Here is a 288,358-nt window from a genome sequence, read left to right as displayed (position 1 = left end):
GTGAATAGCTTCTGGGTCAGAAGCTTTTGAGTTCAGAAGCTATGTCCTCTGCAGCCTCCATCATGAGGCACTTATCTGACCAGACCACTGTCTTCCTGGGTCACCCAAAGGCTGGGTTCAGAAGCTCTGTCCTCTGCAGCCTCCATCACGGCAGCTCCTCCTCTTTTACAGTCTCTTAACTTCCAGTGGTAGCAAATCTCAAAAAGTCTGTGAGATGTGTGAAAAGTCAAACCTCCTCTTAGAAAGACACCTGTAAAAAACAATCCACCCTATAACATCAGGATGCCCCTGATGTCTCTGGGCAATGCTGGTCCAGGTTTAGGGCGTTCCTTTGACAAGATTCTCTACCCATGAAGCTTTCCAACTAATGACACTCTGGGTTAGGGTCAGCTAGGGGACCATCATGCGGAGAAGGCAATGGCACCCCACTCCAGTACTCTTGCCTGGAAAATCCCATGGATGGAGGAGCCTGGTGGGCTGCAGTCCATGGGGTTGCACAGAGTCGGACACAACTGAGCGACTTCACTTTCCCTTTTCACTCTCATGCATGGGAGAAGGAAATGGCAACCCACTCCAGTGTTCTTGCCTGGAGAATCCCAGGGACGGGGGAGCCTGGTGGGCTGCCGTCTATGGGGTCGCAGAGAGTCGGACACGACTGAAGCGACTTATCAGCAGCAGGGGACCATCGTGAGCAGATGTGGCCTTTGGGTCCACGAGCTGGGGTCAGTTATGGGACCACCCCAAGGAAGATATGGCCACTGGGTCTACACGGGTGTGTCACCATCAGCTGTGGGACCACCCCAAGGAGATGCGTCCATTGGGTCTATGTGGTTTCAGTCAAATGTGGGACTACCTGGAGGAGATATATCCATCGGGCCCGTGTAGTTCTGACCAGCTAGGAGACCAGCCCTAGAGAATGTTCCCCTTGGGACCACGTGGTTGCGGTCAAATGCGGGACTACCTTGAGATGTATCCACTGGGCCCACGTGGTTGGGGTCAACTAGGGGACCGTCCTGTGAGGCTTGTCTTACCTGTCCTCCTGACCAGGCTCAATTCTGGAGTCACCCTTGTCCGTTGCGTGCCCCCTCTCTCCACTCGGTGAGCTAGAATATGATAGAGTTGTCTGCATGGCCTGTGCATTGGACTTTCTCAGTGTAGATGAATTCACACCGACTTCAGGAGTGTTTCAGTCCAGGGCTATTTTTGAAACCAAGGTACAAGGACTGACCATCACCTGCAGATTGACTTTTGTCCTTCACCGAGGTCTGCTCGTTTCCTCCCAGCTCCAGCCTCCTGGCTGCATCACCACCGTCAGTCCTGACTCTCCATGGCCAGGCAACAAGGCAGTCAGAGATGGGAGGGAGGCGGCCACAAGCCCAGGGGCATACGTGGAGCCCCCAGAAGCTGGAAGGGGTGGGAAGGACCCTCCCCTGGAGCCTCTGGAGGGAGCCCAGCCTTGCCAATTTGATTTCCAAATTCTCATCTCCAGAAACGGCAAAAAACATATTTTTGTTTTCCTGAGATCTCCTGGCCATCCACCCCACCTGATGAATAACCAACACAACAGTCTTAGGACGTTGATACGACATGGGCTTCCCTGGTGGCTCAGATGATAAGAGAATCCGCCTACAACGCAGGAGATCTGGGTTTGATCCCTGGGTTGGGAAGATCCCCTGGAGGAGGGCATCGCAACCCACTCCAGTACTCTTGCCCGGAGAATCCCATGGACAGAGGAGCCTGGTAGGCTACAGTCCGTGGGGTCGCAAAGAGTCAGACACGACTGAGTGACTTACCACAACACACAGCATGCATAACGGAAGAACTCTTTCATCTCCAGTTGTCCAGAAAAGCAGGTTCAGAGATTTTAAAAAATGACCTTGAATTTTATTTTTACTATATTTTGGGGTTAAGCTCTCATCACACCCAGTGGTATAAGGGGCATTTTGTCAAATGTCATTTCAAAGACGCCTTCAGTCACATAGCTGTTGTACACTTCAAATGGCTTTTGATGACATTTTGATTTCTGGATAAAGAAAGTAGAAAGTATTCATGGCTCAGTCATGTCTGACTCTTTGCGACCCTCTGGACTGTAGTGCCCCAGGAGCCTCTGTCCATGGGATTCTCCAGGCAAGAACGCTGGAGTGGGTTGCCATGCCCTCCTCCAGGGAAACTTCTTGATCAAGGGATAGAACCCATGTCCCCCACATTGTAGGCAGATTCTTTACCATCTGAGCCACCAGAGAAGCCCCCATTTCTGGATGATCTTCCCCAAATCCACTCTTGGTGCTGCTGTTTCACGACACCCTCTGAATTGCTTTAAACAGTGAATTAAAAGCAAATTTGGGACTTCCCTGGTGGTCCAGAGGTTAACACTTCACCTTCCAATGCAAGGAATGTGGGTTCAATCCCTAGTCAGGGAGCTAAGATTCCCACATGCCTTGTGGCCAAAAAAATCAAAACATAAAACAGAAATAATACTGTAATAAATTCAAGAAAGGCTTTTAAAACAGTCCACATTAAAAAAAAAACACTTAAAAAAAAGCAAATCAGTATTTGTGAGCATTCAGGGTTTAATGCGAGACCCTACCTTTCAATCCCACACCGACAACTTCAGTCTGCAGGGAGTCTGGTTGCATGTCCGCCAACCTTCACTCCAGCGCAGATAAGTCCATTTAAATATCCCCTCAACTTCCAAAGACCCCCGCTCTCATCACCTTAACCATCTCACAGCAGGGACTGTCCTCTTCTTGGGCTCCCGGAGTTGCTTCCTGAGAAACCTGTATGCAGGACAAGTAGCAACAGTTAGAAGTGGACCCGGAACAACAGACTGGTTCAAAATCGGGAAAGGAGTACATCAGGGCTGTATACTGTCACCCAGCTTACTTAACTTCTATGCAGAGTACATACATCATGAGAAATGCCACGCTGGATGAAGCACAAGCTGGAATCAAGATTGCTGGGAGAAATACCAGTAACCTCAGATATGCAGATGACACCACCCTTATGGCAGAAAGTGAAGAGGAACTAAAGAGCCTCTTGATGAAGGTGAAAGAGGAGAGTGAAAAAGTTGGCTTAAAACCCAACATTCAGAAAACGAAGATCATGACATCTGGTCCCATCACTTCATGGCAAATAGATGGGGAAACAGTGGCTGACTTTATTTTTTAGGCTCCAAAATCACTGCAGGTGGTGACTGCAGCCATGAAATTAAAAGACGCTTGCTCCTTGGAAGAAAAGTTATGACCAACCTAGACAGCATATTAAAAAGCAGAGACATTACTTTGCTGGCAAAAGTCCATCTAGTCAAGGCCATGGTTTTTCCTGTGGTCATGTGTGGATGTGAGAGTTGGACCACAAAGAAAGATGAGCACCGAAGAATTGTTGCTTTTGAACTGTGGTTCTGGAGGACTCTTGAGAGTCCCTTGGCCTGCAAGGAGATCCAAGCAGTCCATCGTAAAGGAAATCAGTCCTGAATGTTCATTGCAGGGACTGATGTTGAAGCTGAAGCTCCAATACTTTGACCACCTGAAACGAAGAGCCAACTCATTTGAAAAGTCCCTGATGCTGGGAGGGATTGGCGGTAGGAGAAGAAGGGGATGACAGAGGATGAGGTGGCTGGAAGGCATCACCGACTCGATGGACATGAGTTTGAGCAAGCTCCGGGAGTTGGTGATGGACAGGGAGGCCTGGCGTGCTGCGGTCCACGGGGTCGCAAAGAGTCGGACACGACTGAGCAGCGGAACAACCACACAGTTGCTTTCCAGTTCCAGATAGATTGCACAGTCCGCTGACGGATCCTGCGAATTCGGCGCCTCACCCTCGAAAATCATCAGGAGGCGGCCCTGACTTGCAGGTTCGAGGGCGCACGCTGGAGCCTGGAGGTAACAGGTGGACACGTCGCCCAGCGACTCTAGCGTTTGAATCCCAGTCGTTGACCGACGCTTCCTAGAACAACAGTGCGTTTCGGGGAAGGAACCTCATTTTCTTCTCTGGTTGATGAGCTGGTGGTGGTGGTGGGTGGAGGGGGGGCAGTCTATTTGTTATTGCAGGGTTTTATACTTCATTCCCTCTCTCTCCCCCACTCCACCTGCCCCCCCGCCCCGTCTGTCTCCATGTTCCTCTTTAATCGCCGTCTCTGCTTGTTGAGCTTCAAATTGAAATATCCTGAACAGATGTAAAAACACATGCAGGGCTGCACACGCAAGCTGTGGCTGCCTTTGTTTCATCTGCTGATGATCTGAGCCTAAAGGAGATGTTTTTAAAATTTCATCACTATTCAAAAGGATAATTAATACGTACCCCGAGGCTTTGATTATGCTGCGCTCGGGTAGCGATGCCGCTACACAGATAATGAGGGCTGCTCCGGCCCGGCTTCAATATGTGCGGAGCGCCGCTCCGATGCGCCGGGCAATTGTACATGCAGAGGAGGTACCGTGTAGGTGGCTTAATCTAATTTTAATTTGTAACACAAGACAATGGGTAAGATCATTTGTTTGTCAGCGGTGCAGACATTTTTGTTTACACGCAACCCCCCCGTCATCGGTCGGCAGATGGTCTTTTTTTTTTTTTGGAAAGGCTTAATTGAAGTTTTCTAATCTAACCTCGCCACGATGCTCTCTATTATGGACGAGAAAATAGCTCACGCGTACGCACACACACACACACACGCACACACGCAAACCTCTTTTCCTGGACTCCCAGAAGGGTCTCAACTCCCCACCGCCCCCCGGCCCCGGGGTGGAGGGGAGGTCTTTCTTTGTCAGGTACCCCTCCGAGCCCTCCTGGGGCAGGTCAACCTGTCAGAGTCCCCGGCGGCGGGGGGCGGCCTGCCCTGATACCCAGCAGGGCACCCTGGCAGGCTTCCAGCCGGAGCCGGAGATGACAGCCCTTCGGAAACGCAGAAACCCGGCCGCTCCTCCAGACTCAGGTGGGTTTCCCACTAAAGGAAATAGGAGATTTTCTGTTGTTGTTGCTGGTTTTTTTTTTCTAAACAGAGCCCGCAGGAAGCACATGGCACCTTCCAGGCCTGCATTCGGAGGCTGGCTGCCTCTTGCTTCCAGGCTTCTGCTTGAAAAAAGCAACCGCCTCGAAGGAGCATGGTGTCGTTGTCCACGGGGTGGTGTCCTTTGAGCCACCCTCCTGCTCCCTGGGTGGTTGTCATTCTTCAGTCACTTGCTTGTGTTCAACTCTGCGACCCCACGGACCGCAGCACGCCAGGCCTCCCTGTCCATCCCCAACTCCTGGAGCTTGCTCAAACTCATGTCCATTGAGCTGGTGATGCCATCCAACCATCTCATCCTCTGTCGTCCCCTTTTCCTCCCGCCTTCAATGTTTCCCAGCATCAGGGTCTTTTCCAATGAGTCAGTTTTTCGCATCTGGTGGCCAGAGGTTTGGAATGAAGACTCACTGGGCAGATAATGCTGGCCGGACGCTCGGCCCCGCCAGAAACACGGCTGGCACTCAGCCCATGGCCCCCGTACGACGAAGCTGCAGGTCACCGTTGAGAGGGTCTCTCTCGCCTTGAAACCAAGGAGGCGCTCATTCTCATCAGCTCACTCACCCCACTTCCCTCCGTCCCTTAATTCACACTGGGTCAGCCCGACTCCACATGAATCCGAGTGGCCCAACCTCCACTGTGACAGCGACTTTAAAAGCCAAAGCACAACCCCCAGACAGGAAGAGCACGCATGCAGATGATGAACCAGGAGACTAGCAGCATGTTTCCTATGTTTGGGGAATCGACGTGCTCTCTGAGTTCTAACTGCTGACAGGTGACGTCCTCAATGGGCTTCCCAGGTTGGCTCAGTGGTAAAGAACCGCCTGCCAATGTAGGCAATGCAGATTTTATCCCTGGGTGGGGAAGATCCCCTGGAGGAGGGCATGGCAACCCACTTCAGTGTTCTTGCCTAGAGAATCCTATGGACAGAGCACCCTGGTGGGCTACAGTCCACAGGGTTGCAAAGACCCAGACAAGACTGAGTTGTTAACATTTTTATTTTTCCCCGGTGGCTCAATGGTAAAGAACCCGCCTGCCAATACAGGAGACATAAGTTTCATCCCTGTGTTGGGAAGATCCCCTGGAAGAGGGCATGGCAACCCACTCCAATATTCTTGCCTGGGAAATCCCACGGACAGAGGAGCCTGGTGGGCTACAGTCCATGGACTCGCAAAAGAGTCAGACATAGCTTAGCGACTAAAAAACAACAAGATTGTCTTCAGTCCATGCGGTTGCTGAAGTCAGACAAGATTTTACTGGAGCCCCACTGTAACACACACCTAGGCAAAGACTGGGTCCCTCAGAAAGTCACGCCTTTGTGGGTTGCATAAAGATTAAAAGTGTTACTTGCTCAGTTGTGTCCGACTCTTTGTGACCCGTGGCTCCTCTGTCCATGGGATTCTCCAGGGGAGAGTACTGGAGGGGGTTGCCATGTCCTCCTCCAGAGGATCTGCCGGACCCAGGGATCGAACCCAGTCTCTTGCATCACAGGCGGATTCTTTTACCATCTGAGCCACTGGGGAAGCCCGTGGATTGAATACAACAGCATGCTTTCTGGAGCCTTCCTGGAGGAGGTGGGGGAAGCACAGTTTCCAAATAGCCAGGTGCTTGGTGCTGCTCGAGGATGTTCCTCCGCTGCAGTGTGCTCACACTCTGCGTTTTTCACAGCTTACCCACTTATGCAAATCGACACCAGCCTGGCGGCTTCCAACGTAGATGCTGATTCATTTATGCAACACCTTCAGCTCTGTTGATTCAACAAATCGGAGCAGCAGAAGTTACTGACGTGTTCGTTTCTGCTCTGGCTGCCGCCCCTGTGTTTATGGAACAGGCAGGAGGAGTGGGTTATTAATGCAGTCAAGTAAGGGGCGTGTCTGGGTGCTCAGTCGTGTCCGACCCTTTGCGACCCCATGGACTGCAGCCCGCCAGGCTCCTCTGTCCGTGGGATTCTCCAGGCAAAAACATTGCATTGGGTTGCTATGCCCTCCTCCAGGGGACCTTCCCAACTCAGGGATCAAACCCAGGTCTCCTGCATAGGCAGGTGGGTTCTTTACCTCTGAGCCACTGGGGCAGCCCTAGGCCAGCCAGCCGATTTCTCTAAAACTGATCCATCCACCTGACTCTCTGGGGTCAGATGGCCATGCCTCCCCAGGGTCCACACAAGTAGGTGCCCGTGGTGGTCTCAAGTCTCTTTTTCTACAAATATGAACAGAAGCAGCTTCTCCAAGGCCATTTCTCTGTGAACAGCCCTCTGTCTAGAGGCATCAGAGTTTTGCAGGAGAGTCTCGGGGAGTCTTACCATGGATGGGGTCCCAGGAGCCTCCTTCTTCAGTGGCCCCTTGATCTGGCAGGGAGTTCCTGGCTCCCCCACTTGAGACTGCCTGCTTCATTATTATTTTTCAGACTTTAAAATTTTTGTGTTGTATTGGGATACAGGTGATTAACAGCCTTCCCAGATGGCGCTGGTGGTAAAGAACCCGCCTGCCGATACAGGAGATACAAGAGACGTGGAAGCAACCTCTGGGTGGATAAGACCCCCCCCTCCGGAGGATGGAATGGCATCCCCCCATAGTATTCTTGCGTGGAGAATCCCCAAGGACAGAGGAGCCTGGTGGGGCTACAGCCCACGGGGTTGCAAGTGACTGAACACGCAGCACACACACGGCTTCAGTTTTATATCCATCTGTGAGTCTGTATCATATGTACATCTACATTTGTTCACCCGTGTATCGAAACCATTGGAGAAGGAAGTGGCAACCCACGGCAGTATTCTTGCCTGGAGAATCCCAGGGACAGAGGAGCCTGGTGGGCTGCCGTCTATCAGACACGACTGAAGCGACTTGGCAGCAGCAGCAGCGTGTCTATCCTGTCCATATATCTGTCACACCGAATCATCACATCTTTGTACCCTCTGTATGTCTGTTTATCACATCTATGTCATCATAGATCTGTACCATCCATTCACCTAGCATGTCTATGTCATCATATATCTGTACCATCTATAATCTATTTATCATGTCTACATCATCATATATCTATACCATCTATAATCTATTTATCATGTCTACATCATCATATATCTATACCATCTATAATCTATTTATCATGTCTACATCATCATATATCTGTACCATCTATAATCTATTTATCATGTCTACATCATCATATATCTGTACCATCTATAATCTATTTATCATGTCTACATCATCATATATCTATACCATCTATAATCTATTTATCATGTCTACATCATCATATATCTGTACCATCTATAATCTATTTATCATGTCTACATCATCATATATCTATACCATCTATATATGTATTTATCATGTCTATATCACCATATATCTATATCGTCTGTATATCTATATATCTATTTATCATATCTACATCTATATCATCCACATATATATACCATCTATACATCTATTTACCATGTCTACATCTATATTATCCACATACATATATATGTCATTTATATATCTATTTATCATGTCTATATACTTATATGCAGAGTACATCATGTGAAATGCTGGGCTGGATGAAGCACAAGCTGGAATCAAGACTGCCTTGAGAAATATCAGTAACCTCAGATATGCAGATGACACCACCCTTATGGCAGAAAGTGAAGAACTAAAGAGCCTCTTGATGAAAGTGAAAGAGGAGAGTGAAAAAGTTGGCTTAAAGCTCAACATTCAGAAAACTAAGATCATGGCATCTGGTCCCATCACTTCATGGCAAATAGATGGGGAAACAATGGAAGCAGTGAGAGATTTTATTTTCTTGGGCTCCAAAATTACTGCAGATGGTGACTGCAGCCATGAAATTAAAAGACACTTGCTCCTTGGAAGAAAAGCTATGACCGACTTAGATAACACATTAAAAAGCAGAGACATTAATTTGCCAACAAAGGTCCATCAACTCAAAGCTATGGTTTTTCCAGTAGTCATGTATGGATGTGAGAGTTGGACCATAAAGAAGGCTGAGAGCCGAAGAATTGATGCTTTTGAACTGTGGTGTTGGAGAAGACTCTTAAGAGTCCCTTGGACTGCAAGGAGATCCAACCAGTCCATCCTAGAGGAAATCAGTCCTGAATATTCACTGGAAGGACTGCTGCGGAAGCTCCAATGCTTTGGCCACCTGATGCGAAGAACTGACTCATTGGAAAAGACCCTGATGCTGGGAAAGATTGAAGGCGGGAGAAGGGGACATCAGAGGATGAGATGGTTGGACGGCATCAACGACTCGATGGACATGAGTTTGAACAAGCTCTGGAAGTTGGCGATGCACAGGGAGGCCTGGCGTGCTGCAGTCCACGGGGTTGCAAAGAGTTGGACACTAGTGAGCGACTGAACTGAACTGAACATCCATATGGTTCTTTTACCGCTGAGCCACCTATAAAGTGAAAGCGAAAGTGAAGTCGCGCAGTCGTGTCCAACTCTTTGCAACCCCATGGACTGTAGCCTATCAGGCTCCTCAGTTCATGGGATTTTCCAGGCAAGAGTACTGGAGTGGGTTGCCATTTCCTTCTCCAGGGCATCTTCCCGGCGCAGGGTTGAACCTGAGTCTCTTTCATCTCCTGCATTGCCAGGCGGGTTCTTCGCCACTGTGCCACCGTCTCTACCCATAACCCCTATATGTTATCTGAGAACCGCTGTGCTAACACCAACACCCGTATCAGCTATGTGCATCTGTATCTACATCTCATCCATCCATCCCTCTACACAGGGTGCCTTCCCCGCTGGCCTCGGTCACAGAGACAAAAACACGGACAGTCACCACCCCATCCTTCCGTCTTTCTGCCTAGCCAGCTTGTCCGCAGCAGGTGTGATGAACCTCCCACATGGAAGGTGGAAGTCAGTGAGAAACGCTGAGATACAATTACATCTTTGTAATTTAGGGAACACTGCTGATAATGAATACAATTCACTTAATTTTAACCCAGGCCTAACGCCTGGAGGGTTTTTTTGTTTTAAACCTCATTTCTAGGTCCTTCCAGTGTTTTTTAAAAGTAGGAAAAATATTAATCGGTATAATCCACGGATGTCGTTTGTGGGGAGAAACAAGCAATTTACTACTATAAGGCTAAGTGGGTGCTTGTTATTTTTTTATAACCAACTAATTTCGGCCCGTGCAATTAGCGGGTTAAAGCAGTTAATTGGAGGGGCAGGTTTAATTTTGTTTGGTTCTCATTTCTGATCTGAGGCTGTTTTCTGGAGCGTGCGTATGGAACGCTTCTCTGGGCTCCCTGTAAATGCTGTGTTCTCCTAGCGTGTGTCTCTGAGTCAGCAGTCAGGGTTGAACTGACCCGGCCCGGGCGCAGGTCACAGACCCTCCTGCAGTCACACCTGGCCCAGGTGGGCAGCATCAGTCACGAACATATAACCTTGGTCCAGACACTGCAGCTCCCTGTTGACTGAAAGAAGGTTAGTCACTCAGTCCTGTCTGACTCTTGGCAACCCATGGACTGTAGCCCACCAGGCCCTTCTGTCCATGCGATTTCCCAGGGAAGAATACTGGAGTGGGTTGTCATTTCCTTCTCCAAGGGATCTTCCCGACCCTGGGATCGAACCTGGGTCTCCCGCACTGCAGGCAGAGTCTTTACTGTCTGAGCCACCTGGGAAGCCCCCACAGTTGATGCTCTCAGGGTGAGAAAAAATGGTCTATCTTGCTTTCGCTGCCAACTGATTCTGGGGGACTTTGTCAGTACCAGGAATTTCTGTATTCAAGTCAGTTCCTAAGTCGTTGCATTACACCTGCGGTGCAAATGTGTAGTCAGCATACCTGGCAGTTGACAGCGAAAGGGTTAGTCGTTCAGTCGTGTGCGACTCTGTGCAACCCCATGGACTGCAGCACACCAGGCCTCCCTGTCCATCACCAACTCCTGGAGTTCACCCAGACTCACGTCCATTGAGTCAGTGATGCCATCCAGCCATCTCATCCTCTGTCGTCCCCTTCTCCTCCTGCCCCCAATCCCTCCCAGCATCAGAGTCTTTTCCAATGAGTCAACTCTTCGCATGAGGTGGCCAAAGTACTGGAGTTTCAGCTTTAGCATCATTCCTTCCAAAGAAATCCCAGGGCTGATCTCCTTCAGAATGGACTGGTTGGATCTCCTTGCAGTCCAGGGGACTCTCAAGAGTCTTGTCCAACACCACAGCTCAAAGCATCAATTCTTCAGTGCTCAGATTTCTTTATAGCCCAGTAAATTGGCACGGTCGCTGTGTTTTTGAGGCTTGGTGTTCCCACGTCAAACTTGTAATTTCTTTTTCTTTTTTTGATGTGGACCATTTTAAGTTTTTACTGAACTTGTTACAATATTGCTTCTGTTGTCTGTATTTTGGCCACGAGGAATGTGGTATCTTAGCTGCCTGACCAGGGATTGAACCCATATACCCGGCATTGAAAGTCTTATACATATAAATTTACATATACACATATATTATTCATATTATACAAGTGTGTGAATATTTATATCCTATATATAAATACACACAGAAAATACATAAATACACTTGTGAGTAATGTATATGTGTATATATATAATATATACTATTAGTTCAGTTTAGTTGCTCAGTCGTGTCCAACTCTTTGCGACCCCATGGAATATATACTATATATACATACAATTTGTGTAAATAAAACCACACAAATTATATATCTATACAGAAATTTCTTGTATGTATATACGTATGTTATATATACATATTAAACAATGTCCAACATCCATACATATGCATATATGTATGTTATGTATGTACATAAGAGAGGTTCTACGCGGATACGCATGTTCTGTATATGCATGTAAGACATACACACCATTGTCTGTGTACACACATAAACCCGTGTTATATATGAGTAATATAGACATACATCTGTGACATGTATGCATACATAACGTCCTCTACGTATACATATAACTCATGTATGCATATTCCCCTTTCTCTGTCTATAATGATGCACTTACAAATATGTATTCTATATGTGTCCATAGGGCTTCTCTGATGGTTCAGATGGTAAAGAGTCTGTCTGCAGTGCGGGAGACCCGGGTTCAATCCCTGGCTGGGAAGATCCCCCTGGAGGAGGGCATGGCAGCTCACTCCAGTATTCTGGCCTGCAGAATCCCACGGATGGAGAAGCTTGGGGGGCTACAGTCCGTGGGGTCACGAAGAATCTGACACGACTGAGCGACTAATACTCATGTGTCCACATGCACAGCATCGTCTACGGTGGTACCACTCCCACCCTGGATGTGCCCAATCTCATTCGATCTTGGAAGCTAAGCAGGGTCGGGCCTGGTTAGTACTTGGATGGGAGACCTCACATACCCAGCATAAAATCTACCATCCATACACACACACGCAAGTGCCAGTCTATATGCATAAAGTGTGTATATGTCTCAATCTCTCCCACTCCATACAGAAACATAGACCATATATGGTAAATATATGCTTATTAAAATGTATATATATATACATAATTGTGTTATATAGAGATACATAAAATTTATATATGAACATGTATATAATGGATATAAAACATTACATACATACATTATACTTTATATAATGTGTATAAAATATGTTATATAATGAACATAGATATATATACTGTATATATTATATACTAGTAGTAATTTACTCACTAAGTCATGCCCGACTCTTGCAACCCCATGGGCTGTAGCCCACCAGGCTCTCTGTCCGTGGGATTCTCCAGGCGAGAATACTTGAATGGGTTGCCATTCCTTTCTCCAGAGGATCTTCTCCAGTATATACTGTATATGTATTATATATAATTATATAGTATATATATTACATATATTGTGTACATATAATGCATATGTACATAAAAAGGAAACCAACCCTGAAGATTCATTGGAAGGACTGATGCTGAAACTGAAACTCCAATATTTGGGCCACCTATTTCAAGGACCCGATTCGTTGGAAAAGACCCTGATGCTGGGAAAGATCAAAGGCAGGAGGAGAAGGGGGTGATAGAGGAATGAGATGGTTGGATGGCATCACCGACCCAACGGACATGAGTTTGAGTGAACTCTGTGAGTTGGTAATGGACAGGGAGGCCTGGCGTGCTGCAGCCCATGGGGTCGCAGAGAGTCAGACACGACTGAGCGAATGAACGACAGCAACGTATAAAAAGACACAGATAATACAGACCTGTCCACCTCTCTCTGTGTGTCTCTGTCTCCTTCTTGGAGAGCAGACAGTTCAGAAGGCGTGACAGGCATCTAGTTCCATCGGAGCCAGTAAAACTGGCCGTGTGGTCCCTGCCCTGAGACGTAGAGTCTGCAGCTGTGGTACATCTCATCCACTTCTACAAACGGTGTCCCCTCCCCGTCCCCCACCTCCCGTTCGTCCTCATCATTGCTCCCCTTGCCCTCCAGTGCTTGTCACCTGAGTCCCCTGCATCCCTGGCACCCCTCCCTGCCCCTGTGTGCCCACCACAGCCATCGCATGTCTTCCTCCCAACCCTGCAAAGCTGAGCTGAGCTGCCCCTGCCTGGCTGACCTGGCCCTCAAGGGACGCCCATGATGCAGAGCACATCATGAGAAACGCTGGGCTGGATGCCCTGCCAGGTGGCGCCATTCCAACAGAACCCTACCAAGAGAATTCCATTCCAGCAGAATTCCACAGGCTCATCCCTCATGCAGAGGCCCCCAGATCCCCAGGAGTGGCCAGGCAAGCACTCCATCTCCTGCTCCTCACCCCACCGGTACCCAGCCCTCGGGTTCACTCGCCAAAGTGCCCCGAAGACGTACTTTTGAGTGATGCTGAAACTGAAACTCCAATGCTTTGGCCACCTGATGCGAAGGACTAACTCCTTGGAAAAGACAGTGATGCTGGGAAAGATCAAAGGCAGGAGAAGAAGGGGATGGCAGAAGATGAGATGATGGTTGGATGGCGTCACCGACTGGATGGACATGAGTTTGAGCAAGCTCTGGGAGTTGGTGATGGACAGGGAGGCCTGACATGCTGCGGTCCATGGGGTTGCCGAGAGTCGGACACGAGTGAGCGAGTTTCATTTTGTCAGTGTCTGGGAGGGACAGGAAACAGGGCAGAAAGAGGGGGTGAGGGCAAAGGGGGAAGGAGGAAAGACGGGGTGCGGGGCAGAAAGGACAGACGAGGGAGGGCTCGCGCCCCACCTCCACCGTCATCCTCGCCCCCACCCCCACCCCCATGCGTGTGCTTGCAAAGACCCACTTACACACACACAGGCACGCACACACACACCCACACACACCCTCGCACACACACCCCCACACCCACATCCACACACCCACCCACACACACACCCCCATACACCCCCACACCCCCCCCCAACTAACACACCCACGAACACACACAGAGGAAGCGCCTGTGTCAGGGCAGCCCGGAAACTGTTGGCGGCCAAAACCTTGCCTTTCTCTGCCCAACCAAGGCTGAATGACAAAATACGGAGAGAGTTTGGCGGAAATAGGAAGGTGGCTTTCATTCTCAGCTGGCAGACAGGGGAGCCCAGTAGGCTCCTGCCTCAAGGACAGTGTAACCCCCCTCCACGGGGAGTCTTGTTCAGTCGCTCAGTCGTGTCCGACTCTTTGCAACCCTGTGGCCTGCAGCACGCCAGGCCTCCCTGTCCATCACCGACTCTCAGAGCTCACTCAAACTCATGTCCATCGAGTCGGTGATGCCATCCAACCGTGTCATCCTCTGTTGTCCCCTTCTCCTGCCCTCAATCTTTCTCAGCATCAGGGTTTTTTGTAATGAGTTGACTCTTCGCATCATGGGGCCAAAGGATTGGAGATTCAGCTTCAGTCCTTCTGATGAATACTCAGGGTTGATTTCCTTTAGGACTGATGAGGAGTTTACGGGCTTATATAAAATGAGGGCTTGCAGTCAGGAGTGGCTGATGAGGGACTAAGGTGTCAGAATCTTGTCAATGGAACTCCTTGACTGGTGTCAGTAACCCAATAATTGAGTCTGGCGGTTTGGTGGCTCTGAAAAGGGGAAGAGTGTTGTAAGGGTTAACACCAGACAGGGGATGTATAGAATATATAATATAGGGTTTCCCTGGTGGCTTAGAATGTAAAGAATCTGCCTGCAATGCTGGAGATGCAGGTTCGATCCCTAGGTCAGGCAGATCCCCTGGAGGAGGGCATGGCAACCCACTCCACTATTCTTGCCTGGAGAATCCCATGGACAGACGAGCCTGGTGGACTATAGTCCATGGGGTCATAAAGAGTCGGACACGACTGAGTGACTGATACTTTCACTTTCAGGGGATGTATTTAGCATAGAGTCAAAGGAAAACAGGTGTGACTTGTAACTCCTGTAGAGAAGGCAATGGCACCCCACTCCAGTACTCTTGCCTGGAAAATCCCATGGATGGGGGAGCCTGGTGGGCTGCAGTCCATGGGGTCACTAAGGGTCGGACACGACTGAGTGACTTCCCTTTCACTTTTCATGCTTTGGGGAAGGAAATGGCAACCCACTCCAGTGTTCTTGCCTGGAGAATCCCAGGGACGGGGGAGCCTGGTGGGCTGCCGTCTATGGGGTTGCACAGAGTCGGACACGACTGAAGCGACTTAGCAGCAGCAGCAGAGTTAGGCGACAGGAAAGCAAACTTAGTTACAGACATACAGAGGCAGGAGTAGTTAAAGTGAAAAAAAAAACAAACTAGGAAGGTTGAGGCCTGCTCACTGTTCTCTTTACCTTGTTTATTCCCAGGAAACCGAAAGAAAAAACTCATTCCTCTTTTTTTCCTTTCCACCTCAATAGAAGCAAAGCTGATTGTCCCCCAGCAAACCCAGGAGGGCAGCATGGTGGAGGCGGCCTGCCATTCTGGGGACGTGTCTTCACAGAGCCCAAGGCACAGCCACCTTGCACAACAACCGTTCCATGACTTCTGGGCACCAAAGAGAGAGAGGCCCCTGAACACGTGCGACATCGATCATTGAATCGCCAAGCAAAGGGGACTTGATTACGCTCCATTCCCCGCTGTGTCTGAGCCGTTTTCTGCCTTCCTTGGCTGGACACCAGGCACGTACATGCACTGCCCTGCGTTTCTTTATGAGAAGGGTCTGTGCTCTCTTGATGGGGTGTAGATCTCACTTTCTGACAGTCACACGTGATTCCAGTTATCGCTTTGCCAGGCAGGCTGCAGACACAACTCCCCTTGTTCCACGCTTTGGACTCAGCTCTTAGGGGTTAAGCGGTCCCGTCCTGACTGAAGTCTTTTCCACTCTCTGTAATTCTCTCTCTCTTTGCTCCTGTCTCTCTCTCTGTACTTTTTCTCTCTTTGAATTTTGAGAGTAAGGTGTGGACTGACGGAACTGTGAGACAGAGAAGGACAGTCTGAGGAAAAGCCCAGCAAAGAAGTGGTGTCTGCAGGAATGCGTAGAGCAAGCTCCGGGAGTTGGTGATGGACAGGGAAGCCCGGCCTGCTGCCGTCCACGGGGTCGCAAAGTATAGGACACGACTGAGTGACAAGTGAGGGAAGATCTCAGAGCAAGCAGGAAGTCCTGAGGCAGTGAGGAAAAGATGGAGGTCCTGAGGAAGAAGTTACAGGAAAGCAGGAGGTTTCGAGGGAAAAAGTGAGTGGCTCGTGGTGTATATAATATTTAACTAGAGAGACACGTATATACTGGCGGACGTGGGCGTGAAACCTTCGTAGTTAAGGCCCAGTCAAGACAGCAAGACAGTCTTGTCTTGCATTTCGTTGTAGTCCTTGGACAGAACCCTTCCCGGGGCTGCTGTGTCGAGAAGCATGGAGCGGAAGTTTTCCTGTGTTACATCACGCTTACGTATTTCCATACGGAGTTTCCTCATCACAGGATGATGGCTGAATAAACAATCCACCCCATCTTATCTGACCTGGGGGCCTCTAGGGATCCTTGCAGAGAAGGCAATGGCACCCCACTCCAGTACTCTTGCCTGGAGAATCCCAGCGACTGGGGAGCCTGGTGGGCTGCCAGTCTATGGGGTCGCACAGAGTCGGACACGACTGAAGTGACTTAGTAGTAGCAGTAGCAGGAATCCTTGACTCAGTGGACCTGAGTTTGTGCAAACCCTGGGATATAGTGAAGGACAGGGGAGCCTGGCGTGCACAGTCCTTGGGCTTGCAAAGAGTCGGACACGGCTGAGCGACTGAGCCACAGCAGCGAGGAATAAATTTGGGATGGAATTCGAAGCAGCCAAGTGTCACCTGAAATCGGCACAAAGATCACTCACGGTGATCAAGCCGTTTGAGTTATCAAAATCTGCAGACTTTGCCCTGAGAGCCAGAGCTGACCTCCGTACTTGTTTTTGCTAATAAAGTTTTATTGAAACACCCGCGTGTTCACGTACTTGCTTTTGCTAATAAAGTTTTACTGAGACACCCGCGTGTTCACGTACTTGTTTTTGCTAATAAAGTTTTATTGAGACACCTGCGTGTTCACTCCTTTACCCATGGTAGGTGCTGGCTTTTGTGTGTTAGGATGTCAGAGTTTTGCAGCAGAGTTTAGAGTTTCTATCATATTTACTCTTTTGCAGAAATAATTTGTGTACCTCGTCACGAAATACTGAGTGCAAACGTTGAGCGTGTGCATTTTAAGGGGAATTTCCTTGAAGAACAAAGACAGTTATGACTGTGCTGTCAATATCCGTGTGCGGGTCCATAAAAATCATTTCTTTGAAGTCCTTATAAGCCCAAGAAGTAAAAGGAAAAAAAAAAGATCTCAAAAATACGATTTCAAAGGAAAGTGCAGCAATTCTAAGGAACCGAGGAAGTCAACAACTCTTGCACTAGGAAAAAAGTTGGATTAAAATCATACCCAAGCGTTGTGCTGTATTTCGCCTTTCTGCCTTTTTTTTTTTTTTTTTTTGCACAGATACGCGTTTAAACAGAAGCGGGCATGGCAACCCACTCCGGTATTCTTGCCTGGAGAATCCCCACGGACAGAGGAGCCTGGAAGACTACAGTTCACGGGGTCGCAAAGAGTCAGACAAGAGTGAGCGGCTAAGCACAGCACACAAGCTTTTAAAAGCTGTGACTGTCCGTGAGCCATCACCTCCAGAGTTTGGAAAGCTCATCTGAAAGTTTGGTCTAGTTATCTTTCAAAAAGGAAAAAAAAAAAGAAGTCTCCTGTCTAAATCTCTGAAACTCTGGGACCATCTGTGCTCTTACGATTTATATCATAACCGGCCGTGGACTTCACAGGCAGCCCACTCATGACATGCCGCCTTGGCAGGGAGTGACAAATAAAGCCAAGATGCCTGTCCAGGCCATTGAAGTATGTCCTGGACTCGATATTTGTGGGGCCTCGGGACCCGGGAGTCGGGGACGTCTGCCCTGATTAAGGGAGCTGGCGACAGCCTCCTTGCTTCTCTGCTGGAATAATGGGAGGCCATTAAAATGGAATAGAGGCGCTGGTAATATAAATGGAATTCCATGCTTATCTCACTCAGCAAAGAGGACATTTGTGATGCATATTTGTGTAGGCAAGACATTTCCCTGTGCTGACGGGCATTCGGGGAAAAGGCAGGTAGACCAAAAAAAAAAAAGAGAGAGAGACTTGGGGTGGTACAAAATCATTATTTCTAAATATTCCTGCGTTTGATGTGAACCGGCTTCTGTGTGGGAAGTATTTGCAGACTTTTCAGAATGCATCAGGGACTCACTTAAACAGACGCCTACACATACACACACACACACACACACACACACACACACACACACACACACGTTCCACTCCTCCCCGCGGTAATTACCACACAGTTAGTCAGCATGCGTCGTAACGCGCTGCTATGATGGCAAGCCCAAACGGTTCCGATGAACGGGGCATCCGTGTGCCTCATTTACGACTGTAATCCCTGTGACGGTTTACAGGACATAGATGGAACTCTATTAGGATGTAATGTAAAAAGCTGTGATTAGTTTGCTTTCGAGAGCTGCTGAGGGTTGGAGGAGGGTCAGAGCCGGGCTGCATAACGGCAGGACCCATTAAGCCAATTAAGACGGGCGAGGCGCAGAGAATACCCAGCCTTCCGGAACACACCCCTGGCTTTCTCCCGACCGTAACCCTACGCGTGATGACTCATCTGTCACATCCTTCGTTACTTTAATCAACACATCAAGGCCAGAGACGGGACGATTCGTTAATCATCGTAATTAACGCACGTGTTCAGCTTGGGGTTTTGGGGTTGGGGCGAAAGAGACGGGAGGGGGAAAAAACCACTGAGCCTGCCGAGTCATTATCATGCAAACGATAAAACCACAGCAGCCTGTCTTGCGGTGCCTGTGGAATTATGATGCATGGATGGCTGAGTGTGTGTCTGGACAGGGCACTGGGAGAAAGGGCACAGTGTGAATAAGAAACTACCCCCACCCCCGTGCTCCCTCAGTTATGCTCAGAAATGCAAAAAACAAAAAAACAAAAAACGAAACCCTTATCTGCTGCAATTTAAAAAAACGTATATTTAAACAAGGCGGTAACTGCAATCACATATTTACTGTCAAATTAATTCAGCGGCCCTGAAGATGCCATCTGTATCAGCCTGGTGAGAGTGTCAGCGGTACTCGGATCGGGCAAGCAGCAGTGAGCAGGGTGTGTTTGATGGCTCTGATAATGGAAACAAGAGGAGCAATTGCAACAGATATATCATAGATTTTCTCATAATTATCTGACCTGTTACACCGTGTCAGTCTGCCGCCAAACATGGTGTGTTTTTTTTTTTTTTATGTCAGTATCTGTATGGGCATTCTCTCCTTTGATCATTCTGCATTCTGCAGATGTCAGACTTACTGTATTTTAATTGACTCTGGGGTAGCATTCAAAAAAAAAAAAGTGCCTTCCTGACTCCTGGGTTGCTGGGCACCGGATGAGGCTGACAAGCTGGCATTTACTCACATTGGGTCTGCTTGCCAGCCACGTGCACCCCAAGCCTCCGAGGGACCAAGCGATGCCAGGAAACCTCTCCTGGCGGCTTTCCTCGCCTGCGCCCCCCACCCCCCCCCCCCGCCACCTCCCGCCATCAACACGACCCACCTTGCACATGAGCTATCTCCTCTGCCCGTCTGCCTGAGCATTTTGCAGGAAAGCGTGGGTTTCCCTGCTGGCTTGGACGGGAATGAATCTGCCTGCAACGTGGGAGACCTGGGTTTGGTCCCTGGGTTGAGAAGATCCTCTGGAGAAAGGAATGACTACCCAGTCTAGTATCCTGGAGAATCCCATGGACAGAGGAGCCTGGCGTCCGTGTTTACAATGGGGGTGGTTGCATCGGTCCCTACTGTGGATCCTTTTCCCCACACCCACCCCCAATAGAGACCCCTCGATCATCTGCACAGGGCGTGACAGCCACCTCGGTAATGAGGAGCCAGGTGCGTGGATTTCGATGGAAGCTCTTATCAGCCGTGGCCGGAGCATCTTGAGGGAAAAAAAAAAAACAAAACTTATCCTGGTTGGTTGAAAAATGCAGGGTGATCACCAACTGGAAACATTTCAACGCAGAGGTCAATTTATTTTGTCTTGACGTTTCACAGACAGGAAAATCTCCGGCCTTCCATCCGGGAGCATGCCGTTGTCACTCCACACTCTCAGCCTCGTTAACCCAGCCTGGCAGGGGAGAAGCTGTCTTCATCAAGCCCTTGACAGACACGGCAGCCCCCCCGAGGGCCCCCCCGCTCAACCAGCCGTCCACCTCCCCACCCCCACCCCTCCAGGGACGGCTCATCGCCTGCTGGTCTGTATAATTGCCACATTAAGTCCTCTACTTTAGCAGAAACACGAAGGAGGAGAGGGGACTCGGTGACCGGAAAAAGCGAGACATGCCACCCAAAGCACTCATCTGGAAGCTTTGAGACAGGGTGTTATTGCAGCAATTGGCCCGTGCTCGCCGGTGACAAAGTTTAATCGTCCTGATCAGGGCAAGACTGAAGTCAATGGGCTCGTCAGTGAACAGAAGGCTCTTGGGAAAAGCACGCTGTCCCGTGAACCACATGCTTCGCCTCTGTATTCCACAGTTTGAAGCGGCTCAGACGGTAAAGCCTGATGCCACAAGCCTACTGCTCGGAAAAGACCCTGATGCTGGGAAAGACTGAGGGCAGGAGGAGAAGGGGATGACAGAGGATGAGATGGTTGGATGGCATCACCGACTCGATGGTTATGAGTTTGAGCAAGCTCCGGGAGACGTTGAGGGACAGGGAAGCCTGGCGTGCCGCAGTTCATGGCGTCTCAAAGAGTCGGGCACGACTGAGCGACTGAACGACAGATGGTAGAGACTCTACCCTCAATGCGGGAGACCTAGGTTCGATCCCTGGGTCGGGAAGATCCCCTGGAGAAGGGAATGGCAGCCCATTCCAGTATTCTTGCCTGGAGAATCCCATGCACAGAGGAGCCTGCTGGGCTACAGTCTGTGGGGTTGCAGAGTCCGACACGACGGACTAACTTTTTCACTTTCACACTGTTGACCCCACCATATGGGTTGCGGCCCTAAGGATTCCAGCCCTATAGATCCCAGTCTTATGGATCTCAGCTTTATGAATCAAACTCTTTGCATCTCAACCCTATAGACCCCAATACAATAGCTAGCTCCACCTCTATGTGTCCCAAACCGATGGGCTCCGGCTCTTGTTGGATCCAAACCCTCTGGGACCCAGCACTGGGAAGTCCATTCCTGTGGATGCAAGCTTTCAGATTCCAGTCTTGTGAACGCTGGCTGTGTAGACCTCGCAGTCTATGGGTCCTGGCCGTATGGATCCTAAAACTACGGGTCATAACCTTATAGATTGCAGCTTACATTTCCCAGTCGTAGCTGCGCTTTTCTTGGTGTGCATGCATGCCCAGTGGCTCAGTCGTGTCCGATTCTTTGCGAGTCCCCTGGACTGTAGCCCACGAGGCTCCACTGCTCATGGGATTCTGCAGGCAAGAATACGGGAGTGGGTTGCCAATTCCTCTTCTAGGGTCCTCTGCTTGGGTTCATCCTAAAAGCCCTACTGCCTCCCTGGAGCAGAACACCGGTCCACCAACCCTCCTTTGGCTGAAAAGGAGCTTTTTAGGGGCTTTCCCCAGGGCACCAGGAAGCCCATCACCACCTCTGAGCTCCTCCGAGCTCCATGTTGTCTGGAAGGCTTGGTGACACGCTGCCCGCTTCCCTTCCCTGTGGTGCCCACGTGGCTGCCGTGATGCTCACACATCCCCGATGCCCTCGGCAGAACCTTGGGTCTCCCATGATGCCTTGAGGCAAAATTCAAATTAAACTGAAAAGAACCCTGAGTCGGAGAAGCACTTTTGAATATCAAGTAAGTTAACATTAAAAAAAAAATAGTCGAAGCCAAGGACGCGTCTCTGTAATGGAAAGACATCTCTGGGAGAGTTGTATAGGGGAAGGATGTGGGTCTCTCATAAAATCCCAGAGCCGCTCGTAAAAAAAAAAAAAAAAAATTGTGGGAGTCAAATGCCCAGCCGCTTTAGTGTACTACGGAAAAAGAACGCCCGAGACACAGCAGGGTCAAGTTTCCTACGGCGAGTCAAGCATGCCTTTCCAGACGACCCGAAAGGAAGAACTTGGAGGAAAAGGTGTGGGAAAGCGGACTGGCTGTGCGAAAGGAAGAACTTGGAGGAAAAGGTGTGGGAAAGCGGACTGGCTGTGGTGCAAGGCGATTTGGAGTGAGGCGGGCTGGTGCAAGCTGTGCACAAGCCTGGCCAGAGCTGACCATCTCCCAACACCTCTTTAACTTGCTTTTGACCTTTAAAAAAAACTCTGTGGCCAAAAAAAAAAATAATAAAAAACCTCATAAAATTTACCATCTTAACCATTTTTAAGCATGCAGCTCTGTGGAGTCAAACGCGTTCACAGCGTCATATAACCCTTGCCACCATCTACCTCCAGCACGCGTTCATGTCCGCAAACTGACACTCTGTCTCTGTGAGACACCGAGTTCCCATCCCATCTTTCCACTCTCTGGTCTCTGTGAACTAGACTCCCCTAGGGACCCCCTCCCCGCCATGAGTGGAATCACACAGCGTTTATCTTCGTGTGACTTTCTGATTTCACTCAGGGTCACGTCTTCAAGGTTTGCACGCATTTGTGTCTCCATTTACTTCGTTTTTCAAGGCCAAATAATATTCCACCCCGGGCTTCCCACGTGGTTAAGAATTCGCCTGCTGATGCAGGAGACTATAGAGATGTAGGCTCGATCCCTGGGTCGGGAAGATTCCCCTGGAGGAAGAAATGGCAACCCACTCCAATATTCTTGCCTGGAGAATCCCATGGGCAGAGGAGCCTGGCGGGCTAGACTCAATGGGGTTGCAGAGAACTGGACGTGACTGAAGCGACTTAACACAATATTCCATATTCCATTCCGTATCCATCACCGATTTGTGAACACTTGGGTTGCTTCAGCCCTTTCACTCTTCAGAATAATGCTGCCATGAACACAGATGCCCACATAGTCTTTTCAAGACCCTGCTTTTGATTCTTCTGGATCCATGCCCAGAACTGGCGTTCCTGGATCCTACACTAGATGGACTTGGAGTTTTTTTTGACGAACCTTCGTACTATTTCCCTCAATGGGCTTTGATATCCATCTTACCTTCACAGCAGCAGGACAGAAGGGTCCCAGTTTCTCCACACTCTCAGCAACACTTGTTATTTTCTGTTTGCTGGTGGTGGCCATTCTAATGCATTTAGCGTTCATCTGTGTGATAAATGAAGTCCCCTAGGACTTAACCTGAGAGCTTGAACTTTGAGGCTGCATGCGCGCTCAGTCATGTCCAACTCTTTGCAGCCCCGTGGACTGTCCATGGGGACTTCTGTCCATGGTGACTCTGCAGGCAAGAATAATCGGAGTGGGTTGCCATGCCCTCCTCCAGGAGATCTTCCCCAACCCAGGCATCGAACCCAGGTCTCCTGCGTTGGCAGGGGGTTTCTTCATCACCAGCACCACCTGGGAAGCCTGCTTGGATGATAGCGATTCACTGCCTCCTTCTGAGGCTGCCTTCTAACTGGAAAGCAGGTGCAAGAGCCCAGAACTCAGCACTCGTTGAAGAAGGCTCCCGGCCACCGACTCTGTAGCGTCGACCTGCCATGGTCCAAGATGAAAGCCTACTGCTTCCGCTGACTTGTCTGATCCTCCCGCCACCCACCCCTCCCCGTAACTTTTGTCCACACTCACCGCAGTGGAGCTCTCCTTTCAAAGGCGCCCCTCAGCTGTCATCCCAGGAAGGTGGGGGTTGACGCCTCTCATTTTTCCCTCGGACTCTCCATCCCCACAGCTGAGACCTTCACCACCTCCCCCACCCCCCACCCCCCCACCTGCATTTGATCTCTGCTCTCCAAAAAAAAAAAAGCCCCATCTGAGTTGACACCGGGCTTCCACGAAACCAACCGCCCAGGAAGTCTCATCAAAGCATGCCTGCAGTCCTCCTGCTCCTCGAAAAGCTCTCTTCTCTGACTCTTTGGGGAAAAAAAAAAATAAAACCCACCGGGAGAGCAAATGTTTTGAAGGCCTTCCTTTCATTCACACAAACACCTTGTCTGAAATGCCCCCTCCTCCCCCCAGCTAAGAGCTGGGAAGGAAGGAGCTTCCCGTTAGAAAACCTCCCCTTCCATCTAGATGCCCCGGGGGAAAGCCACAGCCTCTGTGCGACGGGCTCGCCCAGCCCGAGAGGCCAGCTGTGGGCTCTCCGGTCCCACGTGGCTTCGGTGACTTTCAGTCTGAACCCGACGCTTGGTATAAGATTCCCCTCAACGCACCCAAAAATGAAGAGGTGGCGGTGCGCAGTGACATGGATGCGGAAGGGCAGAGGGGTCTGGGTTCGAGGTATTTCATCAGAGCCAAGTTGCCTAGTGAAGACCAGCTGCTCCATCAACCTGCCCACCCAGGCTTTGCCTGGGAAGTAGCGATGGGAGGGACACCCCTGTTACAGGCAGAAAGGATGCTCGGCTTCACCAAGGGAGGAGAAAGAAAGAAAAAAGAGAGAGAGAGAGAGAAAGTTAGTCACTCAGTCGTGTCCGACTCTTTGCAACCCTGTGGACTATAACCTGCCAGGCTCCTCTGTCCATGGGGATTCTCCAGGCAAGAAGACTGGAGTGGGTTGCCATGCCCTCCTCCAGGGGTCTCTTCCCGACCCAGGGACTGAATATGGGTCTCCTCATTGCAGGCAGATTCTTTACCATCTGACCCACCAGGGAAGCCCTGCTGCTGCTGCTGCTGCTAAGTCGCTTCAGTCATGTCCGACTCTGTGCGACCCCATAGACGGCAGCACACCAGGCTCCGCCGTCCTTGGGATTCTCCAGGCAAGAACACTGGAGTGGGTTGCCATTTCCTTCTCTAATGGATGAAAGTGAAAAGTGAAAGTGAAGTCGCTCAGTCGTGTCCGACTCCTAGTGACCCCATGGACTGCAGCCCACCAGGCTGCTCTGTCCATGGGATTTTCCAGGCAAGAGTAAGGGAAGCCCTAGGAAGGGTTTAAGCTTTAGATTTCCTATATCCTGGTCTCTGTGTTCACACCGTTGCTTGCTATTTTTAATTTTTATTCCGGCAAAATTTCACACAGCACACAATTCGACCTTGTGGACGGCACCGTTCAGTGGAGACTTGGCACATTCATAATGTGGTGTAGCCACCACCCCTATCAAGCTCCAGAACTTCCTCATCCCCCAAAGGAGACGCCGTCCTCATGAGTTGCCCCCCCAACTAATCCACTTCCTGTCTCTGTGGATTTGCCTGTTCTCGACGTTTCCTACCAATGCAGTCACACACTGCACGTCCTTCTGTGTCTGCTTCTCTTACCGAGCAGCGTGTGTTCAGGGTTCATCCATGCTGTAGCCTGTGTCAGGGCTTCACTCCTTTTCACGGCCACGTAATATTCCACTGCATGGATGGATCACATGCTGCTTATCCATCATCCATCCATCCTTTGTCATCCGTCCATCTATGATCCATACATCCACCTACTCACATAACCATCCATCCATCCACCTTCCCACTTAACCATCCATCCATCCATCTATCCACATACCCAAGTATCCATCCATTCATTGACCTAACCATTTATCTATCCATCCATCCATCCATCCACATATCCACTTACCTGTCCATCCATCCATCCATCCATCCACATACTCACCGATTCATCCATCCTTCTATCCCTCCATCCATCCATCTACCTACTTATCCCTCCATCCATCCACCTACCCACTTACCCATCCCTTCATCTCTCCACATACCCATGTATCCATCCATTCATTGACCTATCCACTTACTCGTCCATCCATCCATCCATCCATCCATCCACATACTCACCGATTCATCCATCCATCTATCCCTCCATGCATCCATATACTTACTTATTCCTTCATCCACCCACCTACCCACTTACCCATCCCTCCATCTATCTACATATCCATCCATTCATCGACCTATCCATTTATCTATCCATCCATCCATCTATCCATCCACGTACTCACCGATTCATCCATCCATCCATCTATCCCTCCATGCATCCATCTACTTACTTATTCCTCCATCCATCCACCTACTCACTTACCCATCCATCCATCCATCTATCCACATACCCACATATCCATCCATTCATCAACCTATCCATTTATCTATCCATCCATCCATCCATCCACATACTCACCGATTCATCCATCCATCTATCCCTCCATCCATCCATCTACCTACTTATCCCTCCATCCATCCACCTATCCACTTACCCATCTATCCATCTATCCACATATCCACTTACCCATCCATCCATCTATCCACCTACACACTTACCCATCCTTCCATCTATCCACATATCCACTTACCCATCCATCCATCCATCCACCTACTCACTTACCCATCCATCCATCCATCTATCCACATACCCACGTATCCATCCATTCATCAACCTATCCATTTATCTATCCATCCATCCATCCATCCATCCACATACTCACCGATTCATCCATCAATCTATTCCCCCATCCATCCATCTACCTACTTATCCCTCCACCCATCCACCTACCCACTTACCCATCCATCCATCTATCCACCTACACACTTACCCATCCGTCCATCTATCCACATATCCACTTATCCCTCTCTCCATCCACCCACCCATTCCTCCACACCACCACTTATCCATGTACCCACGTATCCATTCATGGATACTTAATTGTTTCCACTTTTTGGCTGCCTTGAATGTGTTAGGGTTCTCCAGAGAAACAGAACCGATAGGCGATTTTATATATGTATGAGGAACACAATACAATCTAGCTTGGAACAAAACAGAGGTTAACCCACTCATATCTATGGGTGTCATATCCATAGGAGTCAGACCTCTGTCTCTGCATCTCAGAATTCAACCAGTCTCAGAATGCGTGGCCTGTAACATTTAGTCTTGAAAAATATTATGTATAAGTGGAGCCACACAGTGTCAGCTATATTGTTCTAAGCTCTAACCATAGAATAAGATACACATTAGGGAGTTATATAGAGGACAGTGTTATATATATTAATCTTACGTTATGAGACAGAACTGTGCAGCTCTTCATTATAAGACCTCCCACATATTTTTGTTTATTCTTTTTTTTTTGGTCATGTGTATGTAGGACCTTAGCACTCCCTGATCAAGGGTTGAACCCACATTCCCTGCAGCAGGAGTGTGGAGTCCTAACCACTGGACGACTGGGGAAGGCCTCCCTCATGTTTTAAAGCATTTCTATTGAATTGGCCAGAAAGGTGTGTGTGTGTCTCAGTTGCTCAGTCACCTCTGACTGTTTGTGACCCCATGGACTGTGCCCACCAGACTCCTCTGTGCATGGATTCTCCAGACAAGAATAATGGAGTGCGTTGCCATGCCCTCCTCCTTCAGGGGATCTTCCCAACCCAGGGATCAAACCCACACACACTCACATGTTTTAAAGCATTTCTCTTGTGTTGGCCAAACAGTTAGTTTGGGTTTTCTCTGCAAGACATCATGGAAACACCTGAAGGAATGTTTCAGCCAGCACAGAATTCTCAATTTGAAAATCTTTTACACTAAATAAAAAGCAGTTGGGAGGGGGAGTCCACTTTTCAAAACTGAAGCACAACCCACCTCCTATAAACACCCAGTTGCCTCACTCAAAGACCTTAGCACATGAAAGGGAGCAGGACAGCTCGCCTCTGATGACTCCATCCTGTGAACTCAGGGGGAAAGTAAGGAACGCAAGCCGGTCGCTCCTCAAATCGTCACCCTGCACACACATCAGCTTTGGTCCTTTAATATTCAACAGCGAGCCTGTCGGTCGCCTACAAATTTCTATTATAATGAAAAAGGAGATCTACGCGTCGGTAAATATAATAGGTGTCAGGGTAAATGTTTGTCAGGAAGAGCGTGCTCGCGACAGACCCGTATCTACATAGTAACGGGAGCCTCTCAGAAGGGTGCTCCCTCCCTCCTCACTTGGAGGACGACACGGATGCTCCGTCACTCGTTCAAACGTGCTTTATTTATTCAGCGCTTCGGCGGTCTAAAGTGGGGAGAGGAAAGCGCCCCTGGCAAGTCGGGTCTCTCAAACCCTGCGTGCATTTTAAAATGCCTGCATCCACTTAGCAAGCACGACGACTCCCGGAAGTATGATTTACTACAAATCGAGTTTCCATATCTGCGCCGCCGAGGAGCAACATTTTCATCACGGCCGAGGACAGGTACTTAGGGGAGGAGACTCTCGGTTGGATGAGATCCCATCGAGGGGAATAATTGTCCTGATGGATACGGTTACTGCCTGAGAAGAGGCATGGAGACCCGGCTAAGTTAATGCCGGGATGAGGAATCTCTCTGCAACCAAGGAGACTGAGGGAGAAGGCTTGGGGTTCTGCTGCTTGGAAATGAGCGAAATGAGAGGCACGTTGCACCCGTTGCTCCCCGGCATCTAAGGGCATGTAATAAATCGTGGGTGCTATTGATTACCTCCGTTCCTATCATGGGGATGGCGGCTGCACCTCTCAAAAGCTTACCCAGATCCCATCCACGAGTTCGAAGGCATTCACGATCTGGCTGAGTCATGTCTGACTCGGTGACCCCATGGACTCCAGTGTTCATGGTGTTCCCCCGGTGGTGCTAGTGGTAAAGAATCCACCTGCCAAGGCAGGATTCATAAGAGATATGGGTTTGATCCCTGACATTTAAATAGGGGCTTCCCTGGTGGCTCAGATGGTAAAGAATCTGCCTGTGATGCTGGAGACCTGGGTTCAATCCCTGGGGGAGGGGGGGAAGATCCCCTGGAGAAGGGAACAGCAGCTCACTCCAGTTTTCTTGCCTGGAGAATCCCACGGACAGAAGAGCCTGGCGGGCTATGGTGGTACATGAGGTCACGAAGAGTCAGACCCTACTGCAGTAACTCAGCACGCACACATACAAGATTCATAGCCGCACTATCTACAGTAGTCAAGACACAGAAGCAAGCTAAATGTCCACCAAAGAAAATTAACTGAAAACATTTTTCCTTAATTAAAAAAAAAGAATGAACAGAGAGGGTGTCTCACACACACACACACACACACACACACACACACACACACACACACACAGAGGAATATTACGCAGCCGTGAAAAAGGATGACATAATGCCATTTGTACCAACATGGATGGACCTAGAGATGATCATACTGAGTGAAGTATGTCAGACAGAGAAACATTCGTCTCTTTGGTTGACCATCCTCCTGGTACAGCAGGTGGGCGCTGACTACCAGGTTATGGGTGGGGCTCAAAGAGGCGGGTGTGAAGATTAAGCCCAGCAGGCAAAAGCAGACTGCAGGGCTGGAGGAATGGGTGAAGGGGCAGCTCGGGGCCGGGATGGATGGAGCACGTAGAGAAGCCAACATAGCAAGCTCTGGAGGGAGGCAGTGACCATAGGGCCGTGGGGCAAAAGGAAATGAGACGGCTGGAGGGAGCTGGCCAAGGGTCCCTGTGTTAGAGGGCCACGCATGGAACTTTACCACTGTATGCTGACTGCACCAGCTCTCACTGAACCAGCAGAGTCAGTTCTTGCAGAGCTGTTGTTGTCCATTGCTCAGTCGTGTCCAACTCTTTGCAACACCATGGACTACAGCACGCCAGGCTTCCCTGTCCATCACCATCGCCCGGAGCTTGCTTAAACTCACATCCATCGAGTCGCTGATGCCATCCAACCATCCCATCCTCTGTCATCTGCTTCTCCTCCCACCTTCAATCTTTCCCAGCATCAGGGCCTTTTCCAGTGAGTCAGCTCTTTGCATCAGGTGGCCAAAGCACTGGAGCTTCAGCTTCAGCATCAGTCCTTCCAGTGAGTATTCAGGACTGATCTCCTTTAGGATGGACTGGTTGGACCTCCTTGCAGTCCAAGGGACTCTCAAGAGTCTTATGCAACACCACAGTTCAAAAGCATCAATTCGTCAGCACTCAGCCTTGGTGACTGATTCTCACACTCGTACATGCAGAGCTGAGGGTATGCCAGGCACCTCCTGTGCGGCACATGCGTGTTTGATAAAACAGACAGAAGACGCTGTCCTGCAGATTCAGAGGGTGCATCACCCCTGGACTGAAGGCCTTCGTGCAAGCGTGGAAAGCAGCCAGCCTCTTGGACCCTGGGCACCAGCATCCTGTCCCAGGCTACCAATGCCCTCTTGGAGGATTCCAGAGGTCTGGGTGCCCCTGCCCACAGTGGAGGCTTGCTGGAAAATACGTCTTTTATTGTCGTTTTTCCCATCCAAGTCTCTGCTCCCTACAGCTGCCCAGGGTTTCCTGGAACCACTTCTCAGACTGATGGCACCGGGGAGCTCACATAGCAAAACAAAATGAAACCAGGAGTGGTGTGCTCGGAACCACAGCCCTGAGCTGTGGCTGTCTGTGAGCTCATCTGTGGCTCTGCCCGGGAGCGTGTGGCCAAGAGGTCACACAGCCAGGGCCTCAGACCCGTGGCCTGACCCTCCTCAGGGACTGGGGGCTCCACGCTCTACACGTCCCCCAAAAGCGCTCTCTCTGCTCGACCCGATTACTTGCAAAACCGTCCGACTCTAAATTCGCTGACGAGTCTTGCTTCTTCCCTCAGTCGCTCAGTCGTCTCCGACTCTTTGCAACCCCATGGACTGTAGCCCTCCAGGCTCCTCTGTCCATGGGATTCTCCAGGCAAGAATACTGGAGTGGGTTGCCATTTCCTCCTCCAGGGCATCTTCCCGACCCAGGGATCAAACCCACATCTCCTGCAGTGGCAGAACTAATCTTTACCACTGAGCCATCAGTAATGAGGCAACACCATTAAATGCCTTTAGGCAAAGTTGCCATCGACACAGTTTTGGGGGCAGTTGGCAAGGCGTGGAGGCGGCAAATCTCTCTTTGAGGGAAGTTTGCAGGGCTGGAATGAGTGAGCCGGGAAGAACCGCCCCATTGGAGACAAGTGGCCAGTGAAGGGGCAACACAATGGAATTTGGTTCTCAGAGGGTTGTGTTTTCTGATGGTTGCCGGTGGGAAGGATGCGAAAACCATGGATAATATGGATGGGATAACATGGAGAACCAGCAAGGACCTGCTGGACAGCACAGGGAACTCTGCTCAATCCTCTGTAATAACCTTATGGTCACCAGGGGGAAGGATGTGGGAATGGATAGTCAGGGAGTCTGGGATGGACATGGACACACTGCTGTATTTCACATGGAGAACCAGCAAGGACCTGCTGGACAGCACAGGGAACTCTGCTCCATGTCGTGTGGCAGCCTGGATGGGAGGGGAGTTTGGGGGAGCATGGATACATGTGTATGCATGGCTGAGTCCCTTTGCTGTCCACCTGAAGCTGTCACAACATTTCTAATCAGCTAGACTCCAATACGAAACAAAAAAAGTACCTTTTTTTTTTTAAACACTGTTCTTTCAGACACAGAACATACAGAAGCAAGAACCTTTAAAACCAGCGTACAGCTAGGTCGGAGTATCCGCATTTTGCTAGTGGGTAGCCATACATCCATGGCAGAGGATGACAATATATTTCATAGTGTCGGCTATGTTTATTTAGGTCTGCTCTTATTTTTCAAGGGGCTTCGCTGGTGGCTCAGACAGTCAAGAATCTGCCTGCAGTGTGGGAGACCTGTGTTGGATCCCCGGGTTGGGAAGATCCCCTGGAGGAGGGCGTGGCAGCCCACTCCAGTCTTCTTGCCTGGAGAATCCCACGGACAGAGGAGCCTGGCGGGCTACAGTCCACAGGGTCGCAAAGAGTCGGACACGACTGAGCGACTAACATTTCCATCTTCACTCACTTGGCTCTGTTTCAGTTCCCTGGGAGTCCCCACCTCCCAAGATAAACGTAATTACAGACTCGTCTCTACCTCTCGATCTGCTGGGACAAGAATACAGTCACAGCAGGCTCCATTTAGACGAGAACTTGGAGTCAGGGTCTCCCATCTCCTCTGCGAGGTCATCTGCAATTCAACTTCTGCGTTTCACTTGAACGTTAAAAAAAAAAGAAAAAGAAAAAAATATTACAGCCCCACTCTACCAGGCGTTTAATGAAAACAGAACCGCTCGCTCAGCTAGGCAGCCCGGTGAAGGCAAGTGCTAATAAGGAGCAGATGCCCGCCATGACCCAAACCCTCTTTTTTTTTTATTATTGAAAAAACGGGACCCACAAAGGCACTCTGTAAGTTGTTTCATAAGGACTTAATTTTGCTCGGCAATAACAGGGCCATTAAATCTGCTTAGAGTGGGGATTACAAGAAAACAGGAATCGCTTATTCCCCGTTCCCCCTTGCCTTGCTGGCAGCGCAAACTCCCACTGCCCTGCAAAGAGGGTGGGAGGCAGAGAAGGGCAGGGAACCAGTGCCCCCCACCACCACTACAGTCTTAACCGTCCCATTCCCGAGCGTGAGCCTGAAGTCAGGCTCGCTGCGGTCCTGTTCAGTCGCTCAGTCGTGTCCGACTCTTTGCGACCCCATGGACTGCAGCACGCCAGGCCTCCCTGTCCATCACCAACTCCCAGAGTTCACTCAGACTCACGTCTGTCGAGTCAGTGATACCATCCAACCATCTCATCCTCTGTCGTGCCCTTCTCCTCCTGACTTCAACCTTTCCCAGCATCAGGGTCTTCTCCTGTGAGTCAGCTCTGCAAATCAGGTGGCCAAAGTATTGGAGCTTCAGTATAGTTTAAGGACAACAAGATGGACCATAGAAAACAAACATAACAGGCCATTAAAAAAGGAAAAGTGGGTCATTGATTTGAAAATAAAATTTTCAAATTTTATATCCATCCAGGTATATATATACACCTGGAGAATTCTACTGAGGAACTGAACTCATGTAGGAAAAACATTTCCTAAGTTAAGCTGGACATGTGTTGCACCAGCTCTTGGTTCACAGTTAAATGGAAAGATGAGAAAAGTTTGTCCTAATACATAAAAGGGCTTCCCAGGTGACTCAGATGGTGAAGAACCGACCTGCCAAGGCAGGAGACTCTGCTTTGATCCCTGGGTCGGGAAGATCCCCTGGAGGAGAGCAGGGCAACCCACTCCAGTGTTCTTGCCTGCAGAATCCCGCAGACTGAGGAGCCTGGTGGGCTACAGAGCATGGGGTCAGAGACTCGGACACAACCGAGCGATGAACGACAGCAGCCGTGGAGGGACTTCGTAGTCAGCGTGCTCTCAGATAGACCCGTGCGTGCTGGGGCCTCCCACGCTGGTTTTCATTTCTCTTTTCCTGATGACTAACGATGCTGGCCGTCTTTGCTCCTACTCATTTGTCGTCCGTGTGTCTTCTTTGGCGAAGGATCTCCTCCCATCAACGGCCTTTTCTTCTTCTTTTTTTCAGAATTGAGTTATTCGCGCTAGGGTTGTTATCCAGGGTATGAAGCTGTCATCAGTCCGACCTGTTGCAAACGGCTTCAGACCGTGTCTTGCCTTTTTGTTGCCTTAACTGTGACTTCTAGAGGCCAAAAAAAAATTATATTCTTGATAATGTCACCTTTACACCTCTAAACAGAAATAGTGATTGCGTCTTCTGGAGTCTACGGAAGCAATCGCTGCTTAAACCAGGGTCAAGAGGGCGTGAGGAGCAGGGAGCCGACTGAGGATGGGATGGTGGGATGGCATCACTGACTCCATGGACATGAGTGTGCGCAAGCTCCGGGAGCTGGTGACGGACAGGGAGGCCTGGCGCGCTGCGGTTCATGGGGTCACAAAGAGTCGGACACGACTGAGCGACTGGACAACAACAGCAAACCAGGGTCACCAAGAGTTTTGCCTTTTCTTCTCAGTTCTTCGTGTGTTTCACTATTTTTTTTTAATATACAAATTAAAATTTTTCTCTCATCAAAGAGTCCTGTTTTTTTTTTTTTAGAGAATCAGATTTCTTTCATTTTGTGTTGGTGACACCCTTGAGGGCAGAGGTTCATCAGTGTGTGCTCTGTAGAATTCTGGAAGGTGCCGGTTTCCCTGGTGGCTCAGTGGTAAAAACACCAAACTTGCACATGCAGGGGACGTGGGTTCGATGCCTGGTCCGGGAACCAGTAAACAAATAAAGTTATTTGGGACGGTCCGTGGGGTCCCAGTGAGTTGGACACAACTAAAGAGGCAGCATACGCACAGACTCATGTGTTAACTAACCTTGCAGTGCTTATCACTGAGAATAGATACCTATGTCAAATCACCATGCGACCGATACAATATTATATGTCCGTGATATCATCAGAAAGCTAGAAAGAGAGAAGTCAGTAAGTTTAAAGAGCAAAGATGAGGTGCAGGGGGCTGCTGTTGGGTGCAGTATTATTCAGTGGGAGTTCTTTACAGACAACACTACATACCCCCTTCCCAGTTCACCAAGACTGGGTTGCTCAAGAAGAAAACTCCCTCTGGGAGCCCTCCTGCACTGTCGGGGGAGGTACCAACTGGCACAGCCACAGTGCAGAACAGTACGGAGTTTCCTTGAAAAACCAAAAGATGAAGCTGCCGTTAAGACCTAGCGATCCCACTCCTGGGCACACACCCGGGAGAAAAGCATAATTTGAAAAGATAGACGCACTCCGTGTTCATTTGCACCGTTGCCAAGAGCCAGGACTCAGAACCAAGCTCAGTGTCCATCAAGAGATGAATGGGTGAGGAAGACGAGGTGGTCCTTATATATACCGTGGAATATTACTCATCCATAAAAAAGCAGGGAATCATGCTACTGTCAGCAACATGAATGGACCTGGAGATGACCGCTCTAAGTGAGCTAAGCCAGGCAAAGACATATATCGTATGAAATCACAACGTGTGGGATATAAAGAAAAATGATACTGGGGAATTCTGGCTGTAGTCCAGTGGTTAAGACTCTGCTTCTGTAGCAGGGGATGCGGGCTTGATGGCTGGTTGGGGAACTAAGATCCTTCACGCTGTGAAGCACAGCCAAAATTAAAAAAAATAATAATAATAAAATGAAAAAATAAAATTAAAAAAATTTGAAATGGTACACATAAACTTATTTACAAAAAAACAGAAATAGATTCACAGGCATAGAAGACAAACCTAGGGTTATCGAAGCGGAGGGAGACGGGGGTTAGTGGATATAAAGCACTATAACGTAAACTAGATAAGCAACAAGGACCTTCTGTACAGCACAGGCAACCTATATTCAACGTGTCTTGTAATGACCTGTAACGGAAAAAAAAAATCTGTAAAAAAAAAAAATATATATATATATGTATGAAAAAGTGAAAAAAAAATATATGCATGAATAACCAAATTACTTCGCTGTACACCCGAAACTAACACGTTGTAAATCAGCTCCGATATAAAATAAAAATTAAAAATAAATACAGAAGAGAAAGACGTCCCTTTGGTAGGAAAGGGAGTCTCTGAACACTCAAGCTTTCTGCACATCAGACCAGCTGCTTCGTAAAACCGGACGCCCTGGTCTCCTGACCCCTCTGTGGTCCGCGGCTGGAGCGGATAAATCCTCCAGTGCGTCTTCGCTTCCCGCACCCTTCCAGGTCGTGAAACCTCTCCCGGCCCACGTTTATAGCGTCCTCCTGGTTTAGGGGCAATTACATAAAAACGTTTACAAGCCCTCCATAAAGAATTTAAAACTCTTGGAGAAAAGCCTGTGAATTAATCCGCGCTCCCCTTGGCGGGAAAGGCAGGGAGAGGAGGGGGTTGGGGGCAAACGACTTAACGCGGCCCCTGAAACCACCTAGTGAGCCGGGAACAGCCCCGCTCGGATCACCGACCGGGCAGGCACCTGGACCGCAGCGCGCAGCTCCCGGGGGGCGAAGCTGTTTCTTCCACCCCACCAGAGGAGATCCCATTGCTTTTCCAAGACGTGGGGGAGCCCGTTCATGCCACCTCCTCACTGAGCGCCAGAATTCTTTATTATTTTTTTTAAAAACGTTTGCCAAGCTCCTTCCTGTTTCAAAAAGGTTGTCTCGCTGAGGTCTTGACCTGCCCATCGGGAACTACATGTGGAAATATTTGTAGCAGCCCTGCCCTAAAATAGCAACGACTATGCAATTCAACCGCTTCTCTTCTGCGTATTTATCAGAAAAACAAAAACAAAAACACAGTAATTCCAAAAAGATACGTGTGCCCTGACGTTCACTGCAGCTTTATTTAAGCGTAGCCGAGGCGTGGTAGCATCTTAGGTGTGCGTGTGGGCTCAGTCGTGTCTGACTCTTTGCGACCCGTGGACTGTAGCCCCGGCAGGCCCCTCTGTCCATGGGGTCCTCCAGGCAAGAATACTGCAGTGGGTTGCCATGGGTTGTCATTTCCTGCTCCAGGGGATCTTCCCCACCCAGGGATCTAACCCACGTCTCCTGCAATGGCAGGCAGATTTTTTACCACCAAGCCACCATGGAAACCTGGAAGCTTCTCAAGTGCCCATAGCTAGAGAAGATATACAGGTAGATAGATAGATATAGATAATTACCAAAAATAGCTACTATATGTAATTACCTTATGTAGAAACAAATACATTAGATATAGTCAAGTATATATTAGATATTCCTTTATATATATCATGTAGAAAGAAATATGTTATATATAGTATACATAAAAGAATTATATCTATATACTGTAGTATGTATTTCCCCCTTCCATTCTACTAAATATACTATACTTCTAGAATAGTACAGTATATACAGTATGTAGTGTATGTGTATACATATATATATGAGAGACATTACTTTGTTAACAAAGGTCTGGATACTCAAAGCTATGGTTTTTACGGTGGTCATGTTTGGAATGTGAGAGCTGGGCCATAAAGCAAGCTGAGCACCGAAGAATTGATGCTATTGCACTATGGTGTTGGAGAAGACTCTTGAGAGTCCCTTAGACTGCAAGGAGATCCAACCAGTCCATCCTAAAGGAGATCAGTCGTGAGTATTCACTGGGAGGACTGAAGCTGAAGCTTCAATACTTTCGCCACTTGATGCAAAGAGCTGGCTCCTTGGAAAAGACCCTGATGCTGGGAAAGATTGAAGGCAGGAGGAGAAGGGGACGACAGAGGATGAGATGGTTGGATGGCATCACCGACTCAATGGACATGAGTTTGAGCAAGCTCTGGGAGTTGGTGATGGACAGGGAGGCCTGGCGTGCTGCAGTCCATGGGGTCACAAAGAGCTGAACATGACTTAGTGCCTGAACAACGAAAAAAGGTGTTCAAGAGGTATGGAAAAAATGGTGACTCTCAGACTGCTTTTATTCGTGGTGACAGGACTGGGGTGTGTGTGTGTGTGTGTGTGTGTGTAGACGCTCAGCTGTGTCCGACTCTTTGCAACCCTCTGGACTGCCTTACCATGGGCCCCTCTGTCCGTGGGATTCTCCAGGCAAGAATCCTGGAGTGGGTTGCCATGCCCTCCTCCAGGGGATCTTCCCGACCCAGAAATTGAACCCAGGTCTCCCTCTTTGCAGGCAGATTCTTTACCATCTGAGCCACCTGAGAAGCCCAAGAGTTGCTTAAATTTTACCCTTAACCCTTTGACCAAATCCTGGAAGAGATACCAAGATGCGTGAATACCTTCACCAAGAGCTCTGCAAGCACCCTGCTCATCCAGGAGAGACGAGGAGAGTCCAAAATGTTTGGGAACATTCCAGCAACCCCAGCCAAGCACGAAGGATGTCACTGACTTCCCACTGTCTCTCTTTCTCTCTTTTCCTTCACTAAATTGAGATTTCTGTTCGAGCCTTCCAGAAAGGAACATCAGGGCCCCTGAAACCGCACAGACTCTTAATTGGGCCAAAATAAAAATCCGCATTCCAGCCGGTGATTACAGCCCTGCAGTTCATTTCGTTTCGTTATTACCTCGTCAGTGCGTCCTTACAGGAAAGCGCACGCATAGGGACGTTTTCTTAAAGCCGGGCATAAATAAGACCTGTTTCAGGTTAGCGAGAATATTGAGTCAGCTTGAACCCACCCCGCACCTCTGGGAACCCTCGCTCAGAATTATAACAAAGCGGAGCAGAAAGAACTTGGAGGGCCGGCATTCTTTTTAAGAGTTTACTTCAGCAGCCACGTAAATCTTGCTGGGCACAAACGCAGGTAAGTAAAAATCAAAGTCCAAGTATGTGAAATCGGGCACGTTTTATACGAGGCAACTGCAGCCCGTGTTGGCTTCTAGTTCGAATTTCTTAAGGAAAAAAAAAAAAAAGCAAGAAGGATTGCGGGAGGTGGAAGGACATGTCACAGCTTCTTCTGACCTTTCCTGCTCTCTTTCTGCCGTTGTGCTGCGTGCTAAGTCACTTCAGTTGTGTCCGACTCTTGGGGACCCCATGGACTGTAGCCCGCCAGGCTCCTCTGTCCGTGGGATTCTCCAGGCAAGAATCCTGGAGTGGGTTGCCATGCCCTCCTCCAGGAGATCTCCCCAACCCAGGGATCGAAGCCAGGTCTCCCCCGTTGCAGGCAGATTCTTTACCATATTCGTTCCGTCCTTACCAGGACCGCTTGTTGTAAGGTAACACATGCGGATGATTATTATGGTGCCCGGCCAGAGTGGGTGGTTTCGGTGAGAGTGTTTCCCTAACTATCGGGCGTCTCTGGTGGCTCAGTGGTAAAGAAACCGACTGCCAGTGCAGGAGATGTGGGTTTGATCCCTGAGTGGGGAAGATCCCCTGGAGGAGGGCATGGCAGCCCTCCAGTATTCTCGCCTGGAGAATCCCATGGACAGAGGAGCCTGGCGGGCTGCAGTCCATGGGGTCACAGAGAGTTGCACACGACTGAGCAACTAACCCTCCTTCCCTCACTATTGGGTTTAGGGCCACCCTTACGCAGGAGGACCTCATCTCAGACCCTTCACTTTGTCACATCTTCAAAGACCCTGTTTCCTAGCAAGGTCCTGTTCCGAGGCCCCAGTTTTAGGCGACTCTCCTAACTCACGCCGCGGCATAACCCAGATCGTACGACATTGTTAAGGATCTTTCCACCCGTCTGCTGGCATCTTCCCAAACTAATAAGTCGGTGTCTCAGATACACCTGCTCCGTTTGCTTCCCCCATGGCATTTCTGCAATGATTTCTCCTCCTGTCTAACTGACAATAATCAGAGCCTCAAAATCTCCTCTTCCCTGGGAGAACTCTTTTTTGTTTTTTTGATAAACACAGTATGATTATTATTTTTTTTTCTCATAGGAAACCCCAAAGAGGATGTATGTGTGTGTATTTGCTCTTGTGTGTGTACTTTGGGTGCGGTTGGTAGGGTCTGGAGACTGTGATATAAAATGTGATTCACGACACTCATTTGACAGGTTATCCTAGGAGAACAGGGTCAACGCCAAACCGTGGAAAGCAGTGTAATCAAATCGAACCACTTTGAGATCAGCTGTTTGATTTGGTGCAGAGAAGAAACCCTGAGCAAACAGCGACACAGCCGTCTCAGGACCAATTAACCACCTACAATGATGCGGCAATTGATACTTGACTGTGATTGATCCCAAACTCATTGATTACAGATTCCTAAGGGTAGAGGGGGCTTCCCCCGTGGCTCAAGGGTAATGAACCCACCTGCCAATTCAGGAGACCCCTGTTCAATCCCCGGGTCAGGAAAATCCCTGGAGGAGGGCATGGCAACCCACTCCAGGATTCTTGCCTGGAGAATCCCATGGACAGAGGAGCCTGGCGGGCTACAGTCCACGGGGTCGCAGAGTTGGACATGACTGAAGTGACTTAGCACACATATGTGTTATTAAATGTCTCCTAGTTAAAAAAAAAGAGAGAGAGAGAAAACGTAATGGCAAAACTAAATCTTTGCACACTCTCCTTTCACTTTTTTCTTTTTTCATTCAGAAAGGAACCTTCATCTTTTATTATCTCTGACTTTTATACAATGGAATTCTTGCAAACAGGTTGCACTTCCAACATGCATGATGGAACAAAGGGCATCGTGTCCAAGGAAAGAAGAGGGGGGAAGGCAAAAAAAAAAAAAACACACAAAGATCATCACCCAGCCAAGCATTCTAGAGGGAAAAAAATGCAGTCACAGTTCCGGTGTAAACGACATCGGAGAACGCTGAGAACAGCGGCTCCAGCTTGGAGGAGCGGGCGGGCGGCTGGAACCCATCTTGAGTTTTCTGTGATTGTAAACACATGTCCTGGGAATAGGAGGAAGGGGCTGGAGGGGGTGGGCTGGGGGGCGCAGAACGTGGCAGGGATCGAACGCCCGGGCCAGCGGACGCCGCGCGCTCTTATCCACAGCTGCTCCGGGACTTGAAAGGATGTCTGAGGTGCTGCTTAAGTGGGTAGCTGACAGCTGAGTGATTGAAAAAGGACTCCGTGCCCCCAGAAAGTGGAGAGCAAGACAGGCACCGGGAACCAGGCACGTGTGGTTTCGGCATCGCGGCTGCCTAGGAAAAGGTAATTTATGGGCCCCTTAATAAAACCCAAGGACGGGGCGTCTCTTCTCTGGCGGAAGAGAAGTCACTGAGGATTCTCACAGCACCTCATTGGGCTTGGGCGGGGAGGAACAAATGCAGCGGGGGTGCTTTCTTTAGGAGACGCGTTTGGCGGTTTAAGTCTTGGAAAAGGCATCCCGTGAGGGCATGTATGATCTTCTGCCTGAATCACTCGAGATACACAAGTTGCCCTTCTGGCTAGAAATGCACGAAGCCAGGTGGGACGACTATGAGAAATGCCCGTGAACCAAGTCAGACCCCCCCGACCCCCTACCGTCCGCCACGTCTGCTGCCCTCTGACGAGGAAAGTGTCTCCACGGGGACGTGGATCCATGTCACAGCAGCAGCTCAAATGGCTGCAAAGAATCAGAGACACCCAAGCTGTGATTCTTCTGCCTGCTGTCAGAGCCCCACAAACCATCCATGGCAGTGATGCAGGCAGGGGATAGTCAAGTTATACACACACATAAAAAAAACCTGAAGAGTGAGCACAGGTAATGCTATCCAGAATGTTGGGGGCAGGGGGTGGGAAGAAAATGTCTAACCTCACTGCACAAAGTGGCTGCCAAAGCACCACACATCATGCCCTCAAGATACAATTCCAAACAAGAAGGATGGGCATGGCACCAAGGAGTTTTCTCCCTGTGCCTCTGTTGTTTGTGTTAGAGACTCTCCCAAGTCTCAGATTCACTTTGCTGTGCAGCACCTCCAGTATTCTTGCTGGGAGAAGCCCATGGACGGAGGAGCCTGGTGGGCTGTATAGGCCATGGGGTTGCAGTGTCAGACATGACTTAGTGACTAAGCACACATCCATGCATCGGTCATTATAGCATCATATGGAGTATGTTCTTTGTCCTAAAATCCTCTTTGCTCCGCTGGTTCATCCCTCCCTGTCCCCGCTGACAACCACGGAGAATTCTTCTGTCTCCATAGTTTTGCATTTCCCAGAACATCACAGAGTTGGATTCACACCATCTGTGGCCGTTTCAGACTGGTTTCTTTTACCTTCATTAAATGTATTTAAAGTTCCTCCATGTCTTCTCATGGCCTGACAGATCATTTCTTTTTTAGTGCTGAATAATATTCCATTGACTGGATGGACCACAGCTTATGCCTCACCTACTCAAGGGCATCTTGGTTGCTTCTGAGTCTCGGCAATTAGGAACAGAGCTGCTTTAAACATCCATGTGCAGGGTTTTGTATCAACAAAGTTTTCAACTCCTTTGTGGAAATACTAAGAAACTTGATGGCTGGATTGTTGTTGTTCAGTCGCTCAGTCGTGTCCAACTCTGTGCGACCCCATGGACTGCAGCACGCCAGGTTTCTGTGTCCTCAACTATCTCCCGGAGCTTGCTCATCTCCATCGAGTTGGTGATGCCATCCAACCATCTCATCCTCTATCATGCCCTTCTCCTCCTGCCTTCAATCTTTCCCAGCATCAGAGTCTTTTCTAATGAGTTAGCTCTTCACATCCAAAGTATTGGAGCTCCAGCTTCAGCATCAGTCCTTCCAATGCATATTCAAGGTTGATTTCCTTTAGGATGGACAGGTCGGATCTCCTTGCAGTCCAAGGGACTCTCAAGAGTCTTCTCCAACACCACGTTTTGAAAGCATCAATTCTTCGGCGCTCAGCTTTCCTTACGGTCCAACTCTCACATCCATACATGACTACTACAAGAACCATACCTTTGACTATATCGACCTTTGTCAGCAAAGTGATGTCTCTGCTTTTTAATATGCTGTCTAGGTTGGTCACAGCTTTACTTCCAAGGAGCAAGAGACTTTTGCTGGATTACGCATTTTTTTTATTCCTGCAGAAGAAAATGAATTTCATGAGACAGACTCCAAATGACTGTATCTTGATGTGCTGAGGGGAAATTTCAGATGACCTGCTGGGGTATTTTAGTGTTGAAAACTCATTTTCTGTGAAAACTCCCCAATTCTCTCACCATCCACCTGATTTCCTACTACACTTCAACCCACAAGCACAAACTTGGAGAGAGAAGACTGGTGTTCATAGTGGGGATGTTCACCAGGCTGACGAAGAGAAGGATTAAGTGTATAAGCTGTTACCTTAAATACAAATGTCAGAATTTTTAAAGCAGACGCTGAGAGTGGAGGAAGAGGAGGAATTACTTCCAAACTGTTAAAGAGAGGATGCAGACTCAACTAAAGAAGAAGATGGCAAGACACGAGAAAAAAAATTTAAAAAGCAGGAACACTGTGCAATACAGAATACAGCTGCAGAAAAAAAATCAAGACATATCACCTTCATTCAGTTCAGTCGCTCAGTCACGTCCGACTCTTTGCGACCCCGTGGACTGCAGCACGCCAGGCCTCCCTGTCCGTTACCAACTCCCGGAGTTTACTCAAACTCATGTCCATCGAGTCGGTGATGCCATCCAACCATCTCATCCTCTGTCGTCCCCTTCTCCTCCTGCCTTCAATCATTGCCGGCATCAGGGTCTTTTCCAAGGAATCAATTCCTTAAACTGACTGTAAACATATCTCTTTAAACAGACTAAAATCTCCATTTGAGACTGTATTAAAACTAAAACGATAAACCAGCCCAATGCTGTTTGCAAACAGCATCCCTGAGACATAAAGACACGGAAAAGTGGAGAATTAAAAGGCTACATCAAGAGGAGACAAAACAGAATTTTAAAGGGGAAAGAAAAATGCGTGAGAAGAGATACAGGCACTGTGTGATTATCAACATTTCAATTAGGGTGAAGACATGACGGTCCTGCATGCGTGCGGTCCTTAATGACACAGCTTTGCTCGTGCTTGTAAAGGAAGAAGAAGAAAAAAAAAATTCACAAATTGCCTTCCGTGGTAGGAGACGCCCGTGTGCCTTAGTTTGTCACTGATCATTTTAGCAGGCAAAAAAAGAATTAGGATGCTGCAAAATATGGAAACAACAGCATTAAAATCGCCACTTCAGACACACGCACAGAGAAGAGATGCTCCTAGCAAATGGAAAAGGCAGGTTCTCCCAGCCCTGCCAGGAACAAGACCCTTTGTCTAAATGAGGGCCTGTGAGCCGTTCCAGTAACCTCGCACTGGGGGTTGGGGACAGGCTTTAACTTCCTGTTGTCGTTCCGCCTCTCAGTCGCGTCTGAGTCTCTGCGACCCCACGGACTGCAGCATGCCGGGCCTCCCTGTCCATCACCAGCTCCCGGAGTTGACTCAAAGTCATGTCCATTGCATCAGTGATGCCATCCAACCATCTCATCCTCTGTCATCCCCTTCTCCTCCCGCCTTCAGTCTGTCCCAGAATCAGGGTATTTTCCTATGAATCGGGTCTTTACACCAGGTGGTCAAAGTATTGGAGTTTCAGCTTCAGCATCGGTCCCTCCCATGAACATTCAGGGTTGATTTCCTTTAAGCAGTTGCTTGCAGTCCAAGTGCCCTGGAAGAGAGACCATGAAGTGCAGGAAATCTTGTGCATACAACTGTCCGCTCCGGTCTCTGGTTTCCAGCGTGTTTTTACGAGATGTTTCACACTCTCAAGCCTGCCAGGGCAGTGCCGCGTTAGAGGGTGCCAACATCAGAGCTCTTCACGGAAGCCTACCGGCAGGGTTTCGCGTTTCAACTCTCCCTTGGAAAGGGGCTCTCATCTACACCGGTCTTACCCACCTCCAGCCCGCATTCTGTCTTTAGGTGCTGTCCGCAGAGACTGCAGCCCCCCGAGCGGTCCCTGGGAGGTGGGGGTCGCTGCCCTCCCCCACGGGCTTCCTGCTGCTCCCACCGATGTTTACTTTTCAACTCGGGGAGAAGAAAGCTGACGAAGCAAGATCTCAAGGCCCCAGCCACAGCAATGCCTTGGAAGCTGGTGCCGCGTCCACAGCAGGGCCACCAGGTCTGGGTTCCAGCGGAGGTGTGATATCTTTGTGCAGGGCCAAGCGGTCGTGGGGTCCGTCGTTGCGATCGCCACGTGAAACATTGAAACAAGAGACTGCAGCATCCCTCCTGCTAGGTCTCCCACATCCAGCCTCGGGACGGCTCCCAAGACAGCCCCCGCTCCGCCCCCTGGGGGGAGCCTTGGCTGGCTTGGCTGCCCGAAACCCTCAGCGTCTTGGCTCCGGGGGTAGATCTCTCAGCGGGCAGAGGACGAGCCCGCTCTCCTGCCTCGGAACTCTGCGCTCAGCTTGCCTCATCCTTAGTGTCCTGGTTTCCATTTCTTCCACGGGAAGAGTCTTTGGGGCTGATGGAGACACACGCTGGTGGAAAAGTGTGTGTGTGTGTGTGTGTGTGTGTTAGTCGCTCAGTCGTGTCTGACTCTTCGCCGCCCCATGGAGTGTAGCCCCGCCAGGCCCCTCTGTCCATGGCATTCTCCAGGCAAGGATACTTGAGTGGGTGGCCACGCCCTCCTCCAGGGCATCTTCCCCACGCAGGGATTGAACCTGGGTCTCCTGCATTAGCAAGCAGATTTTTACTGTCTGAGCCACCAAGGGAAGCCCAGCTGATAGAGGATCTGCCTGGCTTGGCCAAGCTGCCTGGAACCGTAGATCAGTTTGGCTCCTGTAGGAGAACTGACAACTTTGAAAGACGGAGCCTGCCCTCCTGTCTCCGTTCTGAACACTGCCCTCAGCCCATTTCATCCTTATTGTCTTGCTTTCCATTTCTTTCATGGGAAGAGTATTTCGGGCTGATGGAAACAGAACCTGGTGGAAAAGGAACCAGTGTAAAAAGAAACAAACAGAAAACCATGGAGGACCTTAAAAGGTTCTGAAACTCGTCGGACAAAACCAGAAGCCAGTGGCAAACAAAGCCAATTCAGTTGGACTGGGGCTGAGTTAATTATGAGAATTTGAAAACTCGGCTGGGGCTGTGTGTATTGGAAGTTGGCTGCGTGCATGCGTGCTCAGTCATGTCTGACTCTTGTGACCCCGTGGACTGCAGCCCACCAGGCTCCTCTGTCCATGGGATTCTCCAGGGAAGACTGCTAGAGTGGGTTGCCATTCCCTTCTCCAGGGCATCTTCCCCACCCAGGGATTGAACCTGGGTCTCCTGCATTGGCAGGCGGGTTCTTTACCAACTGAGCCACCTGGGAAGCCCCATTGGAAGCTGAAATTAAAGGAAAAGGATAAGAAACTCTTGGAAACAACTTTTTTGCTGCCCAGGTAAATTTCCTGCACACTCGGGTATCAGGGTCCAGCTGATTGGCACAGGTCTGCTCTTTTGAAAACTGTTCTACTGTAGTTATTGGATCAGCGGGAAAAATATTAATAAAGCAGTTATTGGATCAGTGGGAAAAAATATTAGGAAAAACAAACAACACAAAATAATTACAAAAACCTCTAAAGGCAAGGACCCAGTGAGTGACTGATGCCTCCAACAGAGGATGGACAGGAATTGAGAAATTAGGGGGCAGCTTTGGGCTTCCTGGGGGATCAGATGGTAAAGAATCTGCCTGCAATGCAGGAGACCCAGGGTCCTTGGAAGAAAGATCCCCTGGAGGAGGGCATGGCAACCCACTCCAGCATTCTTGCCTGGAGAATCCTATGGACAGAGGAGCCTGGCAGGCTACCGTCCATGTGAGTCGCAGAAAGAGTCTGACGCGACTGAGCGTCTAACACCTAGAACATCACAAGATCTTCGGGGTCGGATGAGGCCACACGCTGAAAGTCCTCCCAGGGCGTGGGGGACGAGAGGGTGACAGGGACCCCGCTGCTGGTGTGATTCGTATCCGTGCTGGAGACACTTTGTGGGTAGGACCGAAGTCCACACCTCCCAGCATCCGGTGACGTCAGCAAGCACATCTGAGATGACCAGAGAGGCAAGCCGCTGGAAGAAAGCCCAGCATCAGGAAATGCTTAAGGAGGGAGGCTCCTGGCTGAAAAGCCAGCTGCCCCGTCCTTGTGGATAGGCAGGGAGGACCTTGGCGACATCAGAGACAAGCCCCGGAGTAAGGCAGCGGTTTGGAAATATTTTAGATCACGGCCTACCGAGTACAGGGCAGGAGAGACAGAGAGAGGTTGTCTTACGGCAGAAAGCTTTTTTTTTTTTTTTTTTTAGCACAGTCATCTCCAAGTTTCAGCTCATGGACAACTCAAATATAAAATCCACCTTGGTCTTCAAAGCCATCCAACAATTTATTCGCAAGACCCTGAAGACTCAGAGCAAACGCTAGCACAGCACTCAGAGTCTTAATTCCACCAGCCCTTGCAGGTGTTGTTCGGTCACTCAGTCGTCTCTGACTCTCTGTAGCTCTGTGGACGGCAGCACGCCAGCTTTCTCTGCCCTTCACTATCTAGGAGTTTCTGCAAACTCATATCCACTGAGTCAATGATGCCATCCAGCCATCTCATTCTCAGTCATCCCCTTCTCCTCCTGCCCTCAATCTTTCCCAGCATCAGGGTCTTTTCCAGTGGGTCAGCTCTTCGCATCAGGTGGCCACAGGACTGGAGTTTCAGCTTCAGCATCAGACCTTCCAATGAATATTCAGGGCTGATTTCCTTGAGGATGGACAGGTTGGATCTCCTTGCAGTCCAAGGGACTCTCAAGAGTCTTCTCCAACACCACAGCTCAAAAGCATCAGTTCTTCGGCACTCAACTTTGTTTACGGTCCAACTCTCACATCCATACATTACTACTGGAGAAACAACAGCTTTGACGAGACAGACCTTTTGGTAAAGCGATGTCTCTGCTTTCTAATGTTCTGTCTAGGTTAGTTTGCAGCTTTTCTTCCAAGGAGCAAGCGTCCACCAGCCCTGGAGCTCACCGTCTCTTGGGATTGTGTGTTATGGGTCACCGGTCACTCTCTATGCTCCTCCGATGGACAGAGGACCTTGGAGGGCTACAGTCCACGGGGTCCTGAGAGTCGGGCATGACTCAGTGGCTCAACCACCAATCACCCTCCAGTGTTCTCTTCACTGTGCCGCGTCTCCATCATGTCTGCTCCAGGGGCAGCGGCCAGTCCAAGAGGTGACCCATGTCCACACATCGTCAGTGCGTGTGTGACACTGTTTTCCCTGCAGCTCTTTTCCTGTGACAGACACTCAGGCATTTGGATTTCTGTTGCCACCGCCCACTCCACTCTACGCCCCATCCAACAGATGCTCCCAGGAGTCGTCTACGGGAGGTTTACTTTACAATCAACCTCCCCACGCTGCACTCCTTGTAAGATATTTTACGGCTCACATGGTGTGAGCTCGTCCGTGGTGGAAATGCCTCTCTCTGTGCGGCTTCAAGTAGCTCAGGGTGGTGGAGGCATGAGCAGGGCTCTGCATGGACCGCAAGAAAGAACGTGGGCCCTGCCCTCCTCCCGAGGCGTTCCTTTAGTGAACTCCTCCGTGGGCTCCTCGGAGGCCCGCGGTGGCGGGGCAGACAGCACAGGAAACCACAGGGCTCTTTGTTCTCTGGGGTAATTCGAGGTGCTGTGGACACAGGCTCGCTTCCATCCGCCCCAGCAGAAGCGGCTGTGATTTTTCCTGTCTGTTGTGCTGGCCAAGCCTCCTCCACCGCCCAGGACCTCACTGATGGGTCTTCTTTGATGAAGAAAGACAACCACGATGCCCGTGTCTGTGGGAATGCCATCTCTGGCCTGTGACTCACCGGGCGGAGACAGATGTGGACTCTGAGGATGGCAGGGGTGCTGAAATCACCAGAGCTGCTCTTGTCGGGCCAACTACCATCCTTCTACAGTGGAAGAGAAAGCCTCTATTCCCATCTTTTTCTTTCCGAACTTTTCATTCTGTTTCGGGGCATAGCCAGTTAACAATGTTATGATGATTTCAGGTGAACAGCAAAGGGAACCCGCCTTGCATATATGTGCATCCATTCCCCCCGCCAACTCCCCTCCCATCCCGGCTGCCACGTGACACTGAGCAGAATTCCCTGTGCTGTCCAGCAGGTCCTCGCTGGTTCTCCATGTTAAACACAGCAGTGTGTCTATGTCCATCCCAGACTCCCTGACTATCCCTTCCCCCATCCTTCCCCCTGGTGACCATAAGGTTATTACAGAGTATTGAGCAGAGTTCCTGTGCTGTCCAGCAGGTCCTTGCTGGTTCTCAGTGTTAAATACAGCAGTGTGTCCATGTCCATCCCACACTCCCTAACTGTCCCTTCCCCCGTCCTTCTCCTCAGCAACCGTAAGTTCTTTCTCTAAGTCTCTAATCTGTTTTGAACTTTCTATTCCAGGCGTCCCAGTGCTCACTGCAGCGCTGTTTACAGCAGCCGATACACGGAAGGGAACGAGGCCCAGTCTATCGACTGACAGATGAATGGCCAAAGAGGGGGTGGTGCATAAACACAATGGAATACTATTCAGCCATAAAAAGACTGAACGGAGGCCATTTGCCTCTCATGGCTGGACCTTAGATAGTCACATGAAGTGAAGTGAGTCAGACAGAGAAGGAGAAATATGGTATGACATCCCTTATGTGTGAAATCTAAATAAAAATGATGCAGACCAGCCCTCTGTATTAACCAGTCTGGTGGCCAGCATCAACTCACTGTCCCAGGTGAACTGCGAGAGGGAGACACGTGCTCGCCCTCGCTCAGTAAGTGGGGAAAGAGAGGAGATGCAGGCAGAGCATCCTTGAGAGGGAGTGTTTGTCGCTCAGTCTGTCTGACTGTGACCCTGTGGACTGCAGCCCCTCAGGCTCCTCTGTCCATGGGATTCTCCAGGCGAGAATACTGGAGTGAGTTGCCGTGCTCTCCTCCGGCGCATCTTCCTGACCCAAGGATTGAACCTGGGTCTCCAACATTGCAGGCAGATTCTTTACCATCTGGGCCCCCAGGAGAGCTGCTAGCCAAGACATGGAAGCCACTCAAGGATCCGTGGACAGAGCAGTCTTGCTGCAGGCTGGTTCCCCATCCATTCTTCAGCGCCACGTAGCTGTGTCCTGAGTGCAGAACCTGAACATTAACTCTGGGTGGGCGGGCGCGTCCTGGACAGCCACGTTGCTGTGTTATGGTTACAAGCATCATTCTGTGCAACCTGCTTTCCACGCTTCTCATTCCGAGCCTTCCTCGGTCTTTGCCTGCTGCTGTTTCGACCTAAGCCCCTGGGCTGTTGCATATCTTTGCAGGCCTTGGGACTGTCAAGATACCTCACCCCAAAATGGGAGGCTCAAAACAGCAAACATTCATCCGTGTCCCCCCGGACTTGGAGACCAGATGTGTGAGGTCCAGGGGTCCCAGGGCTGAGCTCCCTGCAGAGTCTCCAGGGGAGGGTCCCTCCCGCCTCTTCCAGCTTCTGGGGGCTCTGGGCATCCGTCCCTGGGCTGGTGGCCGCCTCCCTCCCGTCTCCGCCTCCGTCTCCATGTGGCTTCTCTGCTGTGTCCATGTCTCTTCTGTGTCTTATAAGGACCAGTCATGGTGTAGGGCCACCCTTGTCCAGGAGGACCTCCTCTCAGACCCTTCACTCCATCACCTCTGCAGAGACCCTGTTTCCAGTACGGTTCTATTTACAGGCAGCAGGGGTGAGGATGTGGATGTCTGTCTTTGGGGAAATCACTCGACCTACTGCCCCCTGCTTGGGGCCACCAGGGCGGGCACCATGATGACATTCTGAAGGTCACTGTCTTCAGGCAGGAAGCCTGGAAGGCGGGGTTGCCGCTGCGCAATCGGCCGGAGCCCCCACACGTGTGTCGGGCCGCCCTCGGCCCCGAGGGGGATTAGTGTCGGATAGTGATTTACTGTAGGACATGGCGATAAATCTAGAGGACGCCTCCTTTGATATCGCAGATAGAACCACAGCAACCCAGGAGGTGTGTCTTGAAGGCTGATGGAATTGGATCTGGCGGCCAAATGTCTCACCAACGATGTTTTCTACTATGGGCGGGGGTTAGCGTGGGGGGTCAAAGCAGGAAATGAATTCTTGGAGGGCTGTGAAGGGGGCTGGGGGAGGTTCTCTCCATTCCTCCGTCCTCTCCCCTCATCGGGAAGACCCCCTGGAGGAGGGCTTGGCAGCCCGCTCCAGGATTCTCGCCCGGAGAATCCCATGCACAGAGCAGCCTGGTGGGCTGCAGTCCACGGGCCCGCAGAGTTGGACACGACTGAGCGACTGAACGACGACAGTTGGTTTACAGTGTTATGCTCATTTGCACCGCACGGCAAAGTGACTCGGTTACACACATATGTAATTCTTTTATAAAATGTATTTTTAATGGAAGGATAATAGCGTTACAAGTCGCGTTGGTTTCTGCTGTACGGCAACGTGAATCAGCCACAAGTGTACACAGATCTCCTCCGTCTTGAACCTCCCTCCTTCCCCGCCCGCCGCCTCTGGGACCTCGCAGAGCCTGGCACTGAACTGTCTGTGTTACATAACAGCTTCCCGTCAGCTATCTCTTGCGCACGTGGTAATGTTCCCGTTTCAGTGTTACTCGATACATTCTTTTTGATATTCTTTTCCACTGTGGTTTATCCCAGGACTGGATGTACTTGTGTGTACACACTTAGCTTCACTCTAACAAAAGCAACCTGAGTACTTGGAACACTTGAAGCTGCGTGCCCCTGATTCTGCAGCCTCCTGAAACCCCGCAGTGTCCACATGCATCTTTTGCATGGCCACAGAAGCATCTCCCCGGCTGATAACTTCTTCACGCCCCACCGTGGGATCTGGTCCCAATACTGAAGGGTGATTATCACTCACCTTTCCTTTCAAGAGGAAAAAAAAAAAAATTAAAAGGGGCTGTGGAGACCGTCTTCTCTGACAGCGCTTTCCAGAGAGCGGTGACGCGCCTCCTGTGCGGTCTGAAGCCAACAGGATCACCAGCCCGTGGGTCTGACAGCCCCGAGACTCTCACGCATCTCGGCTATGCTCCTTCAGAGGCAGTGTGATGTCTGCACACACGGCGGGCCCCTCGCAGGGCTGATGGAGGCGTCGATTCAACGGGAACAAATCACAGGCACGCGTCGCGTCTCTTTACCCAGTTAATCGCAGATGCTGACGCCGACAGGGGCGGATGAAGGAGGGGCGCCTGGAGCCCTGCCTCCCGATGGGTGCTGTGCTCAGTCGCTCAGGCGGGTCCGGCTCTCTGCGACCCCGTGGACTGCAGCCCCGCCAGGCTCCTCTGTCCCTGGGATTCTCCAGCTGAGGATACTGGAGTGGGTTGCCTTGCCCTCCTCCAGGGGACCCTCCCCATCCAGAGATTGAAGCAGCCTCTCGTATGTTTCCTGCATTGACAGGTGGGTTTTTTACCCCCAGTGGTATCTGGGAAAGCCCAGCATCCCGGTGACCATGTACTAAGACTCGAAGCTTCTGTTTCAATTTCCTCCCCTGTCCCCTGTGCCAGACAGGACGGGGACTGGAAACTGTCCACCACGGCTGCAAGGGCAGTTTCCAAGATGGTGTTATTTTTCAAATCATGCTAAAGAGCATTCCGTGTCGTTAACTAAAATGAATCCGGTTCAAGTCATCATTAGGAGAGAGTTTTAAAGGGTCATCTTAAAGAGACTCACAGACTTAGAGGATCAACTTAGGGTTCCCATGTGGGGAAGGATGGGGGAAGGGATAGTCAGGGAGTCTGGGATGGACATGGACACACTGCTGTATTTAACATGGAGAACCAACAAGGACCTGCTGGACAGCACAGGGAACTCTGCTCAATACTCTGTAATAACCTTATGGTCACCAGGGGGAAGGATGGGGGAAGGGATAGTCAGGGAGTCTGGGATGGACATGGACACACTGCTGTGTTTAATATGGAGAACCAGCAAGGAGCTGCTGGACAGCACAGGGAACTCTGCTCAGTGTCAAGTGGCAGCCTGGATGGGAGGGGAATTTGGGGGAGAATGGACATGTGTATATATGGCTGACCCCCTTTGCTGTCCACCTGAAACCATCACAACATTGTTAATTGGTTATACCCCAATACAAAGCTTTTCAAAGAATAAAAGTGTCATCTTAAACTCTAATGATGAGCCCTGCCACTCGATTGAACAATCAGTAGAACCTGTAAGATCTTACTTGCATTTGACATTCCCTGTTGCAATTTTGTTCCTGTTTATTTTGAAATTTTTCTTTTTACTGGAAAGGAAAGGTGGAACTCAGTTTTTACATCTTAAAAGTATTGAAGTCGGTTTGTTATAATAAAACGAAATGTGCATACACACAGAGACATCGGGTTCTCCAAGGATATGCTGTAACGGAAAAGAATATAAAAAGAACGTATCCAGAGAGGATAGAAACATACGTTACCATTAGTAAAGGAGCTAGCTAACGGGAAAGTTGTATAACCCTGGGAGTTCAATGGGCTGTGAGGACCTAGAGGCGTGTGATGGGGTGGAGGTTGGGAGGGAGGCTCAAGCCGCAGGAGATCTATGTATACTTATGCCTGATTCATGTTATTCTACAGCAGAGACCAACACAACTTGTAAAGCAATTATCCTCCAATTAAAAATACATTTAAAAAAAGATTTATATGTGTGTATGACCGAGCCACTTTGCTGTACGGCACAAAAGAACACGACGTTGTAATCCAGCTGCGGTTGCTTAGTCGCTCAGTGGTGTCTGATTCTGCGACCCCGTGGACTGTAGCCTCGCCAGGCTCCTCTGTCCATGGGATTCTCCAGGCAAGAATACTGGAGCAGGTTGCCATGCCCTCCTCCTGGGGTCTTCCCCACCCAGGGATGGAACCCAGGTCTCCTGTGTGGGCAGGTGCATTCTCTACTACAGAATCACCAGGGAAGCCCTCATTAGCTCGTCTACTCCACACTGGAGTTTCGCTGTTAACCTCATTTTTGGGGGGAGCTTCCCAGGTGGCCCTAGTGGTAAAGACCCTGCCTGCCAATGCAGGACATGTAAGAGATGCAGGTTCGATTCCTGGGTCTTGAAGATCCCCTGGAGGAGGAAATGGCAACCCACTCCAGTGTGCTTGCCTGGGAGAATACCGTGGACAGAGGAGCCTGGCGGACTATGGTCCACGGGCTCGTAGAGAGTCGGATGCGACTGAAGTGACTCAGCACAGCTGCACCAGTTTTTGCAGAATGAGAAACTGAGGAGCATGCAGATGGAGGAACTGGCTTCGGTCCGCGCAGCTCTGGCCACGAGGTTGCACCGCTCTCCTGGACGCGCTTTAGGCTGTTAGTGAGGGCTTGCCCTGAGCACCCTGAGGACCTGTCTCCATGCCCATCCAATACTCTGCCCCCCACCACCCTCACCTGGCTGTTTTTCTCTGGGGCACTTACACCCCCAAACTACACGATCCCTGTTTCTCTCTCACCTGTCTACGTGCTGAAAATGTCACCTCCTTGAGGACAGGGGTGGTCATAGCTGCACACAGTAAGCGCTCAATGAATGCGTCCTGATTGGGAAGAATTCATTTCCTATCGGCTTCCTCTGTGGCCCCCACAAGCGTTTAAAAAAATCCCTAGAATGGTGGGCCGTTCAATACAGGAAGCTGTAGCCACTGGCCACATTCGGCTTTTAAATGTAAATGAAGTGCAATTAATTAAAGTAAACACTCAATTCCTGCATCGCCCCAGCCGCTTTCCCAGGACTCAGTAGCCAGATGGGGTGTGTTCAATGGAAATTAATTGCAATTCATTAAATTAGACCATCAATTCCTCACTTGTCCCCTGTCACAGGTGAGACTGGGTGGCTCCCATGCTGGACAACGCGGGGTGGGACCTGTCTGTGTTTACAGAAAGGAGTACTGGGCAGGGTTTTGTGAGCTGAATTCTCTACCATCTGCCCCTGCCCCCAAAGGCGTGTAGAAGCCCTTTGCCCTATACCTGCTACCTGCAATTGTGATCTTATTTGTTAGAGTCTTCACAGATATAATCAAGTTAACATAGATTCTAACCCAGCCCTGAGTATTCATTGGAAAGAATATTCCATCTGTCACCCTCTTCTCCCCCTGCCCTCAATCTTTCCCAGCAGCAGGGTCTTTTACAATGCATTGGCTCCTCGAATCAGGTGGCCAAAGTATTGGAGCTTCAGCTTCAGCATCAGTCCTTCCAATGAATGTCCAGGGTTGATTTCCTTTAGGATGGACTGCTTGGATCTCCTTGCAGTCCACGGGAATTGCAAGAGTCTCCTCCAACACCACAGTTTGAAAGCATCAGTTCTTCGGTGCTCAGCCTTCTTTATGGTCCAAATCTCACATCCATTCATGACTACTGGAAAAACCATAGGTTTGACTATATGGACCTTTGTTGGCAAAGTGATGTCTCTGCTTTTTAAAATGCTCCAGGTTGATCATAGGAGAAGGAAATGGCAACCCACTCCAGTATTCTTGTCTGGAGAATCCCATGGACAGAGGAACCTGGCAGGCTACAGTCCATGGGGTCGCAAAGAGCTGGACACGACTGAACGACTAACGCACACACAGGTTGATCGTAGCTTTTCTTCCAAAGAGGAAGCATCCTTTAATTTCATGGCTTCACTCACCATCTGCAGTGAGTTTGGAGCCCATGATAATAAAGTCTGTCACTGCTTCCATTTCCCACCCCCCCCCCCCATCTATTTGCCATGAAGTGATGGGACCGGATGCCACTGGTCATAGTTCAGCCTTGAAAGAAAGAATTCCAACGATAGGGTTGAGCCGAGTGGGGCAAACATGGTCCCTTGTGAACTCTGGAGGGGCCAGCTTCCTGCAGAAAAAGGAACTTCTCTTTCTGCAATGGCTCCTGGTTTATGCCCATCACCGGATTCACAGTCCCCGTGGAATGTGATCCCCAGGGCCGGGAGAACCCCTGTTGGCATTAGGGAAAGGACCCCAGAGGAGCTTCTGAACACTCAGATATAAGGATACCTTGAACCCTAAATCCTTCACATTTTCCTTTTTTATTTCCTTTATATTCGAATCCGAAGAAGTGCGAATGACTCATTAAACACACACCGAATTTTTAACTTAGGTGGATTTTTTTTTTTCAATCAAGTGTGAAACCTTAGCACTCACTCATTGGTCAAAAAATATTGGTGACCGCTACGGGCATGTGGAGAAGGCAATGGCATCCCACTCCAGTACTCTTGCCTGGAAAATCCTATGGACAGAGGAGCCTGGTAAGCTGCAGTCCATGGGGTCACTGAGAGCTGGACACGACTGAGTGACTTCACTTTCACTTTTCACTCTCATGCATTGGAGAAGGAAATAGCAACCCACTCCAGTGTTCTTGCCTGGAGAATCCCAGGGATGAGGGAGCCTGGTGGGCTGCTGTCTATGGGGTCGCACAGAGTCGGACACGGGTGAAGCGACTCAGCAGCAGCAGCAGTAGCATGGGCGTGTAGTGGAAAAAGGATGAAACACTTGCTTCAGAGGACTGGGTACTTAGAAAGAGGAGAGAGATGTAAACGTACAACTTAATCAAAGTGAAACGACTTCCTCTAAGGAAATTCCAGGGATGCCATGAGACCCATTTAGGAAGTTACAAGATAGAATGGAACGTCAGGGTTATTAAACTAAATCAGTTAACAGATTTTTTTTTTACCAGATATCTGGGGAAATTGGTGAAAAGTAATTTGTCTGGACCTGAAATGTCAGAATGTCTTTGGATGGCAGGGAAACGATCATCTTCAAAGCTCTAGGAAGAACATTCTAGCTGGCATCACACAGTGTTGGGTGTTGTTCAGTCGCTCCGTCATGTCCGACTCTGTGACCTCATGGACTGCAGCACGCCAGGCCTGCCTGTCCATCACCATCTCCCAGACTTGACTCAAACTCATGTCCATTGAGTCGGTGATGCCATCCAGCCATCTCATCCTCTGTCGTCCCCTTCTCCTCCTGCCTTCAATCTTTTCCTATATCAGGGTCTTTTCCAGTGAGTAGTTCTTTGCATCAGGTGGCCAAAGGATTAGAGCTTCAGCTTCAGCATCAGTCCTTCCAAAGAACATTCAGGATTGATTTCCTTTAGGATGGACTGGTTGGATCTCCTTGCAGTCCAAGGGACTCTCAAGAATCTTCTCCAACACCACACTTCAAAAGCATCAATTCTTCGGCGCTTAGCTTTCTAGTCCAATGCTCACATCCATGCATGACTACTGGAAAAACCATAGTTTTGACTAGACGGACCTTTAAAATTATCACTCATTTATTTTCGGGCACGCTGGGTCTTCGTTCCTGCACGTGGGCCTTCTCTAGCTGCGGTCAGCGGGGGTGGCTCCTCCTTGAGGTGTGAGGGTTTCTCGTTGCGGCGGTTTCTCTTGTGTGTTGAGCAGAGACTCTAGGAGGTGCTGGCTTCAGTGGCTGCAGCACGCGAGCTCAGGAGTTGTGGCTCACGGGCTAAGTTGCTCCCCGACATGTGGAATCTTCCTGGACCAGGAATCGAACCCATGTCCCCTGCACTGGCAGGCGAGTTCTTTACCACGGAGCCGCCAGGGAAGCCCTCCAATGCTTCCTCATGGTTTCCTCATAATTTTCTGAGCATTCCCCACCGGTGATACATTCCTATGATAACGTGTTCCATATATTTTTTGATAACAAGGATGTTGAGCCTGGTTGAGCCTACAGGACGTCAATACCCCGACCTCATCAAAAAACCATTTACGGCCTCTTCGATTTAAAACATGTCTTGTTTCCCAGGGAATGAATACATATAGTTTTACAAGACGGCAGCAAAAAGTCTGTAGTTTCCGCGGAGCTGGACACACGAGGATAGTTTATGGGGTCAACAGTGTTGGCGTCCACGAGTGAGTGATTTTAAGAAGGACTTGACCTTCCTTTGCCAAGAGATGAGTGCACCTGTAAAGTCAGGAGATGAGAAGGAATGACAAGCGGAGATGCAGAAACCTCAGAAAGAAGCCGGGACAACAGGAACCTCCTTCGACAAGAGCTTTAGGGAAAACACGATATTTCAAGCAACCTGAGTTTTTTTTTTTTAATGACTTTCATTGTAGGGTTTAAAAGAAAACCTGTTGTATAGTCGATTTACAATATTGTGATAGTTTTAGATGTACAGCAAATTTACTCAGATGTTCAGCGAAGAGATAACTCATTTGGAAAAGACCCTGACGCTGGGAAAGATTGAAGGCAGGAGAAGGCCATGACAGAGGGTGAGATGGTTGGATGGCATCACCGACTCAATGGACATGAGTTTGGGTAAACTCTGGGAGCTGGTGATGGACAGGGAGGCCTGGCGTGCTACAGTCCATGGGGTCGCAGAGAGTCAGACAGGACAGAATGAACGACACCGACAGAAGGGTTAACAGGCCCAGGGAGATGCCACCCCACAACACCCCGGCTGCAGCTCCTCCCAACCCTCCACTCTTTAAATGGACCCGAGTTTTATTTCCTATAAACTGTTTATTTTCCAGTGAGATTGATGCTGTTAATATTAGCTTTCAAAATGACAGATTAGCATCACCAGTTAATCAGGCCTATTAGCAGATAAATATCTGTAATTCGATCACCAGAGTAATTTCTTTTCCAATAATGCAATTTACAAATGCAAGTGATTAAGTCATTAGCTTACATCTCCATAGATTACCAGTCCTTGGAGCGGCCCCGGTTGCTCTGCCTGTAGATTAGAGGTAATTAGAGGCACCCCATTTGTAACCAGCACCCCAACACTTTGAAGCACCCAAAACCCCCTTTCCAGCATACCCTCCTCTCTCCTCCATGCAGAACCCTACGTGGGTTCTGAGCACAGCTTGGACGATGAAAAGTCCTGGAAAGTGGCATCATTCTCACCAGACACGGGTGCCCGGGGCCACCCAGCCTGCCTCCTCATTAGTCTACGCCCTGGAACTTGGTCTCTGAATTCTTCCTGGTGGGAACCGAGTGGAGAAGCATGAGGAATATTGTAAGAGTGATTCGGAAAGCAACTCAACGAGAAAGAGAGCTATCGAGAGACACGGTTCTCTGGGATAAACGGAGAGAGTAGCCTTGTCATATATACACACTGCCACGTGTCACCTAGACAGCTAGTGACAAGCTGCTGGGTAACACAGGGAGCTCAGCTTGGTGGTCTCTGATGCCCTAGAGGGGTGGGTGGGGGGTAAGAGGGAGGCTAAGGTGGTAGGGGATGTGTGTGTACATTTAGCTGATGCTTTGGCCACCTGATGCAGAGAGCCGACTCATTGGGAAAGACACTGATGCTGGGAAAGATTGAAGGCGGGAGGAGAAGGGGGCGACAGAGGATGAGAGGGTTGGATGGCGTCACCGACTCTATGGACATGAGTTTGAGCAAACTCCTGGAGGTAGGGAAGGACAGGGAAGCCTGGCGTGCTGCAATCCATGGTTGCAAACAGTCAAACACGACCGAGCGACCGAACAACAGGTGATTCACGATGTTTTACAGCAGAAGCCAACACAACATCGTAAAGCAACTATGCTCCAATGTAGAAATTAAAAGCAGGCACTGCTGCTGCTGCTGCTGTGCTAAGTCGCTTCAGTTGTGTCCCACTCTGTGCGACCCCAGACACGGCAGCCCACCAGGCTCCCCCATCCCTGGGATTCTCCAGGCAAGAACACTGGAGTGGGTTGCCATTTCCTTCTCCAGTGATGAAAGTGAAAACTGAAAGTGAAGTCGCTCAGTCGTGTCCGACTCCTAGTGATCCCGTGGGCTGCAGCTTACCAGGCTCCTCCGTCCCTGGGATTTTCCAGGCAAGAGTACTGGAGTGGGGTGCCATTGTCTTCTCCGAAAGGAGGCACTAAGCCTTCAGAAAAAAAAAGGAGGCAAGGAAGTTTACTAAGCAGGTCAGTTAAGAGCAGCAGGCTTTCTTGCATACATCTTAATTCCAAAAGGGCAATAAATAAATAAATTTTTAAAAAGCCTGGTGATGCCAAATGATGAGAAGAATGCAGAGGAAGGGGGGACATTTTGTTGGTGAGAAAGGACGTTTGAACACATGTCTTGGAAGACTTGCTGTCAGTATCTACTCACACTGGACAAACACTGAAATGATGACCCAAACCTTCTGTTCCTGGATGTGTGTCCATTAAACTGCAAAACTCATGAACCCTAAGGCACCCAATGACTGTAGCATCTTTTTCTTTTTTTCTAAAGATTTCTTTCTTCTTTTTTCATGTGGATCATTATTAAAGGACAGTGTGTTAAAAAGCAGAGGCATTACTTTGCCAACAAAGGTCCATCTAGTCAAGGCTATGGTTTTTTTCAGTAGTCATGTACAGATGTGAGAGTTGGACTATAAAGAAGGCTGAGCACCAAAGAATTGATGCTTCTGAACTGTGGTGTTGGAGAAGACTCTTGAGAGTCCCTTGGACTGCAAGGAGATCCAACCAGTCCATCCTAAAGGAAATCAGTCCTGACTATCCATTGGAAGGACGGATGTTGAAGCTGAAACTCCAATACTTTGGCCATCTGATGGGAAGAGCTGACTCATTGGGAAAAGACCCTGATGCTGGGAAAGATTGAGGGCAGGAGGAGAAGGGGACGACAGAGGGTGAGATGGCTGGATGGCATCACCGACTCAATGGACTTGAGTTTGGGTGAATTCTGGGAGTTGGTGATGGACAGGGAGGACTGGCGTGCTGCAGTCCAGGGGTCGCAAAGAATTGGACACAACTGAGCGACTGAATTGACTGAATTTGCTACAATATTCCTTCTGTTTTACATTTTGGTTTCTTCATCCCCGAGGCATGTGGGGTCTTAGCTCTCTGACCTGGGATTGAACCTGCACCCTCTGTATTGGAAGGCAAAGTCCTAACCAGCGGACTGCTGGGGAACTCCCCACACCATAGCATCTTTAAAAAAATTTTTTATTACTATAAGAACAGAAGTGGAGAGACAGCTTCTACTAAGCAAGCCACTGTGACATTTGTGTGTGGGGGGGGGCTTGCCCTTCTAAACCGAACAGGGTCTGCATCCATATTCTCTTTATGGCATTTCTGTCTCTCTGTTTCATGTATTTCCACTTCAGAGGAGTTCTTGGTATCTGGTTGCATGGCGGCTCTGTGATGGTGAGCGCTAGCCATCCACCTGACCCGGCTGAGAGGTGTTGATACAGCTGCTTAAACGTGACCCTGGGCATGTTTGCAGCATGTTTCTAGATGAGTCGAGTGTTTGAATCCGTGGACTGAGTGAAGCCGATGGTCCTCGCTGGGATGGGTGGGGGCGAAGGTGGGCCTTGTCTAATCAGTTGACGGTCTGACACAAACAGGACGTAGAGAAAGGGAGACGTCTCTCCTCTCTGCCCGACTGCTTGAATAAGGATCCTGGTGACGAGCATACAACACTTCCAGTTCTAACTGTCCACAAGCCCCTTCATCCTGCCGGGACAGGAAGGACCCATGACTTGAAAGCTCCCGACACATATGCACGTGCGGTAAGGACTCCCGGGGAAACCCAAGAGAGCAAAAGACATGTGTTCTGCAGGGACACTTCCTCCTCCTCGGAATCAGCCCGGGGCATCATGGATTACAAGAGGCTATGTTGTCTGCATAGATGCTAAGTGGCTTCAGTCGTGTCTGACCCTTTCTGATCCCAGGCTCTTCTGTCCATGGGAGTCTCCAGGCAAGAATACTGCAGTGGGTAGCCTTTCCCTTCTCCAGCGGACCTTCCCAACCCACCTATCGAACCCAGGTCTCCCACATTGCAGTCCTGTTCTTTACCAGCTGAGCCACAAGAGAAACTCAAGAATACTGGAGTGGGTGGCCTTTCCATTCTCCAGGGTATCTCCACAACCCAGAGATCGAACTCAGATCTCCCACATTGCAGTTGGGTTCTTTATTAGATGAGCCACCAGGGAAGCCCAAGAATATTGGAGTGGGTAGCCTTTCCTTTCTCCAGGGGATCTTCCCAACACAGGGATCGAACCCAGGTCTCCTGTATTGCAGGCGGATTCTTTACCAGCTGAGCCATCTGGGAAGCCCAACAAGATGCTTGGAGGCGCCAACTCTGTGGCACCCCCAGGTACCAACACTCCTGTTGCCCCACCTGGAACCATGCAACTGGGAAACACTTGTGTGTCCCCCCCCCCCCCTCCCGCGCAAGATCAGACAGTCCTTTAAACTGGAGGGCGTCCAGACGGAAATCCGTTCCCTCGCAGGGGAGGCGAGGACCCGCTTCACAACGGCAACGAGGGTACTTGTCGGCTTCGACCGGATGTCCCCGGGGTCCCGTGCTGAGAGCATCCTTCCGGGCAGGCGGGCCCCCCACCCACGAGGTCCCCTGATTAACATGGGCCTCCACGTGCGTTCCGAGGGCTCCGCCCCCTCCCGAGTGTCTGCGCAGCTCCCCTGGTTGCCCTGGCAACCACCTCTGAGGCGCGCAGGGGAGCCGGGGCTCGTCTCCGCCCCTCCTGCTGCCGAAGCGAGGGGACCAGGGGAGGCCACGCCGGCATCTCCCGCGCCTCCGCTGTCAACTCGGCGGAGGCTCCGTTTGATCACGCCAGCCGCCCCCCGTCCCACCACGACCGCGCAGTCGTTGATGACAGCGTCGTGCTAATTTAGTCAGCTAGCAAGACCCTGGGGGAGCCGTACCCCGAGATCCGCCAGCTCTTGTCTGATTTTCATCTCCGAAGAGAACAGGCTCGATCTGGGCGTCGTGGACGGAATCACACGATCTCTTTCTTTCCAGCAGGAACGGAGCCTTGCGTGGTCAGCTGGACACGTTCTGCACCATCAACCCACCTTCCTCACCATCAGCCTGGGTTGATGGGCACTTTCTGCGGCTACACTTCTGAGCTCCCCAGGAAAGCCATGGCGTAGAACTTACCCCTCTTCTGGGCTGAATGTGCGTGCTAAGTCACTCGATCTTGTCCGACTCTGCAACCCCATGGACTATAGCCTGCCAGGCTCCTCTGTCCATGGCATGCTCCAGGCAAGAATACTGGAGTGGGTAGCCATGCCCTCCTCCCGGAGATCTTCCCCACCCAGAGATCGAACTCGAGTCTCATGTCTCCTGCACTGGCAGGCGGTCTCTCTACAACTAGCACCACTGAACGGTGTCTGCCCCCACCCCCACCCCAGTTCCTATGGTGAGTCTCTAACTGCCGGGACCTCAGAATGCAAGTATATTTGGAGACAGAGGTCTTTACAGAGGGGATGACAGTAAATGAGGTCATTAGCATGGGTTCTGCCATTCCATCCCTTGAGACCACCTGTGGGCTTCCCTGGCGGCTCAGACAGTAGAGTCTGCCTGCAATGCAGGAGACCGGGATTCCAACCTTGGGTCGGGAAGATCCCCTGGAGGAGGGCATAGCAACCCACTCCAGTCTTCTTGCCTGGAGAATCCCATGGACAGAGGAGCCTGGTGGGTTAGAGTTCATGGAGTCGCAAAGACTCGGACACGAGTGAGTGATTAACAGTTTCACATTCTAGGAATTTAGAAAGATGGATTTAGAAAGTGCAGTATCCTGAAACAGGACAGGGGTTGTGGATGGGGGCTGAAAAAAAAATCACCCCACTGTCAGTATGATCTGGGGAAGCCAAACCATCCCTCTCTACTTCAGCTCCTGCATCTGTGAAATGTTGAGGGTGGGACTCCATCATTTCTCGGGGTCTTTCCATGTCTGCCATGTTTCGGGCCCAAGATGAGATGGTTGGGTGGCATCACCTACTTGATGGACATGAGTTGGAGCAAGCCCTGGGAGATGGTGAAGGTCAGGGAGGCCTGGCGTGCTGCAGCCCATGGGGTGGCACAGAGTTGGACTGAGCGACTGAACAGCGAATTGGTCAGTGGATAGGTTGCTGGGGCAAGTGAGGCTTGCGGAAGCTGGCTGGACGTCCAGTGTCTGGCCCTGTCTTTTGGTTTCCGGGGTCTTTGTGGGTAAGAAGCCTGTGATAACAGTGAACAGTTTCTGTGTAGGAAAAACTCTGTCTTTTACGACCACATTCCTCTAAGTCCAGCCAACCAACCAGGACTCAGAGATTCCCGCAGGGCACTCTGATTTTTAGTATTAAATATTCCTTCTCATGGGAGAAGGCAATGGCACCCCACTCCAGTACTCTTGCCTGGAAAATCCCATGGATGGGGGAGCCTGGTGTGCTGCAGTCCATGGGGTCGCTAAGAATCGGACATGACTGAACGACTTCACTTTCACCTTTCACTTTCATGCATTGGAGAAGGGAATGGCAACCCACTGCAGTGTTCTTGCCTGGAGAATCCCAGGGACAGGGGAGCCTGGTGGGCTGCCGTCTCTGGGGTCGCACAGAGTCGGACACGACTGAAGTGACTTAGCAGCAGCATCAGCAGCATTCCTTCTCATAAAACATGCATCAGACAGGCACCAATACCTCACATTCCATGGTGACCTGGGTGTCGTTCAGTCGTGTCCGACTCTGTGACCCCATGGAGTGTAGCCCGCCAGGCTCCTCTGTCCACAGGATTCTCCAAGGCAAGAGTACTAGAGTGAGTTGCCATGCCCTCCTCCAGGGGATCTTCCCCATTCAGGGATTGAAACCAGGTATCCTGCATTTCAGGTGGATTCTTTACCATCTGAGCCACCAGGGAAGCCCAGAAGGTTAGAAAAATATGCCCCAGACAAACAGAGATACAGCCTCTCCTGTGCTCCATAAGGGTAAACTCCGGTGTCGTTCGCGTGTCAAGCAGCCTCTCATGCGGTTAGCAAGTGGTGTTTGCACCTTCGCAGAAATCCTGGCCTGCACAGGACCCGTCGGGGAGAGGGTCCACCTTCATTTTGACGACGGGGGGAACCTGCGGTGCTCTGTAAATGAGCCTTCGACAGGAAAAACCAGGCTGTTTGTGTGTCAGGGGCACTAACTGGCTGGGTTCTTTATTCACCATCCTTCCAACCTCCTCTGTCTGCTGCCTTGGTTCTCTGGGGTTCTCAGGCACCAGGAGGAGATAGCTCCACAGACCCGACGTCCGGCCAGACGTCCACTTTAATCATGTCCTCGGCTCACCTCGCAGGGGTTTCCCCCCAACCCAGGATTTCCCACATCTCTACGCTCCTCTGCCACAGCCTCTGCCATCCGTCTCCTTCAGATCCACCTCCGTCATCAATTGGCTGATTGTCATTGCAGACCCCAGCGTGCGAGAAGGCCAAGAAGAAACCCCGCCACCCCCACCCACCGCTGGCCAGCTTACCCTGAGCGCGTGGAAATAAATCCCCGGGTTGCATAATTAAAGCATTAACTCAAAAGACCCAGAGCGTTCCTGTTTTTTTTTTTTTTTTTTCCAACACGGCTTCCCATGCTCACCGCCCCCAGCTCCTCTGGCGCTTAGTCATCTTAATAAAAGCCCGATGCCAAATATGCGACGCGGATGGGCGGGCTGCTGAGTTTTATGGCTCATCCAGCCGGCGCGCTGTGTGGCCTCGCGGAACGACGGGTCTGCCCGTGGTCCAGATGAACCCCTGCGAGGACCGCCCGCCGCGCCGCCCAGCCCACCGGGCGCCTCCGTCCCTTCCAAGCCCTCGGATCCAGCCCGCCCTGGGACGTCGCCCCCTCCCGCGTCTCCTCTCTCCCGATGCGCAGAGCCGTCACGACCGCAGACCCTTCCGAGATGGGCCGGACCGCACCCACCCAGAGACTCAGCCTGGCTCAGGATGCGACCAGCTGCATCCGGGAGGCAGCACGGATCTCCACGTCCTGCTCAGCCCCGGAGCCCCGGCCGAAAGCACTCCGGACTCAACCTACGGAAACCGCGTCTACGGCCGTTTTCTGGCCCCCTGCACCCCCATCCTGCCCGTCTCATTCCCTTCCCAAGCTGCAGGTCTTTCTCCTGCTCGCCAGGCAGAGTGTTTTGTTTTTTTGATTTTTGATATATACACACATTGTTAAATGACTATCACACTCAAGTTAATTAACACTGCCTTCCACGCCCCGCCCCCATCCACCCCTCTGGGTCATCACAGAGCCCGGAGCTGAGCTCCCTGGGCTATACAGCAGGTTCCCACCAGCTGTCTTTCACACATGGTCATGTACACTTACCAGTGCTGCCCTCTCACTTCACTGCCCCCATCCTTCCCCTGTTGTGCCCACATGCCCACTCTCTACGTCTGTGTGTCTATTCCTGCCCTGCAAATAGGTTCATCTCTACCATTTTTTTTAAGATTCCAAATATATGTGCGAATATATGATACATTCTTTTCCTCTTTCTGACTTACTGCACTCTGTACGACGGGCTCTAGCTGCATCCACGTCACTACAAATGACCCAGGTTCCTTCCTTTTTCATGGCTGAGTAATATTCCACTGTGCATCTGTACCACATCTTCTTTCTCCATCCCTCTGCTGATGGACACCTAGGTTGCTTCCACGTCTTGGCCATTGTGAATAGGCCCACAGTGAACACAGGGGTGCACGTGGCCTTTTGAATTATGGTTTTGTCAGGGTAGACACCCAGCGGTGGCATTGCTGGGGCACATAGTGGTTCTTCAGTTGGGGGGGGCACATGTCTGTGGCCAGTGCTTGAACAGGCAAGAGTGACAAGATTCATGTTGTCACTGTTCAGACATCTTCGTCCCTGCATCACACATTCCTGAAATACTTGTTAAGTTTTTTTTTTCAAATATCTTGGCCATATATATTATTATGATGTTTTAAACTTTGAATTTTATATTGGAGTAACTCCAGTACTTTGGCCACCTCATGCGAAGAGTTGACTCATTGGAAGACTCTGATTCTGGGAGGGATTGGGGGCAGGAGGAGAGGGGGACGACAGAGGATGAGATGGCTGGATGGCATCACTGACTCGATGGACGTGAGTCTGAGTGAACTCTGGGAGTTGGTGATGGACAGGGAGGCCTGGCGTGCTGTGTTCATGGGGTTGCAAAGAGTCAGACACGACTGAGCGACTGAACTGAACTGAACTGATAGCTGGTTAACAATGTCGTGATGGTTTAAGATGGACAGCAACGGGACTCAGCCAGACAGACACATGTATCCAGTCTGCCCCAAACTCCCCTCCCATCCAGGCTGCCACGTGATACTGAGCAGAGTTCCCTGTGCTGTCCAGCAGGTCCTTGTTGGTTCTCCATGTTAAACACAGCAGTGTGTCCATGTCCATCCCAGACTCCCTAACTATCCCTTCCCCATCCTTCCCCCTGGTGACCATAAGGTGGTTACAGAGTATTGAGCAGCGTTCCCTGTGCTGTCCAGCAGGTCCTTGTTGGTTCTCCGTGTTAAACACAGCGGTGTGTCCATGTCACCAGACTCCCTGACTATCCCTTCCCCATCCTTCCCCCTGGTGACCATAAGGTGGTTACAGAGTATTGAGCAGCGTTCCCTGTGCTGTCCAGCAGGTCCTTGTTGGTTCTCCGTAAATTGTTGGTATTCGTTCATCACAGATTTTCCTTTGACATTCAGTTTGTTTAGAACAACTGCATTAAAAGCGTTTCCCGGGTGGCTCAGTGGTAAAGAATCCACCTGCAGTACAAGAGATGTGGGTTCAGTCCCTGGGTCAGGAAGATCCCCTGGAGAAGGGCATGGCAACCCACTCCAGTAGTCGTGCCTGGAGAATCCCATGGACAGGGGAGCCTGGACGGGCTACAGTCCTCGGAGTCACAAGAGAGCTGGACGTGCCTTAGCGACAGAACAGCAACAACGTGGCATCAAAACACCTGCGTGGAGTGAATTTTTGGAGCCCCTGGTACATTTCGTTCCTGAGGCAAAGCCTCACTTGCCTCGCCTTAGGTCCTGTCCTGACTGACCACCAGAGCAGGACATCTACTGGCCAGAAGGAACGGTGACCCTGGGTGACCCCCTGTGTTTAAGAGGGAACGTTCACACCTGTCGCTGCCCTGGTGTGGGAGTACCCGTTAGTCCTGCCGCTGTGAGGGTCCATTGGAACTCATCTGACATTGAGGGGTCAATCCTAATCAGATATCTTGATGGCTAAATAATGGAGAGAGTCCAGCCTCAATATCGACTCGTCAGATAACTTATGAACCTATTAATTGCTCATTAGGTCATCTATCACGTTGTCTCCGGGACGACAAGAGTAACGTTGCCTATTTTGCTAATGAACCAACCAAGACTCTTAAAGATTTCAATTTGCACCTGGAAAGTGAGTCACTTAAGAGACCCTCCTGGTTATTGACCTCCATGGGTCATTACAGCCGAGGCATTTTTAGACGCGTCCTCCACGCATCGACTTGGCCGCAGAGAAGATGGAAGCTCATGAAGGCTGGGTCTCAAAATCCACCACATTTCCTCAAGTGGACCCGACCGGTAGGGGCTCCCCTGGTGGCTCAAATGGTAAAGAAACCACCTACCAATGCAGGAGACCCTGGTTCAATCCCTGGGTCAGGAAGATTCCCTGGAGGAAGAAATGGCAACCCACTCCAATATCCTTGCCTGGAGAATCCCACGGACAGAGGAGCCTGGTGGGCTGCAGTCCATGGGGTCGAGGAGAGTCGGACGTGACTCGGAGACTAAACCAGCACCATTGTGTGAACTCGGCCCCGGAAATCACGACACGTGGTACATGTAACTGGAAATCCCAAAATTAAACTTTAGGAGCTCGTCCTTGGCATCCACTAAAGAAGTAGCTCTTAGGGGTGATAGAGTTTCCTGAGATGATGGCATGTTCATTCAACCCGGGGAGAAGCTTGAAAAACATGGTTTGGAAAAACAGAGTCTGTCACTCAGTCATGTCTGACTCTTGTGAGTCCGTGGACTGTAGCCCACCAGGCCCCACTGTCGGGATTCTCCAGGCAAGAACACTGGAGTGGGTTGCCGTGTCTTTCTTTCAGGGGATCTCCCTGAATCAGGGATCGAACTGGGGTCTCCTGCATTGCATTCTTTACCACCTAAGCCACCAGGGAAGCCCAGTAGTGTTTTTACATATATATTAAATGATGCTTAAGGGATTTTTCTACCTAATTTTTTTTTGGAGGGGGCAGGAGGAGGCATCAGGTTATGACTTTTAATTCTGAAAAATATCCTTTGCTCTCCGATTTGCCTGTCTTCTGAAGACCTAGTTTCTTTTTTTATATATATATAATTTTTTAAATTAAAGAAAGTTGTTTATCTTTGTCTGTGCTGGGTCTTCAGCGCTGCATTCTGCCTTTCTCTGGTCACAGTGAGGGGGGAACTCTTCATTGCGGGTGCCCAGCCTCATCACTGTGGTGGCATCTCTTGTTTCGGAGACAGGCTCTGGAGTACAGGGTCAGTACTTGTGGTTCAGGAGCTTGGTCTTTCTGCAGCGTGTGGGATCTTCCCGGACCAGGAATCGAACCCACGTCGCCTGCACCGGTAGGTGGATTCTTAACCAGCGGACCAGCAGGCACGTCCCCGAGACCCGGTGTCACGCTTCGGATCCGGCCGGGCTGTGAAAGAGGCGAGAGAGCAGAAGTCCTTCTGAACTGCTGAGAAGCGAGGCGTGTTTAGAGACGGCTGCTCCTTCTGCAAGGTTTCAAGCTGAGGTCGTGCAGGTGAGAGCCGGAGTTTTCCGCCCCGCCCCGGAGCCTTGGAGAAGGCTCCTGCCCACCCCGGTCAAAATCAGTCAGTCTTGCAACTGAGATTCTCAGGCCTCCATCCTTCGGATCCATGGGCCACAGGCTACACCGGACGGCATTCATATGGCACGTTCCCCGCAGGACCACAGCCGCCAGCCCCCTCTCTCTGCAAATTGCTCCCTGCAAATCAAGACCAGATGTCACACGGTCTTTATCTTAACAAGCACAGATTCCGATTAACCCGGAATTTGTACTTCTCCAGAATTAGTTTGATTTAGCTCCGTCTCAGCAACTAAGTCAAGGAAAGGGGGGTGGGGGTGGGGGCGGGGGCGAGAGGGCTAAAAAAAAAAAAAAAAGAAAGTTTAAAAATTACATGCAGAGGAAAAGAGAGGGGGGAAAAATTTGTAACACATGGCCCAGCCTTATTTGTAGAGCAGACAGAAACATCCATTAGAATTATATTGATTTGCCAGACGATCGGCGAGCCTTTGAAAAGCGTTAGTGACGGCTGATTTCGGCACCCCGTTCGTTTTTTCAAGCCCCCCACCCCCAGGTCTCGGGCTCTCCTCGGCGACGCACGAGACTGGATCTGTCATTCTGCGAGCGGTACCCGCGGTACTCGTTAGTAGACAAGACAACACAGAGTCTCCGGAAACACGAGCAGAAATTTGAGAACATACGCACGTCCACACGGAGGAAATGGTAGATACAATGCAAAAACAATAAGCTTCCCCACCCCTCCAACCCCCCAACCCCCGGGTGATTAGAATAGATACAGACATTCTTGGAAAGGGCCCTGCGTGATTAAAGGCTTCCTGGAAGAATTTAGAACAGAAGGAGGCAAAAAAAAAAAAAAAAATCACGGGACTGTCTACGCCCCGTAGAACTTTCACAGCCGAGGTGGGATGACGTGCTTGTCAATGACGTGCTGATAACGACCGCGGAGCTGCCAACACGCAACCCGGTCCCTCGGCTCACAAAAAGCCAAGTTCCGGCGCTTTGCAGGGCGAGACCTGTGTGCACTGATCGCAACACGAGCAGAAGTGTTTCCCAGGTGGCGCTAGCGATAAGGAACCCGCCTGCCAATGCAGAAGACGTAAGAGACGCGGGTTCGATCCCCGGGTGGGGAAGATCCCACGGAGGAGGGCATGGCAGGCTACTCCAGTATTCCTGCCTGGAGCATCCCATGGACAGAGGAGCCTGGCGGGCTACAGTCCATGGGGTCGCAAAGAGTCGGACACGACTGAGCAACAACACTTCTTCAGGTGGGTCAGTGGTAAAGCATATGCCCATCCATGCAGGACATGCAGGTTCAGACCCTGGGTTGGGAAGATCCCCTGGAGGAGGAAATGGCAACCCACTCCAGTATTCTTGCTTGGAGAATCCCCAGGGACAGGGGAGCCTAGTGGGCTACAGTCCGTGGGTCGCAGAGAGTCGGACACGACTGAAGTGACTTAGCATGCACGAGCAGAAAGGAACATTCCATGAGGAACATTAATAAAATTAACGTCTTTCGATAGGATTACAACTCTCAGCGTGCCTGGAGTCCACATGCCATCGTGTGTCTTCGAAAGGTGAAAACGGAGCTTTCTCCTGTGTGTGTCGGGGTGGGGCGGGCCTCCGAGGGGCTCGGTGAGGGAGCCGCCAGCCAGACCCTTACGATGAGGCCGTTTCTCCTTCATAAAGAACTTCTTTTAAACGCCTGAACCTTTTGATAGGTAATTACGGGCAGGAAGCCAGGCACATATGAATTCTATATTATGGTCCAATCCGAGGTCACCACCGAAATTCCAAAAACCGCCTTCAGAAATACGTCCGTGAGTCCTTATTTTAATTGCATTTCCTCCCCTCTGGTAAGACATGGGCTGCTGAAGGGAGGGAAAAGCCCCCCAAATCCTACAGAACAGATGTTACAGTGGATGCATTGAGGATCTGACAGTGTCTTGATCTACCCCTGCCGTTTCTAAGCATGCAGCCTGGGGGCCAGCCAGGCCCGGCGAGGAAGGGCAGTGGTCTAACGTGTCACCCACTTCCCTCCAACACTGTCGTTGTTCAGTCGCTCAGTCGTGTCTGACCCCATGGACTGCAGCACGCCAGGCCTCCCTGTCCATCACCAACTCCCGGAGCTTGCTCAAACTCATGTCCATCGAGTCGGTGATGCCATCCAACCATCGCACCCTCTGTCGTCCCCTTCTCCTCTTGCCCTCAATCTTTCCCAGCATCGGAGTCTTTCCCAAGGAGTCAGTTCTTCACATCAGGTGGCCAGAGTATCAGAGTTTCCGATTCAGCATCAGTCCTTCCAGTGTGTATTTAGGGTTGATTTCCCTTAAAATGGACTGGTTTGATCTCCTTGCTGTCCAAGGGACTCTGAAGAGTCTAATGTTTACTGGACTTGAACATTTTCTTTTGATTACCGGCCAGTTGTCTCACGTCCTTTGGCTCTCAGACGGGGGAACATTACTTTTGATTCAAAACAGCCGTTTATGAATTAATGATGTTTTCTGGTCCATAATGTATTTTCCAAATGTTCCCCCCAGGTACCCTTTAATTTTGCATATATTTGGTGACGCACAGAAGTCTTGGATATTTTTTATGGAATGAATTAGAGAAACCACCTTCGTCACGTCATAAAGCCTCGATATATTTCTCAACTGTCATTAATCTGTCTGTTTCTATGCCAGGATGCTCCTGCTTTCATTTATTAGGTCTTTATAAAAGATTTTATTGTCTGCTAATGCATGTTCCTTCTCTTCAGTCTTCTTCAGAAATGACTTGGAGTTTTTTCTTTTTTCTTTTTTTTTTTTTTTACCAAATGTATGCTTATGGCCACATTTTTTGAATCACTCTACTCTTTTCAAATGTTGAAAAAAATATTCCTAGGGGATGAAGTCCATATTTTAATCTGGGAAATGGTGACATATTTACAATCATAAACCTCTACATCCAGAAAGGCAATAACGTGTCTCCATTTAATTCTTATTTTATGTGCTTCTCAGTGAAGCTTTGCCTTTTTTGTCTTCAACAGCCCACGTACGTTTCTCATGAAGTTTATTTTCTTGTAATAGTAACATGTTCTTTATATGATCTGTGTACTGTGTTTTCATCATGTGTACACTTTTCCTAAACGCATTTTTTTTTTCTTTTTGCCAGTTACCGGCTGGTGATAATCCATCTTTATTACATTTTCAGTGTCATCAACGTGAATTCTTGCAGCGTTTCAACTTTAGAGAAGTCCGTTTCACGTTACCGTTTTACAAACCCCTTGTCTGATACCAGCCTGTTTGTACTCCCATAACGTCCCAGCTTTGCCTGTCTCTGGGCAAAAGCGCCTTCCTAATGCCCTCTCATATGGATGTGAGAGTTGGACCACAAAGAAGGCTGAGCGCCAAAGAATTGATGCTTTCGAACTGTGGTGCTGGAGAAGACGCTTGAGAGTCCCTTGGACTGCAAGGAGATCCAACCAGTCCATCCTAAAGGAAATCAGTCCTGGAATATTCATGGGAAGGACTTCAGCTGATGCTGAAGCTCCAAAACTTTGGCCACCTGATGTGAAGAACTGACTCACTGGAAAAGACCCTGATGCTGGGAAAGACTGAGGGCAGGAGGAGAAGGGGACGACAGAGGATGAGATGGTTGAATGGCATCACCGGCTCAGTGGACATGACTTTGGGTAAACTCTGGGAGTTGCTGATGGATAGGGAGGCCTGGCGTGCTGCAGTCTATGGGGTCACAGAGTCGGACACAACTGAACGACTGAACAACAGAGTCCTCTTTTCAATATGTGATTTGTCTCCTCTGTCTCACGTTTCCCCGCCTCCCCACCCCCAGGCCCTGCTTCTAACCCCTCCAAGCCAGCTTTCCTGATATGTCACATTGACAGGGTCAGACTGACTTCTCTCTTCTGTTTTCTTGAACCCTTTCAGCCTAAAATATTCCACCTGGCAAGGTGCCACATTTGGGGTCTCATGTCCTGAACCCCACCACCGCTATGTGGCCAGAACTCCATCGGAAGCCCCAGTTCAGTTCAGTTCAGTTGCTGAGTCATGTCCGACTCTTTGTGACCCCATGGACTGCAGCACACCAGGCCTCCCTGTCCATCACCAACTCCCAGAGCTTGCTCAAACTCATGTCCATCGAGTCGGTGATGCCATCCAACCATCTCAGACTCTGTTGTCCCCTTCTCCTCCTGCCCTCAATCTTTCCCAGCATCAGGGTCTTTTCCAACGAGTCAGCTCTTTGCAGCAGTCATCAGGTGGCCAAATTGTTGGAGAAACGAATGGCACAGCGCTGCAGCGTTCTTGCCTTGAGAACCGCATGAATGGTAAGAATGTGAGAGAGTCTTGCTCAACACAGCGAAAGGCGGAGAGGCTGTTGGCTGTGGGGTGAGACGTCCTGCCGGGCAATAGAGGCTCCTTGGAAGACATTCTTGGAGTTTCTGCTTGGAAAACAGACTGGTCTGGACCGGCACTTGCCTTGTTCTGGGTCTGAGCTGAGATCCTCCAGGCTGGGTGGTGGAGGGCCGGGGTGGAGGGGGGTGTAGGTTTCCAAATTCCACATCTGAGGATGAAAGAGTTTGGCAAGGTTACAGCCACCACCCGCCCCCCTGCTCCCTGCAACATCGGGGTTGGGGCGAGGGGTGCATTTGAATTCGAAAGGTCTCTCAGAAAGGCTGGACATTGACACAGCTGGTCTCAACAGGGGCCCATTCTTTGCTTTGTCTTCCTACAATGACCCAGGCCCCAGGGAGAAGCCGCAGCCACGGCCCAGAAAACAATTAAGAGAAAGGGGTAGGGAAGAAGATTCTTGGGGAGCTGCCAAATGGACACCCAGACAAATGGACGGCGTTTGTCTGGGTCAAGGGTGCTCAGCCTCGTCTCACTGACACTGGGGGCGCAGTGAGTCTCTGACATGGTGCGCCCCGGGGCACTGCGTGGGGTGTGGAAGGGGTATCTCTGCTCGCCTTACCCCACAGGCCAGACGCACCCCTTCCCCCATCGCTGTGAGCAGAACGTGCCCAGACTTTTGCCAAGTGTCCCCTGGGGGCAAACATCCTCCCAGGTTTTGAACCACAGCCAGAGGCAGATAAAGGGATAGGTGGATGAAATGATGGATAGATAGATGGATGGATGAAGTGATGGATAGATAGACTGATGGATGAATGGATAGTTAGAAAGATAGGATAAGTAGATAGATGGATGAATGGATGGATAGCATGAGTATATAAATAAATAGAATAAGTAGGTAGATGGGTGAATGGATGGACAGATAGAATAAGTAGATAGAGGGATGAATGGATGAACAGATAGGGGGATGAATGGATAGACAGAATAAGTAGATGGATAAATAGGATAAGGAGACAGATGGATGAATGGGTGGACAAATAGAATAAGTAGATAGATGGGTGAATGGATGGATAGATAGATGATGGATGGATGGATAAATAGAATAAGTAGGTAGATGGGTGAATGGATGGACAGATAGATAGATGGATGAATGGATATACAGAATAAGTAGATGGATAAATAGAATAAGGAGACAGATGGATGAATGGGTGGACAGATAGATGGATGAATGGATAGAATAAGTAGATGGATAAATAGAATAAGTAGATAGCTGGGTGAGTGGGTGGACAGACAGAATAAGTAGCTAGACAGATGATGGATGGATGCACAGATGGATGATGGATGGATAGATAGAATAAGTGGGTAGATACAATAAGTAGATCCATAGACTGAGAGGACTGACAGATAGCACAAGTAGATAGGTAATCAGACAGTCACGCCTGGGCAGGGCTTCTCAGCCTCAGCACCGCTGGCATCCAGGGCTGCACGGCCCTCTGATACAGGGCGTCCCGAGCCCTGTGCGGTGTATGAGCAGCAGCCCTGGTCTCCACCCATTATGTGTGAGTGGAGCCACTCCTGTGAGTTGTGACGACCAGAAATGTCTCCACGAATTGACGGGTGTTCTTGGGAAGGCAAAGTCATTTGCACGTGAGAACCACTCTGAGACGGAGAGAAGATAGATGGACAAGATGTATGGATAGATAGGATGAAGGCAAGAAGGGATGGACGGACAGAGGGAGGAAGGAAGAATGAATGGATGGTTGGATAGATACGTGAGGTAGATGGGCAGACGGATACGATGGATGGATACTTAGTTACATTGAGAGTTACACGGATCAGTGAAAAAATCGATGAATGGATGGACAGATAGCTGGATGGTAGATATAATGCCTGTATAGCTAGGTAGATCATACATGGTTAGATATGATGGATGGACAGCTAGTTACATTGGGATACGGTTATATAGATGGTAGATCAATAGATAGATGAATGGATGGATACACGGATACATGAGCTGGGTAGGTACATAGATAATGAACGGGTAACTAGTTACATTGGTGGCTACATAGATGATAAGTGAGTAACTAGAAGAATGCATGGATAGTTAGCTAGACGGGAGATATAATGCATGTAGATAGGCAGATGATAGACACACAGATGTAGACAGATAAGATGGATGCGTAGCTAGTTGCGCTGACATAGTCATGGAGATGATAGATGTATAGAGGGGTGAATGGGTGGATAAGTAGTTGGATGGTAGATAAAATGCTTGCACCAATAGGTAATGATAGATAGAAAGACAGATCAACAGATATGATGGATGGATAGCTGGTTGCATTGATAGTCGTAGAGATGGTGTATGTGCAGAGGGATGAATGGATGGACAGGTAGCTTGAAGGTAGACGTGATGCTTGCACAGATTAGGTAGATGACAGAGATGGTATATACAAAGATAGAGGGACAGATACAATAGACAGTCAATCAGTCCTGCTGTGGACAGTAAGGTCTGGGCCGAAGAGAGTCGCTGTGCATCTAGGCTCGATGACTGGAATCCCTGGTTCAGTGGATTTCATGATTCCTTGGATAATGTTTAGACCCCCTTGTCATTAGAAAGTCATCCTAAAGAGTGCAGTTTTCTCTATAAGAGTGCGAGCTCCTTCTCCTTAGCCTTCAGGGTGCTGAGACTACAGAAGATTCATTCAAGGTACACTGCAGTCTAGAGTTACTAAATGGCAGCCCACTCCAGTGTTCTTGCTTAGAAAATTCCATGGATGGAGGAACCTGGTGGGCTACGGTCCACGGGGTCGCAAATAGTCAGACACAACTGAGCGACTTCACTTTCACTTTCTCTCTTTACACACAGGATGCCAATCATGGCTGGACTCAAGCACTCGAAAGGGCTTCCCAGATGGTGTTAGTCGCAAAGAACCCACCCGCCGAAGCAGGAGACATAAGAGACGGGGGTTCAATCCCTGGGTCGGAAAGGTGCCCTGGAGGAGGGCATGGCAACTCACTCCAGTGTTCTTGCCTGGAGAATCCCACGGACGGAGGAGCCTGGAGGGCTATAGTCCACGGGGTTGCAAAGAGTCGGACACGACTTAGTGACTGAACAACGAAGAAGAACAAGCCCCCACGTCCCCATGGTACACACACCTCTCAGCGTTTCTGTGTGGTTATTTGGGGGTGACGTCAGTGTTCATAAGAAGAATGCGTTGGATAAATGCACAGGACAAAGTTGTATTTTAAAAGTCTCTGTTTCAAAGCTTGAATTACATTGGAAACGTGAAAGTGAAACTTGCTCAGTAGTGTCCTACTCTTTGCCACGAAATGGACTGTACCGTCCATGGAGTTCTCCAGGCCAGAATACTGGAGTGGGTAGCCTATCCCTTGTTCAGGGGATCTTCCTCACCCAGGAATTCAACCAGGGTCTCCTGCATTGCAGGCAGATTCTTTACCAAATGAACTATGATGGAAGCGCTTGGAAAAGTGGCCAAGAAGCGTAAAATTAAGAAATTGAAGTCAACTTCATTACACAGTAAAGAATCTGACTGCAAATGCAGGAGACCCGGGTTCGATCCCTGGAGTAGGGAATGGCAACCCACTCCAGTATTCTTGCCTGGAGAATCCCACGGACAGAGGAGCCTGGTGGGCTACAGTCCATAGCGTCGCAAAAAGTCGAACACGACTGAAGTGAATTAGCACGAACGCATGCAAACCCTTGAAGGCATGAGTATGCAAGGAGTTTGGGTCACACTGCTGGCCTGACAGCTCTGAGATAGTTGCCATATTTGAAAACTGCAACCCTTTTTCAAAGACAAAAGGCAAAGCTTGAACGATAAACACTGCAAAATTTGTTCTCACTTCAAAATCTGAAAGATGTTTTTTTTGCTTCTCGTGTTTTCTTTACAACATCCCATTACAGATAAGGCTCTCCTGATGAAAATCCCCAGTAAACATGGAATGAGTGTTCACGTGTTTGGCAGTTTTCCCTGCGCCCATCTGATAAGCTTAAACGATGATAAGCATCACATATTTTGTGTGTGTATTGCTTGGGATTGTTTTCCCTTTTTCTGACATTTGGTTCTATGTGCCTACAAAGAGTCATTCTGGACGTATGTATGTATTCTTAGGTATTCTAAGCTTTGATAGACAGGGCTTACCGGTAGTGGGACACTGTCGATGAGAGTACCGTCAATCTCTTCTTCGCCCATGCCTTGCCAATTTTCAGTTGACACCAAAGACGTCCGTAAACTCGGCGAGCAGCTGTATTTCTTTCTGCCCAGAGTGCCGCAGACAAATCCGTTAACAGAATCAGTTTACAGGGAAGGAAACGGAAGGAGCGGAGGGGGAGGGGGAGGGGAGGAGTGAATAAGGGAGGGGGTCGATGCGGGAGGCAAGAAGGAAGGAAAAGAGGAAGAAAAAGGAGGAAGGAAGAAAAGGAAGGAGGGGAGAGAGGTGAGAGACGGTAGATAAATAGGTATACAGACGGACAAGGGGCAGAATCGGTAGCTAGCTACATGCGATGGATGGACAGATAAATACATGGATAGACAGACAGATAATAGATGGATGAGCATGGAGAGACAGACGGATGGACAGAAAGAGAGATGGATGGATGGATGAGTACGCAGCTAGATATAAGAGATAGCCGATACATATAAAAGATGAGAGATAAACGATAGACCGGGTAGATAGATACGGTCAATGAATAGATAGATGAGTTGATAGATGCATGGAAGTGTCACTCAGTCATGCCCAACTCTTTGCGACACCATGGACCGTAGACCGCCAGGCTCCTCTGTCTGTGGGGTTCTCCAGGCAAGAATACGGGAGTGGGTTGCCATACCCTCCTCCAGGGCATCTTCCCAACCCAGGGATCGAACCTGCATCTCCCGCGTTGCAGGCAGATCCTTTACCGTCTGAAGGCACCAGGGCAGCCCTGATAGACGCTTACATTGATAGGTAGATACATAGATGGACAGTCGATACAACATAGTGATGGATTATAGAATAGAGATAGATAACAGAGACCGGGAGATGGATGAGAGCGAGAGAGCGAAAGAAGGAAGGGACAAAGAAAGAAAGGAAGGAAGAAGGATGGGAGGAAGGAAGGAAAGAAAGATGCTGTATTATAGACTCTAGGCTGAAAAGTCTAGCCCCTCCCGCCTCCAAATATCGCAGCCGTTGCGGCTTCCTTCTCTCCAGCTTTTTTTTTTTCCAGAAAGAAAACAGAAAGTGCCTTCTCTCCGACTTCTTTCCTGCCTCTCCCTCCCTGGGACACACCGCAGGGGCCCCTTCTGGAGGGATGGCACAGCTTCCTGCTCTTCAAGCCAAACGGAACCTCAGAACTCCTCTTAACATGTGGCCGATGGCCACCCCTTCCGAGTGGCTGACCTCACGTGAAGACCTAAGGAGACCTCACCGCCATCTTCTGCCTGGGCAGTCAGCAAAGATGTCCTGGAAATACCCAGCATGCTTGCAGAGTTTTTAAGGATGCACAGGACTTGGGAGACGGGCAGTGCCCCTCAGGGTGGTGGAGAGAAAGAGAGGTCCTTGGGGATGCAGGCTGGAGACTTAGGTAACCGGACAGCCAACACAGGACCCGACATGGGGCTCATTTCCTGTCCTGGGAACTCCAGGCACAGAGCTCTGGCTTCTGAAATTGCTCCCTTTTTCTGCAAAAACCACAAACCCGACCATTTGCCGGCTGTGTGGGATGCAGGGATAAATGACATCACATCCCCTGGGGACCACAAGCTTTTGGTGGGTAATCAGGTGGAAAACAAGCGCAGATGAAGATCTGAACGTGCCAATGGAGCTTCGGGGATGGGCGTCTTCTCCACGGAGAGGGCGTGTGGCGTCCACAAAGACCTCGCCGGGAAGCCGCTGTCCCAGAGGGCATAGAGCATGTTCCCTTTATCCGTCATCCAGCCTCGGATTACCAGGTTGCCTCTGCCTTCTGCCTGCTGTGAATCACGGCGTTTTGAACACACGTGTGTAAATATCTCTCGGAGAAGTGGGCTTTCCGGGTCGTAAGGGTGTTGTGTTCAGTTGCTCAGTCGTGTTGGACTCTTTGTGACCCCACGGACTGCAGCACGCCGGGCTTCCCTGTCCATCACCATCTCCCAGAGCTTGCTCAGACTCACGTCCATCAAGTTGGTGATGCCATCCAACCATCTCATCCTCTGTCATCCCCTTCTCCTCCCACCCTCAATCTTTCCCAGCATCAGAGTCTCTTCAAATGAGTCAGTTCTTCCCATCAGGTGGCCAGAGTATTGGAGCTTCAGCTTCAGCATCAGTCCTTCCAATGAATACTCAGGACTGATTTCCTTTAGGATGGACAGGTTTGATCTCCTTGCAGTCCAGGGGACTCTCAGGAGTCTTCTTCAGTGCCGCGGTTGGAAAGCATCAATCCTTGGGCGCTCAGCCTTCTTTCAGGTCCAACTCTCACATCCGTCCAACTATTGGATCATTAAGTACAGCTCTGGTTTTGAGGGTAACACCATCCATTTGCCAGGGGACCATGAGCCTTAAGCAGAGGATATGTGAGCCCCTTGTACAGTGTCTGGCTAATGGTAGGTACACAGGAAATGCTTGTTGTACTGAAGGGCAGAAACATGACTGTGCATCTACCCTGGAAGTTCCTTTGTACAAGGCTTCAACCTGTCTGCAGTACAAGGGTTTACATGACTATCCTTCTGAGCTCAACCGGCTGTCTTTTCCATGCATTTTCAGACATCGTTTTGCAGCGTCTGGATGAAAACGAACGCTCGGAATGTACGTCAAGCACGCGTCCATTTAAAATTTTTTTCAATTAAAAAAAATGAAAACAAATGCTTGGCAGCTCCGATATGATTATTTATTCTACCTTTCTTTAATTATTTATGTGCTATTCTCAGTATATTAACATGAGGCATCGGTCGTGTTATGAGACGGAAATTTTTACTATTTATATGCAATAAATGTATTCATTAATAATTGACTGGATTACATAGATGGCACACAAATAAATATAGCGAATTATTAATTTATAACACACTGGGGGGATTTATAAAATTCCAGTAAATACAGTCTTTAATCAACTATAGACTTTTAAAAACCACTTTATACTACGGCTCAGATCTTGTTTATCTACAGCCCCTAATTGAATATTTATATATTTGCATGTGAGCAGACAGAAGCTTCCATTTAGGGAAAAAATAGAGGATAAGGTATCCTTTCAGCAGAGAATCCTCAAAATGGAATACAACATACTGAGTGAATAAGTGGATTCACCACGACTGAATCCGGGAATTAGAATTTGATTCCTATGCCTAGAATAGCAACAATCACCCAACTGGTCCAAAATATCCAGTTTCTCAGACTCACAGACTTAGATCAGGACTTATGGCTCCCAGGGGGAAGGATGCGGGAAGGGATAGTCAGGGAGTCTGGGATGGACATGGACACATTGCTGTGTTTAACATGGAGAACCAGCAAGGACCTGCTGGACAGCACAGGAAACTCTGCTCAATACTCTGTAATAACATTATGGTTCCCAGGGGGAAGGATGGGGAAGGGATAGTCAGGGAGTCTGGGATGGACATGGACACATTGCTGTGTTTAACATGGAGAACCAGCAAGGACCTGCTGGACAGCACAGGAAACTCTGCTCAATACTCTGTAATAACCTTATGGTCACCAGGGGGGAAGATGGGGGAAGGGATAGTCAGGGAGTTTGGGATGGACGTGGACACACTGCCGCATTTAAAATACATAACCATCTGTTAACCCCTGGCCCAGCTCTCTGAGGCTTGGGGTGTGGGCTCATTGGAGGATGCTCCCCCAAGGAAGGTTCCAGAAGCACCTCCTTCTCCACCCAGACTGGAGGACGGTGAGCTGTGTGCGTGTAACACCAGACATCTGGATGCTTCGACTTTTAGCCTCGAAAATGCCTTTCGCCGTTGTCAGAACTTTCCTAGCTCCAGCTCATCTCCTAAAACGCCTGTCAACCTAGAAGGGGAAAAAAAAAAAGAAAGCAAAACCCACCAGGACGACCTGCCAGTGAACGGCCATCAAATGGGAACCAGATGGATTCACTTTTCGGCAGAGAACCTTCATGAATTGGGAAATGGGAGAGGCTGTCGGAAAAGAGCAGGGCGGGCAGTGGAAAAAAAAAAAATCATTTTAAGATGTTGCCTTGACCCAACGGCAGGCTGGGACTGCCCGGTCTACTACAAACAAGCTCTTCCTGGAAGTTCCCCGGCGTTTCGCCCGGCTGCCTTGTCGGTTCCAATGAGCAGAGTTTCCCACATCTGCCTCCAGCCCCGGCCCCTCCCAGCCTTTCCCCCCAGGTGGTAGCTCAGATGCCTGTTCAGTTCAGTTCAGTCGCTCAGTCGTGTCCCACTCTGTGACCCCATGGACTGCAGCACGCCAGGCCTCCCTGTCCATCACCAACTCCCGGAGTTTACTCAAACTCATGTCCATCAAGTCGGTGATGCCATCCAACCATCTCATCTTCTGTCGTCCCCTTCTCCTCCTGCCTTCAATCTTTCCCAGCATCGGGGTCTTTTCCAATGAGTCAACTCTTCGCATCAGGTAGCCAAAGAATTGGAGTTTCAGCTTCAGCATCAGTCCTTCCAGTGAATATTCAGGACTGATTTCCTTTAGGATGGACAGGTTGGATCTTCTTGCAGTCCAAGGGACTCTCAAGAGTCTTCTCCAACACCATAGTTCAAAAGCATCAATTCTTTGGCACTCAGCTTTCTTTATAATCCAACTCTCACATCCATACATTAACACTGAAAAAACCATAGCTTTGACTAGACAGAGCTTTGTTGACAAAGTAATGTCTCTACTTTTTAATGTGCTGTCTAGGTTGCTCATAGCTTTTCTACCAAGGAGCAAGTGTCTTTTAATTTCACGGCTGCAGTCACCATCTGCAGTAATCTTGGAGCCCCCAGAAATAAAGTCTGCCACTGTTTCCACTGTTTCCCCATCTATTTGCCATGAAGTGATGGGACCGGATGCCATGATCTTAGTTTTCTGAATGTTGAGCTTTAAGCCAACTTTTTCACTCTCCTCTTTCACCTTCATCAAGAGGCTCTTTAGTTCTTCTTCACTTTCTGCCATAAGGGTGGTGTCATCTGCATATCTGAGGTTATTGATATTTCTCCTGGCAATCTTGATCCCAGCTTGTGCTTCCTCCAGCCCAGCGTTTCTCATGATGTACTCTGCATATAAATTAAATAAGCAGGGTGACAATATACAGCCTTGACATACTCCTTTTCCTATTTGGAACCAGTCTGTTGTTCCATGTCCAGTTCTAACTGTTGCTTCCTGACCTGCATACAGATTTCTCAAGAGGCAGGTCAGGTGGTCTGATAACCCCATCTCTTTAAGAATCGTAGCATCTCCAAGAGCCCAGGTCCAGGCCCTTGATTTTGATGAGTGGATTAAATTCTGAGCCTCTCCCACACATGGGGGCTCTCAGACCACCAGCAGCCCATCCGTCTACTACCAGTGATCACCGTTTCTACTGTCCAAGTCCCTGACACACTCTCTGCTTGAAAACTCGGAGCCTCTCGGCGTCTCCACGACCGACGGGCAGAGACGAACACAAGGTAGGAAGCATGGCGAGAAGAGACTGAATCTCGGAAGCTGGGAAGGGCTGGACTCAAGGTGGGAAAGCCTGCAGGGGAGAGACTGGATCTTGGAAACTGGGGTTGGTGGGGAAGGTCCTGGGGATGGTGGAGTGGGAGGCGTGCGTGGTGAAGGAGCGGGCTACAGCGGTGCTGGAGCAGGAGGCGGTGATATAAAGGAGTGAAGGCTGGGAGTCAGGTGGGTGGCGGAGGAAGGGACGCGGGCCAGCCCTGGCCCATCAGCAACGTGGGTACGTCCCTGTCCCCTCCGTCCCGGGCCCGTGGTCTGCCCAGAGGGCGTGGACACCCCCACCTCCTCTCCTCGCATCCTTGGAGACTAAGGGTGGGCGTAGACCCATCGCATCACACACAACCCGTCTAGCTAGCTGGCTCATAGCCTTATTTCTTGCTTTTGCAACAATTTAGGGCTTTCCTCTCTTTTCACAATTTAGGGCTTCCCTTTTGGCTCAGACGGTAAGGAATCAGCCTGCAATGCGGGAGACCCGGGTTCAATCCCTGGGTCGGCAAGATCCCCTGGAGGAAGAAATGGCAACCCACTTCTGTGTTTTTGCCTGGAGAATCCCACGGACACAGGAGCCCCGAGGGCTATAGTCCACGGGGTCACAAAGGGTCGGATGTGGCTGAGCGACTAACCTGTCCTTTCCTTTCTCTCGTTTCTCCCCAAAGGCTCACACACACCTTAAGCTCCGTCCCAGGCCCTGAAAACGCACCACCTCGGTCAAGACCGGAGCCCAGGGGCTGGCTCTCTGTTCTAGCCAATGCCCCGCTTCTTGGTTGAGCGGGCTCTGGGGGGCTCCCCTCCCCTCCCCTTCCTGTTCCTCCATCAACCTCGTCCCAACACCCTCCGCTCCGTGGCAGCTGCTGGTTTTTTATTATTTTAATTGGTGCCGGGGCCCACCAGGTTTACAAGCCCCGTGTCGACACTAACGGGACTTTAATAAGACGGCTAAGAGGTAACGGGAGCCGGGGGCTCTATAAATGTTTTAATTCACACAAACCCACCCAAGTATTTCCATGTATACCCGCTGTGGTCAGGACATAAAATCCACAGCACTCTGCGGTGGATTTCTCCACGCCTGCCTCTCAACGCTCCTACCCGCCCCCTCCAAGTCGCCAGCCCCCGGCATTTTAGTTTTTTTTTTTCTTTCCTTGACCAAACAAGGCTGAAGTTGAAGCTCCACCTGATGCAAACAGCCAACTCATTGGAAAAAAGCCTGATGCTGGGAAAGATTGAGGGCAGGAGGAGAAGGGGACAACAGAGGACGAGATGGTTGGATGGCATCACTGACTCGATGGACATGAATTTGAGCAAACTCTGGGAGATGGTGATGGACAGGGAGGCCTGGCATGCTGCAGTCCTTGGGGTCTCAGAGAACTGGTCATGACTTCGTGACTGAGCAACGAAATAGGGCTACGAGATCTTCGCCATTCTGAGCGCTTAGAAGAAAGTTCCTTCACAATGCACCTATTGCCTGCAAGAGCACCCCAGGAAGAAACCAGTGTTTGTCACTGACTCTTGTATTCAAATATGCATTTTGGGGTCATGGATGGATGTCCAGATGCACAAGAAAATCTGCTGGAGATGTTCCCTTCTGGGTATTTTCATCTGTCTTCTTTGCACTTGGAAGACACCCGTGGACATCTGATGTCGATGGTTTTACAGGGTGGGGAATTAATGGCTCCAAAGATACTTTGACATAAAGAAATGTATTTCAGGGACACCTGTTGTGCAAAATCTGCAGTCAGATTGAGATTTTTCACGAGAGGTGTGCCCTGGGTCAGGAACATCCCCTGGAGAAGGGAATAGCAACCCACACCAGTAATCTTGCCTGGAGAATCCCAGGGACAGAGGAGCCTGGTGGGCTGCAGTCCATGGGGTCGCAGAGAGCCATGGCAGTCTCCTTTATCAAGGCTGAATACCATTCTGTTGCGTATCTACACCACGGACACTTGAATTTTTTTCCGTATCTTGCTATTATGAATAAGACTTCAATGAACGTGGGGGACCAGATGCCAGTTTCAAATCTCTGGGAGCATAAATAAAGCTACTTTATTTTATTTGGAAAATTTTTTAAATTTTATATTGGAATAGAGTTGATTAACAACATTGTTTTAGTTACAGGTACAAAGTGACTCACTTAGATATAGACAAGTGTCTCTTCTTTTCCCGTTTAGTTACTACAGAATATTGAGCAGAGTTCCCTGTGCTATACAGTAGGTCCTTGTTGATCATCTATCTGTTTTGTTGTTTTTCAAATTAGTTACTTATTTATTTTATTTACCACACTGCACGTGGGATCTCCAAGCCAGGTCAACCCGGACTGCCCCCTTTGACCTCCAGACCGTATGTATCGCTTTTGTGACTATGTTTCTCATCCGAGGAAGGCTGAAACATAAACCAATCACGTGTGTGTGTGTGTGTGTGTGTGTGTGTGTGTGTGTGTGAGTCGTAACGGACCTGCCACGACCCTTTGTGACCCCATGGACTGTAGCCCACCAGGCTCCTCTGTCCACGGGATTCTCCAGGCAAGGATACTGAAGTGGGTTGCTGTGGCCTCCTCCAGGGGATCTTCCCCGCCCAGGGATCGAACTCATGTCTCTCGTCTCCTATATTGGCCGGCAGATTTTTTTTACCACCAGCACCACCTGTGTGTGTGGACAGAGCTGCCAATTGGTCTCTGGATTCCTGGTCTGTTCATTGACAAGAGACTTCATTGACACCAAGCACGCTGAGGACATGGGACAGCCAGAGTGCTCCCCCCGCCCCCGAGAAGAGCACACCCTCCTCTCCAGGAAGAACCGGACTCCACTTCCCTTTCCAGTCATTATGCAGTTGTCGGCACACCTTCCGCCTGGATGGAGCCGAAGAATGGACCCCATTTCCAGCACCAGCCGCTCTGTAACCCAGCCATCTCTTCTCCATGGAACAAGGTGAACTCTCCCTCGATGACTCTGGAAAATCCAGGCATGTTTAGCAGGGTATGTTTTGCTCGAGGCAGCAGAGTAAATACCACACGGGGTGGCTCAAACATCACATTTATTCCTCCCCGTGCTGGAGGGTGGAATTTGAGATCCAGGTGTGGGCAGGGCTGGCTCCTCTTGAGGTCTCTCTGGTGGGTGTGTAGTCGGCCCCGTCCTCCCTGTGTCTTCACACTGTCATCCCTCTGTGTGTGTCTATATCCTGATCTCTTCTTATGACGACCCCAGTCTTATGGGATCAGGGCCCACACTGATGACCTCATTAACCTTCATCAGAATTCCAATCACTCCCCTCCTCAGAATTACCTCTCACTCTCCTCTAAGAATTTCCTCACATCCTCCCAATGTCAGAGACCTCACTCACCTTGTTTCTTGAAAAATTCCCTCACACATTTTTACTCAGAAAACGTTCTCACCACTCATCGATTAGATGACCTCTATTTTCCTATTCTTAGAATAACCTCTTTAATTTTCACAGAAATCCCTGTCACCATACATCTCTCAAAATTCCATCATCCCCTCATAACCTCCCTCATGAAAATTCCATGAAACACTACCACACTCAAGAATCCTTTGACCAGTGTTCTAACCGTCCTTCTTTCTGTCCAATGTCACAACAGAACCTTAGATTTAACCTCAGAACTTCCCTATTTCTGTTAGACTTTAACTCAGAACTTTATTCGATGTTCACATTTCACATCAGAACTTCAGGTTGTACCTGAAACCGGCTTCTTGTTGTCATATTTTACCATAGAGCCTTCTGTATTCTATGAATTTTTATGTGAGAACTTCCTTTTTCAATCAGATTTTACCTCAGAACTTTCTACTTTCTGTCAGATTTACCTGAGAACCTCCTTCTTTCAGCCAGATTTTACTTCAGAAACGTCTATTTTCTATCAGATTTTACCTCAGAATTTTGGGTGATAACAAAGACCTCCTTTCTGTCAAATCTGAATTCAGAACCTTGTCTTCTGGTTGGATTTTACCACAGAATACTGTAGTTTTGGTGAATTTTACATCAGAATCACCTAGTTTCTTGCAGATTTTACCACAGAAGTCTCTAGTTTCTATCAGATTTTATATCAGAACCCCCTAATTTCTGTCTGATTTTACCTCAGAACCCACTAGACTCTCAGATTATACCTTACAACCTCATGGTTCATGTCAGATATCACCTCAGAAATGCCTACTTTCTGTTAGAGTTTACCTTAGAACATCATTCTGTCACATTTTACATCGGAACCCCTAGTTTCTATCAAATTTGAAATCAGAACCCCCTAGTTTCTGTCAAATTTTACATCAGAAACTTATACTTTCAGTTAGATTTTACCTCAGAAAATCCTTTTCTGTCAGATTTTACCACAGAACCTCCATCTTTCTGTCGGATTTTACCTCAGAACCCCCTCATTTCTCTCAGATTTTACCTCAAAACCCGTAATTTCTGTCAGATTTTACCTCATCTACCCTTAGGTTCTGTCAGATTTTATCTCTTAAATATCACATCTTATGTCATTACAAAAAAGTTGAGCCATCGCTTTGCCATCAAAGGTTTGTATGGTCAAAGCTATTCTGTTTTCAGTAGTCATGTATAAATGTGAGAGCTCGATCATAAAGAAAGTTTAGTGCCAAAGAATGGTGCTTGAATACACTTGATAGTTTCTTGGACAGGAAGGAGATCAAAGCTGTCAATCCTAAAGACAATCAAGCCCCAGTATTTATTGGAAGGGCTGATGCTAAAGCTCCAATACTTTGGCCACCTGATGTGAAGGAACAACTCATTCAAAAAGACCCTGATGCTGGGAAAGATTGAGGGCAGGAAGACAAAGGGGTGATTGAGGCTGAGATGGTTGCTTGGCATCACCGACCCAATTGACTTGAGTCTGAGTAAACTCCAGGAGATAGTGAAGGACAGGGAAGTCTGTCATGCTGAAGTCTATGAGGTTGGAAGGAGTCAATAATGACCTGGTGACTGAACAACAACATGTTGGCTTCCAGTACTGGACATAGGATAGATATCGAGGTGTCTGCAGGGCTTACCTATCTCCTGAATGTGTAGACGGCTATCTCCTCCCTGTGTCATCGGTGTTTGTCACTCTGTGTGTGTCTGCCACCCGATTTCCTCTTCTTCTAAGGATCCCAGTCCTGCGGGTTCAGGACCCACCCTAGTGACCTCATTTTACTTTTATCCCCTTTAGATACCCATCTCTAAATCCAACCACATCCTTTGGTCCTAGGGGTTTAGAACTTCCATGTAGGAATCTGGGGGAGACAGAATTCAGCCTCCAACATTCACTAAGACCAGAATCTATTTCTACTTTTAGGACCAGGTTTCCACGAAAAGCCATGACACATTACTCACGCACAGCCATTGGATCACAGGGGAATGAGGGATCATTGAAGCTTCAGTCAAGGGTCTCCAAGTGATCACATCTCTGGGAGGTCAGCATGGTCCCTGGGCGGCTCAGACACATGTGCTGGCTGTTCCTGACAAAAACCTCGACCTCCAGGAACCTCACAGAGATCACATACTTCCAGACACCAGAATCTTGCCCGACCCAGTTTTGGTGAAGGGGTGCACACAGCTTCACCCCCTGAAACTCTGCTGAGACCCACGGCAGCCCTTCTCCTGCAGGTTCAAGCAAAGGGCTTTTCAAGTCCCCACATAAGCCCCGGTGGTGTAGGAGAAACCTCTCTTTTTATTACACAGCCGCCCAGGGACCCCTAAATTAGATTCCTGTTCTGTTCAGCATTTCCCTCTGTTCGGAAATAACCACCCGATGCATTTCTCAGTGACCGTCTCGCTTCATGGGCACATCCCGCTAGGAGGAGTGGGTGACAAGACATTAGCAGAGCCCCGTCATAAACTTTATAATTAGCTGGCCGGTGGAGCAGGTGGGCCGTGCCTTCTGCTGTTTCAGTTCTCTCATGACAACTGAGAGATGACGGAGGGGAAAAAAAAAAAACCCCAGAGTCGAAAAGCACGAACCTGCATCTTTTAACATCGGGCCCCCGCCATTGGCATCTGTGTTCTGATGAGCAAGACCTCACTAACGGACTCAGCATTATGGGCTCCTAGGCAGCCTGTTCCCTCCTCCTTCCAGCCGAGCTAAACACGTCGGAAATTAACCAAGTCTGTGACCCAACAACCAACAATTCATAAATTCATTAGATTAAAAAAAAAAAAGACTAGCAACACAGCAATTCTCTTTAATAGGTTTCGTTCCTATGTCTAATTTACATTTCTGCCTGCCCTGGCAAAGATATTACTTCATTAAGATTTTTTTTTTCCTAAATGAGAGAAATTTTAATGACTTCTCTTATTTATTGCTTCCATATGTAAGTAGTTATCTTCCTTACAAATGGAAATGAGACCCCAAAATTACCGCAAATGGGGCCAGGCCGCGGAGCGTATGTGTTCCCTCTCAGAAAGGGTCCACCTGCCTCCTCGAATTACCGTTAACCGGCCCGTCCACTGAGCAGACGCTCTAATAAGCGGGCTTTGAAAGTTCCTCTCGTTAAATTTATTTGGGACCGCGGAGAACACGCCGTCAGACTCTTGGCAAATGAGGGCTGATAATATTAAACACCTGGTAAGCCTCGGCCCCCCGGGGGGATCCGCGCGGCTGCGTTTGACCCCTGACCCCGCAGGCCTGTGACTCCTGGGCTGAATGCAGACGAGAGCCGATTCTGAGGGAAAACACCTGTTGGCCGAGGTGACCCGGGAGACCGAGGAGGAGGGGATGGAGGCACCTGGGCAGAGCTCAGCCCCCGGGGTACAGAAAAAAACAGGTGTTTCCTTCAGGAGGGGCCGGGGTGCTGGGGCTGCCACCACAGAAAGTGGAGGGGCCCTGACGATAGGAAGCAGGGGACGCTGACACGCATTCTGTCACTCCAAGGAGACTTTCCATTCTCCGTGACTGTCTCCCTTCGTGGGCACAGCCCGCTAGGAGTGGGTAATGTTTCGAGAGCGTTGACATGAAGCTTATACTCAAGTGACTGGCAGGCAGGTGGACCTCGGAAACTTGGGATCGTTGGGGGACAAGCGCTGGGATCTGAAGGAATTCTTTGTGGAGTCTTCTTAGGGAGAAGCAAGAGGGCAGTCTTCATGGGTACAAGCCTTGATAAACTCCGTTTCCGGAGAAGTCGTCACAAATAAAAGCAGGGAGATTGCAAAACATGAGGTCAAGCTGACTGGATCACGAGTGGTAACTGATAAGTCACTTCTCTCCATCGTAAAGTCATGATGGTGAGAGAGGGAATTAATACTGTAAGGTGAAGGAGCCTCAGGTGGAGGACAGGGGTGTTCCTCTGTAGATACAGGTCCTCGGGTGGAGGACACGGGTGTTTTTCTGTAGATACAGGTCTTCAGGAGGAGGACAGGGGTGTTCCTCTGTAGATACAGGTCTTCAGGAGGAGAACAGGGGTGTTTCTACGTGGATACAGGTCCTCAGGAGGAGGACAGGGGTGTCTATGTTGATACAGGTCCTTGGGTGGAGGATAGGGGTGTTTCTCTGTAGATACATGTCCTCAGGAGGAGGACAGGGGTGCTTGTCTGTAGATACAGGTCCTAAGGAGGAGGACAGGGGTGTTTCTCTGTAGATACAGGTCCTCGGGTGGAGGACAGGGGTGTTTGTACATGGATACAGGTCCTCGGGTGGAGGACAGGGGTGCTTGTCTGTAGATACAGGTCCTCAGGAGGAGGACAGTGGTGTTTCTACATGGATACAGGTCCTTAGGATGAGGATAGGGGTGTTTCTCTGTAGATACAGGTCCTGAGGAGGAGGACAGGGGTGTTTGTCTGTAGATACAGGTCCTCAGGAGGAGGACAGGGGTGTTTCTCTGTAGATGCAGGTCCTCAGGAGGAGGACAGGGGTGTTTGTACATGGATACAGGTCCTCGGGTGGAGGACAGGGGTGTTTGTCTGTAGATACAGGTCCTGAGGAGGAGGACAGGGGTGTTTCTCTGTAGATACAGGTCCTCAGGAGGAGGACAGGGGTGTTTGTCTGTAGATACAGGTCCTCAGGAGGAGAACAGGGGTGTTTCTACGTGGATACAGGTCTTCAGGAGGAGGAGGACAGGGGTGTTTGTCTGTAGATACAGGTCTTCAGGTGGAGGACAGGGGTGTTTGTCTGTAGATACAGGTCCTCAGGAGGAGGACAGGGGTGTCTATGTTGATACAGGTCCTGAGGAGGAGGACAGGGGTGTTTCTCTGTAGATACAGGTCTTCAGGTGGAGGACAGGGGTGTTTCTCTGTAGATACAGGTCCTCAGGAGGAGGACAGGGGTGTCTATGTTGATACAGGTCCTTGGGTGGAGGATAGGGATGTTTCTCTGTAGATACATGTCCTCAGGTAGAGGACAGGGGTGTTTCTACATAGATACAGGTCCTCAGGAGGAGGACAGGGGTGTTTCTACATTGATACAGGTCCTCAGGAGGAGGACGGGGTGTTTGTCTGTAGATACAGGTCCTGAGGAGGAGGACAGGAGTGTTTCTCTGTAGATACAGATCCTCAGGAGGAGGACAGGGGTGTTTCTCTGTAGATACAGGTCCTCAGGAGGAGGACAGGGGTGTCTATGTTGATACAGGTCCTTGGGTGGAGGATAGGGATGTTTCTCTGTAGATACATGTCCTCAGGAGGAGGACAGGGGTGTTTCTATATTGATACAGGTCCTCAGAAGGAGGACAGGGGTGTTTGTCTGTAGATACAGGTACTCAGGAGGAGGACAGAGGTGTTTCTCTGTAGATACAGGTCCTCAGGAGGAGGACAGGGGTGTTTCTCTGTAGATACAGGTCCTTAGGATGAGGACAGGGGTGTTTGTCTGTAGATGCACGTCCTCAGGAGGAGGACAGGGGTGTTTGTACATGGATACAGGTCCTCGGGTGGAGGACAGGGGTGTTTGTAGATACAGGTCCTCAAGAGGAGGACAGTGGTGTTTCTACATGGATACAGGTTCTTAGGATGAGGACAGTGGTGTTTCTCTGTAGATACAGGTCCTCAGGAGGAGGACAGGGGTGTTTCTCTGTAGATACAGGTCCTCAGGAGGAGGACAGGGGTGTTTGTCTGTAGATACAGGTCCTCAGGAGGAGAACAGGGGTGTTTCTACGTGGATACAGGTCTTCAGGAGGAGGAGGACAGGGGTGTTTGTCTGTAGATACAGGTCTTCAGGTGGAGGACAGGGGTGTTTGTCTGTAGATACAGGTCCTCAGGAGGAGGACAGGGGTGTCTATGTTGATACAGGTCCTGAGGAGGAGGACAGGGGTGTTTCTCTGTAGATACAGGTCTTCAGGTGGAGGACAGGGGTGTTTCTCTGTAGATACAGGTCCTCAGGAGGAGGACAGGGGTGTCTATGTTGATACAGGTCCTTGGGTGGAGGATAGGGATGTTTCTCTGTAGATACATGTCCTCAGGTAGAGGACAGGGGTGTTTCTACATAGATACAGGTCCTCAGGAGGAGGACAGGGGTGTTTCTACATTGATACAGGTCCTCAGGAGGAGGACGGGGTGTTTGTCTGTAGATACAGGTCCTGAGGAGGAGGACAGGAGTGTTTCTCTGTAGATACAGATCCTCAGGAGGAGGACAGGGGTGTTTCTCTGTAGATACAGGTCCTCAGGAGGAGGACAGGGGTGTCTATGTTGATACAGGTCCTTGGGTGGAGGATAGGGATGTTTCTCTGTAGATACATGTCCTCAGGAGGAGGACAGGGGTGTTTCTATATTGATACAGGTCCTCAGAAGGAGGACAGGGGTGTTTGTCTGTAGATACAGGTACTCAGGAGGAGGACAGAGGTGTTTCTCTGTAGATACAGGTCCTCAGGAGGAGGACAGGGGTGTTTCTCTGTAGATACAGGTCCTTAGGATGAGGACAGGGGTGTTTGTCTGTAGATGCACGTCCTCAGGAGGAGGACAGGGGTGTTTGTACATGGATACAGGTCCTCGGGTGGAGGACAGGGGTGTTTGTAGATACAGGTCCTCAAGAGGAGGACAGTGGTGTTTCTACATGGATACAGGTTCTTAGGATGAGGACAGTGGTGTTTCTCTGTAGATACAGGTCCTCAGGAGGAGGACAGGGGTGTTTCTCTGTAGATACATGTCCCCCAGATGTTGGACAGAGGTTTATGCCTTTTTGTTTTTAGGTTTATACCTTATAGAATGCACATATTCACGTTTGGGCTTCCCCAGTGGCTCTGCTGGTAAAGAATCCGCCTGCAGTGCTGGAGACCTGGGTTCAATCCCTGGGTCCAGAAGGTCCCCTGGAGATGGGAAAGGCCACCCACTCCAGTGTGCTGGCCTGGAGAATTCCATGGGCTTTACAGTCCATGCGGTCACAAACAGACATGACTTTGCGAGTTTCACTATCTCGGTAAGTTCCAGGTGAGGACGTGGGTGTGTATCTTATGAAATGCAGGGATCCATAACAGAGTTAACAGAGTTTTCCGAGCAGCAAGCCCCTTTCCGGGTCCTCACTGTTCTCCTCTCAGATTCCTTTTCTTGACACTGATTTGCGTGTGTGATGATGGACTGGGAAGCGCTTGTCTTCTCTGGAAGGGACTTCTCTCCCGAGGTCCGCTGCGAAGTCAGGGCACAGGGGTTGCTGGTTCTTGTGTGAGGACCGCTCCCCGGAACACCCCCAGGGGGCCTTCTCCTGCCGGCGCTCCGTCGGGGCCCCTCTCCCCACGTCTCATACTTCATTTTTGTCAACGGGTTCTGGCCCTGAAAGGCCCGTATTTCATCTCTCTTTTAATTTATTGACTGCCTCTTTTGCAGCAGGATGACAGGGAGGGAAGGTAAGCCCCCCAAATCCTTCCGTTAATTTTTTTCCTACGCGGTATTTGAAGGTAACCCCCGGCCGGGGTGGCGGCGGCAGGGAGGGGAGGGTGGCATGTGTCTGGGGGGCGCCGGGTCCCCCGGACCTGTCATCAGAGCCGTCTTACCTGCTGCGGGGTCCCTCTGGTGGCCCCGGGCCCTCGCCTTCCGTTTCCACATCCTTGGGGACTCTCTAAGCGCTCAGATATTAAACAGCCAATTTGGGACCATTAAGGAAAAAAAACGGCAAAGGAAGAGGGGGAAGGCGGCCGTGTCCGTGCTGGGGGAATTCAGCTCAGGCTTGTCAGAAATCATTTCTCCCCAGACTTCGGGCAGCCTTCCGATCCAGCCGGTTCCCCGTCACTCGGGTGGAGGCGGCGGGTCTCCACCGCTCCGGCACGTGAGAGGTCACAGGCCCCGTGCGGCCTGCCGAGACTCTCATTAACGCCGCTAGATCCTCGAGAGGGAGGCCGAAAGGAGAGAGAGAGACACAGGGAGAGAGAGAGAGAAAGACAAGAAGAGACTGAGGGATGGAGCGTGAGACAGAGAGATGGAGAAAGAGAGATGGAGAGAGGTGGAGAATTGAGACAGACATGGAGGCAGAGAGAAAGAGAGACACGGAGAGAGACAGACAGACGTGGAGACAGAGTGAGACATGGAGAGATGGAGAGAGGTGAAGACAGGGATGGGGACAGAGACAGACAGACAGACAAACTCCTGGCAAGGCCTGTGACAGCACCTTTTAATTTGTGTGTGTGTGTGTGTGTGTTTTCATCGCGAGCCTGGCTTTTTCTGCATTGGCGGACACCCACATCTGAAACCCATCAGTGGAGCCTATTCGGTGTTTTAAAAAATTTTTTTTCCCCCAAGATGTATCAAAACTCATTGTCATAATGAGGTATTCATGCCGCCGTATTTTGGGGTGGTGGTGGGTGGGTGGGGGGTTCGGTTTAAACAATTTGCAACCTCTTTCCAAGACGACCGAGGTGGAAATGGGGCGAACACAGGTTTTCTCTGAACGACTTCCTCTCTCGGCCCGTCAGAGAAGCGGCAACAACTGAAGCGCAATTGCGTGCGCGGGGCCCGGAGTCATCAGTTCCCATCACGCTGCTGGCGTGATCCCTGCCAGCCCCCATCAGCGTGGCGTGCTCTTGACGGGCCTCCGTCGCTCCCACTTAGCGGTGAGAATGTCAGGCTGTCAAGGGTTTTTAAGGCCGCGAGTTTGGAGAACCCTCACCGATTTCTCTCCCAGCCAGAGGGTGGAATCTCAACACCCCACCCTCCCCATCACCTCCTCCCTGCTTCCACGGCCTTCACTCTGCAGAGTAACTGAATGTGATGGAACCACTGGGGGAAAAAAAAAACGGGCAGGGAAAATTTTCAAGATGATTCCTCCCCTCCCTTGGGGGGACCCCCGAAAGGACCATCGTGTTCCTGCCTTCTTAAGAGCAAACTTTGGGCTTTTCTCTCGGCAAAATAACAATTAGGTGGCGGCGGAATAATGAGTGTTCACTTTGCAATAAGCGTCTAGGTGCCACCTCTCACAGGGTGAGGCCGTCTGGCTGGGGGAGTCGTTGGCTCTGCATGGTGCAGGCCTGGAGCACCCCTCCTCGGAATCTCCGCCGACCCCGGATCTCTTAAAGAAACACAGCGCGGCAGAAAGCGGGGCATGGAGGGGGCATGTGCTGTTGCCCACAGACACGAGGCACAGTTGCAGAACGCAGCCCAAGTCGGTGTTTTTGCATTCGTGAAAACAGCGGCTTTCGTGTCGGACACAGTTCTGCAGCAGGAGAGGAACAGACACGGATGACCAGGCCGCCTGGTGCCAGGCCCTGTGGGGAACCTGGGAATCGTACCGAGCGTCTGTGTCATTGTTTGATGTCTGTCTTCCTTGGATCATGGGGACTTCCGTGGTGGCTCAGACCATAAAGAATCTGCCTGCTGTGCAGGAGACGCGGGTTCATCCCTGGGTTGGGAAGATCCCCTGGAGGAGGGCATGGCAACCCACTCCAGTCTTCTTGCCTGGAGAATCCCCTGGACAGAAGAGCCTGGCAGGCTACAGTCCACGGGGGTCACAAAGAATCAGACAAAACTGAGCGATTAACACTTACCTGGATCATGGCTCTTTAAAAATTTCTTATTTTGGAGTATATGCAAAGAGTTAGACACGACTAAGTGACTTTTTCACGTTCCCTTTAAGATTGCTTTGCAAAGTCGTGCCGCTTTGCGCTGTCTAGCAAACTGAATCATTTGTATGTATACAGACATCCTCTCTTTTTTGGATTTCCTTGCTCTTTATGTCACCAAAGAGCACTGAACAGACTTCTCTGTGCTAAACACTAGGTTCTCATAGCTTTTGATACCCGCCCCACCTGCAAGGCAGGAGACACAGAAGACGCAGGTTCGATCCCTGGCTGGGGAGGATCCCCTGGAGGAGGGCATGACAACCCACTCCAGTGTTCTTGCCTGGAGAATCCCCATGGAGAGAGGAGCGTGGTGGGCTACAGTCCACAGTGTCGCAGAGAGTGGGGCACGACGTAGCGACTGAGCACGCACGCACGCACGCACGCACGCACGCACGCACGTACGCACGCACGTGTTATTGGGCAGCGTGCAGACACAAATGTGTGTTCTGGTGCCCTTGCTTGTTGCAGACACAGACACGGCTGTTCCCCACCAGCTGCCCCCGCCGACCTGCCCCCTCCACCTCCCTGAGGCTCTCTGCTCCGGCCGCTGGCTTAAACCACGTCCGGGGTGTCTCCGTTTGGCCCCCTCGCCTTCCTCCGCGGCATTGGCGCTGGGTGGCGGCTTCCACCGCCCGCGGGCTGCCACTCACAGGCTAGGCACCCCCCGGCTGTAAAGTTTTATTCGCCATTTAGCAAATTGAAAATACACTCACCTGCAATTGGGGGGTGTTAATGAGGATCACGTCCAGGAGGGTAAGCCTGCAGTTTCTCTATGAATCGGGTCTTTCTTTGCAGGGTCAGAGGCGGCCACAGAAAAATAAAAGGAAATAAAATAAAAGTAGGAGTTTCTGCGATCCTTGAACCTCCCCCTGGCTGGCGCCTCTGGCCTCCCGGAGCAGAAGTGCATGAAAACGGCCTCCCCGAGTCTACGATAAATTTGTTCGCCTGTGTGCCGCCTCATTCCGGTTGAAATATGCTCAGGGTTTAAGTGATTGTATTTACATGTTCTCCCCTTAATTCCTTGTCGTCTATATTTCTTATGATCTGGAGGCATGAGACAGCTCCCTTTTTCAGACACACACACACACACACACACACACACTTACAACACACAACCGAATTCACAAAGGATGTAAACCTTGGGTTTAATCCTTAAAAGCATGTGTTCGAGCTGGTCTATTTCCCTTTCACCTTTTCAGGTTTAATCAGTAGTGAAATGATGGAAATGGAACAAAATTCCCATTGTTTAGAATTCAAGCACTGCCGTTGTGTTGTGTTTTTTTTTTTCCTCCATCCAAAATCAGGCCATAGGATAATCCTACATTTTTCTGCTGAGTGCTTCACGTCTTCTAATTAATTAGAATGGTATAAAAAATGCTTAAAGGTTTTCTTTTTTCCGTTTATATGTTTATGTATTTTGACATAGAACTGCTGCTCAGTGGCATTCTCGATGTGAAATTAGACACGGTTCTTTTTCCATGGAAAGGGTTTTCACATCCACGAATGCATTTTTGACAATATCATCTGAGGCTACGGCTTTGTAGGAAAAGCAATAATCACTCAGTCATGTCCAGCTGTTTGCAACCCCACGGACTATAGCCCACCATGAAATTCTCCAGGCAAGAATACCAGCGTGGGTAGCCATCCCCTTCTCTAGAGGATCTTCCTGATCCAGGGATTGAACCCAGGTCTCTCCCAATGCAGGCAGATTCTTTACCATCTGCACCACCAGGGAAGCTCACGGCTCAGTAAGGTGCCCTCAAATACAGGGCTGATCCAGCTCCCAAGGGGAATCTCACCCCGAAAACAAGAAACACCTAGCTCTGCAGGCTGTCCTAGAAATGAGAGGCTCTTTTGAGGCACACTGGTAGTTTTTAAGCCATGGCATCAGAAGTGGGAACCCCATTCTCAAAGCTGGGATTTAAGGAAGAAGGAAGGATGGTGGGGTATGCAGATGTTAGGGCACCAGTCATAGATACCCTAGCCTTAATTGGTTAAAGTGACACAGAAAGTATTTGCTTAATGTACTGCGAACATCTGTGAAGTGGATTTCAGGAATGGCTTGATCAAGGTGCTTCACTCCGCTGCACGTGTTTGGGTTCTTTCCTCCCCACCTCTCCCTGCTAAACTCCTTGGGGATGGCCCAATGGCCCTCGTGGGAGCAAGAAGGCTGTGGCAGTTCTCCATGCAAAGCTGGCTACGGAGCACCTCTCCACCTTTCAGACCGTGTGAATAATGCTGCTACAAACATGCATAAGCCACTTTTTGCTTGAAGACCTATTTTCAAATATCTTTGGGTGGCTAGATGCAGTCAGGTCTTAGACTCCCCACCTGAAAAAGGAGAAGATTGAATGAACTCTTTTCTAGTTATTCTAGCTCACTGAGTCACTGATCGTGGCTTTAGAAAAAATCCAATTGGGGGAATGGGTTTGAGTTTGTTGGTATGTTTCCTTCCCATACCCCTCTCCTTCCCTCCCTCTCCATCCATCCATCCATTTATGCAACCATCCATCCATCATCCACCCATCCATCCATCATCTATCCATTCATCCACCCATCCATCAACCATCCACCCACCCATTCACCATCCATTTATCCATCCATCCATCCATCATCCATCCATCCATCCATACATCCATTTATTCATCCACCCACCCACCCATCCATCACCCATTTATCCATCCATCCATCCACCCATCCATCCATCCGTCCATCACCCATCCACCATTCCAGCCATGCATCATCCATCCATCCATCCATCCATCTATTTATTCATCCACCAACCCACCCATCCAGCATCCATTTATCCATCATCCATCCACCCATCCATCATCCAATTATCAACCCATCCATCTTCCATTTGTCCATCCACCCATCCATGTATCCATCCATCCATCTACCCATCGATGTATCCATCCATCTATCCACCCATCCATGTATCTATCCATGCATCCACTCATCCATGTATCCATCCACTCATCCATGTATCCGTCCATCCATCCACTCATCCATGTATCCATCCATCCATCCACTCATCGATTTATCCATCCAGCCAGCCAAGGACACTTGGGTTGCCTCTACATTTTGGCTGTTGTGACTCGTGCTGCCTTGAACGCATGTATATGATTTTCCATTTCAACATCCACTTTCCAGATGCCCTTAGGGTGCCCAAGAGACTCAACACCAGGATCTCCTTCTGGGCACCCCCCTTTCTCCCCAGCATTGCAGCTTGGCAGGCAAATTTTCCTGTGTGGGTTAACAGTTTAGCCTTCTTTCTAGAGCCCAGATTCACTTCTCCTAGCTGTGTTTTATAGCATCCCCATGACTTTTATTGGCAGGCAAACCTCCATGCTGTTCAGACTCACTCTCAGGGGCTCTCCTGTCTCTCATCTCGGGGGCACTGCCTTCCACAAACAAAAGAGCTGGCCATCCTCTCCAGACGGTGGCCCATCCCTGTCCCCACCTTTGCCAGGAACTTTGTGGGAATGGTGGTCTGATAAGCTCACTTAGGTGGCCCCAGCTGGGAGAGAGAAGGGGAGATGTAGGGATTTTATGGCAGCCCAGGGCAGATTTATGGGCTATGGCCTCGGCAGGCCCATAAAACAAGGTCACAGGCGTGCCGGGGCTCCTACTTGGCTCGGAGCAGGGGCTCGTGTGCTGAGTGGCAGCTGGGCATCGTCCAAAGCCACTCTGAGCTTCAGCAGCTGTTCCTACCACCCACCCATGAGCAGTCTCCAGGCGCGAGGTCCTGGGTGCACCCCCGGAGGCGGAGGTCTTGGAAGGGACCTGTTTTGCTACACAGGTGAGCCCCCCAGGAACCCCAGCATGCCACCTCTGTTTCTGCAGCTACAGAGAAGAAGCCTCTGCCCCCACACTGGCTGGACACTCAGCACTCTTCTCATCATCGTTTGGGGAGCTGAGGTGCCTTGCAGCTCACATTGCAACTGTTGCTGGTTATTTTGAGGTCCTTCCTTCTCGGTAGGAAGTGATTTTATCTAGAGAGAAACTCCACAGGCAGAGCGTGGGCCGTCTCAGAAAGGGAAACAAGCAGAGAGCAAGACAGAGCCTCGAAACACAGCATGGTTAAGTTTTCATGGGCTGTGTGTTAGCCGCTCAGTTGTGTCTGACTCTTTGTCACCCCACGGACTGTAGCTGCTCTCCAAGCTCCTCTGTCTATGGAATTCTCCAGGCAAGAATCCCAGAGTGGGTAGCCATTCCCTTCTCCAGGGGATCTTCCCGACCTGGGGATCAAACCCAGGTCTCCTCCATGGCAGATAGATTCTTTACCATCTGAGCCACCAGGGAAGCCCTGCTTCTCATTGGGGACCTTATTTTATCAGCCGTAAAGAGGAGCCCCAGATAATGGAAAAGCATGTTTATGTACCAGAGATGGGTAACTTGTGTTTCTCCAACACAAACCAGGGTACCTGCTTCATGCTAAAGAGTCCAACTCAGGACTAACCTGACCTTCCTGCTGCAACAGAAATATGCTTTTTTATTTTTTTTTTAAACTTTCTTTTTCCCCTCTCCCGGAAGCCAGGCTTTACAAAAAGCACACTTTTGCTTGTTTAAAGAGCTGCTCACAGCTCTGGCAGCTGCCAGTGAAAGAGGTCCCTTTTCCCAGTGTATACTCGCTGACTTTTTTTTTTTCCTCCCAAATCTGTTGCGATCACAGGAGCTGCACACACACAGGACAGAATCACAGATTCCAGAGATTAAAGACGGTGCCTGCCGAGAGTGTGGGTTTCCTGGAAGCCTCAGAGTCGCCCTCTGACTTGATGAAGAAGAGATGTCACTTCTCGGGGACAAGGAGCGACCGTCTGGGAGGTTAAGGTAACATCTCTAATTGACACGCAAACCAGATAAAGAGAGAGCAAGAGTGAAGTGTATCTTTTTTAGCTGCTGGGAAGTCCTGAGTTCCCCCAACACGGTGGGTGTTGGGTGCGTGTTCTTGGGCTTTTTTCAGCAAAGATGAGTGTCTAGTTCTCTGGGAACTTCTGTTGGAGGAAGGAAGTGTCAGGCCAGCGATAGGCAGGACCCGACTCGGTCTTCTCTGCCAGCTGTGCAGCGACATGGTCTGCTGAGAGAGGCGTGTGTCTGGCAGTGTCATCGGTTCTTACAGATATCCCTGGGGCTCTCGGCTTCTCCCGAATCTGATTCTCACCTGCCCTGGGCTGAATCGGTGTCCTCCAAATTCTGATTCTTGGAATGGGAACTTATTAGGATACAGGGTCTCTGCAGAGCTAATGAAGTGAAGGGTGTGAAATGAGGTCCTCTTGGCTGGCCCTAAACCCAGTGACAGTGTCCTTATAAGACACAGGAGAGGAGAGACACGGACACGGAGGAGAAGCCACGTAGAGACAGAGGCAGAGATGGGAGGGAGGCAGCCTCCAGCCCGGGGACGGATGCCCTGAGCCCCCAGAAGCTGGAAGAGGTGGGGAGGACCCTCCCCTGGAGACTGTGAAGGGAGCTCAGCCCTGGGACCCCTTCACCTCAGATGTGTGGTCCCCAGGGGAGGATGGGTGTCTCTCGTTTAAGCCTCCAGCTTAGTGTATGTTGTTACAACCACCCCGGGACACTGACACAGTTCAAGTCATGAGGTGGAGGCTTCGAACCCCGTGGAACGAAGACATCTTTGAATCCCCTTCTCCCTGTCGAGCACGCTGGCCCAGGTTTTTCCCTGTCAAAGTAAGAACAAAGCGCCACTGTCTTCCCCGAGTGTGCCAGTGCCCTCATTCTGATAGACCAGGATTGAGGGTGTTCAAAAGAGACTCATGACCATTAGGAAAAAAAAAATGTCTAGTGCTGATTTTCTAACACCTGTGAACATCCGTGCAGTTCAGTCACTAAGTCATGTCTGCGACCTCATGGACCGCAGCACGCCAGGCCTCCCTGTCCATCACCAACTCCCAGAGTTTGGTCAAACTCACGTCCATCGAGTCGGTGATGCCATCCAACCATCTCATCCTCTATCGTCCCCTTCTCCTCCCGCCTTCAATCCTTCCCAGCATCAGGGTCTTTTCCAATGAGTCGGCTCTTTGCATCAGGGGGCCAAAGTATTGGAATTTCAGCTTCAGCATCAGTCCTTCCAATGAGTACTCAGGACTGATTTCCTTTAGGATTGAACATTAGTTACATCTCATTAATGATATGTGCCCTGACACAATTGGGTGATCATGTACCACCTTAAAGTTATCTCTTTCAATCAAGCAAAGGAATTCAGGGAAAGGAGAGTAGGTCAGACTTTGAAAAAAAAAAATCGGCATATTTGGACCAAAAAAATAGGGGGGGAAAAAGAGCTAGGGCAGTACATTTGGCAATTATCTGATTTTTGAGAAATTGTTTTCAAGGAGCCATTAAAAGTAACCTATTATGTAAAAAAGGTACACGAGGCAAGTGAGCGACCCACTTTCCTCATCAATTAAGGTGCAGGGAATGTGTCCTCAGCAGGAAAAAAGCCTGCATCGCCCCCCGCCCCACTGGCTCTGTTCACTGAGCCACAGAGATATGAAAAATAAACCCGTGTGAGAGCCCGTGGAAACCCACACAGAAAGCAGAGGTGACCTGGAACGCCAGGCTTTTCTGGTTCAGAAATAATCTTAAGCGGGGCTGAAAGTCACCTCCGAGGAGACTTCTGCGGTGGGGAGGGTGGGGATGTGACCCAGGAGTCCCCATCACGGATGCACCGTCCTGGCGGCTTCTGCTCCGACCACACGGTGCGTTGGCATAAGGACACTGGGGATTGTTTGCCCGGATCCTCACACATCACAGACATGTACACGGTCCTCAGTTTAGAGTGCGGTTGTTCAGTCGCTCAGTCATGTCTGACTCTCTGCAACCCCATGGACTGCAACACGCCAGGCCTCCCTGTCCATCACCATCTCCCAGTTTGCACAAACTCTTGTCCATTGAGTCCATGATGCCATCCAGCCATCTCATCCTCTGTTGTCCCCTTCTCCTCCCGCCTTCAATCTTTCCCAGCATCGGGGTGTTTTCCAAATAGTTGGGTCTTTGCATCAGGTAGCCAAAGGATTGGAGTTTCAGCTTCAGCCTCAGTCCTTCCAACGAATCTTCAGGACTGATCTCCTTTAGGATGGACTGGTTGGATCTTACAGTCCAAGGGACTCTCAAGAGTCTTCTCCAACACCACAGTTCAAAAGCATCAATTCTTTGGTGCTCAGCTTTCTATATAGTCCAACTCTCACATCCACACATGACTACTGGAAAAACCATAGCTTTGACTAAGGGACCTTTGCCAGCTAAGTGACATCTCTGCTTTTTAATGCTCTTTTTAGTGCCTTGATTCAGAACTAGTTCCTGAAAACTTAGATGTACACGTGTGATGCCATAATCTATGAGGATACTGAACCACTGATACATGATGTGTTTAAAAGGGGGCAGCGTGAGAACTGCACAGGCGGATGGCTGAGGGAGCATAGGCGGGGCAGCCTGAGAAGGTGCAGTTCTCTTTGCAGATGGGTCTCATGTATAGTTGGGATAACTTAGGTAGATAACTTAGGTAGATGGAGTTGGGCTGTCTTCTATCCTCGGGGTACCTTGTGTTATTAACATAATGTATACAGTCATGACATCTTACCCAGGTAGAGGTACCCTATGTACTTGCAATATCATATATATTTGGGATATATTTGGGATACCCTGTTATTGAAGTGACCTGTACAGCTCAGGTCACCTGTGTATACCTACAGGCGTCCCTGGTAGCTCAGCTGGCAAAGAATCTGCCTGCGATGCAGGAGACCCCAGCTTGATTCCTGGGTCAGGAAGATCCCCTGGAGAAGGGATAGGCTACCCACTGCAGTATTCTTGGGCTTCCCTGGTGACTCAGAGGGTAAAGAATCCACCTGCAGTGTGGGAGACCTGGGTTCTATACTTGAGTTGGGAAGATCCCCTGGAGCAGGGCATGGCAACCCACTCCAGGATTCTTGCCTGGGAAATCCCACGGATAGAGGAGCCTGGCGGGCTACAGTCCATGGTTTCACAAGAGTCGGACACAACGTAGCCCACTCAGAATAATATGCCGTCTTGTCCTTGCCTCTTGTGAACACAGAGGATAAAAATTGTTCAAACTGAGACAAAACTGAAATTTAAAGGAGATACCGAAGTCGGTTTTGCTCCAATGGATATATGCGTGTCGGAAAATCAGTGTGCTGTGCAAAATCACTGCATAACCACGGACATGATAAGAGGAAACGGGATCGGGGCACTCACAGGTATTACCACCTGTAAATTAGACAGCCTGTGGGAATTTGCTCTGTGACACAGAGAGCTGAAGTCCAGTGTTCTGTGACAACCAGTCTTCTTGCCTGGAGGATCCCACGGACAGAGGAGCCTGGCGGGCTATAGTCCATGGGGGTCGCAGAGGGTCAGACACGACTGGAGCGACACAGCACGCATTCATGTGACAACCTTGAGGGGTGGGATGGGGTGGGAGGCGGGAGGAAGGCTCAGGAGGGAGGGGAGATGTGTGTACCTGTGGCTGATGCATGCTGATGGACGGCAGGGAGCACCACAGCGTTGTAAGGCCATTATACTGCCATGAGAGATACGTAAGCAAAACAGGTAGGACTCTAAGAGAAGTCCTGGTGTGATTTTATGCGTTGCTGAACGAGTAAGATACACTTCCGTGTTTCAATGCCTGTGGCATTTGACCTGAAAAAGGATCCGATTTGTGGCTTGCTGGTGGAACTGGGCGTCAGCAGAGTTGCAGACTTAGGTGAGGAAATGGGAAAAAGCTCTGTTTTCAGAGAAAACGGTGTAACCCCAGACAGCGACATGCGGGGCCCTTCCTGATATCCCCGTGAACAAAGGGCCCTGGTTGATGTCGGCGGCGTGCCCACCCCGGTGAGTGTCGTCTGCGTGTTCTTCCTCCAAGGCCTTGTTTCCACCCGTGTGCACTTTTCTGCACTCACCTCGCTTTCCTTTTCCTTTCCAGCCTGCGGTTTTTGCATAAACAAATGCAGAACTCCCACTGGGTCCAACTTGTTTCTCTAATAGAGATCGGTTGCTTTGGAACCGATTCGCGTTTTCAAAACAAATTTTTTACAGCAGAGCTGCGGAGTGCGGTTGCATGTCGAGACTGCTTTCGAAAATAGTCACTGAGCTCCAAAAGCAGTCCGTGCCGGGGTCTCGGCGAGTACAGACCCGTGGCTTGAAGCAGCAGCGGGGAGGGCTTCCTTCGGGTTCGATGACAGTCTGCCTGCAATGTGGGTCCCCGGGCAAGCCCGCTTTCCCCAGGGTTGTAAAGCCACACCTGGAACACGTGTCCTTTCTGAGAATACCCCCGTGCTGCCCACATCACACACAGACATGCGTGTTCACACACACCTGCTCACACACACCATACCTACGACGAGGTGTTAACGCCCACCGCAGCCAACTGTCTGCCCGCCTCCCCTGCCTTGACTTTCTAAAATTAAATCGAAACCTGTAAATCATTTGCATACAGGAATTCATCTCTTGATACCGCTTTTATTGACAACGCCGACGATTCTTCCAATTTATTTGCGGGAGGGTGGTGGGTGTGGGGGACAAAAATCAACATATGCAAAAGCTGGCTGATCCTGAACTTGACAGGAAAAGGAGGTGACAGTTGCTATTTTAATTTAATTCAAAATGTTCCAGGCTATTTTTAACTAATCGAGCCCAAACTGTAGCAGCACCCACAGCCTGCCTTGTTTAAGGAACAAAAGTTAAAACAAAATCTCTTACGGTCGTCAGCAATCCTAACATTTATACTGTGCGTTAAAAGTTGATCAAGATTGCCTTGAAATTAGTATCATTTCAATTCTGTGCAAACAACAGCTGAACGAACTCCCCCTCTACAAAACAAATATTACAGAAAAAGAAAAACTTGCATGTGGAGATTGCTTAGTTCTGGTACACCATCTAAGGGAAAAAAAAATGTAGTCGCTGGAATCTTTTTTTATTAGATAGCTCTCATTCATACCCCCACGTCTTCAAAGAATGATAAAAATGTTCTTCTACTCAACCACGCCTGCATTTTATTTCGAACGGAAGCGCTGGCATTTTGTAGGGAAATGAATGTTCAGCCACCCTTTTATGGGTCCGTGGAGGGGAAAAAAAAATCAGTAAGCTTATAAGGAAAGGTTTAATTCAAATTGTTGGGATATGAAGTCCATGCATTTGGTGCATGAGAAAATCATGCAGGAATTGATGGGTCCCCGTAGAAGGCTGATTATGCAGCCTGCCGGCCAGGCCCTGCACAGCAGAAGCTATGGACAAGATCCCAGCTCTGCGGTGGAAGTATTCCGTAGCAGGAGTTCATTTTCATATGGCTTCATTTTCACTCACCGTGTTTTTGAGGCACAGAGGAAAGTGGGGTTGAGGGGAGAAAAAATATGCATGCGTCTGAATAAAACATATTTTCGGCCGGACTAGTAAATGGACTGAACAATCTCGTAGCTGGTTTTGTCTCAATTAAAAGGGCATGTTTGAAAATGACTATGCCTGTGTGCATGCCAAGTCGCATCAGTCGTGTCTGGCTCTTTGAGACCCTGTGGACTGTAGCCCACCTGGCTCCTCTGTCCACGGGATTCTCCAGGCAAGAACACTGGAGTGGGTTGCCATGTCCACCTCGAAAATAACTATATTCTGCCTCATTAGAAGAAGTGAAACAAAACCAAAAAAAAGAAGAAAGGAAGAAAGAGGGAGAGGAAGAGACAGGCTTCCTGAAAAATACCTGCATGGCATTGTATGGAGGGAGATTTTTCTTAAAAAGTAAATAATAGCGAAAGGTCCACTTTACTCACGTTGGAAAAAAAAATAGGGGCTTGCAGCATCGCTGACGGGGGTGCTCCCTAAAGCTTGCAGATAGCATACGGAAACAAATACAGTCGTTCCCTGGAAGTCCGTGGCGTGTGAATACACCGGCATCTCTCTGGTCACAGGAATGGGGAGTGGGTCAGGAAACACCTCTGCTCTTTAAGGACCGAACTTCCCAAGGCTGGCTGGGAGGAGCCTGAATGCACCTTCCATAAACATAATTTTATGGATATATCGTTGGGGCCATTCATCGCTGTGAGTTGCACCCCGAGATATTAACAGGGACGTGTGAGCATATTTGGGAGGAATGCCTATTCCTTTAAGTTCTAGAGACACATACAGTATCTGTGAATGTCCTCGGGAGAAATAAAACCCATAGGCTGGATTTAGACACAAACGAGATGAGACGGCTAGCATGTATCATGTATACGTAGATAGTATGTATCCAGGGCTTCCCAGGGGGCGCTAACGGTAAAGAATCCACCTGCCAAGGCAGGAGACACGAGAGACGCGGACTCCATCCCTGCATCAGGAAGATCCCCTGGAGGAGGGCATGGCAACCCACTCCAGTGTTATTGCCTGGAGGATCCCATGGACAGAGGGGCCTGGTGGGCTACAGTCCATGGGGTCTCCCGGAATTGGACACGACTGAAGCGACTTAGCACTCAGACAAGATGGATCTTAGGAATAGGCTGAGAACACACTCCACTTGCCGTCTGCAAGCCCGAGACCCAGGAAAGCTGGTGGTATTTTCAGTCCAACGACAAAGCCTAGAGGGTAAGAGATGATAATGTCCTAGCTCAAGCAGAGAGAGAGAGAGACAGACATGGAGAGACAGAGAGACATACACAGAGAGACAGAAAGACAGAGTGACTGAGAGAGGCAGAGAGACTGAGAAAGAGACAGAGAAAGAGAGAGAGACGGAGAATTATCCATCCCCCAGCTTTTCTCAAGATGCAGGCCATCGCCTGATTAGACGAGGCCCACCCGCCTCAGGGATCGTGAGGTTCTTTACTGAGACACCTCGTCCCTGCAGAAATCAGAGCCAGGGGACCGCTTCCCCCAAGATGACCTCTCTCTTTTCTTTATGGACTTTCACTCTTCCTTCTCCTCTGCCTGCCTTGGGGGTCTCCGCCAAGTGTGAGCCACGGGGGCCGACCCCCTTGTCAGGGTGAGTTCTGAGCCAGCAGCTCCTGTGAGATCATTTTTTTGGTGGGTTTCTTATCTCCGTGCCCGGAGAACAGGCCCCACATGGTACCTCGATGTTCATTTCTGTTTGCATGATTCCATGGTTCTGTTTGCCTGGAGAAGTCAAAGTTGGGTCTGCTTTTTTTTTTTTTTTTCTTAATTTTATTTATTTATTTTTTGAAGTATAGTTGGTTTACATGGTTGTGTGCTTTCTAGTACGCAACAAAGTGATTCAGCTATACAAACGTACCGATATGCATCTTTTTTTTTCATATTCTTTTCCATTATGGGTTAGTATAAGATATTGAGCAGAGTTCCCTGTGCTGTCCAGGTCCTGGCTGGTTCTGCATGTTAAACACAGCAATGTGTCCATGTCCATCCCAAACTCCCTACCCTTCCCCTCTCCTTCCCCCTGGGGACCATAAGCTTATTACAGAGTACTGAGCAGAGCTCCCTGTGTCCAGGAGGTCCTTGCTGGTTCTCCATGTTAAACACAGCAGTGTGTCCATGTCCATCCCAAACTCCCTGACTATCCTTCCCCCATCCTTCCCCCTGGTGACCGTAAGGTTATTACAGAGTATTGAGCAGAGCTCCCTGTGCTGTCCAGCAGGTCCCTGGTGGTTATTTATTTTATATACAGTACTGTGTGTATCTGCTACTGCCAAACACATCATTTATTCCTCCTCTCACCCTCTTTCCCCTTTAGTAACTGTAAGTTTGTTTCTTTCTTTTTAATTTACTTTCCTTTTCTATTAGAGTGTAGTTCATGTATCATGTTGTGTTAGCTTCCGGTATACATTAAAGTCATTCAGTTGTACATACATACTACACACATACATACATATGTATGTGTATATATATATGACTTCCCTGGTAGCTCAGAGGGTAAAGAATTTGACTGCTAATGCAGAGGACCTCGGTTCGATCCCTGGGTCGCAAAGATCCCCTGAAGTACAAAACGGCAACCCAGGATTCTCCAGTATTCTTGCCTGGAGAATCCTGTGGACAGAGGAGTCTGTCGGGCTACAGTCCATGGGGTCGCAAAGAGTCGGACACGACTGAGCGACTGAGCACTCGCCATATAGCACAGGGACCTACGCTGACTCGATTCAACATTTTGGAATCATCTGTGAAGGGAAAATAAAAAGGCAAAATGCACGGATGCATGTGTTTAAGTGAATCACTTTGCGATACCCCTGAAATGGACACACTGTAAATCGGTTCTTTCGTTGTTCAGTTGCTCAGTCGTGTCCAACTCTGCGACCCCATGGACTGCAGCCCGCTGGTCTTCCCTGTCCGTGGGATTTCCCAGGCAGGAATACGCAGTGGGTTGCCATTTCCTTCTCCAGGGGATCTTCCTGAACCAGGAATTGAACGTGTCTCTCCTACGTTTGCAGGCACACTCTTTACCACTGAGCCACCAGAGAAACCACTGCTGTTAAGGGAGTTAGCTTCCTTTTTTGGATGTGGCCCATTTTCTGAGTCTTTACTGCATTTGTTACAATATTGCTTCTGTTTTCTGTTTTGGCTTTTTGCCTGTAGGGCGTGGGATCTTGGCTTCCTGACTAGGAATCAAACCATCAACCCCTGCACTGGAAGTCAAAGTCTTAACTACTGGATTGCCAGGAATGTCCCCAGGCAGTTAGTTTTTTTTTTAAAGAGAAGAATTCAGTATCACTTTCAGTAGGCAAGAATACCGGAGTGGGTTGCCGTTCCCTGCTCCGGGGGCTCTTCCCAACCCAGGGATCGAACACAGATCTCCCGCATAGCAGGCGGATTTTTTTTTTACCAGCTGAGCCACCAGGGAAGCCCTTCAACGGAACGACATTTAGGTTATCAAAGGGGGCCTTCGAGTTCCGCGAGTGATTCAATCATAAGACACCGCACTTGGAATTTCTCACCTGAATCCTGTCAAAGAGATGAATTCATTTCAGGGCGAGAATAGCCCACAGAGGGAGGCAGGGAGGATGTTGCCCCCGCCGCGGTTGAATCCGATTAAAGCCTGACAGAGCTCGGCCCCAGCATCTCAGCAAGATCCTAGGAAGATGTAGGAAGGCAGCATCGTTAGGCCACCGCTGTCTGAGAAGTCAGGCCTGGCGGACTCATCGTTAATGACTCCCCGTCAGGTTGCGAGGATGCGGGGAGGACAGCCGGGCGACCTCTGAGAAGGACCTGTGGTTCTGCTGTAGTTTCATTAACGGCAGGAAGAGATGCCGGATTTGATACTCTGGACAGAGGACATGAGGTCAGGAGGGGTCATAAATGCCTCGAAAAGAGACGTGAAGATACAGCGCAGCTTGGAAATGACAACGATGGGCAGGGAAATGAGATTCCGGTAAGGACCAGGGTGAGCTGCTGAACAGCCCGCGGTCGTCAGGGGACTCGAGACGGTCCCCTTGGGGGCGGGAGACAGGGGTGCCTTTGTGAGCTGAGGATAAACTGTGCCAGCTACGCGGAACTGGGGGCTTCCCAGGTGGCTCAGTGGTAAAGCGTCCACCTGCCAATGCAGGAGATGCAGGTTCGATCCCTGGGTTGGGAAGATTCCCTGGAGGAGGGCATGGCAACCCACTCCAGTATTCTTGCCTGGACGATCCCATGGACAGAGGAGCCTGGAGGACTACAGTCCATGAGGTTGCATAGAGTTGTCGTCTCCAAGGAGAAACCATGCCAGGTACCCAGGTTTGGCATCTCTGAGGGCAAACACACAGGCACCCCAAGTAAAGCTGCTGCTGCTGCTGCTAAGTTGCTTCAGTCGTGTCCAAGTCTGTGCGACCCCATAGATGGCAGCCCACCAGGCTCCCCCGTCCCTGGGATTGTCCAGGCAAGAACACTGGAGTGGGTTGCCATTTCCTTCTCCAATGCATGAAAGTGAAAAGTGGAAGGGAAGTCACTCAGTTGTGTCTGACTCCTAGCAACCCCATGGACTGCAGCCCACCAGGCTCCTCCATCTGTGGGATTTTCCAGGCAAGAGTACTGGAGTGTGTACCCCAAGTAATGGGCAGTACTCAAATCCATTGTTCAGTCGCTCAGTCATGTCTGACTCTTTGCAACCCCCAGGCCTCCCTGTCCTTCACCATCTACTGGAGCTTACTCAAACTCATGTTCATTGACCTGGTGATGCCGTCCAACCATCTCATCCTCTGTCGTCCCCTTCTCCTCCTGCCTTCAATCTTTCCCAGCATCAGGGTCTTTTCCAGTGAGTCAGCTCTTTACATCAGGTGGCCAAAGGATTGGAGTTTCAGCTTCAGCATCAGTCCTTCCAACGAATATTCAGGACTTATTTCCTTTAGGATGGACTGGTTGGATCTCCTTGCAGTCCAAGGGACTCTCAAGAGTCTTCTCCAACACCACTGTTCAAAAGCATTGGTTCTTCAGTGCTCAGCCTTCTTTACAGTCCAACTCTCACTCAAGCCTATAACCACTTAATGAGGACCTTTACCTGCAAAGCTTCAGAGGAGAAAACAGACACACGGTAAAAGAGAAGAATTTCTTTGGAGAAGTGAAGACACCTGGGGATGCTGACTCTCCCCTCCTGGAGATGTCCCTCTTCCTACCCACTCACCATTCACAAAAAGCGGACTTTCCAGGTCCCTGCACCCTAGACGCACCTCTTAGAAAAGCCAAGACGGAGAAGATGGTACCTGTTGAGCCCCTCAGTCAAGCTGGAAAAAGCCCACGACAGCTACCATCTTCCTTGTAGGGCCTCCAGCCCTGCCCCAAGCTTCAGAAGGTTTTGCGGATGTGGAATGCAAGCCGGCTACCTTTTAGAGGATACACGTGAGAGATTTCCCTAGGGTCATGTTTAACGATTTTTTTTTTGTAATTCCAAATATTGTCTTACTGATAAGGATTCTATAAAGCACACCCCCAGGAATTTGTCCGCTGAGAAGTGGTTAAGAGGCAGGAGTCCGCTGAGAAGTCATGTTTATGCAAGCTGGGAAGATTTTTATTAGAAGATTCAGCAGGGTCGGGACTTCCCTGGTGGTCCAGTGGCTAAGATTCCGTGCTCCCGATGCAGGCGGTCTGGGTTTGATCCCTGGTCGGGGAACTGTATTCCACATGCCGCAACTAAAGGATCCGCATGCCATAACTAAGACCCACTGCAGTCTGGGTGGACGGGCAAATGGGTGGGTCAGTGAGTAGGTGGGTGGACGGATGTGTGGATGTGTGAGTGGATAGATGGATGGATGATGGTGGATAGATGGATGGATGATGGGTGAATGGATGGGTGGGTGGGTGGACTGACGGATGGGTGGATGGATAAGTGGGTGGATGAATGGATAGATGGATGGGTGGATGGATAGATGGATGGATAGGTGGATAGATGAATGGATGATGGATGGGTGGATGGATGGGTGAATGGATGGATGAATAAGTGGGTGGATGGATGGATGGATGGATAAATGTGTGGTTGGATTCATGTATGAATGGGTGTATAGATGGATGGATAGATGTGTGAATGGATGGATAGATGGATGGATGGATAGGTGGATAGATGGATGGATGGATAGGTGGATAGATGGATGAATGGATAGATGGATGGGTGGATGGATAGATGGGTGGGTGGATGGATGGGTGGATGGGTGGATGGACGGATGGGTGGATGGGTGAAAGAATGGGAGAATAGATGGATGGGTTGATGGATGAGTAAGTAGGTGGATGGGTAACTGGGTAGGTGAATAGATGGATGGGTGGATGGATGGATAAGTGGTTGGATGGGTGAATGGATGGGTGGAGAGCTGGATGGATGCATTGTGAGTGCGTGGGTGCATGAATGGATGACACTGTGTCTTGACCTAATTGAACAGAACTTTCTCAACATGGTTCCAGAGCAAAGGATGCTATCTGCGAGTTCTTGGGCAGCTGGAGAAGGGTCGGGGGGCAGAAAGTCCCAGGACAGGACAGGTTAGAGATGCAGACAGAGGATGTAAAGAGAACTCACCCACTCCAGCCCCAACTCATTACCCATGAGAGCACTCTGGGACAGGGCCTTTGGGAAATCAGGTGTGTTTCCAGGAAAAAAAGACAGAGTTCATACCCAGAACTCCCTTGCTTAAGGGGGTCGCGTACCTGGTCTCTGGACACAGCTGTCTGCCCGTCACACCTGGAGCGCCCGTGTGTTTAATGATTTGCACTCCTGTAAACGCTAAGTTCATCGGAAAAGTTACTGCTTAAAGGGTTACACCCAGCGCGGTGCAACTGAGGCTAATTTGTCTGTGCTCTCTGGGTTCATAAACCTTGTCGTTGGCTCACCACACTGAACCACAAATGAGACATCAAATTAACCCTAATTGGATTGTATTCAGTTTGACTTTTTAAAGCCCCAGAGCTCTGGGCACTGAAGTTTCACTATGACAGAAAAAAAAAAAAGGATAAAAGCAAGAATTGATTTTCACATCCCTCCTCCGTTTCTGAGGGGTTTATAATTTCCTCCTAATTGGTGATGGACAGATATAATTCTACTAATTAAGGAATGTTTCCCTGGCCCCATTTTCCTCTTTCTGCACGCCACGGCAAGTTCACATCACATGAAGGATAACTCTCAACACATGGGTCAATCAACTCTTGGGGATATTTCCTGGAGCACTAATTTTCCAGAAGAAATTTAATCCCAACAATGCTGTCCCTTTAATTTCTGCTTCGAAGAGGGGTCTTTGCAAAGAGATATTTATCATGCCTTGCTAGAAACTGGCAGACAATTGTTTTCTGAGTTTTTCTTGGGAATCTAAAGATGATTTTATTCATACGAGAGAATTATATTTTGCCCGACGTTCAGTTATGGGTTATTCTTTTTTCTTTTTTTTAACGTTCTTAAGTTTCTGAAAACTTGCAGAATTATTATATTTTCAAAAGTAGTTTTGGAGTTTTAATATATCTAATAACATCAGATCAATACTGTCAGTGCTACACAGCGTATTAGAAAATGGAGAATATACCCACATCATGAGAGTAAGTGAATTTACTCGCGGGGCGGCCCCCGGAGCTTGTCTATAATCGGCCAGAAGGTTTTCAGTGAGACAAAATTAACGTGTTGGATTTTAATGCCTGAAACTTTTCTTCGATGTGGTAGAATACAAAAAAAAAAAATTTAACCATTTTAGAGCAACTATCTTGGGACGTGTGGAAAAATGTCCCTACACGCAAACATTTCGTGCAAATGTTTTTTAATAAAGGGATACTCCGTTTTATGTGAACTCTGCCTTGTTTCAGCTGTACTGCAGCAGATGGTTCTTATTTAGAATATTATATGCAAATATGCGGGTTGCTTTTTCGATACTAAATACGCCTACGAGATGAGTGGGATTTGGGTTTCCTTTTTCTGAAGACGAATCCAAGTTCTAATTTTACAAAAGATTTTTTTATAAGCTGGAATTATCATGTATAATTTCTGGGATAATTAAAATTCCTGGCAGGGGTGCACAGGTCTGGAAAAAAAAAAAACTGACCATAAGCCCAGTGCACTCGGATAGGTTCTCAGGATTCACCTTCCTCTGCATTTCTGGAGACAAGTTTCAGCTGTGTTCCACTGAATTCTTTTTTATTTTTTTTAAAGATGTTTCTTTGACGTGGACCATTTTAAGGTCTTTACTGAATTGGTTGCAACACTGCTTCTGTTTTCTTTTTTGGCCGCGAGGCACGTGGGGTTTTAGCTTCCTGACCAGGGGTGGAACATGCACCCCCTGAATTGGAAGGTGAAGTCTTAACCACTGGTCCACCAGGGAAGTCCTTTCAACTGAGTTCTTTTTTCCCCCCCGTTATTTTTTTATGGGAGGATAATTGCTTTCCAGTATTGTGTTTGCCTCTGCCGTATATCCAGCAATCATGAACGGATGATAGATATGAGAGTCAGACCATAAAGAAGGCTGAAGGCTGAAGAATTGGTGCTTTTGAACAGTGGTGTTGGAGAAGACTCTTGAGACTGCAAGGAGATCCAGCCAGTCCATCCTAAAGGAGATCAGTCCAATGAATATTCATTGGAAGGACTGATGCTGAAGCTCCAGTACTGTGGCCACCTGATGTGAAGAGCTGACTCATTGGAAAAGACCCTGATGCTGGGAAAGATTGAAGGCGGGAGGAGAAGGGGACGACAGAGGATGAGATGGTTGGATGGCATCACCAGCTCAATGGACATGAGTTTGAGCAAACTCTGGGAGATGGTGACGGACAGGGAAGCCTGGCGTGCTGCAGTCCATGGGGTCTCACAGAGTCAGACACGGCTGTGTATATGTTTCCCCGCTACTCTGTCAACTCGTCCCACTTTCTCCTTCCCCCGTTTCCATGTCCAGAGGTCCTTTCTCTCTGTGTCTGCATCTCCATTGCTGCCCCGCAAAAGGCTTCATCAGTACCAGCTTTCTAGATTGCCTGCGCCTGCATTAACATACAATATTTGACTTTCTCTTTCTGACTTACTTCACACTGTGCAATAGGCTCTGGGTTCATCTGCCTCATTAGGACTGACTCAAATGTGTTCTTTTAAAAAACTGGGTACCATTCCATTGTATATATGCACCACAACTTCTGTGGTACTCATCTGTCGATGGACATCTAGGTTGCTTCCGTGTCCAGCCATTGTTAAAAAAAAAAAAACCAAGTGCTGCAATGAACATTGGGGTGCATGTGTCTCTTTCGGTTTCGGCTTTCTCAGGGTATATGCCCGGCAGTGGGATTGCTGGGCCATATGGTAGTTCTTTGGTAGTCTGTGTGGTTCATACGGGAGTCCCTTGCCTGACAGAGAGACAAAAGCCAGACAGGAATAACATGAAAGATGGGCAAGAAGACAGCCACCAGCATCATGACAAACCCCAAGCAGGGCTGTCCCTGGGTGGGTGGGGGGATGGGGGGTGGGGGTTGGTGCTGTAGAGGCTCCTGTCGCTGTAACCGTCTTTTGAGGACAAACATAGCGAATGCATTTCATAAATTCCTTATTTGCAATTACATCCATCTTTTCCACGCAACCTTGTTGAGGGAAATATCCTTCCTGCTGCCTTCAATTCTTCCTGTAATCTCTTATGTGTGGGGGAGACTGTCTCATAAATATCTCTACCCACTAGTTTAATATAAGGATCGGGGGTATCATTTACGCATCGTCTTGAGAGTCCAAGCCTATGAATCTCTAAAGGTGTATCCGGCACATTATCCAACGACGGAGATGCTGAAAGCTCGGTTTTCAGACAAAGCCTTCTAGAGCACAGAATGCTGTTGGCCGTACCATATTTTAAGGGTGCCGCGTCGCTCTGATTATTAAGAATTCTCTTCTCACGGTGTGCACTGTTGAGGTCCTCTCTAGTCTCCCAATTCTTTGCATGGAGAACTGGACGTTACACCTTTGTGTAGAGTGATGGTCTTTGAATACCTTGTCATGCTGTCCTGATCTCGGTCACCCCTGCCTAAATGAAAAGCGTGCTTTCAACCGCATTGGGGCTTCCAGTAGTCGCTCAGATGGTAAAGAATCTGCCTGCCATGCTGAAGACCCCGGTTCAGTCCCTGGGTTGGGAAGATTCCCTGGAGAAGGGAAAGGCCACCCACTCCAATATTCTTGCCTGGAGCATCCCATGGACAGAGGAGCCTGGTGGGGTCCACTCTGTGGGGTTGCCAGGAGTCAGGCACAACTGCGTGACCTTCACTTCACTTCACACAATATCACCGTTTGACTTTTTTCCACCCAGGATGACTTTTCCGTCAACTCCCAGGCGTCCAGAGTTCTCTCCTGTGGACACCCTCGTTGTGAGTGTGGGTCTCACTTCCCCGTGAACATCCTTGTCCATCCTTAACTGCGTATCTATGACTGTTGAACACAACCGTCAAGGGCTGCCCGGAGCCGTCTGCTTCTGCATCCTTCATCCATCCCAGTTCCCGTGGTACCGTCTGCAGGTCAACACCTCCCCTTGGGTGAAGCGTTAAAGCAACACATGACTTTCTGCCCCAACGTGGAGTTTTCCTTGCTTCCTGCTCTGGAAGTGGAGTGCCCGTCTCTAGGCCGGCATCTAAGACATAATTGCTGAGGTCTTTGTAGAACCCTTCTTCCTAATCAGGGGTCCCCAACCTCCAGGACCTAAAGCCTGATGATCTGAGATGGAAACAGATGTCCTAATCATAGACACAGAGCGCATAGCAAATGCAGTGTGCGTGGATCATCCCGAAACCAGCCCGCAGTCCCTGGAAAAATTGTCTTCCACGAAACCGGTCCTTGGTGCCAAGAAGGCTGGGGACGGTTGCGATGGATAACGAGCAGTGTTGAGTCTGTCAATCTCCTCCTCTGGGGACTCACCCCCTCACGGAACATCCCAGGCAAACCTTCTCCCTTGGGGTTCCCCTGTCCCCCGCCGCCATCTGACTCTTCTCTCACGTCCAGTGATGATGAGAAGAGTCTCTGTGGACTGGCCTCTCTCCACTCCAGAGGGGAATCTGCAAAGACAGAAGCTGAGACGCCAGGTTTCACACTATGCTCTGGGCAAGCGGACCTTCTGACAATAGCCCACGGGACACAGAGCCCCCTAAAACCCAGAGACCCACTCCCCTCCCCCAGCTCAGAAGGAAGGACTCTGTTTTGTTCTTAAATTGCCCCATAGCATAAAGAATGCCTCACAGTTCCTCAGTCCGCAGAGGCAACTAGTCAGGCCAACAGGAACTGAGGAGTTACACAGGAAGTCCTAATTGTATTCAGATGTTTTCGTAATTATTAAAATCTTGCAACGGAGCGTGTGTAATCATTTTGCGATGTTTGGGGCACTCCGACATCACTGTCATAAAAATAGCTCCATTTGTAGGGAAAAGGCCTAAAGAACTAAAAAAAAAAAAAAATTTGCTCATGTATGTTCCTCGTTAAAGCCATGAGGAGCTAGTTCGTAACAAGAGGCACTAAAAAGTCTCCTTAGCGACTGTCTCTACTTTGAGTGGAAACGCATTTCAGGATCACGACTGTTGCTCGTGAGGTCTGCTCTCCTATTGTTGCTCGGTCACTCAGTTGGGTTGGTGTCTTTGGGACCCCTGGACTGCAGCACGCCAGGCCTCCCTATCCTTCACTATCTTCCAGAATTTGCTTAAACTCATGTCCATCGAGACGGTGATGCCATCCAACCATCTCATCCTCTGTCATCCCCTTCTCCTCCTGCCTTCAATCTTTCCCAGCATCAGGGTCTTTTCCAATGAGTCATCTCTTCGCATCAGGTGGCCAAAGGATTGGAGCTTCAAGTTTAGCACCAGTCCTTCCAATGAATATTCAGGACTGATCTCCTTTAGGATTGACTGGTTGGATCTCCTTGCAGTCCCAGGGACTCTCAAGAGTCTTCTCCAACAGCACAGTTCAAAAGCATCAATTCTTCAGCACTCAGCCTTCTTTATGGACCAACTCTCACATCTGTACATGACTTTATGCATAAAAACCAAAGCTTTGACTAGACGGACCTTTGTCAGCCAGGTGATGTCTCTGCTTTTTAATACGCTATTTCTCGTGATCGTCAGCTGCTGCCACAAGAACACTCTGTAACAGATCAGCCTGGAACTCAGTGGCCAAAACACAACATTTCTTCATAGGAGATTTGTGGGGCAGCTGTAGTCCAGTTGGGCTCGGCTAGACCGAGGACCCTGGGCTTCAGATCTGAGCTGCAGGGAACAGGCTGTCCCAGGTCTGCATCATGTGTCTGTTAAGCTCCTGCTTACCAGCATGCACCCAGGGCGTGTACCAGGCTCTTCATATCTCCTTCCGGGACCCCTGATGAGGGGCAATAGCTACCCCCAAGGCAAGTTCTTCTCACGGTGATGTAGACTCACAACGGGGGCAAACCCAGGCATGCAGGTACATTTCAAGCTTCTGTTTGTGCTACCTCCACTGACATGCATGGGGCACACAAGTCACATGGCCAAGTGCCTGACCCCATGAGCGGGGGCATACGTGTGTGCCCCTCTGAGGGGTTGATTGGTCCCCGCCCGCACCCCCCGAAACGTTCATGTCTGACACCCTGGAACCAGCAATGGGAGCTCAGTTGCAGAGTGTCTGCAGAGGTGATGGAGTGAAGGGTCTGAGATGAGGTCCTCCTGGATGGGGGTGGCCCTAAACCCAAAGACAGGGTCCTTATGAGACACAGAAGAGGAGAGATATGGACGCAGAGGAGAAGCCACGTGGAAACAGAGGCAGAGACGGGAGGGAGGCGGCCACCAGCCCAGGGACAGACGCCTGGAGCCTGCAGAAGCCGGAAGAGGCAGGAAGGACACTCCCCTGGAGCCTCTGCAGGGAGCTCAGCCCTGGGACCCCTGGACCTCAGACGTCTGGTCTCCAGGGCTGGGGGAGGATGGATTTCCTCTTCCTACAAATGACCACTGTGTCAGTGGTCACAGACACCCTGGGAAGCGCCTAACAGAGCTCTTGAAGAATTTACACCAACAAGGCAAACCACGTCAGCAGCAACAGTATGATTATTTCTTCAGAAGGACTGGTCTTAGGCTGTTGTTTTTAACACATGCAGTGGAGGTGGCAATGAAGACACGGCTGGGGTTCATGTCCACAGCGATGCCCTTGGCCTGTAGTCGCCTCAGGGGGAGGGTCTCCAGCGTTACCTTCTGGGCCTGATCTTACTTCCGTAGAAGTTCGCGTCCTCTGAAGTCAGCCCGAAAAATCCTCCCTTGGAAGCAGCGACCCCCACCCTTGCTGAAGCGAAGCAGTGTGTCCGTCTGGAATTATTCTCAGCCATTTGTCTCCGGTGTAAAGTAGATACATTCTGATTACAATATTATTACTTTCCATCCAGTATATTTTCTATTTTTCGTTTTATGGCTTGTCACATAACTCGCAATCACAGCTCTCGCTCTGGGCGGCCGGCGCCCCCGGTAAACGGTGCGGGAGATAGATTAAACGCCTCGGCAGAGTTTCACTATTTAATCAACTCCTACAGTCATTTATTACATTGTATCTTTCAAGCCGTAAGAGCTGATCTTTAAATACGTTGATTCACGGCCCCGCGATGCGCGCTCATCAATGTTTCAAATGCACGCTTTTACATATTTCAGAAAATGGATCGGCTGGGGGAGCCGTGACAAATCCCGGCCGCGGGAAGAGGACGGCGAGGCGCTCGGCACGGAATTAAGCCAGAATGCCTGCTCTCCGGGAAAGCGCGTATTGCTTTCTATGGAGCCATAAATATTAAAAATCTGGAGGTGAATTAGAAAAATAAGGACTGAGCTGAGGAGCAGATTGATGGCAGCAGGAGACTCAGTGCACAGAAGTCTGAGAACCACCACACCCAAGTTGGACACGGGTTTCAGACACCCTGGCGCTTTAGTGCTTTAGTCTCTCAGCCGTGTCCGACTCTCTGCGACCCCAGGGACTGTAGCCCGGCAGGCTCCTCTGTCCATGGGCTTCTCCAGGCAAGAATACTGGAGGGGGTGGCTGTTTCCTTCGTCAGGGGATCTTCCCAACACAGGGCCTGAACCTCGGTCCCTTCCATTGCAGGCAGATTCTATACCGACTGAGCCACCAGGGAAGCCCTGGAGATGGGAATTCTTTTGGGTCAAGGGAAGGCAGGTCGCCAACTTCACGGGTTTGTGGCTGACATTGCATCCATGCGGTTGTGGGCTTGAGAGGAAGTGCTCTTAATTGAGTCATCTTTGGGATAATTCCAAACAAGTCTGCCGTATCCATGGAGCGGTGCATGTATATTTCATGGAAAGACAGTAAGAGGGATTTGTCATTCCTCTCTGGTGTTCCGAGACACTCAGTACAACTCAACAGTGTGATGTTGAACCCTGAACATGAATGTCATCTAAGGCTTTCAAAGATGGCCGCTCTTTTTTTTTTTAATCAGATCTCCATCAGAATTGCATCCTTCACCTTTTATTGTGTCTCCTAAGATGTTGGGCTTCCCCGGAGGTTCAGATGGTAAAGAATCCGCCTGCAAATAGAGGAGACCCAAGTTCGATCCCTGGGTTGGGAAGAGTTCCCTGGAGGAGGAAATGGCAACCCACTCCAGTGTTCTTGCCTGGAGAATCCCACGGACAGAGGAGCCTGGAGGGCTACAGTCCATGGGGTCACAAAGGGTCAGGCACGACTGAAGCAACTTAGCACCCAGATAAATGGATGATAGGTGGATGGAGGCATGGATAGATAGATATGACATGCACGTAAGGACATAGCTGAATGAAAAATAAAAACTAGATGAATATAGAGGTAGATATAAAGATGGATAAAATGTAGATAGGTTGAAAAATTTTAGATAAAGAGGTAGATGGGTCATAGTGGATGGACTCACAGATTGACAGCCATTTAATAGGTGGGTAGGGAGGCAGACAGGTAGATACACTGACAGATGTGTTTGTGCTGTGCTCAGCCGTGTCCGACTCTTTGCCACCCCACGGACTCTCCCGTAGCAGGCTCCTCTGTCCACGGAATTTCCCAGGCAAGAACGCTGGAGTGGGTGGCCATCTTCTCCTCCAGGGGATCTTCCTGATCCAGGGATGGAACCCACGTCCCTGGCGTCTCCTGCCTCGGCAGGTGGGTTCTTTACCACTGAGCCACCTGGGAAGCAGATTGGCAGATGGAATGACAGATGAAAAGAGAGATGGATATGGAAGTAGATAGATACAAAAGTAGACAAGAAGGTCGATAGGGCGACAGACGGCACAATAGGTGGATGAATAGAGAGAGTTACAGGCGATATTGATAGATACATACATAGGTAGATTAGTAGAAAGACAGGTGAATGACATCAAAGACCGATGAGTGCAGACACAGGTAGATATAAAGATAGATGAAAAGGGATAGATAGCTTGATTGACGCTGGATAAGTATGTAGGTGATGGGTGGATGATTGGTAGATGTTAGATAAATAAGCAGAAATATAGATAGAAAAATCGGTGATAGATAGTCAGATAAAGACAGAGAAAGATCCTGCAAGGTAAGCCACTTGGAAAAACAGAGGTGGTGGCTGAGAGTGAGCAGGATTTTTGGAACCGTCTGGAGAAGAGGAAGACAATGGCTCCTAGACCATCCCTAGCCCCTTAACTCTTTTCTCACCATTTCCCCCAGAAGACACCAAAGAGGATCCTCTAGAACTTTAAGCAGATGGGAGCTAGTCAGAGGGCGAGAGGGACAGAGACAAGGCCTCTCTCTTGTCAGAGGGCAGACAAGCCTCCCTAGACGCTTACATTAATGTTCCAGGTGGGTACCTGGTCCGTGGCTAACCACTGGTCAGGCGTTGTCTCTCCCTTCCCGAAAGGGAGACTGAGTCAGAGAGTCTCATTCATTTCCAGGACAGACGCTTCCCCCTCAGCCATTAGAGGCACAAACGTTTTCTTTGAAGAGACTTCCCCCAACCCCCCGCTGCCTAATTTCTACAAGCAATGCCACTCTCAGGGTCAACCTGCTCTGGAGCTGTGCAGAGCAGAAAGTCAATTGCAGCCAGATTTCGAAGGTTGCTTATGCAAAACTTAATTATTGCAGAGCTCACCCCGGCAAACGCTCGCCTTGACACCGGGACACGGTTCAGAAATGAAATTCAAATGCGAACTCACAGAATGCTAATCGGTTCTGCACCCTTTCCCCCAACCCGCCAAAAAAAAAAAAATGTTCACACGAGTCCTCCGAGACCCTGAAATGTCTGCATTTCTTACGGCTTTGAATTCATCGCACCGTCATCTTTTATTCAAACCATGTTGCAACGATTCTATTTTTGCATCCCCCTCCCCACCACCCCCTCACCCGCCCTTACGCACCCTGTGAACAGTTCATCCGTTCACTCGGGGTCAAATGCTTGCACGCAGCTCGGTGAACATGTGCTCCCAAAGCAAAAAGGCCCTGTGGGCGATATCCAAGAACGAGACAAAGAGGCAGTGGCGCGTCGCGAAGATGCACACTTCTCTCCCCACGTAAACCTTGGACCAAGCCGGCTTAAGACGGTCGATGTGAAGGCCGTCTTAACAACGCGTTTGAAGGTTAGTAAGACTTGGGTGCGGCGAGAAAATAACCGGATTGTTTGTGAGCCCTTATCAACGAGCCAGTAAGAGAACCAAGGGTATAAAGGATAGAAAACCAACGGGGTGGTCGTATAGTCGCTAAGTCGTGTCCGACTCTCGCAATCCCATGAATTGTAGCCCGCCAGCCTCCTCTATCCGCTGTCCGTGGGATTCCTCAGGCAAGAAGACTGGAGTGGGTTGCTGTTTCCTCCTCCAAGGGAACCTTCCCGACTCAAGGATCCAACCTGGGTCTCCTGCACAGCAGGCGGATTCTTCACCAACTGAGCCAGCAGGGAAGCCCCCAGAAAAGCAGCATAACATGACATAAACCCAAGGGCCGTCTCAACCAGGTCAATCCACTCTCAGTTTGGCCTTAGTTGAGTCCAATGTGTGGAGAGACGCAGGGGTGTCCTGGGGAAGGGACTCAGGCCTGAAGGGATCCAGCTGACCAGTCTCTAGCTGTCCAGCATGTAGACTCAAAGGCACTGGGCTTCATCACTCTTTCCAAGGTGATGGTTCTCATCATCTTGCATAGACACGGAGCGCCACATTGGAAATCTCTGCTCGAGAAGAGGGGATAGCAAATGGTAAATGGTGACCTCAGAGACCTCAACAGAGGGTCATTAAACAGAAACCAGGCACTCTCATGGTAATGTCTGAAGTCACATTATATTGGGTCAGAGCACAGACTGATGGTGATGTCCACAGCATAGTGCTTGGGCGATTCTGACTTCAGAGTGACCTAATGAATGGCTTGACACAGCTGGAGAAAGGCTGTTAGGACCCAAAAGGTAGTTAGAAGGACTGTCAGAGGCAGAAAATCTTGGGGGCAAAGCTTACAGACGCTGTTCAACGGTTGTCCCCGGAACAGTGTACCTTGGCCATCAAAGGATGGCTCAGTGGTCCGCACGAGGATAAACGGTCAACTTGGAAGGTTCCTGCTTGCGTGCCTCAAGTCCCATCACCCGCTCTTCTGGGGTCACGCAACATGCATTTCTCCGGCAGCTAGTCCGTGGGGAGCACAGACCTCGGAAGCTGCTATGAAAGCTCTATTTGTGTGGGAGGTGGCGCCTTCCTCACACACAAGGAAATGTAGAAGCTGGTTCTTCCCTGGACTCTGTGCAAGCTGTCCCCAGCGCTGAGCTAGAGCTCACTGAGCAGACCTGGGTTTTAAACCACAGAAAAGCAAGCCCACCTCATCGATTCTCCACACTGTGTCATAGAAACTTTACTTTTGAGATCACTTCATTTTTAACTGAAGAGCCTCTTGATGAAGGTGAAAGAAGAGAGTGAAAAAGATGGCTTAAATAACTCAACGTTCAAAAAATTAGCATCATGGCCTCTGGCCCTATCACTTCATGGCAAATAGATGGGGAAACACTGAAAACAATGGCTTTATTTTTGGGGGCTCCAAAATCACTGCGGATGATGCCTGCAGCCATGAAATTAAAAGACACTTGCTCCTTGGAAGAAAAGCTAAGACAAAACTAGACAGCATACTAAAAAGCAGAGACATTACTTTACTGACGAAGGTTTGAATATTCAAAGCTATGGTTTTTCCAGTAGTCATATATGGATGTGAGAGTTGAACCATAAAGAAGGCTGAGCGCTGAAGAATTGATACTTTGCAACTGTGGTGTTGGAGAAGACTCTTGAGAGTCCGTCAGGCTGCAATGAGATCCAACCAGTCCATCCTAAAGGAAATCAACACTTGAATATTCATTGGAAGGACTGATGCTGAAGCTGAGGCTCCAGTACTTTGGCTACCTGATGCTAATGTTAACTCATTGGAAAAGACACTGATGCTGGGAAAGATTGAGGGCAGGAGGAGAAGGCGACGACAGAGGAGGAGATGGCTGGATGGCATCACCGACTCGATGGACATGAGTTTGAGCAAACTCTGGGAGATACTGAAGGACAAGGAAGCCTGGCGTGCTGCAGTCCATGGGGTGGCAAAGAGTCAGACACGACTGAGCGACTGAATGACAGCTTCCACACCCAAAACAAGCAGCAGGAAAACGGAGGTGAACACCCACATGGAAAGGCAGGAGCTGGGGCCCCTCCATGGGCCAGGCTGGGAAAACCTCCAAAAAGTTCAGGTGCTTTTCCAACGTTATTCAGACTTTGCAACCTCACACCGTCTGCGCTGTTTTAATGTTTGGACTTTCATTTCCTCTCCACTACTTCATTTCAACAGCGCACGCTATGCACGCCGTCGCACCGGAGAGGACACTTATTGGATTTTATTGTCGAGCAGAACCGGCACGCATGTAAAACTCAGAGCTGTCTGAAGGTGCAGGGGAAGCCGAGTATCGTAACAACACGTTCAAATTTCATTTCGGATCTGATGGGGGAGGGGAGGACACGGTGGAACGGGGGATAAAAGTGGTGATTTTATGAGACCGAGGAGCCAGTGGATCCTGTTGGAAATGGGTGTAGGAGCGTGACCTTTGAAGCCGCAAACACACCTCTCGCAGAACCATGATATTAACTGAGAAAGCAGATTCGAGGAGAGCAGCGGAGGCGGATCCAGAAGTGTCTCATTTTCATCGTTCGTGGCCGAGAATCAAGAGTTTTCAGAGTCGAAGAATCGGATGAATGGATCGTCAATGTGTCAAGTCGGGGCTCCTCACCTGTAGAATACTAATATTCACACTGCATACTAAACCCGGCTTCCCTGGTGCCTCAGCTAAGTAAAGAATCTGCCTGCAATGCGGGAGACCTGGATTCGCTTCCTGGGTTGGGAAGATCCCCTGGAGGAGGGCACGGCAACCCACTCCAGTATTCTGGCCTGGAGAATTCCATGGCCTGTATAGAGTCAGATACGAAAGTGTGACTTTCACCAAATACTACATGATACTAGTATTAAATGAATGAAAAACTAATATAGGACAAAATATTAATACTAACACCAGACTAATATTCCAATGAATGCTAGCAGCAGGGCTAGTCGCTCAGTCGTGACCGACTCTCTGTGACCCCGTGGACAGCAGCCCACCAGGCTCCTCTGTCCCTGGGATCCTTCAGGCCAGAAGACTGGAGTGGGCTGCTGTGCCCTCCTCCAGGGGGTCTTCCCCACCCAGGGACCAAACCCAGGTCTCCTGCACTGCAGGCTGCTTCCTTACCATCTGAGCTACAGGGAAGTGCTAGTACTAAATTAATTACTAACACTACATGTAGACTAATACTAAACATTAAAAACTAATGCAAGCCTAACACTAAAGGAAATAGTAATACTGAACTCAATACTAATTGATAATTCTAAATAGTAAATTAACGCCAAAATCAGCCCTAGGAGCAGAATGCAAAACTAGTCACTAATACAAACTCCCGAACTAATAAAAACCAAGTACTAGCACTAAACTAATGCCCAAGGAACGCTAACCACGAACTAATTACTCACAGTAAGTCCTAGGACTAAACTCATTAGCAGTACTAAACCCTAAACTAATACTAATAGCAAACTAAAAGAAAACTAATGTACTAAAGACGGAAGCAAAACCATCACTGAGCTAAATGCTAATACTAAAGTGGGTAATAATCCTCAACACCAAACTAATACCCAAGCAACACTAAGTCAATACTAACCATAAACTAATTACTCATAGTAAGCATAACCTCATACCGAACGAACACTAAATATTAACACTAGACTAATTACCAACACTGTTAAACTGAACTATTATTGCATTAGTACTCATGCAACATTAAACTCAGTCCTAGCGTTAGACAAATGTCGAATTCACCTCTGCCTACCCTGTATTACCAGACAATGAGGCTGTCTTTCTATTGCCAAATTGTAAGCGTTCCTCAGTATCCCCCAGATACCAGATCCTCATCAGATAAATCATTTGCGAATATTTTCTCCCAGTCTGCAGACTGCGTTTCTGCTTATCCTCCTTCTGGAATCATTTGCTGTTGCTGTTCAGTCCCCAAGTCGTGCCCGACTTTTCGCGGCCCCATGGACCTCAGCACTCCAGGCTTCCCTGTCCCTCACCACCTCCCGAGTTTGCCCGAGTTCACGTCCAGTGAGTCGGTGACGCAGACACACCAAGCAGTTGCTCACCACGTTGGAGCCGTGCAGACGGGGGCAGGCAGGATCTCTGGGTGTTGCGACCCCCTAGCTAGTTATTGAGCTCCATTTTCTACACTCTACGTCTTTTAAACTTTCCCCCCGGACTCTTTTAGTGGGATTTCTGTGTTGAAAGAAAAACCCCTAAACCCTGATGAAACCTCTTTCAACACGGCATATCCGAAGAGCCGTGTTTCAACACTTCTTTCTTAAGAACCCCAACGGGCTCGCTGGGTGGGAGGGGCGAGCCCAGGATTGAGTGAAATTCCTAGTCAACTGGTGAGAGATCGTCTTAATCTGGTCGATTAAGGAGGGACACTCAAGGTCTCACGTCAGAATCAGAAGTGGTGGTGGTTTCTCTGCCATAGAAATCACACCTTAGAAGGTCCATGTATCGTAGAACTACACACCAGGAGTTCAGCAACTGATTCTTCTGGATTGCTTGGGTATACACACTAGTACTGATATATACATGTACACACACGTGTACACACGTGTATATGCATGCATACATGAACAGATATGCATGCATGTACACATATGCACATGTAATATATATTATATTATATAATATGCACAGTAATATATATTACTAGGTGTGTATATTATATATATACACACACACACACACATTATATATGTGTGTGCGTGTGTGTGTGTATAAACAATACACCTGCCAATGCCGGAGACACGGGTTTGATCCCTGGGTCAGGAAGATCCCCTGGAGAAGGGCATGCAACCCACTCCAGTATTCTCGCCTGGGAAAAATATCATGGACAGAGGAGCCCGGTGGGTTACAGTCCATGGGGTCACCAAAGAGCCAGACATGACTTAGCAACTCAACAACAACTTGTACATATGTATGTATGTATGCCCAGTCACTCAGTCGTGTCCAGCTCTTTGTGATGTTATGGACTGCAGCCCACCAGGCTCCTCTGTCCATGGGATTCTCCGGGCAAGATGACTGGAGTGGGTTGCCATTTTTTACTCTAACACAGCAACATATCATGGATAACTAATAAAGACCTGCTGTATAGCACAGGGAACACTCAATAGTCTGTAATTACCTTTATGGTAAAAGATTCTAAAAAAAGAGTGGATTTATGTATATGTACAGGGCTACTATTTAGTCATTGCAGTTGTATCCAACTCTCTGCAACCCCGTGGACTGTAGCCCCGCCAGTCTCCTCTGTCCATGGGATTCTCTAGGCAAGAATACTGGAGTGGGTTGCCTGTGTATATGTATATGTATATGTATATGGACTTACCAGGTGGTGCTAGGGCTAAAGAACCCACCTGCCAATGTAGGAGATGAACTGGGTTTGATCCCTGGGTTGGGAAGACCCCCTGCAGGAGGGCATGGCAACCCACTCCAGTGTTCTTGCCTGGACAATCCCATGGACAGAGGAGCTGGGGGTCTACAGTCCATGGGGTTGCAGAGAGTAGGACATGACTGAGCAACTTAGCATGCATGCAGGCATGCTTAGATCAGATCAGTCGCTCAGTCGTGTCCGACTCTTTGCGACCCCTTGAATCGCAGCACACCAGGCCTCCCTGTCCATCACCAACTCCAGGAGTTCACCCAGACTCACGTCCATCGAGTCAGTGATGCCATCCAGCCATCTCATCCTCTGTCATCCCCTTCTCCTCCTACCCCCAATCTCTCCCAGCATCAGAGTCTTTTCCAATGAGTCAACTCTTCTCATGAGGTGGCCAAAGTACTGGAGTTTCAGCTTTAGCATCATTCCTTCCAAAGAACACCCAGGGCTGATCTCCTTCAGAATGGACTGGTTGGATCTCCTTGCAGTCCAAGGGACTCTTAAGAGTCTTCTCCAACACCACAGTTCAATAGCATCAATTCTTCGGCGCTCAGCTTATATATACACAGACATATATATATATATATATATATATATATATATATATGTCTATATGTCTATATGTATGTATAACTGAGTGAGTTTGCTGTACACCTTAAACTAATGCAACATTATAAATCAGCTATGCTCCAATAAAAAACAGAAAAAGCCCCAAGATGGTGGATAATTGGTATTTTCAAAGCTAGCTCCTGCGGTCACCATTGGAAGACAAAACCAGGAAAAGAATTGCCTGGGATTTCGCGGGGTGGGTTTAAGAGACGCAAGAACGCGTGCGTCCTAACACCCAGAAGCGGGATGTGTAGACGCGTGCCTGCGTCTGCAGATTGGAGATGAGAAGATTATCACGTAATTAGGGTCGGATCAATCGTCCTTTTCCCAGCAGAGACCTCCTTCCGGGAGGAGGACCTTCTCATGTCTTCGGAGAATGACCTGTCAATCAATACCTGACCCCGCCCCCTTCCTCCGCCTCCTGTGGGTGGATGATGGACAGGGAGGCCTGGCGTGCTGTGGTTCATGGGGTCGCAAAGAGTCGGACACGACTGAGCGACTGAAGGAACAGACTCAGCCCCAGATCAAGCTTCCTCTTCATTAAACAAAAATCGCATCACTAATTAGCAGCTCCCCTAGGCTCCCCGTCCCAGGAAGGAGGAAGCCCGTGTCTTCTCCCCGACGACAAGCCTACAAACGCAAGTGGATGCGTGGGGGCAGGCAGTTAAGAGGGTTTAAATAATTCAGTACAAACTCAAATGAAGTATGGCGACACTTCCTTAAATCCAACGCATGCCTCGTTACTTTAATTTTTATTTTTAATCCTCGGCACACAGACCAGTACGCAGTCACCCGGTAATTGCTTAGCATAACCGTCTGACTTGTTCGGGTGGCGGGGGGGCGGGAAACAACGCTTGTTCTCTTTACTTGGCAGGAGCTGGGAGGGGGGGTTTGATGGGATTTCTCAATTTTATGATAATGGGTCTTTCGCAAAGCATGGGTCATAAAATGGTAATCTCAAGCATAAAAGAGCATTAACCCCTTCAGATTTGGCAGCTCGGGGAATTGGATGGACTCCTTAAGTGGGGTTTGATCTGAGCAAATTGTATTACTGCATTTTATTCAATAGCGAGGATGTCGGGAGGGAATTATCACACAGAGATGGCAGTCACCTTGAGTGGAATCTTCTCTTGGAAAGCGTTGGGGCCACTTTTTTTCTTTTTTCCTTTAATTCAAAATATGTGCTACCTGGCATTTCCCAGGTGGTCCAGTGGTTAAGTCTTTGCCTTTCAATGCAGGGGACAGGCATTCGATTCCTGGACACGAACCTAAGATTCCCACCTGCCTCGTGGCCAAAAAAATGAAAAGGTAAAACAGAAGCTACATAACAAATAAAGACTAAAGACGGTCCACATCGAAGAAAAATCTGCAAAAAAATATGCCCAATGCGAAAGCTGATTACATTTTGAAGTATTCTGTGTACAATAACATATTATAATTTTAAAGCTTCTGACATATTTTATATGCTATTGTGTCTTATGTGCTGCGAATCACCAATCATCTATTCCTACAAACGAATGAGTGAAAGTGATAGTCACTGAGTCCTGTCTGACTCTCTGTGACCCCATGGGCTGCAGCCCACCAGACTCCTCTGTCCATGGGGTTCTCCAGGCAAGGATACTGGAGTTTCTCCGGGCAAGAATCCTGGAGTGGCTTGCCATTTCCTTCTCCAGGGGATGTTCCCGACCCAGGGATTGAAGCCGGGTCTCTTGCATTGGCAGGTGGATTCCTTACTGTTCTGAGCCACCAGAGAAGCCCAGAAATGGACAAAGGAGACCATAACAGTTAGCTTCACTGGCTTGTTCTCTATAAGAAAACCGGATTTCACTTTCCCTGTATGCTCGGTGGCTGTCCGGCACCAGGACTCCCAAGAATAAACGCCTCCGGGTCCCGTTGGGAAATACACAAAGGTGAGTTGGGGGCCTCTTATATCACCAATCGGCATGAATGCTATCAAAGAGTGATTGTTTCGTGTTCAAAGGATACGGGGGCTGATCACAAGGGCTGCCCCGATCTACGATGATGCAAAGCAAGAACCCACATCAACAGTGACGGGAATCCCACAAAGCTCATCAAATATGGCAAACCTCTGACTTCCTCTACTACAGAGAGAAGGGGAGAGACAGAGAGAGAGACACAGAGAGAGACTCGTGTATTACCTTTGGAGGAAACCAGAACACGGAGTCACTTTTCCAAAAATCGATTTTTGAAAACTGAAAAAAAAAAAAAGTTTTCAATTTCTTGTCTTCCCATGTATTGTGTATTTCTGACTATCCACATACTAGGTGGGCTTCCCTGGTGGCTCAGATGGTAAAGAATCTGCCTGAGATACAGGAGACCCGGGTTTGATCTCTGGATTGGGAAGATCCCCTGGAGGAGAAAATGGCAACCCGTTCCAGTGTTCTTGCCTGGAGAGTTCCACAAACTGAGGAGTCTGCAGGCTACAGTCCATGGGGTCGCAAAGAGTCAGACATGACTCAGTGACTGAGCAGAAGCAGAAGACATTAGAGGGAGGGATCTTTAAAAAGATTTTTTGATGTGGGTCAGTTTTTTAACAATCCAAATTTTTAAATTAGTTATTGATTTATTAAAATTTATTTTTTTGTTGGTGGTGTTCAGTTGCTTTCCTGTCCTGCACCAATTCCCGGAACTTACTCAAACTCAGGTCTGTTGAGTCGGTGATGCCATCCAACCATCTCATCCTCTGTCATCCCCTTCTCCTCCCGCCTTCAATCTTTCCCAGCATCAGGGTCTTTTCTAATGAGTTGACTCTTTGCATCAGGTGGCCAAAGTATTGGAGCTTCAGCTTCAGCATCAGTCCTTTCAATGAATATTCAAGGTTGATTTCATTTAAGGTTGACTGGTTGGATCTCCTTGCAGTCCAACGGACTCTCAAGAGTCTTCTCCAACACCACAGTTCAAAAGCATCAATTCTTTGGCACTCAGCTTTCTTTATGGTCCAATTCTAACATCCATACATAACCACTGGAAAAACCATAGCCTTGACTAGATGGACCTTTCTTAGCAAAGTAATGTCTCTGCTTTTTAATATGCTGCCTAAGTTGGTCATAACTTTTCTTCCAAGGAGTAAGCGTCTTTTAATTTCATAGCTGCAGTCACCATCTGCAGTGATTTTGGAGCCCCTCCAAAATAAAGTCTGTCACTGTTTCCATTGTTTCCCCATCCATTTGCCATGAAGTGATGGGACTGGATGCCATGATCCTAGTTTTCTGAATATTCAATTTTAAGCCAACTTTTCCACTCTCCTCTTTCACTTTCTTCAAGAGGCTCTTTAGTTCTTCTTCATTTTCTGCCATTAGGGTGGTGCAATCTGCATATCTGAGGTTATTGATATGTCTCCTGGCAATCTTGATTCCAGCCTGTGCTTCCTCCAGCCCAGCGTTTCTCGTAATGTACTCTGCATATAAGTTAAATAAGCAGGGTGACAGTATACAGCTTTGACGTACTCCTTTCCCAATTTGGAACCAGTCTGTTGTTCCATGTCCAGTTCTAACTGTTGCTTCTTGACCTGCATACAGATTTCTCAAGAGGCAGGTCAGGTGGTCTGGTATTCCCATCTCTGGAAGAATTTTCCACAGTTTGTTGTGATCCACACAATCAATGTTAGTGCAGTCAATGAAGCAGAAGTAGATGTTTTTCTGGAATTCTCTTGCTTTTTCTATGATTCAACGAATGTTAGCAATCTAATCTCTGGTTCCTCTGCCTTTTTTAAATCCAGCTTGAACAACTGGAAGTTCTCGGTTCACATACTGTTGAAGCTGGGCTTGGAGACTTTTGAGCGTTACTTTGCTAGTGTGTGAGGTGAGTGCAACTGTATGGTAGTTTGAACATTCTTTGGCATTGCCCTTCTTTGGGATTGGAATGAAAACTGACCTTTTAAATTGAAGGATAATCGCTTTACAATATTGTGGTGGTTTATGCCATATATCAGGGACTTTCATATACCTATGGATGTGGGTCATTTTAAAGTCTTTGTTGAATTTGTTAGAATATTTACTTCTGTTTTATACTTCAGTTGTTTTTGGTCATCAAAGCATGTGGGATCTTAGTTCCCTGAGCAGGGATTCGACACGCACCCCCTACGTTGGAAGGTGAAGTCACAGCCACCAGGACCACCAGGGAAGTCCTGAAAGAATTCGAGCTCAGAAATGCAGAATAAATTATGGAGTTGTACCTCTCCATGACTGAAACACAAGCAAAACAAATCTGTGTGATGGTCATTTGTGAGTGCATGCATTTTAAGTTGCTTCAGTCGTGTCCTACTCTTTGTAACCCATTGACTGTAGCCCACCAGGCTCCTCTGTCCATGGGGATTCTCCAGGCAAGAATACTGGAGTGGGTTGCCATGCCCTCCTCCGAGGGATCTTCTCCACCCAGGGATTGAACCCACATTTGACTGCATGTCCTGCCCTGCAAATGGATTCTTTATCCCCTGAGCCACCTGGGAAGCCATGATGATCATTTTTAGGTGTTTAAGCCATCCAGGCACAAAGAAAGATGGGGGACTTTGCAGAGACTGGAAAGGCTGGCTATGTGAGCTACTACCAGTAAGGCTCTAGTTAAGGATGATGCACCAAAGAATGGACACTCTGACATCCTGCCCCATGTGGTGAGATGCAGCAGGAATGCTATTCAGTTTGAATTCACCAGGCTTCGATATCCTACTACAAGTTTGCAGGTCATGGGAGGGAGAGAGAAATGTGTCCCGTGAATTCCATTCACTCCATCAGCTTCTGGGAGACATCACGGCACAAGGACACAATTTCTAAAATAGCTGGCAAGTCACACAGTGCCTAAAGGGTGTAAAAGATAAGCCATCCATGGATGGGTGGGTAAGCAGCATGAGGTCCAGCCACACAGTGGAATATTACACACCCATGAAAAGGAGTGAAGCTCTGACACAGGCTACAGCGTGAGCTCACCATGCTCAGTGAGAGACGCAGACACAGAAGGGCACAGAGTGTGATCCCGTTTGTAGGAAATTCCAGAAAAGGCAAGTCCACAGAGACAGGAGGTGGGTTCATGGTGGCTACGGGCTGTGGGAGGGGGGTGAATAGATGGATGAGCAGATGGGTGGATGGATGGACGGATGGATGAGTGGATGGATGGGTGGATGGGTGGGTGGATGGATGGGTGGATGGATGGATGGATGGGTGGATGGATGGATGGATGAGTGGATGGATGGGTGGGTGGATGGATGGATGGATGGATGAGTGGATGGATGGATGGATGAGTGGATGGATGGATGGGTGGATGGGTGGGTGGATGGATGGATGGATGGGTGGATGGGTGGGTGGATGGATGGGTGGATGGGTGAATGGATGAGTAGATGGATGGATGGATTGGTGGATGGATGGATGAGTGGATGGATAGGTGGGTGGATGGATGGATGGGTGAATGGATGAGGATGGATGGATGGGTGGATGGATGGATGGATTGGTGGATGGATGGATGGATGGATGAGTCAATGGATGAGTGAATGGATGGATGGATGGGTGGATGGGTGGGTGGATGGGTGGATGGATGGGTAGATGGATGGATGGGTGGATGGATGGATGGGTGAATGGATGGATCATGGATAGATGGGTGGATGGATGGATGATGGATGGATGGATGGATGAGTGGATGGATGGGTGGATGGATGAGTGGATGGATGGGTGGATGGGTGGGTGGATGGATGGATGGATGGGTGGATGGATGGATGGATGGGTGGGTGGATGAGTGGATAGATGGGTGGGTGGATGGATGATGGATGGATGGATGGATGGATGGGTGGATGGGTGGGTGGATGGATGGGTGGATGGGTGGGTGGATGGATCATGGATAGATGGGTGGATGGATGGATGATGGATGGGTGGATGGATGGGTGGGTGGATGGGTGGATGGATGGGTGGGTGGATGGGTGGATGGATGGGTGGATGGATGAGTGGATAGATGGGTGGATGGATGGATGGATGGGTGGATGGATGGATGGGTGGGTGGATGGATGAGTGGATAGATGGGTGGGTGGATGGATGGATGGATGGGTGGATGGATGGGTGGGTGGATGGATGGGTGGGTGGATGGTTGGATGGATGGGTGGATGGGTGGGTGGATGGATGGATAGATGGGTGGATGGATGGATGGGTGGGTGGATGGATGGATAGATGGGTGGATGGATGGATGGATGGGTGGATGGATGGGTGGGTGGATGGGTGGGTGGGTGGATGGATGGATGGATGGGTGGATGGGTGGGTGGATGGATGGATGGGTGGGTGGATGGTTGGATGGATGGGTGGATGGGTGGGTGGATGGATGGATAGATGGGTGGATGGATGGATGGGTGGGTGGATGGATGGATAGATGGGTGGATGGATGGATGGATGGGTGGATGGGTGGGTGGGTGGATGGATGGATGGATGGGTGGATGGATGGGTGGGTGGATGGATGGGTGGGTGGATGGTTGGATGGATGGGTGGATGGGTGGGTGGATGGATGGATAGATGGGTGGATGGATGGATGGGTGGGTGGATGGATGGATAGATGGGTGGATGGATGGATGGATGGGTGGATGGGTGGGTGGGTGGATGGATGGATGGGTGGATGGATGGATAGATGGGTGGATGGGTGGGTGGATGGATGGATAGATGGATGGATGGGTGGGCGGATGGGTGGATGGATGGATGGGTGGATGGATGGGTGGGTGGATGGGTGGGTGGGTGGATGGGTGGATGGATGGGTGGATGGATGGGTGGATAGATGGGTGGATGGATGGATGGATGGGTGGATGGATGGATGGGTGGGTGGATGGATGGGTGGGTGGATGGTTGGATGGATGGGTGGATGGGTGGGTGGATGGATGGATAGATGGGTGGATGGATGGATGGGTGGGTGGATGGATGGATAGATGGGTGGATGGATGGATGGATGGTGGATGGGTGGGTGGGTGGATGGATGGATGGGTGGATGGATGGATAGATGGGTGGATGGGTGGGTGGATGGATGGATAGATGGATGGATGGGTGGGCGGATGGGTGGATGGATGGGTGGGTGGATGGGTGGGTGGGTGGATGGGTGGATGGATGGGTGGATGGATGGGTGGATAGATGGGTGGATGGATGGATGGATGGGTGGATGGATGGATGGGTGGGTGGATGGATGAGTGGATAGATGGGTGGGTGGATGGATGGATGGATGGGTGGATGGATGGGTGGGTGGATGGATGGGTGGGTGGATGGTTGGATGGATGGGTGGATGGGTGGGTGGATGGATGGATAGATGGGTGGATGGATGGATGGGTGGGTGGATGGATGGATAGATGGGTGGATGGATGGATGGATGGGTGGATGGATGGGTGGGTGGATGGGTGGGTGGGTGGATGGATGGATGGATGGGTGGATGGATGGGTGGGTGGATGGGTGGGTGGGTGGATGGATGGATGGGTGGATGGATGGATAGATGGGTGGATGGGTGGGTGGATGGATGGATAGATGGATGGATGGGTGGGCGGATGGGTGGATGGATGGGTGGGTGGATGGGTGGATGGATGGATGGATAAACAGCATGGGGGTGGGTCCATGCACACGGTGGAATATTATGCAGCCGTGAAAAGGAGTGAAACTTGGACAGTGGCTAAAACGTGGATGGACCTTGAACACACAAGGCTCAGTGAGAGAAGCAGACACAGAGCACTCAGTGGGCAATTCCATTTCCAGGAGACAACCAGCCGCCCTCCTTCTCGTGGCTGTATGCTATTCCCCTGCACTCATTTATGTTTTTGGAAGGCACCTCTGATCAGTCCCTCTGCACTTCGGAGGCTCTGCCCGCTTGCAGGCCTGTCTCACCTTCTCCCTGTCCCCTCCTTGACGTCTAAGCCAACCTTAAGGGCTTCGCTCCACAGGTCCCTGTGAGCTCTGGTGACATTCCTGGGCGAGTTTGCGGCCGGGTGGCAGGGAGTGCCTCATGAAGCCGTGAGCGGGAGGGACTGAGGCATGTGTGGGCCATGTGTGGCTGAGGGCAGCTCCGCGGCGACCCGCCGCAGCCTCTGGACGCCAGCACACGGCTCACTGCTGCCCCGCGCTCCCCCCCGCCCCCACACATCTCATTATAGGAATTTATTTCCTCACTTTGTAGTCGGCGGAGCCCCCGGTCCTAATTGTTTCTTCCATGTGTTGTAAATCTGTCTTCTATCCACTCAAACACGAAGTCGAGACCCAGCAATTTCCTCTCGCCGTTGCCCCGGCCGACGGAGCGGGTGTTGAAATAAAATGAAACATGCGCGCGTGCGCACACACACACACCCCTCCTTCCCTTCTCCCTAATGCCACTTGCCCCAGGAATTTTTAATATTCGGGCAGTATACCCTCTGCATGAGGTCATCCCGGCATCTAATTGGAACCGTGGGTCGGCGGGGCCAGCCGGCTGCCTCGCAGCTGGCGGGGTGCCACGGCCAGCCTGCGACTCAAAAAGACTTTAATTCCGTCATGCCTCATCTGCTTTTATACACTCCTTTGTGGCGAGTTCACAAACGCATTCTGAGGTTCCCATCCCGACGGGCTGGCCTGAAGATGGTCCCCGCCAGCCAGCCCCCAGTGGGCCCGACTCCGCTGTCTCCACGGGGACGTCCTGCTCAAACCTGCCCCTCCTGCGTCCTCCACCCCGTCACCTCTGTGTGCGTCCCAAACTCCACCAGAAGCTTGCCGCCACTGGGTAACCCAGGGCCCCCCTAACCTCTGCCGGGAGTACATACCACGTACATGATTTTCAGGGGCTTCCCAGGTGCCGCTGGTGGTAAAGAACCACCCACCAGTGCAGCAGACATAACGGATGTGGATTCAGTCCCTGGGTGGGGAAGATCTGCTGGAGGAGGGCAGGGCAACCCACTCCAGGGTTCTTATCTGGAGCATCCCATGGACAGAGGAGCCTGGTGGGCTACAGTCCACGGGGTTGCAGAGAGTCAGACACGACTGAGCGACTAGCACACACACACCCACTCCAGTCTTCTTGCCTGGGAGAATCCCATGGACAGAGGAGCCTGGCGGGCTGTAGTCCCTGGGGTCACAAAGAGTCAGACATGACTGAAGCAACTTAGCAGCAGCAGCAGCATGCACGCACGAGACTTCTTGGCTTTGGTTTAAACGAATTTGCAACTTTGTTGGGGGGCAGGCAGATTTGAAAATTGTTAGTTTTCTTTGCAGGTGGCTATGGTTGGCCCTTACATGGGCAGGAAGGTCAGTTGAAGCTAGAAGTCAGGCAAACAGCACGTGTCAAGGCCACACGTGTGTGTGTGTGTGTGTGTGTGTGTGTGCATACGTGCTCAGTTGTGTCTGACTCTTTCCAACCCTTCGGAATATAGCCCGCTGGGCTCCTCTGTCCCTGGGATTCTCCAGGCAAGAATACTGAAGTGGGTTGCCATTTCCTCCTCCAGGGGATCTTCCCGACCCAGGGATTGAACCCAAGTCTCCTGCGACTCCTGCCTTGGCAGGCGAGTTCTTCACCCCGCTGAGCCATCGGGGAAACCCTTCACTTCGGACATGCTGACCCTGAAAATTCCGCTTCTGCTTTCCTGAAAAGAAAAGGAACGTTCCGCCGTCGATGCTGTGTTTCCCTGGCAAGCCTGATGTTCCAGCTCAGCCTTAAGACACCATTTAGGCAAAGGCAGGCGGCCCCTGCCCGGTGGACACCATGTGGGGCTTGGGACGGAGAAGGTCTGGCCTGCCACGGCTGTACGTGCAGACGCGTGCACAGCGGGGTCTGCTGGAGGCACGCCTGCGGACAGCGTGTGCGCTGGCTCAGGGACCTCATGGGCTCGTCTGTGCTTGTCTGGCATCCTTAGCTCGTAGCACGCTTTCCTGGTGTCAGGAGATACCCACCTCACGCTCGGCACATCCACGCCAGCAACACACACACACCCCTCACTAATCAGACCACACTCATCATAGACACATCTCCACACACACACACAAAACCCTCACTAGTCAGACCACACTCACCGCAGACACAAATGCACACACACACACATATCCCCACCACACACACACACACACCTGCTCCATACACAGATATAGATACACATCCCCACCACTCACACATACAAACAGCCCTCAGTACACAGACCACACTCACCACAGACACATCTCCACACACACACACACAACCCCCACTACTCAGACCACAATCACTGCAGACACATCTCCATCACATATACAGACACCCACACATCCCCTCCACACACACACACATACACAGATAACCCCATGGCACACACACACACGCCCCCCTCAGTACACAGACCACACTCTCCACAGACACATCTCCACCACACTCACACACACACACACTCACCTGCTCCATGCACGCATCATGCATCCACCATGTGATTCTCACATCCCTGGCTTCACAGGGACGCCAGAGGCAAATTCTCCAGCCTCCAGACGATACGGGCAGAATGACGACAAATTGTATAAATATGTGCCAACTGCTGCATGATGTCATGAGCTCCAGCTCTCCCCGCCGAGCCGGCAGAGCAGGAGGCAGAAGGTCGGGCCAGGACTTGCTTGGAATTCCATTGAGCCAATTACATCCAATTTGCGTGAATGTATCACAGAGAGAAGCCCGCCGGTTGATCCCGGTCGCATTAACAAGTTTATTTTCCACCAGGGCTGGACTGCGCAGCACCTCGGGGCCTCTGGGAGAGGCAGGGGGAGGGCCCAGCCTGTCCCGTGGGGCAGCTTTGATGCTGTTTCCGGCTTCGAGGCCCCGAGTGGAGGAATTCCAGGGGGGTCCCCCCAAGAGTGCCTTACGGGCGTCCACAGGGCAGCAGAAGGACGTGGAATTCACCGGGAAGGCGAGAGGCTCTGAGTGCTTTGCGAACGAGGTTTAGCAGCCTTCAGTCAACGCGGTTTGAGAACTTTGACCGTGAATGGGAAAACCTGGGGATTCACACCACGCTATGGCTGGGCGTTATTTGCTGTCATTTTTTCCTAGGTTTGTTCATCAGTTGCAAGATGTGCTGGCCATAGGCATCCTGAGATGGAGAGGAACCAATGCCCCTCCCACCCCCCAAGCCTGACCCAGGTACGGTCAGCTCTACTAGGTGGAAAGTAGAAAGTATTAGCCACTCAGTCGTGTCCGAGTCTCAGCGACCCTACAGAATGTAGCCCACCAGGCTCCTCTGTCTGTGGGATTCTCCAGCCGAGAACACTAGACAGGGTTGCTCTGCCCGCCTCCTGTAGGTTTGGCAAGATCCCCTGGAGAAGGGAATGGCTACCCACCCCAGTATTTTTATCTGGAGAATCCCATCGACAGAGGAGCCTGGTGGGCTACCATCCATGGGGACATCATCTAGCTAGCTAGCTAGCTTTCTCTCTTCCCATCTAGCTATGTATCAAACATCTATCAATTGATTGATCATCAGTCGTTTATCTTTCTATCGTATTATGGTCAATATATCTTTCATATCTATTCCTGCATCAACCTATCTGTCATCTCTCTTCTATCTCACTATTATCCATCATTTATGTTTCATATCATCTGTGTATCATGTATTTATCCATGTATCTCTACTGTATGTCCATCACCTATCTATCTATCATGTTCTATCAACTAATAATCTGAATTTATCTATCTCTATCATCTATTTCATCTAATTTCTGTCTATGGATCTACTATATCGTCCTCTCTCTTTCTCTCTAAACACACACACAGAGAATTTCTACTTCTAAGGATCTGGGGAATATGTCTAAAGATATAACCACCCATTTCACTTTGGTACTGATTATCTCCATAGTCAACACCATCAAATTAGCAGAAGTCATTTAAACCCTTCAAAAAATCTTTGTCTGTTTTCCTAAGCTTAGATCTACAGGCTTCTGGGATGTCAGTTTTGCAAAGCCCCACTTTGGGGAGCGTAGTCAAATGTTAGCCGATGAGTTGTGGAAACAGGTGGCTTCCACTTCAGATCAAACGTCCAGAAAGCATCAAGCTCTGTACCGGGTGCCGTTTCCCTCTGAAAAGGTCAGAAGGGGTCCCGGGGAAAATGCGCTTGTATATTTTTCGTTGTTTGGACAAGAAATTGGGAACAGATTCAGTCTGTGACAGAGAATGTCTGAGTCTATTTTCCAACAGAGGTTTATTTTTAAAAAAAAACGGCAATAAAAAGTAGCAAAGTGGTCAGGCTACTCCAATGGGGTGCCTGATGGGTGGTGTTGAGGCAACCGTGGACGTGTCAAAAATGAATCTCGCCCTCACCAGCAAAGGAAGCCATGCTCCACACACGTCTGCAGCTGTGCAGATGTTAAAACGTCTGTCACTTACTTTTAGGATCACATTAAGAAGGGCTGTGAAACACTTCTCCTAAGCAAACCAGCAGCAGGATCTCTGGAAATCCCTGCCGGAGGCCTTCACTCCCACACCTCGCAAATAGACAGCCCCGCGCATGCAATTAACACACTAATTTATGATAGAAACAGGTGTTACTGAGTCCAAGCCTTTGCAGCTCACCACACAATAGGTCAGTAAAAACTGAGAGACAAGTTGTTGGGGCAAGGAATAGAGCCCTTTGTTCAGAACCTGAGCAGGCCGAGAAGATGGTGGACTAGCGTCCCAAAGAATCATCTTCCCCAAGACTGAATTCAGGCTTCTTCGATACAAAAAAGGGGCGACGGTATGACTATTGTTGCAAACACTTTGGGGCTGGAATCCTTGGTTCTTGCAGCTGTCCACCTAGGTCAGGTCAAGACGTTCCTGCAAACCTCCAATGAGACACATGTTACTCTTTGTTCTGCAACCTCTTATCCCTATATGAATGGAAACTTGTTACACCTTAATGATCAGAGCCTTGAGAATGGGCTGTTCTGTATATTTCAGGCTACAGGCAACATTCGTATCTTACAAGAAAGATACAAAAGCAGTAGAATGTAAAGGTTGAAGGAAAAAGAAACAGATTCCGATGTGAAGCCAGATTTGCTCTTCTCTTGCCATTCAGGGAGGCAGGCTTCCTGCAAGCAGCTGATCACAAAGATGGGGGTTGCTCCGGTACCGCAGTCCACAGACGTGCCCTCCAGGAAGATGGAAGGGTGGTTCTCATTCCAGAACTTTGCACCCTCTGTTCGCTTTCTGGGAAATTATTATTGTTTTCTCTTAAACTTCGGCTTTGCAGGAACTTCTCTGGTGTTCCAGTGGCTAAGACACTTCGCTCCCAGTGTCTTAGGGAGCCCGAATTTGATACCTGGTCAGAACACTAGCAGAGTCAGACACGACTGAAGCGACTTAGCAGCAGCAGCAGCAGCAGCAGAACACTAGATCCCGCATGCATGCTGACAGAGTCAGTGACCCTATGGACTGGAGCCTGCCAGGCTCCTCTGTCCAGGGGATTCTCCAGGCAGGAATACTGGAGTGGGTTGCCATGCCTTTCAGTGGGTTGGGACTGGAGTAAGTAAGTAAAGTTGCTCAGTCGTGTCCGACTCTTTGCGACCCCCTGGACTGTAGCCTGCCAGGCTCCTCTGTCCATGGGATTCTCCAGGCAAGAATACTGGAGTGGGTTTCGATGCCCTCCTCCAGGGGATCTTCCCGACCCAGGCGATTGATCGAACCTGCATCTCTTACGTGTCCTGCATTGGCAAGCAGTTCTTTACTACTAGCGCCAACTGGGAAGTGCCTGCACAGATCCTGCACAGCACAGCTAAAGGTCGCTGACACCTCAACGAAGATTGATGATCCCACATCCTGCAACCAAGACCTGGTGTGGTCAAATAAATAAAATAAATAAATAAAATAAAACAAAAGCACTTCATGTGGATACCAGAGTCTCTGTTACCTCTTAACCGTGCCACGAATTCATAGAGATCATAACGCCCACGATTATTTTCGATGTGCGTTCATATCACTGCCCATTTGCCTGGAAAGTCCATATTGATGCATACTGACATGTGATACTGACCCAGCAGCTGAGAGAGAACACTTTCATCTGAAGATTCCTTGGCTGTAGACTTGACCTGCAAATCCAGTCCCGTGACTTCCCTGACTATTCTTGGTCTTTTCATGAGCATGCACTGATTGGATCATGGACCTTCACTTCCCCAAAGCGACTCTTCATCAAATGGCCCTAGTTTCCAGTAGCCATGTACGGATGTGAGAGTTGGATGGAAAGAAGGCTGAAAGCCAAAGAATTGCTGCTTTTGAAGTGTGGTGTTGGAGAAGACTCTTGGGAGTTCCTTGGACTGCAAGGAGATCAAACAAGTCAATCCTAAAGGAAATCAACCCTGAATATTTATTGGAAGGACTGATATTCAAGCCTGAGCTTCAGCTTTGGCCAGCTGATGTGAAGAACTGACTCATTGGAAAAGACCCTGATGCTGTGAAAGATTGAAGGCGGGAGGAGAAGGGGACGACAGAGGATGAGATGGCTGGATGGCATCACTGACTCGATGGACGTGAGTCTGAGTGAACTCCGGGAGCTGGTGATGGACAGGGAGGCCTGCGTGCTGCAGTCCATGGGGTCGCAAAGAGTCGGACACGACTGAGTGACTGAATGACAACAACCCACACAAAGTTCCTAGTTGTCCACTTGGTTCTCCTGAACTTCCAGGTCAAGAAGGACTTTGGAGAAAACATTGTCTATATCTGGCTTGGCATAATGCTTGCAACACTGAGAATGCTACAACACTTGGAAGCATTTTCCAAGCACTTCCATTTGGGGCTTAACCTCGGTTTGAGTAAAGTGAAAGTGAAGTCGCTCAGTCGTGTCCAACTCTTTGCGACCCCGTGGACTGTAGCCCACCAGGCTCCTCCGTCCATGGGATTCTCCAGGCAAGAATACTGGAGTGGGTTGCCATTTACTGTTTGAGTAAACACACTAATAAAACGTGGCTTGAAAAGTCCGTTTTGCTTCACGGATGATGAGGAATGAGCACACAGGGATGCTTTGCCAAAGCTCTCCGGATCCATGAGCCCTGATGAATAGTCATGGCGTTTGTGATGCCGAAACACACAGGGACTCCAACCATCACCCTCTCACCCTCTTGCAGGACTCAGCAAAGAGCCCGTCAATGTGTCAGGTGGCATCTGTCATTTTTGTAAAATTGTGAGGACAATGTGTCGTTTAATCCTGTCTGACCCTTTTGCAATTCCATGAACTGTAACCTGCCAGGTTCCTCTGCCCACGGGATTTCCCAGGCCAAAATAACTGGTGTGGGTGGCCATTCCCTTCTCCAGGGGATCTTCCCGACCCAGGGGATCTTCCCGACCAAGGGGTGGAACCTGCATCTTCTGCATTGGCAGGCGGATTCCTTACTGCTGAGCCACTGATTCCTAAGGACAATAGTGTCGCTCTGAATCACAGTGGTTTTTATGGAGGAGGAACAGATAAGAGGTCAGGTGTAGAGAACAGAATGACTCAATAATGCTCGATTTTTAGACTTAGAACTTGTGAGTCTGCCGAGCTTTACAACTCACCCTCCAAATCGCCTTGGGCAGTCCCCTTCTATGCCTCTGAAGTTCCCGAGCCTCTTCCTTAAAATGCCGGCGTGCTTCTCTGAAATGTCTCACTGTTGTCTGGGGACTGAGCTGAAATTTTAACATGAAAGGGCTATATAAATATTAGTCCTTCCATAGAAAGACAAGCGTTATCTTTTCTCCGTAGCTGTGACTGTGACATTTTCTTTCCAGATAACTTCAGGATGGAGACCATTTTGTGCACTGAGAGAAAAATAATGTCCATCGAGGGAAATTCCCTAGGATCCAGTCCCTCGTGGCGCACTGGGAAAGACTCTGCCTGCCAATGCAGGAGACCCGGGTTCGATCCCTGGGTCAGGAAGACCCCCCTGGAGGAGGGCATGGCAACCCACTCCAGTGTTCTTGCCTGGACAATCCCATGGATGGAGGAGCCTGATGGGGCTACACTCCGTGAGGTTGCAAAGAGTCGGACACGACTGAGCGATCAGCACTTTCACTTTTCCAGTATCGGCTTGACACTTTACAGTGGGCATCAGTCATCAGAGCTTTTCCTGTCTCCCGTGTCTCTCTGGAAAGTGGGAGTATGGTCCATGCTCCTCCGCCATCAAAGAGGACTCAAGATACATGGTCCTTAGGTCATAGCTCAGTGATGACTCAATAAATGTCATCATAAATAAAATTTCTCTTTTCTTTGTAAGTGTCCATGTACAGCATTCAAGGAAATTAAGACATTTTTCCCCCCAGAACCTTCAGTGTCAGATGAGAGTGTTGAGGAGGGGTCTTCATATTTCTACTCATGAGTGGCGATTGCAAGGTCTTATTACTGGCCAGCTTAAATTGATAATTCATATTTCTGGTTCTCTGATGCAAAGCCACACTGATGCTGGCATACTAGGCTTTTTTTGCAAGCTATATTCTTGTGTCTTAACCAAAAGCTTGCTCAGTCGATGAGTAGATGGGAAGCTCGAGAGGAAGGTGATTTGTGTATACATATGTCTGATTCTCATGTTGCTGTGCAGAAGAAACCAATAGAACATTGTGGAACTATTATACTCCAATGATTTGCATGCTAAGTCACTTCAGTCGTGGCCAACTCTTTGCAATCCCATGGACTGTAGCCTGCCGGGCTTCTCTATCTATGAAATTTACCAGGTAAGAATACTGGAGTGGGTTGCTATGTCCTCCTCTAGGCATCCATGAAGTAGTAGGTGTCAGAGATCCCTTCCTTTTTCAGGCTGAATGATACTCTACTGTGTGCATGCACCACACTGTTATATCCATCCACCCATCCATCCATCCATGTATACACACATCTACCCAACCATCCATCCATCATCTGTCCATCCATCCATCCATCCATCCATGTATACACACATCTACCCAACCATCCATCCATCATCTATCCATCCATCTATCCATCCATCCATGTATACACACATCTACCCAACCATCCATCCATCATCTGTCCATCCATCCATCCATCCATGTATACACACATCTACCCAACCATCCATCCATCATCTATCCATCCATCCATCCATCCATGTATATGCAACCATCCATCCATCATCTGTCCATCCATCTCGCATCCATTATCTATCCATCATCCATCATCATCCATCCATCTATCATCTATCCATCCATCATACATCCATTAGCCATCCATCTATCCATCCACCCAACCTTCCATCCATCCATCCATCTATCCATCCTCATCCCCATCCACACATCCTTCCATCCATCCATCCATGCATCTACCCAACCATCCATCCATCATCCATTATCCATTCATCTGTCATCCATCATGTATCCATCCATCCATCCCTCCACACACCCAGCCAGCCACCCATCAGTGGGCACTTGGGTTGCATTTAACTCTTGGCTCTTGTGAATAATGCTGCTGGGACCACAGGTGTACAAATGAATGTCCAAGTCCCCCCTTAGAAGTCGAATGCCCAGAAAGACAGTTTCTGGATCATATGATCATTCTGTGGACAGAAACGATTCTGAGGACAGTCCCCCTGTCTCTCACAGGGGCTGCTCCATGTCACATTCCCACCAGCAGTGCACAAAGGTGCCCCTTGCTCCATGCTCTCAGCGTGGAGAACCCTTTTTGTTTGATTTTGATTTGGGGCAATAGCCATCCCGAATGGATGTGACGTGGTATCTCACTGCAGTTTTGACTTGCATTTCTTTAATAACTGATGATGATGAGCACCTTTTGAGAAAACTATTGGTTTCTAATTGGAGGATAATGGCTTCGCAGTATTGCGTTGCTTTCTGCCATGCATCAACGTGAATCGATCGATGTTCAGCATCTTTTCACATGCTTCTGAGTTGTTTGTGGATCTTCTTCACAGAAGGACAGACTGACATGAAAGTTCAGCATCTGAACCCGTGGACTGCCAGGTAATTCCTGTGTCGGTTTTGGTTTTTTTGTTTTCTAATTTAATTATTGGAGTACAGACTCTTTCCACGCAACAAGAGTGGTAAAGAACCCGCCTGCCAATACAGGAGACTTAAGAGACGCATGTTCGATCCCTGGGTAGGGAAGGTCCCCTGCAGGAGGGCATGGCAACCCACTCCAGTATTCTTGCCAGGAGAATCCTGTGGATAGAGGAGCCTGGCGGGGTACAACCCTTAGGGTCCCAAAGACTTGGACGTGACTGAAGCGACTAAGCATGTGTGCATACCATGTGGATGTACCTTGAGGACATGATGCTGAATGAAATGTCAGACATGCAAAAGGACAACGAGTACAGGGTTTCACTTACAAGTGAAGGCAATGGCAACCGACCCCAGTATTCTTGCCTGGAGAATCCCATGGGCGGAGGAGTTTCGTGGGCTATAGTCCACAGGTCGCAAAGAGTCGGACACGACTGAGCGAATTCACTTTCACTTCACTTACAAGAGGTCCCCAGGAGTCTTAAGTTTCATAGAGATAAAAACTAGAAGAGTGACCATCTGGAACAGGGGAGAGGCCTGAAGAAATAGTACTTAATGGGGACCGAGTTTCATTTTGGGAAGATGAGAAATTTCTGGAGACAGATGGTGGGGAAGGTTATACAACAGCGTGAATGTTAACACACAGCTAAATTATACAGTTAAAAACACTTTCAGTGCTAAATTTTACGATACATTTTATATCAGATCAGATCAGATCAGTCGCTCAGTCGTGTCCGACTCTTTGCGACCCCATGAATCGCAGCATGCCAGGCCTCCCTGTCTATCACCAACTCCCGGAGTTCACTCAGACTCATGTCCATCGAGTCAGTGATGCCATCCAGCCATCTCAACCTCTGTCGTCCCCTTCTCCTCTTGCCCCCAATCCCTCCCAGCATCAGAGTCTTTTCCAATGAGCCAACCTTTGCATGAGGTGGCCAAAGTACTGGAGTTTCAGCTTTAGCATCATTCCTTCCAAAGAAATCCCAGGGCTGATCTCCTTCAGAATGGACTGGTTGGATCTCCTTGCAGTCCAAGGGACTCTCCAGAGTCTTCTCCAACACCACAGTTCAAAAGCATCAATTCTTCAGCGCTCAGCCTTCTTCACAGTCCAACTCTCACATCCATACATGACCACAGGAAAAACCATAGCCTTGACTAGACAAATCTTTGTTGGCAAAGTAACGTCTCTGCTTTTGAATATGCTATCTAGGTTGGTCATAACTTTCCTTCCAAGGAGTAAGTGTCTTTTAATTTCAGGGCTGCAGTCACCATCTGCAGTGATTTTGGAGCCCAGAAAAATAAAGTCTGACACTGTTTCCACTGTTTCCCCATCTATTTCCCATGAAGTGATAGGACCAGATGCCATGATCTTCGTTTTCTGAATGTTGAGCTTTAAGCCAACTTTTTCACTCTCCACTTTCACTTTCATCAAGAGGCTTTTTAGTTCCTCTTCACTTTCTGCCTAAGGGTGGTGTCATCTGCATATCTGAGGCTATTTTACAGAATATAACTGTGTGGTGCATTTTACCATACAAAATATTAAAATTAAATACAGCATTAAGAAAAAGTCAGTGTGTTTGTCCAGGTCTGAAAAATCGGGAAGGATCTCAGTTCTCTGCAAATAGGCTTCTGATTTGACGTTGTTGTTGTTCAGTCACTCAGTCATGTCTGACTCTTTGCGACCCCATGGACTGCAGCGCACCAGGCTTCCCTGTCCTTCACCATCTCCCAGAGTTTGCTCAAACTCATGTCCATCAAGTCAGCGATGCCATCCAACCGTCTCATCCTCTTCCATCCACTTCTCCTCCTGCCCTCAATCTTTCCCAGCATCAGGGTCTTTTCCAATGAGCCAGCTCTTTGCCTACAGAGCATAGGAAATAAAAAAAAAGAAAAAAAGAAAAATAGGAAAAAAAAGCCCAAAGAAGGGCTGTGTCTTTTCTCACTTTGAGAACAGTCCAGATCTGTTTCCTTCTACAAGACCTTTAACCCACTGGTGTGGGATCTTCAAACTCCAACAGCTAGTCTGTGGCCCATATGATTCTCCCAGCAACACTCCTTGTCCCCATATAGGTGTTCACACTTGGAACTCCCTCCATCGTCGATGAACTCAGGGAGATTTCTCATGTAGCCGCCAGTGTCTGTCCCCTGCACACCCTCCAGGGAGTGGATCACATGCATATGAAGAAGCCCTCATCCCCAGAACGTCAGAATGGGACTGTATTTGGAGATGGGGAGTCTCTGTAAAGATGACTGGGGTCATGGGGGTGGGTTCTAATTCCATATGATTGGGGTCCTTGTAAGAGGGGGAGATTGGTCACAGACAGGGGCACAGAGGAGAAACCAAGAGGGGACAAAGGGAGGTGGTGGTGTAATGGAGCCACAAGGCAAGGAGTGCAGAGGGGCAAGCAGGCACTGCTTCCCCATCAGCCATCTTCCTTCACGTCACCTCAGTCTCCTCCTCCATCTCCTCCATCTCCCCTTCTCCTCCTCCATCCTCTCCTCTGCCATCTCCTCCCCCATCTCCTCCTTCCCCTCCTCCATCTCCTCCTCCATCTCCTCCTCCATGTCTTCCTCCATTTCCTCCTCCATCTCCTCCTCCATCTTCTCCTCCATCTTCTCCTCCATATCCTCCTCCTTTTCCTTCCCTTCCTCCATCTCCTCCTCCATCTTCTGCTCCATCTCCTCCTCCTTCTCCTCCTCCATCTCCTCCATCTCCTCCATCTCCTCCCTCATCTCCTCCTTATCCATCTCCTCCATCTCCTCTTCCTTCTCCATCTCCTCCATCTCCTCCTCCATCCTCTCCTCCTTCTCCTCCTCCATTTCCTCCTCCATCTCTTCCACCTCCTCTATCTCCCCTTCTTGCTCCCACCTTTTGGAAACAGTGAGAATTTTTTTTTGGCTAACTGCATGTCACCCTTACCCCACTCCAGCTCTTGCCTCCACTACGCCCCGAGGGGCGTCACTTTCCTTCCGAGGGACAAGTCTGAGCTTGATCGGGCAGGGATGCTCTCTCGGAGCAGCTGTGAGGGCCTTCGTGAAATGCTGCATAACTCTCCTTCATCAGCTAGCAGCAATCAACTTTCAAAATCCTCCCATATGTCGGAGCATGGAGCGGGGGGCCCCGGGTTACAGCCAGGACACAGGCCACACCGAGGTTAAGATCTGGATGCAATTACGGGCGGGATCCAGGCATCTCCATAGTACTTCAGGGACCACTTGGTCTTGGAGTCACTTATAATTGCGTGCTCGGAAATTACTCACCCTGAAATTGCTGGGGGCCGGAACGGACTCTGCCCACATGGGTCCCCCTCCCCTGCCTGAGAAGGAAGAGGGGGCAGGGGGAGGGCGTTGGCTGTGTGGAGGCCTGTCTGTGAAGTCTCAGGATACTCCCAAAGTGACCCTGCGGGCCTGACACAAGAAAGAGCACTCGAAGCTTCCAGTGGGCTTCAGTTTAGTTCAGTTCCGACTCTTTGCGACCCCATGGACTGCAGTACTCCAGGCTTCCCTGTCCATCACCAACTCCCAGAGCTTGTCCAAATTCATGTCCATTTGAGTCAGTGATGCCATCCAACCATCTCATCCTCTGTCGTCCCCTTCTCCCGCCTTCGATCTTTCCCAGCATCAGGGTCTTTTCACATGAGTCAGCTCTTCACATCAGGTGGCCAAATGATTGGATCTTCAGCTTCAGCATCAGTCCCTTCAATGTATATTCAGGACTGATTTCCTTTAGGATGGACTGGTTGGATCTCCTTGCAATCCAAGGGACTCTCAAGAGTCTTCTCCAGCACCACAGTTCAAAAGCATCAATTCTTTGACACTCAGATTTCTTTATGGTCCAACTCTCACATCCATAATGACCACTGGTAAAACCGTAGCTTTGACTAGATGGACATTTGCTGGCAAAGTAATGTCTCTGCTTTTAAATATGCTGTCTACGTTTGTTATAGCTTTTCTTCCAAGGAGTAAGTATCTTAATTTCATGGCTGCAGTCACCATCTGCAGTGATTTTGGAGCCCAAGAGAATAAAGTCTGTCACTGTTTCCATTGCTTCCCCATCTATTTGCCATGAAGTGATGGGACCAGATGCCATGATCTTAGTTTTCTGAATGTTGAGTTATAAGCCAGCTTTTTCACTCCCCTCTTTCACTTTCATCACGAGGCCCTTTAGTTCTTCTTCACTTTCTGCCATAAGGGTGGTGTCATCTGCATATCTGAGGTTATTGATATTTCTCCCGGCAATCTTGATTCCAGCTTGTGCTTCATCCAGCCTGGCATTTCGCATGATGTACTGTGCATAGAAGTTAAATAAGCAGGGTGACAATATACAGCCTTGATGTACTCCTTTCCCAGTTTTCGCTTAGACTATTCAAAATCCCACCTTGGTCTCCTCCGTGGGATTCTCTCTGCTTTCTGCATATCTTGAGCCCTTCCAGTAAAGATGCTGCCTTATGCCTGGACTGAGCTTTCAGAGCCATTGCGCTTCCCGGATGGCTCCCTGGTGGCCCAGACGGCAAAGAATCTGCCTGTAATGTGGGAGATCCAGGTTCAATCCCTGGATCCCTGGAGGAAGGAATGGCAACCCGCTCCACAATTCTTGCCTGGAGAATTTCAAGGACAGAAGAGCCTGGTGGGCTCCAGCCCATGGGGTTGCAAAGAGTCAGACATGACTGAGTGACCAACACTTTCAGTGTTTTTGAAATCCCTGGACCACACGGTGGGCGGGGCTGGCTGGTCACCCTGGAAGCAGCACTGCTCTGTGTCCAGCTGGGTAAATTCGCAACCAGTTATTTCTAAGATGCTGAACCTGTCTGCTGAACAAACCAGCAGTATTGGGTGGGAAAAAATGAACTGATGTTGATGAAAAAAAATAATAATGATGAACTAGTGTTGAGTGCAGCCAATCACCACAAGAGGCTTGCACAGCAAAATGTCTTGGCTTATTTATGAACTTTCTAGAGTTTCTCAACCTAAAAATATTGAACTTGGGACTTTCCTGGTGATTCAGTGGTGAAGACTTCACCTTCCAATGCAGGGGCTGTGGGTTTGATCCCTGGTTGGGGAGCTGAGATCCCACATGCCTTATGGGCAAAAGAACTAAGAGCATAAAACAGAAGCAGCATTGTAACAAATACAATAAAGACTTTGAAAATGGTCCACATTAAAAAAAATCTTTAAAAAATATTGATCTTATTAAAAGAAATATATACAGAGACACAATCGGTTTATTCAAAGAGGTTCAAGCCGGTCCAGCGACATTTGGAAATGAATCAATCAGAAAAATAAGTGCAATGATTTAAAAAAAGACAAGTGGTTACTTTCACAGAATACTGTCAGAAGTGATTCGAAATTGTTTCCATTTAACAGGACTTCCCCAATGGCTTAGCAGTAAAGAATCCGCCTGCAGTGCAGGAGATGTAGGAGGCATGGGTTCAATCCCTGAGTCTGGAGGATCTCCTGGAGCAGGAAATGGCAGCCCACTCCAGTATTCTTGCCTGGACAATCCCATGGACAGAGGTGCCTGGTGGGCTACAGTCCATGGGGTCGCAAAGAGTCAGACATGACTGAAGGAACTTAGCAAATGATATCATGGGATGGGGATCATTTAACTGGGGAAAAAAAAAAAAAAAGGCATAATCATGGGGAAAGCACAAACACTTATTTTTCAAAGGTGATGAGATGCCTTGCTCCCTGGATCGGACGTGGAATACCCCCATCCAGATTGGGGACCACCTCTCCATTTTGCAAACCTAGAACCTTCTAGAATCTTCTGAGAATGGGGTGTTGGTTTCCTGTGATTTGAAAAGCTGACAGCAGAAAGAGTGTAAGAAGCAGACACAGAAGAACACATGCAGTGTGTGATGACATCGATAGGAAATGTCAAGAACAGGCCAATGCACAGACAGAAATTGGGCTCATGGTGAGGGGGCTGGGGGAGGTGGCATGAGAGCTCATGGGGTCCGAGTCTCCTTCTGAGGGCATGAGAAGGTTCTGAAACGAGACAGAGGTGCTGTTTGCAAAAAATTGCTAATGCACTAAATGGCCCTGACTTGTCCACTCTGGTTAACGTGGTGAACTCTACGTTATGAGTGAAAGTGAAAGTGTCAGTCACTCAGTCATGTCTGGCTCTTTGCAACCCCATGGACTGCAGCTCTCCAGGCTTCCCTGTCCTTCACCATCTCCTGGGATTGCTCAAACTCATGTCCATTGAGTCGGTGATGCCACCCAGCCATCTCATCCTCTGTCATCCCCTTCTCCTCCCACCCTCAATCTTTCCCAGCATCAGGGTCACTGAGTCATCTCTTCCCATCAGGTGGCCAAAGTATTGGAGCTTCAGCTTCAGCAACAGTCCTTTCAGTGAATATTCAGGACTGATTTCCTTTAGGATCGACTGGTCTGATCTCCTTGCTGTCCAAGGAACTCTCAAGAGACTTTCTGAAGAGTAAGTGTGAGCTGTTCTCTCCTCTCTTCCTGTTGATTGGAATGCAGGCATGAGGGCTGGAGTCCATGTAGCTACACTGGACCATGAGTAGGAAGTCACACACTGAGGATGATGGAGCCGTAACGTGGAGGATGCCTGAAATCCTGGATCTCCATAGCACCCCTGAACGGTTCACTCTGGCCTCCTGTCACATCAGAGAGAAATAGACAGTCATCTCACTCAAGTCCTTGTAGCTCAGTTGGTAAAGAATCTGCCTGCAGTGCAAGAGACCTGGGTTCGATCCCTGGGTTGGGAAGATCCCCTGGAGAAGGAAATGGCAACCCACTCCAGTATCCTTGCCTGGAAAATCTCATGGACAGAGGAGCCTGGTGGGCTGCAGTCCATGGGGTCCCAAAGAGTTGGGCACGACTGAGCAACTAACACTTACTTATTTACTTACTGTTTTGTTTCTGTAATATTCTGTTAAATCCCAGTGCTAGAATATCTCTTCATTTATCTATCTATCTCTGTATTTATCAGTATCATCTAGCAATCAATCCATCATCTTTATCATCTATCTATATCATCTATCAATCTATTTTTATCATCTATCAATCTATCTATATCTGTTAAATCCTAGTACTAGAGTATCTATCCATCTATATCTGTATTGATAATATCAATATCATCTACCAGTCAAGCAATCAATCTTTATCATCTGTCTCTATCATCTATCAAGCTATTTATTTGTCTTTATCATCTCTCTCTATCATCTATGTATTTGCCTATCTTTATCATCTATGTTCATCAACAATCAATCCATCTATCTCTCTTTATCATCTATCTACGTATCTATCCATCTATCCACCTATCTTGTGTCCAATGCATCCCCAGGCTCCAGCAACCTAACAGCTTACCTGGTACCTAGAAACATTTCAACTGAACTGCCATCTGCCCTTCAGCTTCACTTACGGTGCTTTGCAGAATGGCTTCTGAATGAACGTCCTTACACTTTGTGTTTGTAAAATAAACACTCTGATTCCCTGGGAGGCAGCGAGCAAGCAGCTTTCAAAGACCCCTGGGATGTGTTTTCTTTACGTCGGTGGCGGCTGCTCAGGCCAAGCAAGCACAGTTTCCTGGCCTTGAGCACCTCCTGGCTGGACCAGCGGCCCCTTACTGAGGGTCTTCCCTCCAGTTTCTCCTACTCCAGCCCCCTCCCCCAGGCACTAATCTCCCTACAACATCACTATCACCTCCCCACTCTTGACTGTCAAATCGTCTCCCACCTCTCCTCTCCCTGGAGCCTCGATGACACAGTTGGAGGGCAAAGGAATCAAAGTCAAGAATCTTTAGTCTCCCAAAGAGCCCTCGGGTCTGTGAGGCCAGATGGGACCTTGCATGACTTTGCGCAGTATAGTCATTCCTACAGCCAGGAACTTTCCAGAAATTACCCACACGGAAAACATTTAAAGAAAGCTGAGCACCGAAGAATTGATGCTTTTGAACTGTGGTGTTGGAAAAGACTCTTGAGAGTTCCTTGGAGTACAAGGAGATCCAACCAGTCCATCCTAAAGGAGATCAGTCCTGAATATTCATTGGAAGGACTGAAGCTGACGCTGAAGCTCCAATCCTTTGGCCACCTGATGCGAAGAGCTGACTCACTGGAAAAGACCCTGATGCTGGGAAAGATTGAGGGCAGGAGGAGAAGGGGACGACAGAGGATGAGATGGTTGGATGGCGTCATCGACTCAGTGGACATGGGTTTGGGTGAACTCCGGGAGCTGGTGATGGACAGGGAGGCCTGGCGTGCTGCGGTTCATGGGGTGAAGCGTTCCTGGACCTCTGTGGCCTGACCCAGTCTTGCTTTCCTAACAACACCCCTGCTGAGAGCTTTACAGAATCTGCGATGTGGGCCACTCTGGCCTTCTTTATTTTTCATCTGTATTCTTTTTTTTAACTTTTTATTTTACACTGGAGTATAGCAGTCCATGGTGGAAGAAGGGACGGCAACCCACTCCAATATCCTTGTCTGGAGAATCCCATGGATAGAGGAGCCTGGTGGGCTACAGTCCATGGGGTCGCAAAGAGTCAGACACGACTGAATCGACTTACAGTCCATGGGGTCGCAAAGAGTCAGACACGACTGAATCGACTTAGTACACAGAGCAGTCTATGGGGTCACAAAGAGTCAGATACAACTTAGCGACTGGACAACAGCGACAGAGTTGATTTACAATGTCATATTAGTATCAAGTGTACAGCAAAGTGATTCTGTTACACAGACATGTATCTGTTCTTGTTTGTTTCTCTTTTAAAAACTTTTTATTTTATTGTTGTTATCGCTCACTCGCTCAGTCGTGTCTGATACTTTGTGACCCCATGTACTGCAGCCCACCAGGCTCCTCTGTCCATGGGATTCTCCAGGCAAGAATACTGGAGCAGGTGGCCATGCCCTCCTCCAGGGGATCTTCCCGACCCAGGGATTGAACCCATGTCTCCTGCACTGCAGGCAGATTCTTTACCATCCCAGCCGCCAGGAAAGTCCCATAACTGAAGGCGATCTCGTTCAAATAGACCTTGATTTGGGGAAGCTTCCTTTGCCTTTGAAAAGGGTCTCTCTCACTGAATGCCAGACAGGATTTCCAAGGGACTGGCCAAAGTTGGTGTCAAGCATTGACCTCAGTCTGTGAAATCATTTGTGTGCGTGATTTTTTTTTTCTTTTTTTCTTTTTACACCTCTCTGGGGACCTCTGGGATCACTTTATTATTTATAGATTAAAGAGCATTGTTGCTAATTAGCACTGTTCTAGTTGTCGGTGGGTAGATGGGCTTTCTTTGAAGTCTTTCTGATTTGTATTTTGGGAATTCCAAACACTGCCGTAGTTGGCATAGTTTTGGACGTCGGAACCTGCTCTCATAAGCAATTATTTCGTGATCCGTGGTCCTCAGGTCTTGTCAGTCATCCCAGGACATTCCAGACGGGATCGGTTTCCGAGAACTCATTATTTTCGGTCAGTGGCGACGGCTTCCTGACACTAAGTCTCAGGGTCAGTTCTGGTGGAACGGCCACACTGCCTGTATCCTCTGTGTGCGTGTTAGCTGCTCAGTCGTGTCTGACTCTCTGCGACCCCACGGACTGCGCACACCAGGCCTCCCTGTCCATCACCAACTCCCGGAGTCCACCCAAACCCATGTCCGTTGAGTCAGTGATGCCATCCAACCATCTCATCCTCTGTGGCCCCCTTCTCCTCCTGCCATCAATCTTTCCCAGCATCAGGGTGTTTTGCAATGAGTCGGTTCTTCGCACTGTGTGGTCAAAGTATTGGAGCTTCAGCTTCCTCCAATTAAAATCAGTTTAAAAAAATACAATGCTGGAATCCCCAGGCATGGAACTAAGTAAACACCCACATGAATACCTCATGCTGCCATTATATTAGCATTTCTTCCTTCTCAAAACCATCTGAAAGTCTTCTTAGGGCTTGCAGAAATTACAGAGAGTTGCCTGAAGCAGCACGTCCCTGGGTTTTCCTCTGGTCCCTGGAAACTCCTTTGCGATGTTTGCTCCGATTTGAGTCTTTAGGGGAAAGGGTTTTTTGTTAATTGCCCCGTTGCTGGGATCCTGACCTTTATCTGATCTCTGTCCTTCCCCGCTGGAGAACCCGGGATGGAATCTCAGCATCTCTTCGTCACAGCAAGGGAACGAAGCTCGTCCCCACAACGTGTGTGCAATTTTCAGCCCCGTGAAACTGCTTTTAATTTGAGGGCGGTATAGCGTTTCCACTCCCCTCTAACCTTTCAGCCAGAACACCCAGATTCCACGGACAGCAGAAATTACAGCCACTTTTGCTGTCCATCTCGTTTTTCCCTCCGTCTCCCTGCCGTTCCTGATGAAAAGCTCCCCTCCTTCCCTCTGAGGGTTCGGGAGGGGGGGTTAGAAATTCGAGACGCCCTTACAGCTTAACACGTTTCACACTTTGATTTCACTCAAGGAGGAAACGTGAGGATTTCCGAGAGTGAACCTTAGCAAGTCACACGAACATCAAAGGGAGATGAAACGGAGCTTGTAGCGGGTGGCGGGAGCGGGGGGGGGGAAGCCCACGTGGGCTCTCAGATGCCTCCCGTGGCATGGCGAGTTTACAGGAAATATTTAAAGAGGGTCATGATTTTGGAAGGGCCCCGGGAAGAGTTAACACACCACAGAACAATCTGCTAAAATCTCCTTTGCCGATTATCAAAGCGGGGGGGCAGGCAGTTGCCCATTCTCATCTCATTAGCGTTGCTGGGCAGAGGCTGAAAATCAAAAAAGTGTAACTGCAGGCTTGGAGAGCAGGCTCGGGGGGCAGGGGTTCCCCCCTGCACACAGGAGGGCTGCCTGTAAGAGGAGAAAACAGATCCTGAGGCCCCCACCCACCCCTACCACTACCCCTCCGCTAGAGAAACTCTCAAGGTCCAAGCCTCCCAATCGGGACCTCAGCATCTTGGCAGGCTGCTAAGGACCTGCTCCGCTTTTATCTACAGGAGTTTGTGGTGGCTTCAAACACGTGCTGGGCGTGTGGACTGACACCTGCAGAGCCTGTCACTTTCTCGGCTGCCCCGGGGAGCTCTGTTGTTGTTGTTAAATCCCTCAGTCGTGTCCGACTCTTTGCAGCCCCGTGGACTGCAGCACACCAGGCTTCCCTGTCCATCACCAACTCCCAGAGTTTGCTCAAAGTCAGGCCCATCGAGTCGGTGATGCCATCCAACCATCTCATCCTCTGTCGTCCCCTTCTCCTCCCACCTTCAATCTTTCCCAACATCAGAGTCTTTTCCAATGAGTCACTTCTTTGCATCACATTGCCAATGCGTTGGATTTTCAGCTTCAGCATCTACCAGTCCTTTCAGTGAGTATTCAGAGTTGATTTCCTTTAGGATGAACTAGTTGGATCTCCTTGCAGTGCAAGGGACTCTCAAGATCTTCTCCAGCACCACAGTTCAAAAGTATCAATTCTTTGGTGCTCAGCCTTCTTTATGGTCTGACTCTGGGGTCTTGGGGTGTCTGTGAGCACCCTCTTCAGTTTCTGCTCTTACAGCAAGCCCCCCTGTGCATGCACAGGGATCTGCCTGCTTTCCAAGGCTGTAGTAACAGCTTCTGAGTCTCAGAAGCGAGGTCTAACTGAACGCTAGCTGTAAATTTTGGCCAGCGGATGCTAACAGGGAAGTGTTATCTGTGAACCAGAGATGCCTTGGTCGTCTCTCTCTCTCTCTCCCCTCTCTGTCTCTCTATCTGTCTAGTGTCCACCTCACTCTCTCTCTTTGAGTTTTTTCTCTCCCTCCCTCTTATTACCAGGATATCCTGGTTGTGCTCACCTTCGAGATGAGTTTCTGCTGTGATCCACACCCACAGAACATAAGTGTTCAGTCGCTTAGTCGTGTCCGACTCTCTGCGACCCCAAGGACTGTGGCCCGCCAGGCTCCTCTGTTCATGGGATTCTCCAGGCGAGAATCCTGCAGTGGGTTGTCATTTCCTCCTCCAGGGGATCTTCCCGACCCAGGGATTGAACCCAGGTCTCCTGCCTGCCATTGTGGGCAGATAGATTCTTTACCAGTTGAGCCACCAGGGAAGCCCATAAGACACACAGCAAGCCCCAGGACACGTGCTTGGTTTCTCTTCGCGAGGTCTGTCCCTTTAGTCCTGGGAAGTCTGCCTTCTGTGCAGAATGGTCCTTTTGAACAAGAGAGGGAAATATGCCATCCGTCAAGAAAATCCCAGGGGGCTCAAAGCGACACACTTTTCAGGACAGAAAAAATGACAAAATACGCCACCCACAGACTTCCACCAGAGGAAACGCTCTAACGTCAGAGGGGCGTGACCCAAATAGTATATGAAAAAGCACAAGGGAATGAAGTTGAATGTTTTTCCGGAAGTGGTAAAGATGCCTGAGAGTGTGGATAGCTGGGAATAAATATTGGTGTGATAAAACCACACCCTCTTCAGGGAGTTAAGACGTAGGAAGAATTACAGTGCGTGAGAACACTGGTGCGTAAGTAAGTGAATGTACGTGTTCTAACGTATTTGCGTTGTTCTGGTAAGAAAGTAAAAGTAACGAATGTTAGACTTTGAAAACCCAAGGGTGTGTGTTGTCATATTAAGGATAATCTTCTCAAAAATAACGAAAAGGAATACGAGCTCAGAGTGAGTGATGGTGGTCATGAGAGTCATTATAATAAACCACGAAAACCTCAAATATTTCTAAATAAAGAAAAGAAACAAAATACAGGAACCTTTTAGGGACAAGTACAAAGCTCACAGCCAGGTAGTAAAGGTATATTAGAATTATCGAAAAATACTCATGTGCCTGGAAATTAAATTTTAAATAACCCGTGGGTCATAATAGACACTTGGAAACATTATAAGCTGAAAGACAATGAAAATAAAACACAGCAAGACTTTAGAGACATGACCTAAAAAACCATGCTGAGTATAACATGTGTACTTTAAAAACAACCAGAAAATATTTGAAAAAAAAATTCTTTGTGCAAAACAACCTGTTAAGAAATTAGAAAAAGAATGGCAAAACCCCACAGGAATCAGTGGGAATTACAAATAAAAACTCAATTAATCAAGAGGGAAATGAATGCCTAATTTGGAACACTGCACTCTGAAGATCAACAGCATGGGGAAAAACCCAATAATATTGATCAGTGAAATCACAGAAGGCATGAAGAAGTAATATCAACGATAAAAAATAGGAAATTGGGAACTTCCTGGTGGTCTAGTGGTTAAGACTTCATTTTCCAATGTACGGAGGGTGCGAGTTCGAACCCTGGTTGGGGAGCCGAGATGCCACGTGCCTCAAGACAAAAAAACCAAACCAGGAAGAAAAAGAAAAACACAACACTGTGACAGATTCAATAAAGACTGAAACGGGTCCACATCCACACGCATAAAACGTCTTTTAAAAAATGGGAACTTACTACAGACTCTGGAAACATTAAACATTTCATAAGAGAGGGATATGAAAAATGTTCTGCCTATAACATCGAAACTGTAGCGAGGTTGAACACATCTGTAAAAATACACAGTTCAAAAGCTGACACCCAAAGAAATGGAAAATATAACATTTTACAACCACAAACGAGAGAGAATCTGTAATTATACATATTTACGCAAAGAATTCTTCACCCAAAAGGCTTTACCCTTATACTCTACCAAATACTTTAGAATTAAAAAACGCTAATATTACTCAAAATATTCCAGAAGTTAGGAAAAGAGAGTTCAGTCACAGCCCTTTTTTATGTTAGTGGCATAGCCTGTTCACTGGCATTTTTGTTCACCTAGGAACAAAAAAGCCAGCATAATGTCTCTTGCAAAAATAGAACAATAATCAATAAAATATTAACAATATCAAAAACATAATAGATCATACTGAGTTAGGTCTATTCTCAGAATGAAGAAGGCTGCTGCTGCTAAGTCGCTTCAGTCGTGTCTGACTCTGTGCGACCCCATAGACTGCAGCCCACCAGGCTCCCCTGTTCGTGGGATTCTGCAGGCAAGAACACTGGAGTGGGTTGCCATTTCCTTCTCCAATGCATGAAGGTGAAAAGTAAAAGTGAAGTCGCTCAGTCAAGTTCGACTCTTTGTGACCGCACGGACTGTAGCCCACCAGGCTCCTCCGTCCATGGGATTTACCAAGAACACTGGAGTGGGGTGCCATTGCCTTCTCCAGAATGAAGAACAGATGATCACATTAACAGAATAAAAGGGAAACATCCCATAGTTATCTCCATGAGTGCAGATAAATGGATACAAGTCAGCATTTATTCATGATGAAAACAAGCACATCAACCTATAAATAAATACCTGGACAAGCTAGAAATAGTAGCTGTTGCCCTGGATCTGATGAGATGTTTGTGAAAGATTTATAGCCATTGTCACACGCGATGTGAAACACTGAAAGCTTATAACCACAAAGCGTTTACTGTCGTGTAAGGACGGCCAAGTGGTCTAAGGCGCCAGACCCTGTCTTCCCAGACTCTGTCTTCCTTCTCTTTTGCAGAAGGAAATGGCAGCCCACTGCAGTATTCTTGCCTGGAGGATTCCATGGACAGAGGAGCCTGGTGGGCTACGGTCCATGGGGTCTCTAGGAGACTTGTACATGACTGAGCGACTAACACTTTCTCTTTCACTTTGAATCTTTAGAGCCTTAAAGATGAGCTGCCAGGTAAGGACCCAACTCTCCCCGAGTTCATTTTAATATAGTCTTGGAGGTCTTAGCCAAATTACTTAAAAACATAAACAACTAAAAATTATAAAAAATATATACGTCAGAAAAGGAGTAAAACTTTTGTTCCTCATGCGTGATATAAATGTCGATATAACCGTTTAACAATTACGGATAAAAATTAGAATTAATGTGGAGAATTTAGCAAGGTCACTGGATTTAAAACAAATCGATATAAAGCATTCATGGTAGTTGTAAGTCCTAGTCACAAATAACTAATTTTGAGAACATTTGCTGTTCAGTCGCTAAGTCGAATCTGACTCTTTGTGACTCCATGGACTGCAGCATGCCAGACCTCCCTGTCCATCACCTACTCTCAGAGTTTACTCAAACTCATTTCCACTGAGTTGGTGATGCCATCCAACCATCTCATCCTCTGTCGTCCCCTTCTCCTCCTGCCTTCAATCTTCCCCAGCATCCAGGTCTTTTCTAATGAGTCAGTTATTTGCATCAGGTGGCCAAAAAATGAGTCAGTTATTTGCATCAGGTGGCCAAAGTATTGGAGTTTCAGCTTCAGCATCAGTTCTTCCAATGAATATTCAGGACTTCCTTTAGGGTGGACAGGTTGGATCTCCTTGCCGTCCAAGGAACTCTCAAGGGTCTTCTCCAACACCATGGTTCAAAAGCATCAATTCTACAGTGCTCAGCTTTCTTTATAGCCCAACTCTCACATCCATACATGAGTCCTGGAAAGACCATAGCTTTGTTCATACAGACCTTTGTCGGCAAGGTGATAGCTCTGCTTTGCTGTAACAGCATAAAGATGGGATATTTAAGACAAAAAGTCTAACAAAGATAGCAAGATGTCTAGCCTGACAACTGTGAAATATTCTGTGGAGAAAGGAAAGCAGATATAATAAATGGAAGGAGATACCACATCCAGGGACCCTTCATGGGATTTCACATCCTTCCCAGAGCTTATGTGTGCATGGGTGCAAAGTTGCTTCAGTCGTGTCTGACCCTTTGTGACCCCGCAGACGGTAGCCTGCTAGACTCCAAGAGCTCACCTCTACCTGAAACTGTCTGTACCCTCTTTTACCTCCTCACCTGGAGTCTCCCTGAAGCGTGGGTTCATCACATGAGTCTTGGCTACAGCCTCAAGCATTCCATGCACTCCATCCTCATGAACCCAACCAAGGGAGGCATCCTCTGCACCCGTGGGCGGTCTGAGGTCTCACCCCCTGAAGACGGTGCTTCCCACCAACCGTTGTCTGCCGGTCCCATCCCAGAAACACAGACACTTGCAGGAACACAGAATCCACCCACTCGGAAGTCTTGCTGAGAACCTGCCCTGAAATAGCCACGATCTGAGGTCAGTGATCAGGGTGGTCCCATTTACAGAAAGGATTCTAGACCCCAAAGGCTTTACTTTTTATATTCTACCAAGTGCTTTGCTTGAATAGCTGTGAAGAGATACCCCACACCCAAGGTAAGAGAAACCCAAGTAAGACAGTAGGTGTGGCAAGAGGCATCAGAGGGCAGACACACAAACCATAATCACAGAAAACTAGTCAATCTAATCACACAGACCATAGCCTTGTCTAACTCAATGAAACTAAGCTATGCTGTGTGGGGCCACCCAAGACGGGCAGGTCATGGTGGAGAGATTTGACAGAATGTGGTCCACTGGAGAAGGGAATGGCAAACCCCTTCAGTATTCTTGCCTTGAGAACCCCATGAACAGTATGAAAAGGCAAAATGATAGGATACTGAAAGAGGAACTTCCCAGGTCAGTAGGTGCCCAATATGCTACTGGAGATCAGTGGAGAAATAACTCCAGAAAGAATGAAGGGATGGAGCCAAAGCAAAAACAATACCCAGTTGTGGGTGTGACTGGTGATAGAAGCAAGGTCCAATGCTGTAAAGAGCAATATTGCATAGGAACCTGGAATGTCAGGTCCATGAATCAAGGCAAATTGGAAGTGGTCAAACAGGAGATGGCAAGAGTGAATGTTGACATTCTAGGAATCAGCGAAGTAAAATGGACTGGAATGGGTGAATTTAACTCAGATGACCATTATATCTACTACTGAAAGGAAAGTTATGACCAACCTGCTGCTAACTCACTTCAGTCGTGTCCGACTCTGTGTGACCCCATTGACGGCAGCCCACCAGGCCCCGCCATCCCTGGGATTCTCCAGGCAAGAACACTGGAGTGGGTTGCCATTTCCTCCTCCAATTCATGAAAGTGAAAAGTGAAAGTGAAGTTGTTCAGTCGTGTCCGACTCTTAGCGACCCCATGGACTGCAGCCTACCAGGCTCCTCCATCCATGGCATTTTCCAGGCAAGAGTACTGGAGTGGGGTGCCATTGTCTTCTCCCATGACCAACCTAGACAGCATATTAAAAAGCAGAGACATTACTTTGTCAACAAAGGTCCATGTAGTCAAGGCTATGGTTTTTCCAGTGGTCATGTATGGATGTGAGAGTTGGACTATAAAGAAAGCTGAGCAGTGAAGAATTGATGCTTTTGAACTGTGGTGTTGGAGAAGACTCTTGAGAGTCCCTTGGACTGCAAGGACATCCAACCAGTCCATTCTGAAGGAGATCAGCCCTGGGATTTCTTTGGAAGGAATGATGCTAAAGCTGAAACTCTAGTACTTCGGCCACCTCATGCGAAGAGTTGACTCATTGGAAAAGACTCTGATGCTGGGAGGGATTGGGGGCAGGAGGACAAGGGGACGACAGAGGATGAGATGGCTGGATGACATCACTGACTCGATGGACGTGAGTCTGGGTGAACTCCGGGAGTTGGTGATGGACAGGGAGGCCTGGCGTGCTGCGATTCATGGGGTTGTGAAGAGTCGGACACGACTGAGCGACTGAACTGAACTGAACCAAGCACTTCAGAACCGTGGGTGCTCTGTCCCTTCAGTCGTGTCTGACTCTTTGCAACCCTGTGGATTGTAGCCCGCCAGGCTCCTCCATCCATGGGATTCTCCAGGCAAGGATACCAGAGTGGGTTGCTATGCCCTCCTCCAGGGGGTCTTCCGGACCCAGGGATCGAACCCAGGTCGCCTGTGTCTCCTGCAGTGAAGGCAGATTCTTTCCCAGTAGCCCCTCCAGACCACCTTTGGTGGGAACAAATTCCCGCCTTCCCATCTCCCTCGTGGCCCACGACCCCCCAATGCTGATCGTCCCATCTTCCAAGAATCTGTCCTCCTGCAGAACTTTCCCCGTTTTTTTTTTTTTTTTCAAGTTGCGATTGATCAAGTTGACTCTTCCTGGTTGGGAAATTGCCATGCGATCCAGACGGTTGTAAGTCTCTGCCAAGACCCTGCGTACGAGTTTTTGGAAAAGAGTATTTAGAGACAGCTTCATTATGCAGAGAAACGGCAGAGGCAGGACTGAACGGATGACGGGGGATTCTGTGGTTTTCTTACGGTCTGTCCGGAGAGGTCCTGCCTATACGCTCGAGGCCCCCCAGTAGGAACCATGCACTCAACCAGCTGATGGCCGACGTGTTGAGACTTTACCCTCGAAATAGAGGCTGCCCGTGTAAGCATTCAGTTTAAAGACCTCTTGGTGTCATTTCTGAAACTGGAAGTTAATAATAAATATCATCTTTGTTTTCCCATTTTTTTTAACCAGCTTGATTTAAACACCCCTGACATCCCCAATCCAATCTTTCCATCCGAAGTGACAAGCGTGACACGCAGGCCCGCGTACAACCTCTCAATTATGCATAATCCAATGTTTTCGCGGGTTTTAATTGAATCACTCGCCTCAAACTTGTTATTTTTAATTTACAACATTTGATTTCTGACACCGGCCCCTCTATGTCATAAATTATGCAGGCGAGAGCTTTCCTTGTGTGCGTGATTAAAAAAAAAAAAAAGAAAGAAAGAAACTAATTAGGCGTGATTAAAAAAACTAAAACAGACACCTCTTAAATATGTGCGTGTTACCATGTAGAGGAGGCTTATTTCGCTGGAAATGCCGCGTTCTCTTTCTAAGAGATTACGTTCCGTTTCATACAATTTGATTGATTTTGACAGCAATGGTAGAAAATGTAGGACTTTTCTCCCCCCACCTCCTTCCTGAATATATACCAGAAATTGTATTACATGGCCCATAATTGTGGATTTCTCCCACAGCTCATTGAATATAATTTCGTTAAGTGGGCAGGAAAACGAGAATGAACAGAATGGGATGCAGTCCAGCATTTTCTTTGGCACGGGGAGCGAGGTCACGACAGGGCTGGGCGCCCCGCCTCCCGAAACCCGCCCCCGCCCCCAGAAACAGGAACGACTATTAGAGTTATGGCCCTTTTCAAGCCCCAGCTAATGACAGCGAGGAGGAAAAGGGTGGGGGAAAGTGTAACTTTTTGAGAAAAAAAAATAAGGACTCCAGCTAAGCCGAGAGGTGACTTTGCACCGTGAGTAGCCGGGGATATGGGTGCATTTTCATCTGACCCACCGAGGACTTACAAAGATGTGATTGGAGCCTGGCGTCGAGCCATGAATACTCCGTGGCAGGGGCTTTGCAGCTCGCTAAACCCCGGGGATATTTAGTTCGGGGGGAAGCCTGTTTCCTTCTGCATGCTTTGTCTCTCTGCCTACCATGGCAAGCTGGCCACGGGAGAAGCTCAGTCACTTCTCTCTCTGCGGTGACCTTACAGCCACTCCAGCCACTTCATACCTGTTGTTCAATGGCTCAGTCGTGTCCGATTCTTTGCAACCCCATGGACTGCAGCACGCCAGGCTTCCCTGTCCTTCACCATCTCCCGGAGTTTACTCAAACTCATGTCCATCAAGTCAGTGATGCCATCCAACCATCTCATCCTCTGTCATCCCCTTCTCCTTGCGCCTTCAATCTTTCCCAGCATCAGGGTCTTTTCCAATAAGTCAGTTCTTCCCATCAGGTGGCTAAAGTATTGGAGCTTCAGCTTCAGCATCAGTCCTTCCAGGACTGAGTTCCTTTAGGACTGACCCTTATCAGTCATTAGATTCTCCTAAATATATAACTTCCCATAACGTACCTTCCTAGAAGCCCCAAAACTCCATTTCCTGAGTCTTGTTGCTTCTAAATTGATCACCATTTGTTTAAATGGTATAGAAAACCCCCCAGGCCAGACTTCCTTGAGGTTAAAAACCTTCTTTTCTGGAAGGCCTTATAGGCATCTGAAACAAGTTTTTTCTCCAGTTAAGCTTTTTTGTCACTAATTTGCAGCCCTCAGGTAAGAACATAAGAGGATATAGGAAAGTTTTTCTCCCTCCACTGCAATTGGTTTGAGTGAATGATGTGTCCATCAGCTAAACATCTTTCTTTCTTTTCTTTTTCTTTTCTTTGGCCTCACAAAGCAGCATATGGGAATCATAGTTCCCTGACCAGGAATCAGACCTGTATCCAAGGTACTGGAAGCATGGGGTGCTAACTGCTGAACCACCAGGGAAGCCCCAGGAGCTTGCTGAGTGATGCAGGTGAGGCGAGCATCTTTGGTTACTCAGAACAAGCCCAGCAGCACCTGGGCTTATGCCAATGAGGCGGCTCTGGGAGGTGGGGGCTGGTTACCGGAGGAACCAACCACGTGGTTAGAGGGTTGGCCCTTTTCATCCCACCCCAGCCTCCATGGAGGGCAGAGGGGCCGTGGATTGAGTTACTATAGACGGCCAGAGATTTACTCAGTCTTCCCTAATGGAAGCTCCATGGTTCAGGGAGCTTCAAGGGTTGGGGAACCCACCCACAAGCTGGGAGCGTGTTGCCCCCAGACTCCCCAGAGACAGAAGCTCCTGGACTGGGAACCCTCCTGGATCTCACCCTTCATTTCTTCCTGTGGCTGTTCATCCCTTGAGGATAAACATCCCTTGAGGATAAAGTAAGTCAAGCGTTCCCTAAGTTCTATGACGAAGAGAGTCGTGGGGACCCTATGGTTGTAGCCACGTTGGACAGAAGTGAGTGACCTGGGGACCCACTCCTTGTGGCTGGAGTTGAACTGGGGGCGTCCTGGGGGACTGAGCCCTCTACCCCAGTGGGGTGTGCGCTAAGTCAGGTCATGTCAGGGTTGAACTCAGTGGTAGGGCACCCAGCAGGTGTCTGAAGAGAACCGGAAGATTGTTGTGTGTGGAAAACCTACACTTTGGGTGTCGAAAGAGCGTTGAGCACAGAAACAGTTTTCCTTCAAGTACTAGTTTTTGGTCCCATGAGTTTAGAGCAAATACCTCCTCCTGGATGACCGCTCTGCTCCGGGTGTTTTTCCCGCAAGCTGTTCTCCTCTCCTTCGTCAGAATTCTCTAGAACACCAGTTAGATCCTGTCTGTACTTGTTAATCACCTCCCAATGCCGTGGTTCTCATGGCTTTTAGGAAAAAAGCTCAAATTCCTCCACCTGTCCGGCTGCCCGAGAAGGCTCACCTGGCCACGGGCAGTCCCTGACATAATGGACTTGTTTTGCGGCTGGTGGAAACCACGTTGCTCAGAGTTCGTCTCGGAGTTTATATTCTGTGTTCTGTTGCTTTAAGACCTGCAATTTTTTTTTTCTCATGTCTTATGTTTGATGTAGAAAAGAGACTAAAATATTTTGGGACCGTGTGAGAGCAGACCCGTTTGCTTTTGCAGGGCAGATGGTCCCAGCGTCTGTAAAGAAGGGGTGTGACCCGTTCTCCTGCTTCTCATGATCTGTGTGTCTGTGGAATTTGATTTCTCATTTGTTGGTTCTTACGTAAGTAGAGGAACACGTGTGGTTTGTCTTCTTTGCGGTGTAAATCGGTTTCATGACGTTGTTGTCATAAGTGACCACAATTTAGGGTCCCCATGTCTCACGAAAATAAGACAGTTGTGAGGGCGTGCTGGGATTTGTGGCTGTTCGTGTTGTTCAGTCACTCCGTCGTGTCCGAGTCTTTGCGACCCCGTGGGCTGCAGCACGCCAGGCTTCCCTGTCCCTCGGTGTCGCCCGGACTTTGCATCAGGAGGCCGAAGTGTTGGTGCGTTTTGGAAGCGCCTCAGTTCTTAGCAAGATGCTCGTCATCCCTGAGGGGGCTGCGGGGAGGGATGTCTGATCCTTCAGCTGGGAGGTGAGGAGACAGGATTTTCATCTCCTGTGGGGCAACTTGGCCACCAGGACTCACGCTCTGTGGCAGATGAGCAGCTGTAACAAAGCACCCCAAAACTGGGGAGCTCAAATCCACCTCCATCCATCTCCCCCCAAGTCCTAGAGACCAGACATCTGAGGTCAGGGGGTCCCAGAGCTGAGCTCCCTGCAGAGGCTCCAGGGGAGAGTCCTCCCTGCCTCTCCCAGCTTCTGGGGGCTCCAGGCGTCCGTCCCTGGGCTGGTGGCCGCCTCCCTCCCGTGACTTCGTGAGCCTTCTCCTCCATGTCTGTGTCTGTCCTTTGCAATGGAGAGAAAGATGGGGTAGAGTGCAGGAGTGAGCACACGCCATATTAGCTATTCCGCTGCTCGAAATCTCATGTCTTCCATCCTGGCAGCCTGGCCGAGGTGCAGAAGGTGGCTTAGGGCCGGTCATACGCCCATTGCTCTGGCTTTGATCCCTGGGTTGGGAAGACCCCCTGGATAAGGGCATGGCTACCCACTCCAGTATTCTTTCCGGAGAATCCTATGCACAGAGGAGCCTGGTGGGCTACAGTCCATGGGGTCCCACAGAGACGGACTCGACTGAGCGACTGAGCACAGAGGTGCAGAAACCCCAACGCACGACCTGGTGGAGTTTACACAGGACCTCTCGTTATGTTGCTCGTGTTGAGAAATGGATCGGTTCCAACAGCCGGGAGGGAGGGTCCCACGTGCCTCTTCTGGATCCGCGTCTCCTGAACTAACCTCAGCGGTGCTCTGGTTTCTGTGAGATGGTGAGAGCTTCCTTATTCTGCTTGTTCATTGTTTGTGTCCATCGTATGTGTATCTACAGACGTGCACACACATGTCACACATATGTGATGTCACACGTATGAATGGCACACATTATACCCTGTGTTCGGTTACACACTGATGGTGGTTTAGTTGCTAAATCATGTCCGACTCTTGGTGACCCCATGGACTGTAACCCGCCAGGCGCCTCTGTCCAGGGGATTTCCCAGCCTAGAATACTGGACTGGGTTGTCATTTCCTCCAGGGGATCTTCCCGGCCCAGGGATTGAACCCAGGTCTTCTGCATTGCAGGAAGATTCTTTACCATGGAGCCACCATGGCAGCCCCGCAAGGGCAAATGGAGGATGGAATTCTTTAATTCCCCTGGTTTGTGACACTTTTTTTTCACGGCAGCCTCAAGAAACACAGCAGCTACACGTCTTGACCGTGAAGTTTCCAAGACTGTCCTTGTTCTCAACGTCCACTTCCTCCCATACGGCCATTTTCAATGTTCAGAAATCAGGGCCCGGGACCTGGGGGACATCTCCTGCCAGGGGGGACAGGGTTCCCCTTCTGCACTCGGTCAGTTTTCCCATCGATGGTATCACAAACAACTGCCCTGTGAAGACAGCAGGCAGGGTTCCGGCTCCCCGCCCTGGGTTCTTACCTGCAGCCTGGCTCACCCTCCTTGTTCCAAAATAAATCTCGCTCGACCCCCGGAGCATCTTAGTTCTGCAAACCCGTCTTCAGGAATCAGCAGACAGACAGGAACACACAGACGCGTGAAGCTTTGATAGCAGACTCCGGCACCCAACATGTTTCTGAAAGCACCGGAGTCTAATTTTCATTCCCAAAAAAGCCCCCTTGAAGACTTCTCAGCACGGATTAGGCTATCCATATTTCATGCAAAAAAAAAATCAGACATAAAAAAAAAAAACCACCCAAATGACTCTTAGTTATGAGTGGAGACATTCCAAATCGAAAGCAGCACCTTCTGGCCTCTGCCAAGGCTATGAAAATGCAATGATCTCCAGAAATTCATACACGCATCCCTGGGGACATTGTTACGGGCTCATAAAAAGAAAAGTTGCTGGTACTTGAGCTTGCAAATAATTTATGCATTGGGTTTGTCTCGGACGCCTGGAGTCCCGTGTGGCGAATTGGCCACCTACTCATACCCAGGAAACATGTCGTCGGCATCAGAATGGAGTCCTGGTGGTCTTACGCACGTGCCAGCCCCGGCGTGAAGAAACACGCTTTTTCCACGAGCCACCTTGAACATTTACAACCCAGTCATCGTGTTGGACCAAGCCGCCTCTGATCATAAAACGCTGTTGTTCAGGCTCTCACTTGTGTCCGACTCTTTGCGACCCCACTGACTGCAGCACACCAGGCCTCCCTGTCCGTCACCAGCTCCCGGAGTCCACCCAAACTCACATCCATCGAGTCGGTGATGCCATCCAACCATCTCATCCTTTGTCATCCCCTTCTCCTCCTGCCCTCAATCTTTCCCATCATAAGGGTCTCTTCAAATGAGTCAGCTCTTCACATCAGGTGGCCAAAGGATTGGAGTTTCAGCTTCAGCATCAGTCCTTCCAATGAATATTCAGGACTGATTTCCTTTAGGATGGACTGGTTGATCACCTTGCAGTCCAAGGGGCTCTCAAAACTCTCCAACACCACAGTTCAAAAGTATCAGTTTTTTGGTGCTCAGCTTTCTTTATGGCCCAACTCTCACATCTGTACATGACCACTGGAAAAACCATAGCTTTGACTAGATGGACCTTTGTTGGCAAAGTGATGTCTCTGCTTTTTAATACACTGTCTAGGTTTGTCATAGCTTTTCTTCCAAGGAGCAAGCGTCTTTTAATTTCATGGCTGCAATTATTTTGATTTTGGATGATAAATACAGCTGTTGCTATTGTTTAGTCTCTAAGTCGTGTCCAACTCTTTGTGGCTTCTCTGTGCGTGGAATTTCCCAGGCAAGAACACTGGAGTGGGTTGCCATTTCCTTCTCCAACGCATGAAAGTGTAAAGTGGAAGTGAAGCCGCTCAGTCGTGTCCGACTCCCAGCAACCTCATGGACTGCAGCCCACCAGGCTCCCCCATCCCTGGGATTCTCCAGGCAAGAGTACTGGAGTGGGGTGCCATTGCTTTCATTCTAGAATGAGCCAATAATACACAACCAGAGGAAATGATCAGGTGCTCTTGCTGCCACATACACGTGCTTAATTCTTCTGGTCTTGCACCTTGCTAAAAATACCAGTTTGAACCCATGTAGTTACGCTTTGCACCATGGACCCACCAAGGCAAACGTGGGTTTTAAAAACTGTATCAGCAAAAAAAACCCCTGCAAATAATTTTCCCTAAGTGAGGCGGAAATTCAAATAAGGGTGAAACCGGGAGAAAATGGTCCATTTGACCCTTAAACTTGGAAAAGTTGAAAAATGGAGTTATCATTGCAAAAATGCAATTGAAGGGAAAGAACTAATGTAATTCCTTCTCACAAACCCGGTTTAAAATTTTTCTTTCTGCAGAGCAGGAAAGCAACACTAAAAGAAGGACTGGTGGAAAATATAAAATGGGTATAATTTTACAAGTCTGTGTTTGTGTGTATCTGACAGACTTCTAAATAAAGTAGGAGGATTTGAGGTTAAATCTGATAGAAAAAAAGGAGGTTCTAAGGTAAAATCTGACAGAGGATGGAAGTTTTGAGATAAAAATGAAAGGAGGAGGGAGATTCTGAGGTATTACCAGGAAGAAAAAAAGAGGACCTGAGGTAAAATCTGACAGAAAGAAAGAGGTTCTCTGGAAAATCTGAAAAAAGAAACACGTTCTGAGGTAAAATCTGACAGAAAGAAGGAGGTTCTGAGGTAAAAATGACAGAAAAAAAGAGGTTTTGAGGTACCATCTGACAGAAATTATCAGATTGTGAGGTAAAATGTGACACAAGGTTGGAGTCCTTGAGGTAAAATCTGACAAAAAGTGGTGGACTCTGAGGTAAAATCCGACAGAAAGGAGGTTCTGACATAAAAACTGACAGAAGGAAGGAGGTTCTGAGGTAAAATCTGAAAGAAAGTTGGGGTTCTGAGGTAAAATCTGACAGAAACTAAGGGGTTCTGAGGTAAAATCTGACAGATATTAGTGGATTCTAGGTAAAACCAGACATAAAGAAGTTTTGAGGTAAAGTCTGACAGAAAGTTGGAGGTTTTAAGGTAAAATCTAACAGAATCAAGGGGGGTTCTGAGGTAAAATCTGTTAGAAAGTAGAGGATACTGAGGTACAATCTGACAGAAATAATATTCTGAGGTAAAAATGACAGAAAGATGGAAGTTCAGAGGTAAAATTTGACAGAAGGTAGCAGTTCTGAGGTGAAAACTAACAAAGTAGAAGATTCAGAGGAAAAATCTGACAGAAATAATGAAGTACAGAGGTAAACTTTGAGAGTTGAATGTACTGAGGCAAAATGTGACATAAAGTTGAAGGCTGTGAGATCAAATCTGGAAGAAAAAAAGATTCTGAGATAAAATATGAGAGAAAGAACAAAGTGATGAGGTAAAAATGACCTCATCATCAAGAAGAAGGTTGTGAGGTAATATCTAACAGAGAATGAAGTTCTGATAGGAAATTTTGGAGAAAGAATTAGGTTCACAGGAAAATGTGACATAACGAAACAGGTTCTGAGATAATATTAGATGGAAACTAAGGCATTGTGAGATAAAATATGACAGAAACAAGATTATACCTCAGAACTACCTTCTTTTTGTCCATCAGTTCAGTTCAGTCACTCAGTCGTGTCCCACTGTCTGCAACCCCATGGACTGCAGCACGCCAGGCCTCCCTGTCCATCACTAAGTCCCGGAGTTCACTCAAACTCATGTCCATCAAGTTGGTGATGCCATCCAACCATCTCATCCTCTGTTGACCCCTTCTCCTCCCACCTTCAATCTTTCCCAGCATCAAGGTCTTCCAATGAGTCAACTCTTTACATGAGGTGGCCAAAGTATTGGAGTTTCAGTTTTAGCATCAGTCCTTCCAATGAGCACCCAGGGCTGATCTCCTTTAGGATGGACTGGTTGGATCTCCTTGCAGTCCAAGGGACTCTCAAGAGTCTTCTCCAACACCACAGTTCAAAAGCATCAATTCTTTGGCGCTCAGCTTTCTTTGTAGTCTAACTCTCACATCCACACATGACCACTGGAAAAACCACAGCCTTGACTAGACAGACCTTTGTTGGCAAAGTAATGTCTCTGCTTTTTAATATGCTGTCTAGGTTGGTCATAACTTTCCTTCCAAGGAGTACATCTTTTAATTTCATGGCTGCATTCACCATCTGCAGTGATTTTGGAGCCCAGAAAAATAAAGTCAGCCGCTGTTTCCACTGTTTCCCCATCTATTTCCCATGAAGTGATGGGAGCAGATGCCATGACCTTAGTTTTCCGAATGTTCATTTCTGTCAGATTTTACCTCTAAACTCTTTGGTTTCTGTCAGATTTTACCTCAAAACCCCTAGTTTCTGTCAAATTTTGCTTAAGAACCTTCTAGTTTCTGTCAAATTTTGCTTAAGAACCTTCTAGTTTCTGTCAGATTTTACCTCAGAACCCCTGATTTTTTGTCAAATTTTACCTCAGAACCTCCTAGTTTCTTCTCAGATTTTACCTCAGAATCCCTCATTTCTGTCAGATTTTACGTCAAAATCTCTTTCTGTCAGATTTTACCTCCAACTCCCCTAGTTTCTGTCAGATTTTACTTCAGAATCCCATAGTTTCTCTCATGTTTTACATTAGAACCTTGTTCTTTCTGTCAGATTTTCATTCAGAAGCCCTTGATATCTGTCAGGGTTTTACCTCAGAACCTTCTTCTTTCTGTCATATTTTACCTCAGGACTCCCTATTTTCTTTCAAATTTTACATCAGAACCCCTTAGTTACTGTCAGATTTTACCTAAGAACCCCCTATGTCTGTCATATTTTACTTCAGAACCTCCTCTTTCTGTTAGATTTTACCTCAGAATCCCCTAGTTTCTGTAAAATATTACTTCAGAACACCCTAGTTTTTGTCAGATTCTACCTCAGAATCTTCTTTCTGTCAGATTTTACCTGAGAATCCCATAGTTTCTGTCATTTTCCCCCTCAGAACCTTGTTCTTTCTGTCAGAATTTAACTCATAACCCTTTAATTTCTGTCAAATTTTACCTCAGATCCTCCTTCTTTTGGTCAGATTTTCCCTCAGAGCCCCCTAGTCTCTGTCAAATTTTCATCAGAATCCCCTAGTTTCTGTCATATTTTACTTGTGTTCGACTCTTTTTCACTCCATAAAGTCCAGCCCACCAGTCTCCTCTGTCCATGGGATTTTCCACGGTAGAATACTGTCGATTTCTAGTTCTTGCTCCAGGGGGATCTTCCCAGTGTGGTAATCAAACACATCTCTTTCATTGGCAGGCGGATTCTTTACCACTGAGCCACGTGAGAAGCCCAGAGGCTGGGCCACCGTGTTCCCAAGCTAGACAGTTGTCCCCAAATTCACCATGGAAAGTCAACATATCCTACTTGGGCAACCCCATGCAGCACTCACCTTTATCGTGCTTTTCTGTATAAAGAGAACATTCTTTCCTCCTGGAGCTCAGGGATCAGTGTGTTATTCAGTTACTAACTTGTGTCCAATTCTTTGCCACCCCATGGACTGCAGCATGCCAGGCTTTCCTGTCCTTCACCATCTCCCGGAGTTTGCTCAAAGTCATGTCCATAGAGTCGATGATGCCATCCAACCCTCTCATCCTTGTCGTCCCCTTCTCCTCCTGCCCTCAATCTTTCCCAGCATCAGGATCTTTTCCAGCCTTGCAAAAGTCAGTGAAACTACAAGCCACGCTGTGTAGGGCCACCCGAGGTGGACGGGTCATGGTGGACAGTTCTGACAAAAACCCTGGTGGTCCACTCCAAATGGGTTGGCAAACCACTTCGGTATTCTTGGCTTGAGAACCCCAGGAACAGAATGAAAAGCCAAAAAGGAATTGAGGAGAAAGAGATAAGGCCCCGTCCCGTGCCCTGTCCCCGGCTGGTGCAGAACCTGCCCGCCGTGTTTACCCACACGCACGCCTCCCCGTGTCAGCACGGCCGTGCTGTGATTTATAGACACGCACACCCTGGAATCATTTAAAGTAGATTAGATTCAGGGCACAATTCCTTCTAATATGACAAGCTGATGCAGGCTGACAGGTAACTAGGTTACTTGGGATGGCAAGCGAGTTCAAGAAATTCTGATTAAATTAAAATATTAATGGTACCGCCGGGGAGAAGGAGATTGAATCGCATTAGGAGCATTCAGGATGAGACCGGAGATGCAGATACATGCTGGGGTGTGTGTGTGTGTGTGTGTGTGTGTGTGGAGGGTGGGGTGCCAGGGGAGGTTCTTTCCACTCAGAGGCACGTTCCAGGGAAAGGGGAGATGAGGTGAGCCGCTGCTTTCTCCTCAGGTCTAGGACGGGACGCGCCTGCTGCAGAGAATTTGGATCCGAGCTCACCTCATGTAATTGCCACCCAGCCCTCCTATGAAACCATCACTGCCAAACTCTGCTGGCTCTATGGGACCTTATATTGTTTTTTTTTTTCTTTTTCTTTCCTCCTGCAGAGAAAAACAACAAATAAGCATCTCATCTTGGCCACAGGAAAATGAGATTCAGGGACCCCATGTAGTTACTCATTCATTCCAAGCCTATAACCAGCTGGTGGCTCAGACAGTAAAGAATCTACCTTCTGTGCAGGAGACCCAGGTTCAACCCCTGGGCCGGGAAGATTCCCCTGGAGAAGGGAATGGCTATTCAGTCCCGTATCCTTGCCTGGAGAATCCCATGGACAGAGGAGCCTGGCAGGCTTACAGTCCATGGGGTCGCACAGAGTCGGACATGAGTGAGTGACTAACGCTTCATAACGACACCAAACTCATTCATGTGGGGTCCCCCTTATAGGCGTTCTGAGTTCTAGGGATGAAAAGGGAAAATCTGACTTCTTGAGTCACTACTAGGGGCTTCTGGGAGAATCATGTTGGTGCTTATCTATGTATATAAAAGTGAAAGTGAAGTCAGTCCGTCGTGTCTGACTCTTTGCAACCCCATGGACTGTAGCCCACCAGTTTCCTCTGTCCATGGGATTCTCCAACAAGAATCCTGGAGTGGGTTGCCATTTCTTTGTCCAGAAAAGTGAAGTCTTCAAGTATTTAGCTAGCACTTGGCCTCACTGAGCACAGAAATGAGTGAGTACATGAGTTGGGGGCTTCTCGTGAAGTCACCCACAAAGCAAAGCAGACAGTGAAAACTCAGAAACTCTCCCAGAAAGAAAAAACAAGACAAGCTATTTTGAGACGGGCAGGTGCTGAATCTCTGGTGTTCATCTGGACCCTGCTGACCGTCCCCTTTTCGAGGATCTGTTTTCATCATCTACAAATCTCTGTGTCAGGATAAGGCTCCAGCATTGCTTTAGAAACAGGATGGAGATGAATCGTGTTACGCTTTTAGTGTTTTGGGTTTTTTTTTAATTGAAGTATAGGGGGTTCTCTGGTGTCTCAGACAGTAAAGAATCTGCCTGCAATGCAGGAGACCTGGGTTCAATTCCTGGGTCAGGAAGATCCCCTGGAGGAGGGCATGGCAACCCTCTCCAGTCTTCTTGCCTGGAGAATCCCATGGACAGAGGAGCCTGGCAGGCTACAGTCCACAGGGTTGCAGAGAGTCGAACACAACTTAGCACTGAACAACTGCTTTACAATATTGTGTTGGTTTCTGCAGTACAGCAGTGTGAATCTGCCACGAGCAGGTGTCCGTCTTTAACCACTGAGTATAACGTTAGCGTTCTACCATGATGATTTATCATAGGATATCGAATACAATGGATAAACAAGGTCCTACTTTATAGCATACAGATAGTTTTATCTTTCAACTTCTTATTTTGTATTAGGGTATAGTCGATAAACAATGTTGTGATGGTCTCAGGTGAACAGCACAGGGACTCAGCCATCAGTTCAGTCAGTTCAATCGCTCAGTCGTGTCCGACTCTGTGACTCCATGGACTGCAGCACGCCAGGCCTCCCTGTCCATCACCAGCTCCTGGAGCTTGATCAAACTCATGTCCATCGAGTTGGTGATGCCATCCAATCATCTCATCCTCTGTTGTCCCCTTCTCCTCCTGCCCTCAATCTTTCCCAGCATCAGGGTCTTTTCTATTGAGTCAGCTCTTCGCATCAGGTGGCCAAAGTATTGGAGTTTCAGCTTCAGCAGCAGTCCTTCCAATGAATATTCAGGACTGATCTCCTTTAGGACAGACTGGTTGGATCTCCCTGCAGTCCAAGGGACTCTCAAGAGTCTTCTCCAACACCACAATCCAAAGCATCAATTCTTCTGTGCTCAGCTTTGTTTATAGTCCAACTCTCACATCCACACATGACTACTAGAAAAACCATAGCTTTGACTAGACAGACCTTTGTCGGCAAAGTAATGTCACTGCTTTTTAATATGCTGTCTAGGTTTGTCATAGCTTTTCTTCCAAGGAGTAAGTGTCTTAATTTCTTGGCTGCAGTCACCATCTGCAGTGATTTTGGAGCCCAAAACAATAAAGTCTCTCATTGTTTTCATTGTTTCCGCATCTATTTGCCATGAAGTGATGGGACCAGATGCCATGATCTTAGTTTTCTGAATGTTGAGCTTTAAGCCAACTTTTTCACTCTCCTCTTTCACTTTCATCAAGAGGCTCTTTAGTTCTTTGCTGTCTGCCATAAGGATGGTGTCATCTGCATATCTGAGGTCATTGATATTTCTCCTGGCAATCTTGATTCCAGCCTGTGCTTCCTCCAGCCCAGCGTTTCTCATGATGTACTCTGCATAGAAGTTAAATAAGCAGGGTGACAATATACAGCCTTGGTGTACTCCTTTCCAGATTTGGAACCAATCTATTGTTCCACGTCCAGTTCTAACTGTTGCTTCCTGACCTGTATACAGATTTTTCAGGAGGCAGGTCAGGTGGTCTGGTATTCCCATCTCTTTAAGAATTTTCCACAGTTTGTTGTGATCCACACAGTCAAAGGCTTTGGCGCAGTCAATAAAACAGATATAGATGTTTTTCTGGAACTCGCTTGCTTTTTCAATGATCTAGCTGTTGGATCATTGAATAGATGTTTTTCTGGAACTCGCTTGCTTTTTCAATGATCCAGCCAACATCCAGGATGTTGGCAATTTGATCTCGGATTCCTCTGCCTTTTCTAAATCCAGCTGGAACATCTGGAAGTTCACGGTTCACAGACTCAGCCATACATATACTTATATCCATTCTTCCCCAAACTCACCTCCATCCAGGCTGCCACATGACACTGAGCAGAGTTCCCTGTGCTGTCCAGCAGGTCCTTGCTGGTTCTCCATGTTAAATACAGCAGTGTGTCCATGTCCATCCCAAACTCCCTGACTATCCCTTCCCCCCTTATGTAACCATAAGTTCATTCTCTAGGTCTACGAATCTCTTTCTGTTTTGTAAGTAAATTCATTGGTTTCATTCCTTTTTTGATTCTCCATACAAGTGATACCATATGATATTTGTCTTTCTTTGTCTAACTTACTTCACTGAGTATGACAATCTCTAAGACCATCCGTGTTGCTGCAAATGGCATTATTTCTTTCTTTTTAATGGTTGAGTAATATTCCACTAACCTAGACAGCATATTAAAAGCCAGAGACATTACTTTGTCAACAAAGGTCCGTGTAGTCAAGGCTATGGTTTTTCCAGTGGTCATGTATGAATATGAGAGTTGGACTATAAAGAAAGCTGAGCGCCAAAGAATTGATGCTTTGAACTGCGGTGTTGGACAAGACTCTTGAGAGTCCCTTGGACTGTGAGGAGATCAAACCAGTCCATTCTAAAGGAAATCAGTCCTGGGTGTTCATTGGAAGGACTGATGGTGAAGGTGAAACTCCAATCCTTTGGCCACCTGATGCCAAGAGCTGACTTACTGGAAAAAGACCCTGGTGCTTGGAAAGATTGAAGGCAGGAGGAGAAGGGGACAACAGAGGATGAGATGGCTGGATGGCATCACCGACTCGATGGACATGAGTTTGGGTGAACTCTGGGACTTGGTGATGGACAGGGAGGCCTGGCGTGCTGGGGTTCATGGGGTTGCAAAGAGTTGGACACGACTGAGCAACTGAACTGACTGACTGAATATTGCACTGTACCTATCTTTAGTTTTTAAAACAAGGTGCATTTCCCCCCCATCTTTCCCTGTTATGTCTCCTGCCTGATATTTTTTTTCTCCCATCTTTTTCTTGATGTATTTCCGTTCCTCTCAACTAGTGTTCCCCCACCTTTGGAGCATCAGAAAGTGTTTTCATGGTTCAATCACACATAGACATATATCTATCCTCTTTTAGATTCTTTTCCCACATAGGTTATTAAAGCATACTGACTTACTCTGTGTCGTGATTCCGTTACAGTTGGGCTTCCCTGGTGCCTGCAATATGGGAGATGTGGCTTTGATTCCTGGGTCGGGAAGATCCCCTGGAGGAGGGCATGGCAACCCACTCCAGCATCCTTGCCTGGAGAATCCCATGGACAGAGGAGCCTGGCGGGCTACAGTCCCTGGGGGGTTACAAAGAGTCAGACACGACTGAACAACGAATACGTCACTTGATACACACTTTTGTTCTTTTTTAGATTCATGGTTCACTTATACATAAACATGTATTCTTCTTTTTAAAATTCTCTGCCCATAGAGTTCAGTACAGGGTATTAAGTAGAGTTCCCTGCGCTACACAGGAGGTCCTTCTTGTATGTCTATTTTATATACAGTCGTCTGTCTCTGCAGATCCTTATGAACTTGTTTGCAAAGCAAAGACAGATTCACAGGTCTTGAAATCAAACTTGCGGTGACCAAAGGGGCAATGTGCAGGAGGGATAAATTAGGAGTTTGGGATTAACAAAGATGAGTTGCTTCAAATCAGTTCTTTTCACTTGTTCCTCTAAAGCGGAGGCAAGAAAAAAAAAAATTTTTTTTTTCCACCTAGGAAAAAATGCCACAGCCCTTCTCTAAAGCCTGCTGGGTCTAACGGAAATAATTATTGGGTGAAACGTTGCTCCCAGCCCCTCCGTGGTATATTAAAGCCACAGTATGGAAATAAAGATATTACCATGCTAGGAATGCTTATTGTTGAAATATGAATACACAAAATATATGACGGAGGTTAGTATTTAAATTGCAAACACGAGGAGATGTTTATTAAGGTATCAGAGATCCTGAGTTGGTTTTTTTTTTTTTTTTCACTCTCTCCCCTCTCTCGTAATTTTCAATATAATCTAAATTAAGCTATAAAAAATCATTACCTTTAGCAATTTTTAAAATCATCTTTCATCTCAGGGAACCTAACTCATGGCCCACTGAAAATATTGCGAGTAAATACTGTATTAAGAGCATTGATAATTTTCCTTCATGCAAGGGAAAGCTTGTGAGGCTGGAAGCAAAATTAAGGGGAATTACCAACTCAGCCCCGGGGGCCAGCGAGGGTCCTTGGATGTATCCACCGGGGAAATACATTTTTAGGAGCACCTTTTCCTAGCTGATGTGAAGAAGGGCATGACTACCAGCTGCAGTGTTCTTTCTTGCCTGGGAAGGAGCCCATGGACAGAGGAGCCGGGAGGGCTACAGTGCATGGGGTCGGACACGACTGAGTGACTGAGCACTTGCCTAGCTAATGACTTCCACCAAGCCTTCCTGGAAACACATATCGGTGAGGTATAGTGCCCTGGTCAGAATTGATGGTCGGACTTTTAATCCAGCTCTTTGCAACGGTTTGGGGAAATTTGGAGTCTTTCAGGAAGACGAATGGTAGCATTTCGGATGCAAACGCTATTTTTAAGTCATCCTGTGTCTGTGACAAGGAGAATAAAACAAATTCAGGGCTCTCCCTGGGCCGTGGGCTCAGCTACCCGTGGGTCCAAGGAGTCACCCAGCTTTTCCCAGGCTGATTAATTCTCAGACCCTACGCCCTCTCTCCCTGGTGTTACCCTCTCTCCCTGGTCTGACTTCTTAATGGGAAAATAATTGCAAACTTTGTGCTGAGGGGTCCTTGAAGGTAAAGGAGACGCACACCACCTTTGTCCTGCTCTAGGGAATGTTTTTGTCTTGCTCTGGAAAGAGGACTTAGAAAGGGAATCGGCCTCTGGGGTCTGCTGTTTTCAGACCCTCTACTTTCTCTGCCCTGAAGGAAACCACGGTCCCTCCAGAGTCAGACACGACTGAGCAGCTAAACTCCCAGCACCAGCATTACACGGATGAAAGAAACAGGAGGGCGGTCTTTTCACCTGAGTGTGCAGAAAACTGGGCTCTCGCTCCTGTCTCCCCACCGTCTGTGCTCTTCAACTCCCATTTTGTAGGGTTCACCAGATACCCAACTACATACACGCTTTTCTTAGATTTTCCAGTCTCCCTCCCCCATTGGGGCAGCCATGTTGTCAGGTGGGGCTTACAGACAAATTCTTTAAAAGGGGAATAGCTTCCCTTGATAATCCCCCACTCCTTTGCCATGTTGTTGGTTGTTTTTTCTTATTTGTCTCATCTGGAATGTTGACACGATGGCAGGAGCTACAGTAGCCATTTTGTGACAAGCCATTGGTGCTTAGTTACTCAGTCGTGTCCACTGGTGCTCAGGTGCTCAGTCCTGCCTGACTCTCTTGCAACTGTGTGGAATGTGCCGGGCTTCTCTGCCCATGGGATTTTCCCAGCAAGACTACTAGAGTGGGTTGCCATCTCCTCCTCCAGGGGATCTTTCTGAACCCATATCTCTTATGCCTCCTGCATTGTCAGACAGATTCTTTACCACTACCGCCATGAGGGAAGCCTGACAAGCCACCAAGGAAAAGCAAAAACAGGAAAAAAAAAAACTGTAGGAAGACCTACACAGCGTCTTTGAGCCTCTGCCCCAACCTGTGCAGCCTAGCTTCAGGATTCTTATTATCTAGGAGAGACAGAAAAGTCCCGGGGAGCTTTGAGTTACTGGTTACACAGGCTACCGGGCACATGTGCCCAGAACAGATGGAATTCTAGAACCAAAACTCCAGACACCGGTTCAAGCCACAGAAAGGGTGAGATTTGGATTCCTTAAACCAATGCCAGGATGATGGTTGAAGCAAGGAGTGGAAAGAAAGAAAAAAAAGAAAGAAAGAAACAGCAGGAAGATTGATGGAAAACACAGCCTCAGTTTTCAAAATTAACATACACGCTCTTGGGGGTGGTTTAAATATTTAAAGACTCATGTTTAATCATAATAAAAATATTTCAGAGAAATAGTAGACTCAGCCAGAAGAAATGAAGAGGAAATTAATATAGATGGTGTATCCCGTGGCCACAGGATAAACTGGCCATTTCTAACCTCACCTGTCTAAAATATAGAATTACTTGGACACGGGTAACAAGTCTAGCGGCCTCGCGGAGATGGAAAACAGATTAGCAGAAAAAGGAGGCATACAGTGCAAGAGAAACCCCATCCCACAAGGGAAGGTCAGGGTAAATGTTTGTGCACACTGGAAATACTACACCTTAAAAATATCTTGGTGCGTCTGGATTTTTCATTTTGCAGTGATCTAATCGAAACTGAAGACCGGTAACCTAGCCTAATTTTTTAAGCATGAAAAGGATTCTGGTGATATCAGCGGCTAGCTTGCAACCAAATAGAAACATCCCAGCTACTCAATTTGTTTCTAAATGCCATCTCACCCTCCAAACAGACTCTAAGTATGTGTATTATTTTCCTCAAGTTTTCCTTTGCTCCTTCGATTTGTTTCCAGTTCAGCGTTAGCAGAACATTCCAGCAGTGGCGGGGTAGGGGGGAGAAAAAATCTGATATTTCTTTTTGTCCAAAGCACTTCATTTTTCAACGTCTACAGTATACAGAGCAGATGAATCTGTTTCCTGTGTTACATTCTCCTCTGCGTTCGAATTCTCACTGTCGGTTTCTTGTTACCAAGCTCTTCCCAGTCTTAACTCTCGTGGAGCTCAAAGAAAGGCTCGTCTTATCCCAGAGCTGGCAAGATTCACAAAGGTGGCAATATTAAATTTTTCTTGATAAAACAAGGCAAGGGCAGGATCGGCGTATAAAATGTGACTTTTGATCATTTAGAGGCTGGTAACTCTTTCTCTAATAAAAGTTTATTTAAAAAAAAAAGCCCTAATGATAACATTTTGTTGCCAAAAATAGGGGGTCCAGAATCCGATACATGTGTGGTGGTGTGCTTTGGATTTGCGATGGAAGTCACTGAAACGCTGCCTCCTTTCCACATCACCCGATCACATTTCCCAATGCTACCGCAAGTATGAGTTTCGTGTCCGTTTAACAAGGCTGTTCTTTCGACTGAAATTATAATGCTAGCCTAAGCCTCCTTTCTTTCAGTATTTTATGATTTCCCATTCTTTTCTAGCACCGAATGTTAGTTTTAGCCCAAAAGGGATTTTCTGGGAACGTTTCAGAAATCCCATTTCATCTATTTTTGAGCCGTCCGGCCATGGGGAGATGAAGGCTTTATACACATGAAGACATTTTTCAGATGCCTTTCGGAGATCTCGGTCAGACTTGTATTTTAAAAATGCAGACATGCCGGGGGAAGGCGTGGGGGCGGACAAACCTGTGCTTCTCCCGACGAGGGGGCCGGGCGTTTGTAGACGAACTCTGTACTCGGTTAAAATTAGCAAGCAGCCTAAACACACGGGAAAGAGCGCTCTCTCCAATAATACTTATTTAACATCTACCAAGCGGGAGGCTCAGAGGGAAGAGGGATTCGCGAGAAAATATGTCAGTTACCCTCAAAACTCCACACGGAGTCCAAGCTACACCGACCACAGCTTCTGAAAAGTATCTGTTTAAGGGCACGTTTGTTTAAACACATGGACTCCAAGTGAGAAGCGAGGTTGGGAGGGGAGGGAGGTGGATATGGCCTCAGCTTTTTTCAAAAACAGGTTTCACATATCTTCTGTTTCTTAGCTGGAAACCAAAGCCACTTTTCAGATATGTGCGTGTGTATAAAAAAGGTACATATATATGAGATATGTGCATATACGTGCTTAGTCGCTCAGTCACGTCTGACTCTCTGCGACCCCATGGACTGTAGCCCACCAGGCTCCTCTGTCCACGGATTCTCCAGCTAAGAACACTGGAGTGGGTTGCCATGCCCTCCTCCAGGGGATCTTCCCAACCCAGGGATCGAACCTGAGTCTCCCATAGTGCAGACAGATTGTTTAACAGTGAGCCCCCAGGGAAACCCTATAAACATATATGCTGCTACCGCTAAGTCGCTTCAGTCGTGTCCGACTCTGTGCAACCCCATGGACTGCAGCCTACCAGGCTCCTCCGTCCATGGGATTTTCCAGGCCAGAGTACTGGAGTGGGTTGCCATTGCCTTCTCCTATAAACATATATGGATCCATATAAAGACTTACTTTTATATGTAAATATATCTATACATGTAACAAAAGATACATATGTATCCATATTTGTGGAAATCTATGTAGATAGATGTCTACAAATAATCTGAATACTTTGACCCAGAATCTAAATAAAATACGAATACACATCTACACAGAAAATATGTATATAATAGACATAGATACACAAGCCTATGTATTTAAGCAAATATATATTTCTATACATAAGTGTATATCTATACAAAAGATATACATGTATATACATTCCACAAATGTGTATTATATGGTGGTGGTTTAGTAGCTAAGTTCTGTCTGACTCTTGTGACCCTGTGGACTATAAAGCCTGCAAGGCTCCTCTGTCCATCGGATTCTGGAGAGTGGAGTACTGGAGTGGGTTGCCATTTTCTCCTCCAGAGGAGATTCCTGACCCAGGGATCAAACTGGTGTCTTCTGTATCTCCTGTCTTGGCAGGCAGTTTCTTTCCCAGTGAGCCACCTACCTTTCCCTAATCCCCTGTGAAATTACAGGTCTCCTTCTTTCTCTGAGTCGCCCCCTGAGCCATTTACTGCAGGAAATTCCCCGAGAAATCTCATGTGCTTGGCCGTTCCGCCGTAAACAGCGCCGTACAGAGCTCCAAAAGTCATCCCAGCTTCACGTTGCAAATCGAAGGCCCTTGCGACTTTCGCAGATTAAAGACAGACTTTTTAAAAAAAGAAATCACTTGATGACTCAGGACTGAGCTTTTAAATGGATATCCTAAGAGAAGAAAATTTGATCTTTCAGGATTTTTTTTTTTTTTGGCAGGGCAGGGTGGTGGATTGAAACGGAACTGGGGAAGGGGCGCCTTTCTTGCATGGCTACAAACAGTTCTGTCTCCTTCGGGGACAAATTAAGGATAATGTCCGGAGTCAGACGGCGGGCATGTTGCACAATCGTTCATTTTACGAGGAATCTGCTGGCTCTGCCCGGGTGACCGGGCCGTTCTTTCCACTGGAGACGAGCTGTGCTGCAGAAAGACGCAGAGCAGCGGTTCAGTGCCTGAGAGATGCATCTGGCTTCCGTGGATGCGAATGGAGGATGCTGGCGCCTGCGAAGATGAACCGTCCTCTGCAGGGGTTTAGAAGAGACCTGCTGGGTCTTGGGCTTGAGCCTCTGAGCCCTGCTTGGACCTGTCTTCAGTGTTCTCGGAACCAGGGTCCAGGCTGTACTTGGATGCGTTCAGACATACAAGGCTCACCCCCTCATTAGGAAGCGATTTCTCAGGGTGTGACAGCCCTTTCCTGTGGCATCTAAAAAGAAATGATACAAATGAACTTACTTACGAGATAGAAACAGACTCACAGACTTGCAGAATGAACTTATGGTCACCAGGGAGGGAAAGATGGGAGAAGGGATAGTCAGGGAGTCTGGGATGGACATGGACACATTGCTGTGTTTACCATGGAGAACCAGCAAGGACCTGCTGGACAGCACAGGGAACTCTGCTCAGTGTCAGGTGGCAGCCTGGATGGGAGGGGAGTTTGGGGCAGACTGGGTATGTGTGCAAGTGTGGCTGAGTCCCTTTGCTGTCTGCCTGGGACTATCACAGATGGTCATCAGCCATGAAAAAAAGTGAAAGTGTCAGTCGCTCACTCGTGACCGACTCTCTGAGACCCCGTGGACTGCAGCCCACCAGGCTCCTCTGTCCCTGGATTCTCCAGGCAAGAGTACTGGAGTGGGCTGCCATGCCCTCCTCCAGGGGATCTTCCTGACCCAGGGGTCGAACCGGGGTCTCCTCCTTTGCAGGCAGATTCTTTACTGTCTGAGCCGCGATATCCGAACACAAAATAGAAAGTTCTTTTATAAAGAAGCTATTTCTCCCTGATGTTTGGACGTTCTTTCTCCGTGTAGCCCTGAAGTTGGTCGCTTGAGAGCACAATTCCTTACCCCACACACTAGACCGCAAAAGGCAGTTCAAATGGCTCTTCCTCACGGCCGACATTCAGACATTTGCAGGCAGACAACACAGCCTTGCCTAATTCCTCCTTTCCTGGGAGGTTTTAATGATTGAGGCGGAAAGCCTCCAGAACCCCCATCTTGCTTCACATGCAGAAGGTTCCAGAAATGCCTCCACCATCGCCTTGCAGTCCATTTAAACGTATGCCGAGCCATTAACCAAAAGCCTACAAACATGAGGGTCTGAAATAATACAGAGTACGTTTCCCACTGCAGGGCAATTGAGCTGGAAACAAATAAGAGAAAGATAACTAGAAACTGCCTTGAGTTGGAATCTTAGGCACTGCAGTTCCAAACAACCCACGAGCCAAAGAGAAAATCAGACCAAACACTAGATACCGTTTCAATCCGAATGGTAATAAAAACACGAGCTGTCAAAACTCAAGGACTGTGTGGGCAGATTTGGGGGTGGGGATTTACAGCTTTAAGTTCTTTTATACAAAGGAAGAAAGGCTGGAAATTAGTGAGTTAAAAACCCAACTCAAAAAGTCAGAAAATATTGAGCAGAGTTCCCTGTCTTATACGGTAGGTCCTTGCTGGTTGTCCATGTTAAACACAGCAGTGTGTCCATGTCCATCCCAGACTCCCTGACTATCCCTTCCCCCATCCTTCCCCCTGGGACCATAAGCTTATTACAGAATATTGAGCAGAGTTCCCTGTGCTGTCCAGCAGGTCCTTGCTGGTTCTCCATGTTAAACACAGCAGTGTGTCCACATCCATCCCAGACTCCCTGACTATCCCTTCCCCCAGCCTTCCCCCTGGTGACCATAAGCTTATTACAGAGTATTTAGCAGAGTTTCCTGTGCTGTAATAGGTCCTTGATTGTTATCCACATTAAATACAGCAGTGTATAGATTATATAACAATGTAAATGGGAAAAGAATTTTAAAAAGAATAGACACACTTGTATGTATAATTGGAAAAAATGTATTATAATCCTAGAGGGGAAAAAAAATCACAGAATTGCACACTTTAAAATGGGAAAATTTGATGATACGTGAATTATATCTCAATGAAGCTGTTATCTAAAATGTCAGAAAAGTCCTTAAACCCAAAGGAAGAACAGAAATGAATCAATTAAATAATGAACATAACACTGAAAAAAAAATCAACAAAACCAAACTGGGTTGTGTGAAGATTAATGAAAATTGTATACCCCTGACAAGACTAACCAAGAGAAAAATAAAGGATAAAGAAGCAACATTAAAAAGCAATATTAGAAGAAAGATATGTCTGTAGATCCTTTATATTTCTTTTTAAAAAATAAAGAGATTCAAAACAAGTTCGTGCCAACATTTAAAACATAGATACCACAGACGAGTTCTTAGAAATAAAAACATGAATTCAAAACACTTAACGTATAATTTAAAAATTCGCCACAGGGAAATTACCAGGTTCAGATATCTTTGCTAGTAAATTTAATGAATACTTAAGGAAGAAAAAATTGCCAACTTTATACGACTTTTCCAGCGTCTCCAAAGTCATTTTTATGAGGTTGAAACTGAGTGGGGAATTATTTAAAAGCAAAATTACAGGTCAAGCTCATTTATGGACAAAGACAAAAACATTTATACGAAATAGTAGCAAACTAAATGTAAAAAGTGGGCTTCCCAGGTGGCACCCGTGGTGAAGAGCCCGCCTGCCAGTGCAGGTTACATGATGAGTCTCAGGTTCGATCCCTGGGCGGGAAGATCCCCTGGAGGAGGGGATGGCAACCCGATCCAGTATTCTTGCTGGAGAATCCCATGGACAGAGGAGCCCGGGCTTAGTCAGACACGGCTGAAGTGGCTTAGCACAGCACATACAAATCCAAAGGCACTTGTTGTAAAAAAGGGTCGTCGAGACTGCCGTGTTGCTCCAAGTATCTGGGACTCTACTCACGATGCACAGGACGCAGGTTTGCTCCCTGATCCGGGACCTAGATCCCACATTAAGGCAACTAAGACCAAATAAATAGATTGTTTTTAACAAAAGTGTTATAAACAAATGCTGGGTTGAGTTTATTCCAACTTCCCCAGGAACAGAGGAAACAAGCGTGCAGGTGGGGGACCACCCGCCGCTCTGGAAGGAGGAGTTTCAGGTAAGTGATTTGCCGTCGACCCAAAATAAGAGTTGGACCATAAAGAAAAATGACAGTGAAAGTGAAGTCGCTCAGTCGTGTCCGACTCTTAGCGACCCCATGGACTGTAGCCTACCAGGCTCCTCCATCCATGGGATCTTCCAGGCAAGGGTGCTGGAGTGGGGTGCCATTGCCTTCTCCATAAAGAAAGCTGAACGCCAGAGAACTGATGCTTTCCAACTGCGGTGTTGGAGGAGACTCTTGAGAGTCCCTTGGACTGCAAGGAGATCCAACCAGTCCATCCTAAAGGAAATCAGTCCTGAATATTCACTGGAAGGACTGATGCTGAAGCTGAAACTCCAATCCTCTGGCCACCTGATGTGAAGAACTGACTCCTTGGAAAAGACCCTGATGCCGGGTAAGATTGAAGGCAGGAGGAGAAGGGAACGACAGAGGATGAGATGGCTGGATGGCATCACTGACTCAATGGACATGGGTTTGAGTAAGCTCTGGGAGATGGTGATGGACAGGGAGGCCTGGCGTGCTGCAGTTCATGGGGTCACAAAGAGTCAGACATGACTGAGCGACTGAACACAGACCTGCCAGCAAGGCTCCCCAGTCTCCTCAGGTATCATGATGAGAGTCCCCCATCTCCTCAGACATCATAATGACTAGAGACCCAGCAAGACCCTTGTCTCCTCAGATATCATAAGGACCAGAGACCCATGAAGATCCCTGTCTCCTCAGATATCATAAGGACCAGAGACCCAGCAAGACCCTTGTCTCCTCAGATACCATAAGGACCAGAGACCCATGAAGACCCCCTTCTCCTCAGATACCATAAGGACCAGAGACCCATGAAGACCCCCTTCTCCTCAGATATCATAAGGACCAGAGACCCATGAAGACCCCCTTCTCCTCAGATACCATAAGGACCAGAGACCCATGAAAACCCCCTTCTCCTCAGATATCATAAGGACCAGAGACCCATGAAGACCCCCCATCTCCTCAGATATCATAAGAACCAGAGATGCATGAAGATGCCCGTCTCCTCAGATATCATAAGGACTAGACACCCATGAGGAGAAGGCAATGGCACCCCACTCCAGTACTCTTGCCTGGAAAATCCCATGAGTGGAGGAGCCTGGTGGGCTGCAGTCCATGGGGTTGCTAAGAGTCGGATACGACTGAGCAACTTCACTTTCACTTTTCACTTTCATGCATTGGAGAAGGAAATGACAACCCACTCCAGTGTTCTTGCCTGGAGAATCCCAGGGACGGGGGAGCCTGGTGGGCTGCCATCTATGGGTCACAGAGTCGGATACGACTGAAGTGACTTAGCAGCAGCAGCAGCAGAGACCCATGAAGACCCCCGTCTCCTCAGGTATCATAAGGACTACAGACCTATGAAGACCTCCGTCTCCTCAGATACCATAAGGACCAGAGACCCATGAAGAGCCCCATCTCCTCAGATATCATAAGGACCAGAGACCCAAGAAGTCCTCTGTCTCCTCAGATATCATAAGTGACACCCTTATGACACCCCAGCATGGCTCCCCAGCCCCCCAGATCCTCAGGTGGCCAGGACCATGGTGTCCGTGGCAAGCACACTTCACCCATCCTGTGAAGCCTGCTCCTCACACCTCGTATTTCACATTTGCAGCAAACCTCTCACGTGGGGGCCGAGCGGAGCCTTCATCACTCCTAATACAATAAAAAGCCACACTTCAAAATATGATTAACCTCATCTGTCTACATTTGGGGCTAATAGAGCCTCCTGACCACATTGTCTTACACCTGGCACTTATGCCCGATTTTATTAATCCACTCTTCCACGGAGGCGGAAATAAAAAAAAAATCTTTTTTTTTTTTCCTCTTCTTCCAAGGGAACGCCAACGGCAGTGGGCCCGCGCGCATTGGCTACGGGTTAGAGAGGGCAGTAATTAAATGTCAGGCTTGACAGATTAAAATTATGAAATTTAAAATCGCCCCGGAGTTCTTTGTCATTGTCAAATTAGGAGTCAGGGTGACGAGGAGCCCGGCGGAAAGCCGGCCTAACGGATTGAATGGGAATGGGGTTGAACAGCCGCGGTTTCGGCATCCAGATCAGCCTGGTGCTCAGATCAAAGCAGGTTTGGGGGGGCAGTTAGGTGGGGGACTCCCACTTCATATTCAAACAGAGCGCATGGGGCTGCTCCCACAACCAGAATGCATGTACCGTACTGCACGTATGCACTTGGGTACCAGCGGGAGCCAGAGGCTGGGCGAAGGATAATGTATGTTGTGGGGTGTGTTGAACCTGCACGCGAATGATTTATGGATTGAAATCAGGAAGGGGCAATCTCACCCCCTCCCCACTTCTGAATTTACAAGATGGGGGCACATTTGATTCTGGTTTAAACTAGTAATGTCACACCCTGCCCCTGCTCCCATGGCCGACAAGCCCATCATTAAAGTGAGGAGAAACAGTAGTCACGTTTGGATGTGAGAGCTGGACCATAAAGAAGGCTGAATGCCAAAGAACTGATGCTTTCCAACTGTGGGGTTGGAGAAGACTCTTGAGAGTCCCTTGGGCAGCAAGGAGATCCAACCAGTCCATCCTAAAGGAAATCAGTCCTGAATACTCATTGGAAGGACTGATGCTGAAGCTGAAACTCCAATACTTTGGCCACCTGATGCAAAGTGCTGACTCATTGGACAAGACCCTGGTGCTGGGAAAGATTGAGGGCAGGAGGAGAAGGGGATGACAGAGGATGAGATGGTTGGATGGCATCACTGACTCAAAGGACATGAGTTTGAGCAAGCTCCAGGAGATGGTGATGGACAGGGAACCCTGGTGCGCTGCAGTACTTGGGGTTGCAAAGGATCAGACATGACTGAGCAACTGAACCGAACTGAAACTGGTATCACTAGTCATAAAGAACCTGCCTGCCAAAGCAGGAGATAGAAGAGAAGCAAGTTCAATCCCTGGGTAGCAAAGATCCCCTGGAGGAGAAAATTGCAACCCCAGGCAATGGCACCCCACTCCAGTACTCTTGCCTGGAAAATCCCATGGACGGAGGAGCTTGGTGGGCTGCAGCCCATGGGGTTGCTAGGAGTTGGACACGACTGAGCGATTTCACTTTCACTTTTCCCTTTCATGCATTGGAGAAGGAAATGGCAACCCACTCCAGTGTTCTTGCCTGGAGAATCGCAGGGACGGGGGAGCCTGGTGGGCTGCCGTCTATGGGGTCGCACAGAGTCGGACACGACTGAAGGGACTTAGCATGCACGCACGCAAAGGTTCAGTTAAAAGTCTTGGATGATATCGTAAAGGATCAGCTCCGGTGCCTGTTTGGTGACTTCTTTCCTGAAAAGTGCTTGAGATTTCAGTCTTTGGGTGCAGTGTGGAGGGTGGCGGTTGTTCCTATTGTGGAAATCAGAAGCCGCGTAAACGGAGGGCAAGGCAGGACCATGCTAAGAAGCTGTACACCCCCGTGTCCCCAGCCTAGGGGACCATTCGTCTTGACCCTGCAGACCTGATGGGAGGCAGTCTCTGCAAACCCCGCCGTCCACACAGGTAACCACAGCCAGCTAAACCTGGAGACCTCCTCATGAATAATTCAGCAGAGGTAACAGATGAAATATGACGCCTTTCAAAGACATTCCAGAATGCTCTGTGTCTTAGGACGACAACACCTCTCTCTTTCAAGAAGAGTCTTTGGCTCGAGAAATGCCCAGTTGCGGATCCCCAGACAACCCCCAGTGCCGTGTGTGGAAACGGACCCAAACCCAAGGGTGGGAGGTGTTCGGTGCTTCGGGGCTGGTCCCGTGCGCTGTGCGGAGTGAAGGACACCCCACGAGGGGCCCGGGCCGCAGACAGTGGCCACGAACTGGCCTCCAGCCGCAGGGCCAAGGGAACGGACGTCAGAGCAAGCTGACCTCAGAGACTTTGAGTGTGGGGTGGGTTTCAATGCCAGCCCCACCCGCCAAGGCCTACGCCCCTGCGTGCAAATTTCAGTATTCCCATCTTGGCAGACGTTTTCAGATGAACCTTTTCTCATTCCATTTCATTACACAACTTGACCATCAGTGACATTAAGTGTATTCACAGAACTGTGAAAACACCCCCTCCGTCTGGTTCCGGCACATTCTCGGAGATTCCCTTCCCCCGTCCCACAGCCCCTGGCCACCGTGAATCCACTTTCTGTCCGTGGACTTGCCTGTTCCCCGCGTGTCCTTCTGCGTCTGCCTCTCGCAGTGAGCACCGCGAGGCCAGGGTCCATGCATGCTGCAGCTGCTCTCAGACCTTCTCTCCTTTCCACGGCTGCGTCATATTCCACTGGCTGCGTGAAGTGAAGTGTTGGTCTCTCAGTCTTGCCTGACTCTTTGCAACCCCATGGACTGCAGCCCTCCACGTTCCTCTGTCCATGGGGATTCTCCAGGGGGGAATTCTAGAGTCGGTTGCCATTTCTGCCCCAGGGGATCTTCCTGACCCAGGGATTGAACCCAGGTCTCCTGCCATTACAGGCCGATGCTTTAGCATGAGTCACCAGGGAAGCCCCGTCTCCTAAACCAATCAATAATTCACAGGACGCACGAGAATCTCTCGGCTACCCTGAGCGAAAGCATTTCACCTACCAAATATAACAATTTCCACACGCTTTCATCTTTTCATCAAAGTCTCCTTTATCGAGCGGCTCTGCAGAGCAGTGCTGTGGGTTCGGTTTTCATCCCTGTACTCGCTTGAAAACGGTTCTAGCGAGAAGCAGACGTCTGAACGGATATCTCACAAGCTTCACAAATGCACACAGATGTCTGCCCTGGCCCCCTCCCAGCGTGTCAAAATTCGGGATGTTTATCTCCTGAGAATCACTAAGAAAGGGAGCACTTAGCATGAAGTCCATTTTGCTTGCTTTTGGCTACGTGGCTTGCAGGATCTTACTTCCCCAATCAGAGGTAGGACGCCTGTCCCCTGAAGCGGAAGCGTGGAGTCTTAACCATTAGAGAGACCGCTGTGCTTGCATGCTAAGTCACTCAGTCGTATCTGACTCTTTGTGGCCCCGTGGACTGTAGCCCACCAGGCTCCTCTGTCCATGGGATTCTCCAGGCAAGAACACTGGAGTGGGTTGCCACGCCCTCCTCCAGGGGATCTTCCCAACCGAGGGATCAAACCGGAGTCTCATGTCTCCTGCATTGACAGGCGGGTTCTTTACCATCAGGCCACCAGGAAAGCCCCAGTCCGGTTTGTTTTATTCGCAGTTAATCCGAAGTGGATTTTTCCCACGTTTCTCTTCTTGATATTTCCTCCCACACATAGTCATACCATCTGAGTCATGCTTTTGCAAGGTTATTTAAATCCTCAACCCCCACCCGCCACCCCTGACCATATGGTCTCCACAAACACATCACCTTGCAAATCTAAACCTTTCAAATGAGGGCTCCCGAGTGGCCTTTCAGTCGTGAATCTGATCACAAATATGGAGCCGTGTTGCAAATCTTTACTTCTCTGTCTTGGCAACGTGCATCTGGTTTCTGGATGTGGGCTGGGCTGTTGTCGGTGTGGGGAGCAGACACCCGTAAAGGCTTTCGTCCACATCACAGTATTTCCTCTTAGACGTGGCTGCCAGGTGCCCTTCGCAAGCACCAAGTCTATCTCACTGAACATCACGTTGTCTTTGCGTGTGTAGACATCTGCTCTCTAGCAAGCAAGTCACCACGCGTGTCCATGCCCTGCGTGTTTGGGTGCCCAGCCACTGCAGTCGTGTCTGACTCTTTGCGACCCCATGGACTGTAGCCCGCCACGCTCCTCTGTCCACGGATTCTCCAGGCAAGAACACTCGAGTGGGTTGCCACCTCCTCCTCCAGGGAATCTTCCCAACCCAGGGATCGAACCCGTGTCTCTTGCATTGGCAGGCGGACTCTCTACCACTGAGCCACCTGGGAAGCCCTGAGTGTATTTCTTTATTTGCTTACGAAGCACACGTTTGTTTCTCTGTCGGCGTCGGTGAGGGGTTTGATTTAGAAAATTGCGTTAAAACAGGTGATAAGAGTGTCATCTCAGATTTGCTTGCGGTTCTCTCCGCATGTCGTTAAAATGATTGATCATTTAGGACACGGGAGGAAAGATGCAAGATTAAACCCGAGAGCCTTTACAAATTACCGGGGCTTACGTGAGTCGGGCTGTGTCAGGCTGTCAGAAACACCCCCCTACGTGGGTGTGAATGAGCAGGAAGAGGGCAACAGGGCTGCAAAGTCAGAATCTCGGAGGCAAACTGGGGGGGAGGCGGGTCATTGCCACTAGATGTGGTCATGATGTCGCTCAGTCGTGTCTGACTCTGTGCGACCCCCTGGACTGCAGCACGCCAGGCCTCCCTGTCCATCACCAGCTCCCAGAGTTTGCTCAACCTTGTCCATCAAGAGCGTGATGCCATCCAACCATCTCATCCTCTGTCGTCCCCTTCTCCTCCTGCCTTCAATCTTTTCCAGCATCAGGGTCTTTTCCTGTGAATCACCTCTTCCCATCAGGTGGCCAAAGGATTAGAGATTCAGCTTCAGTCTCAGTCCTTCCAATGAATATTCAGGACTGATTTCCTTTAGGAGGGACTGGTTGGATCTTCTTGCAGTCCAAGGGACTCTCAAGAGTCTTCTCCAGCACCACAGTTCAAAAGCATCAGTTCTTCAGCGCTCAGCCTTCTTTTGGGGCCCAGCTCTCACATCCGTACATGATGACTAAAAAAACATCTTCCTAAGGCTAAGATAACAGCCCCTCTGCCCACCACAGGCCCAGCATTCTCCTGCATGACACAGCTTCTCAGTCAGGGCCAGCAAGGTCCATCACTCACGGACCCTGGTTCCACCGAACACCAGGGCAGACGCAGAACTACGGGAACCCCTGCTTCAGGGATCTATGCAAAGTCAACAACAAGGGACAGAGGAGCCGTGCAGGAGAAAGTCCCCTTCTCACGGGAAAAGCTGGAAAAGTAGATGACTCACATCTTGCGGAAGTGAAATCTGAGGCTGTACAGCATCTCCTGCATGCCTTTAAAGAGAGCTCAGCAGGTCGGGAAGCGTCCAGCTCAGGCCTTTGCGGCTCTGAAACCAGACTCATCTTTTAAAGACTTGACAGCCTCTGGTGGGGAGAACAGACCCTTGAGCTGGTGGAGAAATTAGTTCAGAGAACGCACATTTGATTTGGCCAGCTAGCGCTAAGGGATCTTGCAAACCCTTTTAATTGTCACGATTCCAAGAGCCACAGCATAAGCCTCAATCCTTCCCTCACAGGGGAATCTTTCCAGATTTTGGACACTGAGCCTGGGCAGTTGTAACAAGGACATAAAATCCCTCTGGGGCAAAAAGCCAGCTTTGCAGGACCAGCAGGCAATGCAGCCAGTACGCCGGGCGGCAGTCAGGGCTCATCAGGCTGGTGGACGATGGCTTTAGTTCGCAGGCCCCCGTGCACTTCACACACCAGTTTCCTCATACTTGCTGGAATGTCTGTACTATCTGTGGCCAGCTGAATAAATGGCCCTTAAAGAGATCAGAATCCTCAAAATTCATACATATGTGGACAGCGAATGTTTTGCAGATGCAATTAACAATGTTGAGATGGGAGATTCTCCTGGTGAATCCATGGAGTCCAATATAACACAGAAGTCTTTATATACGAGGGAAGCTGATACACTCATATATATGTTGCTCTGAGCAGAGAGCTCCGTGGTGGCTACAGCATATAATGAGAACGTCCCTGGATACTATGTTGTCTGGGCCATGCTAGTCACTCCCGTTACACAAACCCAGCATCTTCCTGCAGCCCTGAGACTTGCACTCCACTTGTAACAACTACACTCTCCCAGCTGGTGGTAAAAGTCAATAAGCCACAGGTAACCCTATCCCCCATGAGCCACCCCTCCCGTCCCTTTGTTTGCTGTCGCCTTCACGGTTCAGAGCCCCCGAAAAAGCAAGGTCTCAGTTTATTAGAGACGGGTCACACTCAGCAGCAGCTTGCAATAAAGAAATTAGCAAACCAGAAGCTGCAATTCCGTGGAAACCCTCCAAAACGAAGACGATTTAAAGTGACAAGATCCAATTAAATTTAATTACCCAAGCTGTATTTTCATTTTAACTGACACTTTTTATTAAGCAACCGCATGCCGTAAAGCCAGCAACCCAGACCAAATTGCATACCGGTAATACAGTTATCCTATGCAAAATTCCGAGTATCTAATTTTCTAAAACAAAATTAGGCACAGGGGGTTTGTAAAAGGTTTTCTTTGTTTGGGGCTCCGGAACACAGCGTTCATCCTGTGTACCCTCCGTGCGGTATTATCTTTATCATGAGAAACCTAAGCGCCCTCACTCCCCAGTAAGAGTTATTCAGAAAGAGGAGGACGGATAGCTTGATTTGTTTCCACTTGCCTGGAATTCCGATACACCCGGCCGACCACAAAAAGGAAACCATTTTCCGCCTTTTCCTCTTTGAAACCTGTATCCCTTGGTCTGAAGCTGGAGAAATGTCCTCAGCAAGCTCAGGAAGGAAACACACTCGTAAACAGCGTCTCCACAAGAAGTTTCCTCGGCGTTCCTCGTCGGACGAAGCACAAGTGTCAGTCACTCAGGCGTGTCTTTGCGACCCCGTGGACTGTCGCCCGCCAGGCTGCTCTGTCCATGGGGATTCTCCAGGCAAGAGCACTGGAGGGGGTGGCCACGCCCTTCTCCAGGGGATCTTGCCGACCCAGGGATGGAAGCCGGGTCTCCGCACTGCAGGCAGGTTCTTTACTGTCTGAGCCACCAGGGAAGCCCACGGTGGTGTGAGGTGAGGACAACGCACTGGGATAAAATGGACTCTGAAGCCTGAGATGACCCACGCACTGCTGGGCGGCTTACCTGGGCTGGCGTCCCCGGGTGCCGGCGACGAGGGACGTGATTTCAAAGCGTGGGAAGAGGGGTCATGAGACAACCCGCATCGTCTGGCTCTCATTGTGGATTCCAGCTGTGACGGCACGCTCGGGTCCATCGCTTCCTCCCGGCTTCCCCGGCGTCAGGGCGATGGTGAGAAGACAGCTGATGATGGTAGTTCCCACCTCATTCCAGAGGGACGGGAGCTGGACCACGCGTCCGTGTGGATGTTGAGAAGCGTTCCTCACTCAGCACAGGAAACGTCTCACGTCGTGACGAGTTCACAGACCACAGAGGCAGGGGGGTGGACAGCCTCGATGGACCCATGTGATGCGGTCCTGGATTGAAAATTACCTGCTGTAGGAGTTTCCTGGGGCGGCCTTATCCGATGCTACATACTGGGGAACCCAATATATCCAAATCCATCCTCCGCCCCCGGTCCTGGAGACCGGACGCCCGAGGTCATAGTGTCCCAGGGCTGAGCTCCCTGCAGAGTCTCCAGGGGAGGATGCTTCCTGCCTCTTCCGGCTTCTGGGGGCTCCGGGCGTCTGTCCCTGGGCTGGTGGCCGCCTCCCTCCCGTCTCTGCCTCCGTCTCCACGCGGCTTCTCCTCTGTGTCCGTGTCTCTCCTCTTCTGTGTCTTATAAGGACCACTGACCACAAACCAAGGCATTTGTAGGAAGAGGAAATCCATCCTCCCCCAGCCCTGGAGACCACACGTCTGAGGTCAGGGGCTCCCAGGGCTGAGCTCCCTGCAGAGGCTCCAGGGGAGGGTCCTTCCCACCCCTTCCGGCTTCTGGAGGCTCCAGGCGTCTCTCCCTGGGCTGGTGGCCGCCTCCGTCCCATCTCCGCCTCCGTCTCCACGTAGCTTCTCCTGTGTGTCCATGTCTCTCGTCTTCTGTGTCTTATAAAGACCCTGTCCCTGGGTTTAGGGCCACCCCCATCCAGAAGGACCTCATCTCAGACCCTTCACTCCATCATGTCTGCAGAGACCTAAGGTTCCATTCTGAGGCTCCCAGGTTCAGACGTATCTTTGTAAAAAAGGGGCAGGCCACCCTTCACCTGGGAGCCACATGTCTGGAGGTCCAGGAAGTCCGGGTTCTAGACAGACGGTGAGACCAAAGATCCTGTCTCCTCCTGGCCCCCTCTGCCCTTCTCCTCCTCCTTCTCTGTCTTCTCCTCTTCCTCTATCTTCTTCCATTTTTTTTTCCTGGTCCTCCTCCTCCTTTTTACCCCAAGCTCCATCGGATATTTCTTCTTCTCACCTTTGGAGGAGCTTCCCATTTGTATCTCCGTTGAATGACAGACATCACGGACTCAACGGACATGAGTTTGAGCAAACTCCAGGAGACAGTGGAGGACAGGGAAGCCTGGCGTGCTGTATCCCTGGGGTTGCGAAAAGTGAGACATGCCTGAAGCGACTTAGCGCGCACCCAAGGACCACGGGCTCCATTGGCAGGTGTGGGAACAAAGAGCCCATGGGGTCTTTCCACCTTCTTCAGCAAGGCGTCACGAAACTCCGCAGACGACACAGGCAGAGAGTCCACGACGCAGCTCTTAAGTCTTCATCCTGACTTCAGACATCCAGTCTTCTTCCACCATCACTCACGTACTGACAACTCGTCACGTGAAAGTGAGACCGTGCAGACCCCCTGGTTTCCCCTCCAGACATCACAGACCCCCCACCCCCGCCCAGCTCACTTCAGGAGAGCCGTCGGTAAAATTCCAGGAATACAAGAAATAAGTTACAGCGTCGTCCTGAGCCTCGCGCGCAGTCCCGCCACTTCCGACCGCAGCGCTCAAGGTGTCAGAAGATGAGAGAGAGATGCTTGGTGCCCAGACAAAGGCGACGCGGTTCCGGCGAGGGGACCCGGGGGCCGTGGGCTTTCTCGGTTCAGAGCGAAGGCTCGTGTGCCCCGACCGTCGACCCCAGTCTCGAAAAGGAAACCGTCTGCTCAGGAAGCCCTCTTATTCGGGGCAATTAAGTGAAACTCCAGGAGCCTGGGAGAGACGGCTCAACATCGGCGCAGGGGAAGAAATAAAAGTGCATGAAAGAAAACACGCTTTTGAGTTTTATGACGTGACAGAAAATTTTGAGTCTGTTCCCGTCCCGACGACTGCCTCCGGGAGGCTGTGTCTCTCTGTTGGCCAAGAGGCTACGAGAAGGAGGTGGAGGGGGCTCAACTCAGCCCTCCAGTTCATCGAGGGGAGACACAGCCCCCCTCCGAACACACCGGAGATTCCTTTCTGTGCCTCACGCTGCTCACTCTCCACCCTCTCTGGTCATTCAGTCATTCGGTCACATGTTCCTGCCCCGAGTTGTGGCTACCACCTTTAAGTAGACAGCTAGGAGGAAAAAAGGATAAAACAGACTCACGTGGGCGTGCCTCTTCGGTTCCCCTTGGAGATGTAACAGTCTGGCTGTAGTGTCCTCAGAAAGTGACATGTAGATTTTCCACTTGCTCATTGCTGTAGCTTAGTCCCTCAGTCGTGTCTGAGTCTTTGTGGCCTCGTGGACTGTAGCCCCGCCAGGCTCCTCTGTCCACGGGCATTCTCCAGGCAAGATTACTGGAGAAGGTTGCCGTGCCCTTCTCCACGGGGGGCTTCCCGAGCCAGGGATCAAACTCATGGTACTTACGTCTACCTGCATTGGCAGGCGGGTTCTTTACCGCTAGCGGCACCTAGGGTGCCCCTCCGTGACTATGCAGACACCTCAAAATATTGAAAGCAGAGACTCAACTAAAAGGTGTTTCCCCATGATCGTAGCAGCATGGCTCACAAGAACCAAGAGGAGAAAACAGCTCAGATGTCCCTAAAGGGTTGCATGGACAAGCAAAAGTCTGTGCAATGGAATATTACGCAGCCATGAAAAGGAGCGAAGCCCCCTGACACAGGCTACAACGTGGATGGACCCCGAACACACGATGCTCGCAGAGAGAAGCAGACACAGAAGGAGACACAGGGTGTGACCTACCATTTACAGGAAGCGTCCTGAACACGCAAATCCACGGAGACAGGAAGCGGGGTCGTGGTGGCTAGGGGCAGGGGCGGGGGCGGGGCAGGGGGAGTGACTCTTTATGAGTACAGTGACCCCTCTCAGGAGGATGAGAATGTCTGGAACCAGAGAGAAAGGGCGAGTGAACAGCACAGCGACTGTGTTAAATGCCCCCCTGAACGCTGCACTCTAAATCGGTTACTTTTATGTTATGTGAATTTCACGTCAATAAATTGGTTTTTAAACGCGCTGGGAAAAATACACATGTGGGTAAACATTCTTTTCCTTCAGTTGACACAAAATCCTGGCTACAGGGACAGAGGTTTGAGCCCTCAAAAACACAAACAAACAAAAAAAAAACATAGAATACTATGAGGAAGATTTTGAGAACCACGACCATTCATGAAGCAAAAGCTTCATGGGCCAGCTTAATTCACGTGCCTGAGGAGAGTTTACGGGAGCCTCGTAGCTGGGGGCTGCCCCCCGTGATAATCTCACCTTTCACATCCAAGAGGATCTCTCTGGATAATCTCAACAGTATTCTAGTAACTCATCCTGTCGCCAGCCCGTACCCAGTATTTATTGATTTTCCCACTCAAAGAAACCCTCAAGTCTGTGTCAACCGGAGAAGGCGACGGCACCCCACTCCAGTACTCTTGCCTGGAAAATCCCATGGACGGAGGAGCCTGCTACGCTGCAGTCCACGGGATCTCGAAGAGTCAGACACGATTGAGCGACTTCACTTTCACTTTTCACTTTATGCATTGGAGAAGGAAATGGCAACCCACTCCAGTGTTCTTGCCTGGAGAATCCCAGGGATGGGGGAGCCTGGTGGGCTGCCATCTATGGGGTCGCACTCGGACACGACTGAAGCGACTTAGCAGCAGCAGCAGCAGCTGTGTCAACACCTACATCTCCTACCTAATCCCAGGAAATTTTTAAAACACAAAGTTGCCTTTGCCCTCACACATCTAAACAATGGGCTCCCCTGGTGGCTCAGTGATAAAGAACTTGCCTGCCAATGCAGGAGACCCAGGTTGGATCCCTGGGCCTGGAAGATCCCCTGGAGGAGGAAATGGCCACCCCACTCCAGTCTTCTTGCCTGCAGAATCCCATGGACTGAGGAGCCTGGTGGGCTGCAGTCCACGGGGTCGCAAGGATCAGACACGACTGAGCGTGTGCACACACACACACACACACGGGCTCACACCTTCCGGGATGTTTCTCCTCGGTACTTGGAGCTAAGGGTCACCCTGGCCCACACCCGAGCACTGTTGAACTTGCTGTGCCCCCCTTTCTGGGGGCATTCTCAAGTCGTAAAACGCCTGCAAACCAGGTCTGATCGGGACTGTCTGTCATGAACCCCCGCGGGCTCTGCCTCCCCAGTGCCAAATGAAAACCAAAACAGGCATCGTTCTGGACACCGCCGTGCCCACCCATCCACTACACACGACAAGAGTTTAGACACATCGCCCCCCAAAACCAGGAACCACCCGGCCGGTTGGGTCAAACCCAGCCGACCTCATGTGGCTGGGGAGGGGGCAGGCGGTGATGATGGCAGGGTTTAAAAAAAAATTTCCCTCTCGACTTTCTGGGTCCACCTCACAACGCACAATACCCTTTTATGGATGATTTCTGAATTTCCATTTTAATAAAATAAATGGTGGTACCTGCGGATAATGGCGCTGTTCAATATTTATGAAGTGCCTTTTTAGAATAAATTCAGAAATTCGGTATTAATCATTACAGCCATTACACTGCAAGAACACATAAATAACGAAAGGAAACACCGTGGTTTTTTTTTTTTGAAAACCCATAATGGAAAGCAGCTGAGTACCCAATTTCATTTTGGAGGAATCCATCCTCCTCAAGGCTGGATTTATTGTGAATCTTCTGAGATGTTTCTCGGCTTACCCGGAGCTCAGAAAGGTAGGTGTGATCGTAACAGGTGCCCCCGCTTCCCACCTCACCCGACACTGATGTGAATAAGCACTTTTTTATTTAATGCAAGTAAAGCTACTCGGGCTTCCCGCCCCCGCTCCCAGCAGCAAAGGAGAGTATTTGTCTTACAGAACTAGGCGGTCTCCATGCAGGGTTGGCGCCCAGACCCCCAGATGCGAGAGCAAATGGGTCTATTAAGAAGTGAAACCCATGGTCACACAGTAGGACCGGGAGAGCAAAGACCAGCAAAGACCCGGCTGAGCTGTGTGGATTTGCTTGTTTTCAGCAAAGCACACTCAAGGGCGACCCGTGGAAAAGCTTTTCTGCAGATTTCATACAGCCAGGTGGTGACTGCTTCTCCTGGGTTTCTGATTACTGCAGGCACTGTCCATGGGCAGGGCGTGCCGGGGCCCCAACGAGTTATCCAGCCAAGCCGTGGTTTCACGCGCAGACTCCCAGATCCAACTGCAACGGGCCTTTGTCCACACCATCGTGGTGGATAAGTCTGTGGCGGTAGCCACAAGAGACGACTCCAAACCAGAAGGTTTAAACAACAGACATCCATTGCCCCCTGACCCCCTACCCCGGTGCTGGACACCACATGTCTGAGGTCAGGGTGTCCCAGGGCTGAGCTCCATCCAGAGGCTCCAGGGGAGGGTCCTTCTCGCCTCTTCCGGCTTCTGGGGGCTCCAGGCGTCCATCCCTGGGCTGGTGGCCGCCTCCCTCCCGTCTCTGCCTCCGTCTCCACGTGGCTTCTCCTTTGTTTCTGTGTCTCTCCTCTTCTGTGTCTTATGAGGACCCTGTGCTTGGCTTTAGGGCCACCCCCATCCATGAGGACCTCTTCTCGGAACTTTCACTCCATCACTTCTGCAAAGAAAGAAGTGAAAGTGTTAGTTGCTTCAGTCCTGTCCAACTCTGCCAACCCTTGGACTGTAGGCTCCTCTGTCCATGGGATTCTCCAGACAAGAATGCTGGAGTGGGTTCCCACTGCCTTTTTCCAGGGGATCTTCCCAACCCAGGGATCGAACCTAGGTCTCCTGCACTGCAGGTGGATTCTTCACTGAGCCATCAGGGAAGCCCCTGTGCAAAGACCCCGTTTCCAAATAAGTAAGTTTCCGTTCCCATCAGGATCAGCTATCCCCGCTACATGTTGTTTTTAGGGGGGACAGAGGCCAGCCCAGTCCACCCCGTAAGCAGAGTCCTGGGACCACAACGTTCCCTCTCTGCCTTGGAAAGCTGTGCTAATCCGCTGCATTCCAGAACCACACAGGACAGGCTGGGGATGCCCCCCTCTGGTCCCAGGCCCTCTGGAGGACCGTGTGAGCAACTCCCTCGCCTGTTAAGCGTCCCTCCTGGATCGCTAGCAGCCCCCTCAAATGTGATGAGAGACCCGTGCGTGCCTCACGCACACGGCTGATCGGATTTTGCAAATCACATTACGCGGTCGGAGGAACAGGTTTTTTCCAGTGACGAGAGAGATTAACACCGGATGCAGCGCCCGCCAGGATGCAGATGATCACAGCGCGCGTCCCGCCTGGCGGTCAGGCCTGGGGCACCGAGCGCGGGGCCACCCCGGACCCCCACGAGGGACACGAGGGAGGTGAGAGCTGTCTCCACCCATGTCAGAGGACAGACAGGCAGGAGGGCCTTGGCCCGCACCGGTCTTCCTTGCACTGCGTGGCCTTTCCCTAGCCGCAGCGAGCGGGGCCTTCCTCTCTGGTGTGCTGGCTTCTCTCCGTGCCAAGCACGGGCTGCAGGTTCTGCAGGTTTCGGTACTGAGGCTCGCAGACCCAGTAGTGGAGGGGCACGGGGCTTAGCTGCCCCCGCAGCATGTGGGGTCTTCACAGACCAGACACGGGCCCTGTGTCCTCTGTATTGGCAGGTGGCCTCTCAACCACTGGGTGACCAAGGAAGTCCCCTGGGTGGAGCGTTCAACCTCACCCAAAGCAAGGAGGGGGCTCCCTGGGTGGCTCAGGGGGTAAAGAATCCGCCTGCAAAGTGGGAGACCCAAATTCGATCCCTGAATCAGGAAGATCCCCTGGAGGAAGACATCACAACCCACTCTAGGATTCTTGCCTGGAGAATCCCATGGATGGAGAAGGCTGGTGGGCTATAGTCCACGGGACTGCAAAGAGTCACCCACAACTGGGCAATGAACACTTTCAATACTTTTCATCTTATGGAACCATAACCGTGAGTCCAAGGGCTCGTAGCAAATTCTGTGGGTCCTTGGAAGGAATTTTCCATCACTTCATGGGAAATAGACGGGGAAACAGTGGAAACAGTGTCAGACTTTATTTTTCTGGGCTCCAAAATCACTGCAGATGCTGACTGCAGCCATGAAATTAAAAGACGCTTACTCCTTGGAAGGAAAGTTATGACCAACCTAGATAGCATATTCAAAAGCAGAGACATTACTTTGCCAACAAAGGTCCGTCTAGTCAAGGCTATGGTTTTTCCAGTGGTCATGTATGGATGTGAGAGTTGGACTGTAAAGAAAGCTGAGCGCCGAAGAATTGATGCTTTTGAATTGTGGTGTTGGAGAAGACTCTTGAGAGTCCCTTGGACTGCAAGGAGATCCAACCAGTCCATTCTGAAGGAGATCAGCCCTGGGATTTCTTTGGAAGGAATGATGCTAAAGCTGAAACTCCAGTACTTTGGCCACCTCATGCGAAGAGTTGACTCATTGGAAAAGACTCTGATGCTGGGAGGGATTGGGGGCAGGAGGAGAAGGGGACGACAGAGGATGAGATGGCTGGATGGCATCACTGACTCGATGGACATGAGTTTGAGTAAACTCCGGGAGTTGGTGATAGACAGGGAGGCCTGTCATGCTGCGATTCATGGGGTAGCAAAGAGTCGGACATGACTGAGCGACTGAACTGAACTGAACTGAACTGAACGCAGTTTGCACTCCATTGTAGTAAATAAATAAAAGCTTCCCCGGTGGCTCAGAGGTAAAGAATCTGCCTGCAGTGCAGGAGCTACAGGAGACAAAGGTTTGATCCCTGAGTCAGGAAGATTCCCCTGGAGAAGGGCAAGGCAACCCACTCGGGTATTCTTGCCTTCAGAATCCCATGGACAGAGGAGCCTGGCGGGCTGCAGTCCACGGGGTCAGAAAGCCGCCCACAACTGTAGCAGCATGCACGCAGCCTGGACCCAAGCCATGCGAGCTTCCTGCTGCCCCCATAACAAAGGGTCCCGAGCCAAGTGCCTTCACACAAGAGACGTCCACCCTCCCCCAGTCCTGGGGACCGGACGTCTGGGGTCAAGGTGTGCCCGGGCTGTTTCTCCCTCCAGAGGCTCCAGGGAAGAGTCCTGTGGGGAGGAAACATCCCTGGACGTGACTCTCCAAGGAACTTTTCTGCCCACATTAGCTCAGGAAGTGTCCCGACTGCAGGAACGAGGAACACGTGGTCTGTGCAGGGCCCAGTGTCCACCCTCAGTCTCCCTGCTGGTCTCGCCTTGGAGTTTCGGTCAATAGGGAATGAATCTCTATTGCTTTCCCTTGGTGGGGGGCACCTGACTCCTGCCCCAGTTTGCCGTGGACGGCTCCCTACCTTCGTGGTCAGTTGCCCTTGAGGACACTCCTCACCATCCAGCGCCAATATGTTGCTGTCCCGTCGCTCAGACGTGTCTGACTCTTTGCGACCCCATGGACTGCAGCACGCCAGGCCTCCCTGTCCTTCACCATCTTCCGGAGCTCGCTCAAACTCATGTCCATCGAGTCGGTGATGACATCCAACCATCTCATCCTCTGTCATCCCCTTCTCCTCCTGCCTTCAATCTTTCCTAGCATCAGGGTCTGTTCCAAGGAGTCAGTTCTTCCCATCAGGTGGCCAGACTCCTGGAGCTTCAGCTTCAGCATCAGTCCTTCCAATGAATATTCAGGACTGATTTCCTTTAGGATGGACTGTTGAATTGCCTTGCAGTCCAAGGGACTCTCAAGAGTCTTCTCTAGCACCACAGTTCAAAAGAATCAATTCTTTAGCGTTCAACTTCCTTTTCTTTCCTGGAGAGGGGAACGGCTACCCACTCCAGTATTCTGGCCTGGAGAATTCCATGGACTGTATAGTCCATGAGGTCGAAAGAGTCAGAGATGACTGAGCAACTTTCACTTCACTTCGGCCTTCTTTATGGGCCAGCTCTCAGATCTGTACACGACTTCTGGAAAAACCACAGTTTTGACTGAGACGGACCTTTTGTCGGCAAAGTGATGTCTCTGCTTCCTAATACGCTGTCTAGGTTTGTCATAGCTTTTCTGCCAAGGAGCAAACAGTCTTTTAATTTGATGGCTGCAGTGATTTTGGAGCCCAAGGAAAACAGCCCCTGGAAAGAGAAGCCAGATCTGGGCCCCAGGGGATGTGCGTTTCTGTTCAAATGTAAAGAGACCCTTAAATATGCAAATCTCAGAGGCTGGAGAGAAGCATTCAGAGCTGAAGGAAGCCCTTGGGGGCCTCACGGCTCTCAGCATCCCCTCCCCTGCCCCCTGCAGACCGCTGGCTGCAGCCACCTCACTCCCACTCCTGCTAGGAGGTCTGTGTCCTTCTGTGTCCGTAGCCCCGACCCTGCCCACCACGCCCCAGAGTCCATTCCCCAATGCGATTGCGACCTCTCCTACAACAGCCGCAAAGAAGTACATTTTCAAAACTTTATCCTGATACGGTCAGAGAAAATGAGCCGCCCCACCGTTCATGTGGGCCTACCGACGGCCTCCCTGCGGGACACAAGCTGGATTCCCCAGCTACCGTCCTTCTTGGTGGGGGCGGCTGCGTGGGACCCTAGCGGGACCCATGCCCCGCGGGCCGGCCAGGCCTTAAGTAGAGAGACCCCCACCCCTGGGCTGAGGACCGCAGGGGACGCAAGAGCAGCGCCCCCTTGCCCGCCCCTGGGTTCCCATTCGGAAAAGCTGCCCGCATCCAATTAATTTCGGCGTCATCCCCAAATTCAATTAGATGGGGACCCCCGCGCGAGGTGGCGGGGTTGTGTGTGTTGGGGTGGGGGGGTAAGAAAGGCTTGACAAATTGCTGCGCTTAGCGGCGCATACCCCGCTGCGGTGTTGAGTCTTGTTAATCTTCCTACTAATTCTCAATTACCGTGAAATGAAGCCATAAATCACGCGGACAGCGGATCGATGCAAACGTTGTTTTCCGGGTGATTGGCAGTTTCCCCAAAGGTTTTCTGTAAGTTGGTTTAAGGTTACCGGTTCTCCGAGTTGGGGCCGGAGGGTGAAGGGCGCAGGGGAGGCTTGTCGTCTGGAAGACCCAGGCCGCCTCCCACCCACCCCGCCATCTCCCCCGCCCTCGGCCTTGGGAGGGCGAGGAAGCCCAGCACGGGGACGGTGACAATTCCAGCCCGTCAGACACCCGATCCTTTCTCCTTTCATACCTGCTGTAGCAAATGAGAAACAAATTAAATTTTCTCGCCACAGAAACCATTTAAATTTTTCATGGAAACTAAATTGTCCCCAGACAAATAGCCCCCCGATTGTATGAGAATATACCGCGGGAGCCGGGGACAGAAATAAATTTCTGTCACTACAGATCTGCGGCTCTCTGTAATGTCATTCACCGCGCCGCGCAAATGAGGCGCCCTCGGAAACACAATGCAGAGACGGTGCACCCGGCGGGAGCGGTGGGTGGGAGTTGGGGGGGCCCGGACTCCCCCTCCGGGGTCTCCTCCCTCCTCCGTGGCGGTGGGGCAACCTCCTCGCAGTCCCGTTATTAATTTGCAGCTCTTGGTATTACATTCATGAGGCCGAGATTGAAATGTAAATGAGACACACATACACACACACACACACACACACACACACACGCACACACACACACATTCTCGCTACAGCGAAAGCTCAGCCCACGGTGTCAGAGACTCAGAGGAACGTGAAAACGGGGACACGGATGCTGGGAGCAGCAGGCCCCGTGCACAGGGTTGGCGGGGGCCGCTGGGCTTGGGGGACCTGCGACCTGTTGCCCCGACGCCAGCAGTGCACCTCTGTCTGCAGTCACGCCAGAGCTTCTGGTATTTAAATGCCTGTCCCCTCGTTCCGGGGGTCTCTCCGTCAGCTCCAATGATCTCATCTGGGACCCCCCGACTACCCCCCTGTTTGGGAGTATGGGGGAGACGGATGGAGGAACCAGCAGAGTTTCTTGCCCTGGAGAAATGGACACGTCTCCTCCACTTCCTCAGGCCCCCAGGGGCTCACTAATGACCCTCTGTGTTAATTCAGCAGCTCAGCCAACTGCCCCCTCCCGCCCCCCTGCGCCACAGCAACAAAGACGCTCCGGGGGTCCAGCCTGGGGGCTCCCAGCAGCTCAGCCAACTGCCCGCCCCCCCAGCAACAAAGATGCTCTGGGGGTCCAGCCTGGGGACTCCCTGCCCGCCAGCTCCCACCCAGGGCAGAATGGACCCTCTTCAGGGACCTCCCCGTCTCACTAGAGCCAGCTTGCGTGACCAACACTTGGGGAACCTAGATGCCCTCTACTAAGGTCACTGCTACTGCTTCCCTGGTGGCTCAGCTAGTCAAGAATCCCCCTGCAATGCAGGAGACCTGGGTTCCATCCCTGGGTAGGGAAGATCCCCTGGAGAAGGGAATGGCCACCCACTCCAGTCTTCTTGCCTGGAGAATCCCATGGACAGAGGAGCCTGGCGGGCTACAGTTTCGCCCACTCACTGAAGGTCACCTCCAGCTGCGGGCCACCCAGCACAGCCTCCCAGTTTAGTGTTTGTGCCCTGGAAGTCGGCCCGCGGGGGCGGGGACTAGACCCACGGCATCTCGCATCCTCATGGGGAGGGGGACAGGGACTTTGACTCACAGGCTCCCTCCACCCTGCGCCTCTCCTGATGGGAACCCGGCTTCGTCTCTCCCTCCTCCAGCAGAATCTACACTTTCTGAGCTCCTGATTTGCCTAGGTAAGTAAGTGTTAGTCGCTCAGTTGTGTCTGACTCTTTCTGACCCCATGGACTGCAGCTCGCCAGGCTCCTCTGTCCATGGGATTCTCCAGGCAAGGATACTGGAGTGGGTTGCCATGCGCTCCTCCAGGGGATCTTTCCGACCCGGGGATCGAACCGGGTCTCCTGCATTGCAGGCACATTCTTTACCATCTGAGCCACCAGTGACTTGCCTGGGGAAAGACCACAAAGGCCCCCAGCTCACCTAGAGAGCCAGAGGGACCGCACCCCGACAGCCACAGACACACATCCAAGGGCTGTGCCACTTGCTGGATTCACAGAACCAGACTCCAGGTGCGGCCCTCCTTCCACAAACGGAAGGGAAACCGAGTCACGAAGCCACTGGGTCTCACACCCGGGTTACTGGGTGACCAGTGGGAGGACAGGGATCTATCCCAGGCCATCCAAGGCCACCTTGGCCCCTCCTGTACAGCTCAGCTGGGCACTCCTGAAATCCGGGTTCAGGGGACAGGCAACCCTGAATATGAGCTGGAAGGACTGACATTGAAGCTCCAATCCTTTGGCCACCTGATGGGAAAAGCCAACTCATTGGAAAAGACTGATGCTGGGAAAGACTGAGGGCAGGAGGCGGAGGGGGCGACAGAGGATGAGATGGTTGGATGGCGTCATCGACCTGATGGACATGCCTGTGAGCAAATTCCAGGAGATGGTGAAGGACAGGGCGGCCTGGCGTGCTGCAGTCCATGGGGTCGCAAAGAGTCGGACACGCCTGAGCGACCAAACAACAACAAAGCCCATGGAAAGCCATCAGGACCTTGGTGTTTGTACAAACCCTGTAGCCTCGAATGCACACACACACCAAGGCTCTGTACCAGGCACACTGAGCTGCACGCACCATGCCAACCTTAGGTCGGGTGCACCCTTAGGTGGGTCTTCTTGGGACTGGATGACGCAGCGTCCTCCACAAAGCCCCTACTGCTATGTCTTGGCGTGACCCCCAGATGCGCTCAGCCTGTTTCCTGCTCTGCCCACCAACCACACCCCGCAGACTGGCATATGCAAAGGCTCAGCCCGAGAAGCATGTGGACAGACAGACGGCAAAGCCAGAGTCCACTGGAGCCCTGGACGGTGGCACAGTTTCTTCAGTCCCAATGTGGATACTGTTCTCCTCACCTGCTGCCCACATGAGCATCCATAGGGGTGTCCTCGGTGTACCTGCATGGATACTCCTCAGGAGTGTCTTACCGCCTCCACACTCCCTGTAGTGACTACAGAGGGAGAGGTGTCCCAGGCAGGGGTCTGAAGGGTCAAGCTTAAAGACGGACATCATGACGTGGCGATACATCTCCTATCCAGACGTCCGAAGAGTTGCAAGCTGGGCTTTGAGCAGATACTTGTACACGCATTATTCACAAAGTCCTAAAAGTGGAAACAGCCCAAGTGCACGCTACGTGGATCCCTTCTCCTTGGAAAGTCAGAATCGTTGCAAAAGGGAAGAAGCATTTCTGCTGTTCATCAACATTGTATTAGGCCTCCCAAAGATGGAAGCAACCCAACGGTCCACAGTGAATGGGTGGATGAGTGGGTGGTGGATAGATGGATGGATAAGTAAGTGAATTGATGGATGGATGGGTGGATGGTTGGGTGGATGGATGGATGACGGATGGGTGGATGGGTGGATGGATGGAAGGTTAGATGGATGGAAGGGTGGATAGATGGGTTGATAAACATCATGAAGTCCATCCACACAGTGGAATATTACACAGCCATGAAAAGGAGTGAAGCTCTGACACAGGCTACAACATGAATGCACCTTGAACACTCGCTGCTCAGTGAGAGAGAAACCATTACAGAAGAACCACAGTGTGTGATTCCAGTGACAGGGAACTTCCAGAACAGGCAAGTCCACAGACACAGCAAGTAGCTTCGTGGTTACCAGGGGCTGGAGGAGGCGGGGGGGAGTGACTGCTTCCTGGGGACAGGGGTTCTGTTTGAGATGAGGGGGAAAAAACCCAAAACTTTGGAATTAGATGGTGGTGGTGGTGGCGTATCATGGTTCGTGTATTTTAAGCCACAAAATTGAAGATGATGAAAGCAGACGTTTTTATGTTTTATCTATTCATGAGAACGGGGTTTGATCCCTGGGTCAAGAAGATTCTCTGGAGAAGGAAATGACAAACACTCCGTTATTCTTGCCTGGAAAATTCCACGGACAGGAGCCTGGCAGGCTACAGTCAGTGGGGTCACAAAGAGTTGGACACGACCGAGTGACTAACACTCTCACTTCTTTTTTTTTTTTTTTCCATATGTTTAATCACCTTCTTGGAATTTCCCTTATACCTCACTCGGTAAAGAATCTGCCTGCAATGCAGGAGACCCAGGTTTGATTCCTGGGTCGGGAAGATCCCCTGGAGGAGGGCATGGCAATGCACTCCAGTATTCTTGCCTGGAGAATCCCATGGGCAGAGGAGCCTGGTGGGCCACAGTCCATGGGGTCACCAGACTTGGACACGACTTAGCAACTAAATCACCACAGCCACCTTCTTTAAAACCTGTGATCTCCATTAGTCCATGCTCATATCCAGGTCCAGATAACTGCCACAACATCCCAGAAAAAGAAGGTGAATATTTCACATGGATAATGAACAAGGACCTGCTATCCACTACAGGGAACTCTGCTCAATACTCAAAAACCTTATGGTCACTGGGGGGAAGGATGGGGGAAGGGACAGTCAGGGAGTCTGGGATGGACGTGGACACACTGCTGAGTTTAACATGGAGAACCAGCAAGGACCTGCTGTCTAGCACAGGGAACTCTGCTCCATGTCATGTGGCAGCCTGGATGGGAGAGGAGTTTGGGGGAGAATGGATACATGTATATGGATGGCTCAGTCCCTTTGCTGTCCACCTGAAGCTCTCACAACACTGTTAATTGGCTCTGTAGTTGTTGTTCAGCAATGTCTGACTCTTTGCGACCCCATGGACAGCAGCACCCCAGGCCTGCCTGTCCCTCACCATCTCCCGGCTATACCCCAATCCAAAATAAAAAGTTTTTTTTTTTTTTTTTTTAATAAAAGGAAGCAAGCTGGAGTCATCAGACAAGAAGGGCTGCTCTGAGGTCGTGGGTGCTCAGATGGGAGAGAGGCAGGCCCATCAGTTCTCTACCCCGGGGGACACCCCACCCTTTGCCCCTGCCTTAGAGGAGGCGAGTAGACGAGTCTCCAGCAACTCTTCTGGGTCCTGGTACATCCCCACGCCTGCCATTGTCTCCACTCTCTGTGTCTCCAAACATCTTTTTAATTGCTTATCAAATGGATAGTTATTGAATCATAAAATCTTCAAAGCCATCGCCCCCTCCCCCTGGCCCCATTCCATCCAGCCCCACGGAAGGATGGACTTTCATAGGTTGATGTATCACAACGGATTATGCTAATCGGCTTGTTAATGGCTCTGCTGGCGGAGCCCTTAAGAGCATTAAAACCCGCCAGTCCCTCTGACGGACCGGGGAGAGGCCGTCAACACAAGGCCGGTAAATAATGGCAGACGCTCCCAAGACGAAAGAGATACCCCGTTAAATTATTTATACGTTCATCAGAAATACAGTCGTGTAGACATATCGGTAGCTCATCGCTAATTGTTTTATGTATCCGTGACGGTGAACCAGCTTGCTTGTCTTTTTTCCCCCCTCATCCTTTTATGCATCCCTCCCATGGCGTGCTTTGTCGGCTGGATGCCGAGGGACAGAGCACGGAGGTTTGGCAAAGAGGTGGACATAGATAACAGACTGGTGGACACAGCCGGGGAAGGAGAGTGTGGGGTGGACTGAGAGAGTAGCTCTGACATACGCACTCCACCACGTGTGAAAGAGCCAGCCAGTGGAAAGCTGGGGATAGACAGGGAGCTCAGCTCGGGGCTCCGTGATGACCCAGAGGGTGGGTGGGGGTGGCAGGCAGGCTCGAGAGGGAGGGGATGTATGTCTACTTACTCGCTGGTGGCTCAGATGGTAAAGAATCTGCCTGCAATGTAGGGTTCAATCCCTGCGTCGGGACGATCCCCTGGAAGAGGGCATGGCAACCCACTACAGTGCTCTTGCCTGGAGAATCCCAAGGACAGAGGAGCCTGGTGGGCCACAGTCCACTGGGTGGCAAAGAGTTGGACACGACTGAGTGACTATCACACACACACAGCTGATTCACGTTATTGTCCCGGAGAGACTAACATGATGTGGTAAATCAACTATACTCCAACTTTAAAAGCAGGAAGCAGAGAGCTGACACACACAGAGCAGACATGGCGTGTTTGCAGCTCGGAGTTATTCTTGGGTGCGTATCTATACAATTCTTCACCCCACAAGGATTCCGTTCATTTGGGTTTTGCCGCTTTGAATCCGCAGCATCTCTGGGTTGAACAGCACGATGCTGTGAGCCTGTTGTGTGCAGGATTTGATCTGGCGTTGCCCGAGCACCACGTCTGATGGTGCACACGCTAACCGCTCCCTACCCTTGTCAGGTCTGAATGAAAACATTTCAGCACAGAGAGCCCCAGAAAGCTCACTCAGGAGAACAGTGTGACTCCCCCTGAGACTTAGGGAGGCAGGAGGGTGAGGCAACCCCTGGTTCCTGGGGGTGGCCCCTGGTTCCATGTATGTGGAGAATCCCCTGGGTTGCTGGGAAACAGAAATCACGTCTCCTGCACCTTCTGCATTGCAAGCAGATTCTTTACCCACTGAGCCACCTGGGAAGCTCATTTTCAATAGGGCTTCCCTGGTAGCTCCGGTTAAAGAATCTGGCTGCAACGCAGGAGACCGTTGTTTGATTCCTGGGTTGGGAAGATCCCCTGGAGAAAGGATAGGTTACCCACTCCAGTATTCTTGGGCTTCCCAGCTGGCGCCAGTGGTAAAGAACCCGCGACTCAGGTTGGATCCCCAGATCGGGAAGACCCCCTGCAGGAGGGCATGGCAACCCACTCCAGTCTTCTTGCCTGGAGAATCCCATGGACAGAGGAGCCTGGTGGGCTGCAGTCCGTGGGGTGACAGAGTCAGACACGACTGAGCGACTAACTTTCACTTTCATGGAGTAGTGAGTACAGATATTTTGAAAACTTTTTTCAGCATCTAGTTGAGTTACAATGTTGTGTTCATTCCACGTGTACAGCATATGAATCAGGTATACACATACTTTTCAGATTCTTTTCCCATTTAAGTTATTCCATAATATTGACTGGAGTTCTCTTGTGCTATATGTACCAATATTTTTTTTTAATTTTTATTTTGTGTTAATTCCAGATGTACAGCAAGGTGATTCTGCGATACATGTACATGTACCTATTCTTTTCCAAATTCTTTTCCCAGTTATTACACAACATTGAGTATAGTTCTCTACGTGTAGTAGTGAGTGTGTATTTTTTCAAAATGTTTACTGAGTAGAGTTGATTTACAATCTTGGGTTGGCTTCAGGTGTACAGCAAAGAGAATCGGTTACACACGTGTGTGCTCAGTCACTTCAGTCGTATCTGACTCTTTGCAACCCCATGGGCTGAAGCCCGCCAGGCTCCTCTGTCCATGGGGTTTCCCAGGCAAGAATATTGGAGTGGGTTGCCCTTTCCTCCTCCAGGGGCTCTTCCTGACCCAAGGATCGAACTCACATCTTCACGTCTCCTGCATTGGCAGGCGGGTTCTTTACCACTAGCATCACCTCGGAAGCCCTCGCTTTTATATAAACGTGTGTGTGTGTGTGTGTGTCTCCAGTGATAACAGGCATATATATGTATCAGTTCAGTCACTTAGTCGTGGCTGACTCTTTGCGACCCCATTGATTGCAACACGCCAGACCTCCCTGTCCATCACCAACTCCCGGAGCTTGCTCAAACTCATGTCCATTAAGTCAGTGATGCCATCCAACCATCTCATCCTCTGTCATCCCCTTCTCCTCCTGCCTTCAATCTTTCCCAGCATCAGGGTCTTTCCCAATGAGTCAGCTCTTCACATCAGGTGGCCAAAGTATTGCAGCTTCAGCCTCAGTCCTTCCAACAAATATTCAGGACTGATTTCCTTTAGGGTGGACTGGTTGGATCTCCTTGCTCTCCAAAGGACTCTCAAGAGTCTTCTCCAACACCACAGTTCAAAAGCATCAATTCTTCAGCACTCAGCTTTCTTTTTGGTCCAATTCTCACACCCACATACATATATATGTATATGTGTGTGTGTGTATATATATGATGATGAGTCATGTATACATACATGTGTGTATATATGAATGAATGAATGAACAAAAGTTGCTCAATCGTGTCCAACTCTGCAACCCCATGGACTCCACAGTCCATGGAATTCTCCAGGCCAGAATACTGGAGTGGGTAGCCTTTCCCTTCTCCAGGGGATCTTCCCAACCCAGGGATCAAACCCAGGTCTCCCATATTGCAGGTGGGTTCTTTACTAGCTGAGCCACCAAGGAAGCCCATGTGTATATACAGATTTCTCTAATGGGAACAATGTCACGAACCTCAGTCCATAGTTCATCAGGCACTCTATCTATCAGATCTAGGCCCTTAAATCTATTTCTCACTTGCACTGTATAATTATAAGGGATGTGATTTAGGTCATACCTGAATGGTCTAGTGGTTTTCCCTACTTTCTTTAATTTAAGTCTGAATTTGGCAATAAGGAGTTCAGTCAGCTCCTGGTCTTGTTTTTGCTGACTGTATAGAGCTTCTCCATCTTTGGCTGCAAAGAATATAATCAATCTGGTTTCGGTGTTGACCATCTGGTGATGTCCATGTGTAGAGTCTTCTCTTGTGTTGTTGGAAGAGGGTGTTTGCTATGACCAGTGCGTTCTCTTGGCAAAACTCTGTTAGTCTTTGCCCTGCTTCATTCCGTATTTCAAGGCCAAATTTGCCTGTTACTCCAGGTGTTTCTTGACTTGCTACATTTGCATTCCAATCCCCTATAATGAAAAGGACATCTTTTTTGGGTGTTAGTTCTAAAAGGTCTTGTAGGTCTTCATAGAACCATTCAACTTCAGCTTCTTCAACATTACTGGTTGGGGCATAGGCTTGGATTACTGTGATATTGAATGGTTTGCCTTGGAAACGAACAGAGATCATTCTGTTGTTTTTGAGATTGCATCCAAATACTGCATTTCGGACTCTTTTGTTGACCATGATGGCCACTCCATTTCTTCTGAGGGATTCCTGCCCGCAGTAGTAGATATAATGGTCATCTGAGCTGGGCTGGAAGAAGCACAAGCTGGAATCAAGATTGCCAGGAGAAATATCAGTAACCTCAGATATGCAGATGACACCACCCTTATGGCAGAAAGTGAAGAAGAACTAAAAAGCTTCTTGATGAAAGTGAAAGGGGAGAGTGAAAAAGTTGGCTTAAAGCTCAACATTCAGAAAACTAAGATCATGGCATCTGGTCCCATCACTTCATGGGAAATACATGGGGAAACAGTGGAAACAGTGTCAGACTTTATTTTGGGGGCTCCAAAATCACTGCAGATGGTGACTGCAGCCATAAAATTAAAGAACGCTTACTCCTTGGAAGGAAAGTTATGAGCAACCTAGATAGCATATTCAAAAGCAGAGACATTACTTTACCAACAAAGTCTGCCTAGTCAAGGCTATGGTTTTTCCGGTGGTCATGTATGGATGTGAGAGTTGGACTGTGAAGAAAGCTGACCACAGAAGAATTGATGCTTTTGAACTGTGGTGTTGGAGAAGACTCTTGAGAGTTCCTTGGACTGCAAAGGATCCAACCAGTCCATTCTAAAGGAGGTCAGCCCTGGGATTTCTTTGGAAGGAATGATGCTAAAGCTGAAACTCCAGTACTTTGGCCACCTCATGCGAAGAGTTGACTTATTGGAAAAGATTCTGATGCTGGCAGGGATTGGGGGCAGGAAGAGAAGGGGATGACAGAGGATGAGATGGCTGGATGGCGTCACTGACTCGATGGATGTGAGTTTGAGTGAACTCTGGGAGTTGGTGATGGACAGGGAGGCCTGGTGTGCTGCGATTCATGGGGTTGCAAAGAGTCGGACATGACTGAGCGACTGAACTGAACTGAATGGGAACAGGCATACATATATATGTATAGGTGAGTATGTGTGTGTATATACATATATGTGTGTGTGTATCTCCAACGGTAACAGGCAAAGTTCAAAGAAACTGCAGGGAAAGAGCAAGCTACCCCTAGCAATGGAAAATTTCCCCAATGGAGATGCCCTAAAAAGGTAGAATATCCACCTTTAGGAAAACTTGGTCAACGCATCTCAGAGAAAAGGGTGACGACCAGCCAACACCCACGACAGAGCTCCCCATGCAACATCTTGAACCCGCCCAAGAGCTCCCCCCGTGCGCCATCTTGAACCCGTCCACTCGCCGGCAGAGCTCACAGCATCTGCACTCTCTCAGCAGCCATGCTGGCCCCCACACCCGGAGCTGCTGCTAGACATCCAAGGCGCTTCCCGCCGAGCAGCCTAGCAGGCGACCCCTGGCCGGGATCAAGAACCAGTCCACTCTTGGGGCAGCGTGCCTCAAATTAGAACGGCAGCTCAGACGAGAGGCGAAATTCTCCAAAGATCACAGCGCCTACCCCATCATTAGAATAATATTGCACTGCTCACCTTCAAAGCGCTCTGCCGATGCGGGCTAATCAATTAAACATGCTCTTATCTTTTCTGATTGGAGTCCTGCTAGGCGGGTCAAAGAGGCAGGACGGCTGTTCCTCTGGAATGAGGAGTCTTAAAAGGAAATGCAGACGTGCATATATTCTGAATTTTGTCGGGTGTGAGCTGTGTCAGTGGACTAAAGTCTGTTATTAAAAAAGAGCCTGCAAGAGGGTTTTGGGTGGCGATGGCGGTTTTATTATTTTGATTTGTCTTTTTGCAGGATCCAAGATGAGTTTTTGAGGAAGTCCTCAGTTACTCAGTTCTGTCCGACTCGTTGTGACCCCACGGATTGTCCACAAGGCCCCTCTGTCCATGGGGTTTCCCAGGCAAGAACACTGGAGCGGGTTGCCATGCCCTCCTCCAGGGGATCTTCCTGACCCAGGGACGGAACCCATGGCTCTTGCGCCTCCTGTGTTGACAGGCAGGTTCTTTACCACGAACACCGCCTGGGAAGCCCTAACACACATGGAATCCTGCATGGGAGGACCAGAAGGAGATGTAGAACAGTGTCCGCATGAGAAAAAAGAGGAGCATAGAAACACAGGTGGGGGGAGACACTCGGGGGACAGTTGAGGCAGCTGGGTGACACTTCTACAAAACAAAGGGACTCCCAGGATTTCTGGCAGCCCCCTGGAAGCTGGGAGAGAGACCAGGGATGGATTCTGCACTGGAGCCTCCAGAAAAACCCAGCTGGCCCACACCTCTGTCTCAGACATCTGGTCTCCAGAGACCCCGAAGATCTATTCTTACTGTTTTAAGCTCCAACTCTGTGGTTCTTTGTCTTGGGTCCAGGTGGACCAAAAAGAAGGTTGAGCACCAAAGAGCTGATGCTTTCAAACTGTGGTGCTGGAGAAGATTCTTGAGAGTCCCTTGGACAGCAAGTAGATCCAGCCAGTCATTCCTAAAGGACATCCACCCTGAACAGTCACTGGAACGACCAATGCTGAAGCCGAAGCTCCAATACTTTGGCCACCTGATGCCCACAGCCGACTCATGAGTAAAGACCCTGATGGTAGGAAAGATTGAGGGCAGGAGAAGGGGACGACAGAGGATGAGATGGTTGGATGGTATCATTGACTCAACGGATGTGAGTTTGAGCAAACTCCAGAAGATAGTGAAGGGCAGGGAAGCTTGGCGTGCTGCAGTCCGTGGGGCTGCAAACAGTTGGAAATGACTGAGCTCATGAGCCACAACAATCGAGTGTGCCAACGTGGCGATGGGGTGGCTCTGGAGACACAGGGCCATTCGCTGGCGAGGCACCAGCTCGCTGCAGGGCAGGCCGTTGGGAGAAGCAGAGACACCGTCCCCGAGGTCATCAGCAGCTCCCAGGGCAGTTCAGGGGCTTGCGAAGAAGGACGGAGCCCGCCGTCTCCTGTCATTATGGCAGGAGACACAGCCTGTGATGTCTCCAGGAGCGCCCTGGAAAGCTGGCCCCCTGCCTCTCATCTCTCCCACATTATGAATAAAAACATGAAATTAGTTTTATGTCAGAAGAACAACCCCTAAGACACTTGTAACTTATAATGATGATTTCTAAGCTGCTTGCCTTGTCAGGATCAGGAAATTCACAGCGCAGGACTGCCTGAGCTTTATGGGCTCAGACACTCGGCGCTCGGCGCAGAAAATTAACCACGAGTCTCTCATCTACATTCTGATTTATGAACTACGGGTAGGAGCAGCAAGGAGAGAAAAAAAATGGACTCCCGGCCAGGGGAGCCCATGGTCACGGCCAACAGCCGCCCACAGAGGGTCCAGGCAGGCGTCTTCCCCGAGGGCCACATCCGCCCTCCAGTGAGGCGTGGCTCATGACTCCGGAGATGGAGACAGGCGACAGAATCGCACCTCAGGAGGAGGCATGCCGGCCACACAGGAGATCTCGGCGGGTGCACCTTGAAGTCACTAAGGCTGCTCATCTGGAAGCAGGTGCCGCCAAGGTCTGGCCGATCGGCAAATTGATACCCACCGCGGCGCCCAGCTGCATGGAAAGAGGCTGAGAGATGCGTCAAGGCCTGCATCTGGTGGTCGGTACCCAACGACCATGATTGTGTGTCTTTGTAAGAAGCCCTGGGGAAGGGCACCCAAGATGCTGGAGGCGACACGACATTTGAGGTTTCTTGCTGTTTCTGCCTTACGGGATGGTTCTCGCGGGGCAGGCTCAGCGCACCATCCTGGGTCTCAGGTGCTGCCAGCCTCCTCCCTGTCATTGTAGCATGCCACAGGACATGCAGGTTCGATCCCTGGGTCAGGAAGCTCCCCTGGAGGAGGGCATGGCCACCCGCTCCAGTAGTCTTGCCCGGAGAATCCCATGGACAGAGGAAGGCTGGCCGGCTACAGCCCATTCGGTCAGAAAAGAGTGGCACACGACTGAGTGACTAAACAACGACAAAATATTTTTACTGACCTGTCCCAGTTGGTTACCGCCAAAACTGGGGCAAAGATAAGTTCAATCGTGGTCAGGGAACTAAAATCCAGCGTGCCACACAGCATGGCCGTAATAATATTAATGAATAAAAAATTTAAAGCAGTAAGTTAAAAAAAGGAAATGTGAGTGTCCTTTCTCCCACGTGTGTGCATGCATGCAACACGGTTTTGGCAGGCGTGTGTCCGTCTGCACTATTGCACACACGAGGTCACAGGCGGAGGGGACGAAGGACACGGCGGTCTCCTAAGGAGCACAGCCGTTGCTCCCCCATCACTTGGCGATCGACCCCAGGAATCACCCCCTACCACCAGCCACGCAAGGTCAAGTGCTGTGTCCTCCTTTCCCGTAAATACAATTTCCAGCGGGCTGGCGAGCGCCCGGCCCGTCTAATGAGCACCTACCTGCCATGAGTTCTCAGAACAGCAAGCGTGAGCGTGTTCCCCACTCTAGTCCGCTGCCTGATTCAATCTCCCTGCAGATTAAACCGGCGACGCCCGCCCTGACACATCTCTCCGTCACTTTCCATGAAGCCAGGCACCGCGGTGTGTGGCGATCTGCTGGACGACCACGGCTGCCCTTTCTTCCTGCTGCCTCTCCGCCCTCCCCACGCCGTCCCACTGTCTCCCTGCTGCTCTGCTTTGGATAATCCTTCTGGCCTCCTTCCCTCTCTGTCTTTCCTCTTTGCGCCAGAAACAGATGTCGTGCATGGCTGTTTGTTGCTTTCTTGTTGTTTATTTTTTTTCCTCCAAGCCTCGCAGTTATGGCATTCACCAAGCCCCTTCTCCTTATTAACATTTATAAGACGCTTTCTGAGTCATTTATTAAAGCAACTTCCACGCCACTTCCAATCAGAACAGTCCATCCTAAAGGAAGTCAACCATGAATATTCATTGGAAGGATTGATGCTGAAGCTGAAGCTCCAATCCTCTGGCCACCTGATGCAAAGAGCTGACTCATTGGAAAAGACCCAGATGCTGGGAAAGATTGAGGGCAGGAGGAGAAGGGGACGACAGAGGATGAGATGGTTGGATGGCATCACCAACTCAATGGACGTGAGTTTGAGCAAGCTCTGGGAGTTGGTGATGGACAGGGAGGCCTGGCATGCTACATCCATGGGGTTGCAAAGATTTGGACACAATAATGAACAGCAACAACCAAACGTCCCAATGTGGTGATGGGATGGCTCTGGGGCCATGACTGAACGAATGAACAGCAACAGACGGAGGCAGATGGTCCCCCAACGCGGATGTCTGCAGCCACATCCAGACATGTGGTCCTCAGTCTGCACACGCCCACCCTCACCTCTCAAGCTTTTCTTCCAAGGAACAAGCATCTTTTAATTTCATGGCTGCAGTCACTATCCGCAGTGACTGTGGAGCCCAAGAAAATAGTCTGTCACTGTTTCCATTGTTTCCCCATCTATTTGCCATGACGTGATGGGACCAGATGCCATGATCTTCGTTTGTCGAATGTTGAGTTTGAAAATGTTCGAATGTTGAGGGCGGAGAGGCAGCAGGAAGAAAGGGTACCCACGGTCGTCCAACAGATGGCCACACACCGCGGTGCCTGGCTTCATGGGAAGTGACGGAGAGATGTGTCAGGGCGGGCGTCCGCCAGTTTGATCTGCAGGGAGATTGAATTAGGTAGTGGGTTAGAGTGGGGAACACACCAGCTTTTTCCCTCTCTTCATTCAGCTTCATCGGGAGGCTCTTTAGTTCCTCTTTGCTTTCTGCCTGAGGGTGGTGTCATCTGCAAATTAGTGTCCTTATAAAAGAGACCCCAGAAAGCTCCCTCGCCCCTGCCTGGGGGTGAGGACACAGAGAGAAGGTGCTGTCTGTGAACCAGGAGGACAGTCCTCACTAGACACAAAATCTGCCCTCGCCAGGATCTCAGACATCCAAACTCCGGGACTGTGGGGGGAAAAAAAAGGCTGTCGTTTCTCATCCCCCACCAAATCTACAGACTTTTATCAAGGCAGCCCGAACCAAGACAAAGAATGATGCTGCACGGTGGCCGCACTTCCAAGAATTCCACACACTTAACGAATTACCTGGTGGTTCGGTGGGTAATGGAGAAGGAAATGGCAACCCACTCCAGTACTTCTTGCCTTGAAAATCCCATGGACGGAGGAGCTTGGTGCAGGCTACTATCCATGGGGTCGCAAAGAGTCGGGCACGACTGAGCAACTTCACTTCCCTTCACTTTGGTGGGTAAAGAATCTGCCTGCAATGCAGGAGACCCGTGTTTGATCCCTGGATCCGGAAGAGCCCCTGCAGGAGGAAATGGCAACCCACTCCAGATTTCTCACCTGGAGAATCCCATGGACAGAGGAGCCTGGTGGACTGTGGTCCAGGGGGTTGCAAAGAGTGGGACACGACTGAGCGACGAAACCACCATTGGCGACACCACCACAGGTTTCTCTGCTGAGACACGACTTAGGAGCCACTTAGAGCAATTCTCGGAGGCTACGTCACTCCCATGCCCGGCCGAGTTGGGGGAAGGGCGGGAGCTTCATCCTCACTCATCACTGGTGTCTGTCGAGATGAGATGCTGACACTCAGCAGGGGGCTGGAGGCTCCATCACTATGAGGACCACTTGGCTCCTGACACACACACACCTCATTACCTACCCTCCTGAGACAACTGTCTACTCAGATCCACACGCATATCCTCCAGAACCAGGGCCGTTATCCAACGAGACTGGAGCGTCGCACCAAACAATCACACGTGTATTTTAGACAATGGTTTGCCTGTGGCACCCCATCCTTTAGGTTTCAATGCTGACTGAGAGAGATGGCGCATGAGAGGAAGAAAGGAGAGGTTCTGAGGCAGATCTGTGTGTCTTTTGCTCCTTTATTCCAGTTGCTGGGCTTCCCTGGTGGCTCAGTCAGGAAAGAATCCACCTGCAATGCAGGAGACCCAGGTTCGATCCCTGGGTCAGGAAGATCCCCTGGAGAAGGGAATGGCCACCCACTCCAGTATTCTTGCCTGGAGAATCCCCAGTGGACAGAGGAGCCTGGCGGGCTGCAGTCCACAGGGTCGCAGAGAGTCCGACACGCCTGAGCGACTGAGCACAGCTGCAGACCGTTCCTTGTCAGCTTTTCCCCTTCTCTGGTCTCCAAGCATCCCCGTTGGAACTGTATGCTGTGAGCATAACGGCCGTGAGTGTCATTATAAGCCAGAGCTCCGGTGAAACTTCCCCAAGAGAACGTGGGTTGAGTTGGAGGGACCCCCACCCTCCCAAGAGAAGACGGAGCAGGAAGCAAACGGGCCTGATCAATGTTGGGGTGAGTGAGGTTCATTGAATGTGTCAATGTAACAGGGCTGGGCAGTGCAGGGGGCAGGTATCTATGTTATTTCTGGGTGTGTCTGGGAGGGTGTTTCTGGAAGAGACGAGCGTGTGAATGGCTGGACTCACTAAAGCAGATTGCCCTCCCCCCCTCACACACACACGGTGGGTGGGCCTCGTCTAATAAGCTGAGGGTGTGAATCAAACTGGAAGGTAGAGAGGGGAAGCTGAGCAAGGTCATGGGTCTTCCTTTGCCCTTGAACTGAAATTTACACCATCAAGTACCTCTCCTGGGTCTGTGGCTTGCGAATGCCAGATCACGTCACTTCTCAGCATCTGTTATTGTGTAAATCCATTACTTATGACAAACTCTATTTATCTACTGTCTACTTATCATGTATCTATCACCTGTCTCCTTCTGGGCGACCCCATGGACTGCAGCCCACCAGGCTCTTCTGTCCATGGGAGTCTCCAAGCAAGAATACTGGAGTGGGTTGCCATGCCCTTCTCCAGGGGATCTTCCTGACCCAGGGATCGAATCCATGTCTCTTTCTTCTCCTGCGTTTGCAGGCAGGCTCTTTACCATGAGCGCCACCTGAGAAGCCCTTGATCTATTATTTATCTTTCACCCAGCTATCTAGCTATCTCACCATAATCAGTCTATCTATCCATATATGTAATGTATCATCTACACATATATATCAATCATTCGTGTATCGTTTGTCTTATGTATCATCATTTATCTATCATCTAATTTATTTACCTCATTTATATATCTATCTGGGTGGCTCACACAGTAAAGAATCTGCCTGCAATGTGGGAGACCTGGGTTCAATCCCTGGTTTGGTAAGCTCCCCTGGAGAAGGGAATCGCTACCCACTCCGGTCTTCTTGCCTGGAGAATCCCGTGGACACAGGAGCCTGGTGGGCTATACTCCATGGGGTCGCAGAGTCGGACACAACTTAGCAACTGAACAACAAGAACAACTCATCCAATTTCATCTTTGGGATAGCTTTATCTTTCCTTTGCCTCTCTCCTTTTCTGGCTATTTTCAGACTTATAATGAGTCAGAAAGTTCTAATGGCATTTATTTATCCTCAGATGTGATCCAAAAACCTAGGAGAACTGGTATATGGCCAAGCTCATCAAAGGGAAGATATTCACATCAGGGTTATACATTTTCCTTTTAATGATTTGATAACAATCTATGGATTAAGATTCAAAAGAATGACGACAATAAAAAAACCTATTACAGACCTCTTTAATTGTAGAAAAATTGCTTCATAAATATTGAAATATGTTCTTATCTGCTAATGCCCTGGTTTTCTATACTTGGACACACTCTGAACACAATTATTTGGTGATTAATCTATTTTCTAAACTTTCTGTTCATTAGTCTTTTGATGAAAGTTTAGCCAAGCAAAGATCACACGGAGTTGGTACGAAAGAAATATGTAATATAGATCACCCCATGAATATAAGAAGACAAGAAAACACTTCTTAATGTTGACTTGCTAAGACTGTGTCCATCTGTGTGTGTGCTTGTCGCACAGTCCTGTCCGACTCTTTGCGACCCTGTGGACTGCAGCCCGCCAGGCTCCTCTGTCCTCGGGGTTCTCCAGGCAAGGATACTTGAGTGGGTTGCCATTTCCCTCTCCAGGGGATGTTCCTGACCCAGGGATCGAACCCTCACTGTTAGCTTAGACCAGCTGGTGGGTCATGGACCGTGCCCACCAAGCCCTGAGGCAGGACTTCCACAGTGAGCAACGGAACAAGACTCGCTCAGCATCTTCGAACCAAAACATAAGCAGCTCTCACCCGCTTCCCCTCGGCATGGGGTGCCTGGCCGAGGTGGTGGTGGAGGGGGGAGTTGATTGCCCACAGGTTTACGACTTCCCTAATTGGAGTGGACACGTCCGTGAGCTCTGACCCCCACGGTGGTGCCAAGGTGCCCGGCTCGCCGGACAGCCCAGCGGTTATTTAGTGCGTGTGAGGAGCCAGCAAGCCCTTTCTTCCATGTGAAAATCGTTAACCGCAGGGCACGTTCCCCCCCACACCGCCACTTTGCAAAACGACGAAATTAACTTTTCCAGGTTACCGTCGGCCCATGAATTGCCCTGGAAACAGGCTTTTCATTGATTCTGAAGAAAGCTCTTGTCCATGTGTAACAATGATAACCTTTTAGAAGGTTTGGGAAGCAAACCCGACACCCCATTAAAAGGCAAATGATTTTTTTTCTGCCTCTGCACACAAGAAAGAGAAACTTTTAAAACGTAGAAGGCTATTAATCAATAAGGGGGCTTTAAAAAAATAAATATATATAGGAAACACTGGACATGAAAGTGAAGCCATAAACTTTATCAGAGAAGGTGTGTCGAATGTCGTGGCTTAATTGTCAAGCCTGGGACGGTCTCGTGTTTTATTAGCTGCACAAAAGGTATTTGATGGAAAATGTCACATCGTAATTTGATTTTAAAAGGAATAGGATGGAAAAGGTGTTTTCTGGGATTCATAATACTGAACAACAACAAAACAAAACGCTGTGTCCACCATAAGCCCCGTGGCCGAGTACAGCTTGTCAAGAGTTCTCACCCGCCTGACACGGCAAGTGACTATCAGTTTCACTTCGGGCTTCCCAGGGTCCCTACTGGTGAGAACCCGCCTGCCAACGTAGGAGACTCAAGAGATGCGGGTTCGATTCCTGGGTCGGAAGGTCCCCTGGAGGAGGGCATGGCAACCCCCTCACGTGTTCTTGCCTGCAGAATCCCATGGACGGAGGAGCCTGGCGGGCTGCAGTCCACGGGGTCGCAAAGAGTGGGACACGGCTGAAGCGACTAACAGTCACACGTACCCACATATGTCCCTTGGCTCACGGTCTCTGAAACGCTGGTGAGATTTTTATGTTCATGAAAAGAATGGCACATTTCATGCTTGAGAGGTGGGGGAGGACTCTAGAAAAAGAGACAGAAAAAAGTTGACGCGCACGACTTTGGAAGTTATGTTTGTACACATGACTTATTCATAGGTGGGGGTTTTCTGCCATGAGAAGGGTCGTCATTAAAGATTCATGGGCTGAAAGGGTAAACTCGAAATAAGGAAGTCGGCGTCTCTGAGTCCCGGGAAATGCCTGGAAGACCTCGATGGCGTCTGAATAATAATAACGAATAGGTGAGCACAAGTCAGGCCCGGAGCCTCCGGAGACTTCCGCGTGTCAACCGTCGGGGGAGGGGAGCTGAGCAGGACCATGTGCTGTTTATTAATAACCCACGACTTTTCTGACTTGCATTCGCAAACAGAGCGGTGTCCCAGTTCAGGTCCTGAAAGGCAGATGGTGAAAAAGGCCCTTGTGGCGGGAATGTCCACGTCGGACTGTCTGTGGGATTCTCCCCCACAGAGACGAAAACCAGTGGGCCCAGCCCAGCGGCTTCTTTCCTGCTTTGGGCCTTTTCCTTCCATGGTCGCGTGCAATTCCTGCTGAGTCTACGATTAACTTAAATAGATTTATGGCAACTTCCCGGGTAGAACTAGTGGGAAAGAACACGCCTGCCAAGGCAGGAGACGAAAGAGCCCCAGGTTCGATCCCTGGATCAGGAAGATCCCCTGGAGAAGGGAATGGCAACCCACTCCAATATTCTTGCCTGGAGACTCCCATGGACAGAGGAGCCTGGCGGGCTACAGTCCATGGGGTCGCCAAGAGTCAGACACGACTGAGCGACTAAGCACTAACTAAGTTCTATTACTTCCTTGAAACACACACAGGTTAGTGCACCCCAGCTTGACTCGCTGGCCACTGCCAGGATCTCTCTGCTGCTGCCCCTAGAAAGTGTGTAAATGTGATTTTATTTCATTTATGTATTTTTAGCCTCACTCATGGCATGGACTTCCCTGGTGGCTCAGATGGTAAAGAACCTACCTGTAATGAAGGAGACCCAGGTTCGATCCTTGGGTCGGGAAGATCCCCTGGAGGAGGGCATGGCAACCCACACCAGTATTCTTGCCTGCAGAATCCCATGGACAGAGGAGCCTGGTGGGCTACACTCCACGGGGTCACAAAGAGATGGGCACAACTGAGCAACTAACACACGGAATGTGGAATGTTAGTTCCCGGATCAGGGATCGAAGCCTCATTCTCTGCCTTGGAAGCACAGGGTCTTAACCACTGAACAGCCTGGAAGTCCCAGGACCGCTGTTTTCATGTCCCTCTCCGTGGAGCTAAATCTGACGCTGTGTCAAAATTGTCTGGCAAGATGGCAAAGACATTCAACCACGGGTTCATTTTGCTTGTTGTTTTCTTATTTCTCACAGCCTCAGCTGGGATTAGACTCATTGATAAGAATGGTTCTTCAAAGACTGATTGATTAACCATTGCCTGTGCCACCCCTGCTCACTGGTAGCCATGGCAACCTTTAAATGCTCAAGGGTCACCCCGGGACAGTGGCTCCTACCCTCACATTGACCTGTCAGGGGTGACCAGACACCCCTGCTCTATCCTGTCCTGCCCTCTCCCCAAAGACGTGTGTCCCTGCCCCTTCACGTCTCCCAGGTCCCTGAAAAGTCTGTTCCCAGTCTCTGGAGATGTCACAGCTGAATTTTCAAAGGAGACCATTTAAAGATGACACCAAACGCACAAGCCACAAAAGAAAATATAGATAAATTGGACTTCATTAAAATTTTAAAACATTTCTGCGTCAAAGGACACTATAAAGAGAATGAAAATCAGAACAACAACCAAAAAAAAAAAACTGAAAATGAAAACAAATCCACGTAATGGGAGAAAATATTTACCAGTCACATAGATAAGGGTTTATAGCTGATATAGGGTTTAGTATTCAGACTTTGCAAACAGATTCCACAATTCTGCAACAAAAAGACAAAGAACCGGGTCTTAAAATGGGCAAAACATCAGAAGGTGGGGGTGGTTTTGTCACTCAGTTGACAACTCATGCGACCCCATGCACTGTAGCCTGCCAGGCTCTTCTGACCCTGAGATTTCCAAAGCAAGAATACTGGAGTGGGTTGCCATTCCCTTCTCCAGGGGATCGTCCAGGATCATTGCAGGAGCATTCTTTATGGACTGAGCCACCGGGGAAGCTAAAGGGAAGAGCGTTTTTGGAAGATGGGACCATGGGGAGGTGGGGTCCCCTTGACGCTGTGACTTGTCCACTGTAGTCACGAATGAGTTCAGCTCTTCTGTCAACCTCCAGGAGGGCCAGGGCCCCAGCCCAGAGCTCCTAGCTCGACACCATCACAAAAGGGCCCCCAGGAAGACACGCCCTCCCTTCTGGAAGCCTTTGTCCTGCAAAAGAGACTGCATTGTAGCTCAAGTTTCCAAGGAACACGCAGACAATAGGTCTCCTTCATTTCAAAACCTTTTCACTGCCCTGCCTGGAAATGGTCGCTTTTTAAACAATAAATAACCCTGATCTGAAGTGTTCATGTGAAGTGTTCATGAAACACTGTTTAGCCCAGGGGTGGGCGAGCTTTCTGGCTAAAAGGCTTCTTGTTGTTCAGTCTCTGTCATGTCCAACTCTTTGTGACCCCAGGAACTGCTGCACACTAGGCTTCCCTGTCCTTCACCATCTCCCGGAGCTTGCTAAAACTCATGTCCACTGAGTTCGTGATGCCATCCCACCATCTCATCATCTGCCCTCCCCTTCTCCTCCCGCTTTCAATCTTTCCCAGCATCAGGGTCTTTTCCAGTGAGTCGTTCTTCCCATCAGGTGGCCAAAGTATTGGAGCTTCAGCTTCACCATCAGTCCTTCCAGTGAGTATTTAGGACTGACTTCCTTAGGCTCCTGCTGCTGCTGCTAAGTCGCTTCAGTCGTGTCCGACTCTGTGCAACCCCATAGACGGAAGCCCACCAGGCTCCTCCGTCCCTGGGATTCTTCAGGCAAGAACACTGGAATGGGTTGACATTTCCTTCTCCAATGTAGGAAAGTGAAAATTGAAAATGAAGTCATTCAGTCGTGTCCGACTCTTCAGGACCCCATGGACTGCAGCCCACCAGGCTCCTCCGTCCATGGGATTTTCCAGGCAAGAGTACTGGAGTGGGGTGCCATTGCCTTCTCGGGATTTCCTTAGGACTGATAGGTAAAAAGCTAGATGGGCAATATTTTCAACCATGCAGAGTCTGTTACGGACTTTCCAGGTAGCAGTAGTAGTAAAGAATCCACCTGCCTGTGCAGGAGACTCAAGAGATGTGGGTTTGATCCCTGAGTCTGGAAGATCCACTGGAAAGCAAATGGCAACCCACTCCAGTATTGTTGCCTGGAGAATCCCATGGACAGAGGAGCCTAGAGGGCTGCAGTCCATGGGGTCACAAAGAGTCAGACATGAATGGGCAGAGTCTATTACAGCTACTCATCCATGGGATGAAGCAGGAAAGCACTAACAGGCTACATATAAATAAATGGACACGGTTGTGTGCTAATAAAACTTTATTGAAAATATTAAGCAGGGGGCCGGATTGGCCCAGGGCTGTGGTTTGCTGAACCTTGACTTTGCAACACCCACCCACACATACACACACAGACACACAGATCACATCCACTGCTGGGCTGTGGCCACCTGTCCATCACTCCCAAACTCTGTCTCTGATCCGCCACTCTATCCCACCCCTGACCCCACCCTTGGCCATGTCTTTCCTTAAGGAATTCTCCCAGCTCTCATCTGCTCAGGGTAAGATTTCAACAAATGTTTATCAGTTTAAAAGAAAACATGCCTATTTCTCCTGAAACCAATTAATGCCTCCCCCCTCCTTTCCTGATTCAAAAAGACCTCATTTTTTTTCTAAACAACCTGAATCTGGGAGTTATATATTATCCTTATGACATATACGGTCACATTATGTTCTGTCTCGGTGTTCTGAGCTAAAAATACCGCAGCTGACCCTGTTTCACGATGAATCCCCTGATGATAAATAATGATGCATTCCTGGGCCGCCCCATGGGGGGCCCTAATTGAGCCTGGTTAATTTTAGACGCTAACGACCGCATATAAAATGTCATGAGAAACCCTGTGGTGGCCTGGACTGTAGAGCTGAAGATGGGAAGGATGACTGGTGAAAAGTTTCCCTCTTTGAAAATTTATTTCTTTCTTTATTTAATTGGAGGATAATTGCTGTACAATGTTGTGTTGGTTTCTGAAGCGATCCCTCTTAATCTCTGCACCTTCCCCTTAATTTTGCTGTGAAGCTAAAACTGCCATAAAAAAAAAATCCAGTTGATTTTTTTTTTAAAAGAGTGTTTCCTTCTCACAGTCACGACAGGACTGTTCGAACATTTGCATCTCAGAAAGACACATTTTTTTCCCCCAAAAAAGCAAATGCATGAAAACAGATTCCATCACCTGAGTGGGCATTTGTGCCCAGGACACGCTGACTCACAGGACCACCCAGTATACCGCAAGCTGACCTCCAGGTCTTTTCGGGGGTAAAACTTTAAAAAGGATGTGCCATTTTCCATCACCATTCTTTCTGGATTTGGGAAGAAAATGGAATCCCTCATCCAAAGTTCAATGGAACAGCCACTGTTGAACACACCTTGGGGGTTTCTTAAAAAAGCTCAATGTGCAACAACCCTATATTTGAGCTATTACATTCTTTGGACTCATACAAATACCTCTGTTCATTTTTGCTGTTCACTTGCTCATTCGTGTTCAGCTGTTTGCGACCCCATGGAATGCAGCACGCCAGGCCTCCCATCACCAACTCCCAAAGTTTACTCAAACTCATGTTCATCTAGTCAGTGATGTTATCTAACCATCTCATTTGGGGAAATGCATCCTTAGTTAGGCCAGGCCAGACCCCTCTTTGTCCTGAACTGACCAGTGGGTGGATGCTAACCTACATTGGCCTTGAACTTTCAGTCTGCAGGGTGATTGAAATCTGACACCTGAGGTCAAGGGGTCCCAGGGCTGAGCTCCGTCCAGAGGCTCCAGGGGAGGGTCCTCCCCACCTCTTCCAGCTTCTGGGGGCTCCAGGCACCCATCCCTGGGCTGGTGGCCGCCTCCCTCCCATCTCCACCTCTGTGTCCACATGGCTTCTACTCTGTGTCCGTGTCTCTCCTCTTCTGGGTCTTATAAGGACCCTGTCACTGGGTTTAAGGCCACCCCCATCCAGGAGGACCTCATCTCAGACCCTTCACTCCATCACCTCTGCAGAGACCCAGTTTGAAATAAGGCCCCATTCTGAGGTTTCAAGTGAACATGAATTTTTGAGGAGAATACTATTCAACCAAGGGAACTGTCCAAGTCTGGGAGACCCAGAAATTTCCAGGGCATCCCTATCTCTGGGCTTCCCTGGTGGCTCAGATGGTAAAGAATCTGCCTACAATGAAGGAGACACAGGTTCACTGCCTGGATGGGGAAGATCCCCTGGAGGAGGGCACGGCAACCCACCCCAGTGTTCTTGCCTGGAGAATCCCATGGACAGAGGAGCCCGGCGGGCTACAGTCCATGGGGTTGCCAAGAGTCAGACACGACTGAAGCCACATAGCAATTGCTACTTCAGGAGGGGGGAAAGGCACTAAATTAAACCCAGAGGGTCTGCTTGCTTTTGCTTTATTACTGCACACCCAATAGACTCTTTATTTTGCAAAATATATCGATCGCACACCGAGTCTGGGATAATGGGCTTCTCCAGTCTGTTAGGAGGATTAAATTATTAGCGATCAATGGAGCCCCCGGTAGGCAGGCAGAGTGTGTCACTGTGCACACAGCCGTGTAAGGCCCGCCCGTGCCGGCACCCCGCGCCACCGCCCCCCCCCCCCGCATCTGTTTGTTTCAAGGCCCAAAATCTGCATGTGTTTCAAGCAAGAGGGGAAGGGAAGCCGGTAGACAGAGCAGCCCCGGGGATCACGCTCGTGGGAGCCCGGCCCCCATGGCAACAGAAAGACGCTGTTTTTTTAAGCCCATCGTGGGAGATTCCTTCCACGTTTCCTGTCCCTTCTTGTTCCCTGGGTGAGCACCAAAGACATAAATGGCAACAGCCACTGAGATAAATATGGGCTTCCTGGGTGGCACCAGTGGTACAAGAACCTGCCTGCTAATGCAGAAGATATAAGAGACCCAGGTTCGATCCCTGGGGCGGGAAGGTCCCCTGGAGAAGGGAAAGGCTACCCACTCCAGTATTCCTGCCTGGAGCATCCCAGAGACAGAGGAGCCTGGCAGGCTACAGTCCCTGGGATCCCAAAGAGTCAGACACAACTTAGCGACTGACACTGGAAAGGGGACCAGGGCCAGGACCAAAGACCAAGGAGGAGGCGGGGGAGGGAGGGAACAGGATCACGTTCAGATGACATGGAGACCCTCCCCAAGGTCCCGAAGGACAGACGCGCACGCCAGGCTGTGAGGACACCACCCACCCCAGAATTCAGACGAAAGGATCTTAACCTCAAAGCTATTTTTCCAGTAGTCATGGACGGATGTGAGACTTGGACCATAAAGAATCCTGAGCACCAAAGATTTGATGCTTTTGAACTGTGATGTTGGAGAAAACTCTTTGAGAGTCCCTTGAGATCCAACCAGTCCATCCTAAAGGAAATCAGTCCTGAATACTCACTGGAAGGACAGTTGCTGAAGCTGACGCTCCAATCCTTTGGCCACCTGACGTGAAGAGTTCACTCATTGCAAAAGACCCTGATGCTGGGAAAGATTGATGCTGGGAGGATAACGGGACAACAGAGGATGAGATGGTTGGATGGCATCACAAACTCAATGCACATGAGTTTGAGCAAGCTCCGGGAGACGGTGAAGGACAGGGAGGCCTGGCGTGCTGCAGTCCATGGGGTCACAGAGAGACGGACATGACCGCACAACTGAACAACAGCAACAGCCTTAAGGTGTGGTCACCCCCTCCCAGAGCCACGCGCCCTGCACCCCTGGAAAGTCACAACACCAAGGGGGCTTGTAGACTTCTCCACACCACAGTCGGTGTGTCTGTATTACTCCGGCTTCACCCCCTTGCCTCAGCTGTGTATCGTGCATGACTGCCCACTGGCCATGAGGATTTGATTCAATGAACCAGGAAACACCCAGGAATGTCCCTTGCTGCCCTCGCCTCCCAGAGAGGACCGTCCGAACCTGCAGACCCTAATCCCCCAGGTAGGAGCCTCCTGTGTGGACACCGCCTCAGCCACCTGAAGGGGAAGCCGTGGACAGATGGCAAACCCGTCACTAAGATGCCCGCTCCCAGAATGAACCAACCAACAGGGTCAAACCGGACGTCCATAGCAGGTGGCCGGAGTCCCTGCTGGCCGGGGGCTCCAGGAAAGGTCCCCGCCTCACCCGGAACGCAGCGTCTCGGTCACCTGCCTGGGGCTGCAAACCCATCTGTGATGCAGGGACTCAGGTCAAGGCCATGAGGGCTTCTTTGTCATTTAGTCTACATGCCATTATTATTTTTTTTTTTCACTTGCAACGTGGAGCCGGTGTCCTGTCTGTCTTTAATAGATCTAATTATCCAAAAACGCACTTTGCAATCAGCCCCACACAACACAGGCTGCATTCCTCTGTTGGGGACCAGCTGTGCAGAAAGGTGCCCGTCCCAGCCTCCCAGCTCTCTCTCTCTCCAACCAACACGGCCCAGCAGATGAAAGTAATTTTGCGCTCAACTGTCTATAAGTAATTAGGCTACGACGTGAAGGGGTCTTTATGAGTCCGCTCGGAATGAGGCACACGGAGTAATTATCAGCGATGTCTCCTTAGCAAGATACACCTTATGCATTTTGCATGAGCCCCTGTTATTAGCATAACCTGACTATCAAAGCTCCCCGGATCCACCGTCTTCCTTTTCATGTAACGGGCTGAAATTCCCCAGAAATATAATCATTTCAAAACAAGGGGCGATGGTGGTGATCAACTCGAACTGTTACCCGTGTTACCTTTTTCTTCTTCTTCTTCTTCTTTGTATCTCACCCAGCCGGGGTGGCCCCTGCTGTCTCAACAGACACGAGTTCCTCCGTCCCCCAAGAGGTGGGTTTCAGTACGCAAGCGGGGTCTTGTGGCCGGAATGCGTGTCAGACACACACAGACCCACACAGACAGACACACCCCGAACGCCATCTGATTCATTAGGAGGCCAGAAGGAGACAGAACTCCGTTTTGCAAAATAAGTCAGACCGACTCCTGGGCTGTGGTTTTGAAACATGGGTCTTGGTGACCCGCACCCCCCACCCACCGCCGCCCAACCAGAAACTTCATCAGGTTTCCTCCGTTCAGATTTCCTGCGGTTTGGGGTGACGGGTCTGCACTGGACGCCTGCCCACGGGAAGGTGTGTCTCTCTGTCCGAGCATCGCGTGGAACCTGCCACCCTGTGCTGGTTAGATGTGAGAAGGGGCAGCTTGAACCGAGTTGAAAGCGTGAGCCCTCACGTCACATGGATGTTTGCAGATCTAAAGGGAAACTGATGGGACAGAATGTGCCTGAGATGTTTCGTCGCCCTGGGTTTTTCACGGCCAACAGCCTCCTCCAATGCGCTTCCCTGGTGGCTCAGACAGTAAAGAATCTGCCTTCTATGTTGCTGGTGTTCAATCCCTGGGTCAAGAAGATCCCCTGGAGGAGGAAACGGCAACCAACTCCAGCATTCTTGCCTGCAGAATCCCACGGACAGAGGAGCCTGGTGGGCTGTAGTCCATGGGGCTGCAAAGAGTCAGACACGACTGGGCAACTAATGCTTACTTCACACCAAGGGGTCAGGCATAAGCACCCTTGAATTTTCTCCAGGTGCCCCCGCCCCCACCTTTCTCGCTCTAGAGTGGCTAGAAGAGGTGATAACAGAGGTAGGCCCAACCCAGTGCTCATCAACAGGTGAATGAGGGCCATGCACGCAGTGGAATATTACGCAGCCGTGAAAAGGAGTGAAGCTTCACAGCCATGAAGAGGAGTGAAGCTCTGACACAGGCTACAGTGTGGCTGGACCCTGAACACACAATGCTCGGTGAGAGAAGCAGACGCAGGAGGACACACGGTGTGTGAGTCCCTTGATAGGAAACGTCCAGAACAGGCAAATCCATGGAGACAGAAAGCAGACCGGTGGTTGTCAGGGGCCAGGGGGAAAGAGGCGAGAGGAGTGACTGCTCCTGGGGCAGGGTCTCCTTTCAGGGGGATGGAATTTTTTTAGAACCAGACAGAGGTGCTTCCCAGGTGGCTGCATGGTAAGGAATCCACCTGCCAATGCAGGAGACTCAGGCTCAATCCCTGGGTTGGGAAGATCCCCCTGGCAGAGGGTCATGGCAACACACCCCAGTATTCTAGCCTGGAGGATCCCATGGACAGAGAAGCCTGGCGGTCTACAGTCCATGGGGTGGCATAGAGTTGGACACAACTTAGCAGCTAAACAAACAACCATGTTGTAGCAAATTCAATAAACACTTTAGAAATGGTCCACATTTTAAAAACCTCTTTAAAAATAAATAAAAGATAATGTCTGCTTACACCAATCCCTTCCGAGAAAGAAGCCGTCCAGGACAGAAAAAGAAAAAAAAAAATCACTGCAGAAAAGATACTCTAGACCACTAACGGTGATGTCTTAGCAACCCCCTGCACCTCCAATGTGGGGGGAAAAGATATAATTTAGCATACTTCCAAATAACATTAAATTTCAGTCAAAATATTTAGTGGTCCAGTACCTTTGGCCAAAAGAAGCCAACTGCTTGGAAAGCGTTTGTGGCGTGAAGAGAAAAATGTAATATGACAGTGATGAGACAAGACCCGTCCCAAATTTTATCAGGCGTCTTAAAATCACAGAACCATCAGTAAGATTTTTTCAATGTGATCCACAGTCAATTTCAATAAATCATCTCACTGGGTTCAGGTAAGAAAGGTTTTCATTTGGGGTTTTTTTGTCTGTTACCACATCTGAGAGTCAGTCTGCCGTAAAATAGCAAGATGGTGCCAGGCATTTATAGACTCATCAGTCGTGTTTTCAGATTACGACTCCATTAGGGGGTAACAACGTGCTTTCCCATCTTGGTCCCCTTGTGAGTTCCCTAGGTCATCATGGCGTCCACCTGACGTCTCTCGATGTGGGTGACGTCATAGACATGCGAGCATGAGATCTCAGCTAGATGCCCGGATGTGGTCCTGACTCTTCTTGCCTGCCTGCAAAACTCATTGCAAATTTTAAAATGCAGAAAGCCTTGCATGCTAAGTCATGTCCGACTTTTTGCAACCCCATGGACTGCAGCCCACCAGGCTCCTCTGTCTATGGAATTCTCCAGAGAAGAATACTGGAGTGGGTTGCCATTCCCTTCTCCAGGGGATCTTCCCAACCCAGGGATCGAACCTGTCTCTACATCACCTGCATTTGGCAGGCGGGATCTTTCCCACTAGCACCTCCTGGGAAACCCAGACAAAGCCTTCAGCAATGGTATTTCAGAGGGTTATTTCCCTATGAGAAGGGAGCAGACACCCACGACTGACATGTGAAAATGTGGTCCATTATGTTAGCCAGAAACACTCAGACCTGGCCCTGAGGCCCGGTAACATTGGGATTTGGCAAAAAAAAAAAAAAAAAATATATATATATATATGTATAGCAACCATTATTTTTTTCAAACATTTTGGTCCTGGCAAAGTGCATTTTTTTTTAAAATGTGTTTTCCTTCAGTTTTAAGCCCATGAGTATTTCGAGGGAAATATAATCCATCTGTCAGAAGTTTTTTTTTTTAGCTCACCACAAATAAAGTGATCATTACAGACTGTTTAGCCATCACTTTCACTGGTGCCTAGAAACGGAAACGTCAGGGAATATTGGTCATTTCCCAAACTGAAATGTCGCACCAGGTATGCATATTAATGGTAATTGAAAGAATTCAATGACGTTCCCAGAAGCAGAAGATTCAAAATGGAAATTCAGCAAGGGAACTGGAATTAACTCCAGAATTAACTCCAGCTGAATGATAACTTTGGGGGCTTCCCTGCTGGCTCAGCAGTAAAGAATCCGCCTGCCCATGCAGGAGACCCCGGTTCAATCCCTGGGTCGGGAAGATCCCCCAGAGGAGGCCATGGCAGCCCACTCCAGTATTCTTTCCTAGAGAATCCCATGGACAGAGGAGCCTGGCGGGCTACAGTCCATGGGGCCACACAGAGTTGGATACCACTGAGCACTCAGGCACGCACGCCTGCAGCACTGCAGGTGAGCAGGATGACCACAGCTAGAAATGTATACATCAGTGTTTCGGCAAGACTGGTATCCATCGCGAGCCTTGGTGGAAGGACAGGCTGACATCACTGGCTCTGCGACCTGGGGGCATCCGTTCACCTACTTTGGATCACAAGGAAACTCCAAGACAGGAAAATAAATCACCTGAATTCTCTTTTTCCATGTGATAGCTATTGAAGAGTTTCAGCATTTTGTAACTCTGTAAAATTACCCGCTGGTGTGAGAGAAGAACAATTGGATACGTGTGTCTTAGTCACTGAGTGTGACCCCGTGGTCTGTAGCCCACCAGGCTCCTCTGTCCATGGGATTCTCCGGAATACTGGAGTGGGTTGCCATTTTCTTCTCCAAGGGATCATCCTGACTGAGGGATCAAACTCAGGTCTTTTGCACTACAGGCAGATTCTTTACCATCTGAGCCACCAGGGAAGGCCAACAATTGGATATCTACCTAGAAATTTCTGAGTGAGTATTAACTGCTCAGTCATCTGACTCTTTGCAACCCCATGGACTGCAGCCCACCAGGCTCCTCTGTCTATGGAATTCTCCAGACAAGATTACTGGAGTGGGTCACCATTCTCTTTTCCATCTTACCGATCTAGGGATCAAACCTGAGTCTCCTGCATTTTGGGCAGATTCTTTGCCATCTGAGCCACCAGGGAAGTCTATTGTTAGGAGACATTTCTAAGTATAAAGACAGGTCAACTTAAAAGGTATCAGCAGGTACATGCTTGACTTTATCTTATAATCTAGAGACAATACATTCAAATATGTAATGAATCCATATACCTTTTCCAAAGGAATACCTGAGACAGAAGTATCAATAAAGTTATAAATGACAGTCCTCAGTCAGATGAAATAATTTAGATGAAGCTTGTCTCTCTCAAAGAGATACGGACTGGGCAAGTGGTTGGGAAGACAATGTGCTTTGAACTTTGCATGAAAAATAATGAAATTTCTGAGCATGTTTTTAAACACAAGGACATATGTTTTAACCCATAGAAGAGCTGAGTCCCAAGATCCCCCAATCCCCCACCCCCAACCCCCACCGCCGGCCTTGGCCATGGTCTTTGCTATAAAAACAAAGAATGGGATGATTTGTAGGAAGGGCGTGTTTGATTTAATTTCCTGATGTGTGCAACACGGTCTCCCCGCGCTCAGAGACGTGTGCCCGGCGTGGCTCCCAGCTGAAGCTCCCTGTGCATATTCCATTAGAAATCAATTAATCCCCGTCTGCTCAGAAACACCGCCATCACTCGAGGTTATGTGCCGTGCCTGATGCATTTATAACCCCACGTAAGTAGTCCCCGGAGACCCCGTAATGTGTAAACAGCATAAAAAATGATCCTTTATTCCTGCGAGCTTCACTCGCCACCGTAATTTAATAAATGGGACTGTGATGGGGAAAGACGTTGGCGCGCACTCACCACGGTGACTCACCAGCCTCGCGCCCTCCCCTTGCTGAAGAGATCATGCAAGATGATACCCTCTTATTAAACGACATTCCAGTCCAAATACTGCACCTCCACACTCTTCTCTCCCCCTATGCTGGCCTGCAGAAGGAACATAAATTACATACTATTTAGAGCAACCGCGTCCTACGTATTCAACTGTATAGAAATGACACGTCTGATGAGGGTGCGGGCACTGTCCCAGATGTAAGTTGGCTTTACCTAGACATCAGATGGCAAAGAATCCGCCTGCAATGCAGGAGACGTGAGTTTGATCCCTGGGTGGGGAAGATCCCCTGGAGGAGGTCATGGCAACCCACTCCAGTATTCTTGCTTGAAGAATCCCATGGACAGAAGAGCCTGGCAGGCTACAGTCCACAGGGTCACAAAGAGTGGATCACAACTGAACAACTCACACACACACACACACACACACACACACATCACGCACGCCATGCTGGGTCCTTAACTCTCAGGCACTCTCTGTATCTTAACATTTCTGAAATCAAAATGTCTTTTAGAAAACAAATGGGCATGTAATGCATGGTGGATGTTTTTTACAAAAAAAGCCCTTTCTTTTCAAGTCACTAGTCTATTTCACAGCCCATGTTATCATTAGATTGAGAAAATATGGTGTGCGTTCCAAGGAATGAAGGTGAATATTTTTAAAACATTCTTCACTGTTATGGACTGAGTATCTATCAGATCAGATCAGATCAGATCAGATCAGTCGCTCAGTCGTGTCCGACTCTTTGCAACCCCATGAATCGCAGCACACCAGGCCTCCCTGCCATCACCAACTCCTGGAGTTCACTCAGACTCATGTCCATAGAGTCAGTGATGCCATCCAGCCATCTCATCCTCTGTCATCCCCTTCTCCTCTTGCCCCCAATCCCTCCCAGCATCAGAGTCTTTTCCAATGAGTCAACTCTTCGCATGAGGTGGCCAAAGTACTGGAGTTTCAGCTTTAGCATCATTCCTTCCAAAGAAATCCCACAGCTGATCTTCAGAATGGACTGGTTGGATCTCCTTGCAGTCTTCTCCAACACTACAGTTCAAAAGCATCAATTCTTCGGCGCTCAGCCTTCTTCACAGTCCAACTCTCACATCCATACATGACCACAGGAAAAACCATAGCCTTGACTAGACGAACCTTTGTTGGCAAAGTAATGTCTCTGATTTTGAATATGCTATCTAGGTTGGTCATAACTTTCCTTCCAAGGAGTAAGCGTCTTTTAATATGTTGACACTTCAGCCTCCAAGGTGATGATGTTAGCAGGTAGGGGCTTTGGGAGGTCATGAGGTCATGTGGGTGGAGCCTCCATGAAGGGGATTAGTGTCCTTATAAGAGAGACCCCAGGGAGCTACCTTGACCTTTCTACCAGGTAAGGACAGAGTGAGAAGACACCATCTATGAACTGTGAAGAGAGTTTCCATGTGTGCAATCTCAGTCGCCTCAGTCGTGTCCAAATCTTTGTGACTGCATGGACTGTAGCCCACCAGGCTCCTCTTTCCATGGGATTCTCCAGGCAAGAACACTGGAGTGGGTTGCCATGCCCTCCTCCAGGGGACCTTCCCAACCCAAGGCTTGAACCCACATCTGCTTTGGCAGGCGGCTTCTTTACCACTAGCGCCACGTGGCAAGCCCGTATCGCCGATACTCAAAGCCAATTTAGGTTAATCCTTTTCCTGAAGTTTCCTAGAACGCTGACAGCATGATTTGGGTTTTTAGGGAGAGAACAAGTTGATGTGGGAAGTCAGATTAGAAATCTTTGGCGTATGACAAACTTCATCAAGTTCTCGGGGTCCACTCAGAAAGGACACAGCAGAAGACGTTTTACTTTGATTTTCCACTTGCCTTAGCCAAGGGGAAAAAAAGAACGTTAAAAGAGTAGGGGGGAAGACAGGGCATAAATAACTATGATTCGCATACACCATCACATTGAATGAATCACAGTCCATCTACAATTGCCAGATAGAGGAACTGGAAGATAGATGTGCAATTTCAGTAAGGCTGGATTATTAATATAATTGCTCATTGCAGGACAAGCAGTCTGAGGACCACCAGAAAGCTTCTTAGAAGTGCATTTTTCCATGAGTCCATATATAGTTTTAAAGCACACGTGTGAAGTCACCAACGTCCCTGTTGTCCTGAGCTATAGGTAAGCAAGTCCTTTGTTCGTAGGAGATTTCTGATTCCCCTACAGAATTCAAAGTTAGAGGTTTCCGCTGAGGCTTTATGTGCCGGTTCTCATAAGACGAGCTTCCAATCTGGGCGGTGTTCTCTCCACCACCACCTCTCTGTTTCTCATTTTGAGTTTCCCTGGGAATTAATACTTAACCACTCGGAGCTCAGTGCTGCCAACCCAATCTCCTCCTTACCCGGCATTTAGAACAGCTCCTCGGCTTGGTGTGTCCTTAAAATACTCCACTTTGGTCTTCAGTAAGGAGCGGAAACCAAGGCCTTACGAAACAGAAGCTGGATGAGACCACTAGAGGCACTGAATGAGGAGGAGGAGGCCGGCCAAAGAAAAACCCCACTGGAAATACTGCAGCTCCTGCCTGCTCCAGCTACATCCGTCTGCCTGGATCCTTGTTCTCCACCCAACAGGTGGTTGCTCAGTTGCTCAGTCGTGTCTGACTCTTTGCGACCCCGTGGACAGCAGCAAGCCAGGCCTCCCTGTCCATCACCAACTCCCGGAGTTCACTCAGACTCACGTCCATCGAGTCTGTGATGCCATCCAGCCATCTCATCCTCTGTCGTCCCCTTCTCCTCCTGCCCCCAATCCCTCCCAGCATCAGAGTCTTTTCCAATGAGTCAGTTCTTCCAATCAGGTGGCCAAAGGATTGGAGCTTCAGCATCAGTCCTTCCAATGAATATTCAGGACTGATTTCCTTTAGGATTGACTGAGTTGATCTCCTTGCTGTCCCAGGGATTCTCAAGAATCTTCTCCAGCGTGACTCTTTGAAAACATCAATTCTTCAGCACTCAGCCTTCTTTATGGTCCAGCTCTCACAGACAGAACTGTGTTCCTCCCCCAGACGAAATTCAATTCCAGATGGGGCAGCGTCCCGGCCGGTCACACCCGAGGTCTCAGCGTGGTGGTTACAGCCCGTTTCGGAAACGCGTGCTATTCCCACACATCCTCCCCTTCTATTCCCTCTGATGTCTCTGTGAACGTCAGTGAGGACCACTGCCGTTTCCTGAGGTGCCCTCGGGCTGGTGAGGTCAGATGGTTGGGATCTGGCCCAGGGCAGCCTCTGCCCCTCCCTCGGGTGTACCTGCTGTTCCACATGGGCATCAGATTCACCAGGAGTCCTGCAGGGACCGTGGATCCAGAGGAAGCAACTGCCCACGAGCCCACAGAGAAAGGGGCACGTGTGTATGTCCCGCTCGTGAGCCCTGGGATGCTCGTCGGCTTCTGCAATTCGCTTCCAGGAGAGAGGGGAGGAAGGAAGAGGGAGAGAGGGAGAGAAGGAGGGGACAGAGAGAGTAATGGATGGACAGACAGATGGTAGATCTAGTGGGTGAGAGACTATAGAAGAGATGGAGATAGAAAGATAGAGAGAGAGAACAGAGAGACGGAAGGAGAGGAGAGACAGACTAATGGATGGACAGATAGATGGCAGATATAGTGGAGGATAGACAGACTATAGAATACATGGACACAGATAGATAGATATAGAGAGACGGAAGGACAGGAGGTAGAGATTAGTGGATGGACAGACAGATGGCAGATACAGTGGAAGATAGACAAACTAGCACAGATGGACACGGATGCAGAGAGAGAATGCAGGGAGGGAAGAGGAGGAGATAGAGAATAAACGGATGGATCGATAGCTGGATGGTAGACTGACTAAATATATGGGCATAGATGGGTGGACAGAGAGATACAGAGAGAGACGAGAGGGACGGGGAGGGGAGCTAGACAGACAACAGGCCAATAGGTAGATCCATAGGTAAATGACAGAATGCAGAGTTGGAGAGGCAGAGAATAACTGTGTGGACAGCTAGGTAGATGGGAGGTATATTTGATGGAGGGCATCCCAGGTAGGGCTAGTGGTCAAGAACCCTCCTGACACAGCAGGAGACATAAGAGACGCCGGTTCGATTCCTAGATCCCCTGGAGGAGGGCATGGCAACCCACTCCAGACTTCTTGCCTGGAGAATCCCATGGACAGAGGAGCCTGGCAGGGCTAGAGTCCACAGAGTCGCGGAGTCGGACAGGACGGAAGCCATTTAGCCAGCACATAATGGATGGATGGAGATACAGACTATAGGATAGACACACAGATACATGAGGAGAGACAGGAGGGAGGCAGGGGAGAGACAGCAAGAGAAAGGAAGGAAGGAAGGGGAGAAGAAAGAACTCAGGGAAAGGAAAGTCACCCAGTGTGGGGAGGGGCTGCCGCCGGGTCAGGGGCCGCTGGGGTGCCAACTTATCACGGCCTCCGAGGACAAGACGGATTTTGTAAATGCCTTATGGAAATTAGTCCTTGCCCCACGAGACATAAATCTTGATATCGAGATGATTTAGCCCGACTCCACTCCTAGGAGTGCTCTGTAAATTAGGGCCATAAATGCCATTTCTGTTGCCATTAGTGGGAGACAAGCCAGCGCGCTCCCCTCCACACACAGGCGCCCGCCCCGCTTCCCTCTCCCCTGCATCCTGCGCCGGGGGCAGCCCCTCCGCCCCGGGGGGCAGCCCCTCCACCCCGGGGGCAGCCCCTCCACCCCGGGGGCAGCCCCTCCGCCCCGGGCACCTTCACGCAGACCGCGATGACCAGCACGTGTGCTCGGCCCGTGACTGCGTCACCGGCTCCTTTAAGACCTCCGTTCTTCGGAATCTAGGGGAATTCATTATTGATGAGGGAAACAAAACGCTACGGTTGCCGTTCGATCTGAAACACGCGTTCTGTGGACTCTCCAGGCTTCTGTTGAACAGCACTAGTCAAAGAGGAAGTGAAGTCGCTCAGTCATGTCCGACTCAGCGACCCCATGGACTGCAGCCTACCAGGTTCCTCCGTCCATGGGATTTTCCAGGCAAGAGTACTGGAGTGGGGTGCCATTGCCTTCTCCAACTTCCCAGCTGCAATGGTGACCCCCGAGAGCACAACTGGGACCCCCCCCCCCGACTCAACCCCTGACGCGCACCGTCAAAGCGGAAGATCTGCTACAAATGAAGGCTGATGGCCAGCGTCTTGGGTCGGATGGGCCTTGCATCTCGAGAATCAAGGAAGGTGTGTGCCTGGTGTGAGAGGGTGGTGGAGGAGGAAAGGGAAGCCTCAGTTTGGACGGGACCTTTCAAAGGGGCTGTCAGGTCGCTGGAGAAAACAGCAGGGGATGTGGGGGTGGGGATACTTTCTTTTTAAGTTTCTGTACATCTTCTCCGAGATGTCCTGGGCTGAGAACTCAGCTCTCAGCACGCACACACAAAGAGAAGAGAGGAGACAGAGCCATTATTCACTTGTTGTTCGGTCGCTCAGTCGTGTCCGACTCTGTGACCCCATGGACTGCAACACACCAGGCTTCCCTGTCCTTCACCATCTCTGGGAGTTTGGTCAAACTCCTGTCCATCGAGTCGGTGATGCCATCCAACCATCTCATCCTCTGTCATCCCCTTCTCCTCCCGCCTTCAATCTTTCCCAGCATCAGGGTCTTTTCAAGTGAGTCAGCTCTTCGCATCAGGTGGCCAAAGGATTGCAGTTTCAGCTTCAACATCAGTCCCTCCAATGAACCCCCAGGACTGATTTCCTTTATGATAGACTGGTTGGATCTTCTTACAAGGTCTTTCTTACAAGGACACTAGTCTCATCATGGGGACCCCGCCCTCGTGACCTCAACTATCCCTAGACATCTCCCAAAGAACCGCCTCCTAACACCATCCCATGGAGAATCGGGGCTTCCAAATATGGACTTAAGGCCACACACACATGGCGTATGAGAGTGAGACGGTTTCTTTTCTGTGCAGACGGCCCGTGCGTCGTCGTGTCTGGGAAGAGTGATTCACCCATCACCGTCTCCCGGGGTCCTGGAGCTTGGGGGAGGGGGCTTGAAGCTGAAGTGGGCTGTCTTACTGTAATCTCAGGTTAGCAGTGATGCCCGGGGGTGAGACACTCAGGCTGCAAATGCCAGGCTGACTTCCTGGTCTCTGTAGGGTGTCTCCGAGGGGCACACTCATGACCGCCAGGATGGTGACCTCCCCACTTTAGCACGCCTTCAGCAGGCAGAGTTGCGGCAGGAAGCTAGTTACGTTGAAGACAAATATAGCCCTGTACTGTGCCCAACCTCTGAGTGGCAAAAAGCGTTTTTTAAAATAAAGGATTATACAAAACAGAAAATAAAATTAGCAGTGATTTTCCGATAAAATGAGCAGATCCTTTGAGACAAAAGAGATATAAAAGCAGACTTAGATATCCACCCTTGCCCTCAAAACCTGCAACTGTTTGGCTGAAATTAATTCTGTCATCGGGGGCTTTCCTGGTGGCTCAGACGATAAAGATTCTGCCTCTGATGTAGGCGATCAAGGTTCGTTCCCTGGGTTAGGAAGATCCCCTGGAGAAGGAAATGGCAACCCACTCCAGCATTCTTGCCTGGAGAATCTCATGGACAGAGGAGCCTGGTGGGCTACAGTCCAGGGGGCTGCAGAGAGCCAGACACAACTGAGCGATTTTCACTTCGACAGTGTGAGTTGCAGGAACAGCCAGCCTGCGGTCACTTCAAACACAAGAATAGGGCTTGGAGTCCTTGTTTGTGTCCTATGCGGATGCAGGAACGACCCAAAGCGTCTTTCTCTGTCTCTCTCCACAGCTCCGAGGGAGCCGTCCATGGGGACAGGCATCTGGTCCGCACAGCCACTGAGGAACTCACGTTGCCTGCTCCATCCACCCAGCCCTTAACACTTCTCCACGGTGGTCTTGGTGGCTGGAAGTTTGTCTCCAGCTTTTCCATCTTGTGAGCAGAGAACAGCATGCAGAGAAGACCCTGTCTTAAAGTCCAGATGCAGGTGGGGCTGTGGTCACTTCCACTCCTGTTTCACCACCAAGAGCTCGGCCACAGGACAAAACCCAACACAGAAGGCACAGCTAAACACTGCATAATCTTGTGCTCAGCAAAAAAATCCTCGTCCTGGATTTTGGCAGGACAACCTTCTGCAAAAATGGCTAAATAATCAGATCACAAAGACAGTGCTTTGAAAAGAAAAAATGCATCATGTGTATCAGGCTGACTCTGTTTGCAAAATGTCAGTAAATACTGAATCCCACTTTATCTTCACCAAGGGACACTCGTGGCACGCCACCCCCACCCGTCGAATGTCTCAGGGCGAGAGAGAGAGCGAGCTTGCCCCACAGTGGAGGGAACTTACCTCCAGCCTTCATCAGACTGTGTCCTTTTAAAGGTAAGCTGGCACGGAGCTGTAAGTACACGGGGAAGATTAATGAGATCTTGACCCCCTGGAAATCAGAGACACATGGTCCGGGGCCGTGAGCACCCTCTCGCCATTATTACCAGTCGTTTTTAATCAATGCGAGCAAGGTCCTTGCCTGTGTCTGATGCACCCAGCACTCCCCCACGAACCGCGAGGCGGGGAAGCTGCCTGACAGTCTTCCGGAAGCCCTGACTGAGGAGCTCTCCGCTCACGTGCTCTGGGCGGGCTCTGAGTCCTGTGCACTGGCCGAGCTCGCACCTTGGGCAGAGGGCCTGTTCGTTTGCACCTGGCATTTCTGCATTCATCCCCCGGGGGCATTGCTGAGACCTCTCTGTTGCTCTAACATTTTGTCCCCTCAGTGCTCCTGGGGTGGGGGCCAGGAACCCAGGAAGGAGTCGACTGACCCTTACACATCACCCCTAATCAGCTGTCTCTTAGGGGACACCCTCAAATTCTTCGTGTACACCCAGCTTCATGTGCAAAGTCACGGCACGCCCTGGGTACAAAATGCTTCCTTAGATCACAAAGTCAAGGGCATGCGTGCTAAATCCCGTCCAACCCCATGGACTGTAGCCCCCCAGGCTCCTGTGTCCATGGGATTCTCCAGGCGAGAACACTGGAGTGGATTGCTGTGCCCTCCTCCAGGAGATCTTCCCGACCGAGGGATGGAAACTGTCTCTACATCTCCTGCACTGGCAGGTAGGTTCTTTATGACCAGTACCACCTGGAAGCCCCAGGATTGGGGACCCCTGGCCTAAAGGAACACGTTAGGAGAGACCCAGAGAAGCCGGACACAGCACTGCCTGGAGGTGAGTTGAGAGGAAAGACTTCCCAGTTTTAACCTCATTTGAACCGGTTTATCACCAAATCTCCACAATGGAGCTGATTTTTATCCCTGCTCCCAACCTGAACCGAGAGGCCGCAGTGTCAAAGAACAGGATAAAAAAAAAAAAAAAAAAGAAAGAAAGAAATGTGAGCCCAACACGCACCCACACCCCCCGCGTTGAAGACGGGTCATCAAGCCTGCGCGGAGAGGGCAAATTAGCCAAGATGGCACGGTCAGGCTCCCTGGGCCCACGTTTTGTAAATAGTGACTACGTAACAGCTGAGAGCTGGACTGTAAAGAGGGCTGAGCGCTGAAGAATCAATGCTTTTGAACTGTGGTGTTGGGGGAGACTCTTGAGAGTCCCTTGGACTGCAAGGAGATCCAACCAGTGCATCCTAAAGGAGATCAGTCCTGGGTGTTCATTGGAAGGACTGACGTTGAAGCTGAAACTCCAATTCTTTGGCCCCCTGATGTGAAGAGCTGACTCATTTGAAAAGACCCTGATGCTGGGAAAGATTGAAGACAAGAGGAGAAGGGGGGACGGAGGATGAGATGGTTGGATGGCATCACCGACTCGATGGGCATGAGTTTGGGTAAGCTTCGGGAGTTGGTGATGGACAGGGAAGCCTGGTGTGCTGCAGTCCATGGGGTTGCAGACAGTTGGACACGACTGAGCGACTGAACTGAACTGAACTCAACAGCTGAGATTGTGTATAGCACCGCGCACGGGTGTCTCGAGGTCCTCACTCGGTCACGGAGTGCTCTGTGTGGCACGCCTGTGAGCTCCAGGAGCAAGCAGGGCATTGGTGTTGGGGCCCGGCTGCATCTGCTGGGTCAGCCGTGACAGGAGAGCCTATCGCCTGTCTGCTGCTACGGATGCTGTGCCAGCCAGGAGAGAAGAAATGTGTCTGTAGTTCCTGCAGCTCCTCGAGCTTGCTTCCAGGCTCTGAGTCTGCACCTTGCCTACCCTGGGTTCAGCAAACGGGGAGATACAGCGGTACAGCTGGCGTTGTGAGCAGGATACCCAGCACACAGGGGAGACCGAGGCTCCCCTGGATGGAGGAAGCCAGCGGCCAGCACAGAGCGCGTGGTACCCAGCGGCCAAGGTTCTCTCGGTGGGAGACTGGGATGTGGTGGACAGTTCCCTGGACAGCATGGAAAAGGCTTTACAGGCAGTGAGTTCCCGTTTGCCAAACACGGCAGCACAGAGCGCTGCCGGCCCCGCGGGGTGGATTTTCCGGACTGGTCTGAAGGCGAGGATGGACAGCGCGCTCCGTGACGCCAGGCTGAAGCACCAGGTGCAGAGATGCTTGGAAAAACCAGAGCCACATGTACTGGCCTTACAGCAAGAACCCTGTGGCCCTGGAGAACCCAGCATCTCTGACGGCAAGGCGGTAAGAGGCGGTGACGCGCAAGGTTATGAGCGGGCCCCCGCTCAGCAGAGAGGATGTTGTCCAGTAGAAAGTGAAGCGTGAGCAGGCGATGGCCAAGCGGGCGGTGGGGGGGATCCTCAAGGGGCCCCCAGCGTGACTGACGTCATGACGTCTGGACTCAGGCGGAAAGGGTTGACTTGGGCAAGCAGTTTCAGCAAACGCTAGGAGAGCCCTTGACAGCTTGGCTTTTGCAACTCTGGGACACAGGGGTGGGCCCAACGCCAGTTGAGGGGCTTTGCGGGTCCTTCTGGAGGGGAACACAGGGAAGGCATGTGAGATGCCAGTCTGGGGCCGGGGGGGGTGGTGAAGACCCCGCAGGGAGTCCACCAGGGATACGCGGAGGGAAACGTGAGCTGATTTGTGCTGAGGGTCCTGTAAGGTCTGTGTCCTGTGATGGAGATTTAGGACCATGTCCTGTGAGACTGTGTCCTGTGATGTGGATTTTACTGTAAAGACTGTGCCCTGTGATGCAGACTTAGGACAGTGTACTGCAAAGGCTGTGTCCTGTGATGTGGATTTTACTGTGAAGACCGTGTCCTGTGATGTGGATTTTACTGTGAAGACCGTGTCCTGTGATATAGATTCAGGACTGTGTACTGTGAAGACTGTGCCCTCAGATAGAGAAAAATGGAATCACGTGGGTGGACTACAAACACTGCAAAAAATCCCCTCCTTGAAAGGGCGGGCCGGGTGCCTGTGAGGGTTTTGTGGGTCCTTGGTAAGAAACCCCACAAGGGTGGAGTCGCCCCTGTGGAGGGTTCCCTGCAACCTCACAAGGACAGACGGTGAACTGGATGTTGCCCTGGAAGAGAAGGGCACCCCAGGTGTGGTGGGTGGTTCTTGCAGCCCCATCAGGAAAGGGGGCCACGTGACTTCCAACCGATGCCTGGCACGGGCTTGGCCACGCGTTGGAGCGGCCACTGTTTGCTGTAGCATGCACTGCTGTTGGAAGATGTCAGTCCAAGGGTCAGCGTTCCCCGCCAAGGGAGCATCAGAGAAGAGGGGGTGCGCCCACAACGCGAGGCCCGAGACCCTGATGGGGTGGAGTGCGCGGAGGGGGCCAGTGAGCCAGGAAGGCAGGTCAGGCTCCCTGCCGCATGGTCTGTAAACAGCAGCTACGTAACAGCTGAGATCGCTCAGCAGTGCACACTGGCCTCAGGACGGCCTCGCTTGGAGATGGCCTCCTCTGTGTTGGACGCCCGTGTGAGCCCCGCCGAAAGAAAGCGAGGTGTGTGACTGCCGAGTCCCGGCTGGGTCCGCTGGGTCGGCCACAAGACGAGGGAACACCGCTGCTCTGCTGCTGCGGACGCTGCACCAGCCAGGAAACGAGACTCGTGGACGCTGCGCCGGGCAGCAGGGACGCTGTGCTGTCTTAGGTTGTGCTGTGTCTGCTTCTGTGGCTGCTGCGATAACCAGGAGAGGAAAAAAACACAAAAAATAAACCCGTCTGTAGTTCCCACGGCTCCTTGAGTCTGCTTCCAGGCCCATAGCTCGCGCCCTTGCCTACCCGGGGTTCAGCGACCAGGGAGATACAGTGATACAAAGCCCCAAACGCCAGGGCTTTGCTCAGAATCCACCTCAAAGCCTGAAGGACCCCGGGCTCTTGTTGCAACGACTCCTTGGTGTGAATTTACAATCATTGAAGGAAATCACGTGTACACACTTTGTAAATCAATTGCCCGCTGCCCCGAGTCCCCTGCTTTCCCAAACGCCTCAGTAATTAATCAAATCGAGGCTGAAACAGAACCAGACTAGGAAAAAAATTTACAAACTAAAAAAAAAAAGTCCGAGGGTCTCTTGCTGTCCGGGTCTGGTGAGATCTTAGTGAGTCTGCGTGGTGACTGGTAATACCAAGAGTCACGCCCCCCATGCGGGTTCTGAGCTGGGGCAGGGCGGGGTCGGGGCTGTGGAAACACTGGAGGGTTGATCCCCAGGCCCAGTGCCCCTTCTCTGAGGACATCGTGAGTTGTGTGTGGGTTTTGCCAGAAAGCTCCGTAGAGACTGGGCTTCACACAAGGGTAGCAGGAAGGCCTTTGCCTTTTGCTCCAACCCCTGCCAAGATCCTGGAGCGACGCTGGCTTTGAACAATTCTACCTGCTCTGAATTCCACATGGAGTTGTCCAGTGAATATTCCAGACTGATTTCCTTTAGGATGGACTGGTTGGATCTCCTTGCAGTCCAAGGGACTCTCAAGCAGTCTTCTCCAGAAGCATCACTCCTTCAGCACTCAGCCTTCTTTACAGACCAACTCTCACATCTGCACGTGACCACTGGAGGTTTGTACTGTTCCCTCTCAAATCTCCATCAGGACACTTTGAAAGCTCAGGAACAGTGTCCCCGACAGACACACCCCAAGTCAGCCGGTTTTGGAAGCGCCTCACAAAAGAATCCGCCTGCAATGCAGGAGACTTGAGTTCGATCCCTGGGTCGGGAAGATCCCCTGGAGAAGGGAATGGGACCCACTCCAGTATTCTTCCCTGGAGAATCCCATGGACAGAGGAACCTGGCGGACCGCAGTCCGTAGGATCGCAAAGAGTCGGACACGACTGAGCCACTGACACTTTGACTTCCCCAAGGAGAACCTCTATTCACCGCTGAACCCCAGTCTCAGTGGGTCAAGGTGTGGGTCTCAGGAGGGGCTTCCAGGCACAGCTGGTGACTCCCCACCTCACCAGGTGTGACCAGCTTAGTGCTGCAGGGATGCTGAATCTAGACACCTGAGCACACACACTCACACACACACACACACCCCATACATCCGAACATACATGCACGTGTGCTTGAAGCAGGAAGCAGGAGACCCTGACTGGAGACAATGACGTGCCTGTGACGTGGTAATCGCTGAGCAAAGACGCAACGCGGGGAGCCCCTCTGTTCTGACTCAGACTGACAGCAGCACGGAGCCCCCCAGTGCCCCAGCGTCTTCCCAATCTTCCACCAGAGGACAGGGGAGAAACAGCTGCTTAGAGCGCTGGCGTTCATCACGTTTGACGGCATGTCCTGGGGGCGGATGCTCGGTCGACAGCTCTGCCGGCTGATGCACTGGCCTTCCAGCTCTGCAAATGGGACTCAGTCCTGATTTCAGCCCGTTCCCCCTGGCCGGCGGGCATGAATGCGATAGTCTCGGAGAGTCCCGTCATGAACGTTGGCTGAATCCCCCGATCCCCTAGAAATGGCACGGGTTTCTCTTGGAGGAGACCCAGGAATGGTGGTGAGCTGAGGTGCAGGGTTTGGCTCCAGACATGCATGTGATTCCCAGGGCCCCTCGGTGCAGGAACAAGCGCCGGGAGGAATTCCAGCCCTTGTCGGGATTTCTGCTCTCCCTGGGGCTGGAGGTTGCCCCCGTGTCAGCATCCCAATCTTGGGCTACCTCACTCCACCTATGTTCTTTCATGGGTGACCTTGGTCTCATCAGGATACCAGTATGGACCCCCCCCTTCTGTGCCTACCTGGAGTGTCCCCCACAGTCCAGCCCTTCCTGGGGACCCCATTGTGCATGCTAAGTCGCTTCAGTCCTGTCCAACTCTGTGTGACCCCACGGACTGCAGCCCGCCAGGCTCCTCTGTCCATGGGATTCTCCAGGCAAGGATACTGGAGTGGGTTGCCATGCCCTCCTCCAGGGGATCTTCCCGACCCAGGGATCGAACTCCGGTCTCCTGCACTGGCAGGCAGGTTCTTCACCACTAGATCCACCAGGAAAGTCTGTCGGGGACACCACGCCCAGCACCAACTTCATCCACCCTTGGCATCCAGAGCCATCCCATCAAGTCTTCCCAAGACTTGGCCTCAGTTAGCTTAGGACCAGCTGCTAACACCACTCCAGTTCTTCTCAGGAGCAATGCCAGTCTCCTCCCTCCTTCCCAGATGGGGGTTGAGGCCAGCTCCCCAGGGGTGGGCCGGGACGGTCCCAAGCTCATGATCTACTTGGTGTTCCAAAGAGATAATGGTCCTTGTTCATCGCTCAGTCGTCTCTGACTGTTTGCGACCCCGTGGACCATAGCCCGCCAGGCTCGTCTGTCCCTGGGATTTCCTAGGGTAAGAACACTGGAGTGGGTTGCCATGCCCTCCTGCAGGGGATCTTCCCGACCCTGGGAGATCGAGCCTGCGTTGCTTGCACTGGCAGGATGATTCTTTCCCGCTGGGCCACCAGGGCAGCCCACACTATTCCTTTGCTGTGCTGTTGTTCCGTTGCTAAGTCAAGTCTGACTCTTTGTGGCCCCACGGACTGCAGCACGCCAGGCTTCCGTGTCCTTCACTCTCTCCCTGATACTACGTATAAAAGACCACTGTACAGCTAAACCGTAAACCCGCCGCGTAGCACAGAGAACTCTACTCAATACTCTGTAATGACCTACACGGGAGAAGAGTCCTTTGAAGAGTGGACAGACGTGTGCGTGTATGAACAGTGCATAGACGTGTGCGTGTATGAACAGTGGATAGATGTGTGCGTGTATGAAGAGTGGATACACGTGTATGTGATTCCCTTTGCTGTATACAAAGGGAACATTTGTATAAACATTTGCAGAAACTAAGGCGACATTGTGAAGCAACTACACACCTACACAAATTTAAAAAGAAAAGGACCACTACATAGGAATGGAAGTCAAGATCAAGGTCCAGGGGTCCAGTAAGACTCCTGGGTTCACTGCCCTGGGGGACGAGCCACCTGTCCGCCTGTGTGAACATGCCCAAGTGGTCACTCATGTTTCCCCTGCCTGGTGGCTCAGAGGGTAAAGAATCCGCCTGCAATGTAGGAGACCCGGGTTCGATCCCTGAGTCGGGAAGATCCCCTGGAGGAGGAAATGGCAACTCACTCCAGTGTCCTGGAGAATCCCATGGACAGAAGAGCCTGGTGGGCTGCAGTCCACGGTGTCACAGACGAGTTGGACACAACTGAGCGACTAAGCATGCACACACTCTTGTGCTCACCCCCGTCCCTGGATGAATGACGATCCTCCATTATCCTCCTTGAACTCGGACCTTGGTTCCGAGAAAGAATCCTCGGGACGGATGGGTCCTCTCGAAGATGCTGTTAACAGGATCCATTTCGCCAAGAGTCGTCGACTTGAGTCAGCCGCTCGAACTTGGCAATCAAGGGAGGGGAGGGAAAAGGAGCCAGCACCGGGACCTGGAATTTCCTATGGATTTTCCGAGACCCCTGCTCCTCCTGGAGCTTGTGGTGTGTGAGCGGTGACGGGAGAGGAGAAGATACAGTTCAGCCTGTGAGCTGAGCCCCCCAGTCCACGGAGGGCAGCTGACTCGCCAGGGTCCCCGAGCCTCGCCCTGCTGTTGAGTCAGAGCTGAGGAGAGCTGTGTGGCCGGGAACGCACACAGGCTTTGGTATAACCACAGGCCTCACCGTGCAGGGGCCAGTGAGGCCAGACCGCAGCAAGCCCCTCTGGGTCTCACCACGTGTTTGGGATCCATCTCATCAAAGAGCTGTGACCAACCTACCCAGCGAATTTAAAAAGCAGAGACATCACTTTGCCGACCAAGGTCCGTCTAGTCAAAGCTATGGTTTTTCCAGCAGTCACGTATGGATGTGAGAGTTGGACCATAAAGAAAGCTGAGCGCCGAAAAATTGATGCTTTCCAACTGTGGTATTGCAGAAGACTCCGAAGAGTCCCTTGGGCAGCAAGGAGATCCAACCAGTCCATCCTAAAGGAAATCAGTCCTGAATATTCATTGGAAGGACTGATGTTGAAGCTGAAACTCCAACACTTTGGCTACCTCATGCAAAGAACTGACTCACTGGAAAAGACCCTGATGCTGGGAAAGATTGAAGGCGGGAGGAGAAGGGGACGACAGAGGATGAGATGGTTGGACGGCATCACCGACTCGATGGACCTGAGTGTGAGCAAGCTCCGGGAGTTGGTGATGGAAAGGGAGGCCTGGCGTGCTGCAGTCCACAGGGTCACAAAGAGTCGGACACGACTGAGCACCTAAACACAAGTTTGATTTACATTGCTGTGCAGCAGAAACTAACACAACATTGTAATCAGCCTCTAATTAAAAAAAAAAATCTTTTTAAAAAGAGAGAGAACCATAATTGGGTGTCTGTACTTGTCTGAGTCTCACCTGTGGGCATCAAAGGAGGGAACGAGAGAGAAAACCAGTTTCTGGTCAGCTTCTAGCCAAGCCTCCTCTCCACCCGCCTACACCAGGGGGCGGGGAGCTGGGGGCTGGTTCTCAGCGGGGGTGGGGGGCAGCTCCAGGCAGAGCCCGTGTCTGCTTCGTCTTTACAGGAAACAGTTCAAAGTGAGCCCCTCCACCGTCTGCTTTTGTTTCCGCCCGAGCTTCATCCCTTATAACCATTATTTAATGAATTTTTATTAGAAAAGCATGGCTCTGCTTATGAATTTTTTTTTTTTTTTTGTCCTCTGAAACCGGGAGGGAGGGGGCAGACTGTGTGTTTTCCCCGGCTGTGGTGTCTCTGTTTTTTAATACCGGGTGTGCTGCTGGGAGTTCACGCAGGAATCAAAAGGCGACAGAGAGACTCTTGAAGGGGGAAAGGAATTCGGGAAGATAATGGGGGCGGAGAGCAGCCCCCTTTGAAGTGAGCGCAGGAAATCAGCTCTTGCTTCCCAAGGCCCCACACCCACCCCGTCATCTGCATTTCTGACCCCTGTCCCCTGTCCCCTCCGGCATCTGGGGAAGGTGGGCATGGGAACCTGAGGTGGTCAACAGCAGCCTGGCTTCCCTTCTTCTGAAATTACTTCTACTGTGTGTGTGTGTGTTTCCCTGCACGAAATGTCAAAAGACCCAGAGATGGGGAGTTCCCTGGGGGTCCTGTGGTTAAGGCTCCATGCTCCTGGCGCAGTGGGGTGTGAGTTCAATCCCTGGAAGGAGAACTAAGATGCTGCACGCTACGTGCCTGCAAACTCACTGCCCTTGTGTCTGACTCTTTGCAACTATATGGACTGCAGCCCACTGGGCTCCTCTGTCCATGGGATTCTCCAGGCAAGGATATGGAGTGGGTTGTCATTTCCTCCTCCGGGGATCTTCCAAACCCAGGGATCGAACCCCCGTCTCTTACATGTCCTGCATCGACAGATGGGTTCTGGCCACTGGCCCTAGATTACATGAAGCGTGGCTAAAAGTGAGGTTCCTCAGAGCTGGGAAAGCTCCCAGGACGTGAACTCAGGGCAAACACAGAGTGGGTTTCTAGACGCTTCCCCGGGGCTCGTCCCAGGTGAGTGAAACAGGACTCCGTTTTGCACATTCCAGGCTCTTCCCTCCAAGGAGGGCAAGTCGGTCTGAGGAGGGCCCCCTGGCCCCAGGAAGGTCCCTTATCTGCACGTGCCTTGGCCCCTTGAGGACAAGTCTCTTTGGGGTAAAGTTCCAACGACCCATTGCCATGGGCACCTGCCACCCAGGATGAGATAAAATGCTGACCTTCAACACCCCGCCCCCGAAAGGGGCTAGGGTGGACAGCAGCCATCAGACTTCCTGTGCTCTGGGAAGAACTGGGAGGACAGGTCTTCAGAGACTTAGATTTTTTCAGGAGGCAAGTACATGAGCCCAATTCTTGTATCTCTTCAAGTCTAGTGCGTGCATGATAAATCGCTTTGGTCACATTGAACTCTGTGTGACCCCGTGGACTGCAGCCTGCCAGGCTCCTCTGTCCCTGGGATTCTCCAGGCAAGAATACTGCGGTTGCCATGCCGTCCTCCAGGGGATCTTCCCGACCCAGGGATCGAACCTGGTTCTCTCACGTCTATGTGCACTGGTAGGCGGGTTCTTTACCACTAGCGCCACCTGGGAAGCCTCGTGTCTAGCTGCTGCTGCTGCTGCTAAGTCGCTTCAGTCGTGCCCTACTCTGTGCGACCCCATAGACGGCAGCCCACCAGGCTCCTCTGTCCCTGACAAGCACTGAAATCCTTCACGGTTTTGACGGTTTCCTCACAACTAATAGAAAGCTGCTGCAAAAATACGTGCGTGCTTGCATGCATTCCGCCGTCACCAAAATCCCACGCACACTGACCTGCCCTCTTTGGAGGACTCTTTGGAGCAGCCTCTCAGAGCCGTCTGAGCTGCTGTCTCCTGGGCTGCAGTCCTCACTCTGCCCCAAATAAAACGACTCACAGCTCTCACCATGTGCACATTTGTAAGTCAGCGGCTTCAGCAGTCCCTCTTACTCACACCCCAGCACCGACCCTTCCATCCCGTGGAGCGTCCTCTCATGTGGACCCCGGACCGTGTCAGCGTTTGGGCATCACCACATTCGCTCAGGCTGTCTTTGAGCCCCAGACGTCCCCACCTGTAAGTCCAGGCACTTCTGTGTCCATGTCCACCTGGAGGCCAGGCGCTGTGTGCCCGCCATCACTGACCCAGAGCGCTCGCTCCACAACACTGATAAACGGACCCGTGGAAGAGGCAGGAGGCAGATCCCTGGTGCTCAGCATGCGAACATCCAGACGCAATTTTGCTGTGTCTTCCTCGGAAGGACAAAGATGCTCAGAGGAGCCTTGGACAGACAGTCCAGGGGTTCTTTTTAAACCACAGCGTCTGTCCTTAAATACCACCCCATAATGCTCAACATGGCAGAATCTCACACTCCTGTTTATTTCAACACAGAATCACTGCTGCTCGGGGCTTCCCCGGTGGGTCAGTGGTTAGCAATCTGTCTGCAACGCAGGAGACCTCGGTTTCACCCCTGGGTCGGGAAGATCCCCTGGAGGAGGGCATGGCAACCCACTCCGGGATTCCTGCCTGGAGAATCGCATGGACAGAGGGGCCTGGCGGGCTACAGTCCAAGGGGTTGCTAGCAGTCAGATGCGACTGAGCAACTAACACTCACTTTCACGCACTCCCCCTGGAGAACAAAACAGCCAGTCCCGGAATCCACCATCAGTTTCGACCTATTTGCACCACAGCGTCCATCAGCAAAGCATCCCCTGAAAATGGCCAGGGACGGTTGATGGAAATAAAAGCCAGAGGGAAAGAACGGCAGCGTTTTGTTCAATCGTGACAAGAGTAACAGCCCAGCATTTTGTCACTGGCCTGTGTGATAGGAACCATTCAAATAGGGAAATACTTTAAAAAAGTAAACACATAAGCATAACTTTCGACTTCTGCATAAACGCCTCCTTTTCCCCTCCTGCGTGATGACCACCTCAGTGGCCGTTGAAAACGAAATACATCATTCTGGAAACCTGAAAACATCTATGTGTCTTCAACCTGGAACAAATGTGTCAAGATGGACTTGCTAATGTTGGAAAGCCAGATCCCATCTGAAGCCTGTAAAATGACGCAAACTAGGCACAGCCACGTGCTGTGTGTACTAAGTCGCTCGGTCGTGTCTGACTCTGTGACCCCACGGTGTGAGCTCACACCAGGCCTCCCTGTCCTTCACCGCCTACCAGACCTTGCTCAAACTCATGTCCATCAAGCCGGTGATGCCATCCAGCCATCTCACCTTCTGTCGTTCCCTTCTCCTCCCGCCTTCAATCTTTCCCAGCATCAGGGTCTTTTCCAATGGGTCAGCTCTTTGCATCAGGTGGCCAGAGTACTGGAGCTTCAGCTTGAAAGAGCATCAGTCCTTCCAATGAATATTCAGGGTCGATTTCTTTGAGGATTTCAGCCTGGGTGGTATCATGCAACTTAACTCAATTTTCCACTCACATTAAGTGATTTTTTTTAAATTGACTTTTTTTTTTTTTTGCCTAGTAGATGTTCCCTGTGAAAGAATGAATGTTGGTGTTGGCTGGCACCCAGCACTGGCTGCATGTGGCCGTCGTATTTCTTCATATAAATTAACGTGCCCGACCTCACGCATGTGTGCTGGGTGGGAAAAGTCCAAAATTGCATGAAGTATTATTATAACTATGTAAAAATTATGCTCAAAGCCTGGAAGAAAACATAGGAATATTGAAACAGATGGTTCACTAGAAGGGTAAGACGCAGTGGGGGGGTGTATTTTTCCACCATCGTTAGTATAGGGAAACCTCCGAAATACCTCCAGTTCAGTTCCAAATCACCTCAATAAAGCGAATATCGTGATAAAGGGAGGCACTTGAATTCTGTGGCTTCCCAGGGCTTCTGTAGCTTATGTTTACATGAGCCTGTACTCCATTAAGGGTGCCATAGCATCGGGTCTAGGAACAGCAGTTGCCGGGACTTCCCTGGTGGTTCAGTGGCTAAGATTTACCTTCCAATGCAGGGGATGCGGGCTTGCTCCCTGATGTGGGAGCTGAGATCACACATGCCTCTCGGCCAAAGAAAGAAAAACAAAAAAGCCCATAAAATTGAAGCTATATTGTAACAAATTCTAGGGAACTCAGAAGAAAAATAGCAGAAATGATATATCCATGCAATAACTGGTATGTGGAAGTATTTTCAAAATAGCCAAAAAGGGGAAACAGCAGAAATGTCATTGGATGGATGATGAGAGGGTGGATGGATGATGGATGGATGGATCAGTGGGTGGATGGATAGACTGATGGGTGGGTGGATAGATGGATGGATCAGTGGGTGGGTGGATGGATGGATGGATGGATGATGGATGGATGGATGATAGATGAATCAGTGGGTAGGTGGATGGATGGATGGATCCGTGGGTGGATGGATGGATGGATGGATCTGTGGGTGGATGGATAGACTGATGGGTGGGTGGATGGATGGATGGATGGATGATGGATGGATCAGTGGGTGGATGGATGGATGGATCAGTGGGTGGGTGGATGGATGGATGGATCAGTGGGTGGGTGGATGGACGGATGGATGGATGATGGATGGATGGATGATAGATGAATCAGTGGGTAGGTGGATGGATGGAAGGATCAGTGGGTGGGTGGATGGATGGATGGATCCGTGGGTGGATGGATAGACTGATGGGTGGGTGGATGGATGGATGGATGGATGATGGATGGATCAGTGGGTGGATGGATGGATCAGTGGGTGGATAGATAGACTGATGGGTGGGTGGATGGATGGATGGATCAGTGGTTGGGTAGATAGATGGATGGATGCATGATGGATGGATGGATGATGGATGGATCAGTGGGTAGGTGGATGGATGGATGGATCAGTGGGTGGATCAGTGGGTGGGTGGATGGATGGATGGATCAGTGGGTGGGTGGATGGATGGATGGATAGATGATGGATGGATCAGTGGGTAGGTGGATGGATGGATGGATGGATCAGTGGGTGGATGGATGGATATGTGGATCAGTGGGTGGGTGGATGGGTCGGTGGATAGATAGACAGCACGGGGTCCATGCATGCAGTGGAATATTACGCAGCCAGGAAAAGGAGTGAAGCTCTGACACAGGCTGCAGGTGGATGCACCCTGAAGACACGCTGCTCAGCGACACAAGCAGACACAGAAGGACGCCCAGCGTGTGATTCTGTTCAGATGACAGGTGCAGAAGAGGCCAGTAGAGACAGGAGGGACATTGTGGTCGCCTAGCAGTGAAGAGGATGCGGGAGGGGTTTGGAGTATGAGTGTTTAACCGGTACAGACTTTTCTTTCTGCAGATGACAAAAATCTCTGGAAATTTGATAGTGGTGATGACTACAGTACATTGTGAATGTGCTAAAAAAAAAATACTGAATTGCACACTAGGGTGAATTTTAGGGAATTATGTTCCAATAAAAAGTAAAATTTGAAGGGAAAAAGTCAAGATTTAAAGGATGGTGCAGGCCTGTCTGCCAGAGGGCATGACTAATTCGGTCATTAGCGCACATCAGCGCCATGACGCCTCGAGGAACTGAGAAGACACCCGTCTCGCTCCTCAGTCCGAATCCAGAAACGGGACACCCCACAAGGCAAACGCAGAGCTGTGAGGTTGCTGAACAGATGCGCTCCCAAAGCCCACCCAGACAGACCCCCGCGTCAGCACCAGGCATCGGGAAGATGTCAACACGGGGTCCCCCCGGCCCGGAAGCAGCTGTGCGTCCCCTCTCGGGGGCTCACTGCCTGGATATCGAAAATAAATACCCATTTCCACCTGTGGCCATGCCTTCGGAAGAGCTATATTTAGAGTGTAAACATCTGTACCCATGAAGCGTTGGACACAAAAACAGCTATGCCCTCTGTGAGCATTTTAACTTGGCTTTTTGAAAATTCACCTCCATATATGATGGGCTTCACTGGTGGCTCAGACGGTAAAGAATCTGCCTGCAACTCAGGAGACCCAGGTTCCAGCCCTGGGTCAGGAAGATCCCCCGAAAGAAGGGTATGTCAACCCACTCCAGTGTTCTTGCCTGGAGCATCCCATGGACACAGCTATATTTAAACTCCCAGATACAAAAAGTGTTGTGACCCCGACAAATCAAAGCATTTTAACTTTGATTTTTGAAAACTCATATACACACACACACACACACACACACATATATGTAAGCTATAAAGTTGCTTCAGTCGTGTCCGACTCTTTGCGACCCCATGGACTGTAGCCCAACAGGTTCCTCTGTCCATGGGATGCTCCAGGCAAGAACACTGCAGTGGGTTTGCTATCCCTCTTCCAGGGCATCTTCCCAACTCAGGGACTGAACCTACATCTCCCATGGCTCCTTCACTGCAGGCAGATTCTTTATCGTTTCAGCCACCAGGGGAGCCCAGATATACACACACACAATGGTTCAATGGTAAAGAATCCACCTGCAATGCAGGAGACCAGGGTTTGATCCCTTGGTCAGGAAGATTTCCTGGAGAAGGGAATGGCAACCCACTCCAGTATACTTGTCTGGAGAATCCCATGGACAGAACAGCCTGTTGGGCTACAGTCCGTGGGGTCTCACGGAATCGGACATGACTTAGCGACTGAAAAACAGCAATACACACACACACACACACACATATATACACACACACACACATACACACACACACACACACACACATATACATAGACACACACGACATGGTTCCTCTGTCTCTATGCCTTTCTCTGAAGTTCACGTTAAGCAGGAATGAGTGAGCCATTATATACATATACATATATTACATATTAAGCAGAAACGAGCCCTTGTGTTCTAAGCCAAGATGCAGAAACTCTTCATGGAGACCATGTGCTGATTCTGTCTGTTCTTTCCTTTCAATAAGGAGCTCAGAGTCCCAGCAAAGTTCCCAGGCAATAAGGCCCGAGACCCCACTTCCCTGCGGCTCAAAACCTTTCCACTGAGTCCCGTCTCTCAGCCTCAGCCCTGCTGTGTGTTTGGTCCAGAAATCCAGGTGTTTAAAAGTCTCAGAAATAAGTGACTTGTCACCTCCTCCTTCAACCTCCATGAAGGTTCACGCAGGTCAGAGAAGCAGCAGCCCAGAGGCACGATCACAATCTTGGGGAGCCGGGATTACCTACACATGCCCAAGACAGGAACCCCATGAAATGAGAGGGCTGGAGCCTGCAAATGGGACCTTATGTGGAATCAGGGTCTCTGCAGACATGATGGAGTGAAGGTATGAGAAGAGGTCCTCCTGGATGGGGGTGGCCCGAAACCCAAGGACAGAGTACTTATAAAACACAGAAGAGGAGAGACAGACACAGAGGAGAAGCCACGTGGAGACGGAGGCAGAGATGGGAGGGAGGCGGCCACCAGCCCAGGGACGGACGCCTGGAGCCCCCAGAAGCCGAAAGAGGCAGGAAGGACCCTCTCCTGGAGCCTCTGCAGGGAGCTCGGCCCTGGGACCCCCTGAGCTCAGATGTCTGGTCCCCAGGGCTGGGGGACGATGGATGATTCTGGTTTGAAGTCACTGGTCTGTGATCCTTGGTCGTGGGGACCCCACGCACTGTCCCAGCACAAAGCAAGCCTGAATCTGATGCCAGTCAGCAACGGGACACAGTCTCACCTTCAACTCAGGTGAGCACTGCCGGCATTTCCGTCAGAGGAGAAGAAGGAATCTCGAGCTGAGCTGCTGGGATAAGAGGCGTCCATTGGCGTTGCTTGCACAGATGTGGCCAGTACAGTGTCTCCACTCAGAGTCTTGTGCTTAATGGCTCCCTGAGACTTCAGCGTAAATATCCAGCGATTTCTTACATAGCATTTCACCTCGGATAAGCTTTGTCAGGAACCTCAGCGAGAGGCTCGGGGCATCTCCAGCGTATCGGCGTTGACTGTGCCTTCCAGAGCCCTGTCTGCAGACGCAGAAAGCTTCCCTTGAGTTGGAGAAAACGAAGCACACACCCTGTGGTCCCGCACGGCCGGACACGCTGGTGACCACCTAACCTCGGTCACCGCACAACATCCCTCTTTGACTGAGGAAGGGCAGGAGGCACATGGCTCCTCCCAGACGGCGGTTTCCCTCTCTTTCACTCCTCTGTACAATTCTCCCTTCACCCTCTGTCAAGGTGCAGAAACAACACACGTTCTAGTTTTCCCAGAAAATGACCCAAACCAGCAAACGCTCTCCAAAACGTGTTGGGAAGACGACACACATCTGTCCACCCCACCGCAGCCTTGGGTCCGCCCGTAGCTCTCACCGTGTAACCGAGTCCTGCCCTTGCGTCTCAGTTCGGCATCCACGTCTCCGCTCCGATACTCGGTCACCTGGAGCCCCGGATTCGCAGAAACTTGCTGAGTAGCTGGCGTGGTCCCCGCACGGCTTGTTTCCCAAAGTCACGTCCGTCCGCCGACGTACGCGTCAAATCAACCCGCCCGTCTGGGTGAGGTCGTATTTCACTGACCTTGCTGAACACACAACATAGTTCTCCTCTAATTCATTTCTCTTCTCTGCGTGTGTGTCTGTGGGTGTGTGCATGCATGCACGATAAGGTATTTTTCCAACAGTTGTTAAAAGCTTGTTGTTGTTGCTCAGCCGCTAAGTCCTGTCTCTTTACGACCCCCTGGACTGTAGCCCGCCAGGCTCCCCTGTCCATGGGATTGGCCAGGCAAGAATACTGGAGTGGGCTGCCATTTCCTTCTCTAGATGTTGCATAAATAGTTCTGGCGATAAAACATCATTTCAAGTCACCCGTGTGGAAATCTCACAGTCCTTCTGGAAGGAAAGCGGCTTGTACATCACCAAATTCCGCAGGATGGAGGGCGACCTGCCCGTCACAACAGAGGGTCCCTGTGACCGCCCACACTTTGCTGCCCACAATGGGGTCCTCGTCTCAAGAAAATGGAATAAAAGTAGGAGCAGACTGTGTGCTGGGTCTGGAGACCCCCGAGTTGAGCCAGGACCAGCTGCCCTCGATTTGAGGGAGAAATACACTTGCTCACGTTCCCTGTCTGAGGTGGGCCACTCACAGCCTCTGGAAGGGCTCTCTGTCTCAACTGCTTCCTGCCTCTATCCCCCTCCAGCCCAGTCTCAAAACAGCCTCCTGCGGTAGGGCACTTTCATCAAAGACTGTGAACACCCTGCATCTCTTCAGCCATGGACAGCTTGGGGCGGTGACCTGCCTGGACGGCTTGGGGTGGTGACCTGCCTCCTCTAACTCGAACAACCTCGCACGGCGGCTCCGCCCGACTTTGCTGCATCTCTTGGGCTCAAGGTCACCCTCACATCTCTGAGGACAGAGATCAAGGGATGGTCCAGGAGGGAATGTCACAACAGACGCCCATGGGGTCTCGACTCCCTCTCACGTGTCTGCTGAAATAACTGTGCATTTACTCCAACACACCCACGACCAACTAAAGCTAGAACTTTTCAGGACTTTAAGCTCATTCTCTGTGATTTCAGGTAAACAACAGAAGCAAATATACACTAAGAAGAAAAACCTTATCACTTCAATCAATGGCTAAAAAAAAAAAATCCATCATGTTGATTGAAAAAAAAAAAAATCCAAAATGTTGACGTGCAAACAAGTAAGATTCGGTAACAGGCACTCTGTATCTGCCTTTATTCAAAGAATGTCAGCATTTCAACAAAAAAGAATGGAGTCATTAAAAAAAAAACCCATAAAATCAGAAAAGGGCCATGGGATTGGAGGCAGAGAGTCACCATTTCTCGTTTGCGCTCCGTCTCCATGTGAAGAGAGAGACATGCTGGTGAAATCGAAAACGACTTTTTTTTCCCCCAACAACTGCTCTGAGAGCCCTTTGGCGAGCACCAGGGTGTCTGCCGGCCAGTCCGTGGTTTTTGCTTCCTGTGACTAACTACGAGAGGCAGAGCCCCCGCCCCCCAACCCCGCAACCCCCCAGCAGAAGCCTCGGAAACCCGGATACAGAAAGCACAGGATGCAGAGCAAATGCACCTTCGTGTTCAATTTACGGATCTGAGAACCGGGTCGTAAGAAACGCCTGTCCGGCCGTCCAGAAACCCCAAGCCCCGTCTCTCTGTGGGGTGTGTCCGTGTGGGCGACTCAAAGTCATTTAGAAAGAAAAACAAAACTCAGTTTGAATCCAAGGAATAGGCTCAGCACAGTCCACAAGGGAAGAAGAAAAAAAAAAAAAAGAAAGAAATTCAGGGCCTGACATTTCAGGCTCAGCTCTGCCAGGAATGTCTTAAGGACAGACAAACTGACATTTCAGGCTCAGCTATGCCAAGAACGTCTCAAGGACAGAGTCAGCTCCATCTCAGATCGGTTACATCTGGCAGCAAAGTGAGTCTGTGTGGAAGAGAAACTGGTCTCTTAATGTTAAACAGTATGAAGGTGTTTGCTGAACACAGCTGGACGTTCATGGCTCTCTGAATGACCAAATAACGGTGCCGATTACATCTCGTGGAGACTAGCCTGTCCCCCTGGAGGAGGGCATGGCAACCCACTCCAGTATTCTTGCCTGGAGAATCCCACGGTCAGAGATGCCTAGCGGGCTGCAGTCCACGTGGTCACAAAGAGTCGGACACGACCGAAGCCACTGAGCAGAGCCTGACCAAAGCTGGCTGCACTTGCCCCCCAAAAAGGACATATTAACCTGGAAGCCTGGGATACAGATGCTGAATGCAACCATCAGAAACCCGTCCAAGGCCGCGCCCTGGGGCTGCCCACGGGTAAATGACCTGGGCCCCCTGCCTCCTACAGCCAGGACACAAACAGGCTTGCGGGAAAGGGCTCTGGGCAAACACCGCTTTTGCAGCGTCCGAGTCAGAAACGAAAATGAAATCTCCAGAGTTATTTAACCGATGCTCAGCATCCAACAACAAGGTCCTTTAGAACTCCCATCCTTGGCTGAGAAGGTTTCTGGGACCAAGAAGGAGAGGAGAGGATCCAAGCTGCTCTGGGCACACCTGGGCGGTGATGGATACTCCCTTGGGAGGGTCACCCCTCCCCCAGCCCCCCGAACGAGCAGGCCCCAGCCCCTCAGCTCCAGCTCACGCAGCCTCCCGCTACCCCCACCCAACGTCTGCCTGCCCTTTCCTCCTCACATGTGGTTTTTAACCAACACAAAAGACGACATCACCTTGTTAACCTTCCTCTCCTTTTGAACAAGACAAAAAGCTCAGGCCAAAAAAAAAAAAAAAGATCTCGCTTTTTTTTTAAGTGTTGCTTTTTTTTCCCATTTATTCTTTTTTTTTTCCCCAAAAGGACTCCACCATCAGTGCAAAGCCACAGCGGAGAACTCGCCCACAGTCCCCAAAGAAATCACACAAAAGGATCATTTTAAACTGGACACCAAAGCAGGTGGGCTTTTCTCAAGTCCCCTGGCTGTTCAGCCTCCAATCTGGACCTGATGCAAGTGGGGATTTTTTTTCTTCTTCTCTCTTTTCTTTCCCCACTTTTCTGGGGGGCGGAGGCGGATGGAACGTACCTTTCCTCGAGGTCAGGGTTATAGGAGCAGTCACGAAGGGAAAGCCACACAACCACCAGAAACAAACACACACACACACACACACACACACACACACACACACACACACTGCTGTCCCCTCGCAAACCAAACTTTCAGCCTCCTCCGACTCGGAAATTCACCGCCCCCCACCCACCCACACCAGTCTCCTCTGGGGAGAGGTGTGAATTTTTTTTAACACTTGAATACAAATATTTATAAGTTTATTTATATCTCCGTTTTACAAGATGTACATTCATACTATATGGTTTGACAAAATACACTTTGTAAGTAGAACTGAACTTGAGGGGATTTTGCGTGTGGGGTCAGGGGTGGGGGGGGTGGGTGGCCGGCGAGCACAGCCAAGAAAACCTTTGGCCTGTTTTTCTTTTCGCCCCACAATAGCGGGGTTGCGGGGTTGCGGGGTTGGTGGGGGCTGCTGTGTGATTTCGTGTGAGCGATCCCTGAAAACCCGCGCGTACACGCCTTGTATGCATAACCCAAACCCGGGCGCTGTGTCCTAAGTTACCGTCGCTGCTCGTAAACTCAGGGAAGAAAGGAGAGAGGGCTGGGGGGGCAAAGCAACAGGCTTAAAAAATATATAAAAAGAAAGGCAAGGCAACGTCAAATTTACACTCAACATAATTAAGATAGCACATATTTAGGAACTTTCAACCGAAGGGGTGGGGGAGAAATAAATAACATCCACATATACTTACTCCCAGGGAGCAAAGGAGCGAGCCCCTCTCGGACACGGGAGCTCCGCGTACTGCGGGGCTGGCTTGGGGAAACCATCGCCTCTCAATAAATAGCACGTTTTAATAGCTTTGCAACTTGAACATTTTTTTCTACATTCCTCAACCGCTTTCTCGTTAAATATCAGATTTCAATAAAACATTTATAAATTGCATCGTGTTCACGTGTATTGAAAAGTCAGCATATTCCTAAGCTAATTTTTAATAAATTAGGCACCAGTTTTTTTTTTTTCCTTTTTCTAATGTCGAGCTTGTCCACGGATAACCCCTCCGCCAACCCAACCTCCCAAACTTGGGGTGGGGGGAGAAAAAAAGAAAGAGCAAAGTGCCTCAAACGTATGTTTGTCATGGAAGTCGGCTTTTCTGTAAGCGACGCTGGGACTCAGGGCTTGGGGTCCCCCGTTGACTTGGGGGAGCATTAACAGTGAAACCCACCAGTGGGAACACTGGGCTGGGGGAGTTACCAGCAGGGCGGGGGTGGCCGTGAGCTTAGACACCAACCCCTTCCCATTTCAGAGTCCAGATGGCCCCACTGTGAACAAAGTTCACGGCCGATCACACGAGTGCCTGCAGTCAGGGGCAGCTGGTCAGGGGTCCCAACTCTGATGGGAGCAAGGTGGGCGGGGGGTCCCTGCACCCCCCAGAGACGTGTGAAGCTCTTCTGAAGAGCCTCTCCCCAGGTGGGGGATGTTACGCACGCGCGACTCTGCAAAGGTTGAAAACACACGCGTGGCTCTGCGGCTAGCCTGTACCGCAACCTCACCCAGCCTGGACTCGGCCTCGGTCACGGGGAACAAAGTCACCCTGTAAAACACGACAGCAAAATGACCTCCGTGACCCCTCCAGAAACAAGCCACCGGTGGGATCTTTGCACCTCTCTGCCGAGCGAGCAAAACTCCAAGTCAGACACTTCATCACCTCAGCTACGTGCGGCGAAAGTGAAAGTCTCAGTGGTTCGCACGCATCCGACTCCTTGCGGCCCCGTGGACTGTAGCCCGCCAGGCTCCTCTGTCCATGGAAATTCTCCAGGCAGGAATACTGGAGTGGGTTGCCATGTCCTTCTCCAGGGGATCTTCCCGACGCAGAGATCAAACCTGGGTCTCCCGCATTGCAAGCAGATCCTTTACCATCTGAGCCACCAGAGAAGCCCAACATCTGATGCTAAGACCCATCAATGCAACTAAGTCCCCGCTGAGATAAAATTCCAAGTTTCCCAGCCTCACAACAGAAGGAAAAAAAAAAAGAGCGAATCTGTAAGAAAGACATGGAACCCGAACAACCCAGCTGAGAAGAACAAGAGTTTTTGCTAAACCAGGAGTCCCCATCGAGAAAGACCTCTCCGACAGAGTCTCAGGAAACGAAACCGGTTCCGTGGACCGGGGCCTGTCCTGGAGAACACAGCCCTGCAGCCCGTGGGCTCTGCACTGCAGAGATGTGGTAGCACGTTTGCACACTCGGGCCCACCTGCACGTGGCTTTCACAACCAAAAACCCCACGTCCGGTGCTGTTTGGAGGAGACCCGTCCACTTTGCTTTCTAAGCAATTCTGCACTTGGTCTGCTCCCTCTGGAAGTGGCCGTGAAGGACTTTGAGAAGGGGGTCTTGTCTTTACTCAGAAAACACGGAGAACAGCCAAACTACGTCCATCTGGGTACATGTTCTGTCCCGCGGCCGCTGGGAAGAGACCAGGATGGTCCAGAAACTGTCCCGGGACACCAGGACCTACACAGAGCATCTGCCCACCGCAGCACACCCTGCCGACTGCCGGACAGAGAGAAAGCAGAGACCACATCTGGGCTGGGCAGAACTGACCACGACTGGGGCTCCTAGCTCGCTTCTGTCCTGGAACTTCTGGGAGACACAGGAGGCCAGGAGCCGCCGTCCACCTTGGGTGCCCTGAACAGTCATCCGCCATCCCCAGACTTTCTTCCTGCCCAGAGAGAAGCCATGTCAGCTCCTCTCACAGCCCCCCACCCCCTTAAACAGCTCAGGCTCTGTTCAGTTATGAGGGGCCCCCCATCCAGGAGGGGTGCCCCCGGCTCACCCCATTTAAGCGAGAGACAAGGACGAGATGACACCCCCATCCAGCAGGCCTCCCAGCCTCCCAGCGGGCAGCTCTGTTTTAAAACTTCAGTTTCTGCCAGACCAGACCTCATGTGTGGGGAGTCAGCGTTTCACCACAGTGCATGCATAAAAACCTCCAAAAAAGAGAAAAAATCGCACGAACACATTTCACCTCCAACCTTTGCCTTCGATTCTAGGACAAACGCGGCTCATTTGAAAGTGTCAGTCACTTAGGCGTGTCCCACTCTTTGGGACCCCATGGACCGTATCCCGCCAGGCTCCTCTGTCCATGGGATTCTCCAGGCAAGAATACTGGAGTGGGCTGCCATGCCCTCCTCCAGGGGATCTTCCCAACCCAGGAAGTGAACCTGGGTTTCCTGTATTGCAGGCAGATTCTTTACCATCTGAGCCATGGCATTTTCTAAACAACGTAAAGCAAAGTTGCAACTTATATGGGCTTTCTTGGTGGCTCAATTGTTAAAGAAATCGCCTGCCATGCAGGAGACCCAGGTTCAATCCCTGGGTCAGGAAGATCTCCTGGAAAAGGACATGACAAGCCACTCCAGTATTCTTGCTGGAAAAATCCCATGGAGAGGACTTAAAAAAAAAAATTACAACCTTTCAGGAGATCTGCACATACAAGGCAAGTTCCATACTGCCATGAATGCTGGGAGTGAGGCTTGCAAGTGATTTAAAAATATGCAATTTTTTTTTTTACCCTATCTCTCTCTTCATCATCTCAGAGCTTTAGTTGAAATTTCAAAATTAGAAAAAAAAAAATACGATGTTGAAGGGGCCTTTTGATTAAAAGAGTTTCAGATGTTGTAAATGAGTCTACATTTCAGGTCAGTGCAAAGGTAGAATGTATTCCCTTACATGGAAGGGGAAAAATTTTTTTTCTTACAGAAATGTACCCAAATGGAGGAGTAAGGGAAAACAGTCAGCAAGACAGAAAAGCTGTTAAGCTGGCTTAGAAAGTGGACCGGCTGGGCTTTTGGGACCTAGGTAGCAAGTTCTGTCTGGGCACACCTGGGTTGAATAAGGCAAACAAACAGACCAAAAAAAAAAAAAAAAAAGATAGAAATGCACATTTTCGAGGTAGACAAGCCCAGCAAGGGTGCCCAGCCACCACCACACTCTCCTCAACCCAACCTCACACAGCATGTGCAAAGCCCATCGCCCCAACTCAACCTGGGAACCTCAACGCTTTGGGTACATGGTGTCAAGCGACTCTGCCCCACCGCCCTTGACCTGTTGCTAAGACACAGAGCTGTCTGATGTTCACACAACAAGCGGGGAGGGGAAACCCGTGGACAAGAGGGGAAAAAAAGGAAGAAAAGAAAGGTAGACCTGGCTACCCCTAGAAAAGTGAAAGAAAGTGAAAGTCACACTGTCATCTCGGACTCTGCACAACCCCGTGGACTGTAGCCCCGCCAGGCTCCTCTGTCCAAGGGATTCTGCAGGCAAGAATACTGGAGTAGGTTGCCACGCCCTCCTCCAGGGGATCTTCCCGACCCAGGGATCGAACCTGGGTCTCCTGCACTGGCAGGCAGATTCTTTACCAACTGAGCCACCAGGGAAGCCCCACACCTTAAAAAAAAAAAAAAAATTCTCTTAAAACTGCCTGCCTGGAGGAGGCGTCCCTCAGCCCCTCCCCCGCCCCCACCCCCCACCCCCATCCTGGTTCTCATCTCAAGCCACACCCAACTCACTTCCACCACCCGCAAGCACTCCCCTCCTACCCCGGTCTTCCTGGCACTGGGCCCCGCAGCATGCAGAGGTGGTGGTGGGGGGCGCGGAGGTAATGCCCTTCAAAGTCCGGAGCTGATAGGGTCAAGAGTGGACAGCTTTCTTTTTTTTTAAATCTATAATATTTACAATATTGCACTTTCCTGCACGTCATTGCATGTCCCTAGCGTGGATGCTTCATCAGTTATTATTATTATACCTTAAACCACCGTGCCCCTCTGTCCAGATTGCAAGTCCTTTCCGCATCTGAATTCTGCAGAACAGCCAGTGTCCATTCGAGGGGGAAAGTTATCAAGTCGCCTGTTGTGCGGCCCAAGGAATCCTGAATCTGGTGCGCCGGGGCCAAACGCGGGCAGGACGACAGGGGGCGCTCAGGCCGCCGGCCCTCCCCGGGTCGGTCCCAACGTGACACCCTGAGGTCCCCGGTGACCAGCATCACCTTGGCCAGGCCGTGTCAAATGCGCTTCGTTATTGCTACCTTCCAGGCGAAGGGTAGGGGGACGGTGGGTGCGCGGGCCGGCCCAGGAGGGAGTCCCTGCTTCCGGATGCCCGAGTCCACACTGAAATCCACACTGGGGTTGGTGGGGGGCGGGAGGGGGCGCGTCCCGTAGCTCCTCGGATGAAACTTTTCCGTCCATGGCAGTGAATAAAACCGCGCGCATCCAAGCGTTGGCATCTTCAGAGGAGACCAGCCCCAGACCTTTTTTTTTTTTTTTCCTGTTTCCTAGACTGAGATCTTGGAAAGGCGTGTGGCGCAGGCCGCATGCACAGGGTGGGAACTGGCAGCCGCAGGAGAGGTCGCAGGGCAGCTCCAAGTGGCCGAGGGTCGTCCCAGGACGCACGGACCGCCCGAAGAGGGGGCCGAGTTGGGGTGGTCCAACCGTCCCCTGCTCGCTCTTCCCGCCCCCGCGACGGTCTCCGCGAGGTCCTGGAGGTGCCGTGCGCTCCCCGATGTCCCCTCCCGAGGCCTGCAGGGGGTGGAGAGGGATCTCCCAGGGCGGCCCCGGCGCGGGGAGTTCGCTGCTCCCTGGCTCCGAGGTGTCCGTGCGGCCCGGCGAGGCGGAGAGTGGGGGGCGGTGCGGGGAGCGGAGGGGTAGAGTGCAGGACGCCGCGGACGGACGGACTGACGGACGGAGGGATGCACGGGGTGGCGGGGCCCGGGGCGCGCGCGGGGCGGCGGGCCGGCGGGTCAGAGCCCCAGGGCCTCCGCGTGCTTGCGCGCCTTCAGCCTTAGGTCGGCGATACTGGAGTTTTTGCTGTTGCTCTTCGCCGCGGCGGCCACGACGGCGGCGGCCGAGGCCGACTCGGCCAGGGAGGCGATGGGCAGCCCGAAGGGCGGCGGCGGGAACATCAGGTAGGGCGCGTGTGCCGCCAGGTGCGGGTGGAGGTGCGGGTGCGCGTGCGCCACGCCTTCCAGCTGTAGCTGTGCCTGAACCTGGGGTGGGAGAGCCGCACAGTCAGGACTAGTGGGGGGAGCGCTCTCCTGCACCGAGGACCCCCCCAAACCAGGGGACCACCTCCCACGGTCCTCCGGACACCCGGTGTGTCCGGATGGGAGTCACTGCGTGTTCTGGGCGGGGAGGGGCGCTTTCCTGCCCCGAGGACCCCTCCCCAGACCAGGGCACCACCCTTAACCAAGGGACCACCCACCAGGGGACCACCACCCAACTGTCCTGTGGACACACGGTGTCTGGATGAAGGTCATTGCCTGTTGTAAGGGGTGCTTTCCTGCCTCGAGGACACCCCCCAGACAAGGGGACCACCACCCAACTGTCCTGTGGACACCCTGTGTCGGGATGGAGGTCATTGCCTGTTCTAAGGGGTGCTTTCCTGACCCGAGGAAACCCCCCCAGACCAAAGAACCACCACCCCACCAGGGGATCACCCCCCCCACCACCACCAGCAGACCACGACCCACTGTCCTCTGGACACCCACTGTCCAGATGGGGGTCGTTGCCTGTCCTGCCAGGAGGACCACCCCCCCAGACTAGGGGACCATCCCCCCCCACCAGGGGACCACCACCCACTGTTCTCTGGACACCTGATGTCTGGATGGGAGTCACTGGCTGTTTGGGGGAGGGGGGCTTTCCCACCCCCAAGGAGCTGGGGGATCTGCACAGATCCCCGGGCCCACCTCAGCATCCGGGTGTCTACACCTGGTACCCCCTCCTCTCCCCACCCTCAGCTGATGGTCTGACACGCCCCTGGACTCAGGGTCCTGCCTATAGCTCAGGCCTCCACCACTCCCACCACCCCGCTCCGCGGCCCACACACATACACAGCCCCCTTCCCATGGGCCAGAGTCTGGGAATCTTCCAAAAGACCGTTTACCGTCTGAGCCACAGCATTTTGTAAAAAATGCAGAGCAAAGTTCCAACTTATATGGGCTTCCCTGGTGGCTCAGATGGTAAAGAATCTGCCTGTAGTGCAGAAGACCAGGGTTCGATCCCTGGGTCAGGAGGAGGAAGTGACCACCCACTTCCAAAAAGAGCACAGCCAAGTGTTCGAGCTCCCAGTGGTCTCATTTCAGAGGGCCCAACGCTGACGCCACGCCTGGGCAGCGGGCCCTGTAATAGCCGTTACAGGCCTGGGCAGGGATGCTGGGGGGCGAGGGGCCCCGCCCTGGAGGTTGGGGGCGGGGTCCGAGGGAGCAGGGTGCCGACCCTTCCCCGGCCCACAGCCCCGGACTCCCTCCCTGCCTTCAGCCCCACGGGAGTTCCCAGCCGAAACCACAGTGTCACCCCTAAACGATCCTCCATGGCGAGACGGCCCCCCACGCTGTCACGCCTAGACAGCCCTGCAGGCCAGGTCAGACCCTCAGACCTCGCGGCCCTCAGCACCCACAGGCGCAGAGACAACCCCCAGCGTGCACGCTCCCGCCCCCCATGCTGGGCCGCCGCCGCGCCATGCCGGACCCCCCTGGGCCCCTCCCCCCACCCCCCACAGCGTGCAGGCCCCCACCCCCACGCTGGGCCCCCATCCCCCTGACGCCCGCCCACCAGCGTGCACGCTCCCCCCCAACGCTGGGGCTCCCACCCCCACGCTGGGTCCCCCCACGCCCGTCCACCAGCGTGCATGCCCCCGCCCCCACGCTGGGCCCCGCCCCCTCCCGCAGCAGCAGGGGCGCCCCCTCTAGCCCAGCTCCCCCCGCAGGTCCCGCCACGCTGCTCCCGCCGCCCACCAGAGGCTGCTCCAGACCAGGGGCGGTGGGGCGGCCCCTGGAACACCTGGACTCCGAGGGCCTCTGTCCCCACCTGCCCCCCTCCTTGCACAGGACTGCCTGCCCTGCTGGCAGCTGGGCTCGACTCCCCCCTCCGCGCACCCCCAACTCTTGAGGTGCAAGGGCCAGGATCACTCCCCCCTCCGCGCCACTGAGATGCAGAGAGGCCAGGCTGGCTGCAGAAAAATGTCCTCACGCACGAATGGGAGACACACCACCTCCGTCCCCGATCAGGCACCGAGCGAGTGGGCGCTTCCTGGGTGGGGAGCATTTTTTATTTTCCCCTCTGACTTTCGTAAAAAAAAAAAAAAAAGTGTGTCTTTCTGTTCTAGTCGTCCCTCAAACAGAACTCTCCAGAGTTTTTTTTATAGCGTGATGTTAATAAGCACCAACGGGTTAAAAGGGCTTCCCTGGTGACTCAGTGGTAAAGAATTCGCCTGCAATGCAGGAGACCCGGGTTCGATTCCTGGCGGGGGAAGATCCCCTGGAAGAGGGCATGGCAACAACCCACTCCAGTGTTCTTGCCTGGGAAAAATCCCACGGACAGCGGACCTGGCGTGCTGCAGTCCATGGGGTTGCAAAGAGTCGGACAGGATTGTGTCACTATGCACACAGCGCAGCACGATGGGTTTATAAATCTCGCCCTTGTGAAATAGTGGTTCCCCTTTCTTCCCCCCAGGCGGGTTAGAGGAGGCGGCGGCTCCCCTGGGGGGAGAAGTAAAAATACAAAACCGAGCTACCTGTTGGAAAGGCATCCTCAATGCACCCATGTTCACGTAGGGGGCCACCCTGCAGGCGTCCAGGTGGCTGGCGGTGCCCAGGATCACGCCTGCGAGCGAGCACAGGAGAAGTGAACCCTCCGCCCTGTGGCCTCCCGCGCCCCCACCCCCACCCTCACCCTCGGCCCTCCCCCCACCTCACCGTCCCAGCGGCCTCCCCGCCGCCCCCACCCATCCTCGGCCCTCCCCCTCCCCCCCTCCATTCTCGGCCCTCCCCCTCCCCGCCGCCCCCACCCCCATCCTCGGCCCTCCCCCTTCCCCCGCCCCCACCGCCCGGCACCCACCTTTGTGCATCTGGTTCTCCTGCTTGCGGCATTTGGCTCTCCGGTTCTGGAACCAAACCTGGGGTGGAGCGGACACACGTGCACCCCCATCGTGAGCGCAGGCAAAGCCTGCTTTCCAGACAACGCCAGAGGCTGTGCAAGGCCCTTGGGGTTCCCGGCCCCCCCCACAAAAAAAGCTGTCTGTGGGCCCCCTCAAGGCCTCCCTCCCCTGCCCCTGTCTCCTTAGCCTCAGCGCAACTGGGCACCTGGAGCTGCTGACATGTGTCCTCAGCTAAGTGGGACTAGAGCCTTAGCATCCAGGACTGAAAGCGAGCAGGGGTCCTCTCTGCTGTGCTTAGTCGCTCAGTCCTGTCTGACTCTGTGACCCCATGGACTGTAGCCCGCCAGGCTCCTCTGTCCTTGGGATTCTCCAGGCAAGGATACTGGAGTGGGTTGCCATGCCCTCCTCCAGGGGATCTTCCCCACCCAGGCATCGAACTCAGGTCTCCTGCATTGGCAGGCGGATTCTTTACCATCTGAGCCACCAGGGAAGCCCAAGAAGGTCCTTGGGTGGCCGTGGAGAACGTTACAGCGTTTTGTGCCGGCAGCCCCCACTCCAGCCCATCAGGCCACTGGTCCAACTTGACCTTCCACCTCCTGACCAGCCTCCTCTCTAATCAAGCTCTGGGGTCCAGGAACCTCCAAGTCCTCCAAGGCATCCGCCCCACCTCCTTGGAAGCCTGGAGGGTCCCAGCTACACATCCCAGAGTCATGACCATTCTTGATTCCCAAAGACTGGTGCACACACCACCACCACCCCCCCAGCCCCCACACACACAAAATGCAGACCCTGGATTTCAGGTACAGGAAATGTAACTGGAGTGGCTCAGAGTCTCCTGAAAGGGTGTTGAGACCCAAGCAAACGAGTATCAGAGGCCTGACGACAAGATTGGGGTGTAAAGCCCCACCCCCCCCCAATGCCCCATCCAGTCCTCCCCACACTCACTGCCCCCTTCCTCCAAACAGGCCCATGCAGATGGAATCCAGGGCTTCCCCTCCATCTGGGTTCCTCAGCACTTGATTTTTTCCTTCCTGACTTTCTCCAGAACTCCCCCTCCAGCCTCTCTCACCCTGTCCCCTCTGTGGTGCTCCAGGATAACTCGGACCACGCCCCACCTCTCAGGGGAAGTCGGGGACCCTGTGATGCTCCAAGCTCAGGGCCCGGGGCCGCTCCCGTCTCCCAGCCTGCCCAGGAAACCTCAACTCCCACAGCCTGGACTCTAGGACACCTGAACTTTCCCTCGCAGCCTCTTTTAAGGGCCCGTTTTCCATCCAAGGCTGACCTCTAGGACCCGCCTGTCCTAACAGAACTGACTTCTCCCCCACCAAGCGTAGGAAAGCTCACCCCACCACGCTGCAAGGAGCCTGGCAAATTTGAATGCCCCGTTGCTCCAAAAAGAATTTTCCAAAACCGTGCCTCTTCTCAAGATGTGTGGAGATTCACAAATCCTGATTGCATTTCCAAAGCCTGCACTCCGATTCCTTCCCTACCCATGATCCGCCCCAAATCGCCGCTGCCTTGCACTCAGCTGGGGACTGGGACCGCTCTCGGTTTCCGACCCTTCCTGGACACCGCCTTCTCCTTGGGGTCCGGTACCCGGCCATCCTCAGCAAAGGATGTGAAAATTTGGAGCCAGATGCGAAAATTCTGCACCACCACCACCCCCCCACCACCACCAAGGGCATTTTTTCCTCGAAAACAGAATCCTATTTAAATCTAAGAAAGAAAACTCACTTTCCCTTCAGCACGGGGGAAGAAGAAAAAAAATAAGATTACGGAGAATAAAAGTGATGAATTAGCCGCTGCGTTCGGCGATAATAAATCAGTCTTGGGGTGATTCACGATCAATTCCAATTAGTCCTGAATATGCTAAGTAAAGCACGCGACACTGCTTTAGACAGTTATTTCTTCATTAAGGATCACTCGCTGATTTCTCTCACAAATGCTGTAATCTGATTTCCTTTTGATTTCCATTACAGACAGTGAATAATGACATTTAATTTAGCTCTGCGCCATAAACCCAAAGATATTTGTCGTAATTAAATTACCGCCCGCGCCTCACCGTGGTCTCATAACTTTCGATTATAACCCTGACAGCTGGGTGATATGAGTTTTCCAGTACAGCACTAAAAATAAAAGGTTAATAAGGACCAGCTTCCAAAGGGTCTTCAATTTATTTACAGCAAATTTCCACTCTAAATTGAAACACTATCCTCTAACAACACAGGACAGCCTGTACCGAAAAGGATTACCCAACAGTTCAGACTCAGGATTAAAATATAGCGCATTTTCGTCTCTTCCTTTTTGAGTTCACCTTCCCCCGCCCCCCTTTCCTGGCTTCGGCACAGCAGGGTCCGAGTTTTAACTAATTGGTTTTTATGACCACTTTCTGCCTTCTCTTTATTACAAGATGCTTCTCCCCGTGGCCAATCGGAAATTATTTCATTTCTTATATCCCCATGTTTATTTTTATTATTATTTACAATCGTTACATTTTAATCCAACTCTGGATCAATAGGCCTGTGCCTCACTTTTTTCATTTTCCCACCTCCGATCCGCCCCCTGAACCTTTTTTTTTTTTTTTTTCAGGGCTTTTCTCAAGATCTGTAGCCACCCAAGAAGCAATTTTCTGCCAACTCGGTCTCTCCTGCGAAGGTGCTATTCAGTAATAGACTACTGAAAGAAATAGTGTGGAATTAAATTACAAGTAATTTATTTTTATAGAAACAGTACATCAAGGCCTGGGAGATATTACAGATCCCGGGCAGAAAGGCTGTGAAATGACATAAAAGTTGATGTCCCCTTCAGCAAAAGTTTAATCTTTTCATTAATTTATATAGGGCAGCCCCATCCATCTTGACGGAGAAAGGTGGCCAGGAGTCCCCCCCCTCTCCGCCTCGCGCCCCTCCTCGCCTCGGCCACAGACGCCGGGACAAATGGGCTCGGGGACGAGGTCCCCAGAGCCAGCCGGCCCGCGGTCCCAGGGACGCGGACTGCACCACCGCGTCAGGCCACGGAGAGTCCTGGACAGGCTGGGGGACTGCGGCATCCCCGCCTAAGAAACCCCAGTTACCGCGGCGGCAGGGAGGAAACGGGAAGGACACAGAATGCAAACACCTTCCCCCTCGCTCCCCAAATGAAAGCTTTTGTAAAACACTGTCTCTAAAACCCGTTCCGTGTTTTCGTTTCCTGCGTACAATCTTAGCCCAGTCGTGTTTAAAGACGTTGATCCTACAGCTACAAGAAAGCCGTTCTTTCAAAGCCCCGGCTGCACGCGGTCCCCTCCCCCCGTTGGCCGCATTAATTCCATTTATTTAAATAACCAGTCCCCGGAGCCCAGGGACCGTGACCCTCTTTTCCTTCTCTCGGGCTCTGCTGTCCTGCCCGGAACCGTCAACGCCGACGGAAAAGCCCAGCAGGACTGGCAGGGCCGGCCGTCGGCAGCGCCTGCAGAGGCGGGGCCCGTCAGGAAGGGGGTCTCCACCACCCTCCCCCATCAATAAAGTCGTCCGCTTCACTTCCACGTTTACAACAACCCGAGATTAAAAAAAAAAAAAAAAAGACAACAAAACTACCCGGGAGCGCCCCCTCCCCCGCGCACGTGCGGGCGCACCCCACCCCCCAGCAGCCGGTGGCTCGCCAGATGGGGACATCACCAATTCCATGCGCCCGCGTCGCCGCCCCTGCGCGCCCCCTCCCCGGTCCCCGCCCGGCGCCCCGGCTAATCCGGCCCCGCGCGGGCAGGAGCCTCAGTCACCGAGATGCGGAGGGCGAGCCTGCCAGGTAGGGCGCGCGCGAGACCCCGGGGATGCCCCCGGACGCCCAGCTCCAGCCCCCGCCCCCAGTCACCCACCCTGTGCGCTCGACGAGAAGGGCGAGCGTGCCAGGCAAGGCTCGAGCTAGGCCCCGGGGAAGCCTCCGAACGCCCACCCCAGCCCCGGGGTTCCGCGCGCTCCTGGAAAGCGCCCCCAAGGCCGAGGGGGCGCGCTCCGGGGGCCGCGAGCCTCACCTGCACGCGCGCCTCGGAGAGCCCGAGGCGTTGGCTGAGCTCCTCGCGCATGAAGGCGTCGGGGTAGTGCGTCTCGTCGAAGAGCCGCTCCAGCTCGTTGAGCTGCTCCAGCGTGAAGTTGGTGCGGCTGCGCCGCTGCTTCAGCTTGGTCTGCCCGTCCTCGTCCTCCGACTTCACGTCGTCGCGCTTGTCCTTACAGTCGTAGATACCTATGGGCGGCCGAGGGCACAGCGCTGAGGTCCCCCCCACGCGCCCCTGCCCGAGCTCCCCAGGCCCCCCCGGGGGCCGCGCAAAGCCCCTCCGCCGGCCTCCGCCTCCCCGGGGCCGGCCCGCCGGACCTGAGTGCTGGGAACACCGGCCCCGCGCGCGGCGAACAGGCCGCGCGCCGGGAAGCTTTGGCTAGACGTGGCCGAACACTGGGTGCGCCCACGGGGCGCGGGGCCTCGGCGGACAACGCGCCCCGACGCACAGCTGCGTGGAGCCGATAAAGCAAACTCGCAGGCAAGACGCGCTCTTTTGTAACGACTCCGAATCCCAGCCCGGCTGGTGTATCTTGGCCTAATCTCCGAACAGTTCCCTCAATTATCCACTTGGCCTCTGTTGACATATTGACAGAACCTAACACACACCCTTTCCTCTCTCTCTCTTTTTTTTTTTGGAAAGGGAACGGGGTGTTAAATATTATTAAGTCAAACACGCATAGGCAGAGTCACCCAAGTACGGGGTCCCTGGTGGGAGCTCCTGCGAAGAGCTCAGGGAGAGCGCAGGCCTGGCTAAGGGTCCAGGCCAGGGAGAACCCCTGTCCCCCCACCAACCTCAGCAGGACAGGGGCAGCTCCAGCCAGGCCAGAGCTTCCTCCAGGTCACAACAGAGCCGGGCAATCGGCGGACCTCATCTCCCTCTGATCAACAAAGCAAAGAAGAAAAGAAAACAGTCGCTCAGTCCTGTCTGACTTTGCGAGCCGCCAGGCTCCTCCGTCCGTGGGATTCTCCAGGCAAGAATACTGGAGTGGGTTGCCATGCCTTCCTCCAGGGGATCCTCTCCACCCAGGGATCAAATCCGGGTCTCTGGCATTGCAGGTGGATTCTTTACTGTCTGAGCCACCAGGGAAGCCCCCCCAAGAAGGCAAAGCCATATCTTAAGGCACACAGGAAGGCGTCTAGCGGTTCCCCCAAGAACACAGGTTCCTGACTTCCTGTTTTGCCCCTCCGACTCTTGGACACATTCTCAGGCTCCAACAGGACGCCAGGAGTGCAAACTCTCTTCGGTCCAAAAATTACAGGAGCATCTGTATTTGCTGGGGGAGGGGGCAGTAAGGTCAGGATCAACCAGATTCAAACCCAGACGCCTCTCCTTTCCACCTCCAGGAAATGCAGGCCCACACCAAACTCAGGACTGAAAATAAAAGTTGGCTCCCCAGTCGTGGAGTTGGTGGAAGCCAACAGACCCAATGCTGAAAGACTGAAGGCGGGAGGAGAAGGGGACGACAGAGGATGGGATGCTTGGATGGCATCACCGACTCCATGGACATGAGTTTGGGCAAACTCCAAACTCGGGGAGATGGTGATGGACAGGAAGGCCTGGCATGCTGCAGTCCATGAGATTGCAAAGAGTGAACAACATTTCAGCAGCCCTTGTGTTTTTTTTCTCGGATCATAGGGGCTATGGGGGTGCAGGCAGAAAGGTCTCCCAACGCCCTCATTAGATGTCCCCTCTGGGTCAAGGAGAAGACAGTGGCTTTCCGTAAACTCTCTCCAAAGAGTCTGGGCTTCCACAACTTCTGAAAAGAGTCCAGAAGCACTGCAGAAGCCCTCAGCCGTGAGCCCGAAGACTTGCAAAGGGGGAAAGACTCAAATTCTCCGTGGGGCCAGGGGAAAATCAGTGAAACCAGCCTGTCCCCCAGCGGGGGTTCCTAAGATGCTCTCTAGCACTGGAGTCCTGAAACATCTCTCCTCAAGGCTCCTGGGTACTGGGCACCCAGTGCCCTCTCACCTCCTGAGACAAATGCCTTTCCAAGGATTGCCTACTTCTCCACCACAGGGAAAAATATCCTTTCCCAGAGGTAGCCCCGCCTTGACTCGACCTGCAGGTGTCTTAAGCCTGAACCCCAGGGACTTGACCCCAGAATGAGAAGCTGGCCTTGAAAGTTCTGCAGAACCCAGGGCAGGCTCTGCAGAAACCACAGGCTCAGCGGTTCCACACGATCCGGGCGCTCAACACCTCCGTGTCTCTCCACACCCCAGGCGTCTCCTACCCCTCCATTCTGCCAATTCAGCCAGGGGGGCTCGGCCCTTCTCGGGGGGCGGTCTGCAGAGCCAGACAAGAAAGGGGCAACTGCGATTTTTCTTGCTTCTACTTTTTACAGCCCTGTCTTTCTCTTCCTGTCTATTTAAAATAGAAAATAAAAAGGCCTCGATTGTGCTCTGCCCTCTTTCCAGGTGCCGAATGCCAGGGTTTTTCTGTCCTGACTGTCCAGGGGTGAGCCGAGGCAGGCAGAGGGGGAACTCAGCCTTTAAGGAGGATGGGGGAAGCCGTGAAGGGGTCCGGGAGGTCAGTCACCAGGCGCTGTAAATTAAAAGTAGGCCCTGACCAGGACTCTGGCCGGCAGACAACCGCGTCTCCATCAAAGCACACCGTCTTTGTAGGAATTATAGGGCCAGGTGCGTGAGGCCTCGCCAAGGGGTTAGCCCCAGAGGTAAGACGATCCCAACTCAGGCTGCGCGGACTCTCACGGGGTCGGGGGCTTATCCGGACTAAGCCTCCGCCAGCCTTCTGCCTCCGCTAAGGTCAAGGTTTCCAAAGGCAGTCTGGGCCAGCCTTGAAGCCCCGCGTCCGGGGACTTCCCCAGCGAAGTGTGGGATCGACGGGCTTCCAGGGGTCGCCAATGCCGACCCCTCTCAACACTGCAAGAGGAAGACACGGGGACCCACGCCCCATATGGCAAGCTTCTGTTTCTCCTCGCTTTGTCATGAGAAATATAGACCTTCGGACGCTTTCAAACGCTCCCCGCTGAGAAACCAGCCAGTTTTATTCCTCTGATTTATAGCTGCCGGCTGCCCTGTTTGCATGGAAATCGGCCCCCGGTGGGGACCATCTCGACCCCGCTGAGAAAACCCTTGTAAACAAGCCTCCCCTCCTGGCCGCCTCTGCAGTCAAGGACAGCGCCGAAACGCCTCGGAGATATCAGGAAAAGCCGCAGGATGGGGGTCCTGCAGGAGGGCCCGCTGGCGCCCTGACGGCCGGGGTCTGGGCCGCCGCGCGCGCGCGCGAGAGAGGTTCCCGAGCCTCCCCGGGCCCTTCTGCCCCGCACAGACCCTGACCACCTGCGGGCACAGGGCTGGTTTTAATTTCACGGGCCCCGCGGCAGCCAACATCAAGGCAAAGTTCTGCCTACGAGGGCCCGGGGCTGAGAGGCGAAGGAAGGGGCCGACGCCTGCCTGCCGGCGCGGTCCCCCACGCGGCCCATTTCTAGCGGGGGAAGCGGGCAGGCGACTGGCGCCTGGAGAGAGCACCGGGGCCCGTCCCGGGACACACAGACACCCCAGCGGGCACACGGGCGCGCGGCCGCCAGCCTTACCCTCGACCGGCCTTGGTAAGCCCAAACACCCGGCTCGCTCTCCATCCGGGGAAAGGGCCCGCTGGCACCCAATACCAAAGCCCCCAGGGGACGCGGTGCGCGCGGACCCCGGGCCGCTGCCCGCCCTCGGATCCAGGGCCTCCATCCGCCCCTGCCTCCTCGGTTCTCCGGCCGGTTTCTTTCTTATGAAAAGCCTGGCGACGGGTGGCGGCCGGGGCCCTTCTGCGTCCGAGCCGTGGCTGTCACGTTCAGCTTTTTGGGGGCGAAACGAAGAGCCCCTTGCGGCGCCCCCTCCCCGGGGCCTCCGCGCAGCGCAGAGCGAGACGCCGGACGGCCGGGCTCGGTGGCCACGGGAAGCTCCGGGCCCCTCCCGGAGCCTGCGTCCGGCCCGGCTTACCTTCCGCCGCCCTCCCCGAACCGAACTCCTTCAGTTTGTCCTTCTCGGTGTCCACGTGGTCCTTAAAGAGATGCACCGGGCAGTGGCCGCCGGCCTCCGTTATGTCGTGGAGGTTGGACTCCGAGACCCCCAGCTCCCGCGAGCGCGCCAGTCCGCTCTCCAAAACTTCCCTGTACGTGATGGACTCTTTCTTGCCGCCGCCGCCGCCGCCGCTGCCGCCGCCGCTGCCGTCTTTGCTTTTCTGGTCAAAAGATTTGGATACAAAAGCCGTGAGTTCTTCCATGGCTGCCTGGGGGTGTGGGGGTGGGAACGGGGGGGGGCCGCGGGGGTCCGCGGGGCTGGCGAGGAGCCGGGCTGTGGTCCGCACGCCTCCCGCGCGCGGAGAGGACCGTCCGTGTGAAGGCAGGTCCCTCCTGCTGTTATTTATGCCTTTCAATTTGAGATCTCACTATTTATACGCGGCTACCTCTGCGCCCAACCCCCAACGCTCTCTGTCTGCAGCAATTACACCTCGCGGCTCGGCGGCGGGCGCACGCGGAGGCGCTATCTCTCCCCCACCTCCAGTCCGGCAATTGGTTTTCTTTTGATTTCATCACTGTTTGGCGTCTGTGGCACCTTGGTGTGAAGCGGTAAAGATCACGTTTTTGAAGGGAGAGAGAGAGACCGATATGGAGAGAGAGCGCGCGCGCGCAGGGGCGCAAAGACTCAGCGCCGCGAACAGGTATCCGTGTTCTCGCAATGGCCGGCGGAAAGGAAACTCGAGGAGGACTTTGGGGATGGTGAAGACGTCCTCGGCGGCCCGGTACCGGGAGGAGCGCCGCAGCCTCGCGCCTCGAATCTGTTCCCCGCGGGATGCGGCGTCCGGGCGTGGCCGCGCCGAGACGCCACCGAGGGGACACCGGGGCGGCGGCGCTGATGCGCCATCCCACGGGGGAGAATGGACTCCCAACTTGGCGATGCGGTTGGGCACGGCGTGGCTGGACCCGCCGGATCTCCCCCCGGAGAGGGTGTGCGCGCGCGCGCGCGGCCTGATCGGGGGGACAGTTGGAGAACCCCGAAACAGCGAGGAAGGGCGAACGTGGGCGTCCGAGTCTCCGCGGCGGCGGCAGCGGCTGGGCAGAGCGGCTCGGAGACCTCGGAGGGGCCGGACACGGACCCTGCGGCCCTCGGCTGCCTGGGACGCGCGAGTCCAGACGCGGAGAAGCCGGCGGCTCCCTCGCTGGGAGAACCGGTTCGTACACAGCGGTCCTTGGGGGCGCCGGACCGACGCAGCCTTCTTGTTCAAGCCGTGCTGTCAGCCTGGTGTCTGAGAGATTTATTGGGGGCGGGGGGGAGACATCTATTTTTTTTTTTTGCTTGTGTCTTGGTTCTCCTGACCAGACCCTACCTCTCTCGGAACGCTATAACGTGCTTTAAAAGGATTCGCTTTTTCTCAACTGCAATCCGAAATGCATTTGCACCCATGGCAGCGACACAAGCTATCCGTTCTCCAAAATGCAAATTCCGTCCGCAAATAAAGTGACTTTTCTGCCCCCTCCCCGCTTAAATTTTTTTTTTTTTTTTTTTTGCTTTCTGTCATGTCTCCTGGCGGCCCCTTCCACCCGCCCTTCCCCTCCGCCAGGGAGTTGGGACGAGGGGTTACGGGGGTGGAAGGCGGGTTGGGGGAGTGTTACGGGTTTTGGAGGAGTTCCTTTTGCAATTTTTCTGGAGTCAGTTCCTCATCCTGCGAAGCGCCGATGAGCCAGAACCCAGGATCCGGGGCGCCCTGGGCGTCCAGCGTTTCCGTCGGTGGGAACGAAAGTGAAGCCCCAGGGCCAAGGTCGAGTTCGCACGGGGGGTGCCTCGACCTGGGGGGTGGGAGGCCAGGAAGGCGGGAAAGAGGGGGACGGAATGCAGACACAGCAGAGCTTCCTTCTCTCCTTCGTCCCGTCCTTCCGAGGCCCTTCCTCCCCGCCGCCGCCCTCCCTCGCCCCCTCAGTCTCTCCCCCGGGTTTCCGTCCGGTCCTCTGCGCCCTCGGTCCACCCTGCAGGATCGCTGTGCCCGGCGCTCGTGCGCGCGGCCCCGGGTGGGCTCGGCCCCGCGTGCGGCGGACGGAGCTGGGGGGTGGGAAGGACTTGGGGGGAGTCGGGGCGGGAGCGGGGGGCCCGTGGCCTGCTCCCCCGCGGACTTCAAAAGCGAAAAGGCAAAGCGGCGCTCGCAACTTGACAAACAGGGCTTTGTCACCGCCGCCGCACTCATCAAAGCGGAGGCGCGCGCCTATCACACACAAGTACAAATACCCGTCATGTATTAAACATGCAGCCGCCTCGCGGGTCTGCGCTGGGTTGGGGGAGACGCCGAAGGCCGCGGCCGGAGCTGGAGGGGGCGCGCGGGGTCGGGGCGCGGGGCGGCCCCAGGAGCTCCGAGTCCTGGCCGCAGGCGCGTCGCGCGCCCCAGGTCTGCCCCCGCGGTCCCTTGGTCCACTGCGAGCGTCCTCCAGGTTTGCCCGGTCGGGGGCCCGGCCCGCCCACCAGGGAACTCGGTATTTGCTGGAAACAGTGGACTGACAGGCGCGGAAGTGGGGTCAAAGCGGCCGGGGCCCTCCGCTTGAGCCTCTTTCTGGAGGCTTCCGAGGGGAGGGTAGCTCTTCCAGGCCTCAGGTGAGGAGGCTGGTTCCCCAGGGACACCTGGCCTGCAGCCTGCGCCCCTCCTCCCTGACCTTCGCGGCCAACCTGGGGACCCAGCCTCCTCTGGGGGGCACACAGTAGCTGGGTCTTACAAGGCCCGAGTTTCACTTGCAGGGAACAGGGGGTGAGAAGTCCCAGGCCCCCAAACAGGGCCGCCCCCCATCCCTGGAACCTTGAACCCCACCCAAGAGGGAACTTGCTGGGAGTTAGGGTCAGGCGGTTCCCAGGGGTCTCCTCCAGCTGGTGATCCTGGGTATCCAAAAACTCGAGTCCAAGAGAGAGTTAAAGTCACCCCCTTCCCAATTTTGATTTCCATATTTGATTCCCAGTCGACACTTGGTTCCAAAATAACCCGTCCTGGGAGGAAGGAAGCCATCCAACCAGCTGCTTCCGTCAGTCCCAAGGCCGTGCCTGTGATAAGATTTTCATAAAATCAGTTTCGCTTGATGAGCAAACCCTCTCACTTTTCGGGAGTGAGGAGCCAGATGTCCCCTGAACCCCTTCCCCGTCTGTCCCTAGCCAGGGGCACGCACACACACACACACACACACACACACACACCTCCTTAACCTTGTCACCTTTCAACCAGAGTCGGCCAAACCCACCCTCAGAGTTATTTTTCATATTTCAGCCTGGGCAAGGACTTTTTCGAACACATATTTTTGCTAATTCAAGTCGGTGCCCAAGGCCGCAGGGTGGGTATGGTTTATGAAATGTTACATTTACATTTCCGCCGGGGCAAGGTTCGGGGAGCGGAGGGGGGATGGTTTGCCCGGAGCTCAGACCCTCCCGGGTATAAGGGGCTCTTGTTTCCAGTTTCTGCAGACTCTCACCACCGCCCCCCCGCACCTTCCCCCAGAGAAGAAGGGGCCCAAAAAGAGAGACCTTTTTAAAAATCTCAACTTGTCTTGGGAGGTTGTGGATGCTTTCATGTGTCCTGTGCATTCTGCCAGCTTTGAAAGAGGCTTCAGAAAAGTTTGTGGATAGAAACGAAAGCATAGCTGCTTTCTTAAAAAAAAAAAAAAAAAGAAAAGGAAAAGACGCCATGGGTTGGGCTGGGTTGGGGAGCGAGAGACGGGGATCTGGTTTCTGGGAGAAGACGGAAGTTCCAACGTGGATTCCACCAGAAGCTGGGAACACACCCCGGGCTCTCCCGGGTTGTGGATCCAAGGCCCGCTGCTCAGAAACCGCCATGAACACAGAGTGCTAACACAGGTCCCAGGGGTCCGACCCCTGCCCTCGGTCCACCTGGGAAGAGACGCGGACACAGATGAGACTGAACGAAATAGTAACGGCAGGCGTGCCTCGTGCTGCGGAGGAGGGCAGGGTCTCTGACTAGAGGCAGAAGGACCGGGGTCTTTCTGCAGCCTGCAGATGCCCCCAGTTCTGTGTTGGTCCAGGCGTGCCCACAGACCCAGGCCCCTACTTGGTAGATGGGGGAAGTGAACATCCCAAGAAGGGTTCACAGCCAGCCTGCCAGAGGGTCCCCCCCACAGTTGGCAGGAGCTAGTGGTGGCGGTTGTGGGGGGGTGGTGCTGGCTGGGAGGGACCCTCCTTGCTCCCAACCTGAACGGTTATATGTGAGCCCTGTCCTTCCAGGTCAGATTTCCTGAATTCTTGAGGACACCCCCCTACTCCGCCAACGCAGGCTGGGACCACACTGTCATGGTGCAGAGCTGGAACGCTGTACCTCATCACTCACCCCCAGTTACCACAGTTAGCCAGCCCGCCCAGGCGTCCTCTCCGAACCCAGGCTGAGCTAGAAAGCTCAGACACCCTGGTCCCCAGGGGCAGAAACGGCTAGATTCGGCCTCCCGTCCTGAAACCCTTGGAGCAGGGTGGGCAAGGTGCAGGCGGGCGATGGGTGGGGGGGGGTGGGACGGGGGGGGTGGTTTCTGCCCCCTCTCTGTTCTCGCATCACCCGAAGCAAAGAAACGACCCCCAGACTTCTTAGCTGCGCTTCCGCAC

General features: G+C 50.4%; 1 protein-coding gene across 1 annotated transcript; it reads right to left on the bottom strand.

The window, feature by feature from the left end:
• Nucleotides 1-272,585: 272,585 nt before the first annotated feature.
• SHOX (short stature homeobox) lies at nucleotides 272,586-284,032 on the bottom strand. The gene is made up of 5 exons (XM_027535045.1): nucleotides 283,724-284,032; nucleotides 279,750-279,958; nucleotides 275,701-275,758; nucleotides 275,378-275,466; nucleotides 272,586-272,852 (listed from the first exon to the last, which is right to left on the bottom strand). The coding sequence occupies exons 1-5, from the start codon at nucleotides 284,004-284,006 to the stop codon at nucleotides 272,607-272,609; spliced, it is 885 nt and encodes a 294-aa protein (XP_027390846.1). The 5' UTR covers nucleotides 284,007-284,032; the 3' UTR covers nucleotides 272,586-272,606.
• Nucleotides 284,033-288,358: the final 4,326 nt, after the last annotated feature.

This window comes from Bos indicus x Bos taurus, chromosome X (genome assembly GCF_003369695.1).
Source record: "Bos indicus x Bos taurus breed Angus x Brahman F1 hybrid chromosome X, Bos_hybrid_MaternalHap_v2.0, whole genome shotgun sequence".
In the NCBI taxonomy this organism is placed as follows: domain Eukaryota; kingdom Metazoa; phylum Chordata; class Mammalia; order Artiodactyla; family Bovidae; genus Bos; species Bos indicus x Bos taurus.
Note: the sequence above shows the minus strand (reverse complement) of the source record. Positions and strands in the feature narration are given on the sequence as shown.

Excerpts from the sequence above, each read along its gene's own strand:
- SHOX (XM_027535045.1), bottom strand. The coding sequence starts at position 284,006 with ATGGAAGAACTCACGGCTTTTGTATCCAAATCTTTTGACCAGAAAAGC. Across the intron at positions 275,759-279,749 it reads TCTCCGAGGCGCGCGTGCAG|GTTTGGTTCCAGAACCGGAG; the intron begins GTGAGGCTCGCG and ends GCTCCACCCCAG. Across the intron at positions 272,853-275,377 it reads TGAGGATGCCTTTCCAACAG|GTTCAGGCACAGCTACAGCT; the intron begins GTAGCTCGGTTT and ends CTCCCACCCCAG.